Source organism: Oenanthe melanoleuca, chromosome 19, assembly GCF_029582105.1.
Source record: "Oenanthe melanoleuca isolate GR-GAL-2019-014 chromosome 19, OMel1.0, whole genome shotgun sequence".
NCBI lineage: Eukaryota > Metazoa > Chordata > Aves > Passeriformes > Muscicapidae > Oenanthe > Oenanthe melanoleuca.
In genome coordinates this window covers 6,933,063-7,215,782 of record NC_079352.1, presented here as the reverse complement: position 1 = coordinate 7,215,782, position 282,720 = coordinate 6,933,063, and the positions used below count along the sequence as shown (strand labels likewise).

Genomic DNA, 282,720 nt, shown 5'->3' with positions numbered 1-282,720 from the left:
CTTCCCCGGGCACAGGTTTGTGTCAGCAGGGACTTTGCACAAGTCCTAAAGCTGAACAAAGCCTGGAGAGCAGTGTGGCTGCAGCCCTCACTCCTGGCACACACAGCAGTGGCTCTGCAGGGCTGCTCTCTGCAGCTTCTCCCCACGTGCTCTGGAGTTCAGGGCACGGCCTGGTGTCTTGGGGTGCAATACAGGATGTGGCCAGCAATGTGAATTCTGTCCCCATCTGTTGAAGCTGGGTGGGGCAGTGACCCTGATCTCCTGGCACATATTATCTGCTCATGGGCCATCTTTAAACCAGCTGGGCAATCATCTTTATCTTTTCCACAGCCCATCCTCCCTCCAGATATCATCTGCTGCTGGCCCATTGAGTCCCAGGGCATGACTGATAAAATTCCATCATCCCACTGGGAGATGCTCCAGCCAGGGGAGCAGCCAAGCCTTTCCTACCCAGATAAAAACTGAGATTTTGGACACCAAGGGACCTTCTTTCCACTGGATCCCAGAGGAAAGCCAGACCTTTCCACATCATCCCTGGAGCTTCAGAGGAAACTGCACCTTCTCCAGGAGCACTGCTCCAGCTGAACCACATCTGCCACTGCAGGAGGATGCAGCCACCATTGAATGGGACTGTGCCAACACCCTGACTGACTGACGGGTGTCAGCTTGGATTCTGACTCTGGCAGGGTTTGGGATTGTTCTTTGAAATACTGTATTTCTATTTTAATTTTCCTAATAAAGAACTGTTATTATTAATTCCCATATCTTTGCCTGAGAGCCCCTTAATTTCAAAATTATAATAATGATTTGGAGGAAGGGGGTTTACATTCTCCATTTCAAAGAGAAGCTTCTGCCTTTATTGGCAGACACCTGTCCCAGCCAGGACACCTGGGCAGTGAGAAGCAGCACTGGCAGCTCCATCAGTGTAGCAGGAACCCAGCAAGGTGGGCACCAGCCCTCACCCCAGCCTGATGAAGGTGCCACCTCAGCTGCCATGGGGGCAGTGATCCCAGCTCATTCCAGGAGCCAGCAGCTCCTGCTTTGCCCTGCTTTTGAAACCAGTGCAAATCTGACCAGCAGGGAGTTGTCAAACCTTCAGTATTTAATTTGGGGCACTATGATAAAACTCAAAATGAAGCTGGATCCAGGGCAAAGTAATTAGAAACATGACTGGGGAATGGTCCTACTCGCATCTGCCTCAGGCACCTCAATCTGCGGCAGAAACACGTCAGCATCCTCCCCGTGGGACTGAGTACAGCGACCCTCCTCAGCAGCACATGATTGCAGACTTTGAAGTTACAGAAGCTACATGAATGCCAGAGGGAATCTTCTGTTCATCCTGATGGCATTCACCGCAGGGATTATCGCTAGGAACGCAAACGAGGTGAGCATGGGTGCAGTGACAGTTTGTAATCTATTCTGATTTCTTTACATCACCTCCCTGCTCGGAACAGCGCTGCTGCCTCTATCCACTGCCTGATAACAGCAGCAGCTTTCAGTCTTCTGTTTTAATCTACAGTTGTTAAAAATCATTTTTCAGCAATTACCCAACATAAATTTTAGAAGTTTGGGGTTGTTGTACTCAGCCAGCTGATTAGAGCTGCAGAGTCAGAGCCCCACAGTGCCCTGGGCTCCTGCTGGACTCGGAATGATCTTTCCTTTCAATAGCTTAAGCAATGGAGGAATATTCACGTAGGTTGTCTCTGGACACTGCTGAAGGCTCAAGGAAAAATCCAACTCGGATTTTTCCCAGGCTGTTAGCTCCAGCTCAAATCTTTCCCAGGTTGAGGACTTTTCTCAAAAATAAACAAGAAAAAAAAAAACCCAACATAAATTAACACCTGTTGTTGATCACAAAGCCATACATGTGGTACATGATGTTTTGCAGAAAACATATTTTCGAAGAAGTATTACCTTCTTAGACCAATGAGCCTTTTCTATTCTGTATTACACAAACTATCCTATATAAGTAGGGTGGCCTTTCAATAAACTGCTTCTTCTACTATTTTAAAAAAAGCTGTGTGTGTGTTACTGTATTATTCACTGTTCCTAACCAGACAATGACAGGTTGTCCATACAGAACCAAAACTAAAATTCATTCCTGGTAATTCTATCTGGAGAGGACCTGCCTCACACAAACAATAGGACACTCCACAGCTGAAGCCCTTTCTACCAAAACAGTATCAGACTTCTTTGCAAACTCTAGACAAGTGCAATGATTAGAACAGGGAGCATTGTCTATCCCCACTAAGCAAGAAAAACACAATGGCTGCTTTTTTTTTAAAAATCCAGGAATGCTGGATCCTAGCACATTTCCCCAGCCAGCAGCATCTTCCCTCCTGCTGTTCAGTGACAGCACACACAGAGCAGAGTCCATCAGCTGGTGCATGGGGGAATTATTAGGAAAAGCTGTTTCAAGGGTGATTTCAAGCTAAAGTAGAATGCTGTGTAATCTCCAGTTAACTGTTATTATTCCTTATTAGAGAAAGAAGAGCCTCTCAGTGATCACTAACACAGCAATATGTAACAGAGCTGACAGGGCTGACTCTCAGTGCAGTCAGCAGAGCCCAGCACATTCACCAGCCCCTCCACGGTGCTCCACAATGGGGAAGCACATCCCAGCTCCTTGTCCAGGTGCACAGGAGACCCAGAGCTTATGGAACTAGGAAAAAACCCTATTTTCTTTTTATGTTATCCAGTCCATGCCCTGCCCACCCTTCAAGGGCCTTGCTGTCATTCAGAAATGAAAGCATTTTGATGTGTGTGTGCTTCATTACAGAAAATCATGCTCAGAGCAAGTCTGTGGTAAACCACATGGAAAAAAATTATCTGCAGAAGAAGAGATTCCCAAAGCACTCCAGCCAGCCCTGCAGTTACTTGACAGCTAGTTTGGGGAGAAAATGGAGCTAAACAAAGGCTGCAGCATGTGCAGTGCTCTCACTTACAGCACCAGTTACATGTTACAGAAAATGGGCCTGTCAGCCAAACAGGGATTTCAGGCAATATCTTAATTCCCCAAAACAGTCTATTGACAGTGATTTACATGTGACAGGAAGGCTCCCAAGCAGATGGAAAGCTGGCAAGCTGTTTGGAGAGCTGCAGTCCAAGGAAGATTGTCACTGAATGCTCCAACAGTTCTTAAGAGCAGAGACAAACTAAATATGCAAACTGTAAATGTAATTAAAAGGACTGGAGGGATTGGTTGGGAAGGGAGAATGAGAAGGGCTTGAAAGGTATATGTGGAAATATTTAGGCTAACACGTGGGATTTGTATGACAACATTAGGAAGGATGAGTATCAAACAAAGAATAAATTTATGGGGAAATCCACAAGGCTGTTTACTAATGCTCCTGATACACTTAACTAAGATAATTAAAAGCTATAGGCTAACATGCCATTTAAGGAAAAAAAAGATTATAGGAAACAGCCTGGCATCAGCAAAGAATAAATTGGTCCAATATACATTTCATGAGTAAGTCTCACAAAGGATGCACTGCAAGCCACAGATCTAATACACAGACACACAATCCTGCTTTGCCACTCCCACACTTACTTGGGTTCTACATTTTCAGGTCTCCCAGTTCAGCACTGACATCATAATTTCTCTTGAGATACTAGGACTTGTGTCCTCAGAGTCAGCATTTAGTTGTGTCCCTTAGGAACTCATATTCCAATTTCCACGTGTGCCAGTGGGAGGAGGGCTGGAGCAGCCATCCTGAGGGCCAGGTAACCCCTGCATCACAGTGTGTGCCTCAGGGCACAGCCCAGGTACCACTGTGCCTGGCACAGCAGCTCTGGTGACACCTGTTGCAGGGGATGGCCCAGCCCAGGGACACTCAAAGTGCTCTGCAAACCCCCAGCATGGCCAGACAGCCCAGTTACAGGTGGGGCTGCTGTCACTTATAGCACACAGATGACAAAAAAAATGCCCCTTGCAGAGTTTCCTCTTTCAGCTGGCAAAAGACAAACTGACTTTGTGCCATTCTGGGGACCTATCAGTTGTCCTTTGCACCATCCTGCTGCTTAGGGATCACATTTACAGTGCACAGAGTACAGAACTAAGTGCAGCCATGTCTGACTCCCAGCCCCCTGGCTAAAGGGAATCTCTCTGCAAGCAGGGACAAACAAACATCAGAGGGAAAGGAGCAGAAACCCTGGGGCTGTGGAGGTTAACAGGAAGCAGTGCTCCCTCCTAAGCACCAGTAAGGTCACCCCCAGCACAACAGGCATTTCATCCACAGGCTTTGTGTTCCAGATGGAGCACACGCAGACCAACAACTTTCAAAGCACAGCTAACAACCAAAAACTTACCAGCACCACCACTGAATCCTTCAGTGTCTTCTTGTAGCTGGAGAGATGCATTTCCTGACAGAGGCTTTATTCTTTTCCCTCCCAGGATTGTTCTTTGTTCCATCTTACACCTTCTGTCTCACACAGTGAGCCAAGAGCTCAAAGCCCTTTGATTTGCTACTTCTCTGTGGATACTGAAATCTGGTGCTTCAGGGGGTTTTGTATATCTAAAACCAGCCCTGAGCATCCCAACACTAACACCTACTGCTGGAGGCTCGAGTTAGTGAGGTCCTGAGTGTGCCCCACCAGAAATGTTTCCTGAGAGGATCAGCTGCAGTAGTGTATTTGTGATTTACACAGCTAAGGCAGAGATGCCCACAGGGAATAACAAAAAAAAAAAAAAAAAGCCCAGCCAAAACACTCTGACCTCTTACAAGACTTAGAGAACTGCCAGTACTTGAGACAAGACAGAAATAAAGTTGCAGAGGTCAAATTTAAAATGAGAGAACATTTGATTGTTATTAAAGGCATCATCAGCATCATTAGGCACCTGTAGCATTTAGGGTACCTGTAAAGTAGCAAATAAGGCTGTTTGAGCACCTGTGCCTTTACAACCCATTCCAAAGTTAGCATTTGATAAGACAGAGTGTTTGATAGAATTCTGAAATAGGAGTAATGCAAGTGCAACATAATGTGATTAATGTACTAAATACAGGCAAAGTACATTGCCCAGGTTTACAAGTATATAAAATATGTAATATATGTATTAAATATATGTATTAAAAACTGCATTTCTTGTTTCAGCAGTTTTTCTGCAAATTCAGTGCTGAATACCCTGAATAGTCCTGCTACATCCCTACTAAGCCACAGAGACTGGGATGCTGCAGTGGTTGGGGTGTGGATCTCAGTGACCAGAGTTTAACATCCCTCTTCTGATTTCTGCTGTAAAAACAAAATGTAGCATTATTTTTGTGGAACTTTTTGGAGGTAACATCCAATTAAATGACACATTTAATGTGTCTATGTCTGGCAGCACTCAGAGAAACTGTTTTAAGGAGAATGTCCTGTACTAAATGCACTGTAATAAGCAGAGTGAGTCTCTCAGTTGGAGCTTCTCAGTGACACAGGGAAACCAGAGCTGCCACTCCAGCAGGGGCAGGCCAGGAGTTACACCATGCCTTTGTCACCCAGGTGAGGAATTCTGACCCTGGAGAGCCCCAGACAGAGAGTCTCACACAGAGATGTTAAAATATTATTCCCCTTGGCTTGCTGGGAGTGTGCAGCTCTTTCCCTCCCTTACAGCCAGGTCAGTATCTTTAAAAGCAGGTGGATATATTTGCCTTGTGTCATTTCAAGCCTTTTAACCACAGAACAGAACAAGACAATTTTTAAAAGCAGGGTGCTGAGTGACACTGGGCTTGGCCAGTTTCCCAGCAGACACAAGGGTTGTTTACTCTTGACAGACACACTCCAGCACCTGTGGAAAAGGCTCTTCATTCCTGTTTCCACTTAGGTAATAAACTTCTCCTTCAGATCACTACATGTATTTCTAAAATTAATCAACACATGTCCTTTACTGTGTATTTTATCCTGTAATTCAGAAAATGGGCTTGTTGCCATTGCAGCTGCTCTACAAAATACTACTAAAGCTGATTTTCACCAGATGAGACTTTTTAGGAGCAGGAGCAGTCCTGGGCCAATAGACCCTTCTCTGTGTTCCCTGTGTCCCTGCTGTTGTCACAGAGGGACAGATGGCCCATCTGAGCACCACCAAGAAGTAAGAGTTTGCTTTGCTCCAGCTCCAAATGTTTGGAAGGAACAGTCAAGAGTCAGCTCCATCTATCTCCCCCCAGTTAATGGGATCAGATTTTCCCAACTCCTCTGCACAGTACCTCCACCCTGTAGGAATGCTGGCCTTCCCTTCCTCTGAAGAGACAAAATATTCTGGAACACTCAGGATGTCTTTAGGAAGCTCCTGGGGATTATTCAATCAATTTTCCAGTGGCTAAACCCATATTCTTCTTCTATGTGTCAAGTCATTATATGTGTCAGAGTAGTTTAAAGTGAGATCTTGCACCTTGTTCAACCAGACCATGACAATATAAAATAACTCAAAGTTAGTCTCAAACTGTATATCATTGCTGTGTATCAGCAGCTTTTGCAGATATTAACAAAAATCCTGTTTTCACTGAAATTTTGCAGCATCTTCAGTCAGGGGAGATGAAGGAGTAGATTTATCAGATCAGAGAAGAATTAGTCTCTTGCCTCAATCAGGGACCAGCAGGAGTTACTTCAGGAAAAAATGCAAGAAACTGTTCAGGGTTTAAAGTTACTGCCTAATTTTAGATTAAAACACTTCCCTGAGGATTTTTAAAGTAACTTTCATTCATGGCAGGGATTTTTTTTTTGTTGTTGTTGCCCACCAAAAACCTTTGGAAATGTTTACTTGCAGTGAACACAGCACTGCTGGGCCATAGGAAGGTTTCCCATGGGTACAGCAGGTACAGATGTATTTTACTGCTCAAGTACCACTGGCCCAAGTCAAGCTGGGGTCCCAGTATCTCCTCAGGACTGTGTTTTGTGTGTGTACATGTTAAACATCAGACTGCAATATTTTATGTACCCAAAAATTATAATGGAACCAGTAATAGACATTGAACAAGGTCCGGATTTTATAAACAGCCCTAAATTGTCTCTAATATTCCTACCTCACTTCAAAAAGGAGTGTCACAGACACCACAGCCAAACCCAGCCCATGGTTAGCACAAGGTGTGAAGGAAAGCAGTGTTTGGGCAGCAATCATAACATTCCTCATTGTTACCTGTAAGCATCAGAGGAATACAAAGTGCTTTGATCTGAGAAAGAGGCAGTGCAGGATTCCAGGTAGAGTTTAGCATAAATTTACTTCATTAAAAGTTCCATTAACCTGAATTGCTTTGCATCTCATTAGCTTCAGACATTCTGGTTTAACATATGCTCACCTTCTTCCACTTTTGCACTCCTTCCTCCTCTGTCAGATGGTTCCTGAGTGCTTTGCTATACACCAGCAGTAGCTTCCACCACCACTTCTGGATGCTGCTCTGGTAAAACATGCTGATTCTGGAAATACTTCAGCTGGCACTAAAGCCTTCCAAGGGAAAGCTGAAAACAGCATTTGATTTTTCTAAGTTTCACATTTATTTGCCATTCTGGAGAGAGTTCCTCATGACACAGGATCTAGTCAAGAAAAATTGGTGAAACCTCCATGTTCTGCAGTCCCAGAGATCACACACTCCAGGACAGAGGCCATCAAACCTTTGTCCTGGCACTTCTGTGTGAAAGCCAACAGTTTCCCACCTCACTAGAGCTCATCTTTTACTCAGACATGTGGCAGCCCCTTTTCTTCTTTCTGTAGATCCCTCTAATCCAAATTCCCCTCCTTTGATTTTCCCATCTTCAGCTTTCTGCTTGTTACAGTCTCAACTTCCTGTGCCATTTCCTACTTTCAGGTTATAGCACTCTAAGCATTTTAAATTTCTTCCAGTTGAACCTGCAGAGCAGGGGTCTCTCCTGAGAACACTCACCTGTTTTTTGCTGCTTTAGGCTGCAAGAACTGAGCATTTGAAGTCTTTACTTTGGTGTCCATGAAGGTCTGACCTTGGAGTTGGCACTAAGGGCTTCTCACTGACACGTCCTTGCACTGGTGGCTGTTACCACAATGCCTTTCAGAACTGGCTTGAGAAGATGAAAAAGATAAACTGAAGAAATCTGGAGAAAAGTCAGCACTTAAATGCTGAAATGAAATCCCATGAAATAGTCATGGCTCAGGTAGTTCATCTCAACTCGTTGGAGTACACTCCTCTAGTTCTAAAAGGAATAGCAAGAGAATTGAAATCTCGCCTGATCTGGCAACATTATCAGTGAATACCATTGGGCATATTTTAAATTAGCATTTTAATTACCAGCATCTACTCTGAAACCCTCTTAAAACCTTTCTAAATAGATCTGTGCAGAGCACATTAAAAGTACACAACAATGCAAGGCTGGATCACAGTTGCATGAGCTCCCCTCCCTACCAGGTGTGAGCAGTTTCCTGAATGGCACTAAAATTCCATTGCTCCTCTAACCTATGTTAGGAAAAATGCTGTAAATCCAAGGGCACCACAGCCAGGGACAAGCTTAAGGGACACTGTGAACCTGCTGCCAGTGTGAGCTCTGGACACTCCTCAGAGGGAAGCACTGAGCAGAGAACAAATAACCTGAGAGTTCAGTCAGGTTCAAATCCCAGCTCTACCTGACCAAGAAACTTCTCTGGGCTTTACAAACAACCCTACAGGTGACACTGTACCCTCTCAGTAAAATACTGCCCAGCTGGGGCTTTTTTGGTTACTTACATGTGAATTGAATATTATACTTTTCATTCCCTGCAATTTAATTATTTTTTTCAAGAGACACAATTTCAAAAGATGGGAGAAAACTATAACACTGGTGCCAAACTCCTCCTGTTGGTCTCTTCAGAAGCTGAGAACTGCTGGCACTAGTCCAGGAAAAGCAACAAAGAACAGGAGGAGTTTGGAGAGCAGCTAGACTTGCAAACCTCAGAGCATTGTAGAATAAACCCAACACAAAACAGAAAGATGATTGGCAGGGATGGGATGACTCTGCTGCTAGAAATGAAAGTGCTATGCATAATCAGGCACCTCTGACCCAGGAAAACATTGACTTGATTTGCAGCACAAAACTGATTGCAGATGGTATTTGGGGAGGGGAACCCAGCTATTCACTGTGCTTTCCCCTCACCAGAAAAATTCATTTCCTCTGTACTGTTGAGCAATGAAATGCACCTGATTGGATCTGCTGAGACAGCTGCACATAAAAGACCTGGAATGAAAAATTAAAGAGTCCATGGGGCTGATGATAAAAGTAATCCTATTAAAACAGTGGGCTGAGGGGGAAATGCACATGTAACACCTATTTTAATAAAGAACTACAACAAATCCCTTAAAGGAACAAATTTACTCGGACATTTCTTTAAAATCTTAAAGAATTTAAAATCTTAGAGATTGTTGCTGAATTGGCTGGTGGAGAACAGGGTGGAGCAAATGCAAACAGCTCAGACTGTCCCTGTGGCAACCTCCATTGCCTTCAGCATGTCCATGTCTGACACACACAGCTCCTTGCTGGAGCTGAGGTGTCACAGCCCCTCTGACAGATGCTGCCTCTGAACAAAGGAGTTTTAACACTGGCTTTCCAGGGCCATTAGAGATAAATAAAGTCCAGAGGTAAGGAGGAGCAACAAGATGCATTTGGATTTTTTTTATTGCACCTCCCCAGCGTCATTGGAGGGCAGATGTTTGTCACATCAGGAAATAAAATGGGGGAAGGAGTAGGAAGCTCAGCTTGGGTTTAAGGCAGGTGTGCCTCAAGAAGCAACACACTTACTTGTAGTTAAAGAAGTCTGCTGTGGAATTGTTGGGATAACAGAAAAGCCAATCACTTGTTAAAGTAGACCCATCCCATTGCCATACCTTTTCTCTAAGCTCTCTACTAGATCTCTCTTCACCAAAACAGGCTATTCTTTTTTGGTCAAACATTTTCATTTTATGGAACATCAGCAAATGGGAATCTTCCCCCTTTCCTCACATACTTTGCCCTTAAAAAGAAAGAGAAGTTCCTCAATTAAGTTGATAAAACCAGCCAATCTCAATAAGCATGAAAATTTTCTTCTCCCCCAGACACACATCATTGATTTCTTAAAAGTCACTGGTGTCAACACTTGAGTAATAGAATCACAGAATAGGCTGGGTTGGAAGGGACACTTTCCACTAGACCAGGCTGCTCCAAGCCCTGTCCAACCTGGCCTTGAAACTTCAGGGATGAGGCAGCCACACCCTCCCTGGACAACAAGTCCTGTTGTTCTGTCATCCTCCTCCTTCCAAGAGCCCTTGGAGCCTCTGGTGAAGTGCAGCAGAGAACATTCACTGGAGATTGCTCCAAGTCACAGAGCTGGGAGCTGTGTTTAACCACACAAACATTGAAGGGGAAGGCAGCTGCCATGGCAATAACTGCACCTGCTCCATGGCCAAGGTGCTCCCACTGCACTTGGAGATGGTGATGAATCACATTGATTCACACACCTCCAGAGCAGGATCAGACCCCACAGTGTGGGCAGGTCAATAGGGTACAGATACCCATATCCAGTACCCAAGCAAAACAATTCTAAAATTAGAACTGCAATTTTCCTTAGGAGCACATCAGGAAAGTAGCTCTGTCTTCCATGACTTCCAGGCAAACAAAAGGCCAAAGAAAAATAATTCACTTGCTCAGGAGCTTACCATACAATTCCCATTCAATTGTTGTTGCCAAATTAATTGGAAAGACAACTCAGAGAGACTTCAGGTTTACAGGGGCTTTTGTGGTAAAAATCAGATCATAAACATGGTTTTCTTGGATAAAAGATTGCCTAAACACTACCCAGCTGCCACTGAGCATCCCCTTGGTGAACATCTTGTCACTCCTAATACACAACTCAGATAATATGTTTACTACAAGAAGAACTGGATTGGTAACCAGCACTTTTCATCTCTCCTATTCCCTGATGTGCTCACACCCCTCTGACAACTGGTTCTCTCCCTGCAATGCTTCTGAAAGTCAGTGATGGGGACTCTGCTCCTTTCTACAGTGATCCACATTTTATTTCACTACTGGAAGAATCCACATTTATCCAAATGCATTGAAGAAAGTTTTTTTCACCTGGTTTACTGCAGAAATATTCTCCGCAAGAACTCAGGATTCTGTTTCAGTTCATGTCCCACCTTACAGCTCTGCCTGCTCCCACCTCTGCCATACCAGTTCCAGTGAGATCTTCTCTGCCCTGGGTTGTCAATATACACAAAAATGAAGTTCAGGCACTGAAAACCTGCCATGACAAAAGGCTGTGCTCTATTTATCAGACCAAAGATTGAGCAACAGTCTCAGACCTGCATTTCTCAAAGTCATGTTTTCATTAAGCAGGATATTTTCCTTTCTTTCCCTGAAGAAAATGCCTACAACCAAGATTTCAAATTAGGCTCCTAAACCAATAATTAAATCTTTAGGCAAATGGCCTGAACTTCTTCAGTGTTGATCACACAGTGACTTAGCCTTCCTTTGTTAGGAACTGAGGGATGCAAGGCTCTTGGGAAAACAGGAATGAAAAAAGAAAAAAGAAAAAAGTGAGGCCCTTCCTAGGGTACATGCTGGTAGAATTAAACAGGTAGCTTGAAGTCAGCACTTTCAAATATTATTCCCTCCATTCTTTTACATCAGTTTCAAGCCTACTGCCCAACATATTTGATAAAGCAAATTATACTTACATACATGAATGCATAAATTTACCTCTGAATTCAATTTAAAATAATTTTTCACAATAATATAGGAAAATTATTAACTGTAGGAAAAAACCTACCAGAGTGTATGAGCAGATAAAGTCAGACCTTGGTGCCACAGTGTGAGCTGAGTCCTGGGCAGGTTGGGTTTGTTCACTGCACAGACTCCTGGTTTTAGGGAGACAGGGTTTGATTGTGTTTGTGTTTTGATTGTTTCCCAAACCTGCCCCAACTCCTTTGGCAGGGTCAGACCTGCTGGGATACACACACATTCCAAATCTGGGCACTTCTAACAGGGCACTTACAAAGCACCTTCCTACAACTGGATTTGACAGCATGTACATTAATCTCTCCAATTACAGCCATTTGACTCTTGCAGGGTATGTAGGTAATTTACATACTAATAACAAAACTGTTAAGAAACATGAAATTACACAAAGTGACACTCACACAATTTTGATCAGCTACACAGCATCAGGATCAAGAGCCTCCTCATATTAACCTTTGTTTCCCTTATAAGCCAAAAGCTTTCTAAGAACCTTTCATAGGCTTTATTGGATTACAATGAGAGTAATTATAGCACTGAGATGAATCCAGTGGCTCTCTTGTAATGGAATACAGCCAGTTCCAGCTATTTGAATGCCAGCCTGACTTGGCAGGGCCCCACAGACCCTGTTCTTTCATGGTTTTTTGCCTATTCCAAGAAACGGAGTGACAGCTCCCCAGTCCCAGGCACCCTCACAGGCAGAATGGGAGAACCCAGTGCTCAGAGGAGGCCTGAAGAATGAACAGTGTTTGCAAACCAGCAGAAGGATCTCTCAAGAAAACTTTTGCCATAAATTTTGGGGATAACAGAGTACTTTTAGCTTTCTTAGTTATTTCAGAATTTATTTCAACAGACACCGCCTGTGCATTGTATTGTGGGGAAGGAAAAGAAAAAGCAGAGGTGATGAACTTACTGCTAAAAAAACCCTAAAATCAGCTACAGCTTAGATATGGGTGATTGGGCCTTTCTGCACTCATATGATGCTATTCTCAGGTGGAGAGTGTTTATCTCCTTTAGCTTACTTTCCACAGGAATTCTACAGGTTCTTAGCCAAAAGGACACATGTATCTAATGGTAAAGGCACCAGGTGAACTCCAGTCACTGGGCAGTGCTGGGCTGCAAGGGGAGACAAGTGCAGGGGAGAGGAACAAGACAGAATTCAGCCAACTATTCTGAAATAGAATATGGGGGAAACACCAATTTTCACTGCTGGAGTACTGACCCAGGGCACCTGTGCAGGTGCTGTATTTTTTCAGTGGAAGTTCAGAACCCTCCCCTGAGCATTTTCCCCCCACTTTTGACACTCATGGCTACATCAGCAGCATTATAAAGTTCACAGCTGTTCTGCAAAACAATCTGCAAAAGAAATTTCAGCTGGAGAAGTAATGAGGGTAAAGAGGAATAAACCACAAGGTGTTCTTAGAAGAGAGAAACCCAGACAGGATCTCCAAATCTGCTGCCTGGGAGGCCAAGCTCTGCCATCTGCACCTTCAGCCACAGCACATCAAGTTCCTGAGGTGCTGTGAAATCCCTTCCAGAGTAGAGCACAGGGCTACTGGTTTAGGAAGGAGAAAAAAGTTACATGAAACATCTCTGGCAATTAAAATCCTGCTGACAGCAATGTCACACCACATCACTAGTGGAAGAAGTGAACCCTCTGGAGAAGTGGTTACACAACCTGGTATTGTGACTTAGACATGTCCTGCCCACTGGACACCTTTACAGGCATTTGGCAGAACCTAGAAATAATCACAGTTCTGAAGGCAATCTTTATGCAAAGCAGAGCTCTAAAACTTGTTTAAAAAATATCCACACAAACAGCAATAAAGGTCACCTGTCCCTGCTTTGGGAATGAGGGAAGGGGAGGAAAAGATCAGAAGGATTACCTGAATGGACTTACAAAATCCCACCTTGTGGAACTGTTTCAAAGTGCCTCTTACTCACTATTTTGATTGGAAAGAGCAAAGAATAAATATTAAGGATAGGAGGAGAATACACAAACAATTACAGACAATATACATTTTGACAACTTGTTTGATTATCATTCAGTTGCTGCAAGGGACAGATTCCCTGCAGCAGGAATGCTGCAAAACAATCTCAATAACCAGCAGCTTCCAGCAGTAGCTCTTTCCAATGTAAACAGAGCAGATGATTTTATAAATTTATTTAAAGCCCTCCATTTTTCTCTTACTTGTACTTAATTGAAACCATAGAAAACAACTGATATTTCAGTTGAGGCCTGAAAACCTCAATTCCTTCACTGCCCATGTGCCAGGACTCTGTGACTTTCCCTAAGGCAGGTTGTTGGTGGCATGAAAAGACTGTAATATCTGAAATAGCTACAGTGCAGACAGCCCCCTCCAACACTAAGATAATCCCTCCAAGCAGAATTTAGTGACACCTACTAAGAAGCAAAACAAAGATGTGGAGAAAAGGTTAAAAAATTCTACTCCTCAAACAAATCCTAGTGAGGAAGTTCCATCTTTAAGAGACAGGACCAAGCAGCTGATGGAATCAGCTTCTCTGCCATGGAGGTAGAGGCTCCCTGGGCTGTTCCATGGCCTCTGCCACAGCTCTCAGTGAGACAGGACAGGGCAGCTCCAGGGAGTCCAGGCACAGCTCAGATTATCCAGTTGTTAGTCCTGCTAAATGCAGGAAAAAACCAAACCCAAAAATAGACATCCTTTGCCAATAAATTGCACTGAAAAAAGAGAGGCATTAAAAAAGATGGGATGACTAGTCAGTGTGATCCTGCTCATTTCTAGACACTGACTTTCAGAGCGGAGATTGGAGTAGGAGTAGGAAGGAGTTTGCAATGGACTGCTTGTACCATTTACAGAACAGCACTTGGCATCTCTTGCTCATATGTCAAATATGTGCCTGCACAGTGTGCCAGATGCAGCTTCTGGTGAATTTTTAAAGAGGAATTTAATGCTGACATAACAAAAGTGAAAATTGCTCAGCTGTTTGCAGGGCAAATCCTGAATGTACCAATAGAGAAGCACATGGAGCCGCTGAAATTCCTGCCATGGCTGAAGCACTCAGGACCTTTGCAAGCTTATGCACTCATATCCAACAGCAAAAATCCCTTCTTGGATATGGGGTCTCTGGGACCACAGGAGGTTCCAAAAGGTCAGTGGTATAATGGACATGGCTAGTTTTCACAACGAGAAAAAGTTGCTCAATCTTTCAGAATACGAACTTCTATTTTAAAGACAATTATTACACTCTTACTGAGTATCACAAAGTTTCTCTATTATTTCCCACAATGGTCACATTTCACTACCTAGTTTTAAGTCAGATTTCAGAACAGATTTTTTAAACATTAGGCAGACAGAAGAACAAAAACCTGTAGCTGAATTATGCTATTTACGGTGACATTAGACATTCACAGTCCTTACAGGAATATTGTGCTTTATGATCCTTATGATTTACTGGGAGAATCATGCAAGATTCACAACACTTTACAATTCACTTGCCAATATCTTCCTCAGGCTTTGGCTTTAAGGTGCTACTGGGAACTAAGCCAGGACAAAGAGTGGAAGTTTGCCACACTGGTCATGGCCTGTTTGGTACCTGGCATGATATTGTGACAACAGATACCACATCCCAAATCCCCTTCTCTTTGGAGATAAGAGTTCAAATGGACAGTTACATTTAAGTGGCTTTACAGCTGCTACTGCCCTTTCTTACTCAAGGCCTGAGGATACAGTGAAGACCCTCAAAGTACTAGGAAGAGGCATACCATTAAGATACTACATATAAATTATCACAACCCTTCAGTCTTGAATCTGACATGACTTTGATAGTTTTTGCTTCTCTTGGTCATTTTAAACAAAACACTCTTTTTACTGTCTACGTTTCTCAAATTCTACAGGCAAATCTCATCCTGCTGAGAACTCATAGGCCTCCCTAATCTCCAGGAGATGTTGTGCCTCAAAAGCTCCTGCCTTGCTGAGGCCAGCAGTCATGCTGGTGACAGCTCTGGAAAACACCCTCTGGAGCTCCCGAGCCCCATAGAGGACAAGGGGAGTTGCCATATGCCAATGCATGAACAATTTTTGACTTGCAGTCAAAAGCATCCAAAAGAGTCAGTATGCAGGATTCTCTGCCATATGGAGGAATTGTAATTTGGCCTTTTCCCCAGCTGTATCTCATTAAGCAAAAAGGAAAGAAAAAAGGGAGGACATCTTTTTCTTCTGTGCAAGCCTCGCCCCAGAGTTCATCTTCCTTTGAGGTACAGTTCATTGCTGGTACCTGGAAAACCAAGGCAGAGCAGAAGGAGACTGTAAGAATCCAGGTGTTTGGGGACAGGCTCTGTCCAATCCAAAAGTTTTTTTCTAAGTCTTTTACACTTTGAACATGATTTCTTTCAGGGAAGAGGGAGAAGTGCTACAGAGAGACAGGACTGGTTCTACAGGGCTGAGAAAGATCAGAGTAGAAAAAGAACCTCAGGTTCCATGAAGTCTGCAGGGGTACATTACAGCAAAGGATGTTATTTCCATGTACTGCAGCATTTTGCACTAGCAGCAATTTTGCTTGTGAGCTCTGTGGTCTGTTTTGTTCAATGTGGAAGGTTTGATTCATCTGACACTTTGCTGGGATTTTGCCCTTATCTTTTCTATAGAGCCTAACATGGCATTACCATAAGGCAGACATTAACATGGTTTAATGTTACAGAGACAATAACCATGGCTGGTGTCCAAACTGGTGACCACAGGTGGATTTCAAAGTTATAAAGACACACCTGGATTTATAAAGACACAGACACCTCAGAGCCTCTGTGCTTCTTCCCGATCTTCCTCAATGTAGAAAGATGTCAGGAGGAAGAAGGCTCCTCCAAGGACCCCAACAAAGGCACAGGTGACAAAGCTGTACTGCATGCTCCTGAAACTCCACTGCAGAGATGGCACGTTCCTGGCCTGGACAGCGTTGGAGATCTGGGGAGGGAACAAGGCTGCCATTAATCTGGAGTAACACTCCATCCTCTCATGCATTAAACAGACTGTTTGCAGGGTGGGCCTTGAAAGGAATAAAAGAGGCAGACAGCAGAGAGTCTGCTCCCAAAGTTTGTCAAAGCCAGTACCCAGCACACCTGTGCTCCACCGCTCTCCAGCTTCCAAATGGTCACAAAATCTCATGTTGTTTCACACCTTCAGTGCCTCCAGTCACAAGGGCAGGAAGCATATTTTACCATTTGCTAGCCCATCTCCAGGTTGCCAGCACAGGATGGGCATTTGGCAGTGACCTTTAGCATTTCTTGATCCTATTTAGTATCTTTCTGCCTCCCTTATTGGCATGCAGTGGATAGAAACGGGGGGTCAAGAAGCAATACAGGCACAAGCAACAACACTTATAAGACAGGGGAAAGAAGGAAATTAACCTAAGAGTAGGGTCTGCTTTTGGCCCAAAAGGCATTTGAGGAGTTATGGAGTGACAGTGTGAGTAGGTAGGAGGGAGAAAATACCAGGCAGGTGCTTTTTGTCTTGGTGGGAGAATGAGGTTGTGAAGGCTATAAATGATACACACGAATTTTATTTTTGTAGACAGAAGGAAAATCTGATTTCCAGAAACTCAGTAAGATTTAACACTTAACCCAGGAACTTGAAATCTCTTCTTAGCATAAACAAAAAGATAAATGGTGAAAGCAGTCATTTTTATTCCCACATTTGTTCTTGATGGTTAGAATACACTATGTGACTTGAAATGCATAAATATGAGGCTCTTCAGCCTTTTCTATGATTATTTATGACAGTTTAGGAAGATAAGAGGAAGATCAACTCTAAATGGGTACCTAGGGACTACAGCAAGCATAATGGCCACAATACAAACCTAATGCATTTAGTTTTAAAATGCTTAGTGAAAAAATCTCTGGAGTGCAGAGGCAAGAAAAACAGGCTCTGAAAAAGAAAATTCCCTGATTCTTCAGCCAGATTTTAAGCTAAAAGTTAGCTGAAGCAGGTTAGAAAACACTATAAGGACATGAAAGCAGAAGATTTGGTGTTTAACCAAACAGTCATGGGAAGTGTTGGTGTATGGGTTCACAGAACATTCCAGAGGACAGTGTGGGTACTCAGTCCACAGGAACCCACTTGGACACACAGTGGTTGTACTCCTGCTTTTTTTGCCTCTCTTCTGTGTGAAGTTACAAGGTTATCTGAGATTAATCTTATCTGGATAGGCTTTTTCTGTCTTCTTCTCTTTCTGATGAGCTGCTCTGCAGGTCCTGCACCCAGTGACAGGCAGGATACAGCACAAAGCCTCAGATCTGCCTGTGCCCCAAAGAGGGCAAGGACAGTGGGCAAAGAGGCACAGTCAGTTTAATCTTTCAAGCAGAAAGCTTAAATCAATTGATTGGTCAAAGGGAGAATGAACAAGACATAGTTCAGCTTTTGGGGTACCTCCCATTTTTGTATCCCATTTCAGCCATTTTCCACAGGGATGTTGGTTGCTGTGTTCCCCCACACACATACAGTCAGGTAAGTGTGAGAGCAGGAGTTTCCTAACATCAACAAGTGAAGTGGTTTCTTCATTTGCCAAAAAAAGAAGTCAGCAGGGTAATCCCTCAGGGAGAGAGGCTCTCTTCTCTGCCAGACAGATTATACAGTTGAGACTCTGGGTTTCACCAGTTTGAGGACAAGGAGAACCTCCTGTGTGGATGGACCATAAGCAGCTGTGCAGGTTGAGCTGTGCTCACTCAGGATTGCTGGCCCTGTCTAACCCTGACACAGTTAACATAGGGTGAACTCCTTTAAATAAATTTTCATACAGACTAAACTTTAAATCAACAACAAGGACACAATCTCCCATGTCAAATAAAGCAGGAAACTCAGAATGGGTGCTTTGTTAGCTACTGTGTCTTAAAATGAATGAAGGAAGGAAATGAGACTGACAGATATAGTCCACTGGAACTAAAATGAATGAACTGCACAGACAAAGCAGTATGAGGCTGATTTGTGCAGAAGCACCTAGGATCAAGTAAATGTAGGAAGGGCAGAGAAATCAGGTCTCAAGGAATGTGGGAATTCAGGGTTAAGGTGATTTGAGACCAGAGCTTTAAAGGTCAAGTAGTATCTAAAGACAACATTGCACACTTCTGTTCTGATTTTCAAGAGACCATTGACTAATTGCAAGATTTCAAACTTCAGAATTTGAATTAAGACTTGGGTTTTAACACATTGAATTAATTTCCATAAAACTCCTCACAAACTTAGCAGAAAGTGCTTAAATCCCATGACACTGTCTTTGCAAGAATGTATGCCTCTAAAAATATTTGAGTTTGCAAATTTAAAATAAATTTCTACACAGTGCATAGAACTACTCACACCTACAAGCAGTGTCACAGGACCAAGTGCTTCATGCAAGTAAAAACATTTAGAAAAACGTCTCTGTGTCCTAGAAATTGAGTAGCTTCTGGTTTTGGACCAGGTAGTGCTTATGATTCTGTGAGTGTCTGTATTTCAGTTTCTAGATGTTTTACCCTAAGGAAAGCTCAATAAGGAGAGAATTCACTTACAATCCCAATGAGGTAGGGGCTGCCTGCATCTCCCAGCAAATGGCTCACCAAAATCTGCAGGGCAATGGCTGTGGACTGTCGCCTCGGTGTCACCACGTACTGAAACAAAGCACAGCCCATGGAGAGGGAGCATTAACACAGAGAACTTCAGGAGTGCCCAGCTGCCTCTAGAATATCCTAGAGACATCCAGAGAGCAACTTTTATGAATTTCATATTCAAGTATTGTTTTCAGCTTTGGAGACAGAAAAGTTATTCCGAGCAAAAGGGTACACTGCATTTTTTGCTGAGGAAAAAACATTCAAGAAAGGAAGAAAAGGAGAAAATAATAAAGTAGCTAAACTATGACTTCCATGCTTGCATACACAGCTCAGAGCAGCTTGTACAGATTCATTTGGCCATGCAACCAATAGAAGCCTCCAGCCAGTATCCCTTGCAGTCACAATGATGTGCTAATAAGGATTCAGCACTGACAGTCTCTCAGCAAAATATCTTATGACCTGTGTCAGCAGGCCTGGTCTAGACTGCTAGGGGAAAGTGGGGTACCTGGAACCTGGAGGAGCTGTAAAGCAGGTCAGCTGGGACCTTACAGACCCCTTGAAGACTGAGGGTGAGGACCCAACCTGCCAGACCAGAAAGTGGCTGGTGATGTTTGGATGGTAGTGCCTATAACTGAGACACAAGATGCTGTAGTAACAACACCTCACACTGATTTTTGTTTTTCAATGCACACAGTTTAAATAACAAGTTGGAGAAGAAGATGGGGTGCACATCCAGAACATGGCAAAGCATCACGTAGACTATAACTATTTTGTCAAATGAAATAGAGTAATTTGGGGGTTATAAGAGCTCTATGCCTGTGCTACTGAAGATCAACCATGCCTCAACAAGCCTTTCAATAATACATTTATGCAAAAAGCATTCACAGTCAGAATGCTTCAGAAGCAATTCCAAACCTTCATACCTTTGTTTTCTAACCACTTGCTCATATCAGAAACAAAATACTTATTTTCTCAGTCCTCTATTCCAAAGTTTGGGGGGTATTCTTGAAACTCACCTAAATGTCACTAAGTATGTCTCACACACTAATTAATAGACTGATTGGTGTTTTACCAAGGGACAGACTCTAGGTGTATAACCTATACTGTGGCTCTATCACTGCCTTCAAGGAAACATTTACACGCATTATAAGTTGGGTTTAAAACTAAAAAAGACTCTGCTCTCACATTTAATTTAGAGTTTTGTTCCTGCTTACCACATACTACAACCAGTTCCAGTAAAGAATCAGAGAACACTGGCAGTGCCCCTCTTAGGCACTTGGTCTCAACCTTGAATACACAAATCACTCTTAAACCAGCATTTCTGCACCAGTAAGAGAGCTCTGAGCAGCTGGATTAGAACAGACAACGTCCTTCCTTCCTTTGCATATGTGCAGCTAATGCATAACCTGTTCAATCCTAGTCCCTCCAAAGTAGATATTTCTGTGCAAGGTTAGAACATTTCTTTTTCATTAGGAATATTTAGGTAGAGTGTTTCAACAATAGTACATATTAAACCAGGGATGCTTTGGAGTTCTTTCCAGAGTTATAGAAAACCACTGTGATGTCAGGTTGCCACAATACTACATCCAGTCCCCAGACAGTGTAAGAGCAGAGTGATGTGTTCTGAAAATCCTTCATGGGATGAAGGAACAATCCAACAGCTCCTTCTCACTGAGGCCAAAGCACACTATGGCCTAGGCTGAGGATGTGCAGTCTAGCCACATTTTTTTTTTCTCTCAGGACCTGCCTGGATGATGAGCATGCACACTTTGTGAACAGGCTCTCTTGTACAGAGACAAAAAAAGTACAATAGAAAACTCTGAGCTTGGAAGCAGACCTGGTTATGACAGGCTGTACTAGACTGGAGACTGTCAGCTCTTGGCTCTCCGAGGTTTTCATGTCATCTGTCCTAGACTCAAATTTCTTTCATGGATAATGATAGGCTGTGTTTGAGAAATGCAAATCAAATATTGTTATGCACCTAATATATCATTGGCATTGCAAGCATGAGGAAAGCTAAATGTACTTTGGCTCTCCCAGTGCCTTGCACCACTTCCTTACAACCTTTATTTAACATCCCATATCTGCAACTACATGAGACAGAACAAAACTGTAACAAAAGTACAAGAGAAGGATGAGATGTTTTCTATAGTTTCAGGGCTCATGAAACTCTGCCTGTGCTATTACTCAGGTTCTTCTGCACAACAGAAACTATACTCAAGAGCTCAGGGTACTGTGGGATTCACTAGGAAAAGAAGAAACAAAAGACACCCTCCCCCAGGGACTGTGAAGTAGCCATGGGGTCCTGCCTGGCCACAGTGACTGCCAGGACCTCACAAGGTCCCACTGTGCAGGAGGTGACACCCTGCACACTCCTCCTGTGAGGAGACCCAGCCCAGATGCCTGGACAGAGAAGCAGGTGTCCCAAACAGGTACAGTCTGCAGATCCCTGGTGCTGCCTCTGAAGGTTTCAGAGACCCCCCTGCAAAATCTGCCACAGAGCTGTAGCTAAAAAAGCAGATGGAACACACAGGCTGCTGAACACTTCTGTACCTCCCACGTCACTTCCAAAGACAGAAGCACATTGGTAGCCTTCCCAAACCCCTCCATTTCCAGCATCTCCTACACTATTAGCTGCCAAAAACCTAAAAGACAGAGTTCCATAACCTCACAGATGGCAAACATGTTTCATAAGGAATACTCAAAGTAAAGCCTCCTGCTAAACCAGCAAGGCAGCTACAGCACTTCTTCACTTGCACATTAGGACTGCATTTGTACAGTAGATACTTCTGTGTTTACACTGAATAGGAGGCACAAAGGTGGCTACATGCAATGCCTCTTGATGCACCAGCCACAAAGGGAGGAAGCCCTTATCATTCAGTCAGCATCTTCCTTTGTCTTCAGCTCCACAGGTTGCAGGAGAAATTAATTCCTAGCTACATTGTCTGGCTAGTAGTGCCATGTGGGAAGAAAGAAAAGTCTTTTTCCTGGTAAAATAAGAACATGCATTAGCAAATCTAGCTACATTATCAGAAATCCTATCAGTTCACATAGGAAACAAGGCTGAAAGAGAAATTACTGCTGTTATCAATGGCACCCTTCAGTCAATATAACAGCAGTAATACACTGAACTCCTGGGGTTTCAACAGGATGAAACACAACTCCCAAGATTGCTACTGAATGTGCAGACATCTACAAATTCAGCTCAATTCCAGCATTTTTCTGATAAAACAATTAGTAGCATTTAGAATTCAAGAGATCCAACCCAAAGCACATTTGTGGTAATAAACTTGATGTCTGTTCCCAGCAGAATACAGCATCACAGAGCTCTGCTTCTCACCTCCACTTGTTGCCAATTGATACAATATTGCTGGCAACTGATCCCACAATATTCTAAAAGAAATAGAAGTTCGGGATGTTGGTCACCTGGAAGACAAGAACTTCCTTCTCTTCCAGATTTACACAGATCCAGGATATGGCAATGGTGCTCCCCACAGATTTCCTGCGGGCTGCAATGTAATGCAGCATTCCCTAAGAAAACTGAGACTGGAGTGATGGAACTGAACAAAATCCCTTCACAGGCTTTGGAGTTTGGATTCAGGAAGGAGGTGTAAGAAAGAGCTGATAGTTACTATCTGCATCACTCTCCTCACCATGTATCACCATGTGTGACCATTACCTAATTCAGTGATGTCAAATTCCTCTTGAAGAGTGACAGAGGACAGGATTAAAATGCAGATGTAGGATTTCAAAGAAAAGTAAATTAAAAATTAAAACTTAAAAAAGTTGGTGCCTCAACTCATGTAAAAAGAATGGCAATGGTATTTATACTTGCTTCTGGTGCAATTATTTCAAAATAAACTGAAATAGAAGATAAGTAAAAATGTCAGTCTGGACCAGTGGTAGTTTTTCTGCACCTGTTCACTGCTGCAAGGCTTCAGCTCTTTTCTCATAGGATAATTGTTTCTGACTATTCTGTGAAAGTCAAACAAGAATCAAAACCCTCTTGGCTGCTGGCTGAGATTTTAAGCAAGCAGCCAATTGGCAAATGCAGACTGCATTATTTACTATTTTATTAAAATTCCAGAGTGTAGAGAACTGACATGTAGAGAGCAGCACTGTGAAAGAGAACATAATGCACAGTCAGTGTCAGCAGGACTTTGCTGAAGACCCATGAAATGTAAGTAGTTCCATTCTTTCATCTCAATCAGAATTTTAAAGAAAGGTTCTTCAGCTATGAAATACAAAGATAAACTCAAATCAAGGCAAGATCAGGCAGTGGAAGGAGAGTTCTGTAGTACTTCACAGCTGGTCCCTTTGGTCACTAGAGAGTGCTCAGCATTTGCCAATATACTTTTTCATCCTTTTACAGACGCTGTAACAGAGATACTTTTATCTCTGCTCAGCTTGTCCACTACTTGGGTTCAGTTAGCCAGTACAGATACCAAGTTTTATATCTGAGCAACTCAGACCACAGTGCCAGAGACCTCGGGGGTAAACTCCCAGCTCCTGTGATAGCAAGGAACAGTGACCTGTGTTCCACTGGAGACACAGGCTGCAAGGTTTTTTCCTGTGAACTGCTATTGTGTATCACTGCATGTTGTGCTACACATCAAGACATTCACTGTGGTTCTTAAATGAGAGATTTATATGACCGTGGAGTTTGCAGCAGCAATCTGCAAATAGATTTCAGCTCCCTTAGAATGAAACACTATTAAATAAAATGGGAAATGTTCACATGACTCCTGCTTGAGAAGAAACAGTCAAAGATCTCTGTTCTGCAGTCCCTTAATTTTGTCCTGACGGCTTTACACAATTTCCCCACTTTCAGGGCCACCTGCAGCAGCATTGTGCCTCTACTACACTTGTCTGAACAGTCCATGTCTCACAGGGAGCTTCCTGCTCAAAATATTTGGGTTATCATCACATCCACAGTTTTTCAGCACAGGGATCCCAAAATAGAGTTTGGGCCCCTTGGGTGATCTGGCACTCTACTCCTCATAGAAAAGGGCAGTGTCAATTTAAATATGTCTTATTTATATTTTTTTCCTTATGCCCATGAGTAGCAACAAAAGAATTTTCAATCATATAATAACTTTGGAATTTAAATCAGCTTTCTGCAGTCTGACTATCAGATATGAGCATTGCTTTGCTTATTGCATTGATAAACCATATTCATCTTATTCATATTATGGATTATTTTAAAAAAAGATCATATAAAGTACTTGATAAGACTATAATGATCTGTGTAGTTCAGCAATCATAGTATCTGCCCCAGGGTTTACACAGACATCTTTTAGTGACTGTGGAGCTACAACCTAAATGAAAGGTTGCCAAATTTTTATTGAGAGTAAAAACTCAAGTAAAATTACTAACTCTAAAAACCTTTGAAATGATAAAAAGAAGCTGTTCATCACAGTCTAGACAAACTGTGCTACAAGATGTGTGCTTTTCACATCACTCCTTTCTAAAGAAATTACTGGTGACAGAATCCAAATGAAATCATGCACTGCTATTCCTTGGCTTGTGGTGTCAGTCCTGGAATTCCCAAGCCCTCAGAAATCACTGCTGACCTGATGGTCTAGCCATAAGTAGCACCACTTATGAATTGAACTTGCAAGAGCTAGAATTCATCTGCACTGTATTCTGAACAAAGGAAACTTGCTAAGAGTTCATGGTCTATCAACTTTGCCTCATTTGAATCATCCTTTCAAACCTCTGGAAAACAAATAGAAAATCTGATTATAGACACAAAATGACCTTGTTTCTGGTGCAGATCATTTTCTAGCAGACAACACAGAGCTGTCCAGAAGCCCAAAATACAATGGGCAGCACTAGAGAGTGCCAGGTGCATGAGTTCCATCCAAATCAGGACATCTTCCTGGGATCATAACAGCTTGGACTACTGCACCAGCACACCCTTATTGCCACTGGCATCCTTTCCCAGCCAGTACACTGTGGCAGTGATTCCAAGCAGGATACCAATAAGGGAATTCTCTGTAGGAGCTCATTCATCTCTCCCCAGAAAGCCACCAAGATGCAGGCTTAGGAACAATATTACATTGACAAAATACTTGAAACAAGGAAATAGTTTCATGAGCACTTACCAGCAGTATATCTGTCACAACAGCCCAGTTTACAGACAAAAACAGTTCTCCAAATGCAATAAAAATCTGCAAAACAGAAAAAGGCTGTGACTATACTATACTATACTATACTATACTATACTATACTATACACTGCATTGCCCTTCAATATTTTGAAGATGAGGCAGCCTCACTGACTGTGCTTATCCATGTAAGAGTTGTCCTACACACCCATTACTTCTCAACTAGACACCTCTGTCTATGCTTACAAATACTAACATCATCTTAAAGGTGGGGAAAGGAACCAAAGAAGGTTTTTGAGTCAAAAATCCTCAGCAGAAGAGCCAAAATAAGAAACATATACCACCCTCCCAAATTAACTGCTATGAACTACTGAACCCAAGAAGAGAAAAGCAAGATCTATGGAAGAGAAACATTCAGCACAGGCTAACAAAGTGCACAGGGATGCAAATGAAGCCAAGTGAACACCTCTGTGCCAGTACAAGTACTCTTAAGGGCTCCTTCAGAGAGAGAACTTCCAAAATGGAATGGATTCCAAGGAGCAGGCAGTCTCAGAACCTTGGTGTCCTGTGGGAAATCCCTAATCCATCACAGATGGAGACTCAGCCATGAGGAAAAGGGGTAGGGAACTGAACAGTTCTTACAGCTGTGGTCTCAGAAATATTAACCCTTTCAGCCAGCCCTGGACACAGATTGGAGCAGCCTGCCCAGACTAAGCAAGACTTGAGGAAAGCACTAAAGTTCCACCATTGAGGTGGAGCAGTGCTAGAAAGCAGAATCTCTTCAGAAACACAGGCCATGAAGTCACATGGTACCTGGCACATTATTTTTATCTACTAATCAGACTGATGGCACATTGTTCCACCAGGTGCCAGCATTGTGTTTGGTAAGGTCTTGGCCAAGATGTTGTCCCTGATTGATGAAAACACAGTCTAGGAAAGGCACAGTTACAAACTCAGATGTTTTTGGAGGGGTGCCTTACATTCTCCTAAGGAGAACTAGACCTAGGATATCTATAGATATCCTGTAGGTAATAGATATAGATAATAGACCTAGGATATCCATACATTCTGTGGTTCTTGTCTATTCTGTTTATTTGTTTTCTTCTCCAAATCAGTTTGGGGAGAAAAGTTCCTTGAAGAACGAGATACTGAGTATAGACCATTACCCAGACATTTTTCCTTCACAATGCTTTAGATTAGGTATAAGAAAGAAATTCTTTCCTCTGAGGGTGGTGAGGCCATGGCACAGGGTGCCCAGAGAAGCTGGGGCTGCTCCTTCCCTGGAACTGTTCAAGACCAGGTTGTACAGGGCTTGGAGCAACCTGGGATAGTGGAAAGTGTCCCTGCCCATGGCAGGGGAGTGGAACTGGATGAGCTTTTAGGTCCCTTCCAACCCAAAACTCTGATTAGATGATTCTAATAAAAAGTATATTTTGGTAGCTCCAACCAAATATATTGATTCATTCATCTAACACAGACTGGCAAATTAAACTCTTGTTCTCTATCTTTAATGAAAAAAAATCCCCTGAGGAACACACTAAGACTGGAACTATGTGGGACTCTGAGAAGCAGAAAAAGACAATGGCTAATTCTTCTGGGCACTCGGATCCCCACTCTGGGATCCAAAAATAATCTTCAATTTCACATTTTGCTTTGTGTACACACTCAGACAGGCAAATCCACTTGTGTTTTCTCTTTGTGTGGAGATATTTTTCCACAGGAATACACATTCCTGAGGAGTCAGAAGGAAAACCTCTTTGAACAAGCATTATTCTTAGAAGCAAAAACCTGCAAAAGTGCCCTTTTGCAGAGAACTGTTGATTACTGTAATTTACTTTACTTGGATCCTCTTATTTATGTTAATCATGGTGCTTTTGGCTGTGGAGTCACAGGAAAAAAAAGCACAGGAGTCTTTCCCTAGCTGTTACCAGATTATAGTTGAAATAGGGTTTACATTCAGTTCCATCTTACAGGGATTTTTTTGATCATTCCTAGCAAGTTTCTGTTTTCCCCTTTACTGAGAATGGAATTTAAGTGATTTATATTTTAGTTTGCATTGCCAAAAACTTGACTTTGAAGATCAGCTAGTGATCTGGGGTTTTGAAGGTGAGGGCTAAATTATTCTTTGCAGCAACAGTGTGCATTGTACAGTTTCAACTACACCAATCTTTAAGTATTCAGAGAGCAAAAATAAATAATACTAAATTAGCCACAAAGCATTAAAAATTAACATAAGATTGAGACTAGTTTTAACTACATTTTTGCATAAGGGACATGTTTCAATGCAGCTAAATGCATAGTTATTATTCTCTTCTTCAGTGTGGGCACTCTGCAGGAGCTGAGGCCCAGTTTTTGTGTTCTGTCTGCCCTTTATACTGTACCAAGGACTGCCCAGCATGGCTCTCACAGGACAGACTTAGCCATGGGAGCATCAGAGCCCAGAGTTTACCTGGATACCTTGTCACAAGTCACTGAAACCTCTTGATGGTCTCGAAGACTGCAAAGAATTCTGCAAAAGCCACCCCTCACCTCCTCCCCCTTCCCATTCTCCCCAGGATGCCAAAAGACATTTGGCTAATTGTCACTTACAAAAGTGGAAAGGATGTTTGTCTGGGCCACCATCAGAGCTATGTAGAGACACAGGGCAGAAATGAACATGCTTGTGGCACAGATCAGAGGATCAGCTTTGTTGTTTATCTTCCTTAATCGTCTTGCAGCTTCTGCCCCAGCAATAATACCCAAGATTCCTGCCCCAATGGTGATGCCTCCAAACGTTAGGCTGGTGACAAAGCAAAGGATTCAGCTGAGCATAGTAAGACTGTACTGTGGAAAAATAATTGGTGTTAGCTTGTACCTGTAGTTTCAGAGAAATTTTAATGGGGAAGTTGAATTTTATTCCACATGATGTAACCCTCCCACTCCTTCTAAATGGATGCAATCCCAAGTCTCAGCTGAAGCTGAGGCTTTGCAATGGTGGCTGTATCCCGTGGAGAAGATATTTTCCCATTTACAGAGCAGGTGTTATGCACCCAGGCTCAAGGAGGGCTCTGCTCAGTACAATCTGGCTTGGACATGCTGTGATTTACAGGAGACACAGTCATCGTGGTTACCCTGCGAATCAAACTAGCCAGTCATCCCTGAAACACAGATGGAGTAACCCTGTATCACAATCTGCTGCCTTGGAAGAGATCCTAGCACGTGGAATGATACACATCTAAATTACAGCCCTCTGGTTAGCACAGCTGAGATGAGTCATTTCTCTGACTATGGGAAACACCTACCACTTCCCAGAAGAGTTCAAAGAATACTGAGCAGGTAACCACTGCCAGGTCCACTAGCATTTTCTGAACACAGAGTTTCCAATACCATTCAGCTTTTGTGTCTGCAAATGCAAATGTGCTCTTCAGGAGCCATTAAAAGAACATGTCTGAATAGTTTAGAAGATTCAGCTTCCAAAGGGACTTCCATGTGTTGTTTTGTCTCTGTCCCAGTGAGACTCCCCAGTGACAAAGCAAGTCTCTTGCACAAGATCAGTGGTGCTACTGCATCTTAATTCTCTGAAGGCAAGCAGGGACAGGACCAATGCACAAGCACTTCTGAATATTTTAGAGTGTTACATGGTATGTTCTGGACATTTTCCTGAGCTTTTTCTAACTGCAGAGCAAAGTAACCAGCTGGGATGTGATCTGTTCCTTTAAACTACAGCACATCCACTTCTTAATTTCTTCCTGGCTGATTAGGAAGAACTCAATAATTCCACAAGAAAAAGTATTGCTATGCAAGATAACAAACTTTAAGCAAATTTGTACTCTCCCTGCAAGTTCTTCAAGATTCTGTCTTTGACTATAGCTTGATAGGGACATTATAGATTGTTACTTGACAGAAAAATCTCAGAGATCTGTTCAAGAGAGGCAAGTTCCAAAGTGACATTAGTTGATTGAAGCCTTCATGGGATTGTGTTTAGAATATTCATGTATTGTAAACTGTTGAAATAAACCTGCAGCTGGAATAAAAGAGAACAGCAAAAACTAAATCCAAGCACAGTTCAGTTGACAGGGAGTAGGAAAGTACAGAAGCCTAGTACTGGGGAAAAGCTCCTATGGGATCTTTTAGGGTCTGAGAATTCTTGCTTATCTCTCTGATTTGTTCAAAAGTGTTTGCACAAAGACCTGAACAAAAACTTCACCCTGCCTATTTATCAACCTTGAAAGGATTGAGACTTGAGTCAGTTGTGGAGCCATTTGAGTCTGTGTTTCCAAGGAATGTAAGTGACACAGTCCTGATCCTTAAACAAAGTCTGAAACTGCTGAACAGCCAGAGGGGAAAACATCTTTAAAGCATCCCTGGGTAGGTCTGGTAAAGTGCAGCTCAGTTCCTCCAGCACCATCAGGTCTGACATAGTAGTTTATATTCTGTTTCTTTACATCCCCTTGGAATAACAGTCCAAAAACAGCCTTATGTTACTTCTGGCATGAGCTTATGCCAAGGTTATATTAAAAGCATCCTATGAGAAGCAGTACATGAGGTTAAACTATCAGATGCTCTGTTTCACTTCCCTGGAGACAATGTCTGCTCTAACAACACTACTGTAGAATATTAATTCAGAAGTGGATTAGAAAACAAACTAGAGGCCAACACCTTCAGCTTAACAAAGGAAGTACTTAAACTGCATCTGTGAAGAGCCAAACATCTTTAACTGTCCAGCTTCCCTCATCTGCCTACCCCAAGCCAGACTGCTGTGTTTCACTCCCTTCCCAGTACTGATAAGTAATGATAAGTAATGTGCCACTGGTGGCATCCATGGAAGGACAATTCATTTCCCATTGAAGGATTTTGGGATGACTGTTCAATCCATCTGGTTTTGCTACAACTCAAAAATCACTTCTGAGTTGACTCAGTTATTCCATTGCAGAAAAACAGAAAAATTCCATTAGCAGAGGGCACATTCAAGGTGTGATTACTGCTTTTCCCTTTAATTGTCCTTACCTGGAAAGGCCATGCAATAGGCACTTAGTTCCTGGAAATCCATTACAAAAGCAGAGACTGAAACAAGACTTGGGATACCTCCCAAAGAAAGGGATACTTGTAGGAAGTCAGTCCCAATCACTGTTACTGAGGGACACTGTGAAGACTCAAGAGGAACACTGCATAGATATTTGTATTCTGGACAACACAATGCGAAGAAAACTTTTCTTCCTTGGTGGGGAAAAGGGATCTCCAAAAAGGTGTGTTATGACTACTTCAAAGTGTTCTACTAGTATAAATTCCAATTCTCATACAGTATTTCATACTATTCATGAATCTTCATTGGTCTGGACATGCTCTGTAAGCAGAGCTCTGCTGGCAGCTATTCACAAGATCCTGTTTGATGTAATGATATGAGACTACATCAAAATCATCAAGCTTTCCTGAAGCTGGGAGCCGCAATGAACTCACCAACATGGTAGGGATTATAAAACCAGAATAAGAAGAAGATAATAGGCAAGTTACTACAACATAAGATTTAAATATACTTAAATGGGTATTTAAGTAGCATGGAATGCACAGTCATTTGTCAACTAAAAACTCCTTGCTAAAGCTGCTCCTTTTTCCCCTCAAGTGTTGCTATTTCTGCTTCTTCTCATTTTACTTAAATAGGGCTGGCATCATATTTCCAGTTAACTGAGTGCTTATAAACAAACAAACAAGGGGCGTGTCTCAGATACCTGGAAGCAATTTAACATTCACAGCCCATTGCCTTCACAAGAAGTGCTCAGTCACATCCTCCCTTTTGCCTTTGCAAACAAGCTGTGATTGAGCATTGTTTCCAGGTATGCTCCCACAGGCACAGCTCACCTGTTGGATGAATTGCACGATTCTTGGAGGCACGGTGGGACAATGCCCTGGACAACCTGAGCTCTGTACAGAAACACTGGCATCCACACTCCCAGGGCTCCAGTGACAAAGGCCATGGCAGTCAGACCCAGAGAGGAACAGACAAAACTACAGCTGAAAGTCAAAAGAAAACAATTGAGAGATATTAGAATATTAGATATTAGACATATTATTAGATATATTAATATATTAGATATATTAGATATTACAAAGAATGGTGTGAGGAAAAAGGGAAAACCTACCTGCAACTCCCAGGATCTCAAGCAATATTAAAACAATTCATTCAGACATCTTGTAATCAAAATCCACTCCCTTGAATATCTGAACTCTGATCAGGCTTTATTATGAAATTCAACAATAAAGCACTAATTAGAGCAAAGGGTATGACCTACTGATTTAATGTTAAATCCTGGTCTCTTGCAGATTTCATGCCAACTTCTGCCAAAACAATTGCTGTGAATTTTTTGATAGCAGAAGTATAACAATAGCAAGTGAGCAAGAATTTAATGGCTTAGTAGCTAAATTAAAGGGTTCTATGTGCAAGTCTAAATGCCTCAGGTTTTAAGTTGTTTCTGTAATCAGTATAAATGACAGTAACATTTGGGTCTTCTGAACTGTGAAGTTGCAGTGGCTGAAGAACGCCTTAACTCTACCTGAGTGAGTAAAAATAGACTCAACCTCCACAGCAGTTTCAGACAAAAGCAGAAGTATTTTTGAAAACTGTCCAAACCTTGTCTCCCTCCTGCCCTATTCTAGGAGAAAATTAAATTTTTGCCAGACTCCAGTTCAGGAGGAAACCCCCTTTGAGGTCAATAGGAACATGTGAAATCTTAAGACTGCTGCAAATGATCAGGTGACCACCAAACTAGAGGATTTGTTAAATTATCCTAATTCTGCCTTTTCTAAAGATAAAGTGCTCTTGGGCTTGATTAAAAGTGGAACCACATAGTTTTTTGGCAGTATGTCTTTATGCTTTGGAAATCAATTGCCCAAGGAAAAGAAAATGGGAATCAATTTCTAAAAGAAAAGAGAATTAAAATACAGTTTTACACTGGAACATCTCTGCAGGAAGGTAACTTTGGAGATAGTCTAGTTGTTGAAATGTCAGAAAGGTTCATTTTTGATTCAGGATTTCTTTTTTTTTTTAAATTCACTTCAGGATGCAGATCTACAAATTATGATGCTACAAAACTGTACCTGCTGTTTGGGATGTATAGAGGATGCAGATTTAGTGGGCAGTCAGAAAACGCTGGATGGTCTGGAAGAACACTCCAAAGATAGCCAAGGTGCCAGGCAAGCAGGGCTTTAAAGGGAAAGCGTTGGCTGGGGAAGCAGCGTGCGGGCAGCAGCTGTGCAGCCAGCTCTGGCGCAGCTGCACAGCGGCACCTGCTGTTCCTGCTGTTCTGCTGTTCCTGCTGTTCTGCTGTTCCTGCTGTTCTGCTGTTCCTGCTGTTCCCAGCCCCGCTCCAGCTCCTCATCCTGCCCGGCACAGCCTCACCGCCCGACTGCAGGCTCACAGCAGCGAGGAACCTGCTCCGCTCCCCAGTTTTGTATGGGTAAAGCAAGATGGCATCTGTCAGCCACAGCTCAGCCCATCAAAACACATGGACTTTATAAACCATATTGGGGTCCCACAAACTCTGACCTCATGCATAGCAGGCTCCCAAATGCCACAGAGTGCCTGAGACATGCTAATCCAGCCTTCCTCAGGTGCTAAGAATTACAAATAAATTTACACCAGAAAATGATGGACTTTTACCAATATAGCCTCTGTAGGGAAGGGAAAATTTAGTAGGAAGTAGAGATTTAGATTTAAATAGGAGCAAACTGCCATCATAACTTCATCCTCCTTTTCCTCCACAAAATGGGAGGATAGAAGAAGCAAAAAAGTTTTTTTATCTCTTTTGTAGCATACCTGTAAAAAAGTGGAAGATTTTTACTAATGGTGTTTCCATCCTCTTGCATACAGCATGTGGCTCAAAGGAATGAAGCAGGATTCAATGGACATATTTCTTATAATGCAATGATGACTCCTCAACAGAGGGAACCTTTGTAGCTCAAACCACTTACTTCTGGACAAGTGATCCCACATCTTGACACCAAGTAGTCTTGGCAGTTCTGTGCACATCTGGCTTCTCATCTGGCATCTCTCTTCGTATCGTGCCGGAGATGCTCCGTGCTCTGTGTGCTGCTGTCCTTCTCTGGATCCTATGAGGGACCAGTAGAATCAGGAGAAGCAGTGCCAGTCCTCCCATGCAAGGAGTTACCTGCAGACACAAGGTTGATTAGATCAAAGATTCCTGTTTTCTTCTAGTAAGAGCTCCACAGCAATTCCAGTTGTGTTAGAACCACTATCAGGAAATTGTAGGTGTGTTCAGAAATAGATGTGTGCTGGTTTAGGTCATATTTGTAAAGAAAAAGAGTGACTTTGGTTACTTTGAAGGAAAGATAATAGATCCTCCCTCCTCGTCATACAGATACATGATCACCCCTCTCTCTGATTTTGAAGAAAAACATGTGAAGAAAGAAAACTGTACTGTCATATTCTAGCCACAAACATAACAATCACTGATGCAATCACCAGTGTTACCTGAATAACATCAGTGTTACTCCAGTAAATATTCTGTCCCATTCACCTGCATGAGCCAGCTGATTTTGTATACAAGGCATGAGGCTCTGACAAAGTACTTCCAAAGCACTGGGTGTCTCAGTGAGAGACATCATGATGACATGACCAGAACAGAAGAGGTTATTTTCTTAAAACCCTCAAATAACAGAAGTTGTTCCCAACAGCATTCCAGAAAACTGGTGCTACCAGTATAATGACCATTTTACCTTCAAATTCCTCTGTTTGAAGAGTCTTGGTGCAGTAACAACCATTCCAAATGTGCCCTCAGGTAAGAGGAATATCAGCACCTGCTCTGGCTGCTGTACAACTTCACCTACACTTGTCAGAGCTAGGCAGAAATCCTGCAGGAACTAAACACCATGTTCCTGACCTGTCAGGGGGTAGAAAGTCCTCCCACTGGTCACCTTTAACAGTGAACATAAGGAATTCAAACCCCAGTGATGATTTTGATGTTATGGTGAATGCAAGTGAGTGACTCACCCTGAATGCCCAGTGCCAGTCACCTGTGCTTTCTGCCACACCAGCTGCCAGAATATAACCACAGCCACTGTAAGCAACAGAAAGGAATCATCAGTAAGCACCAATGAATTCTGGATGGCTGAGATGACATGTCTTGCCAGCTAAGGAGAACACACAGAAGTGTTCTGTCATAGTTTCCCAAAAGGGATAAACAGAAATAACCCTCATGGTCTGTGTCAGTCTGCTTGCCAGCCAGTATTAAAAAGAGTCTAACCTCCTCAGAGATTTGAGATGATGACAGTAATGTCCCAGATTCCCCTTGGAATACATATTCTGTAGAATGACGCTGCAAACCTGGATCAAAGAGCCCATAAAACATTTTATTACCTACTCCCTTCTGTGCTAGCCACAGGAATTATGCCCTGCAGGAATTTCTTTAGTTTTATTCTGCCTTCTGGACCCAGCCTTGGCTGCCTGCTCTGATACAGAGTATGCCTCTAAACCATTTGAAAGCCCTTCTCTGCCTTTTCTTTAGACACAATGTCAATTTAACTAAAAGGACAGGGGAGCTCTTCCTTGGGAGACATTTAATGGAGGATTCTTGAAAACTCTGTCAAGTAAACGAATACCTAAAAGCATTTGCCTTCCAAAACACAGAAATAAATTACATACTCTCATGCACATATTTATTTTAGAATTTATTCAATATTTTACTCAAAGCCAGAGTTTCTAGAGTCTAGACTCTCTCTAAAAATGTTAGGGGGAAAAAGTGAATTTTTTTCAAGGTAAGTAGAGAAATACACCTAATCAGCTCTATTCAAACTTGCTAAGGAAGTGACAAATCACTTTGCAAAAGCCAATACAGGAATACATCAAAATAAATCTGATTAGGGCTCAGGGTATATTGAATTGCAGGTGTGGTCAGACAATTTCAAAAGGCCACTGCAAGAAAACCAACCTTCCCACTGGAATGAAGATGTAGAAGATAGATAACACTGTGGTTCTTTTTCCTTCCTCAAACAGGTCTGCAATGATGGTAGGTGCTATAGTGGAGTAACTGGCAGAGCCAATGCCAACCAGTCCTCGTGAAAGAACAAATATCCTGTAGTGCTGCAGGGAAAAGACATATTGTAATAAAAGAAGAAAAAAGGTCCATGCAAGAAAGAAAGCTTACTGTTAAAGAGGGACATTTTAGTGGATGAAATGTACCAGAGGAAATCAGAATTGAACTGCCTTTTGCCTGTGTCTGTATTCCCTCCACTCACACCTGCTCCCCTCACATCTCACTGCTCAGCTTTCTCTTTCTGCACAGCAGTGACTTCTTAGAGTGACACCCAGAGGGAATTTCAGGACAGCGTGGATAGAGCACGTGTAACCAACAAGCTGCCACACTGTAAGGTCATAAACAACAAATATTCAGGACAAAAATAAAATCCCACCCATCACAACAATAATGTGTGGGTTCTCTATGACCTAGGCTGGACTCCAGCATCCTACAAGGCATTCCTGCATGGAATATTTAGTCCAGGCTTAAGGCTTGAGAAATGAGTGGTCACTGATGCTTTCCCAAATGTGATTAGAGAAGGACTCTATCAGGCCCTGCAAGATGTATGCAGGTTATTTTCATAGCACCCTCTAAAAAAGCAACATACCGACTCAGTGATGAATGAGCTCCCCAAGGTCACACCAGACCAGAAGAAAATCCCAGCTCCAAGGATGATTTTCCTGTTGTAGCGATCTCCAAGGTATCCAAAGATGGGGGCAGCCAGCATGTAACACAAGGTGAAGACTGAAAATCCAACAATGAACAAAGACAATATTCTTTTAATTATTTTTGTCATATGTACTGCTCGTCCCTCAGATAAAAGAACCAGATAAACTCAGGTAATTTTTAGGGCAGGGGCTAAAGGCAGGTTGACTTTGTAGGACTAGGAGGGGGATTGGTATTTGGAAAAAGACAAATGCAGACTCGAAATACCTATACAACAAAAAAATGTATGTGAATTACTCAACTTCTGTGTTTCTTGAGAAACCTTTCATTTTTTGTGATTCACATACTGTGGGATTTTTTGAAGGACCCAGTTCCAGTCTGACTTTCAGTTTTGCATTTGGTCAGCCTGTCCACAAGTGGAAGTGAGCTATATCACACACAAGGAGGAACAACAAGAGGTAAGTAACTGGACTGTGTTTTAGGAGCAGACCACAGAGGGGCAAGGCAAAGTGAATTATCTGAACTGAGGATACTTTATTACCTGTTTGCAATAGACCTGTCTCCCCATCACTAAGCCCGAAGTATTTCTGTATATTCAACAGGATCCCTGCAACAGAGGCAGACATTGAATGACAGCAAAGTACCCTGCTCAATCCTGCTAACTGCCAAGTCAAAACAGGGCTTGCAAGAACTGCAGCACATTTAGTTTTTAGTTCAGATGTAAGCCATTACTCTACCACAAGCACAAGATGCACAGAAAATTAAAAATTCTTATCACTATAGATAAAATTAATGATCTACTAGAAGGGTTTCATTAGAGTCAGTTTACCCACTGTTTCAATCACATCTGTTCTGCTTCTTTTGCACTATTAGCACCTAAGTACACGAACAGTTTAGAGTTCAAAGTTTAACAAAAGAGTGGATGTTACGACAAAAAAATAATTTTCTTCTCTATCCTATGCCAGAGCTGCAGATCTTCAACCTCTCCTATATCGTATTTCCAATTTACACTGCTGAAAACCAATTAAAAATAGAAGATACTGCTTTGAAAAAACATATCTGTACTCCAATGTTGAAAGATATAAATTAAAAAAGACATTTGCTTCTCATGCCCCTTTAGCTTTGTCAAAATAGATAAAGTCATAACATTATTAAGAGGACGAAATCACCATCACTTAAGAGAAGAAGTTCTGTGTAATTTCCCTGCTGTGCTCACAGGAGCTCATCTGCAGCAGAAGGCAGTGGGTGCAGTCAGCAAGAGACACCCATTCTCCCACATTGTTTTACATGTTTTACCATGAACTGCTCCAGCTACTTAAAAGCTGTGTAGGACCAGGTAATTTAAAGCTGAATCCATGTTCTCCCACAGTCCACATGGCTGCAGCATCAGTTCACTCACTATTTACTGATGTGACTTCAAGTCAGTGTAGATCAAGGTCCAGCCTAACAGCAGCTCCAGAGGTTTACAGCTGTTTCTCAATGACTCTTGAACATATTTTACATTTAGGCGTTTCCTAATGGTTTCAAAAGTTTAAATGAGTGATTTAATTCAAACATTTTGCATCATTAAAACAGGACAATCAATTGTATCCTTCCTTTCTGGCAGCCAGTGATCAATTCACAGAAATGCTGTATTAGAGGAATTCAGATTTGGTCTCATTTAGAACAAATCACAGCTGACAAGACTTGAACAGAACCACAACTTCATCTCAAACTAGCATTCACACTAAGCACCATTAAAATGTCATCCTCTCCACGTAACTAAAATAACTGACCCTGCCAGCTCCTGTCAAATTACAAAGCATTGATTTGAACAGCTTGGTGGACAGAAAAGAGGGGAAAGGTGTGCATGGTCACTAGTTTCAACACACTGAAGTCAGCAGACAAATAAGGGGAAGAGCTGGTTTTCTGTGGTGCAAACACTGTCAAAGCCTGTGAGCAAAACTATCCGGAAACCACAACTTTGTAACCAACCACTGCCAGTTTACTTCTGAGCAGAGACTCACACCTCCCCTTCCTCCCTTTCCTGTTAGCTGATACCTATCAACATGGTCACACTCTTGGACAGCCAAAATCAATTGCATTGTTGCAAGAATTCTGCAGTGGCACTGAATTCTAGCAGGTGAACAGTATATTGCTGTGGTATAAACTGCAGCTTACAGACTCCCCCACGGCCCAGGAGTCATAGAACTAAGTCAAAAGTGGTTTAGTCACATAGTGTAATTAGAGGAGATGCTTCAAAGGCCTGGGCACTATCCCCACCTCTGCTCTTGAATTCTTGCCTGCCCTGAAGGTACCTCACTCACAAGACCATTTTGGGAAAATTTTAAGCTCTTAGCAGGTTCAAGAGCCCCTGACTAGTTAAAAGCCTGGAATGAGCCAAATGGCTTCTTGATCTTAACCCTCCCAAGGGGATACCCTTCTGGCATCCAAGTCCTTTCTTGAAGATATTTTCATCCTCTTCTGTCCCCTGCCCTTCTCCAAGGAAAGTTACTTGAAAACAAAAATGCATACACAATTTTTCACTAACAGCCTTGCAGTGTCATTCAACATGCACTCCTACTTGCTTCCTTCCCTCGTGTGTTGTTAAAAAGTACTCAAAAAAACCAAGCTCAAACTCTTAAACCCAGTACACTCTTTGTTTTTAAAGATACTGACTGAATGTCCTACATTTCTGAATGGTCTAAGTAGCAAAATAATTACTTTCTGCACTGTAACTAGGTATTAATTCCAAATTCAATAACCCATCCTTCGTGGCTTTTCAAGGTTTATAAAACATTTCTGTTTCCCAGGCCACTCAGAAGTAAAATATAGCAAGCTCACAACAAGTATTTCCCCTATTTTCTAAATCAGATCCCTGGAAGCATGGTAGATGCTTAGGAGTAATACTAAATAGAAGAATTTGCAGAGACCACAATTCATATAGGAGAAAAAACCCATAGCTTCCCTCAAGTTTACCATAAGCAACTCTTGACTGTCTTCACCTAGGGGGAAAAAATGGTTTAAAAATCATATTTTGGAGGAAGGATATTACTTATTAGACAACAAGCCATAACTTGGGTAGGGAAAGGCTTAAGGAAGTGGGTCTCTATTCTTTATCCACAATCATGTTCTACTCTTCATTGCAGAAATCACACAACTGCCAGCAGCTCACAAGGAACTTAAGCCTCCCCTAAGCAAACTAACATGGATAACAAAGTTATCACAAAGATGACAGGTTTTGAACTTGTAATAGAGGGAATAGCATCAGTATTCTTCAGATAAAGGAATGTCATATAGAATCTGCTAGATGAAAAGAAGGCCTTGTAAACTGCTGTGTAAAGAGAAGATCCTGAGTCAAATCTCTGCAGAATCCAGACACAAAAATGGACCAGTTGCTCTATATGCTAAAGTCTGTTTATAAGAGACCTAGATAAGTATTATTTTATTTTTATAAGCATTCAACTAAATAGTAATACCTAACAAGTCACTTCTAGGTCTTTCCGGATTTATAATTGGAAGTTTCATTAAGAGTATGATCAACAGGCTAAAGCAAATAAATGAGGAAAATAAAAAAGACATATAGCATAGCCTTACTTTAGAAACATTTGTAGAGTTTAGAAACATTTGTAGAGCTGTTAAGAAGTTAAATTTCTTTTTCTTTAGAAGAGGAAAATGGTTTCTCACCTGGCACAATGAACCAATCAATGAAATTTATTAAATTCCCAAAGCACAGCACGGCAACTACCAGGCAATCCCTCTTTGTGGGACTGTTCCTTGACACAGACACTGATGGACATTGTGTCCCATCTGCTGCTGCAGCTCCATAATCCTGTCCCTCAAGCTGTGGCTGGAGCAGCAAGTCTGTGTCTTCATGTTCTTGCATGTTTCCAGTGCAGACACTCAGCAGGGATGGTGAAGCATTTCCTCACACGAAATTGATGTGCTGGGGCTATGAGGAACTTCAATCACTACGGTCATTTCCGGGGCTGAAGCACAGCCACTAAGAACTGAAATGAAATGTTCCTTGTGGTCAGAAGAACTTACAAAGAAAAAAGCTGCAGTGCTGTGTTTTGCAAAAGTGCTGAAGCCCATGTCCTTGGACAAGGAAAGACAAAGAAAAGTAAATGTAAACAAAAGCAAAGTAATCTGTTGTGCACCCAAGAAATAAAACAACTCTGCAGTGATCTCATAGAAACTACAAACGCAAAAATATTTGTTGTCAGTGAGCTGCCAGAGCTAAAACCAGTGTTTCTAGAGAAGAAAGTGAAAGAGAGAAAGAAAGAGAGAAAGAAAGAAAAGAAAGAGCACAATCAGCCTTTAAAACAGGGCTGTGTCTTCCCCTTCCTCCCCCAAAGAACAGGTCAAAAAGGGGAGGAGGAGAGGGCACAGAAAGGCATTCTTGTTCTTTTGGCACATTTAGACGCCTTTATCTGTCTTCTTTCTTCTGTCTACTCACATTTTTAGAAGTATTCAGTCACATGTCTTTTGAGTGACTTTGTGGATTACCAATTTCAGAAGCTCATTTATTTTTTGCATCCTGTTAAGAAAATTTAAAGTGAAAATTACAAGCAAACTCCAAGAGTTTGAGGTAGCTAATTTGCATAAGGACTGCTCATGGTTTATGACTCATGCCTGAAGACACAGATCTGCGGTTGGGCTTTTTTTAAGAACTGGGTATTTCACACTTTAGATTAACTGAAAAACAAAATAGCACCTACCATTCTCGGCCCTTTTGCAAAATCCTGACTCCTTTGCTTCCACGTGCTCAACACGAGTATTTAATTCTATCTTCTCTTTCTTTTATCTCCCTTTTTCTCTGCTATAGACCACAGAATGTTCTCTGAGCAACACTACTTTATCTGTACTATCCCAGTGCTAGCTAAACCAACGAAGTCAAGAGTTCCTTGGAAGCTCTTGGAAACAATAAATAATCAACACAATTCTGTAGGAATTAAGAGTTTTATCTCCAAGCCCCGCCGTGGACAAAGGGAAATCAGAAGCACCTGTTTCCATCACAAGACATTATTTACATTATGGCTCGCACGAGTGGGAGCGGGCGGTGGCAGCGCCTCGGTGCTGCCGCTGGGTGGCGTCGCCGCCCCGCCCGCTCCCATCGCGGCTCCGGGCTCCGTATCCCCGCCCGGGCTCCGCATTCCTGCCCGCGAAGATTTTCAGTGCCTGATGCCCAGGCACAGGTCAGACCTTGTAAGGAAGGCCTCACGGGGCAGCTCATCGGGGTTTAACTCTCACTTTGGATAGTTTAAATGTCTCTTGATCCAAGCGCCCTCGGACTAGCCTATATTGCTCTGAGCTGACATTTACTGCTGGACCTGCTCTTTTGAGATGGCCAAAAGCAGGTCTCTAACTATAACTGCTATGGCAAGAACACGATTCTGCTTTTCTCCTGATTTCCTTTTTGCCCTTCGTTAAAGTTTCCAGATACCACTTCATGCTTTTTGTTGCTGTACTACCTGGCCACTGGTGTCATCACCTCTGCCTACACATCCCCCTTCTCCCTTATCTCCACGGCACAAGCCACGTCCTTCCACCCACTCTGGGTTCCAGCGCTGGTACAAATCTGCAGTGGTTTTTAAAGGCCCCCTGTGACTTTGCCTTCCTCTGTCAGCTCCTATAGCCATCATTCCTTGATAGCCACCCTGCCTTAGCTGCATGCTTGTCCTGTTCTCCACTTCAATTTTCATGTTTCACACTGCACCTAAAACTTCTACCAAAAGCTTGTGTCAATCCACTTTTGCATTGTGGGCATATAGAATGCCACTATATAATACAAGTCAACTTCTGTTAGGCAAGATCACAGCTCACTTCTTTATAGCCAATTAAATTTTCTCCTTATTTGTTCTGTCAGGCAGTCCCTTTCTTGGAACAAAGTGTAGTGTTTGCCTCCACAGCTTACCCTGTCGGTGCCAGGTGCCCATGCAATATAAAAAGTAGCTTTTTATCCCTGTCATACTCCTTCAGAAGCTCTGTTCTCTTGGTGGCTCATTTGAGCACGAGATCTCATAGCTGTGCCATGCAGTTAAACCCTCCCAGGAGAGCAGCAAGTTAGGACCTCTTTATTCTCATGGTTGGCACTAGTCCAGACACAGAGCAACATATTTCCTTACACCATTTGGAATCTGGCTGTGGTACTGAAAGTTGTTCTCATGGCTGAACCTGACAGAGGCAACTGAGACCTCCCAGAAGAACAGAGATGTTTGGTGATGGTTAAACTGGTTGGCTGATCCTCAGCAAATGTGCCATGCCTGAATCCCAACAGGACTGCTTACACACAACTGATGGGAGAGCTTCTGGCTTTCCCTGAAAGGATTTCCAAGTATTTACTAGAAAATGCCTTTTAATGTATTTATTTATCCAAATAACCTCTAATGGTGGATGCTACCACATCAGTGAACAGCTCTGGAAGTTTGCCAGAGCTTTCCCAGAAAGCTACATCAGAAGGGGCATTAATAGTGAACTAAGATGTCAGAAAGACATAAGTTGAAAATATTTTGCTATCCTGATTAACTCCAAACTATTTCCATACATGTAAAAAAAAGAAGCTTATTAAGCCACTGAACAGCAACAAAATCTGTGAAAAACTACGTATGAAAATAATATTCATTGTTGACTAGATCTAACAATATTGATTTTAGGAAGAAAGAAATGAGCTGCTTTTGGTATCTCTCTCATGCACTACCCAGACAGAGAACATAAAGTAACAAAAAGAAAATACATACTTGTGTGTATTTGTTAATATATATTTAATTGCTGCAATATAGTTGCATACCAACCAACAAGCATGCATTTAATGCAGAACATATAAGACTGGTCTGCATTTTGAGGTGTATTTTAGGCCTGTTATGATGGAAGCAAATTCATAAATCATGAGATTCTTCAAATAGTTGACACTGGATTGGTGCAAAACTTAATAATTTCAGTGTCTGACAAGAACAAAAATGAAATTTAACATCATTCTGGTAGACAGACAGCTCAATAAATGCATGTCCAGACCCACCTGAAATATTCCACTCCAAGGAGATTCAAAGACAATTATAGTGACTGCAAAAGAGCTGCAGAGTGACATTCAGGTCATTCAGGTAAGAGGCTGTGGGGGTTTAAGGTTTGTCACTGCTTGTACCAAGGCTGCACAATAACTCACTTTGGGTTTGAACCCAGTCTGCAGTGCTAAAATATAAAGACAGACTTGGACTGAGACATGAACACCTGGGTTGCAGATCTGGAGGGGGAGCAGCCTGACAGTTCAAACCAAGTGACCAGCCTGACAGGAGGGCAGGCAACTCAAGAAATGTCATCATGTCTAAAAGTAGCATAATTTTCAGTTACAGATTTATTACTGAATCAACACTTGATCCTGTTCTCATAGAAGTCTATGTTACAAAACTCCAGAGATGACTCATCTACGAACGTGTATATTTTTCTTGCCTTTCAGCCCTCCAGACTGATGCACATTTGCCAAGCTGTTATTGCCTTGGAACACACAGCTGAGAGGGAGGGAGCCCAAGCACTCTCCTTCAGAGGGAAGTTTGAGAAATTCTGCACCTGTACTTTGTTGAATCTGCTCTATCCCTGGGTGGTGCTTGCAGCTACATTAGCCATGATTAACACTCAGGTAGCAACTGTTGGAGATATTTAGTATTTTAGCATGAAATTTAGTACCTGAACAATCAAAACTAAATTGCCAACAGTTTTTCTTCAGCTTTACAGGGAGAACTACATGTGTGAGCCATTATTTCATCTGAGTCTCTGCCTGTATCTTGTGGAACAAATATGCAATAACAGCCTCAACCATCCAGATTACCAATCTCTATAGTTGTCTACTATTACCAAAAACTTCAAGAAAACCAGCTGGACCACCTGATCCACTATACACTTAATTGGAAAGTATCTGCTAGGAAGATTCTCATTCTGTGAGTTTCAATAAATGCTACATTTTTAGTCACCACATCCTTTTTACCTCCTCACCCTGAGTTTCCATCTAAAATGCTTTCTTTATTGTTGCCTGAGCAATAGCACAAAACTCAGGGTGGCTTCACTGGAATATATTCTAGCCTTGTTATAGCAGCAAATAAAATTTACACACACTAAAGTATAAAACCTCCTATTTCCTTATCACTAATAAATAAGCTCTATATAACTTCTTACTTCCTGGATAGCAGATCATGCATTTGGTTGGGTAGGGAAGCTAGTTCAGACTCTTCTCCATCTTTTAAATCAGGAAACAAACTGCAGCTTTATAAAAGAAATTTCTTGGGGTGCTTACCTAGATAACTTATCTCACAGGTGACATTCTCCTTGGTTGTATCCATATAATTCTGTCCCAAAAGGTACAGCAGAAGAAGTTACAGTTCCAGCACATAATCACAGAGCAGCAAAAGATGAATACACAATTTTATTACTGCTTCCTTCTTCTTCTCTGGGAAAACAAAAAGAAAAGCAAAAACCTCCTTTGCAAATGAGAACATTTTGCATTAACATCAGACAAAGGAAAAAGCTGCACATGACTGGAACAGAGCTGCCTCTTCTAGCTGAGATTTACCCAAGCACAGAGTAGCTCAAGGAGGTCAAGAGAAGTGGGAATTATAGTAACTGTGCACCAAATATACTATTTCACCAACCAGTTTATCTGCTTTGGCCTTTACCATTTCTTTAGCTCAAGCTTATCTTTATTGGTGTAGCTGATAAGTGAATTTCTTGCATTTTGGGATTGTGGATGACACAATTATAGCAGGAAAGGGCTGTGACATGTGCTTGGATTCTGGAAGAAAACTGTGGAATTAAATGTCTATTTAACCTATGTTTTGACCTCTCTACCACAGTAAAACATTCACCCCAGAAGAACCATTAGTTGACCACTGTGATACACAAGAGTCCTCTTCATTAAGAGCAAAGCAGATAAAAGCCATTTATTATGAGAAATGACAAATGGACAAGCACTGACAGAACAAAAATGGAGGCCTTTCCCTAAGAGGCCTCTCTCTTTCCAGCCTCACTACCTCCAGCCTGAAAGGGAAGAACTGCAGTGGACACAGTGCTATAATCACTATGGAGAATGTTAAGGTCAGGGTTAACTAAAAATTTGAATAAATATAGATTTAAATTAAAAATAGTCTAGTTAAATACTGAGAATGTCTTTATTTCACAGAAGTAAATCCTACACAAAGAGATTTACTGTCACTCTCAATGCTTTCAGTAAGGCAAAGTGAGGCTGGATTTACCCTTTTGGGAAGGGCAGGTATGTGAATTCACTATAGCCATGATTAATCGATAGCACTGTGAAACAAATTCTGCCAGCAACAAAGGAAAAGCTTGGTCATTTTTAAGCACTAATCCCAGGATGCTGATTTTTATGACATTTATTATGCAAATATTTGGAAGGTCCTAAAGTTATAATTCAATTTAGATAGGGAATTGGGATTAAAATATATCTATGCTATCACTGATAGGTACCCACCTTAGGCAGAAGGCAGCTCCCAGTCCAACAAGAGAACAAACACTCTTTTCCTGGGCATCTTCTGTTTAATTTTAATCCACTAGAGATAAAAAAGTCTGTAAAAAATCTTTACCAGTCAAACACCTACTTTTATTGAAGCAAATTTTTGTAAAAAAAATCCATGAACATGGAGCAAAAAAAAGTAAAGTGTGGAAAGGATTGTCTATCAGTTATAGAGGTAACCTGACAAGAACTCCTTGCTCTGCTACTAAATTTCTTTGCTAAAGAAAAGGGACCTCAAGCCTGCAGTCCTACAGCAAATGGTACCATAAATAATTTGAAGGGGAGAAAGAAAACAATAAACATTAAAACTTTGAAACACTTGCACAGTTTTACTTAACATCTGATTCTTGTTAACTAATGTACAAGATGTTTTCAGGCTTCAGCACTTGGTGTTGAAGCTCTGGTTTGCATACAATGTTCTTCACACAATATAAAACCACAGTAATAAAATTACTATATGAATCATTTATTAATTACTTAGCAATATTAAAGTAAAAAGCTAGAAATTAAATAACTTTCTATTAATTTCATTCATAATCTCCTTCCACTTACTCTTTATACCAGAAATTTTACCTGCTCTGAAGATGGTCCCAAGATGTCTTACCTATAAAATGATGAGGTAAATGAATGAACTCTGGCCTTTCTTTCTTTCCTGGAGTCATGCTGGCATTTGCACACTTTACACACTTTTGATAAAGTATAAGAACACAGAATCTTAGGCTTCTAATAACAGAATTCTATTCTCGTGATTTTAGAAGCTACTTTTCCTTAAGTTCAGTACCATTGGAAGAACTATTATCTCTTTATTCCTATGAGCCAGCAAGCAGCAGAGTCTCTTTTCCATACTTCAAAGTACCTTTTTGGATACTGGTCATAATAGAGCATTTGTATCAACTTCAGCTGGTACATTTGCTTGATAAAAAGTGTTATGAGATTTATTATTGTAAATCCTGAAGTTAAATGAAGCTAAGAAGAGGCTTTGTTTCAAAGTCCAGAATGGTTGCAGGAGTTTAACTGGCAGTCATGGAAGAACTGCAACCACTCAATTTTCCAAACTATCAAAAAAAAAAGTAAAATTCTTTACCTTCCAACAAGGCTTATGTCAATAGAATATCTTCTAACTTAGTTCATTAAAATGCTTCCTTAAGAAATTATTTAAAAGCACAGAATAAGGACAGTGTAAATCAACAAAGTGATTAATCTGTTCAAAAAGCCAAATATAACTGAAGCCACCTGTGTTTTTCACTGCCTCCATTCCCCCTCCCCCTTTTCTCCTCCTCCAAGTTCTTAGTCCTGACAGAAAACCAAAGCAGTCCTACACAGCCACACACTGAAGTCACCAGACTCCTCAAGTCCGAGCTGTTCATCCCTTCTGTCCACCCACCTGTTTCCACACAGACCTGCTTGGTGCTCCAAACCCAGCTTTGCCTTTGGCCTTCAGGTGAAATTTAATTCAGCCCCAGAGTTCCTGTGTATAATATAACAATGGTGCTTGTATAATGTTCCAGCAGTGGCAAATATTGTATGATATGATAACACTATAACCCACTGATGGCTGGACTTACACTCTCTTAACCTATTTTGCTTCCTGGAGGGGACTAATCCTCACGTAGCATCTCTAAGTGCATCCACATTAAGGGATTTGGCACTTGAGCTGTGCAGTGCAGGTCGTGCTGCTCGTGCTCTCTCAGAGAGCCCTCATGCAGGTGACATTTGTATTCACTGCTCCTTTCATCTCTGGGCAATTTCTATCCAATCCCTCCCTGGCTGCAAACAGATTTCCTTCCCTTTTGTGCACTGCACTGATTTTGTACTCGCAAAGAATGTGTCAGGTACAAATATGAGCATATCTCAAAGAACTGCAAGTTTACTGTTCCAAGAAAAAGTAACTTTCTTTCCAAGCCTTTTATAGACCTCATAATCTGCAATTTCCAGCCACAATTTGAGGTAAGAGTCATCAACTGGGACACATTTTGCAAAATTAATTTTTGGGATATATTTTATAAAATGTGAGCAAAAGTAAAGAATTTATCAGGTTAAAAGGAAAAAACAACTTTTAAAGTATAATTCTTTATTTTAAACCAAGTATGTCTGTTCTTTTAAAAACAGCCCTATCTAAAATAAAATGTGAAATAAGGGCAGCCCACACACCATGAAATCCAGCATCACAAAGTACAGAATATACCAGTAGTTCAGGCTTGCTGCAGAAATTTCAGAGAAAGTCAAAACACTGAACTGGTGGGTGTTACTGAGTAAGTGGCTGGAAATAGCATGTGGATTGCTGAACCAGCTCCTTACAGCAGAGCTTCATCTGCAGGTGCAGAAAGAAATTTCTTCATCTGAGTTTATTCAACAAGTTCATTTTGATGCCTGGTTCATTAAAAGATGGGAACCAAACAAGGATTTGGAAAAGGAACCCAGTTTGATTTTTCCTTTTGACTTTTCCTTCTTGCAAAATGAAGGTGTGGGATGCTTAGCTCTAACCTGTGGGAGGATGAGATCTGGTTCTATGAATATCTTGGTAGTGGGGGGAGCTAAAACCAAATTTTCATTTCTCATTTGTAATTATTCTTTTGTGCATTTTAACCAAACCTCAGAAAATGTAACTTAACAGAGAGAATCAGTTAAAAGCATCTAATAAAAAAAATAGCACTTCACGGATTACAGAACAAAATCAGAAGTTTGAAAAACGTATGTTCACGTATCTGAAATCAATGACTCCAGTTATACTGACTGTCAAAAAGTAACATCATGCCAAGCACATGGTATTTAAGAATGTAATTAAAAATCATAAATATAAAACAAATTATGTAAATTAGTATTTCCAGCTTGCCATTTTAAATCATGAATCAAGTATTTAACTCTCTTGTTTAAGGCAACAATGAAAAAATGAAGTAGTGAAAACAGTATTTTAACTTCTGGCATCAAATTTATATACAAATAACCATTCTCAAGTATATGTCCTTGTTTCAAGAAAGAATTCTGATGTTTATTTTCTTCCAGTAACATGCCAGCATTTCAGAAAAAGCAAATCAATTATGACCTGCCTCATATTTCACATCCTTGTGTTTGTTCCAAGGACTGAACACTGACACAGCAGTGGATCTCATGACTGCTTTCCATCAGGTATATTAAACTGATTGTCAATTAGGTCAGGCCTTCAGGTTACAGTGCAAAGATTTCTTCCACTCAATTCTTTAGAAATATGAGTTAGAAAACTGCAACTTTCATTTTAGTTTAACCCTCCCCATAACTATGTTGGATATAAGACAGTCTTTCATCATTAATTTCTGCTGGTTTTGTTTGCAGATTTATTTTGATGTTGTTTTTTATAAGGAAAGAAATCTAATTCTGAAGAAATTATGTCCATGTTGTGTAAAGTGAGCACCTCTCAGAGGTCATTTTACCCTCTCCTACCACTAATGACTAGGCATGTCTCTGTTTCCCAGCTGAGAACACTATCAGTCTAAGTAATAGTTTAAGCTTATACAAATAAAGTTTGGAACAAGGTCATTCTGGTTTACCCAGGTCCTAAACAGCACCTTTCTGCCAAAAGCCTGAATCAACACCACCATAAGAATCCATAAAGATTTCCTGCAATTCCAGAGACTGTTTTACCACAAGTCTGTGTTCCAGGTCAGCCTTTCCAGGCATCAGTTCCTGTGAAGCCTGATTCATACCAGAAATCTTACCCAAAAGTGAGGTCAAAACACTTTGTTTAGGTGTCACCCTTCAGTGAACAACTTAGTCTACATCCACATCTGCTCTTCTTGGCTCAAGCAATCACTGTCCCTGCTTCATGCCACAACTAAAGCCTTTATCAATGGTCAGTGACCTAGAGGGAATACTGCTGGATTTATTATGGAATGACAGCCAGACACATGGTGAGGTTTGAACATTAGGGTCATTGTGGCTTCATTTATCAGAGAATATAAGTCAGGACTAGCTCCTATTTCTGGCTCCAGGGCTTGCTCTGGCATCTTGGGCAAGAAAATTTAGCACCATGGACTGCCATGCATGTCCATCCAGACTATTTGGACTGGTAGGGAAGAATGGAGATTCTTACCTCAACAGGAGATCATCAACCCAGCAGGACCCTGATCTGAGCTGGAGAAGCTGAGCACTGCTACAACACATGTAAATATTTTCATCATGCCCTGCATGGAGGCAAGTTCTGAAGAGATGCATTAGAGCAGCAGCAGCAATTCCTGTACCAGGGTTCTCTCTGCCATGCTACTGAGTCACTGGTCCATATTTTTCCAGGAAATCACACTTCTTCACACACACACCCACTTCCAGTGAAACGTGAGCCCAACAACATTTGAGTAACAGTTAAACTTTTGAACCTGCTCTGTAGGAGTAGCCTTGAACTCAGCACAAATACTTGAGGCCAGACTGATGTGTTCAGCCCAAGTTCAGTCCCAACTTTATTTATAGGTCACACCAGATTGGGAACAAAACAGCTTTCAGTCCTTGTTACTCTCTTATTCAGGCCAGCAAGGAGTTATGAATCAAACAAAAAATACAATGAATTGCTATCTCCTTTTTCCCAATTTCTCTCTTCACAAGGAGTTTTCAGAGCATTTTTCTTTATGATGCATATCCATGGTAATGGCCAACTGTTACCTCTACATACAATCTATGAAAAAATAACTTAGATTTTACTACTCACAAGTAAACTCAGTCAAGGCTTATTCAAAAAAGAGATTCCTTAGAGCAAACTACTGATGTATCAATAAAAGCACAGGAAAACCAAGTGCTAGTGGGTAGACAGGAACACAGGACTGCTCAGCAAACTGATATTATTTCCTGGTGACAACTTAGATCTGCAACATAAGCCTTCAAAACACTTAGCCTTTACTGTTTGCTAGATAAAAACTGCAAGAAACTCAAGCCTGCAAATGTTGTAAAGGACATATAAAAGGTCCCTTTTTGCCTAACAGGAACTGTTTTTAAGCCTAAAAACTGATACTTCACAATGCTACCATTTAAAATGTCTGTTCACTGACTCTAGCTTGTAAAAATTAGAGGAGCCTTGCATAATATGTTACAGGGAGCTGTGTCTATCTTACCATCAGTTTTCTGAGTTTGCCAAGAAGCTGAAGTAGGGGAGCAGGTAATGTTAACAGTGTGAATCTACCTGGAAGACTCTACGGAACAGAAACTATCTACTAGTGTAATCTGTGATTTGTGTTGTGAAGGAGGAACTGGGGAGAAAGTCAAACAAAATATATCAAAATATTCAAGAGAAGTAAGATGCTGAATGTGAAGCTTTGATCCTTTTTAAGATGATAGAAAAAGTGCCAGGATTTCCTATTCTAATAATGAGATGAATTATTATGGTAATATACCCTTGCCAAGGGAAAGATTAATGCAGTAAGGGCCACAGCAAATGGCTGTCAGAGCTGAACAGTCATTATACCAGAAATGGTCTTAGAAAAGAGAAAGTAATCTAAATTCTTATTGCCCTTCCACTCAATGCAGAGATGGGAAAGATGGCTGCAGAGAGGCTGAATGCCAGGGACAGTAAAACAAATTCAAAAAACTAATCTCACATATTTTGAAATCTTTTCCTCAAATTGGTGCATGTTGCCTCAACAAACAGTAGGACAAGGTGTTTGTGCATAGGCAGTACAGAAAGCAGATATTAACAGAATAAAACATCACTTCATCTAGCAAGGAAAGGCTTCTGCCTCTTTTCAGGCAGCTTGGTGTGTTTAAGGACAGGCAACATGAGATGAGAGCTAACAGAGTTCCCCTCTGCTGTGGCATGACAGCTCCATTTTCATGATGGGATTCCACAGAGTCTTTACTGCTGCAACTAAACACTAAACTGCTTTATGCCTTGGTCCCACACCTGCCCTCACCCCCCTATCGGACATCCTGAAGCTGCACACAAGGTGATTCCACAGAGCAGCATTACAGAACTTCAAACTGCCAATGTTTCCCATAATGAAACATACTACTTTTACAAACTAGGGTTGAATTTGTTGCCAGAATAAAGGAATCCAGATAATTTGTGCCAGCATAAACCAAATCCTTTCTTTTCCAACATACAGTCTATGTTCCTTATAAGGAAAATCTTACACAGAGTATAGGAGAGCACAGAAAACTTCCTTTCTGAAGCCAGGTAATTGCCACCAAGTGACCTAATGCTGAACAATACAGAATGATTTTGGTTAACAGAATGCAATAGAAATAGAGTTGTTTCATATAACCTTTCAGTATTCAGTGCTGTAGTTAGGTCCCCTATTAATAGAACTGTCAGAAAGTGTACTCATGCCTGAACTGACATCAGGTACAGAAAGTTGAACAAGTGCTGGCTTAACTGACATTGTGAACAAAGCTCACTTCTTATTCTTGAAAGAGAAATACCATCCACAATAGTGTCACTTCCTATCAACATGCCTGAATTCCAATCTGGGTAACTGTCTCTTAGCATAATAAGTTTACAAAATGCACTTGCACATGATAGCCTCCTATGGATAGATTGTTTTTTAAGATTGAATGAACCTGACTGAAGTAATACAAAATACAAATACAAAATACATTTAGGAATTAGAGTCAACCTACAAAGGAGAAAGGCTTTCACAAAGATTTTCTTTTTGGCTAAGGACACCCTTATGAGATGAATTTCAGCAATGGTATCATACACTATGTGATGTCTTCTGTCATCCCAGTTTAATCATTGAAAAGGACACAGATTTAATCAGAACTGCAAAAATACCTGGGAATAGTATTCTGATTAATTGTACTAGCACAGTCATGAAACTCTCAGACTATACTGGGCCTTCCAAATTGGAGCACAGGAAATGACATTACTATTGCTCATTCTCTTTCCTTTTGTTGCAAACCAGTTTTGGTGTTCACAATATAATGCCTTTGTAGTAGAAAAAAAATTAAAATTCCTTTTTATAAAGGATTTGAACATTTTGGCAAACTTACACAGGATAAATCTCTTTGTGGTAATTTCTTTCTGTGATAGAGCAGGGACTTCCCTGCTTTTTATCACTGGTAACAATGCTTCATCCAATTAGCCAGAAACTGGATATACTTGAGAATTGAAATGTAAAATTAAGGACTCAAATGAAATACTAAAATCCAGAGATGCAGAGCAGCCCATATGTTTTATTTTTGAATTGCACACACCTATTTATCACACTATATTTTTCACAGTCAACATGTGAGTCCACAGACAATTTGTACTTTTGTCAGGCTTCTCCTGGCAATTTACCTAGTTCCTTGGGATTAACTATCTTAATTTTTAGCTCTTTCCCTCTGCAGTGCCTGTCCTCAGACTTGTAGTCACCATTCAAAAGGCCTTTTTCTGAAGGGTTTTGCTGAAGATCCAAACCCAATGCAGGAAAGCCCCTTCACCTCATAAGTGTAAGGGCTGATTTGGGCCTTTTACCTCCTTTTTCTTCCCTGGGCACATCCTCAGTGCATAGCATAGTGCTCCAAAGCATCCCCCATCACACACACAGACAAAAATGTACATTTTGCAGCAATCCTGCGTGAGCAACTTTTACCTGGCAGCTGGTAACTCTTTTAACTTGTTCTGTTTAGCTCCTCTTTCTAGCTCCTGAGAACCTCCTGTGTTTAGCGGGTTGGAAGGTGGCAGCAGCCTGAGGGCCAGCAGGGTTCTGAGCACAGACTCTGTTGTTATATCTGACAGTCCTGTGCAGCCTGCTGGTGAGGGCACATGTGCCTCAGGGGCTGCTGAACCTCAGCAGAACCTCCTCTGTCCCAGTCTGCTCCAAACCCCTGTCCTTGGCCTTGGACACTTCAGGCATCCAGGGGCAGCCACAGCTTCTCCGGGCAACTTGTGGCAGGGCATCACCACCCTCAAAAGGAAACATTCCTTCCTAATAATGTCCCTTATGAGGGCCTCTGCAGATCCCAGAATTGTTAGGGTTGGAAGGGCTCTCTGGAGATCACCCAGCCTAATTCCTTGCTAAGGCAGGGGCACCTGGAGCAGGTGACACGGGAAGGTCTAAGCCAGTTTGGCATTTCTCCAGAGAGGGAGACTCCCATGTCCTCCCTGGACAAGTCTGTCCCAGTGCTCTACCACACTCACATAAATAAGTTTTTCCTCAAGTTGAGGTGGAACTTGCTGTGCTTTAGTTTATGTCCCTAAATGTCCTTCGTGAGGAGATTCCCCTCATGAAGCACTCTCTCTTCCTCCTCGCTAACTCAGGCTTGACTCAGGGAGGCAGGGACCTTCCCAACATGGCGGCCCAGCACGGCTCCCCGCCCTCAGCCGCTCTCAAGATGGCGGCGCGGAAGGGCCGACGGCCGGCCCGGGTGCGCCTGCGCGGCCCCGAGTGCGGTGAAATTCCTGGCGGGGGGAGCGGGAGGTGGCGGCGCTGAGGGCTCGGAGCAGGAGGCGGAGGGCGGCTCGGAGCCACGGCCGCGCTGCCCTGCCCGGGACCCTGCGTGCTGTGGCGGCCGGCGCCGAGCCAGACCCCCGGCGGGCGCGGAGCGGACGGGCTGAGGGACGCTCGCCGCCACCTCTCGCAGCGCCAGGAGCCGCGCCGTCCCCGCCGCCGCTGGGACTCCCTCCCCGGGCAGAGCGGGGGAGAATGACGGAGCTCCAGTCCGCCTTGCTACTGCGGAGACAACTAGCAGGTATCTGGGCCGGCGGCGGAGGAAGGAAGGGAGGGCGGCGGGTGATCCGCCGCGGGGGAGCAGCGGCCGGGCGGCCTCGGAGGGGCCGCGGCCCGCAGCGGGGGAAGGAAGGGGCGCCGGCTCGAGGAGGGGGCGGGTGTGCGTGTGTGTGTGAGGGGGAAGGGGAGATTACGGCCCCCCCTCGCCGTGCTGTGCCCAGCCGGGAGCCGAGGGAACTAGGCCGAGCGGGGGAGGGGGAGCCCGACCGGCGATTGCTGCCAGGGGAGCCGGGGGAGGGGAGCGGGACCGGCACGGTGGGGGAGCGTCCCCTCGGCTGCTCCCGTCCCGCCGGGGCAGCGCGGGGTGGCGCCGGCTGCTCTCGTCGGCCCCCCAGCCCCCCGGTACCGAGCCTGGAGGAGTCCTCCTCCCCTCCCCTTGCGGTCCCGTCTCCCTGAGGCGGGGGGAAAACCGAGCCGGAGCTCGTCCCGCAGCGCGGGGGATTCGTGCGGGCTGATGTTGGGGGCTGTTTCTGAGGCGCCGAGAAGAAGGAGGATTAATCCCCCACCCCCGGAACGAGGCACTCCAGGCTCAGGCTGACTCCACGCACTCGCACCCCTTCCCGCGGGGACCTGCGGTACCCTCGTCCCGCCTCCCCTCGCCGGCTCCCCCTCACCTCCCGTGCCCGGGAGGGGGAGGCCGCTGGCCCCTTTGTTGTCAGGAGAAGCGCAGGGGGCTCCGCAGGCACCGGCGGGGGGGAGATGACCGGGCAGCAGCGGCTGCGGGCGGGGGAGCGGGTGGGAGCGCTGCGGGGGGACCCGCGGGGAGGGGCGGGGGGGTCCGCCGGGGGCGAGAGGGCGGGACGGGCGCGGGGGAGGAGGAGTTGGGGAGCGGGCTGGGGGACGGACCGGGCCTGGGTGCTGCGGCCGGGCCGGCGGCCGAGGGGAGCGGGGTGTCAGACGGGCTCGGTGTCGCCGCGCCCCCTCCCTTTGTCCCCGGGCGGGCGGCCGAGCTGGCCCGGCCCGGCCCCGCCGAGGGGCCCCGCATGCGCGGAGCCGCACAATGCGGCTCCATGTGTGCGCTGCCACACTTAAAGGGAAACGAGCCGGCAGCGCTCCCTTCCTCCCTCCCTCCCCCACTTGCACATGTTCGCCGCATCCTCTGCCTGCTGGGCGATCCACTCAAGGAAGCACACGGGTCTGCACGGTATCTTGAGAGAATCGGGTCGCCTTTTTCGTCCCTTACGTAAAAATTGCTTCGTACCCACTTCAGGAAATGTGTGCCAGGTGTACCTAAAGTCGGGCAATTCCAGCGCTGTCTGGAGTTGGCCGAGTAGCCGTACAAAGGGACAGAGTCACTGGGTGGCACAGGAATTCCCGGTGGAGGATTTTGGCCCGAGACTTCAGTTAATGTCGTTGGAAGCCTAAGGGTGGAAAGCAGCATTGTTAGCAGTAAGGAGATGAGGTTGCATAACCGGGTATAGCGAACAGGATTGTGTGTTTGTGCATCTCCAGCACTGTTTTCTGGCTTTGGTTGATGATCAGTTTGAGAAACTTCAATATCGTTAACTACTAGCACAGAATGTTTTACCCCTTTAAGGTGAAGCTCTTAAAAAAATTTTTAAAAAATCTCATACTGTGGCTAAAAATCGCATACTGTGGCCTTAGTCCTGAACATCAGCACGCACCTGTTAATGCCCTGGTAACTGCTGAAGTTATTAGTGGCACTCAGTGAGGTGTCTGCACTTTCAGATAAGCTAATAACGACTCGGTGTGGGCTTACTGCAGGAGCTCCATACTGAGTGTGACGTGAAGCTTCTCTCGTGTATATGATCCCTTAAGGAAAACAACAGTGTAGAATAGCAGCTTTCTAACTTGATTTTTAAAAAGCATTTGCTAACCTAGAATGCTTCAGCTGTCTGGAATTTCTCTTTTAATCTACTAATTGTGTTCCACAAAAGAAAATTGAACATTTAGTTGAATTCTCTTGATAATAAGTATTCAGCTTCTGTGGTGTATTTTTTTTTTTTTTTTTTTTTTTTTTTTTTTTTTTTTTTTTTGTCTTATGAGGTCTTAAGACCTTGTGTAAGCAGACTGGTTGTAAGTATATTTGTAGACTACTAAATCTAGGGGTTAACTTCTGTGTAACTTTCTGCTCTTTCTTATCTGAAGGCTTCATGTGTACTGGTGAGCTTTTCTAGTTATTACTGATTCAGCTCTACTAACTGCAGCCATTTTCTTGCACCATGTAGATATTGTGGGGGTTTCGTGTTTTAAGTAATACCAATACCTTTGGTATCCCTTTACATGTGCTAAAAGAAATTTAAACCGTATTAAAAGTGACTTGGAGTGTGCATGAAGTATGGTGAGCATTGAAGAAGAGTCCTGAGCTCTTCAAAAGTCCTATGTGGAATAACTGACCTGAGAAAGTTATCACATATGGAAGAAACTATTTTCTGTGTGACATCTGAACTGAGCTGGCACTGGACTGATACTGGTTTTTCTGGTGTCAGGCTGCTTGAAGTCGTAGTGCAGAGGCTGAGCTTCATCATCTTCCTTCCCTACTGCTGACTGTCTTCCAAGTCTCACCTGCTCCAACGTGTCCCTTTGTTAATACCCACACTGTTTCTTCTACCTCAAACCAAAAGTCACCACTCTGGTGGTATTTGCCCTGGTGAGACTGATATTCAGTCTCTTCTCCATGCAGTTTTTCCCTATATCAAGTGTGGGGAGTCATGAAGTTGTACCTGGTGGTTGGATTTTGGATAGGAGTTAGCTGATCTAAGCTAGTTTAAATTGCATTAGATCACACACTTGTGCTTCAGTAATGACAAGAGATCTGAAGTTGAAGGAAGAAGTCCAGAAATGAAGAGAAATGGAAGTGAGAATCTGAAACTTGTACAACGGTGGTGCAGTTGAGGAGAATGAAAATACTTTAATGATGAGACTCTGGCTATCTCTTTTTCAATGGCCAGAAGAAAAAAACAATGGCAGGAGGAGGGAGGAATGTTAAACAGTAGTTCTCAGGGTGGCTACCTGTTTGGTCCCCCGCATGCTTTGGTTCTTAATTATGGGGAAAGAAGGTGTCTGGCACAGAGCACTTTAATGAGCTGTTTTAATTCCTGAGTACTTTGTCAAAGTGTAGGTCAGCTGATGAGGCTGCTGGTTGTCAGTGAGATGTAAAACAACGGGTCTTACCAAACAACGACAGAGCAAAACTTGACAACATAACCTGAAGTTGTTCCAATGACTGCATGAAGGCAGCCTTTTTTTTTTTTTTTTTTTTTTTTTTTTTTTTTGGTAAAGCAAGCTGGCTTGTAACTTGAGCAGGGAGCTGGTACCACAGCACCGTGTACAACATGCTTCTGTGCTTCAGTGGCATGTTCTGGATGCTGATAATGCTCAGGGAGAAGGGACATTCAATGACAGTCACAAAATATAACTTCAAGTTACATGTGGGTTATTTTTTAATCTCCTAAATTCTAAGTGGCTTCACAGTGACTTTGCTAATGAAATACTGAGCTGGATCCTTAGGGACTAAGCATAGTAGCTGTTTTTATATTGACATGTGCTCACCCCCATTTAAGCACAAGAACGATTCAAGGTAGTAAAAACTTTGGGTAGTTTTTATGTTCTTGAGTTTTTTGGGGTTGCTTTTTTTTTACTTGAAATCTTCAGGAAGTGATAAATTGGGATCTCTTAAAAGCAAAGCCATTTAAAAAGGGTAGCCTAGGAAGAGCTGGAAGATCAGGTATCTACAGATATCTGTAAAATTAAATGCTGTTCCCTCTAAAATCAACTTACTTGTAAGCTGTAGCAGCTCTTGGAAATATCTTAAAATTCTGACTTTTTTTTTTTTTTTTTTTTTTTTTTTTTTTTTTTTTTTTTTTTTTGGGATAGGGGCACTTTGTGTGTTGATAACAATGTAAAGTAGAAGCCATGTCCATTTCTTTCAGGCAGAGTTCAGGAAAAACTAAGAGAAAAAAAAGTTCCCCTGAACTTTACAAAAAGTCTGTGGCAAGTAGATTGGTGTAGCACTGGGTTAGCAGAGATCACCCCTCAGGGGAGCTGGTGAAGAATAAACTGTTCTTTTTACAGCCCCAAAATTTTATGTTCTTTAAAAAGAGATGCAGACAACAGGGTGTAAAGCTTCTCTTCCAGTCTCCATAACTGTCAAGCCCAAAGGTTTTACAGACTGAGGTATGGCTCGGAATACTTTTATTTCATCTTTCTGCCAAATTCTTGCTGACACAGGGACTTCAGAGTAGGCAGACTTGTCTAGTTCAACCAGCAAAATCACATAGGGAGGATGCAGTTAAATCAGTAGCACACAGTGGAACTAGAAGTGCGAGTCCTCTTTAACATAAACAGGGAGCATTGGAAATGGGAATAACCATGCCTTTGTTGGCTCAAGTTGAGCTGGCTTGTAAATAATCTCCAACTTAGGATACAGAAAAAGCCACACTAATGCTTTTCTTAAACATGAGAAACATGGCATTATTTCAGTTTAAAGTGTATACAACTTCTATTTCAAAGCAGAAATGTCTAATTAAAAACTAACAAGTTGGAAAACTGTATTAAATACTTAATGTGACAGTTAAACAGTTTTTACTTTCTTCTGTGGAAGAATTTTGCTGTGTAATGTTGAGCTAGTTGAATTTTTGTCAATTAGGACTTGCTTTATAAAAAAAGCTATTTGAGTAGTGAACAGAGGGAATCACAGAGTGGAGATCACTTTATGCATCAAAGCTGAGGTACATATTTCTGGGGTGGCTGGTGTATAAGAACTTTGTTTACAGTTGAGCCCTGGATTACAGTAAGTTTGTCTATGATAGTCATTTGAGTGGCACTGATGTGAAGTATTAATTTGATACTATTTGTGTTTGGCCTGTTACCTCCTCATTCGTGAAGATCTGTTCATATGGACAGTAATATTCTAAATAAATAGGGCTCCAAGGTTCTACACATGTAAAATTTAGCATTTTTAAGTGGTCCTGAAGTTCTAAACACCCCTGCATATTTTTTTTTAGAAGACTCATGTTTTTAGATAACCTTCAATTTTTTGGTCTGATGCTTTTTGGGGTACTTAGGTACAGCATGTGTGTAGCAGTCACCTTAAACCCCTGGCAGCGTAGGGCTGTTACAGCAGATGAGATAATCCTGCTTCTTGTGAGGCTGTGCTGACAGAATTATCAAAGCTCCCTTTCTAAAGCTGACTTTATAGACAATATCATTGCTAAAACACAGGCCTTGCTCAGACTCCAGTCAGTACAACAGCACAAGCAGCCTGAATTTCTGTTGCACTGTAAATAACATGATAAATGTGACTAATGGCAAGCTTTGCCTGCTACGTGTTAGTTTTCCACATGCTTCTCTTGCAGAAATCATCTGAACTTTGCGTCCTCAAAGAAAAGAGTATTTATAACAACAGCCACCAGCAAAATTTCAGGAGTGCTGGCAGTTTTGGAAAGTGAGGTTTAGCTAAACTACAGAATGGAAGGGCTTGATGACTCAACCACTTGCTCAAACAGGATGAAGAAATAACCTGCTTCATCAAGGAGTCACTGCCTTGGCTCTGCCTAGGTCAGCTTACTAATCTTTCAGGGAAAGAACCAGACTTACCATGAACTCCGAGTTCTTTCCTTCTCTGCTTCCTCCAAACAAGGCATTGTAAGTTACACCAAAGGCAGTAGAGTGATTTATTCCTGTTTTGTTTGAGAACAGTGGAATGGGAGAATATTGCCGGAGATCCTCTAAAGTAAGGAGCAAAATTAATACCATTTGAGAAGATACTTTCATCAGAATTTATTCTTTTGTTGGTAAGAGCTTCATTTGGACATGTTAAATCATGCAAAACCAACTAAAATGTCTTAACTCGTGTCATTGATACTGATTCCCACTTGAGTAGTGTAGTTATTTGCTGCAAACTAAGGATTTCTTGATTTTTTTCTCTCTATGTATTTGTTTAAGAGAAACTGATAGGGATAAATCAAGTGGAGTGAATGGTCTTCAGATGAAATCATATGTAATTTTAGCTGATTTCGCTTTAACTTTTCTGTATATCGTTGAGATTTCTTTTTATTGCAATACAGACTTGGAACAATACGTGCATATTCAATTAAAATAGGGTTACTTGGTCCCTTCTGTGGTTGGTACAAGTTGGTTTTTAGTTCCCCCAAAGCCCTATGTTAAACAGTTTGAAAATAAGTGACCTTTGTAGATGAAACTTGTTTGCCTCACATAGGCATTCTGCTAAATTTTCTTCCTGTAGTGTGTTTAATCAACCTCTGTTTTGATGTAAAATACAACAGTTTGTTCCCAGCATAGAGATGGGGTTCTAATGAAGTGGAACTGATCTGAAAGGTGGCTGCTGTTCTGAAAGCAAGAACTAACCAAATACTAAAATGATTGTGCAGACTTGGGTGCCTGGAAAAAGGAGAGCAGGTGGCTCGTGTGAGGAGGGGGGCATGTGACTGCTGAAACTCTCCTGTCCATTTTTTGTTCCAGTGTGAGGGAACAGAATCAGGACAATACTTCACATGCAGGCCTTTGCTCTCACCAAGCTGCATCTACTCTGTGCTTCCCTTTTCAGTGATGTGTGCATATCTGTCAGTCTGGTCTTGATGAGATCTTTCACTTACAGTCTCTAGCAGGCTTGAGCTTTAGGCCACCCTAAAGTGTAAATGCTCATACTTGCTTTTCTTTCCTACTCTCAAGTCCAAGGCATATCAGCTGGAGCAGAGATCAGATATCCAGACCTTGTAAGAACACTAAGTATAGCAATCTAATTGGAATGGGGTTCCACAAAAATAACTGCTCTCCTGGACAGAAATGTTAGCAGTTTTTGTATGAGTTTAGAATAATGATAGACTTTTTGATAGAAAACCTCTGTAAAGGTTTTCACTTACAGTCCCCCTGTGTATGGATTGTTAAGGCAAATGTATTTCTGTACTGTCATCATACACCTCATAGGTCAAGCTGGCTGTTTTTTTAGCTGGCTGGCATTTGATGCTGATCTAGAAGATGGTGCTGTCAGGAGTCATTTAAAGAAATGCCTTAAAACAATTCTAAATAACAATGTGGCTTAAGTTAGGATATGCAAACCTGTTATTCATATTATAAGCAGGAGAGAAAACAAGCTGGAAAATTGTCCTTGACTTGCACAATAACTTAGATGTTAACATCTCCCTGTTGCATAGGCATGCCATAGAGACTTTTCTGTGGATTTCTAATGGTGTCCTGTTTTTGTCTGTGAACCATACACATCCTAGAATCCTTGACTCTATATGCAGGAGTGCTGTTCCATGATTAATGTGTATGTGACTGCTCAGAAGATACTTGGATGGAACTTTTTTCCCTTATCTTTAGTCTGTTGGTAATTAGCTTTCAAGAAGTTAATCAGCTTCTCCTGTCCATGGTAAACTCAGCTACATTAATGGCACCTAGGATGACACCTGTCTTGCCAAATTCCAGCAGTTGTGTGCTGTAGGTATCTGAAACTTGTAGTGTCCTCTGTAGGTGAGAGAAATAAGTGTGTGTAGAGTGAACCATCTGACCTGTTTTTGACACCTGCCTTGGGATGACATAATTATGGTGTCTCAGAAACTACTTACCTGATAAGATCTCCTGAGTGCTGCTGAGGATGACCATCTCAAATACAGGCACATGCAGATACCCATTGAATGCTTGTCTAACTCTTAAGAGTGGAAGCAGGCATCAGACATGGAGGACAAAGTGGAGGTGGCATTTCTGTCACACTGGGTATGATAGATGAACGTGGTTCTGTGCTGCAGGTGACTCTGTGGGCAAAGCACTGAATATTCCCTGGTGACATAATTGCTTCCTTTTACATGTAGGTTTCCAAATCAGGGTTCTTCCTTGCTTTTCCCTTCCTCATAACACTTCCCCTCAAAACTCAGAACTTACTGAGCATGGTTTTGTTGTGGTCTTTTAATAGACCTTATTCAATCTCCATTTTAACCTGGGTGGTGCAGCTGAGCTGGATTCTGGTCTGGTGGGATACACAGCATGCTTCTGGCAGTCTAGTCAAAGAAGGCTGTTCAGGAAACACTTTGTCTTGCTTTCTAGGAAAATTACATGACTGATGGTAACTTGAACATATATTCTGGACTTACTGCTGAGAACCTTAATTCTGGTAGCATAACTTTCCAAACAATGCTGTGGCATTCAAAGGTTTTCATCAGATGAGTATGTTTTGTATTTCCAGTGATTCGGGCAGGAAAGTAGTTTGAACACCACATTTGTTTTGAAAGAAAAGATTTGTGGGCTTAGTAGGCACAATGTGGTCCACAGTAACTTAAGGTACTGAGTTTAGATATTTGCTTAATGGCAAATGCATTGAGGGAGGGGGAAGCAGATCTTCCTTCTATAGTGTGGGGTGGTGGAAAAGGACTGGCTTGAGTGTATGTACAGAGAAGGGTCCATGTATGAGGACTGCTGCAGAAAGGAAATGCCTCAAAATACATTGTGAGTGTTCTTGCCTGTCATTAGGACTCAGGTGAAATGGTGCATGGGAACAGACTGGGCTGGGTAAACTGGGCTGCCAGGTTAGATCACTTGCTGGGTATCTGTGCTCTAGATGACACAAAGAGCTGGTTTTGTGGGAGAGAAATCTAAAGGAGCATTGGCAGTGTCTGCTGATGTCACCTGTTAAGGGATTATGGGGACCTCCATAAGAACCAAGGCCATACCAAAGATCTGCAAGCTTCTGTAGGACTCAGTTTTTTCCACTGCATAGCTAACTTGACCTTCCAATTGTCTGTCTCCAGGTGTGCCATGACTTCTGTGACCATGGAGCTACAGAATATACAGAATCAAGAAACTCAGTTTTTAATTCTAGAATAATGTGATATCTTACTCATGAAATAATTCTAATCTCTATTAATTCAATTTTCTCTGGTACCTTAATCCTCATACTTGTAGTGACAGTTTTAGGAACTTTGGGCTAGTGCTACTTTCCACTTGTTTGCAAAGCTGAGCTGTGGTCATGGCTAGAAATTTGACTGGGAATAAAACCAAAAATTAAACAAGAAACCTCCAACCTTGTCCTCTGTCCTTTCAAAATCTGCTTCAATGTGGAAATCTAAGGAAGGTGTCACAGGTATAGCTGAGGCCATGGCAAGTGAAGCAGTACACAAAGGTGCATAGCACTGTTCTGAGATGCAGCTTGATTGTTAGTGTTAATTGAGCAGCCTTTCTTACAAATCTTCTGAGCTCAGAGAATTTCTTTTCTAGAAGTCTAAAATGCTGCCCTTATTAAGAAGGAGTGATTTGTGGAGCACTGGGCATTAGTTGCCAGGCTAAAGTCAAACCTATAGCTTCGATTGAAATTGGTTGAATTGGTTGGTAGAACCTCTGCTTAAGACAGGTTTGTCTTTACTACTTTAGTCTCCCTTCAAAATAATTTCAGTGCCCTTCAGAGACTTGATCTGTTCTAAGTGTTGTCTGTTTGTCACTCCCACAGTGGCTATCAGGAGTGTGTGCATATTTTCTGCTACGTTTTGTCTGAACTTCTTGGATGAGCTTGTGGAGCAAGACAGAACATGATGAAAGCAGATTAAATGGAGAGTTTGGGGAATGCATCTCCACATAGAGATCATGTTACTTTATCATAATCTCAGCCCTGGTTCTCTAAAGTCTGAGATGTACAGCTGGGTCCTGCAGGCAGCAAAGTTTTGGAAATCCTAGCTGACCTCAGTGAAGTAATAGGACTATTTTGAAGTCACAGTGTGGGGTACAGAGAAGGAGAGTCTAGAATGAAGGTTTTCAGTGTGAACAGTTTTTAGAAGCTCCTGAACTGGTGCTGAGCCTCACGAAAAGCAAGGAAGACAATGCAGGTCTAAGGTGCAGCAGATGGAAAGTGCTGATATGGCGTGCTTGCTCTAAGAGCTGTGTAAGCCGGCTAGATGGTTTATCCAGAAGCCTTAGCCAGGGACTTGGGCTCCCTGGTCTGTTTTTCTGTTGTTTTTCTATCCACTGGCTTCACAAAACTCAAACACCGTGTAACTCTTTAAAGAGGCTGCCATTAAAAAAATATAGGAGCTCATATTTTTGAAAGCTTTGTACTGTAATGTAGCTTAAAATACTCAAAGAGTTCATATGCAGTGGCTGGCTGGGTGAGACATCAGGCTGAAAAGTTTGGATGCCATACATAGCTGTTCCATGGAGCTGTGGGGCTCGTTCTGCTTAGTCATTTTTGTTGATGCTGTTTTGCTCTGGGATTGGTGAAATCTCTTGGCTTATATAAAGGCAGTTTCAGTGAGTGTGGGAACATCAGTAGCTTGATGTAAACTAAACACTGAAACTGGAAGTGCAGCCCATGGTACTGTGTTGGCTCAAGTTTAAGGCAATGGTAACTTAGTTCTGCTTTAGTAAGAGCTAAAGGGAGACAGACAGTGTGTTGTATGGCAGATCATGTGGAAAGGGAGCCATGAGGCTTTAAAATCTGTTCTGGATTTAAACAACTCTGTTGGATTAAGGTCCTTTAGTCTTCTCCACCTCCCAAATCAGGTATTGGATTTAATCCCAGGTTCGGGACTGGGATTAAAGGAACTGAATGTCTAATTTATAAGCAGACACTGGATTCTGTTCCAAGTATGTTGCTGCTTGGCAGCTGTCCAGGTGTGTGCTGCTTTGGCTGTCAGCTGCTGCTTGGTCTGCACAGGGCTCTACCTGAAACTGCTTCTAGACTGAGTGTAAGAATGTTTTGGATTTTTTTTTCTTTTATTGGGTAGAAAAATGCCTATTATATTAAATAATCAGAAATGCAAAGAAATATTGTCACAAATGCTAAACCACAGACTTTAATATATAGTAGTTGCAAGTAAATGGCACTTAGGCATGGACATGATGGAAATATGTTAATGTACTCATGTATGTTTAAAAAGTATAGCGTATCTTTAGCTGAACAAGAAATCTCAAAGTAAAGCTGTTGGAAAAATAATGTGGAAGGATCCAATTCTTCATAGGTGTGTCTGGCTTCTCTGCTTTTCCAGGACTTCCAGGGCAGTTTTTCAGCAGGGCTTTGTAGGGGACCTGCACTGAGCTTGTTGGGAACGGAATCCTTTGCTTTATGCACATGTTTTTGTAGGGAGCTCGTGTTCAGGCTGCAAGCGGTTAAGTGCTGTGGTGGGCGGGGACTGGCAGGCGCAGGGAGCAGGTGTCCCCTGCCCCGGGTGCAGTCAGTGTCACTCGGTGGCTGGGCAGTGACAGTGACACCGGCCTGGCAGCAGCCCTGTGTCACTGAGCCGTGTGTGTGTGTTCCTTTCGTGCCCTGCCTGCATCGCTGTTCCTTTGGGATTTTGGTGCATGGATTTCACTACTGTGCGAGGCTCAGCTAGTGAAGAGAGAGGCAAGAGACAGGTGGTACCACTGGTTAACTTTCCTGATACACAGCACTGACTATATCCAGGGAAAAAAAACAAAGCCAAACAAACCTTGGGCCTTGGCCTTTGCAGGTTTTAATGAGTACAGCTATTGGCTATCCATGGTAAAGCAGCCAAGGATGATGCTTTTCATGTCTCAGTGCAGAACTTTCCTGAGACTTCCTTTTTTGTCTGCCTGCCAGCCATGTTGTTTAGTTTAACATAAATAATCTGGATAGAAGAGCTTGTTTTTAAATTGCTGTTGATAATTCTGCATACCTCTCATGGAGAAGGTGTGTGAGCTTATATTCATTGTTTTTCCTCAGAGTATTTTTGCAATCAGCAGCTGTTTGAGATGTGCTTCAATACTGCTGTCATGGAAGGAAAATAACCTTTTCACAAGCCGAGACTGATGCCACCTCCTGTAAAAGAAGTAATGTGCTCATTAGCTTTATAGGCAATATCCACTAAGAAAACTGCTTTAACTGAAGATTTTTGTTAATAATTGTCCCTTTCATACAGTTTACAGATATTCTACGTTAAAGAAGTTGGCATCCAGGAATCTTACTTCTTCTCACAAGTTCTCTTGCAATATAGTGCTACATGGTCCTCGGTGTGAGTTGGAGTGTAAGAGCTGTCTTTCTTTGGGAATAAATACATGAAAAATGTTTTGAACTACTTAGGAATAAAGTTGTTTGAGGCTGAGACAGATGTAGAAAGAAATTGAAATAGCACACATTAAGAAATAGAGAAAAAATGTGTATATTGGCTTTGGAAATAATGTGACATATTTAAATAGAGAGAAACATTCTGAATTTTTTCCGTCTTGAGTTCTGGCAGCCTTTAAAGTCTTATCAGTGAGCAGTGATAACTTGCAAACAATAAAGAAGCTAAATGTGAGCAGTTTGAGTTACAGCAGTTCACACAGAACTCTGCACAAATCCTTTTGTCTCTGTGAAAATGCAGAAATGGTGGGACTTGGTTTTCACAGGCTTAAGTTCAAGTTTGAAAGTCTTAGGTGAGATAGTGAAACCTAGTATTTGCATTCTGACTTCTGTAGTTACTATGGTGGGTGTTCTGTATTGCAGTACTAATAATATCTGAAAGGATGATGTAAATGTCCTAAGCAGAGATGGCTTTTTTCACAAGCAATAGGTAATTTTAAAAAATGAAATCCTGCTTGAAAAAGCAGGTTATATTCAGCTACTGATATGGAACTTTCAATAAAAAGAAATTTTTTCTTAAGGAGGTAGTAAGGGACTGGTGAAGCTCTCTCTTAGTGTGAGATGCTCACCTAGGCTATCTGCCCTTTCAGCCAAGATTAAGTAGTTACTCAAGCTTGTGCAGCTGTTTCCACAAAGTTTCATACGTGCCAGAGTCTGAAAACTGATTTGCTTAGATGAGGCATGGCCATGCTGCAGCTTTTGGGTTTGAGGTTTGTATCTTGGTTATAGAGCCTGTGATGTTGCCTTTTCTTTCAGGCATTGTCTGGAAAAAACATGGTTGGGCTCAGTACCCAAATCTTTGTCTTGTACCTTGTGGACTGGATGGCTCACCTCCCCTCCTGATTACACCCTTCTGATAGCTCCTACGAAAACCCCTTTCACTGTGTTCCTTGGGATTTTAGAATTGAGTCATCTTTGTGGATAAGTTTGACTAAATTAGTAATGACCAAAGTTGATGTTCCTGCCCTCTTTAGAACTTTGGTCCTTCACATGAACTGAGCACTTTGTTTTCCCAGTGTGGACTTAGACTCCTCTGTGTAGGAGGAGTTGTTTCTTCTTGCCTTTTTCAGCCAAACTTCAAATGATTCAGAACTTAGCTGGCCACTAGTGATTACAAACCTGTGGGTAAATCAGTTTGGACTTAATGACACTTTTTTTTTTTCCAGAGAGGTACAGGGTTCCCACTTGAAGTTCCTCTGCATGTACCTGAGGGCATTATAAGGCCCTCTGAACTTAAGTCTTGCAGCTTTTAGGTTTACAAAACAGAAATATGTAGACAAACTGTGCTGTGAAACAGAATAATGAGGACTGCATAGAGTCTGATGGGTTATAAAATAAGTATGGTTGGTTTTTTAGTTTGTTGGTTTGGTTGGGGTTTTTTGGGTTTTGTTTTTGTCTTTTGTTTTTTTTTTTTGTTTTTTTTTTTTTTCCCCTCACAATAACTACCATTCTTAATTTAATCTGGAAATTACTAAGCAGTTGAAGCAGTTAACTTCTTTCCTCCTTCCAATATGCTAAGTACCCAAGATCTATCAGGACTTTGTATGTGCTGTTGGAAATGGTGGATGAAGAATTCGAATTTGGCATAAATATGGCATTTAATGTAATTTCTGATCTGAAGCTGTCAGTTAATAGATGTTTTCACCTTCCTACCCCCACCACTTCACTGTAGGCAAAACTCATTTGAAGTGTTTGATTCCAAATCTTAAATTTTTTTTTTTCCTGGAGCAGGTTGAAAACAGAAGTTTAGTGGAGTCTAGACCTAGCTGTGACTTGTGTGCAGCTATTTCCAGAGAAGCCTCTATCTGGCAGTAACTGTATGAAGTAGCCTATAACATAATTCATACAGCATTTAGAATGTTCTATTGCTTATTACTGATGGAAAAAACTGTGAAGTAAAAGGAAGAAATAAAATACCTGAACAGCATTGCAGCTTATCTTCTATATTCTTTTGTACTAGTTCAAAATATAATAAATCATTGTCTCCAGAATTCACTGGCACAGGTCTCAAATGCTTTCAGAGTCAGAGAAAAAAATTTAAAGTAGAATGTTATTTTTAAATAAAAACATAATTTGACTTTGGTCTTCTGTTAACATTTTCTAGAGTTCTAGACAGACTTTAGTTTAAGCTGGCTCCTTGGGGTTCTTGTAAAGCTATTTTATTATTAGAAAGCCTGTTTCCTGACTTAAACACTTGGGATCTAGTTTAGGAGACCATGTCACATAGCTGTGTGTTGTTCTGGCCCTTCTGTTCATGTTGCACTTAGAGTTTTGGGGTCAGGCATGGTCCCAGCTCTGTCAGAAATGTTTGTGGTGGGGGCTGAGTGACCCACTCAGGCTGTAAGTCCTTGTGCCAAATGTGGGGTTTTTGGTCATGTATGGACACAGGAGCAAAACCAGCAGATGTGTATTATAGACACCTAAAGTTACTCTTAAATTCTTTTTCCTACACAGAGCTCAACAAAAATCCAGTGGAAGGCTTTTCAGCGGGCTTAATAGATGACAATGATCTTTATCGATGGGAAGTCCTTATTATTGGTCCTCCAGATACACTATAGTAAGTACTGATGCTTATACAGAAACTTAAGTGAACTCGGATTTACTAGTTCTAGTTTGCTCCTACTGAATAGAAACTAACCAAAACCTTTGTGCTAAATTAGGTAATGCTCTTCTGTTGCTAGCAGAATATGTGTAAATAGCTGGATTTGCTATGTAGAAGTTCTAAACTGCTTTGCTCCCTTGGGAAAAGGCAACACTGATCTCTTTGTACTTGTATGGAAAAGAAAGAGAATAGGTACACTTAGAGGCAGTTTCTGTTTTCTTTCATATTCAAGTAAGGCAGATAAAATCCACTGTTTGCTGTTGCTGCTGGGAGGCTGTAGTTCAGCTGATAGTGCTATGTTAAACCATTACAACTTCCTGCTTGGGAAGGTAGGAAAGTATGCAATTCAAGTGGGATGTAGTTGGAGGAAACAGCAGCAGTTCATGGAATTAGCTTCAAATCCTGTCAGTTTGAGATGGGAGAACTTTCAGGTGTGACCTTGAGTATCTTGGGGGGTGATCATCTACTCCAGTTTCTGGGAAAAGGTTCTGTGCCCAGGAGAGGTCAGTTTAGAGTGTACTCCTGAAGATGAACTCTGTTCTCTTCATTAAGCTGTTGCAGTGCTAAACTACTGATACAAAAAGCCTAGTGACATTTGCAGCATGAAGTTCTCTATGTCTGTCAGTAGACTTGGAATAAGTATTTAAACCCAGTAATCAAATAGCTTGGCTTTTCCTCAAGCTCACTGCACTGTGGTTCTCATGTCTTGCATGAAATGGTTTCTCCAGCTTCTGCTGACCTTTTCTAAACAGTCTTGTGGTTCTGTTATATTCTCATGGCTATTTTATAAATACTGTCAATAAAGAAATGCTGGTTCTAATTAATTGTCATCTTAGGTGTTAAAAATTGCAATAGTGGTTTTTAACTCCACTTTTATAGAGTCCTGAGCTCTTTTTTTTTGAGGCTTTTAGGGAAGAAACTCTTCTGTTCCAGTCCCCATTTGCTGTTTTTCAGGGTAGTATTACACTGAATCCTTCTTCCCTGGGCTGTTTGATAAGGATGGTCATATATAATAGTTTACCTTAAACAATTTTCAGACATCAGTCTCATTCCTGGTCTCACTTCATTTATTCTGAGTTTACTTGAAAAAACATTAGACTTAGTGCATTACTCTACTGACAGAAGCCCTTTCATCAGGAATAGTGCTAAAAATGGCATGGATCTCCCTTAATTGACAACTGTATTTCGTTAACTGATATCTAATGTATATCCACTTTAAACCAGGGGTGCCTACTACAGCCTAGTAGCTTCAGGATCTGCTTCTTTAAAAAGGGAAAGAAGGACTTTTTCAGTTTGAAAAAAGAAAAAAAGGGGTTGGACTGGTTTGGGGCTATCAACAAACGCAATCTAGCCCTCCTTTGTCTTGACATTATGGATGTTAAAATAGTGTTTCTGGAATTCTTATCTCTCCTGGGATGAAGGATTCTTTGGAAACTGCCTGCCTTTTCTAAACCTTTTAAAAAATAAATGCTGTGGGTTCAAATCCTGTCAGCTGCTTCAAAGAGCCAAGTTACTTAAAGACAGTGCTTTTTGGGGTGTTTCTTTGGGGTTTGGTGGTTTGTTTTGGTTTTTGTTTTTTTTTTTTTTTTTTTTTTTTTTGAGACACCTGCTGGAATTGCACCTCTTTGGTTAGTGGTGGTAAAACATGTTATTTTTCTCAGTAGCCAGTGCACTTTAGAGACTCCTACTCCTTTACAAATACAGGAAAAGAATTGCACTGAACAGTTTTGTGTTCACCAATTCTTTTGTCTGTGTGGCTGCTGAGGAGTAACTTGTCACTGTGCATCCATGCCATCTTCTTTGGAGGTTTGTGTTGCAGTTTGTGTTCTGCCTTTGCAATTTTTCCAAATTTTGTTACAGCCTTCAGTTAGAAAAAATGACAGTAGCATGACAAATGTTATATTATTGACATTAGCAAAGTATTCCATCCATAAACCTTTCCATCTAATACAGGCCTTCCCATTTCTCAAAAGGTACTGTAATTCCACATAAAACCTGGATGTCTCTTGTTTATTATTGTTTTCCAGTTGAGTGGGTAACTATTGCAGAACACCTCACTGTCATGCCTGAATCACTTTAGCTTGGTGTTGAAAAGATGGCATTGGAAGTCTTTTTACATTTAATGCTCTAGACACAGCCAGAGCTTTCTGCAGTTTTTCCCTGGGGCTCGCTGCTGGAGACTGAGATCACAAAATTAGGACTGAGGTCTCTTAACAGAGGAAAATGGGTGTCTGCTGAGCTGGACTTGAGAAAGGCAGTTATTGGCAATACCTTTTTTTTTCCTGTTAATAAATGTACTGGGAGGAAAAAATGTAAGTTGTGATTCCAGATGGTAAATTCCTTGGCAGTTTTTTGAATTTTTTTTTTCCCCCACCCCCATGGTTTTCCCCTCTGGAACATCATCCTAGTTCTAAAAAAGATCATGTTGGGGAACTAGCAGTATCTTGTGAAAGAATCTTTTCAATGTAGAAACTCTTAACATTGCATATGGAAGTGTTGATACTGTTAATTACCAACAGGATGTTAAGTTGAGTGAGGTGTAAACTTAGAACATCAGTAAGTTCCGATCTTCAGCTGAAGCTTACAAGAAACTCTACTAAGATATTTTTGATTCCCCAGTGAAGGTGGTGTTTTCAAGGCTCATCTTACTTTTCCAAAAGACTACCCACTGAGGCCGCCAAAAATGAAATTCATCACAGAAATCTGGCATCCGAATGGTAAGAAATGTCAAAGTTTCAATTTCTTTTTTACAGTTCAGAACTAAAATGCAGTGAAGACAAATATATTTCTGTTCATGTTAGAAATGTGAAACTCCGCTTTTACTTTGCCATCTTCAGTTAATAGTGAAGTAATAACAATGGCAGGGTATGAAAATACTTTAAGAGTATTTTCAGAAGCTATTCTGAGTAGGTTCTTGCATTCTTGGTAATTGTTCAGGGATTTTTTTTCTTAATTTTTTTCCTGAGTGCAAAATTCTAGTCTAAGGAGAAATGTGACTTCTATAGCTGCCTTTTGTTATACCTTCAAATATTTCATCTTGCTTTTCCTGACTTGGCAGTTCAGTATAGAAGGCCCGAGGTTGTCCTCATCTAGTGAAGCAAAGAAAATCTTTTAGTCCCTCTAAAGGAAACTTATAATGTCTCACCTATGGACTGGTGGAGATTGGATGGGAAGGTAAAATAAAATGGAAGATGGTTTTACTGGGAAAGAGAAATATTCTTCAACTTCAGGAACTGTAGATGTTGAAAGGTGGGAGGAGACAGTGCTCCCATCAAAAGGACAAGGAATATTTTAATGCTGTGTCAGTTCAGCTCTGGAAATATCAGAGTACTTGTCAGGCACTTTCTAATTCCAGCAGTTTAAATCATATTTCAGTATGTTCCAGTAATATCCAGCTGATGCTGTTGCTGTGGAAAAAAGTCACTCTCAAGTTTGCTGAACTTAACAGAAAAAGCTGTAGTGGAAGCCTGTCTAAATAAATAGTCTTGAGAGTTGCAGCATGATGTTAGACTGAGTCCTGCTTCCCCATGTGCCCTCTCTGTCAGGAGTCCAGGCACATTCAGGCTTCCACCAAGCCCTGTTTATTACAGTTTAAGTTCTCCAATAGTTAATTACTTTCCTTCTTTATAAAGTGTCTTCACTAACGTGTTTCAGACTAGCTGGAATGAAGACGAACAGTTCCATGAGTGTCCTGAAGAAATGCCAGCACGTTGTTCATGACTGAAATATGCCTTGTTCTATTTTGTAGTTGACAAGAACGGTGATGTCTGCATTTCAATTCTTCATGAGCCTGGAGAAGACAAATATGGCTATGAAAAACCTGAGGAACGCTGGCTTCCCATTCACACAGTGGAAACTATAATGATTAGTGTTATTTCTATGCTGGCAGATCCCAATGGTGATTCTCCTGCTAATGTTGATGCAGCGGTAAGACTTTCCTTGGTCTGCCCATTGGCTTCAATGTAGAAACCTTGCAATGGAGTTCTGTCTCTAGTTTAGCAAACAGTAACTTTGGGAAGAACCTTTCTATCACAGGCTAAGGCTGCCATTGTGTTGGGAAAAGCAGTCATGTTGTCAGATGGAATTACTAATTAGCCCTGGGAAGTTTTTTTCACTTCTCTAGAACAGTCTTCCTGTCCCATGGATTAGAGCAGTAGGTTTGACTGTGTAGGTCTGTGCTCTGAGAAGATACTCCAAGGCTTTACTGGGCATCATATCCTCAACTGAACAGGGAGGGTTGTCCCAGACTAGACTGACTGGCTCAGGAGTGAGGAAAAATGATCTGATTTACAGTCAGAGACTAGGGTGAATCTGCAGGTGTGAGATGCAAGTGTTTGATGCAGCACAGTATTCTGGAGAATGGCCTGTGCTCTGTGTGTGTATAAACAAAGCTATCAGCTCTCCAGAAGAGCTGTGTTAGAGCAGAATATAACAGTGAGACTGAGAAATGTTTGTGGTGGGGGGAGAGAAAAGAGTCTCAGTTCTGGAAGGGCATAGAAGGGCAGACTTCAGGCCCTGCTCATCTGACATAACACTGACATGCCCATGAATTGCAGTTCAGCAGTGAGTGTTGTCTTCTCACAAAAGAGAACTTTAACTGTGGGAGTGAGAAAGAAGGAGATGGGAATTGTGAGATGCAGAGTTTTGTAAAGGAATGTTAACCTGCTCTGTCAGCCAAACTATAGCTTCCCAAAGTGGGTGGGAGTTTAGTAGTTTCCTGGAGCCTTTGATCTGCTATGTTGTGAGTATTTTCAAAGATGGTTGAACTCTGCTGAAAAATCATCATGAGAATAGACATGTGGAACAAATTTAATGGGAAGAAAACAGAAAACAAAAAGTTGTAGTGAACAACTTCCTCATTTAACCTTTTTGTGTTACTGGTGGAAACAGACACCCAGGAAATATGGACATTTCCTGCTGAGAGCACTGGGAGGAGCAAGTTATTAATGAAATACTAAAAGTGCAGTTAAAATTCCTCAGTTAACAAACTCTTGTATGTTGACTGTAGCTGCCCTAACCCTGGAGAAAGCACATGCTTTTAGCTGTGCTTGTCACCTTCCTGACATCAGACTTTTTGTATTGTGTCCCACTCTGACAAGTACTTCAGGAGTGGGTTTTTTATTATTTTGCATTTTTCCTTGGCAGAAAATTAATTTGCTTTAGGGCAAATGTCAGAAATGAAAACAGCTTTTTCTAGCCCAGCATGAAAGAACAAAAAAATGCAAATTTGACTGTGAAAATAGCAGTGAGGCATCACTTTGAGTGCTAGAAACTATTTTTCTGCCTGCAGCATTACATGTTTCAAGGAACTTTTAAAGTGCTGCTTGAGCAGTTGGCTTCTACTGGACTGTATATCTCTTCATATTAGCAGAAAACATACTTATCAGGGTAATAAAGAATCAGCAGCTCCTGTGTTTATTACAGCAGTAAAATTTGGGAGTTACTATAAGATACTTTGTCTGCTGTCATTAGTTTCTGCTTTTAAGTGAGACTAGTGAATTAGGTGTTACAGGCAGTTCACAGGATTATAAGAGCATGGGATGTACCTGCTTTCAGGAAAAATGAACTGTGCATGTTGGAGTACTGTCTCTTGGAGTGGGAGAAAAATGAGGGTCAAGAACCTGAATAGATATTTTTAAAAGCAAATAGAACAGTTCATGACCTAAAATTAGATTTTTGGAGATTCAGCTGTCAAATTGGAAACTCTGCTTGCTATTCAATTCTGAACAGTTCATAGAACTACAAATCTAAAAAGTAGAAGCAAAAACTAAGGCTCTGAAGCTCAGAGGGCACAAATTCAATGCTTTTCTTGGCCTTAAGCCATCTTGTGTAAACTGTCCTGTGTCCCAGTCCAAGGATCCAAATGTTTGCTGCATGAATTGCTGAAAAAGAACAAACTAATTAGTAGCCTTATTTGTGCTTTCATAGGAAGGTTAAGACAAGCTGGGCTCTCCAATGTGCTGATGGTTTAAGTGAGCTTGGAGGTGATGGGTGTTAGGGTATGCCATTTATCACTCATGTACTGCAACCTTCACCCCAAGTGGGGGTGAAAAGGTGTTCTGTGCTAGATTGCCTCAGGTGGAACAATGTGGGGGTTTTCAACCCCTTCCCTCACCCCTGCAGTAAGAATACATTGCTTGTATCAGAAACTAAGAACTGTAGAACTTCATGAAATAAGGGCTTCTTTGTTTTCCCCACTACTTCTGATTGGAAGGCAGTACCCAGCACATCAATCTTAACCACAGCTGATGCTCCTGTGCTTTCATCTGAGCTCACTGTGAGCCTGGCACAAAACAAACCTGGCTGCACTTTCTCATGTAGGTTTTTGTGATACCTTGATGTGTGCATCTCTGGGTTCAGACTTCCCTCTTACCTTATCTTCCTGCTCATCTTTATCTTGGCTCTTATCTCTGCAGTTCTGAAATCAGATCCCTGTCACAGACCAGCCAGCCCTGTAGGTGAGCTGAGTATTCTCCTAAGGTCTTTGTCACAGAGCCAATATCTTACAGCCAGATCTAACTAGGAGGTGTTTGCTTTTGAAGGACACTGCTGTGCCTCTTCTGCATACTGTGACTTCTGTATTTCTGTCCTGAAGTGTCCTGGCTAGATTGAAGGGAACTGAAATGGTCTTAAAAATTCTCAGAGTAACTGCTGCCTCCAGAGTACCTGTGTGCCTTTTTCACCACTGCAGTTAAAGACTCTAACACATAACAGCTTGTGGTCTACAGGTTGAGTTTGCTGCTACTTTGCAGGCTGAAGCAAATTGATTTTAGCACAGACAATGTGAAATACTGGTAAGCCACCGGGTTAGTCTTTGAGAGTGCCCGAAATCCAAGGGGAAAAATCACATCCTCACTGTCTTGTGAGCAGCTGGCACAGAAACCCAGAGCAGACTTTGAAAAGTTCTGAATATTACAGGTTTTCAGTGAGTAGCTCAATGATTGTAAGCAAATTTAGGTGTTGACTAGATGGCTAATGTCTGAAAACATAAACACCAAGAATCTTCCTAGAGCTTGTACAACTCCTTGTTGTAGGACTGACATCTGAAAGCTGTCTATTCAATTACAGAAAGAATGGAGAGAAGACAGAAATGGAGAATTTAAAAGAAAAGTTGCCCGCTGTGTAAGAAAAAGCCAAGAAACTGCTTTTGAGTGACACTTATTCAGCAGCTAGTAGCTTCACTTTTTTCAGGGTAAGTATCCTTCTTAAGACAAGTCAGTTACCTGAGTTGAGGATTTCCTGCTTAAGTGTTGCTGAACTATTTTTCTCCCCCTCAAAAGCAAAAAGAAACCCCCAAACCATTCTTCTCAGCTGCATGATCTCAGTGGAGCTCTTTGGCTGTATGCAGTACTAAAGACTAAAAGAATTTAAGTGCACTTGACAGGCCATTCTGCCAAAATTGGGGAGCTTCTCTTGTATTCTTGTGTTTTATGCTGTTCAGAAGTTGAACTTCTCTTTATCAGAATTCATCCTGCTTTATTAATGGCACTTAGAGGTTACTGGAGCTGTAATAAAAGGGGGTGATTATTCCTTGATATTCATTATTGTGAAGAACACTTACTAGAATCTTAAAAGCATCTTAAAAGTCTTGTTATCTCAGGAGTTGTGGATTATCTTGCAGATGTTGGTGGCATTTTGCACATAGGAGTTACATGGGACTTCAGTGAGGTTGTCAGGAACCACTGAGAAGGGTTTGTTTCAGGTATCTATAGAAGTTTTAACAAAAAGTCTCCTGGCACAGCAGAAAGCATCAAATTGAGATATTACCTGTCAATAATATCAAGAAAGGTGGTGTTCTCTTCAGCAGCTTAAAAAACATCTTTAGTGAGGAAGGCTTGGGAATAGCTTCATAAAAACAGCTGTGCTCTACTTAGAAACTGAACTGTGGCATATCTGAGAGCTTGGACAAGTTTTGACCTGAGAGTGGCTGATGTGATAGTTGCATTTTTTGCCACCCTGTTGAAGAGCTTCTGACTCAAGATACTTACTCTAATTTACACAATCCCATCCCAGTTTTAATGGGATTTTTTTTTTTCCCCCAATAACCTCTCATAGAAAGCTCTGTATTAAAGCATGGCCCTTAAATCCCTGGCCTTTGGTCACTTTATCTTGGGTATGCCAAGGAAAAACTTCCTCCATGAGCTAATAATTTCCCACTCTTGCTTTTCAAAGCAAAACAGAACTTCATGTTGAAGCTGCCTTTTCTTAATGATTGGTTTGGCAAAAAAACTGCTCTGACCCATTTGGCTGGCAAACCCCAAATCCATATTTACTGGTTATCTACAGCATACATAACTCACAGGGACAGAAATATGGCACTGTATGTAGTTCAGAGGGGTTGTACAGGCCTGAGCAGCTCACTACATTCTCTGCTGGGTAGTTTTTTTAATCACAGTTGTACAGGAGAGAGTTCCTTTCTTACCCTTTGGTAAACATTGGGGGTGGGGGAAGGTTCCATCTGTGACAAATTCATTCTGCAGTCCTTTTTGCAGAAATGCTTTGATTGAAAGGAACTTTCTCCAGTATGAATTAAGCACAAAAAATTCTTAATATTGATCAAAAGACTAAACAAAGGAACAGAAAGTCTTGTACAACTGCCTATGACTGGAGTGCAAGAATTGTTAATGCAACTGACTTTTTTTTTCCTGTCTTGGAGAAAGGGAGTAACTGTGAGTAACACTCCAGAGTATCCTTAACTAACCTCAGCTCTGTTGCCATGTTGAACTTAGCTATAGTGAAACAATGCTCTTGACAAATATTTTAAGTAATTGGCTGTGTTGCTTTTTTGGAAGGCAAAAGCTTTTCTAAGTCTGGTGACTCCTCCCAAGTGAGTGCTGGGCAGGGAATTGGTTGAGAAGGGGCCACAGCTGGTTTCAAACCAGCTCAGTGTGACTGGGGGCTGTGGTGTCAGTGCTTGCTAAGCACTGCTGTGCCATTTGTTCCTACTGTTCACAGTAAGTAATGCACAGACTTTTCAGTGATAAACCTGCAGTGTTTAGCCCTATGTGTGAATAATCAAAACTTTACACACTGTGCACTCAACAAGCAATATAAGTTACAGGAGCCAGAAAGTCTGATCATTGAGTGTGCTGAACTAACTCCAGTCTTTCTCAGGTGATCAGTTTGGATTTATCCATCTTCTGTTCAGAGGTATGTGAAACTCTTGAACAAGAGTTAGTTACCTTCTTGAGCTTGAAAAGCTAATTACATCTTGAAAATAACTGAGGATGAGGAGGGGTTTTATTTTAACACTGTGATTTCTTTACAGGTCTCCAATTGAGAAACATGGCACTGTTTTTTTTCCTGCACTCTACCCACCTATTGCTGGACTTCTGTTATTACAAGTTGGCAAACACTGGCTGGAACTGGGCTGCAATAAAACATGCCAGTTATCAATGCTGACAAGAGCCTAACAAGTGCCAACACAAGATGATTACGCATTTTGAAATCTAATGAACTGCTTTAACCTTCAGGAAGAATTGTAAAGATGTGTACATAGCACAACATGATCCGGATAATATATATACTGTTCATGTACATCCACAAATACACATTGTACCAAATAATGCTGTCTGTAGTTAGGGATAGAATTGTGTAAATTCTAAAGATTTTAGCAGGTTTTTTCTCTCCCTATTCATTGTTTCCTGAGTTAAAAAACAAAAACAAACAGCAACTTGTGAAGCATGTCAAAACCAATTAGGATACTAAGTTGGTTTTTTTGGTTTTGTTTTTTTTCCCCTCCCACTTTAATTTTCCTTTGACCCACCGAGGCTTAATTAAAATTTCTTGCTTATTAAAGTATAGTATCTCTTTTTTTTTTTTTTTTTTTTTTTTTTTTTTTTTTTTTTTTTTTTTTTTGGTTTTTGGAAATGTGGTCCCTTTTATTTCCCCCATCAGAACTTAAAATTTTCCTAATTAAACCCTGAAAGGATTTGCTATCAATTACTTGTGTCTTCTTTTATGACCTTTGTAGTCTCAAAGGTGCTTTTTTTTCCTTCACACCCATTTCTAAAACCCAATTATTCATCCTTCTTGAATTTGGTATAGCAATAAAACTGGCCATGGAGCACCCTTGAGCAGCCTGATGGATTTTTAGGATTTTTAACTTCCAAGGACTTGAGTGCTTTCACTTGGAAGTTTGGTTGACTAAGTTAGTCCAAGATAAGAATGAGCTGCTTTTTATGGGTGAAATTTTTGGTTTGCCTTTTTCATTGCCTGTTTGTGGGGTGGGGTGTGTGTGGGGGAGGCTTGTTTTTTCTCAAGGTTGAGTTCAAGCATGCACATCTGTAGGCTTTCAAATGACTAACTTCTGGGTTTGGTATCAAAAATAGTTTCCCTCCTTTACTCTCTCCTGTGGCCCTTCATCTGCTTTGCCTTCTACTTCAGAGTTTTCCTCACCTAATGTACAAAGAAAATGGCGATGTATATTTTCATGTAATTTGATTTTTGGAATTCTGTCACCTTCTGTAGTGAGTTCTTCCAAAATATAATTTTTTCCAATAATAATGTGTCAAACTGGCTGTCTTGAGTATTGCAGGAGCAAGGGCACCTGTAGCTGGAGCACAACTCACCTGAACATCATCAACAACACAACACTAGCAAACACTTGAGGAATTGGACATGCTGTGCTTCATTTTGAATAAGGAAAGAGCAAACAAAACACACAACTTTATCCCTGCTGTAACTATCTTTGGCCCTCTAGTGAGCAAATACTAATCTCAGAGTATCTGCTCACAAGAGTTTTTAAGCCTTTGATCAAAGAAACTTTATAGAAGAACTTGAAACAGCTCAACTCTTTTCTTAACGACAGCATAACCCACTAATAAAGCAAGAGTTCCAGTGTCAAAGAGTCTGCTCTTAAGAAGCCTTCAGTCCTGAGTTGCTGGCTGGACTTCATTTTATGTTGCTGAAAGGCACATATTGCAGTTTTGATGAGGGGGGCTGGAAGGAGATGACAGCACTTAGAGGCAAGGCAGCCCGTGGGGACAAAAAGGCATTTAGTATAAGAAGACTTACAGGGAAAGGCACTACTTCCTCCTATAGGTGGGTTAGATAAACAGGTATGTTTTATACCTACATTTACATATTTGGAAGTGAATTATCTTGTGAAATGAATTTGTTAAATTTGCTTTTAAATGGCTGGGTTGCTCTTGCAGCCAGGCAGGTGCAAGCAGTACTTTATCCCTCAGACAGCAGAGTTGATTTGAGTTCATATTGAAGCACTTGTCCAAAAGGTCTTCAGAGCAGGTTTCTTTCCCATCAGCTGAATACCCTTTTCCACTTAAATTTGGGACTGTGCAGAAGTTCAGTGGCATGGTGTCATTCTTTCCATTAGAGAAAAGACTGGAAAAAAAGCTGATCTTCTTAAACTTAGCAATGGACTTACTGTCCTTTATTTTCCACAGTGTATTTAGACCTGAGGCAGTTCCAGGTATTTGCTGCTTTCAGCAAGTTCAACGGTGGGCTCTGTTTTGTCTTCCACAGTAACACAGTTCACCATGGACTCACCTGTAATTTCACAAAATGGTTCAAAGCTGTATGTCTCTTTATGTGTTCTTCAGAACTGCTGCTTGTTTGTAATTTAGGGGGTAGGCCTGGAAATTTTTGTCTTGCTTCAGTGGTATGGAAGAACTGGGAATTCCACAGCACTGCTCATTCCCCTCTTTGTAAATACAAATATATATTTGGTTTACCCAGCTGGTTTGTGATCCCACCTGACCCAGATATTCCCCAGGGAGGAGTGGCACCGTGGGATGCTGTTAAGATCTACAATCTGCAGGTATGGCTAATGTCCAGGGACTGAATGAAAGAGGCAGCTCAGGGTCTAGTGCCAAGTGTCTAGGTTGTAGGAAGCCTCTGGCAGGCATGGAAATGCCTATTTCACTTTTCTGTGATCACAGTTGGCTCTTTGTTCCTGCCCCACACTGAAAGGGTGGAAAGCTGTAAGTGATTAAACCAGATAGGAACACCACTGAGGAGCTGCAGCATTGACAAGCAGGGTGAGGAGTCTTGATGAACAAGGAAGTAAAGCAGCATTCTCAGTTTTTCTTGTACAAGACTTTATATCTGATTTGGTTTGTGCAGGCTCTTTGCATCCTGACTGCTCAGTTGACACTTTAGGTTCTCCAGGGGTTTATCCTGGCTGAGGGTTTGAGCTGATTTTTGCCCCAACAGTTTGTCCTGCATTCCAGATATCACTGCATCACTGGGAGAAAATGAAAAGCATCAAATAATAACGGATATCTAATTAGTGTGGCCATCTTAACTCCTTTTTTCTATTTCTCCATTCTGCACCAGAGAAGATCCCTAAAACTCAGGACTGTCAACTGTCACTCTAAAATTCTTTTTGCTGCAATGCCTGAAAGCATTTATTGGACCTGGATGATCAGTAAGCAGAGCACATGAATTCTGAGGTGATTAGAAGTGTATTTTGGGCTTTGGTAGGCCGATGTGGGGTGGACTGCACTGTGTCTGTGCCATCTGGTGCACTGCTCTTGGTGCAGTGCCATCCCTGCAGCGTGAGGCCCTGCAGAAGCAGCACGAGTGATGCTAAACCAAATCAGAAGCTGCTTGGGATTTACAGAGACTGTTGTACAACAGCCTCCTGCCCAGGCAAATCCCCAGAGAAGATTACAATTCCCTCAATGCAAAACATAGCAGTGGTTTGAAATCTGATCCCTGTTGTTACTGAGAAATTAAACTAAATCACAGTTCCTCAGAAGATCGATAGCAGCACCATGAGCAGTGGGGTAATTTGCTATACAACACTGTCATACACAGCTGTCATCAAGCTGTGCAAAATGAGACCGGTTCTTTCATGGCATGTCTTGAAAACTACAGTTTGTGGCCCTCCTGGGCCCAGCTCTGGATTTGCTGTTTTATCCAACACCAAAATAAATACGATGCGGAGCAACTTTAAGAAGGTCACTTCATGGTGGAGTCCAGAAAAATTGTCTGTAAAACAATACTGTGCATAAAGTCTTCAAACATTTAATTGAAAGTTGGTCCTCAAAGCAAGCAACAGATTTACTGTTGGACCAGCATCGAGTATTTGGCATTTTTGTTGCATCTAAGCAGGAGTGATGATGAGCAATGACAGCAGCCGAGGGGGCAGCTATGTTGTATAGGCCAGGGAGAATCATCCTGTTACTGCTACTTGGTCATTGCCTGTCGACTTGCAACCCCTTTCCACCCGCCGGGCACCAATGCAGTGTCCAGGGAGCACAGACTCAGTGTGCAGGACTGCTGGCTCTGAAACAAAGCAGGAATTGAAGTGACGAGGAGCCCGCATGCCCCGAGCATCCTCGCAGAAGGCGCTTTCCGGGCTCGGGACGGCGCTGCGGGGCAGGTGAGCGGAGCTGATCACAGCTGCGTCTGTCCCGCTGCTGGCTGGGTTTTTCCAGCGTTCCTCAGCCGTGCCGGTCGCCGCCGTGCTGCCCAGCGCTCCGCCCGGGATCTCCGGCCGCCTTCTGCACCGGGGGAGCGCATCCGCGGGGCGGCTCCGCCGGGCCGGCACTGCCTCCCGCCGGCCGAGGGGCGGGGAAGAGCCGCGGGACAACGCGGGATAACTCGGGAAAAGGCGGGATAACTCGGGAAAAAGCGGGATAATTCGAGATAACGCGGGAGAAGGCGGGATAACGCGGAGCGAGCGGGTCCCTCCCAGCCGCACGGCCGGTGGCGGCGCTGTTGCGCTGCTCTCGCGAGAACTGCCGCCCGCCCCGGCGCCAGCGCACAGCGGTCTCGCGAGAGCTGCGGCGCCGGAGCCAACATGGCGGAAGGTGAGGGGGGGAGCCCGGCTGAGGGGCCGGGCGGGGCCGGGGGCCGCGGGCACCGGGGGTCTGCGCTGCTCGCGGGGCACCGCGGTGTGGGGCTCCCGCCGCTCTCCCGGGCGGGGCGGGCTCGGCCCTGCCCGCGGCGGGTGGGACGGGCCGCCCCCGAGCTGAGCGGGAGATGGCGGGGACCGCGGGCGGACACCCCGGGCGGGGCCGGCCTGGCGCGGCAGGAGGGGCCGTGGGGTGGCTGTGGGCGGTGGGAGCCGGCCGGGAATCCCGCCGAGCCGTCCCCGGGCGGTGGGTCAGGGAGGCCGCAGGGGCTCCCGCCCGGCTGGTGAGGCTCATCCCAGCGCCGTGCGGGCTCATCCCCGTTCTCATCCCGGGGCTGCCCGGGCTCATCCCGCCGTGCCCTGCCCGAGGCTTTCCCTGGAGCAGGGCGGCTGCCGGTGCTGCAGCCTCCCGGTCACTTGTGCTGGAGTGCTTTTGTCAGGTTCGGTGAGATCTGCAGAGCTCTTTGAGTGCTGCTGTTTTGCCTGAAGGCTGTCAATTACACCATGCAAATTAATTTAACTTAGTGGGATTTGAAAAAAAAAACCGCTTGGATTTTTACAGTTGGACTCTTTTCTGCAAGACAAGCTTCCTCTTTTTCTTGGAGGAAACTGAGTGGGCAAATGGAGCTAAAATGCTCCAAGTTACAAAGGAAATGAAGTTAAGAGACGTGAAAGCAGAGCCTTCAACTCTTGAAGTGCAGCTCTTGGACAGTGGGGAAGGTTTAGGAGCACTGACTAAGATGGAGCAGATCTGCTGGACTGGCATGCATCAGCTGAGAGGATGATGCAGTCAAGCTGGTTTGATAGTCTTTAGAGAAATGCCTGAATTCTTGTGTGCTGAAATGCCACTGCTTCATATTTAGCCGGCAGTCTCTTATGCTTGCTTTTAAGCCTTAGTGACCCAGTTAGATGTCCAGGTTGGCTTCAGGTAATGAAAGTTTCCCCAATGAGATCCTCAAGGATGTGAGGCTCTGGTTCAGGGTCCTCTTCCTTTGCAGAATTAACCAGCAGCTGATACAAGCAAGCTCTTGTTTCAGACAATCTATTCTTCTCAGAGATTCTTCCCTGACTTCTCTGATCTTTTGGCTGAAAAAAGCATGTGACCAATGAATGATCCTGTGTGAACAGGAATAACAAGCTGGAGTTGTCACCCTCTCAGTTCCTCAGGATGTGTTGGAAGAGGGGCTCATTTTATCCCTGCAAAGGAGATACCTGAAGCCACACTTCTCTTACTAAGAGCTACAGTTGAGTCAGCTGAAAAATGAAGGCATATAAAGGAAGGGAGCTTGTCAAATTGTGGTAATTAGCTGAGAAGCCATATGCTTTTTCTCATAAGGAAGTGTTGCCTCTGTCTAGAAAAATCCTGCATCAGATTTATTGTAATTGCTGCCTGCAGATTGACTGCCTTAGTAAGACAAGAGCCAAGTTTGTCATTTCTGGGTTCTGTACTGCTAATACCAGAGGTTTACATGCAGGTGTGGGTAAGAACTGTTGGATTAATGCTTGAGAGTATAGAAACAGTAGCTGTAGAGCTTTGGGGTGGTGGCAGGGTAAAGATCAAAAGTGAGGAGGAGCAAGAAACCAGTGACTTGTATGTCCTTGGGGAGATAAGGGTCAGTGTGGAGCAGTGGAGGAAGTAAGGAAATAATTTGGTTTTCTGAAATATTTCACTCGGGTCCACTTTGTAGGTAAATAAAGTTTGTCTGTATGGCTTTTCATGGGTGGAATGGGCTGTGTGATGGGGTCCACTCAATCCTCCCTCTAGTTTTTGATATATGCTGTCTCCTCATTGCCTTTTGCCTCCCTAATTGCATTCAGCTGTCTGTTTGCTCCCAAGTACTTCTGTGCCTTCTCATAAGAAAATGACAGTAGCCTTTCCTGAAATCCTCTTTAAAGTCTTTGATATGGAATATAAACTTCTGCCAGTTCATGAGATGCTGATTAATCTGCCAGAAAGCTGTTAATCAATGCTGTTCTTACTTACCTGGACTGTGGCTCAGAAGAAGAGGCATTCTGTATTTTCCACTCTGCTGAACCCAGGCATCCTCTTCATTGAGGAGTTTGGATTGCTGTTCAGCCAGAGGCTTACTGGGATCTTACTGAGCCTGTCCTTTCACTGTCTTGAGGCAAGGACCATCATTGTGTGCTTGTGCCTGCAGTAATTGTGCATTTTATCTGTTCACTCTTTAAGTGAGAAGTTTATAGGGAAAATGAAGGCTTTGCTCTTGTGCTGTAAATGTTGATTAACTGGACATTGAGAACTCTCTTGAATGTGTATTTGAAATGTGCTGTAAGATCAAGTACTGTCCTCAAGTGTAGCTACTACTCAACATATGCAGATTGCCATGTAGAATAAGAGAAACTCTTCATTTTACAATTCCTGTAATTGGTACAGTAAGCAAATACTTAGCTAGAAGGACTATCAGTCTTTCTCACTGAGTTTGCAGGAAGCATATGGTGTCAATCTGAAAACAAGAGTTCTCAGAGCTTTGGTTCTCTGAGGTACTTTCACTGCTGGTAGGGATTGTCTGGGATTGCCCTGAAAGCAACAGTAACCAGCTGGACTGTTGGTCATGCACAAAGCTTCAGCTGCTGCTCTTCGGGGGTTTAAGGTAGTTCTGCATTGTATCCTAGTGATCCCGGGCTAATTTGGAGCTGACTTTGGTAAAATGATGGAATTTACAATGTTGCCTCAGGAACGGATTCTTTATTCCCACCTTTGCACTCTGTGGTTTGACTGGAATGTGCAGTATTTCTGTAAGGTGCATGCAATGAGCTTCTCTAGGCAGCTTCTTATTCCTAGCATTTGAACTTGCATGCCATCTAAAAATCTCACTAGATGAACAGTGGTGCTGTTCCTACACTAATTTTTGGTGCAGTTCTCAGTGTCTTTTCCTCTGGGCTCCTGTCAGACTCCTGCTCTCCCTGCTGTAACAGTAAGACTTGCTTTGTGCCCCCCCCAACACTATCCTTATGGAGAAATGAGGAAGGAGTAGTTGCTGAAGGGACATGTCCTTCTAGTTCTGGGAACACCAAAACTGCATTCATCTTCACAGAAAGACTGACCACAGCAGGATTTCAAACCTCCCTGAGGCTTGGTATGGTGCTGATGGCACAATTCTGAAATCAGAGTGTATTTCAGTGGAAAAGGGAAGGTATCTCAAAGGAGATGGTATCTATGAAATTCTGAAGGATGAAGCTAACAAAAAGGCTGTTGAAGGAAGTACCTGCCAAACCTGCTTACATAGTATTAACTGAAAAATAAAATATGATATGTTGCCTCTTGTTTATCCTTTACAATAATTGCTAAATTAAAAGACTTATGAGGAAGCATTTGCTGCAGGGTCTATAGAGGACAGGCTAAACAAGGTGTTCTGTCTGCAGCAGAGCCAGACTGATGCTCTGCCCTGGGGACCTGTGTCAGAGCAAGGCCAAGGTCAGCTGTGCTGTTGAACTGTTCTGCAGACAACACTGCTCAACAGAGCTCAGTTTCTCATTGTTTGTGCTAGTGATATTTTGTAAATATTTTAGAGAAGTCATTGAAATACGAATTCCTGGCTAGGAGGGAGTAACTTTGTAGAAAATTTCCCACATAAAATCACTGGTTAGCTTCCAATTTATCTTCCCTGCCCCCTCTTATTTTAGGAGTGGTTTGGGATTTGGCCTTGCTTGAAAAATCAACTTAATGATAGGGGAAATAAATGAAGCACTGTGATTAATAGCAAACATACAGTTTTTGCAACTAATCCATAAATAAGCACTCATAAGTTGCATTGGTTTTAAATACCTGTACAGATGTTTCCTTCCAGGAGTGAAGTGTAGAGGCTTTGAGTTCACTGAAAAATTTTCCCCAGCATATTGTGGAGTTAAGTGTCGTGGAAAAGTGGGTTCTTCAGTGGGGTGGAAATATCTGTTCAAGGCTCAGATTGCCGGATGCTGTCACTTTTTTGATTATGAACTGAAATAGTCATGATGGACTTGAGTCCATTTGTGATGCCTCACCAGTGGAGTGTCTCCAGTGGAGGAGTGTGTGTGCCAGCAGGAAGTAGTTTTTTTATGCTTGTGACGGGCCTTTAGCATGTAGGTTCTGGGGACAATCTGTTTTCCACTCTGGCCATTTTTTGGGGAATTTCTTTGCTGACAGGTTGAGGAGTTCTAAACATGTCAGTTAAATACTCTGAGATAGATATGGTACATCAGCAACTGTTCTAATGCTCACTTGTGAGCAAAGTCAAACAGCATCAAAACTAGGCTGAGAAAATGGATGAGAACCAAAGACTTAGTCCTCTGCCCCACCATAATTCCCACAGAAATGGACTCCCATGGCTTTAGGAACTTTATGGCATTCCTGACCAAACAGAATTCAGAACTTTCTTTGTAAGTGGCTTTTATCACTGTGATATGATTTTTCAATGTGTTTAGGAAAATGACTCAAAATAGAAGGTTTAATACTGGGATTGAGATGCTCAGGTGTTTGGAAGAGGAGAGACTCTCCTTGGAGTATTGTAATGAAACAACATGTGTGATCTGAGGGTTAAGTTACCCTCAGATGCCAAACAAAGGTGTGCATGTCTCAGCCTTGCAGTAACACTGTGTGCCTTGCAGAGGAGGTGGCCAAGCTGGAAAAGCACCTGATGCTCCTCCGCCAGGAGTATGTGAAGCTGCAGAAGAAACTTGTTGATACAGAAAGGAGGTGCAACGTTCTGGCTGTGGAGGCCAACCAGGACAATGCCAGTGACACCTTCATCAGTCGGCTTCTGGCCATTGTAGCTGAGCTCTACCAGCAGGAGCAGTACAGGTAAGGAATCCCCCCTGGGGAAAGGGGAATTACAGGAACCTTTGGTTTTATTGACTGCACTAGGTCCTTGTCTTAGACAAGGAAAACTCTTTGCTGCTGGGTGTGAAAAGGTTCCTGAGTTGCAGTTGCAGATGGAAGAGCATGCTGAGGTTGTGGCATACTGAATCCTGTTCTTGAATTGAGAGCTCTGAGCAGACGTTTGTCTCTCAGACAAGTTCAGAGAAAATTAACCATGATCACTGTCAGCAGCAAAGCTCACTTTGAACAGGAGTTCTGAACCATACTTAGGTGATGGATTAATTACACAATGTGTCTGGAAAAACTGTTCCTTTCTTGAAAGGCTTTGTCCTAAAACATTTTAGGTTCTGTATTCCTATTGTGTATGCAGAAGCCTGATTAATTTGGCTTGTCTGGTTTTATTAGTGATGTATGTGACTTAGTGGTATGCTGTGTTTTTGAATCTCAACACAAAATTATGGTTAACAGCTTCTTTTCCATAGGCACAATAAGGATCCCTTCCATATTCTAGATCCCTGAGCTGATTAAGTTCTGACACTACTATGATATTTATCAGTTTCTTTGCTGTTACTGAAAGCAATGCTAATATAGTAAAGGAGTTCAATCTGTAAGGGAAAATATATTTTAGTTAAAATTTCCTTGCACCAACATCTCTTCATGAGCCTCCCTGAGAAAAGGCTCTGCACGTGCAAGAACTTACTGTAGCCTGCTGGGTAAAAGATTTGATAGGTAGGATATGTGAGAAGAGTTGGAGCACTTCATTTCTGTTCAGCTTCTTAGCTTTAAAGGCATTGAATAGTTGTGTGAAAGGGCCTACATATCACAGAATGAGAAAGGCAGCAGGTCCCAGTGCAGGTTTCATTAAGTAACATCTCTGTGTTGTAGTTTATAGCAGTGCTTTGATTTGGAAAATGGTCTGGAAAGCACATCTACATAGTCAGAACATTTGCAAGCCATGGGATTTCAAAATGAGAAGGGCAATTATTTTCTAGCTGTAGTGGATAACCTGGTGTAAAGGGTCAGGATGAAATGGGTGTTCTTGACAGCTGGTCTCCTGGGAGCTGGGGATTCTGCCTTGCACTCAGACTGCTGTCAAACAGCATTGTTCTCTTGCAGGTCCTGCCTGAAAGCGTTGGTGCCTAGCTGACAGTATTAGTATGGACACTGTGACATAAATGTTTAACTTCAAGATTGTTGGCTTTTCCTAACTTCTGCAATAATTCCCTTGCTGTTTATTGTGAAATGGTTTAAAAAACCAAACCCAGCCAAAGATTTGAAATGTTAATGACTCATTGCATTTCTCCCTAGAAAAATAGGAATGTTCTACTTAAGCAATTGTGTTTTAATGTCTCAAACAACCTGAACCTAAATGTGGATAGCCAGACACAGATGTCATGGAGGTGCTGAATCTAGACATACCTAAGTGCAGGAGAAGTCTGCATGATATGTGTTTATGCTTTTTTCTCATACCAGTGATCTGAAGATCAAGGTTGGGGACAAGCACATCCATGCTCACAAATTTGTCTTGGCTGCACGCAGCGATACCTGGAGTCTTGCCAACCTTGCCTCAACAGAGGAGCTGGATCTCTCAGGTCAGTCACTGCTGAGTAATGTGATGCCTCAGTTGTCTTTAGAAAGGCCCTGTTGGGAGAAGGTTATTTAAGTGCCTTTCAGTCTAGTGCTGTCCACTGAAAGTGGTGCTTAATCTCTTGATTACTGAGCTCTCTCTCTCTGAAGAGTCATAGTGAGCTTGTGAGCTGGGTGATAGTGGTAGTTAAATCAATAACCTGCCTTCTTTCTCTTTAACAAACAGGGGTTGAGATTGGTGGCCTGTTTGTCTTTTCTAGAGTCAACTAAACATAATGAAAAATCTATATGGAGGAGCTTGACTTCTTCCTTTTTGAGGAAGGACAGGGCTTTTTGAGGTAGTGTGCATAATTTCTCTGAAGCGTGTCATGGAAATACCTTGCTGCTTGTTAACACAGTGTGTGTGGGAAGTGAATGCAAGTACTGATGTGTTATTGAAATTGTTTGCTTTGCATACCTTTGCAAAACAGGTGAGGAAGAGAAGTTTTCTAAAAGACCATCTCCTACATGAACATTTTGTTCTGTTGTAGCTGTTTCTTGCATGTACTTACACTGGGGAGTGCTTCTACAGATTGAACCTCTCAACAGGCTTTTCTGTTTTTAACAGTGTAGGAGAGCCTTATACAATTAATTTGTGAGCAATAAAACCAGGTATGAAGTTAAGCAGGCTTGCTGACTGGCATGTTGAGTATTAAACATTAGCTTCACGTTCTGCACTTAATCTTATCGTGAATTCTAAGTGCAGACAAACTGAAAGTAGCAAGTCCCAGCAAGCTGGTTTTATGGGACAGCATGGACTTCCTTGCAACATGATTTGTGGATCTTTCTGCAGCCACAGGAAAATAGATGCCAATGAATTTTGAAACTGAGTGCTGTGCTAACAAAAATTATTACTAAAAAGCTCTTATGTTAATTGTGGTGTTGCTACAAGTGGCTGTCCAAAGCATTTCTAACTCCACATCTAAGCTAGTCTGAGAATCTCAAATGTAACTGTAGTCTTACATGTTTAACAATGCAAACACTGCTTGAACATATGCTAGTAAATGATACTTTCAGCTGTAAAATTGCATTATTGATTTTTTTAAAGATTTGATAAGGATTAGCTTAGGAAGTAGCTGGAGCAAGAAACAAGTTGTTCCCTAGAAGTGGTTTTCTTAAGGGGTTCTCTTTAGAATTTGCAAGCAAAGATTGCCTGAATGTTATCTTCAGAATGCAGGCAGCATTTGAGATAAAGCACTTTTAGAGTTCATGTAATCTGTAAAATTTTCTAATCTTTAAAAGAGTAGAAAGAGATGAACACATGTTCTCTTATTGAGAGGGAGAAAATGCACTCTTACTTCTGCCAAGGCAGACCTGATAGTACATCTCAAGTAGGTTTTCTGATTGCTTTAAGTTTGGCAAAAAATACTTGTCTTACTAAAACCTTGTGATTCTTGGGAGGCAGTCTGCATGCCAAGTACTGCTACTACTCTGCAGATAATCTGGGCCAACCCTCCATCTAAAGGAGATGTTTTAGGATGAGTGTTTTGGTGTCTCTAAGGTTTTTAATTAATTTTTTTTTTAAAGAACAAAACAGCTCAAAGGACTAAGGGTAATTTTTTTAATGAATAGTATTTCTGTTGTGGTTGATCTGATCTTCTGAAGTTATTCTTATCTACATCCTTGTAAGATGGATTGTCATTTTAATTGTGAGTCGGTGACAGAGGTCTTTGGCCACTGCACTTGTGTAGTGTCTCATGCTGTGATTTTCAGTTTTTCCCACTGTGTAAAAACAGCAGTTTATGATCACTCTTGTGAAGACCTGAAATGTAACCAGCTCCTTAAACTGGCTCTTTTGCACTTTTCCAAGAAATGGCTACCAGCAGTTTGAAGTGCTTTGTAGTCATCACCAAAATGTAACAAGATGGAAGTGCCTTGGTTGGAATGCAGCAGTTCATAACATATGACTGTTAAATTAAAAAGGTTTTGTTCTTGTCAGGTGTGGTTGTGCATTAGGCCATATGTGAGGACTTTATAAGGGCCCCAGCGGTGTACAGATAGATGTCATAGGGCTCCCTGCATTCTGTACAGTGTTGCAGTGTAAGAAGGTTCTCCTGCCTGGTGCCAGCACTATTATTTCAACTTCTGACCAATTTTGCCAGTTTTGACATTTTGAACTAAGTACAGTTTCAAAACAAGACTATCTTTTCCTTTTTATGGTAGCTGTTACTTTTAGAAGTCAAAAGAATAGCAACTACTAGGATAGGTGATTGTTTTTAGGTATTGTATTAATCCTGTTGCTCTCTGTACCAGATGCTGACCCAGAGGTAACCATGGCAATGCTGCGGTGGATCTACACAGATGAACTTGAGCTAAGAGAAGATGATATCTTCTTAACAGAGCTCATGAAATTAGCTAATAAATTTCAGCTCCAGCTGCTTAGGGAAAGGTGAGTCCTGGTAAATATACTCGAACTCTTAAACTTTGTTTGAGCAGAAGTAAGATGATAGCTGCTGGCAATAGGATAAAATTACACTTTTTCAAAGTCTTGAGCTTTTGATAAAACAGCATGTCATTCAGTTTATCAGAGGAAATGAAGCATTGTGCTAGAATTAAACTGTAGCTGACTTCTTGTAGGTTTTATGTTTGCTTTTCAGTTCTTCTCCCTGTCAAACTAATAACCGTAATCTGATGTTGAGAGGAGATCAGTAGAATAGCATGAGGTTCAGGAGAAAAGAAAGGCATTTTTAGAGAATGCTAGGAAGAATCAATGGCAATTAGTTTGCAGTATTAAGGTGGCACAAGAGAAATTTTTGTAACTTCTGTGCATCTTGTGCAAACTTTCTTCAGAAATCAGGTTAATGTAACAGTATGATGCTTTCCCATTCTGAGACTATGACTACACTGTGGGTCTAGGGGCTAGGTTATCTTGAATTATAGTGTTCTAAACCATTTAGAGTTAGTGAGAAGCCTGAATGTACAAATTGAAACCTCATCAAGTTTTGTACAACTTCAGTTTAGTCAAAGTCCCCTTTGATAGAATAATCCTTTCCCCCAGGGATGTCTGTGGCCAGTACATGACATTCATAATCTATGATTTGTATGCTTTCAACATGAAGTAACCAAATTGCTGTCAAGTGTTCTGACCAGAGAAGTTGAAATCTGTAAGGCCAATGCTAAAACTGCTTCAAGCTTTGTACCAGCCTAAGAGCTGCCCTAATGTACTGTGAACTTAGCAGTTGTCTGGTCATGGTAGTACAGTGACAGGTCCATGTGTAGGATGCTATTCGTAATTATGAGATGTTTTTGTATAGAGTGCTTTGGCTGGAGAAGGCCACTAAGATAGAGTGGTCAACAGCCCAGCACTGCCTAGTCCATCACTAACCATATCCCCAGGTGCCACAGCTACCTGTTCAATCCCTGCAGGGATGGTGACTCCACCACTGCCCTGGGCAGCCTGTGCCAGTGCCTGACTGCCCTTTCAGTGAAGACATTTTTCCTGATATCCAGCCTCAACAACCCCTGCTTGTGATGACTGTAGTACATCTTCCCTTCTTCACAGCAGTGAATGAACTGCACTTTGTACCCTTGGGAGAGCTGGGATGGATCTCTGCTTGCAGACTCCTGCAGTGTGGTGTTACCATGGGACCTTGGCTAGGTGGATTCTGATACAAGTCTGCTCTTAGGGAAGGTGTCTTCTAGGGCTGCTGAGGAAAGTGTGTTTATGCAGTTTAGCCTTCTAGTAAAGCAAGTCCATGCCATATTCTACTGGTATGTATGAAAAAGAGTATTGGGACTCTGTTACAGCATGGGAGAGTGATTTAAGTAAAGCTTTTTGGTTACTGACCACTGGCTTTCCTGTTCTGGCAGATGTGAAAAGGGAGTTATGTCACTTGTTAATGTCAGGAACTGCATCCGTTTCTATCAGACTGCTGAGGAGCTCAGTGCCAGCACGCTCCTCAACTACTGTGCTGAGATCATTGCCAGCCACTGGGTGAGTCCTGCCTCAGGGAAGCAAGAGGAAAAATATTTGCACATTATAGAAACTTAATAGTCGAATTTTGCTTACTTTACTGCACTGTCTAACCTCAGTTAGTTGGTCAACTGTCCTGAGAACGTCATGGTGGGGGGAGTAACTTCTACCCAAAGACTTGTTCTGTTCATTGGAAATACTTCACTGTACAAAGTGTCTTCATTTCCTAAACATGAGTGAGATAGAAGGGAATGTCTCCTAATAAGCAAGAGGGTTGTTTATCAAATCTGGGCTGCAGAGTGTTCAGAAGTTCGTCCATAGTTGGTCTCTGTCTATACAGATCACAAATCCCAGGCCTGCTTTTACTTCTAAAAATAATTCATGGAAGCCAGGGAAATTTATCTTCTGTAATGGAGGGAGAGGCAGCCAGTCTTGCAACAGCTTGGAAGTTTTACTTGCTCTGTTCTCTTATTTTGAAGAACGTTTGATTAACTGAGTAATGAATTAGGCTTTAAAATAACACTTGTCAACAGTAGACTTGAGGGGGCTTTAGGTTATTCTGAATCTAAAATGTATACTCTAGATGTGGAGGTTCCTTTCCTTGGCTAATTCTAAAGCAGAGGGAAGTGTTTTGATATGTTAATACATAAAAAAAGATTAATATATGTGACCATGTGGGTCAGCAGTTTTAACTCTTGACTTTCTTCTTGACTCCTAACTTTTGATGCTTTTCTCTACCTGGAAATTAAGTTGTTTCTGTGTAGTCAAATGAACACTAACTCAGACCTAAGCTTCTGTTTACTTTTATTTATAATTTTATGAGCCAGTCTTCAATATTTGCAGGACTTTCTGTCAGAGTTAAGAATAAGTTAGTCGAGCATTATTTTAAAGATTAGATGTTAATCCTCCATAGTACCATTAAATTGCTACTTTTCCATGTCTGTAGACAAAAAAGAATAAAAATTTCACTAACAGATCTTGAAACTAAAATGTAAGATTTAAAGCTTCCTGATTGTTTCTTCCTAATCTTAAAAGACTATCTGAGATTGATTTGAACTGAACTTGTTTTGTGAACTTCAGAATTACATTGTGCAATGCCTTGTCTATAAATAAAACAGGAGTATAACTTACCCTTCTCTTTTTGATTGCTCCTAGGATGACTTGCGTAAAGAAGACTTCAGCAGCATGAGCGCTCAGCTATTGTATAAAATGTTCAAGTCAAAGACAGAATATCCTTTGCATAAGGCCATTAAAGTTGAGAGAGAAGATGTAGTCTTTTTGTATCTTATTGAAATGGACTCTCAGGTATAGTGAGACTGACTTGATCTGTCTTCTAGAATTTGGTGTTTCAGATAATTAGTTCCTAAGTATTAGTCTGAACCTTGTTAGTGGTTTTTATCACTGATTCTTATTTGCAAGTTTAGCATTGCCACAGCTACTTCTGTGTCTGTAATGGAGGTCTGTCTAGCAGTAGCTCCATGAGGACATAATTTGGAAGTGACTCATAGCACTTAAAACATCTTGCATGGAATGGAGTATATGTAGTAAAATTCATTATCTGATATTGCTATGCACATTTAAAGCTGAGTGGTTATAATAGACAACTTTGCTGCTTTGTGGCTGTTCAGTAAGAATCATTTCCTTGAACAACTTTTCAATTGTAAGCTGAAGTAACAGGTATTTGTTCTGCTTGGATCAAAACTCTAAACAACTAGCAGATAAATGGTGCCCCCAACAAAGGGCAAGGAAGAATTATTAATGTACTTCTGATGTCAGTATTTGTGTTGTAGCTTCCTGGGAAGCTCAATGAATTGGATCACAATGGAGATCTTGCTCTGGATCTAGCCCTGGCCCAAAGATTGGAGGGTATTGCAACCACACTGGTCAACTACAAGGCTGATGTAGATAGGGCAGACAAGAGAGGCTGGAGTCTGCTCCATAAAGCCATCCAGAGAGGTGAGTAGATGGGATATGAAGCTTTGTTAACTTTCAGTTGTTCCCAGTGTAGAATACATATTTCAAAGTCTATTCCTGTGTCATGTAGTTGACACTGCAGTTAGAAAATTGTAGTGAAGTATGAACTTTGGCCTGTTTTGTTTTGGATTTTTTTTTTCAGACATAAAAGCAAACAGACTATTATTTGAGATCTGAGAGCCAGTCTGCTGGCTGGGCAGACATGCTATGTGACATCCAGATGCAATCTGGTAGAACGTTGCTTGCTAAAATAAGAAATAAAGGGAGACATTGGGAATATTCTAATTTGACAGTATTCTTTCTGACAAATAGTTGAATTGAGCATGACAACATAAGGGTCACAGAGATGAAGTCTTTTTCTAGACTTGGGTTGAAGGCAGCATATGCTTCTTTGAGATATGAATAACAGTAAGAGTCCTCATTACTGCACAGCAGTTCCAGAAGAGGAAGATCTGACTGAAAGAGGATGAGGAGCAAGTGGAGGTACCTCTGCTCCAGTGCAGTTAGCAGAATGGAGTCTAACTACATGATTCTACTGAGCTGTTCTCCACCTTAGAGTGGAAAATGCATCTTATGAGAATCTGAGCACAGCAGGTTCTGGTTGCTATGGCCACAGTACTCTGAAGGCTTTGGATCAGCAGCATCTTGGCCTGTGGTCAAAGTGTGGTAAAAATCTGCAGCCAACACCTTGTGTTGCTCGTTATTTCTGCAGTGTCTTTGGCAGCTCTGTGCCAGAAAGTTTAGTTTATTTCTAGCACCAAACTGTCTCGGACCCCTAGAAGTAAAGGAAGAAGTTGGGAGCTGTTTTTTAAGCTCACAAAATTTAAATTATTCTCCTAGATACCTAAACAGGGTAATACTGGCTTCTGATCCTGGGAGTGAGACTTCAGCTGCAGGAATAGGAGACATTGTAGGCATAGGTCAGTGTTGTGGCTGCAGCCCTATAAAACACTGGAAAAATTGCAGCAGGCTGCTCTCCATTCTTAATACTGGCATTTGTCCCTAGTTCTAATGTCTGCTTTCAGTCTGAACTAGAGCTCTGAGAATGAACACTTGATTTTCAGAAACCACAGCTTCAGTGAATTAATCACAGTTAACAGTCACATGTTCTGGAAATGTAGTTAAAGCAAATTGTCTGCACTTGCCACATGATTCTTACTGCTTATGATCACTGAAAAGTGGGGGAATGTCTGATATGGAAATCAGAAAATGGGGTTTTTGTTGCCTGAGATAATCCAGCAATATAGATTGAAACACTGTTCTTTGTTCTCCAGTCTTGCATTCAGGCCAAGCAAAATGTGAATATGTCTATGCAAAGTAGCCTTTGAAGCAAGGGCAGCTACTATTTTCCTGAAGTCATTCTTTGCACTGGGTTTCAAGTTCAAGGTTTCATGTTCAAAGTGGGTGTGAGTTGGGACTCACAAGGAGCTCTTGGTAATGCTGTGCATGGTGGGTCTGCATTGCTAAAGCCCATGCATAAAAAACCTGGGGGCCTGAATTTCCAAGAGCAAAGGCAGTGTTATTACTTGTTTATGTAGTAAGACTCAACAGACTGATTTGAACTAGAAACTTTGACTAGTCTTGGAACAGAACCTTTTGTTCAAAAAATACTTGTATGTTTAGTGTCACAGCTTGTGCAATGTTTTATTAAAGCAACAATGGATTTATCTTGCTAGAGGAATGAGCAGAATCAGTATCTCTATAACAATTAGCTGGGGTGAGAACTTGAGTCACAGGTAACCTGTGGGAAAAAACACTTTTTCCAAGGGCTTGCAGTGAAATATTTTAATCCTGACTTTGCAGTGAGGCATTGTTGAAGTTGCCTGTTGCTGAGGCATTCTAGGAGCAGTACTTGTGTTGGAATGAACATATGGTATGGAGTGAAGTCATGTGAATCCATTTTCTGGAATATAAAATACATAGGCTACATATATCCATTAATAACCTTGTTTTGTTTCACAAAAGGAGATAAATTTGCTGCAAACTTTCTCATTAAAAATGGTGCCCGTGTGAATGCTGCTACCCTGGGAGACCAGGAGACTCCTCTGCACCTTGTGGCATCATACAGCCCCAAGAAGCACTCACCAGATGTCATGGCAGAGATGGCACAGATTGCACAGTCCCTCCTGCAGGCAGGAGCCAATCCAAACATGCAAGACAACAAAGGCAGGTAAATACTGGGGAAGGAAAGTCTGCTACCAGTGTAACAGACAGTTCTGTAGTGATCAGATGCAGCCTCTTAAGGACCTATTCAGGTCTTTCAGCAAAGTACAGCTGGTGCTGGAAGCTCATTTATCCAGTTTGAGACCTGTTGGTAGTACTCAAAGTAGAAAGTTGTGCAGGCTGAATGGTATCCTGTTATAGCCAATTAAACATAGCCCATCTACAGAAAGCTGGGGTGAGTTGACAGTGTTGGAACACATGGCAGTTAAATTGCCTTTATTGAATCACTGAATGGTAAAAGCTAATTAAGATGACAAATAATATGCCTAAAGCTAGAAGGGGAAACTAAAGTGTTCTCAAAAAATGCCAGTTTCTGCAGTGTATTTATCTGAAGTGTAGGGCCTGTAAGCTTTTTCACAGGTTAGGTTGGGCTGGCAAGCAAGTTCATAAAATAATGTAGAAGACTTGGAATCTGTCAGCTGCACGGTTCTGATAGGTGAAGCTATTGTGCTTCTTTCCCAAAAGTTGCTTCTTACATTAATGAGTTTCTTACTGCCAAAATTAATTTGAGTCATGTTCACTGAAAGTTTAGATTTCTCATTCTTTTAAGAAGTGCTTGTGCCCTTCTCCTTTAAGCAGAGATGGAAGCTCAGCCCATGGTACTCTGGGGGCACAGTGGTGACTGGGGCCAAAGTCTGAAGTGTCTCACTTATTCCAGCTGTAACTTTTCCTGTTCTTTGCTGCAATTACAGGACCCCGTTACACGTGTCCATTGTGGTCAGGAATGAGCCTGTGTTCAGTCAGCTCCTGCAGTGCAAGCAGTAAGTGTCACTTGAATGTAAAATACACTGAGGTTACCTTGTACAGTGGAGATATGAAAACTGGTTTAACGACTCCTGTGCCTTTTTGCCTTATAAAAGGCTAGTAATAACTTGGGATGCAGAAGGGTGAAGGCTTTGCATAAGTGAAGATGCTAAAACCGTATCAGAAGCAGTGTAAGTTTTTGCCCTACTGAAAAGAAGCAGTGAAATGCAGCTCTGTGTTTTTCCAAGAGGCTGAAATAATTCCAGAGGTGAGGTAATGTAGGAAGCTTGATTTGTAGAGGAGCTAAAAAGAGTAATAACACTCTTGAAGTATGTCAATATATTCTTGAGTTCAACTTGGGTTCTGCTTAGAGGTGACTTCTTAGGGTGGTGAAGCAGAACATTTCATTTGACTCAGTTTCATTGCAGCTGCATTTGCAGATCTTATACATGGGTTACTCAAGGAGATTTGCCTCTTTGTTACACTCAGTGGGACCCCAGACCTTCCAGGGATTCTATGCTTCCTTAAGAGCAATGAGCTTGAATCTAGTAGTCACTAAAAGGTGCTGTGCTTGTTTCAGAGTATTCACACATTATCTGAAGTAACTGGAGTTCCAGTAGTGGTTAGAGAGGTGTAGGATTAACTGGTACAGCTGTTCAGACACTTGAAACTTCAGCTGTGTTGGGGAACTATTTTTTAACATATAAATTGGGGGGCACTAATTCTTATTTTAGACTAGACTTGGAGCTGAAGGATCATGAAGGAAGCACAGCTCTGTGGCTTGCAGTCCAGTATATCACTGTATCATCTGATCAGTCTGTGAACCCTTTTGAGGATGCCCCTGTTGTGAATGGAACCTCATTTGATGAGAACAGTTTTGCAGCAAGGTTGATCCAGCGAGGCAGCAATACAGATGCTCCAGACACAGTAACAGGTAAACCAGAGGTTTGTATTTCATTACAGATGGAAGGCTTATGTGTTAATTGCTTAATGCTGACTGCACTTGGAGGAACTGCACAAGGTTTCAGCAGCATTTGCTCCATAATATATGCTCAATGGTAATTGCTTTACCCAGAGCTGGTGCACTGACAAGCTGAGATGGACTTGCAGGAAATGACAGAAAATCTGGACTCATTGCCATGTTCTAATATTGTCTTTACAATTTCAATATGTGTAGTCACCAAATGTAAGTGCATGTGACAGTCCAGTGTTGGAAGGGGGCTACTAGTAACCCTAGTACCAAGGGCTTTCCTTGTTGACTTCAAGGTGTAATGTTTTAAGGTAGTGGGGAAGGTGTTAGCACGCTTGTTAGTATCAAAGTGTGGTTGGATAACAGTGTTCATGGTTTTTCTTTAGGAAACTGCTTGCTTCAGAGAGCAGCTGGTGCAGGAAATGAGGCAGCTTCTCTCTTCCTAGCAACTCATGGAGCAAAAGTCAACCACCAAAACAAATGGGTAAAAGCAGAAATTTAATCTGAAAGTTCCCTTACCTCTCTTCAGAAATAAGATAGCAGGGATCTCTTAGAGCTAAACCATAGCTTAAAGCTAGTTGGAGCACTTTGTGAACCTTTGCATATTTTCAGGTATTTACTAGTGACTACTTAGATTCTTGTGGCATTGTTCCTGCAGAATCACCAGTTGCTAGCATGCTTTTAGCACTTACTACAGTGCCTGGTGTAATAAAATCCTTAGTAAAAGTAACTTCTGTAGTTTGGAGCTCCTAACGAGCCTCAGATACTAGGAGTGAAACTCTTCACACCAGCTCTTGTAGTTTTAATAGTTTAAAAGCTGCTTCTCTTCATGTCTCAAGCTGTTAACCCAGCACCCTGTTTATTAAAGGGAGAAACTCCACTGCACACAGCCTGCAGGCATGGCCTGGCAAACCTGACAGCAGAACTCCTGCAGCAAGGAGCCAATCCCAACATCCAGACTGCAGAGGCAGTGCTTGGGCAGAAGGATGCATCTGCTCCTCCCTCAGCAGAGAACGTTCATCTGCAAACTCCCCTTCACATGGCTATTGCTTACAATCACCCAGATGTGGTGTCAGTCATCCTAGAACAGAAAGGTAGGTGCCCAGACTGTTGATGCTGCAGTGAATTGATGTGTCAGGATGGCATCCAAGCTGTTTTGACAAACTACTAAGAAAGCATGTCTTCCTGTAATCAGTGTTTAAATATAGCAATTAATAAGACTGACTAACTAGTCTTAACTCATCTGCTTGTTAAAACAACAACATTATTTTGTTTGTGTTTGTAAATTCTCCACTGTAGACAGTGGACTTGAACAGTTAGTCTTGGGTTCTATTCTGCATGTACAGCTGAGATCACTTCAAAGCATTTGCTTTAGGTGAATGCTGGAATCAATTTTGGATAAAGGCATCTTTCTGTGGTGAGATTTCTGCCTCCCTCAACTCCTTTGTAAGGGAACTTTATACAGAGCAATGCTGATATTATGGTAGAGTTGAGACTTCAGTGCTCAAATACCAGCAGATGAGTTCATGAAATGCTACTAGTCAGCTTCTTTCTAGCAGCAGGAAGAGAATTTGACAGCTGATTTGTCTCCTACCATAAGTGAAATTTAGAAGGATGTAGGTGAACTGGGGTAAATATTGTCCATCCCAGGGAATGGAGAAGGAGGGATGCTGCCACCATATTGTGGAGCCTCCACTCTTTATTCTCAGAGCTTTGTATATGCCACTCTATTTGGAATTGCAGCTAGAAAGGGACAGGTTAAGCCTCTTAGCTGGAAAATTGATTTTTTCTTAGTATATGTATTAAGATCAGGCTGTGGTGGCAATATGATCTGAATCCTAGGCAGTGTCACATCAGGAAAGCTAGATCTTACAAACTCACTGCTAAAGGAACAGCCTACTACAAAATGTGACACTGCTGTGCAGCTTTCAGTGTGTGACTGTGGGTCAGGTACAAGAATGCCCTAATTCCTTATGCTTTCTTGTAGCTAATGCCCTTCATGCTACCAACAACTTGCAAATTATTCCTGACTTCAGTCTAAAGGACTCAAGAGACCAGACTGTGTTGGGATTGGCTCTTTGGACAGGTATGTGCCTTCAGAATGAGAATTTACAATGATAGGGAAGCTATGATGTGAACAAGATTTTCTTAAAGATTTTCTTAAACAGCTGGTGTGTCTTCATGTTCTGGCTTGTGCTGCAGGGGAGGAGTTGTCAAGGAGAGCTTTAGATAGTTCTTCATGTTTTAAAATAAGTGTTCACATATGACTTAGTGAAAGATTTCTAGTCTTACAGCTTCTGCCCAGAACTGTACTTGCAGTTCAGTGGAGTTCTTCCTCTGTGAGCTCCCTAGTAGTTTTCATATCAGATCATTGTGTTGTCTGTGCACATTAACTCTGTTCTATTAGTCTCAGTGTGTCTGTTTTAGAGAACTGAAGGTAAAATACTAATGAGCTTGAACTGTTCAGGTATGCACACAATAGCAGCTCAGCTGCTTGGGTCTGGGGCATCCATCAATGACACCATGTCAGACGGACAGACGCTCCTACACATGGCAATCCAGAGACAGGACAGTAAGAGTGCCCTCTTCCTGCTGGAGCACCAGGCAGATATCAATGTCAGGTAAGATCCTAACTGATACAACTCTCACCTGTCTAGGTATCTAAGAGCAACTTTGTATAATGGCTTCAGATTTGTTTCAGATGGTGATTTACACATAGTTATATGTTTGGCTCTGTCTAGTTATGGCTGAGGGATTACATATGTTAACTTCTATGTATAGCTGTCAGTACCTCCTCTCAAGGCTGCAGAAGGAGGTGCCACTTAATTCTAGGTAAAACAGTATCCTCTGTAGCAGACTGAAGTCCTAGGGACAGGCCTAGAGGCACTGGACTTCTATTGTCTCATCTATTTTCCAGCTTGTTAGAACTGCATGTTTGCTACCATCTAAATTAATTAGACACAGATCCAGCAACAGTAGTCTGATAACCTTGCCTCCTCAGTATCTCCTAGACAACTTATATTAGACTTAACAGAACATTTGTCTGCTTACATGACTGACGGGCTGTCTGTTAAATTTGGCAAGCTGTACTGTAATTAATGTCAAGGGTACAAACTGCATAATGCTGCTGTTCTAACTTCAACTTTTTAACAGTTGTTGTTTGACTGTTGCTTGAAGTGTTGCCACGTTGGAGACAAAGCTGTTTGCTTCAGTGGCAGCAGGCTGGCTCAGAAGGAACTCAGTTCAAATAATGGCTGCACTGGAGGAATTGAATCTGGGCTAAGAACACTAGATTTTCCAGCTTTAGAAATGAGTTACTCGGTAAAAGTGAAGGGAGGAGGGAAGGTAGACTACAGAGCTGTGATGAAATACATGCTGTGTTTGTGGTGGTCTTACCACAGCAAAAATACATAGGAGAGTCAATTCTTGGCTTTGCCAATAAAGTGCTGTCACTGAAATTTATAATGCATCTGTAACACTTGGAAGTGTCCCTGCTGCAGGACCCAGGATGGAGAGACAGCCCTACAGCTGGCCATCCAAAACCAGCTCCCACTGGTGGTGGATGCCATTTGTACCAGGGGAGCAGACATGTCTGTGCCAGATGAGAAGGGCAATCCTCCCTTATGGCTCGCCTTGGAAAACAACCTGGAAGATATTGCATCAACTCTGGTAAGACTGTCAGTTGGCTTTAATCTCTCTTTTGTTCATCTTCCTAGCAACAAAAGGCTTCATCAGCAAAAACAAACTCAGTGCATGAAGAGAACAGACTAGTCCAATATTACTAATTTCTGGAGGTCTTTTCTTCACCAGAAATTCCTCTTTACTGCAGGAGTCTTATAAATACTGTAGTCTGCATAACTAAATATCTTGCAGCCACTTTAATAAAAATATATATTCTATATATATTCTGCTGTCTGGATTCTTGATGTGGGAGGAGTAAGGATCTGCTTAGATCAATCTGTATCACACAGTACTTGTGTGATGATCAGCTTTCTGAATAAAACTGAATACTTATTTTGTACTTTAGTGTATGTGCTGCTTTTAGTTGCATCTTAAAATTGAACCAAGAAGGTCTTTAAAGGTTTATATTTACTTCAAAGACTGTTTACTTTCAGGCATGGGTGACAAGTAGAACTCCTGGTGTCTTTTCATAAGGAAGTTACTTGAAAGCTTTGTGCAGTTGTCTGCTAGACACAGCTGTTTAAAAACTCTGCTAGTGACCTGAGAAATGGGTCTTTTAACTGTTCTTGACTGTGCTGGTATTGGATAAGAGCATTTATGGAGTCAACACTCTTAACTACTCATGTTTAAACCTTGTCAATAGTTTGTAAAGTGGAGTAGAACAAGTCTTAAGTACTTCATTGCTCAAGTATGCAGCAATACAAAAAAAACCTCTCTCTGTTTAGCTGAGTGTCTAAGAAAGCAGGTAAATGGGACAGACCTTCAAAGGCAAAGTCTGCTGGTACTGCTTGATTTACTGTAGGTCCTTGTCATTGCTGAAAGTGAGGTAACTAGTCCAACCTGCTTTAGATCTGTCTATCAAAGTATATGGACAAATACTTGAATTGTTAATAAATACTACCTAATTAAGGATTACACAGTAAACCAATGAAGTATTGATCCTGAAGACTTTAAAATAGCTTCCTGAAATAAGAATAGACAAGGTATCTCAAGTTTTACCTCTAGGGCATAATGTTCCAGAAGCATTTCAGGGACTGTAGTAGGAGCCTGTTGGAAAAAACTTTGTGTCATTTGGCTTCTCCTTCCAGGTTAGGCATGGCTGTGATGCAACGTGTTGGGGATCAGGACCAGGTGGCTGCTCACAGACCCTTCTCCACAGAGCTATTGATGAGAACAGTGAACAGATTGCTTGCTTCCTTATCCGCAGGTCAGACCCCTTCCAAAATGCAAACCTTCTAACATGCATGTAGGGATGTCCCTGGCAGAAATTAATTAAATGCTATCTTAAATCAGTAACAACTATGTGCTTCCTTAGGCTTTTGCTGGGTGGGTGACACTTAAGGAATTCTGACCAATCCAAGATGCACATTCTGTTACCTGTAATAGCATCACGTTCTTGATGACAAGAGTCAAACCAAAACCAGGAACTTGTGCTTTTGTAGAATGTGTCAGCAGGTGCTGGATCAGCTCTTGTAATCTTTTCTGTGAGCTTTTTTGAAGCAGTTTAAATCTGGATTAAACAAAATAAATTGGCTGCACTGTGTTTGTTTTAGTGGGTGTGATGTGAATAGTCCCAGAAAGCCAGGCCCGAATGGAGAAGGAGAAGAGGAAGCCCGTGATGGACAGACACCCCTGCACTTGGCAGCCTGCTGGGGACTGGAGGAGGTGATGCAGTGCCTTCTGGAGTTTGGTGCCAATGTCAATGCCCAGGTATGTGGACAAATCATGCACAATTTTTTAAATTAGATTCTTTGCCTCCAACATATTGAAAACAAGTTTTCCTCTCAGCTGTGTATTTTGCTTGACAGAGAAAAGAAAATCTTGCTGTTAGAGCTGAGCCAGTGCAATGACTGGATGCAGCTCTGCTTGTTCTCCTGTCCCTTTTTACCACAGCTGGTGCTTATCTGCCCATATGGTGGTTAATTCAGGAAGCTATGCTGAAGGAAAATGATACAGAAAACTTACTGCAATGTGCCTTTTCTCATGTAACAGTGGGATTCAGTGTCTTCTGTCCCTAGTGTGAATTAAAGGCAGGAGCACAGCTGCAATTAATAATTAAATCAGCTACAGTGTGAAACTCTGGAATACTCTACTTTGTTAGTTTGTTTGGGAAATGTCTTCTGTTATTGGGTAAACTGAGATGATGTAAGTATGAGTTACACTTCATTTTTGAATACACAGTAATCCTTTAACAGAAGCTTTATAAAATAACAACAAAAGATGTGAATGGATAACATTTTTAGGTCCTGATGCTGTTGAAAGTGACATTAAAACAAATCATAGGACACAGTGACAAAGCAGCCTTGGCTGTAAACTGCTGCTTGATGCAAACAAATATTTAAACACCTCAGCTGACTTTGGTATTAAATTTGAATGCTAATCTCTACCTCCAAAATGACTGACTAAATGGGAGATGCTATGGTGACCTATTTGAAAGGCTGCAGGATTGAGGTCAGCCTGTTGAGAGAAACAAATCTCAATTTGCTTTTCTTACACGGTAAGTTTGAGCTTGCCCTGCAGCTGTTTGGTGTCCATGCTGAAGGAAGCTGGGGAGGTCACAGGACTAATTGCTGTTCCTTGACCCTTCAGAATTAGGGAAGGATTTATGTACTACTGAGTCTATACATAACAAACTTCCTGGTTTCCTTCTAGGATGCAGAAGGAAGAACTCCAATCCATGTTGCCATTAGCAACCAACACAGTGTTATCATTCAGCTGATGATTTCTCATCCAGATATTAAGCTGAATGTACGTGACAGGCAAGGAATGACTCCCTTTGCTTGTGCCATGACATATAAAAATAATAAAGCAGCTGAAGCAATTCTGAAGAGGGAACCAGGAGCTGCAGAACAGGTAAGCTGGGAGTGTTCAAACTGTGCTGGTTTTGTTACTGCACTAGTTTGTGGTATCAGCTTTTCCACAACCCAGTTCTGTTTTATCCTTTTGTGGCTTTACATGCAATCTGTTTGCCAGATGCCAATTCTTTTGTTAGGAAACTGTAGGTATGTATGTGATATGTGTGAGTAAGAACATTGAGGGTTAGTGTCTTGTCAAATCTTCTTACCTTGTCAATAATAAACTGAGAAACAGGCATATGTGTATATAAGGAGAAAATTCTAACTCTACTCTTGTCTTGTGCTGGACTAGTACAGATAAAATTTATTACCCAGCTCTCCTAAAGCTGTCCAAAACAGAAAACTTGACTTAAAATAACTGAATAACAGATGCTATGCTGCTCTGCTGAACTGTAAAACATCCAACTGTATCTTCAGGCTTCTGGTGTGACACTTCAGGCAGCTGTTCAGGAGATTCTTCCTATCCTGTGTAAGTTTAATTACTAGTAAAATATTTGAGTGCTTAGTGAGCTCTTGTAATATATCTAAAACATGGTTACAAACACAGCCAGGTTAAATGTGCTTTAAGATCAGCTGCAAAGCAAAATTGAACAACATGTATTTGGTATTAAGCCAAAAAAACAAATTCTTAGGTTGCCCAGAGCAGCTGTGTCTGCCCCATCCCTGGAAGTGTCCAAGGCCAGGTTGGATGGGTCTTGGAGCCACTGGACAGTGGAAGGTCCCTGCCCTTGGCAGGAGTGGACTTGATCACCTTGGAACGTCCCTTCCCACCCACATGGTTCTGTGAATCCAGTTTACATCAGTGTGGTAGGATCCCATGTTGCTTCCTTCTCCTGGATTAATTGCCAGATAGACTCAAGCTGGTTTCATTTAACTGAGTTTATCATTAACTGCTGCTCAGTACTTAACCACAACAGCTGTTAACCTTTTGTCTGTCTAACAATATTCTCCAGTGTGTGGTCAAGAAATGACAAGGTTATAAAATAGAAACAAAGTAGTGTGAGGCAGAGTGGACTGAGCAGTTGCAGCAGATAATTTCTCAGTTTGGTTCTTTGATAGTCACATCTATCAGATAAGTCTCTAATGTCAACCAGTGAAAGGAACAAGATTCTACAGTTCAAGCAGAGGGAGTAAGTGTCTCTTAGTGAAAACATGTCCTACTGCATAAAACACCTTGTTCTACAGTAAAAATGAACTAATTTCACGTGCCCTTTCTGGCCCAGGTTGATAATAAAGGGCGGAATTTCCTGCACGTGGCGGTTCAGAACTCGGACATCGAGAGCGTGCTGTTCCTGATCAGCGTGCAGGCCAACGTCAACTCGCGCGTGCAGGACGCCGCCAAGCTGACCCCGCTGCACCTGGCAGTGCAGGCGGGCTCCGAGATCATCGTGCGCAACCTGGTGTGTGCTGGGAGCCAGCAGCACTGCCTTCCTGCACAGCGCTGCGCTCACGCGGCAGGGACACCTCTTCTTCTGGAACACACAGTTCCCTTAGCTGTGCTGGTAGCTGAGCTGCCACAGTGTGGGCATGTTGTTGTCCTGGTTTGAGGGACAGGTGTCTGCCAATAAAGGCAGGAGCTTCTCTTTGAAATGGAGAATGTAAACCCCTTCCCTCTAAATTACTATAATTTTGAAATTAAGGGGCTCTCAGGCAAAGATATGGGAATTAAGAATAACAGTTCTTTACTGGGAAAATTAAAATAGAAATGCAGTATTACACAGAACAATCCCAAACACTGCCAGAGTCAGAATCCAAGCTGACACCCGTCAGTCAGTCAGGGTGTTGGCACAGTCCCATTCAATGGTGGCTGCATCCTCCTGCAGTGGCAGATGTGGTTCAGCTGGAGCAGTGCTCCTGGAGAAGGTGCAGTTTCCTCTGAAGCTCCAGGGATGATGTGGAAAGGTCTGGCTTTCCTCTGGAATCCAGTGGAAAGAAGGTCCCTTGGTGTCCAAAATGTCAGTTTTTATCTGGGTAGGAAAGGCTTGGCTGCTCCCCTGGCTGGAGCATCTCCCAGTGGGATGATGGAATTTTATCAGTCATGCCCTGGGACTCACTGGGCCAGCAGCAGATGATATCTCCTGGAGGGAGGATGGGCTGTGGAAAGATAAAGGTGATTGTCCCAGCTGGTTTTAAAGATGGCCCATGAGCAGATAATATGTGTCAGGAGATAAGGCTCACTGCCCCACCTAGCTTCAACAGATAGAATAACACATTTCTGGCCAACACAACTAGGTAGTGTGGTTCAATTTAAAGAATCTTTCCTTGCCCTTTCTGCACATTTGAACACAAACACGAGTTGTAGCAGCTCAGAAATGATACCATTTTATATACTCTGGAAGCCTAGAAGTATCTGTGTACAGTAGAGTGTTGTGTGCTTCATTCACAGAAATAAACTGTTGGCTAAAAAAGCTTTGAAACCAGCTTTGAACATATTCCTTCTTGCACCCTGACAGCTGCTTGCAGGTGCCCAGGTGAATGAACTGACCAAGCACCGTCAGACTGCTCTTCACTTAGCAGCCCAGCAAGACCTGCCCACCATTTGTTCAGTCCTTCTGGAGAATGGAGTGGACTTTGCAGCTGTAGATGAAAATGGAAATAATGGTAAACTTCAAATTACACAAGTAAATGCACAACACTTCATTTGTTAATGATGGCTCCTAGTGGTAGAGAGCTCACTGTGAATGGGTTTGCACTGCAAAGGTGAAAGAGTAAAAGTCCAGGAAATCAAAGCAGATGGAAGGAGTTGTTTGAGAAAGAGGGCTGGGAAAGTGGAGGGAGGGCATTTCATTTAGTTACTAGGCTGTAATTATGGCTGATACACAGAGTCATGAACCGTTTTTTTTTTGTTTGTTTGTTTGTTTGTTTGTTTTTTAACCTGTTCAGCTCTGCATCTGGCAGTGATGCATGGTCGTCTGAACAATATCCGGGTCCTCCTCACAGAGTGCAATGTAGATGCAGAAGCCTTTAATATCAGGTAATTATTTATAGTCTTAATGGACTAAAAGAACCACTTTATGTTTTAAAATATGTCCTGATATGCTGCTTAAAAATATGTATCTGGCTTGTATTATATTATTTATACATGAATTTAGAAGTGTGCAGATGATTCTATGTCTAAATTCTGTGCAAATTATATTATATGTATACACCAAAGAAGTGTTGAGGGAGTTATGTGTGATGTACTGAGTTACTGAGATGTAGCATTGTTCAAGTGTGAACCAAACTTGAAAGCAAGGAGAGTTGGATGAGTAACTGCAGTATCAAGCAGACTTTGATCAGGATAACAAACTCTTTTCCCCAGAGGCCAGTCACCAATGCATATTTTGGGACAATATGGGAAAGATAATGCAGCAGCCATCTGTGACCTCTTCTTGGAGTGTATGCCAGAATACCCTCTAGACAAACCTGATGCTGAAGGAAACACAGGTAGGTGAGACTCACCAACTATTAAACTTGAAAGTCACTTGAGTTGTATTTGTGATATGTCACTTTTAAAGCTGGAATAATTGGCAGTAGTACATTAAATTCAGTAGGAGGCACACAATACTTGGAAACTTTAAAACTAAAGATCCTGTCTGGACTGAATGTAACACAATCTACCACTCTGTTAACAAGGAACTCTCTGGCTTTCATTTTTCAGTGCTCCTCTTGGCTTACATGAAGGGAAATGCTAACTTGTGTCGTGCAATTGTGAGAGCTGGGGCTCGCCTGGGAGTTAACAATAACCAAGGAGTCAATATCTTCAACTATCAAGTTGCTACAAAGCAGCTTCTCTTTAGATTGCTGGGTGAGTGCCACTTGCTTGGGAAAGTATTTCTGGCTTATGCTTCCAGGATACTTTGGAGGAAAGAACTCTGGACATTTGACTTGGCAGTAATTCCAGGGAGGTGGAACTTGTGAATTTTATACTACAATCAGTGCAGGGTAGAAATACTAGTTTTTCTGGTGTTTTAGCTGAAAAGTTGTACAATGCAGACTGTTAGATAGTACTTTTTGTGGAAAGATAGACATGGAAACTCTTGGCTGGTTGTGTAGTCCAATGTAGCTTCAAATACAGACATTGTTTTTTAACTGGTGCTGTACAGTGGACAATGTGATGGAAAGCAACTATAGATTATCTACAAACAAGACTCCAGCTCCTGCAAGAGTAGTTAAATCCATTATACTGAGTGCAAACTAGAACTGGAAATAGCCTTCAGGTTTAGTGTACTCAGGAGGTGTCTGAACCCATTTTGCCTTCTCATTTTTACCTCTTAACAGATATGCTGACAAAAGAACCTCCCTGGTGTGATGGCTCCAACTGCTATGAATGTGCTGCCAAATTCGGAGTCACGACAAGAAAGCATCACTGGTAATATGAGCCACCTTGCTGTGCTTACAAGGAAATGGATTCCTCCCCAAATGTAGCTAGGCTTGTTTCTTTCAGTAGCTTAGGAAACCTCCATGTTAACATAGGTGTATAACTACTAATCCAGCTGAAACATTCCATCCTGTCTTAGATCAGAAACTTGTAGTCTGACTGAAATCATATTTTAAGCAGCTTGTGCATTTAATACTCTGACTGATTGTAAATGAAAAATCATGTCCAAGTTCCAGTAGTGAAACAGGATTTAAATACCCAGATGTCAGAGTGTGATGCACTCCACAGAGGTGCAACAATATATTTTACTAAGATAGTGAGTTAACAGAAGTTTAATGGTAGCTGTGGCAGTGGAGTATCAGGACTTATTTCCTGCATAGAGGATGGGGTCAGGGACAGCCTGCTGTGGAGGCATGAGGTTCAGAGAGGACAGCAACTGGGGCTGTGGCTTACACAGGAAAGACAGGAGGGAGCACACCAGCACCACAGTGGTAGGATGACCTGCTCCAAAAGAGGTGGCAGATTTGGGCAGGTGTTGACAGCTCAGGTTTGGGATCCTGTTTGTAGTGTGGAAATGGCTGGAGATGGACATGAGCTGCTCTTTTGTAGACAGGAGTTGCCTTTTTTAAATAGTCTGAACTTGTACAAAACATGCTGGGTTGGAAGGGTGTTAAGCTAAGATTTTCTTAGCTCAGTGTGCTAAAGGAACTACATCAGTAGTACATTGAAGCAGTACCAGGTGACTCACTAGTACAGAACCACAATGTGCTGTTGGCATTAGTGAATTATTCCATGACAAATATCAGAACATACAAGACAGTCATAGCATTTCAATTGCTGGTGTGTATTTAATAATGCTGTCATTGATAAAGAATGTCAAACAGTAACATCCTGGTGCTCACTAGGAGGGAATTCACTTTTCTCCCACTCTTCTTCTGTCAACAGCCGACACTGTGGACGCCTGCTCTGCCATAAGTGCTCAACAAAGGAGATTCCTATCATAAAATTTGATCTGAACAAGCCAGTTCGAGTTTGCAACATCTGCTTTGATGTCCTGACTCTGGGAGGAGTCTCCTAGTATGCTGTGGAAGTAAAGGGATTCCCAGTCAGTGCTCCTGACAGCAGCTCTGCTTACAAGCCCTCTGGATAGGGAAGAGGAGGCCTATACATGTCTTCTGCAATAGACTGAACTAATTAAGGACCCTGTTATGATATACTCTGGTATAAATGATTTTGTATGACTGTAAATGTATCGGGCTGTGATAGACTTCACTAGGAATCAGAGTGGATTGTTCAAACCAAGTGACAAAAGAATTTAGACCCTCTTCTAGTTGCAGTGGGGTATGGAAGCTGAAATTTATACTGATTGAATCGGCATAAAACAGGTCTGTCCTCAACATGGTGCTTTGCACTGAGCAACTCTATTAAGTCCTGTGGCTTTCAGGCTGCTTAGTAGAGGTGGTATTAAGTTTCAGGGTAACCAGGTATCTTTCTTTGCTTTGTCTTAAAGATAAATGTTCCCCTTCTCTAGAGAAGACTTTTTGTGAAGCTAAACTGAGCTGTTGCAACCACTGTTCAAGAAACTCTTCAGAGCCGGGGGTAGTTCTAAGTATAGCTCAAGAATTGTGGCCTTACAACAGAAAGCTTTACAACATCTGATGCAGAGCAGTCAGAATTGCAGATCCACATCTTGATACCTCCTCAGCAAATGACTCATTAGCTTTAGCATGTTCAAGAGAAGTGCAAGATTGTTTTAGGAAATGCTCTTGCTTGTATCTGCTGGAACTGTCAGTCTTCATTGCACTTTCATATTTGCATTGCTGGTCCTTCAGTTCATGGCACTTGTATAAATGACCATGAGTTTGCTGGAAGGCCTGAGCATGTGCTGAAGGAGGAACACTAAAACCGGTGAAGTCTAACTCACAGTACAGCAATAAATGCTGAAGTGCATTAGGAATCCCAGGAGGGACAGTAACACTTTCTGGGGCTCCAGGGACCTGGTAACTGCTGTGGGAGAGTCAGTAACCCTACCAAGTGTAGAATGTGCTGCACCTCTAGACACTAAACTTGGGTCCATTTTCAGCAGGATTGCTGGTGAGTGGGAGTGTGCATGGAGGCTTCCTATTAAGAGTAAGCTGCAGTATTTTAGTCTAGGCTGGTTGTACTCTTTTAAACATGCTGAATCTGGAAACCTACCACCACATTGTCTAGGTAAACAGGAAAGTACTTGACTGGTAGACCAGCTTGTGATTTGGTGGGCAAAGGCTTCATTAGAAAAAAGGGGTACTTAAGCAAAAAAACTACATGTCATGTTAAGGCTGTTTTTATTTCAAGAGATAAAACTAGTATAGGCTCAGTTGAGCATTCCTTGTCTTTACTCCATGAATTGGTGTGCATTTTTTAATGACTGTTATCTCTGCTGAACAGTATGGACAGGTGATGATGTGTTGCCCTGTTTGGAGCAGTGACTTGTTGGTCTTAAAGAGTAAGATGAGATGATGAACCAGACTGCTGCTGCTATGGGACACTTGCTCAGTTTTTCTCAAGCTTGTACAAGGAGGATAGGAGAGGGTGTAATTGCTGACATTTGTATGATTAATTCCACATCAGGTCTCACTTCATCTGCACTTTGATCTTCCAATATGCACATGTTGTAACTGGAATCACCCCTGTACCACTAGGGAAGAACAATGGATGACAATACAAACTTGCCTCACTGTTTGATGTCTGCTGCTGTCATGTTGCAACAGAATGCTCTGGGTAACACAGCTGGTCTCTAACACAGTTACTAATGCAAATGGTGCATCTCTGGCATAATATTGTAGGTGAATGGAGGAAATAGTGGTGTCAGTTAATGTAAGCTACAGCAACTGAGGGGGTCAGTTAACTACAATCTACAATTGAGGGGTTTTTGAGTGAAAGAGATGATGGAAAACATTTTACTTCTGATATTTCAGGGTTGCAGATCTCTAGCAGTGAAAGAATGATGGAGAGAGAGTGCATTTGGTGAAAGAAGTCTTAACTGTAGTCCCATGATAACATGTTCTTTTCCTTCTTGGTTTGGAGCTGAAGTGATGTGGAGGGTTGAGAGTGTGCTCAGAATGCTGAAAGACAGAGCAGAGGAGGAGATTTTCAAGGCCACAGCCTATGGGCTTCAGCCTAATTGAAAAACTGCACAGCATGTAATTGCCAAAGCATTTAACATCACTTTTTCAGTGACTTCTCTGTAAGGGCAAGGGAACAGGCAGCTCAGCTCTAACAGATTAAGCAAGCTTTTTAATGATGGAAGATGTGGATCTGGTGAAAATGCAGTTTAATGGCAAGTTAAGGCTGGGTAGTTGCTTTCTAAAAAAACCAGGATATTGATTATTACTGTGAAACTGTGGGAAAGATCTGGGAAACCGCCTGTAGTGCTCCTGGTTTGCTGTTTACAGCCAGTTCTGTCCCAGCTTACTGAAGTCTGAAAGGAAAGTTGAGGTTATTGTTAAATATACAACCTGAGGTGTAATTTAAAGCAACTAAATTTAGCAAATTTGATTCTTTTAAAGTGCCTTTGAGATAGTTTCCTTCCAGCCAACTCTAAATAGCTTTCTGCCAGAGCTAAAGGGGAAAAGCTCACAACTTGAACCAAAACCCAAGTTAGTTCTTTTCTAGTTCAGCTGAGGAGTTGACCCCAGCAGACAACTGGTGGGACTCAATCCCTCACACACTCTGCCTAGTGTTGGTCTGAACTCTCAGACCACTGAGATTTTTTTGGGAGTTTTGCTGGCAATGCTCCACTACAGGGTAAAAATGTGAATGAGGCACTTGGTAATGGTCAACACATTTCTAACTCTAAACAACTGCTCTTCCCTTTTTGTAGCATAATACAGTTGTTACCAAACCCCCCACCCCTCTTACCCCTACTTTTGTGGTGTATATTAACTCGAGACTCAAGTCCACCAAGCACTGAACAAAAGGTTAGCTGGAAAATCAGTTTGTGTCCCTGGAAGTGCTGCTTCACACGAGGCTTCAGGCACTCCAGCAGGGCTGTGTGGGGAGTTGGGTGGTTCATGCTGTAGCTTTTTGTTCTGAGACTGGATTCCTTTTGATTGCAGTCATCCAGCACTCTTACACAAGCAAATACCATGGTCCAGCACTTACACAAGCACAAACCGTGGTCTGGCTGAAACCTTTTGTCTGTAAAAAGTGCAGTCACTGTTTCACACCACTGAGTGGAGTGAGAATGTTGCTGTTCAAGGTACTAACAGAGCAGAGTAAGTTGCTGGCTAAAAGCTGACAGATGCCTTAATGACTTCCCATGCTGGAGATAACAGCTTGTCCAACTGCTCGTGTAGTGCTTATAAACTAACATGTAACAGTATGGGAGGCAAAGTTGGATCATTTTGTAGATCAAATGTTAATAGGCAAGTCCTCTTTTTTCTGTAAGCAACAGAGGTGGTCACTGCAGCAAACTCATCTCCAGAAAAATCAAAGCTTGTATGAGTGACAGAAATAACTGAACCTTCTAATACCCTCTGTGAAATAGAAAAGGAAGTCTTAGAACAATGGCATTTTATCTGCAATGTTTGTCTGGAGTCGTTGTAAAAATGTATTTTTCCAATATGCATTACTTTGTTGTGTAATAATTCTACTTGTAATAAAAAGCAGTACTAGATGATGCATTGTGAGGTGAAACCTTGCTAAGGAAGTATCTGCTCCTGCAGAGACAGCTGCCCCCCTGCAAGCTTCTCCTTACAAACCACCAAGAAAACCAGGGATACAGCATCCAGTTGGGCATAACAACTTTATTCTTTGTTCGGAAATGAGTCCATGTTGTGGAACTGCTGCAACTGTTCTGGCTGTCAAGTCTGGTGTTCTAGTTTGTACCATGTAGTTATCTTGAATGCCTTATACTAGACTTACCTAAAATCAGTCTTGTGAAACAAACCTGAGCTTCCCACGGGCCAGAGCTGGTTCATGGAGTTCATCAGCCCAAGTTACTAACACTTGGTGCACTCAGTTGTGCACTGGAGGCAGCTCAGCCCCCTGGGAGAGCAGAGAGCTGCTGCAGCTTCACTTCAGGAAAAGGAAAACTTCAGTGCAATAGCAAACCCAGCCAAGACTTCTGGGTGAGATTGTGATGCATTAGTCTTTTATTAATAAAACTTACTGAAGTACAGACAAATGGTGAGCTTTATTAGAGCACTGTCTTTGTGACTAGAGCCCTCTGTAGCTATCACTGTTTTCTTCCCACCCTTTTCCACCATGGCAAAATCCAGCTGAGCTGCTGAATTGGAGTTACAAGCATGATAGTCTTGGAGCACATCAGGTCAGTGAGGGTGGCTCCTTGTTTGCTTTAATAGGTGACTTATTCCTAGTGCAAGACAAACTCTTCCTCCCCAGTCTTTCCAAACCCTAAACTGAGGAATAAGCTGGGAACTGGTTTTCAACTAACTTCAACTTGAACCAATACCTTCCTGCCCTGACTTTTTGCAGCAGTTTGATTTTTGTGTAGCTCTTGCTATCAAAACCATCCCCTCAGCACTATTTGCATAGTGATTGAGTGTTACAGCAAGATGAAACTTGCTTAGAAAGTCAAGCTGAAGGTCCACCTTCACAAACCACTTCTTAGAGCATTTAATAGTCTGGAATTTGCTGCAACTTTTAAAGAGCTTTAAAAAGCTCTTTTAAAGGCCCTTGCCAATCATTTGGGTGGATGGTTTCACTACTTTAAATGGAATTTATTTTTAAAGCCTTCTTAAATGTGGCAAAGGCCAGAGTTGTGGAGGCAGTGAAGTGCTGCTTTGCAGCTCTTTCCTGCACTTTTTACAAAGCTTGGTCTGCAGCATTGTGTGAAATGAGTTGGTTGCTCACTCCACCCCCAAGGATGGCTCAAGCCCAGGGCTGAGGTTTGGTTCTGCCACACATCTGCTCCCCCTGTGAGGGATCTGAGCTGGCACAGCAGGGCAGAGCTGGAAGAGCTTCTCTTCAGGATGATGATAGGTAAAAACCCCCCAAAATAAAAACACAGCCCCCTGCCTTCCCCCATTGTTACAACAAGCATGTACATGTTTAAGTTGGTGTGTGGCTTCATCCCTGGTAGCTGTAGCATCCTCTGAGCTTTTATCAGTGAGAAATGCTGTAATGTGTCCTCCTGCAAGGGAGTGAATGGTGCCTCTTTGCTAATTAACTAAACTTGCTAATTAACTAGCTAATCACTTCGATTCTGGGCCTCTCTTTAGAGGTGCTGGCAGCTAAAAATCAGTTTATAAAGACTTCCTAGCTGCTTAGACAGAGGTGGCAGCTGCCTGAAGGAGAACTGACCACAACTCAGCAAGGATCTGTGCCACCATTCGACCCTGATCTGCATCTCTCTCAAAGCTCAGCTACACCAAAACTGATTTTAACAGCAGATTCCATTAAAACCAACAACTCCTTCCCTGCAGCTTGAGGTTTGTAGTGCCTGAACCCTGTGCAGGTATCTCTTCCTCCCTTTTAGCCCCACCCAGAAAGGGGTAATGATCTGCCCTGCATTTCTGGGAGTCACACATATTGCTGAATTCTGCCAGCTGTGATACACTGAGTATGGATTTTAAGACTGCTGGGTCTTGTAAGGGCACATCCAGCTCAGGTTATAGTCTGACAGGCACAGACCAGATGGGAGGAAGTCTTATACCAGAATGGAAACAGGAGGCAGATTACAGTAGGATGGTTCTGTTGCCACCCAGGCAGCAAAAAGGAAGCTATTTAAAACTACTCATTCCTGATCAGAACATTTTGAAAGTGGTGAATCACAGACCAGGAGAGTGAGGTTAATATCAAACAACAATTCTCATAGGTGGCTTCAATATCTTGGCACAGTATCTAATGCAAACACTGGATGAGGAAATACAGCTCTGGCCTTTGCCTTCTCTACTCCAAGAACTTGATAAAGCTTGTGTGTAACTAAACTGTGCAAGTTCCTAGATACTGCAGCCCTTAATTGAAGAGGAAATTCAGGGTACTCCCTGCTACCTTTAAACTCCTTGGAGTGAGTCAGGTGCCTGGGAAGGAGCATCAGCAGTGCCCTGCAGCAGGACCTGAGCACTGAACCAACAGTAGGCAGTGATGCTGCAGCAGTTCCTGTGCTCACTGACCTCACTGCCTTAAACCACTGTGCACTCAAACATCCATTTCCTGACTGCACAAGAAATGTGCAGAAATACCATTCAGGCTGTGCATCTTATGGTTTGTTCCCAGGTGCAAAAATATTTCCCATAGAAATAAAGAAAGCATCCTTTTCCTTGATTTTTTAGCCACTAACCTGGCTGAAGTGTTTCCTTCTTCACTCAACTCCATCTCCACGTGTAAAAAAGCATGATAAATAACATGAGATTGTTACTGCTCCCTCTGCATGGACAGCAGAAGGGGTGAAGGTGGAGCTGCCCACCCGAAGTGCAAGGCTGGGCTGCAGTCAGCCCGGGGGCAGCACACACTGCTCGGCCAGGGGAGGGCAGCCCTCGTACTGCTGCAGCTGAGGGTCATCCAGGTCGCCAGTGTCGCCGTGCTGCGAGTGTGGCTGTCCCCAGGGGGGGCCCGTGCTCCTCACACACACGCAGCTGCTCCCCTGCCGGCCGGGGCTGAACAGCTTCCGCGGGACTCCGGCCCAGGCTCGGGGCACGCCCCCACTGGAATGCAAAATGGAAAAAAGCACCACTCAAACCCACAATGCTTCCAGACAATAGAGAATCCTAAGGAAAAAACCTAAGACAGTCTGGAAAAACTAGAACCAACACTGAGACAGACTTTGCTGCCAGCAGCCACCATCCCACAGTGATACCTTTTTATTGGCTGTGCTTCAGAAACCTGTGGCCTGAGCCTGGCTTCATCACTGCTGCACCAGGCTCCACCCTCTGAGAGTGACCAACTCCTGCATTCCATCTTTCCACTGCTGGAAGAGGAATCACAGCCTTCTGCAGCACAGCAAATGCCTTTCCTGGAGGCACTAAATGCTCACAGGTGACCAGACATCTTCACAGAATCACAGACACTTGGGCTGGAAGGGAACTTAAAGATATCCAGTCCAGCCCTGCCACAGGTAGGGACACCTTCCAATAGACCAGGCCCTTCTGTGCCTTAACACAGTGATTGTGAGAACTGGGGCAAAGAAAAAGTACTTCCCCAAATAATTCATCATGTCTCTTTATGTCTAAGTGTCTCTATGGGCCAAATCCTGCCTGTTCCCCAACCACTGCAGCCTTTAAGCCTCTTACACAAGTCACTGCCACATGGCACCTGGTCCAAGGCTGTCCCCAAGCTCAGAGAGGCAGATCCCTGGGGTACACAGGGCTGCTGCTGGGCTGACATGAAGCCCAAGCATTTTGCAGTGTGGTCTGTGAAATTATTTCATCTTCAAAAAACAGTCCCTAAGCTGAGAGAGAGCTACTAACAGGAAAGTAAGTAGGAAATGATTATTCAAAGCCAAAGCTCATTTTTATGTGGTTTAAGTGAAAATGTTCTGGTATCAGCCTATGAGCCAGGCTGTGAAACTGTCTGAAAAACAGGTTACAGCTTGTATCCCTGATAGGTGACAGAACCTGCTTGAATCCCAGTCCTACTGGGATTTCTGTGCTGTTTGGCTGAGAACAGGAGGATCAGGTGCACATGTGGTAAATTCTTTGATTCCAGTGTGACAGAAGAGGTTGAGTATGGAGGAGACTCAGGGGGGATCTTCTCACTCTCTACAACTCCATGACAGGAGCTTGAAGCCAGGTGAAGGTCAGACTCTGCCCCAGGGAACAGGGACAGGGCAAGAGGAAACAGCTCCAATTGTGCCAGGGGAAGTTTAGGTTGGATATTGGGGAAAATTTCTTTAATGGAAAGGGTGGTCAGGCACTGACACAGCTGCCCAGGGCAGTGGTGGAGTCCCCACCCCTGCAGGGATTTAAAAGCTGTGTGGATGTGGTACTTGGGGGCACAGGTTAGTGCTGGGGGAATGGTTGGACTTGGTGGTCCCAGAGGGCTTTTCCCACCTGAACAACCCATGAATTCAGACAGGGACAGAGTCCTGCCTGGCAGCAGCACTGCACACACAGCCTGTGCCAGGTCACAGACCTCACCTGCCCATGGAGGGTGGTGGCTGCAGGAGCCAGGACATCTTCCCACGCCCCTCCTGCCAGGAGGGCAAGAACAAAGCACAGGGCACCCAAAAACAGGCTCTGCTCCAAAGGGGACAAGCTTACCTCTGTCTGGAGCACCAGAACCGGGTGCCTGTAGCAGAGCTCCATTCAGAGTTGCAGGGTGGGAACTGCTGCTTCCTCTGCTCACTTTCTGCTTGGAATTTGAGAGCTTCCTCAATGGCAGCCTCAACTTCCCTCAGGGCTTCTGTGGGTGCCCCATTTTCATCATAGAATCTGCCCACCAGCTTCCCTGGGAGATAAGATCAATTAAGACCACAGTCTTTCCAGGCAAGGAAAATGCATAGTTCTGGTGGGGTTTTATTTTTAATTTGTTATTTAAAGACAAAAATAAAAGGAGATGTCACTATGTCACCATGGCCCAATTTTAGAACAGAACTGAGCTTACAACCCTTGGATCACACATTTACCCATATTAATAAATCCATGCAGGATAAGCTTAGGCACTGACTCATTACAGACCTGAAAACCAAAGCCAGTTTCAGCTGCACAGCCCAGAAGCCATTCCCACCCATGCACCTCGTTCCCCAAAACAGTTTCCCTGCACTGCTGCTCCTGCAGTCTCCTGGTGATTTCCGGCTGGCTCTGTGCTTTTTGCTGGGCAGAGACAAAGCAGGGCAACAGCCAGCTGGGAAAACTATTGAACTTTCCACGGGAGGGAAGCAGACCTTGAAGATCTGGCTGGGCTGCAGCTCCAGCTGGTCACTCGCAGGGTTCAGGACCTTGGGCTGAGCCCACCCCCAGCTGGCACCTACCCACGGGCTCGTAGTTGTCGCGGTAGAAGCTCAGCCAGCGGTGGATGGAGAGCAGCTGGGCGGGTGACAGCCCCGACACCGTGTCCACCAGCCCTGCCGGGGTGAAGTCGCCGCTGGCAAACGCCCTGGTGGCATCTCTGCCTGCGGGGCAGGGCGTGGTGAGAGACCCCAGCCACAGATGGAGTTCCACAGCCACCGAGTGAATCCCCAGCCAGGGAACCACAGCCCAGGCATGGGAGTGGGTTCCCCAAACAGGAGATGAATCCCCCAGACATGGAATTAATCCCCAGGGGTGAATGCCCCAGGTATAAGGGACTCCCCCAGGCATAGAATGAATGGTCCAGGGGTAAATCCCCAGGCATGGAGTGAATCCCCCAGGTATGGGGAGAACCCCCCCGAGGGTGAATCCCCCAGGTATGGGGTGAATCCCCCAGGCATGGAATGAATGTTCCAGGGGTAAATCCCCAACACGGGATGAATCCCCCAGCCATGGGGTGAATCCCACAGGGGTGAATGCCCTAGGTATGAGTGAATCCCCCAGACATGGAGCGTGTTCCCCAGCCAGCACTGACCCCCCACGCCCCCTCCCCAGCCGGGGTGATCCCCTCGCTCCCCAGCCAGCCCCACACCCACCCCCGCTCCCCGGCCCACCGCAGGTACCTGCGAGCCCGCTGTAGGCGCCGCCGGGCCCATAGTGCTTGCGGCCCCGCTCCACATCGAAGACCCGTCCCAGCAGGGCGAGGTAGAGCCCGGGCTCGCCCGGCGCGCCCCGGTAGCGGCTCAGCTCGGCGGCGCGGAGCAGGCGGGCGCGGGGCTCGAACCCGCGGCGCAGGAGCCAGGCGGCGGCCAGGCACAGCAGCCCCGCGGCCGCGCCCCGCCACATCGCGCCGCCACACCGCGGCACCCGCACGACACTTTCCTCGCCGCACGGCAGCGTGGCGGCCAACCACGGCTAGCGCCGCGCGCGCGTGCCGGCCGACGCGAGGGCGCGCTTTACGGCAGTGTGGCAGCGGGGCACGGAAACAGTCGTGGCGTGGTTGGGGTTGGAAGGGAACTTAAAGATCATCTCCTTCCCCCCACTGCCCTGGGCAGCGACACCTTCCACTGCCCCACGGTGCTCCAAGCCCCCTCCAACCGCGCTTCCAATACTTCCAAGAATGGGGCAGCCACAGCTTCTCTGGGCATCCTGTCAGGGCCTTACTACCCTCATCGGGGACAAATTTCTTCTTAACGATGTTGTTCATAAGGACATTCACAGAACCACAGAAACTTTAGGGTTCTTAGTGCCCTCAGGAGATCACCCGGTGGAAACCCCTGCCAGGGCAGGGTCACCAAGAACAGGTGACACAGGAAGGTCCAGGTAGGTTTTTCCATGCCCTCCCTGGGCAAGTCGGACCCAGGGCTCTGCCACACTCATGTCAAGGAGTTTTTCTCACGTTGAGGTGAAATTTCTCGTGTTTTTGTTCATGGCCATTACTCTTTATCCTGTCACTGGGCACTACTGAAGAGTCTGGCACCCGTTGGAGGTACTTCTATGATTTAATGAGATCTCTCTTAGTCTTCTCCACACGAACCAGGCGCAGTCTCTGCTCACGACAGAGCTGCCCCAAACCCTCCACCTCGCTGGATCCTCTCCAGCGGCTCCTTCTCTTTCCATCGTGGGGCACGGAGGCTGCCCGGTTGGGGCTTTGCGGCAGCGGGGCGGCGCTTTGCGGCGGTGTGGCGCTTTGCGGCGGTGTGGCGTGGGTGCCGCTTTACGGCGGTGTGGCGGCCCCGCGCTGACAGGTGCGGCGGGCGGGAAGTTGCTGACTAAGGCGGGCCGGGCCGGGCGGGGACCGGCGGGAGCGGCGGCTGCGAGGGGCTCCCGAGCGGCTCATGGGGACGGCGGCGAGCCACAGCAGCGAGGAGGAGGAGGAGGGTGCCGAAGAAGGCATGGAGGGGGCGGCCGGCGCGCCCCAAGCCGGCGCGGCCGCGCCGGCGCTGCCGCCGGCCGAGGTGCTGCTGGAGCAGGCCCGGCTGCGGGAGGCCACGGCGCGGCTGCGGGAGGCCGCCCTGCCCGAGCCGCTCGTGTCGCGGCACCACAGCGCGCTGGTGCGATGGCTGGAGGAGCGGCTGAGCCGCGGCGACGAGGCCGTGAGCCTGGAGCAGTTCTGCGAGGTGCTGGAGAGCGTGTCCCGGCTGGCGGCCGGGTCCCGCGGCGAGAGCGAGGAGGTGAGAGCCGCCGGGAGCGCCGTCCGCAGGGATCGGGGAGCAGCTCGGGCCGGGAGGAACCCTGGAGATCAGCCCATTGCACCCCCTGCCACGGGCAGGGACACCTTCCTGTAGCCAGGGTTGCTCAGAGCGCCGTCCAGCCTGGCCTCGGGCAATGGCAGGGATGGGGGTTCCCTCCGGGATCCGCCTGCCCGGGCCGGGCGCGGTCGGCCCCGAGGGGAGGGAGCGGAGGAAGCTCCGCGGGGCTGCTGGAGCTCGCTGTCCCCGCTGGCACCGGGTCCCTGCCATCCACACGGCCCTGGAGAGCCGGCCACACGTCCTGGTACATGGGAGAGGCAAGACCCCAGAGGATTCTGCACAAGTTTGGAAAAGCAGCAGCTGCTGTTGATATACAGCCTGTCAGATATCCCTTTAAAAAAAAAACAAAACTTCAGTCAGTTGTCAGTGATCATGCTCAGCAGCCACTTAAGAATAAAATGGGTATTTAAAGCAATATATCTGCTGTTGCTGCTGCTGGTGGCAGCTGAGAGCACAGGTGAGGTTGGAAATCCTGCCTGAGTAATTCTGCTGGATACTCAGTAGCGTTATCTGCAAGTCAAAGTTTGCCACGCTTAATTTTATTGTAGCTTTTTAAAACCAGCAGTGAAATTGTCGAGTATCTCTTTTACTGTGAAGCAGGGCTTTCAGAAAAACTTGGAAGAAAGTTGTGTAACAGAGATTCCCTTCCACAGACAGAAAGAGTTACGGTCAGCTTTTAATGGTGGAAGGGAGTAGCCTTCTTTCTGCTGAGATTCCCAGTTTTCCCCTTTCCTTGGGAAAGGATATGGAGAATTTAATGTCTAGAACACTTAAGCTTTAGCTTTACTCTCTAGCAATCCAAAAATGCAGCAGAATACCCTGTTGGGAATTCCACACTCACTTGAGAAAGTGGCTGTGCCTGAATTCCTTAGTGCAAGCAGTTCCTGAGGCTCAGCAGTCACTTCCTGCTGTCTTTGTTTTGCTCCCGAGTAGCAGAATAACTGTGTAAACTGTTAAATCGTGCACACACGCCTCAAATCAGTGCTGACAGGTCGACAAGGCTCCTGGAAACCTGAAGGAAATTCACTTTCATGTACAGATAGGTGTGTTTTTACCAGACTGGTTTAAGTAGCTTGGTAAAATGCTGCCTCCACTTCCAGTGCCTTTACAAGAAGATCCAGTAACAAGCACATCTTCATTTGTAACAACAGCAAGGGTGAAATTAGTCCATTGGGGTTCTTCCTGTTGGCACAAACAGCTGAGCTTTGTGGGCTGCAGAGATGTTTTGAGGATTGTCTGTATTTCACGTCCTCTGCATGGAGAATCTATTTGTTTTGGTTTCATTTCCTGCTCTAGGGAGTGGGGAAAAAGCTAGTCACAGGATTTACCGTGGTGAGGGTATGTGGTCACATTTGATCTGTCCTGTAAAGTCGAGATGTTGAGAGTTCTGTGGAAAAGCTTGATGTCATCGATTCTGCAGCTGGCACTAACCCACGAGCTGTGGTATTTGAGCTTTCCTTTTACACTGATGAGAAGTTTAGGCGTGGCAGGTCAATAGGTTTCACTTTTTAATGTCTGTAGAGTCCTGTCAGGCACAGCCCAGGCTTGATCTGTTCTGTGTTCTCAGTGCAGGGCTTTGAGCACAGACTTCAAATGTTTTATGAACAATGTTTAAATGCAAAATCTATTTTATAGATAAACTGAACTTCTGAATCCTTCTTAGTACTGCTTCAGCAGTTGTCATGTCATGTATCCAGCAACATTAATGCTGAGAGCAGAGGATAAAGTTCTCCCAAATCACCTTTTGGATACCTTGTGCCATCCAGCTCCTGAGCTGTGAGATGAGGGGCTGATTTTTCCATGTGCTGTATTTCCAAGCAACTCTCTCACTCATCATTTCCTATGAAAGATGCTTCTCACATGATTCATCATGTTCAGGGTTGAACTGTGTGGAGTTACTGCTTTTATGTAGGAGTAGGGTGAGCTGGATTGTGTAAGGCTGCTGTTGAATTGTATCATGTCCCAGTCCTGCACACAGCTCAAAAATTAAGTACAAGTTGACTCTCTCATTTTTCCCCCCACTTTTTTCTTTCTTTTCCCCATTACACAGGACAGCAGTGGAAATTGTGTGTGTTTTTTATCAAATACAGAGTTTAAGTTATACTGAACAGTCAAAAAATAATTTTAGAGTTCTAGATTTGGTGCAATCTCCTGAGATCATAGGAAGAGTTTAAAAATAAAAAACAAAATACTGCATTAAGAAGCAAAGAAAAGCATATAAGTAGTAATCCCTCCTTACATGAGAGTATAAAAAATTTTGTTTAAAGTATGTGTCAGCAGATTCAGCCTTGCTGCTTGTGTTTTATTGTGACCAGTAACATCACAAAACTTGTTCAATTTGTAGTTTAGTAATTGTGCAGTTTGACTTCAAATATGAGGAAAAATGGTGAGTGTGATGTGAAACTGTACATTGAATTGTTTTGGCACCTGAGTTATATCTATTAGAATTAATTCCCCCTGGCTTGTTGTCCTCAAGCAAAGGTGTTGGTTTTTTACTTTGGGATCTGCCCAGTGCCTGAGCTGGACTGGCCATGGTGCCTGCTGGATGCTCAGCACCAGCTTTGCTGCTCAAAGTGATTTTTTAAAGGTGATCATTATTAGCTTGGGTTCAACTGTGTGTATAATAAGATTTATAAAGCTTCCAAGCTAAAATCCAGCTCTGTACCACAAAAGGGCAATGAGAGCTTTTCTCAGCTAAAACACTGATTTTGATTCTATTCTCTTCTGAGGACTTTGCTCTCATTTTGGTGGTGTAATTATGTCATGGTTAATTGGCAGGTTATTTTGAGCTAATCATTTCAGGTTACTACTCTCTAGGATAGCACTGTTAATGGTACATCAAGCCTGATAATCAGGCAACAAACCAAGAGATTGAAGCAGGAGCTTCCTCCTGGGCAGCAGTGATCCCTTGACTCAGACACCTGTGAGATCATCTGTTCTTAGACTTGGCTTGGGTGGCTGAACATGGAATACAAAGTTCAGGGCAGTAAGTCTTGCTTGTAAAGAAATACCTTTTGTCAGTGTATTCCCAGTTTAGATGAAATAGGTGGCTGCTCCTGGAATACCCCATTTCTCTTTTGGAACAAATTCCATTTTTAGCAATTAAAAAGAAGTTTGTTTCAAAATTTAATCTGATTGTGAAAATATAGCCAGATTTTTAATAGTAATGTGCCACTGGATCATGAGTTCTCTGAAAAAGCTAGTTAAAGTAAATTACATTTACGAGCTTAGTTCTGTTTTATAAGCTCAGCTGAATAAAAATACCTTGCACATTTGTTAGTTCAATGCTGTGAAGTGCTGTGTGAGTTACTTTTTGTACATGCTCCACACAACTTTTTATATTAAATTTTTTATTAAGGTCAAAGTTAATAAAGCTGCCAGTGATTCTCTTCAATAAAAAAAATCTCAACCCTTTTCTAACTCTCTCCACTGTTTTCACAAATACTCAGACAAACTATATTAAATTGATATTTTGTGTAGGAAGACGGTTTATGGAAGGAAAAATCAAATGAAAAAATATTACTGTTCTTAGGACAATTACTTAAATAAAGAAAATGTGTAAACCCTGAAGGAATTTGAGTGGATGCAGTGAGAGAGGGATGCAGCAGTGATGAGTAATCAAAGGTGTGGCTTTTGGAACCAAACCACCCTCCAACTGAGGAGCTTCTTGGTGAACACCTTCCTTAAAGTCCCAGCAGCCACGGATGGATCCTGCTGATTCACTGGTTATATGATGGGCTGTCTCCACCTAAGCATGACTCCAGCTGGCTTTTATAGGAATGCAGTGCAAATACCTTCAAACTTGCTAAACACTGCAGATTTCCAGCCAGGCTGCTTCCAGTTACCATGAATGCAATTCTTGGGGAAATGGATTCTTTTGGTTTTGTTTTAATACTGTTGCAAAGCTTGTTGCTATGGTTTCTATGAAATACCTTAAGGAAATATACTGAAATAAATTTTTTTTGTTACTTTTCAGGCCTTTGCACAGTTTGATGCTGAAGGAGATGGCACTGTGGATGTGGAGAATATGCTGGAGGCTCTCAAGAATTCTAGTGGTGCAAATCTTCAGGGGGAGCTCAGCCATGTGATCAGGCAACTGCAAGCTTGTTCACTGGTGCCAGGTATGGGAGCAGAGTGTTGGAAGAAAGGGTTTCCCAAGCCCTGCCCCATAGAAGGAGTGCTGCTTCAATAAATTGCTTTAATAGCATTGCTTGTCCTAATCTTATCAAAACCATCCTCCAGAGGTTCTTGGTTCTATAGTGTCAAGCAAGTGGAGTTGCTGTAAATGAAACATTTTCCAGAATTACATGCAGAACTTCCTTTCACAAATAATGACTGTTTCCTTCTCTGTGTGACTGGGGAGTGTCTTACCCCTGTTTGGTTTATCTCACAGACAGAAAAGTGTACCTTGCAGAATTTTGGTGAGTGCCCAGTTAATGCAGTCTTGTACTTGGTAACTGAAGGAATAAATCCTCCATGGAGTCTGTTCCAGGGGATGAGTCACAGATTTTATTATTATATTGTTACTCAGCATTTGAAATCCTGATAAAACATAATTCAGATTTTATGGTTTCTAGTTCAGAAAGGGTCAGTTTCCAGAATTTGATTTCTGGGATAAGTGTCAGTTACTGGCTTTCCTTCCAAGTGTTTGATGATAAGTGGCTAAAGGGGATTTGCCTTAAAGGATCAGACAAGAAACACTAGAACTGGCTACAGAGAACTCAGAGGAGAGGACTTAGAGAGTGCTGTTGTGTGCATGTAAATGCACTGGAATTCAGAGTACCAGTGTTGAGGAGCTGACATTTCTGACCAAGTTGGTGGAAAGCACTGGGCACCTCTTTGGGAATAATCCACAATGCCAAAGGGGGCTCAGTGTAGCTCAGGGTGAGTGATGCAAGCACCTGAACTTGTTAACCAGTAGCAACTGCTTCATTTTGATTTTGGAGGTAAGGGTTTGGACAGCAAAATAAACATAAGATTTTGGTAATTGTTTTGAACTCCTTCAGGCATTTCAAGTCACTGGCAAAAATATTTTCCTGCACTTTTCCCTGCTGTAGAGGTTGCAGAATTGAGCTGCATTCTCTCATAGCTTCACATCCTTCTTACCCTGTGGTACCCAAGGAGATAATGTCTCTTTCTAGGGTTTATTGATATATTTTCTGAATCAAAAGAGCGCCTGGGCCTTCATGCCTCCATGATCCTGAGGTTCCTGCACCGGAACCGCATTTCCAGCACTGCCATCCCTTACCCAGTGCTGGAGTACTTCAACAACATCTGCACCATGCGCTCCTCCGTGCTCAAGGATTCTCTGGATCGGCTTCTCCTGAAAGAGAGAGGTATGCAATGGCTGCCCTTTTACAGGTGCTAATGTGACCATGGCTTTGAAAAAGAGACTACAGATAGAATGAAAAGCTTTCCTTACTATGTCACCTCTAACAGGCCTCATGTTTTCTGAAGTTGATCTGCATGCTTCTGTGGATTTTTGTTGGTTTTTGGAAGCACATAAATTAATTAATTAATGAACTACCCAGCAATCTGAGTAACACTCTGGAATGTTCTTATCTTTCTCCTGGCCTGGTTCAGAATCCATGGTTACTCATTTGTGATATTCTGTATTCAGTCAAATATCTCTGCTAGTTGCTGGAAACTTAGTTTCCATGTGAAGGTGGATGTTTTCTGAAGGTGACTGTTCAATATTAAAAGATACTTTATCATTTTGGACTGGATCTTTTACTGTATCTCTGGTGGGACTGGCCTGTTTCCTACAGGGAGGGCTCCTTTTCTTTAGAGCTTGACTAGATATTTTCAGATTTCTGCACTTCTATTGAAATAGATCAAGTTACATGGGAAAGAGAGTGCTTTGTCCCTTTCCTAAAATACATGAGTTGAAGTTTTCTCCATTGTAATTTACTTTTCCCTTTCATCTATTTGTACTTGGGCACAAAAATAATAAAGCACTGGTGAGGCCAGTAATGAAAGGGGTAGATAAAGGCTATTGAACTCCAGGGAATGGAGGTGTTTTCATGCTGAGAGTGGTAGATAGAGATTATTGCAATTTCATCTGAAATGAAACTTTGCTGTCTCCTAGTTTCTGTCAGAAACAGTCCTTTGGGGGCTGTGTTTTGTGCCAACAAGTTAATTTGTGTGAGAGAGTTCTTACAAAGGTACAGCAATACTCAAAACAGGCCAAAGAAAAATATTCTGAGTGATTTCTTTGCAGAATACCCCAGTGATCTGAATGGTAATCAGGAGTCAGACAAGCTGAAGTCTGTCACAAAGTGCTACACACACATCGAAACCTCCTCCAATTCCGCCGATATCGACAAGATGACGAACGGAGAAACTTCCTCCTTCTGGCAGTCGGACGGGAGCGCTCGGTCCCACTGGATCCGGTGAGCTCAGGGCTGGGGCTCTGATCCTCAGCCCCTGGGCTGTGGGGCTGCCTTCATCCTGTGGGTGCCAGCTGCCCCAGGGCTGCTCCATCACTCCCCTCCTCAGCTGGGCAGCGGAGGGAAAGTGTAACGAAAGGCTCTTGGGTCAAGGGCAGGGAGAGCTCTCTCATCTACTGCCATCACAGAAAAAACACTCTTGGTTCAGGGAGTTTAGTTCAATTTATTAAATCAGGGTGGGGTTAGGAGAAACAAAACCAAATCTTCCCCCTTTCTTCCCAGGCTTAGAGAAAAACGGAAGAGAATTTCTCTCCTCCCCTCCAGAGGCACAGGGGGATGGGGAATGTGGGCTGCAGTCAGTTCATCACATGCTGGCTCTGCCTTCCTCCCACACTCCTTCCTCCCCTGACTCCTTCCTCTTCAGGGGCAGGACTCACACCCTTCCCCTGCACCAGGGTGGGGTCCCTTCCATGGCAGACAGTCCCTCTCAAAAGCTCCAGTGTGGGTCCTTCCCATGCAGTGCAGTAACAGCATCACAGAATATTGAGTTGGAAGGGACCCCCGAGGACTGTCAAATCCACATCTTAAGTGTATGGCCCCTGTGGGGATGAGTCCCTCTTCCTGAGGGTCCCCCATGAGATCACAAATCCTGCCAGCAAGCCTCCTGCAGCACACACTGCTCTCCCCATGGGGACATAGGTCCAGTTCCAGCAACTTCTCACACCCTGTAGTCCCCCACTGCTAAAACCTTGTCACACAAACCCAATACAGGTGTAATTGAAAATAGCTGGAATTAATGGGTGACAGATGAATACATATAAAAGCAGAAGTCATTCATCTCTGCATAAAATTTAAAAGCCTGACTGCCAAGTCACCTGTAAAATGCCTGTATCTGCTGTGGTTACACACAGACTCGTTGTATAGTGAAGCTTTCCAAGCTGTAATACAGATTCACTGGTTGGTGCTTGAATAAAAACACTTTGCCACTGTCCAGGAAGTTCCATGAAACTGAGATGCTCAAGGAAACACAAATATTTAGTTGTTTATTTCAGTGGTAGAGCTAAGAATGTGTGCTTCAAAGGAAAAAAAAAATCTCATTTTGGTCATTATTGACATTGCATTTTTATGCCTGAGGAAGAAATTCTCAGTTGAATATATAAATAGAAAATTCTACAGTCTCTGAGACAACTTTTTCTAAATGAAAATTTTTTAACTTGTTCACCATGGTATGGTGTTAAGAACATCTGTGAAGCATTAGGTATATTTCAGAGGATTTATTTGCATTTGCACCTATTATATATACATATATATAATATTATAATATATAATACTAAAAGCACAATGCATGACTTACCTTCTCTTTGCAAGAACTGTTTTCTCTTCTTTGCTTTGCAGTTTAAAGATGAAACCAGATGTGGTTTTGAGACACCTGTCCATTGCAGTGGCAGCCAGTGACCAGAGTTACATGCCACAGCAGGTGACAGTGGCAGTGGGAAGGAATGCCAGCAGTCTCCAGGAGGTCCGAGATGTTCACATTCCAAGCAATATCACTGGCTACGTAACACTGTTGGAAAACGCTAACATTAGTCAGATGTGTGAGTCAATAAAGATACCATTGGGATATTGCTTTGGTGCTTTTTGGAAGGTGAAACCTTGGGTAGATCATGGAGAGATGTGTTGAAGTGTCAGTAACCAGGGGTGACACTTTGGGCCTTGTTGTTGGGTCAGAGAAATTGTTTTAATTCTAGTTTAATTTCTAGGCTGTAAGAGAATCTTCTGAGCCTTTCTCTGTAATGTGGGTAAGGGTTGAAGAGAAAAATTACTAAAGATGCAATTTTAGCCTTTCAATGTGAAGACATGGGGCAGTTTAAAATATCCTTGCTTGCAGTGAAAGCATATGTTGGCTGATAGTATCGAGCTAAAAATCTGTGTTTTTTGGTACTGAAACTCTGAAGTTGGTTCAATGTAATGCAGATTTTATTTTTGATTCTAGTAGCTCTGTGGGTGCTATATTGGAATCAATCAAGAAAAGCTGCTCCTTCCTTAGATGGTTTCTACAGCTTCAGGAATTTTGTCCCTTCAGTTCCAAAAAATGCTTTTCCCTGAGAGGAGCTGTCACTGCCACAGAAGTGGGCAGCAAGGATGTTGCTCCTCAGAAGTAATCAGGACAATGCCATCTGTGCAAAATTATTAAGGACTTGTGTGAAAATTTTAATGTAACTTTAAACTTTGCCTTTAGGCTTTTCCCTATTATGTCCACAACCACTTGCTTCCAAGACACTTCCTATGTATGTAGGTAGGAAGTGAAATAATCTACAGTCTGTTTTCCACTTTGAGGATATTTTTATTACAATTTCTCCTAGTTTCTAGCCATAGCATCTGTAATGGATCCACAGGCTATTTGTGCAAAGGCTGAATTTTCCAGATCAGTGTGTCTGGCTGTCCATATCAGGCAGTGCTGTTCCATATCTGCCATTACTTTTCCAAGAGTTCCTGCACTGATTAAATGTTTGCAATATCTGGATTCTTCTAGCTCTAATCTAGCAGAAGAAATGGGAAGAAAACGCTGTGTTGTGTTTTGGCAGATGTGCAGATAAACATCAAGCGTTGCCTTAGTGATGGGTGTGACACCAGGATCCACGGGCTGCGGGCCGTGGGCTACCAGCGCGTCAAGAAGGTGGCGGTGTCCGTGTGCGACGCCTCGGCCATCTGGTACTGGTCCCTGCTGACCTCTCTGGTGACAGCTTCCATGGAAACCAACCCAGCATTTGTTCACACCATTCTGCAGAACACTCAGTAAGTACCAAACTTGCATGAGGTGGGATTTTATCTACCTCTTAATTTTTTTAAGAAATCCTTCTGGCTTTAGTAAGCAATCTGCCATATGTAACTGGTTCCCACTCCCTTCATTAAGGTGTTTAAACATCTTTTTCTGTCTCATTGTTCAGATTTTTTATGTTTTCCTTCTATCCACTTGCACATACTAGAACAAGTGTAATTCTCCTGGCTGTTTCATCTAATCTAGTTGTTAAACCATGACTGAATGGACACTGAGAAATAGATTTTTCACCGATCCATTTACTTGTAATGACTTTGAGTAGCCTAAAATTAATTCAGTTTTCTTGTCCAGAATTAATAATCAATAAAATTAACATCTCCCCCTTAGGACTGAAGGTTAATTTAGCTTAATTTTCAGCAGATTTCTCCTTATGTAATGCCTTGTCATGCATTTTATGGGGATGTAGTTGAGTATATGCATCATCTCCATGCAAATGTTTGCTTGTGGTGGTTGGCCATTTTCTGTGTAATGTTTCCTTGTTTGATTGCCAAACACTTCTGCTCGATGACTTGAAGGATTGGAATCCTAATAAAACCTCTCCACACCCACATGAGCTTTTACAGAGCTCAGTTAGCACAATGTCACTGAAAAGCAGAGCTGTCATTAGGTTAATGAATCCTGTAGGCTGAAGTCCACTAAGCCTATCTTTTAATTTATCATCTGTGAAATCTCTTTAAAGTTTAGATAACTTCATACATGCTCATGCCTTAGACAGGCCCATAGTTGCAGGCTTTGCTGAAACTGAGGGCCTTCAGTTTTGGTGAAGTTCAGATAGTTTTTAGAAATATAACATGAACACTGAGCTAATAAAGCATTAAAATTATATTGGAGAAATCCTGACTAAAATCATGCTTTCAGGAATTAGATTCAGTGTTTAGAATTATAAAGCAGAAACCTCAAACTTTAGAATTGAATGGAACAACTGTAATACTGAATGGGAAAACTTTAGTATTGGATGGAATATCTTTGGTGACACTGCTTAAGAATTCCTAATTTCAGGGGTTATCACATAACCTTTGGAAATTCAGGAAAATTCTGATTTAAGATAACAAGTATGTTTCTTACTTTGTCTAATTATTCTGAGGGAATTTAAAATCAATCTTCCCTTTATGCACATCTCTTGCTCAATTCTAGACCAATTTAAAATATAGCAGTGCTTGGACACTAACCTATTTCTAATGCTGTCACAGATTTATTTTAAAACACCTTGATATGTTTGTCTCATTAAATCTGAGATTGAGACTAGATTCAAGATTACCCAGCAGTTATTGAACTTTCTCTTTAGAATGCAATACTGTTGTTCCCTTTTGAAGAGATTCTCTGTGTAAATATATTTTGTGCACTCAGAAGGAATTTTCAGAGACCTACCCACACAAAACATGAAGATTTAAGCACCTAATTCACATTAGGAGGCTTTTTTCTCCAATTCTTCCTGGTTTCCTGACATTATATTTCACTTTTTCCTAGGAAAGCGCTGCAGCACATGCCACCTCTCTCCCTAACACCAGGCTCCACAGATTTTTCAAGCTTCTTATCACCAAATGTTTTGGAAGAAGTAGATAGCTTCCTTATCAGAATAACAAGGTGAGCTTGTGTGGTTGATGCAGCGGGAAGTGGTTTAGAAGAATCTGTAAATCAAATTTTTACATCTTTACTCACCTGCTTTTTTTTAAGTATCTTGAAAAATAGAAATACATCAAGAAGCAGGCACCTGAGGGATTCTGTGGCAGCTTGTCTTTATTGGAAAACAAAATGTCCCAGATTCTCTTTTCACACTGCTGTTTTTTCTCTCCCAGTTGCTGTACTACTCCAGAGGTGGAGCTGACACTCCTGGCCTTTGCCTTAGCCCGGGGGAGTGTTGCCAAAGTGCTGAGTTCCCTTTGTGCCATCAGTGATCATTTGGACACTCCATACAAGGCTTCCTCACTTATCTCTTCCATGGCTTCAGTCAGACAGAACCTGCTCTATAAATATGGTAATGGAACTATCCTGGCTCCTTTCTTGTACAGGCTTAACAAAATACACAGCTCTGAGTTGTTCCACTTGGTGGGTTTTAAAATTATCCAAATCTTCTTCATTAAAAACTGTCACTGAAATCACAACCTATGAACTGAACTGCCTGAAAAGTTGGTGGTTGATCATCTTTCTGTGATCAAAGAGTTAAACCAAGTAGGATCTTCTCAAGGGAGGAAACATGAACTTTATAGATCATGGCCCCTTTATCAGGATAGTGAGGATGGTGTTTGTGTTGCTTAAAAGGCAAATGACAGGAAGTATTTTTCTTCTTCCATTAAAACATTTGTGTGTGTGAGTGAGCCTCAGTGAGTGCTCTCTCCTGTGGGCACATGGAATTTAAGATGCATTTTGAATGTAATGTCATTAGCATCTCTTTATGGTTCTTTCACTTTTATAAGTTGAGTTAAAATTAAGTTTTTATCATCTGAGTATGCCATGAATGTAGAGCTGTTCATGGTCTGGCATCAGGTGGTGATTTTGCTGTATTTGCTGTACTTGTTTGATAAATTTGTATTTTCTCAGGTATCAACTTCTGAGATTCTCATTAGTCTCCCATGAAGAATTCTACCCTTTATTTGGCTTTAGTATGTTTTTTTTCAGTACTTCTTGTCTTGTGCCAAAGAGCACATGGATTATTTTATAATTATTGATGTTTACTTTTGAAAATTTTGAAAATTGGTTCATTTTCCCCAGACTAGCTAATGCCTTTTGTAAGTGGTATTGTAAGTGGTATTTAATGGATTGTGAATTCCAAAGTGTGACAATAGTTGAAGGAACATTAATTGAATTTCATGAATTGAATTTCATGGTCCTTCTGTCTGTATCTAAAGCTTTAGATTAATGTGTCTCTCATATTCCAGTTTCCCTCCCCTTATTTGGGTCTTATTTGGACAGTGGGAAAAAATCTCATAGTATTATAATTTTTTAAATTTTTTTTTCTGAATATAGAATTTTGAAAAATATATTTTACCATTTCAAATAAATTTGTTAAACCTGTTGATTTTTTTTGACTTAGGAAAGCCTTTACGACTCACTCTGCAAGCATGTGATGTAAAGGGAAAAGAAGATAAATCAGGGCCTGAAAACCTCCTTGTAGAGCCATGGACTGGGGATGGTAAGAGGCTGGACTTAAAATCCATAATATTAGAATCATAAAATCATTTAAGTTAGGTGATTCCAGCAAACATAATGATTGTTAACAATGCTGTGATGGTGTCCCATATTTACTTATATATATTTGATTCTTTATAGTTTTATGCTATGGAAAATTTGAAATTTAAAAAAAACCAAAAAAACCAAAACAATATATAAATTTGATTTTGCAGTACTGTGGATTTCTCATAAACCAGTTTATAGTCAAAACAAGCCAACCATACAAAAAGTTTGGATTTTGGAGGCAGTTATTAATATTCTATGTGGAAGTCATTAGCGAGCTGTCACAGGGAATATTCTCCCAGAGCACACTTTGTGGGCTGAAGTCATGAATCACTGTTAGTTTCCCAAATATTGGTTGGGAGAGAGTTTGTAGAGATCATTCAAATTCTCACAGCACGTGCCTATTAGTTCTCCCTTGAAGCCTCTCTTTGTTAATGCAATGCTTTTATGTACTGGATACAACCTAAACAAAGAGATTTGTGTTTCTTGACTTCCTTTTTAAGTGAAATGCCACCTAATCTTTTTTTTTTATTATTAGTTTATTGTCTTGTGCTGTGCTACTGGTAAATGAAAGCCATTGTGACAGAAAATCAGGCACATTCTAAATGCTTATTTTACACCTCTGTTTGTTCATGTGTATTATTTGAGTTTATTCTTTAGGCATTTTGTGGCTTGTCTACTGTTGTTTTGTGGGTCACAGTTTGGGGGACTATTCACTGAGTTCAATGAGTAGAGCCACAAGCTAAATTATTTGGTAATTACTAATAAACTTTGAAAAGAAAATATTCTTGAAACTGCTGTAGATATTGCAGTGCCCAGAGAGATACTGCCTGTGTAAAATACAATTATTTGGAACCATTTGCTAATGAGTATGTCACTGGAAAACCACTGTGGTTTTGTTTCCCCCCTTCAGCCCACAATCCCAGTATTCTCTTTCCAACACCTTGCATTGGCACTCATTCAAACTCACTCTGTTCCCACTGCTGCTTTAGGTTTTCTTACTGAAACTGGGAGAACCAGAGCAAGTATCATTCTTTCTACTGGAACTGAATCTTCATTTCAAGTGACACAAATTAGAGTAAAGGTATGTAGTTGTTGGGAGCTTTTGAAGTAGCAGACTTATTTTTTTCCCCTAGAGGTGGAATTGAATTTGGATATTTTTCATATGAACTGAAATTTAAATTCATTGTGAAATACTATTATTTTAAAGTTTTTCTTCAATGTAAGTCAGGGAACTTCAGAAAAATGAGGGCTTAAATTGTTCCAGGGAGCCACAGGCATGTAATAAAGACATTTATTTTATATTGATTTTATCTGTATCTTGCAATATATATCTCAAGCCAGAGACTCTTTGCTTTATGGTTTCACTCTGAAGTGTGTGGATTTACATGCAAGATCTTTTCTCTTACATTTAAAATAACTTTTTGACTCTGTGAATAACAGATATCAAGATACAAAGCATGTGAGTTCAGATTAAATGAAGGTATTTCAGATTCTGTTTAGACACCAGTGTGATTTGAACATTTGGTGTGACTGTTAACTGGTTTCAAAGGAAGGTCTTGTGATTAAATCTCATGGCCAAGACAAAACTTCAGTGAGGTTTCTGCAGCTGAATTGGCTTGTTTATTGAAGGCAAAGCAGTGGTATTATTTAATTCTCAGAGCAACAATGCATATTTCTATGTCAAAGAGATTTAAACATGAATGGACTTCTGGCAAGTAAATTCTAACTGGAGAGGGATAGGCAGCTGAGTTGTTTTGCAGTGTAGTGATATTAATAGGGAAATGTGATTTTAGTTTTGTTTATTTTTTTAAATGTAAAAAGAAAACAAAAGTACAATGGGAATTAATATGGGGAACTCTGATTAATGTTAGTGTGCTGGCAGGGTGATAAATACACTAAATAATAAGCATGTCCATGATCTCAATTCAGTGGGTTACAGACTATTTCATACCACTTCTCTAAATGTATTTAATTTTCCTGTGCAGAGGATTGTCAGGATTTGTTGCTTTCCATAAGTTCTTGTTTTCCTTACTGCCCTGCTGTGGATTTGCCCTTCAGGTGCGGCGAGGAGCCATCGGGGCTCAGTGTGGGCTGGTGTTTGCCTACAATGGTGCCTCAGAAAAGTTCCATGCTGAGGAACACTTCAAAAGGTTTGAGAGCTACGACAAATGGAAGCTGAGGGAATTCAAACAGTTTTTGAAAACCAGGTATAAAAGGATTTTTGCAATGCATACATGAAAAATGAATGTTATATTTGATCGTTTTGCAATGCCACTGGAACTACTGAGAATTGTTCCAAGTGACTTAAAAATGGTACATCATTTAATTGTTAATTGTTTGATTTTAATGAGCCTCAATATGATGTGTTGAATGAAAAATGTTGAAATATGAAATATACCTGTTGTTTTCAGCCACTTGATTTAAGAGCCTGTTACAAAAGGGATATAGCAAAACAAAACAAGCATTCTACTTGAGGTGCAGATCAATGATAACAAAAATTTTTAAATTAAGTTTTATTCAATCAGTTTTCAGAACTGTTGCTTAGGAGTAAGGGGAGGTTAAGGGGCTGTGACAAAGATTTTCTTGATTTTTCTTTTACCTTTCATGTGATAGAGTTTTGGGTTTGTGAAACTTTCTGTTGTCTATCTTTATAGCCATAACATCCTCTAAGTATTTTGTCAGAGTATCACCTTTGCAATGTGTCTAAACTTTTCCTTTAAAAAGTGTGTTCCATTCTTTTATACACAGAAGCAGTTATTCATGTGATGATTTGGGAGATGATGATCCTATTGGCTGGTTTGAAGTAGATGAAGAATGGGATGAAGTTGATGTCAAAATGCAGCAATGCAGAGTTGCCAAAGTAAGAGCCCACAAAAACCCCTTGGCCCAGTCACAATGAACAGGGGCTCTTTTCTGTGCCAACTGAAATAAACTCAATTCTATTTTGAGAGGGAAAACTCTACTGTAGAGAGAAAAAAATTAATAAGCTTCTAGTTATATGAATAATTCAACTTTTGTCCTCTGAACTTTTTTTTTTCTCTGTATGCATATATATATATATATATATATATATATATATATATATATATAGCTGTAGTTGAGTGGTGCTTCATGTTCAAATTTAATGCAAAGTTATGTGATAATGTGCAGATGACTGGTTTTTATATGATTGTTGGTTTATTCTAGTATCTACACCATTTAACTACTGTGTAGTCATAGCATTTATTCTTTCAGAGCCAGATTCTTCAATCCATGTTTCAGTGGACAAACAATTACAATGTATTTCCTGACCCAGGGAATGGAGACTTTCATTTTGAGAATGGCAGAAGATTGTATTGATTTGTGGTGCTTGGTGCATTTGTAGGGAAGGTTGCATTTCAGACCATGGTTCTGGAATCGGCTCTTGTGGTTCCCCAGTCCATTCTGTGGGAATTAAGAGAATTGGTGGCATTGCTGTGTCAACTGAGATTTTTTTCTAAATGTTGCTGCTTGCTAAGTTAGTGCTGCTACAGAGTAACTGAGTACATGTGGATGGCAGGACTTGCTGTTGCTTCAGTTTTGTACTCTGCACCTCACTGAGAACAGACTGATCAAAGTATGTTCTAAATGTTACATATTGATCCTCTGCTTGCTTATAAATGCAGCTAATAATTCTTTACCCTGCAAGAATACTGTAGCTGTGGCAGTGAGGAGCAGTGTGTGCAGAAAGAATGAACTGATAATGAACTAAATAACTTTGCAGGCACCTGTAGAGGTTATAGAACCATCCCTGTGATTTTTTGGAAGTAGGGAGAGATCAAACTTAGCCTGAATATTAGGCTCAGTATTTTAAATCTCTGGAGGTGATAAACAAGGGACTAAGGCTTCCCCCCTCAATCCTCATCTGCTTGCACTCAAGCCTTTTAAACCCAAATCTTGTGCTATTTTTGTCTGCCTAGTACTTGATGATCAAGTTCCTGTGCACCAGACAAGACTCAGCAGAGCGGCTCGGGGTGCAAGGGCTGAGTGTTCTGGGCTATCTGCGGCCCCCGCGAGAGGAGCCCTGCAGGACCATCAGCTGCCTGCAGTGCAGGAAAGCTGAGGATGACACCGTTTGTGGCACAACTCTGCTCCTCAAGACACTTCATTTCATCCAGCAGCTGGCACAGGACCTGGTATTTTTATTTCTTTGTGTTTTTTAAGCCTGTGTTTGCCAAGCTAGAAGGAATAAGGCTGTGTGAACAGCTGTTGTGAATGGGCAAAGAAAAGTTGGGGTACTTTTAAGAAAGGTTAAAAAGCATGTTGTGGAAAAAAATATTTCTGAAAAATAGAATTCTGTGTATTTTTTGCTGGAGGTTTATTATTTCAAGTTAAATTAGATGGAGAGGTGGTGGTTATAAATTCTCCTGGTGGTAGAGAAAAGGGGTGGGGTCCTAGAAATCCAGGAAGAGGGAAGGATTCTGTGAATAAGAAGGTTTCAGCATGAACTGTCACGTTTAGCCACCAGAATATCCATGAAATAATTTAAACTGGAATTCATGTTAGCTGCAAATTTGTAGGAAAGCTGGCTGTGCTTTCCTTCTAGCCCAGTGCTTAGGGTTTTATGTTTTACAGGTGTGTTCTGTATAGAGTTAACTTTCCAATCCTGCATTTTCTTTGCCTTTTTAAGGTTCAGCAGAAGGAGAGTGGATTAAGATACAAGTCATTTTTAGATTTCACAGGCCTTGATTTGCAGCTGTTCTGGAATTTTTACAATAAACTACACCAAAAGTAAGTTTCTTCTTTAGTCTCTGCTGAAGCACTAATCAGTGTATGTGTGTATAAATAAAATATGCTTTGTTTAGTTACAGCAGTTTGTTCTTAAACTACATCATTTACATAAATAACATTTCCCTACTGCTGCCATATGGACTTTTAACTATAAAGTGATGGAGAAGCTCGAGCTGTAGATTAATTGAGCTTGTAGCTACACTTCCTTTGGCTGTGTCTCTCCACTCAGTGGTTTTTATCTATCTGAAATGGTGGCTTTCATAGCAAAACTTATTTGGTGCAAAAGAGCTGCTTTTCTAATTTTTGCTTCTGTTTGTTATATCTTCTTACAGCCCAAGGGAAGAATGTATCTTTGCTCAAACACTGCTATTGCAGCTTCTCCAGAGCTGCTTCTCTGTACTTACTGGAGATAATAAAACTGCTAAACCTCAAGAAACTCCTCAGAGCAAAACAGCTGGTCACACAGAAGCTGCAGAAGAGCTTTATAGACATATGTGTGAAGGTAATTTTTATTCAATATATATTGACTGTTTTGTCTGTTAAGGTTTGGGAAAAGATATTCATTCCTAGAGGCCAAGTCAGCTCCTGCTCCTTTGTTTCTCCTTCAGGTCAGTGTGTGCTAATTAACACTAGAAACTTTACTTGGCCCAAAGAAATGGTTTTGTAGATTTTCTGAAAATGTGGTCTGGAAGCAGCTGCAATAGAAAACTCCTTTTGAACGTGTCAACCTGCTTGTGTCACCAGGGAATGTGACCCTTTGATTATAACATTACTGGAGTTTATTTATTTCTGATATTACATATCAGCATAAATGAGCTCATGAGCAGACTGTGAGGTTTACAGGGACACAGGGAAGATTCTGGAGCCAGTGAAGAGAATGGGAATTACACATAAGATTTCATTGGAAGTAGGGTTGCACACTGTTCAAGCATAATGTGAAGACTCTTCTGCAAAGTGAGCTAGAGGAAAAACACTTTATATAGAATCTTGAAAATTTTATTGGCTTTGATGGGTGTCAAGTTACAATTTTCTTAGAAATCATTGACTTGGTGAATAGATATACTCTTTCTTAACATAAATCTTTCTTGCTATAAGTTAAAGTTTCCCCTCATTTTCTATATGTATAATGGGATTGCAAGGGCTTGAAATTGTGTGGACTAACTAACATTTAATTCAGTTGTGCCTCTAACATATTAGATGGGGTATTAATTAGAACTTGTAATTTTGTTTCCTTTTTGTATGAGCAGTAGTGGATATGGAGGACAGTAACTCCATGCCAATGAAAATGCTGAAAGAGGAAGTTAAGAACACCTTACTCGGTGGAGCAGCAGTTTTTTTCCCAGACAGACAGACCAGGAGGCAGCAGCTCTTCACCATGATGGTAAACACTGAATGAGAAATTGTTTCTTTAGTGCCTTTCTTTATGCAGAAAAGAGGACAAATCTGAGTAGTTGTTCTCAAATAATACATACTTTGTCCCTTATTTTCTTTCTTTACCTCTTTTTACCCTTCCCCTTTTCTCTCTGCAGCTTAGACAAAGAAAGAGGAGCTAACCCTGCCTTTCTAACAAAAAATGAATAATAGAACACAGAAATTAGAATTCTTTGTCACAGAGGAGGAAAACAGAATGTATCATAAAAATAAATCTTTTTCCTTTTCTAGAAAAACATCACAGAGCAAGAGCATAAGCAATCTCTACACCTTGCCTTCAGATCCTTGTGTACCCACTTCAGGTAAGGGGTCCTGAGATTGAAAATATTTGTCTGATACCCCTGACATATATACTTGTTTATAAGTTTGTACTTAATCCTTTTTAGAAATGTTACTCTCCTGAACAAGAATTCTCTGAAATAATCAACTAATGTTGATTACTCAATATTTTGATTAACTGAATAGCTCTATAAAACACTGGCCAAGGTTGGTGCTGAAATCACAGTATATTGCTCTTAGGCTTTTCCTAGGCTGTCTTCCAATTTTTAAGTAATTGTTTGTCAATGCTGATGGTTGGTATTGATTTAATTAGCCCGGAGTAATCAGAACACAAACTTTTGATTTTCATTGTAATTATTCAGTAGGATTTGACAAAAAAAACCACTAAATTTCTGGTTTGGAACTGTTTGGAACTCGTTGGTTAATAAGAATATCTTTGTTTTGTAGTGATCAAGATCCAGGTGGACTCTTACTATTACCAGAGAAAGGAATTTCTGCAAATTTTGACATAAGTGAAGTATTATCAGTCATGGACACCCTTCTGCTTGTGGCAGCAAGAGAGGTAAGAGAGCTTTGCTTCTGCTTCTTGGTCATGGGTTTTGTAGGCACTTAAACCCAAGCTGCTTCCCTGCCATGGATCCTAAGGAGCAGCTTCCCTGCCCTTCTGAATACAGCTGCTGTGCCAGTCAGTAGGATTAGCTTTTCCAGCCAGTTGAGTGTTTTCCTTTAGCATTAACATTTCATAATAGTAGAAGAGGAAATGAATAATATATTTCCAGTATGAAATATGTAAGATGTGGTGTTTTTCCATAGCATTGAAAAGACTTATGGAGAAACACTGAGATACAGAAGGAGTCATTCCATTTTGAGAGGAGAGGATTGGGCATGTCACTAAGGGAGGTGGAAATGGAGGAGGGTTATTTACATATGTAGAGAAACTGTGCTGAGAGCATTGAGTGACTCATATGTAGCTGTTCCTATTTAAAATTGTGATATATCAAAACAAAATGCATCACTTGCTACATGGTGTTACATGCTGCTTGTCATTTGCATTTCATCTTTTTCTGGAGTGAGTGGGACGATGGTGTCCATCCCAGTTTACTTGGTGCATACTGTTTGTCATGCTGCAGCAGAAGAGCCTCCATTACATTCATGAATGTTCCTTATTTTTCAGTGTGAAATGATGATGCTGGATGTTGCACAACAAGAGAGTGGTGTAGTCTTGTCTTCCTTATTCTGGTCTGTTCAAGGCAGCCTCCTTTCCTGGTGCTATCTGCAGCTTAAAGGCACTGATGATTCAGCCAAGGATCTTGCAGTAGAAATACTTAAAAGCTGTAAGTGCTGGGATTGAATACAGAATTAAATATGGTGCAATATAGGACTTTAAAATATGGTTTTGCAAATTGCAGTATAATTAGGGGTCACCAAAGGTTGCCTGAGGCATACTCAGAACTGTCATAGCATTTTTAATCTTTCTAGGAAGTAATTAATAGGCATATTAAGCAACTTCAGTTTTAACTGATAATCTTATCAGTACAGCTAATCTTTCAGTTGGGAGAATCTTCAGAAAGCATTTCAGTAATGGGGGCCAAATACTGAAAAAAGCCCCAAATAACAAATAGTTACAGGCTTTCATTTGAACATTTTAATTTCTTAGCATCCCTTACTTTGGTAAACTCCTGGGTGGTGATGTGTGTTTTCTTGGATGTTTGTAATAGTCAGAAGAAAGGAACTTGGTTAAAAAGCTGGGTACATCTGTGGGGTTTTTTGTGGGGGAGGATCAGTAGTGAGGTGTTGAGTTAATTGGGCCAAATACTTAACAAGGTGTAATTTTATGTAAAATTACATTAAATCGATGTTATTTATATATAAATAAATTTGCTGTGTTCCTGTCTTACATTTAAAAATGGCCTAAGTATGTGGCTAAAAATTCCTGCCCTCACTTGTTACTTCAGCTGCATTAGCAGTGTATGGAGTCTACTGGATACATGGAGGTGGTGGAAACAATCTTGGAGTGTTTGATGAAATGACTCATCACTCATTTTTTCAGTGATATGGTTGATAAGCATGACTTGTTTCCACAACAGAAATATCAAGAAAACTTCTCTGAAGTGTTGGGTGTTGCAGCCTTGGGGCAGCAGATCCTTTCCTGCTGTGTTTGTCCTTGTGCACATCACCATGCACCTAGTGTTTGATAAAGGTAGATACTAAAGATTCTTTTTTTTTTCTCTTCAGATGTGGGCCAGTTCCTGTCAAACATCAGAACGATTTTGCAGTCACTCTTATCTCAATATAGTGGCAAAAAAATAGTAGAAAAAATCAGTAGCTCTGTCTTTGCTATGGCAACTCGTCAGCTGGTAAGTGACCTGTGGGATTTTATCCTGTTCCTGGGGACATGGCTGTGAGCCTGGCATTTTCATGACAACTGTGTTTGCTCCTAGGTCATCTTCTTGTTGGATTTTTGCACTTTAGACATTCCTCACTGTACTCTGCTACAGGGATTCAGCACTTTGATAGAACCACTGAAAAGCCTTTGTAGTGAACCTCATAAGGTAACTGAAGACACAGGCACTATTAAACATAGTGAAACAAAAGCAAAAGTGTAAGAAAGATGTAGAAAACTCGGGTGATTCTGTTGATGAGCATTGGAAAAGAACTAGAGAGCTTCTAAAAGTGTGGGATGTGTAATGAAATGTTGAGTGAAGAATGAGAAACAGATCTACTGAGATGGGCAAAGTGGTCAGAAAGTGCAACTGGAATGAGCAGCCTGGAAGGTAGATAGGTAGGAGGGAATTCTGAAGGTAAAGAGGAAAACAAATTAAAAATAGTATAGACTTAACATTTTTAGCTTCAGTGTTTGTGGTGATGCAAATAAAGTCTGTATGTCTGTAGTGTAGATGTTTAAACCTGCATTAGTCATCCAGACTTTTTGTCATGACTGGAGACTTGCAGTCACTTGTGGGTGAGACAGTCTCCTCCTGAGTCTCCTCCTGCAGGAGACTGGGTGGATTTTTCTTTAGAAGTGCTTCTTTATTATGATTACCAAGGGTGTCTTCAGAACTAATTTCAGTGTAAATCAATGCTGTAGCCTTTTAAATGCTGTTTGTATGCACATCTGGCAACTTAAAAGTATAGACACAAAAATCTCGTGTGACAATTTATTTTTTTCCTACCCTTATATCTAAGAATGCTTTTTTTTTTTTTTTGTGCAGTTGGACATGGAAAGCTGGCAGCAGGAGCAGCCTGTGGTATTGCGAACCTGGACAATGGAATCACCTCATAACTATGAAAATAATTGCCATGATGTCTCAGTCTTCCTGTGTCATGGGGCAACTTACTTTGAGGTGGAATTTGATGAAAAATGTGAAACTGAAAGGAGGTAATTTAATCTGTGTTAAATTCCAGTGTCTGTTTGCAGAGGGGCAATTCATGTTTCAAGGGGCACTCCACACATGCCATTTCAATTTCTTCGTCGTTCAGAGCAATACAGTGTGTATTTTTTAAATGACCTTGTGCTGAAAGCTACCTCTCCTGGCAAATTTACAGACATGCTGTTCATATGAATTTTGCTTCCTTTGGCCTTGATCTGTTTTCTAATAATGCTGTGACCACCACAGTTTGTGCTCGTGGTGTTTCTTTTGCCCTCTTTCTATTGGCTTGGTTTCTCTTGGTAACACATCAGGCTACTGCTTAGTTAAAGCATTTGCCAGATGTTAGATTTGGCATCTATTACCAATTTCAAAGTCCTGCAGGACACCAGATCTGTGTTTGCTGGGACTTCTGCATTGAAACAAGAAATAAATTACTTAGCAGTAACATGAATGTGTGGCTCAGAAAGAAGTGACAGGGTGCACTTAGATACAGCACTTGTGAAAATCCAAAAGCAAAACCATTCTCCCCCAAAACTTAAAAAGTAAATTTGGAATAATGAATTGCAATTTTCACAGGTATGATTACCTGGAGTTTACTGATGCCAGAGGGGCAAAAACTCGTTACGATACAAAGGTTGGCACTGAGAAATGGCCTAAGGTGAGCACCTTTAAAATTCTGAACCAAATTATTTATCTAGTCTTAGGAAGTCCTTATGATCCCTGTGAAAATCTATTATGTAAAAGGATGAGTGCTTTTGTGCATGGGTGTGTTTATTAGATTTCTTAGGTGGGGGGCAGGAGATGGGGAAGAAATTCTGAAATGCTGCTAATAAAAGGAATAAATGAGTAAAGAATCTCTCTTTGCTCTTGTTATCAAAAGAACAATAAGTTAAAGTGAAAAGAAATAATCATGTTTAACTGCCAATAATACATGGGTAAAACTTGTTCTGCCCTTGCAAGTTTTTATATCGTAAATGTGGTCCCTCCTGAGGCTCTGTCCTCAAATGGGATGCTGCTCTTCTGTTTTGTGGCTCTGACTTTTAAAGCTCAGTCATATATAAAATTGCTCATTAAGCTCTTGACTAGAAGTTTTACCTGCTTAGTGTAGATGGTGGGGGAAATTAGATCTGTTATGGCTAGAGCATAATACTGAACCCCAGAGTTGCTGAAGGGAATTCCTTACCCCGAAACATTTTCCTGTCGTGTACATTTGGCAAAATGACTGTTTTGTTGCTCTGTAGAAAGTGACCTTTAAGGCTGGCCCACGGCTGCAGTTTCTCTTTCACTCTGACAGCAGCAATAATGAGTGGGGATACAAGTTCTCCGTCACTGCTTACGGCCTCCCAGACGTGGCCGTGTCTTGGGGCTTGGATTTACAGCTGCTTGTCTGCCGGCTGATGGGGCGCTTGGCTTCCCGCAGCATGGCCCTCAGATCCCCCAGAGGTGAGTGCTGCACAGAGCAGGAGCAGGGGCTGCATCCTGGGCATCCCCTGAGAAAAGGATACAAGTAGAAAATGAAGTTCATAAAAATAGTGAAAATTTTGTATTGTGCACGGGAGGCGCTAAGAAGAGTTAGGATTTTAGTTAACAGATAGATGTGCTGGTATGAATTAAAGCAGATGGATATTGCTGGAAATAATTAAGAGTTAGTTAAAAGAAGTCAGATTTATCTCAGATTTAAATAGCTAATTGCTTGTTATTTTTATGTTTGCTCAGAGTGGTTTGCAATTAGAAAAGGAGAAACTGGTAAATAGATCTAGAAACACGAACAATTGTGAATCTTTTACATCTCTAAACCAATTCAAAAGTCACGAAGGGAGGAAATTGGAGTTCTCCCAGAAATCATTTGTATTGTCACCTATGGGAAGGGTTGAAAGTTCAGGGTGAGGAAGACTCACCTTACTTCCTCTTTTCATGACCCCTCCCTGTAAAAACTCCACAGACTCGATTGAGAAAAGCAAACCACACATGCTCAATAGTCATTAATTACCATAGAAAGTGGGGAATGGGAGGTGCTGGTGTTATGAATATGTAAATATTCAAAATTTTGTAAATAAATAGACTCTGTAATCACTTGTGATTTTGCAGTATTTTTTAGGGGATTACCCCATGCAGCTGCCCAGCACTGAATTAAATATTCACTTTCTAACTTTAAATTTTTAGAGTGTCTTTTGTCCCTCACAGTTGGGTATCAGTATTAGATCAATACCCATATTTTTGTGAATCACATGAACCTGGAAGACTTGCTGTGTTGCAAGTCCATGCACTCATGGAAGTAATCCTACTAAGCTATATTACACTTATGAACTAGTATGTTCTTTTTTTTTCCCCATTTAAAATTGTTCCCTGGTGCTGTCATCCATCCCACATTGGGAGTGTGAATATGGAGCCAACAAATTGAAAAATGACAGGGCTTAGGACACAAATGATTCTAAGTTTCACATAAGCATTTGGTATTGAATGAAATTTGAAGTCACAAATTAAGATTGGTTAATTTCAATTGTTAAGTACACTTAGGATTTGGGCCTTGAAGATAAGTAAAATAAATTTTAAAAAATAAATTTCAAAAAAATGTTTATTGTTAAATTTAAAAATAAGAACAATTCTCTCTAGCTTCCTAAATGTGAATCCATCCACCACTTACAAGAAATTAAATAAGGCTAAAGAGTTCCTGCTCTAATCAGGTGGTCCATAGTTACCTTGGAAAATTTGACAGTTATTTACTTGTGAATTCCAGGAACTAATTGAAGTGTTTGAGAATATTTTCTCCCTTTCTTAATATGAGCATGCTTTTATTAACAAGTTAGGTGTTTAGTAGGAAAGATAGCTTTTAAACTCTTCTAAATCAGAAAATTGCTGTAGTTATGTGAAAATGTTTAATTAAAAATCTTTCCATATTGTAACATTGTCACTATAAGATAAGTTATTGATGCTGCCATTAATGATAGGGTACATCAGTTTTCTCTATCATGTTAGAAAAATAGAGAACATTGTTAAGTTACTTGTTCAGTCTATTTGCATTAACTTTTTTTGTATCAGTTTTTTTCCCTACTGAATGTTGAACATTAATTATTTTCATTAATCTGTAAAAATGAAGAAAATTATTTAGTAACTGAAGGGTCTGTTCTGAATTTCTTGCAGAATTAGGTAATGAAGCAGACTTGCCTCCTTTGAAAGTAACATCAGTTATTAATTCTCCTCTGTGGAAACCTGTCTTCAGGCATAAGATGTGTCCTGAGGCACTCCCAGGAGCCAGGCAAAGCAAAAACGAGGTACTTACCCTGCTTGTGTTCCCCTGGCATGAAACCCACGTGTGTCACACAGCTTCATTGGCTTTATGGAGCTGGAATGCCCTTCAGCACATGCTGCTGTGCTAAACTTGGCTTTTGTGCTGCTGGATTCAATATCAAGGAGGAAAGAAGCTGTTGTTCTGTGCCCTTTATTAATTTCCCTTTTCATGGAATCATGAAATGGTTTGGAGAGACCTTCAGAGATCATCTGATTCACTCCCCACCTTGTGCAGGGATCTTTTATTGTTCAGTGTGCTGAGCTGTGGTGGATAAAGTGCAAGTTGCAGCTCATTGCTCTGTTTTCTCAACCAGTGCTGAAGTTGCTCTGTTTTCTCAGCCAGTGCTGATGTTGCTCTGTTTTCTCAGCCAGTGCTGATGTTGCTCTGTTTTCTCAGCCAGTGCTGAAGGTGCTCTGTTTTCTCAGCCAGTGCTGAAGGTGCTGTGTTTTCTCAACCAGTCTGAAGTTGCTCTGTTTTCTCAACCAGTGCTGAAGGTACTGTGTTTTCTCAGCCAGTGCTGAAGTTGCTCTGTTTTCTCAACCAGTGCTGAAGTTGCTCTGTTTTCTCAACCAGTGCTGAAGTTGCTCTGTTTTCTCAGCCAGTGCTGAAGATGCTGTGTTTTCTCAACCAGTCTGAAGTTGCTCTGTTTTCTCAGCCAGTCTGAAGGTGCTCTGTTTTCTCAGCCAGTGCTGAAGGTGCTGTGTTTTCTCAGCCAGTCTGAAGATGCTCTGTTTTCTCAGCCAGTCTGAAGGTGCTGTGTTTTCTCAGCCAGTCTCAAGCTGCTGTGTTGTTCACCCTCTTGCAGGCTCGGAGCTCTCCCCACGATGTCTGCCGTAACTTTCTTATCGACTTTGCCAAATCAGATCCTGCCCAGGACTTCAGTGGGCAAAAATCTGAACTTTTCAGAGGACTTATACAGGCATGTAAAAAACAGACCCCAAAGACAGATATAGTTGCTGGTTCTACTGTTGATCAAGCTGTGAACTCAACATTTGCTGCTTTGGTGTATCTCACTCCAGATTTATTTGAGAAGCTTCAAAAATATGGTAACTCTAATATTATTAGATTATCTTAATAATGAAGACTTACAGTTTGTAAAAGGTTCTCTTACAGCTGAGTTTATAATATTTAAAAAGCAGTTTAGTGGGGCAATTTAAAGAAGATATTCTGTAGAAAATCATTTAGGCAGACTAGATAAGCTTTCTCTCTAGAGTGATTATTTTTTATTAACTATAATTGCCTTTAGAGCACTGGCAAAATATTAATAACCATCAGAAGCTACTAATTCTGTAAAGCTATACCTAAAGAGGGTAGTGATGTCCTCTGGAGCTTTAATTCAGAACAATGTGGCTCCAGTCAGAGGTTCTTGGATCATTTTCTACATCAACCCTGCCATCCTCAGAATATATATTTAATTTTCTTTTTTCTCAAGAGAAAATAATGTTTTGCTTTTAACTTACTGGTCCTTGTATTACAATTTATGTATTTTTCAGCAGATAAAATGAACAAGTTTTTGACTTACAGCATCCTTTTATTAAGTTTATTGATATGTTTGAAGTATTGGATAACAAGATGTTACTTGGTTTTGAAGGATTTCATTTTAGATTTTTACTTTTTGTCATAATTTTGACACTAAACATTTTACATTTTCATGGAATGATTGAGCTATTTTTTGAGCTGTGAAGTTATGAGTAAAAATGACTGACACAAAGACTGACTTGATGACTAATGTGGTTACTGCCTTTAGTCATTTTGTCTATGTCTGACAATTGAGCTAATTTTCTGAGTGACACTGTAAACTGGACAAGTATTAATGAGTGTTTAAGAAATCCATCCCACTGTTCTGTCAGTATCTTCATCTGCTGGTCATGCTGGGGCAGACTAATTTCTGGACCCCTGTTCACCTGTACTATGGGAAGTTTGGAGAAAGGATGCTGAAAAGAATACAGGAAAAAATTAGAAAGGGAGAATGGAAGACTGAATAAGAATATATTTTTCTCCATAGTCATTGTCAGGGCAGTTTGAATGGAAACTGATTTGTCAGGTTTTTAATTTTTGCAAACTGGTCTTGAAAGTCCCTTCTAGAAATTAATAGTGTGAAACAGTAGAGAAAACAAATAGAGCTTTAAGTTACTACTAATCATTTGTTGATTTTTCTGATAAGTTTGCATCAGTGCTATTGCATGCATAGGAAGGATTTTATTTTCCATGGCTTCAGGCATCAATTCTGGGAAGAGATGAGAAAGATACTGGTAAATTAACTTTGTGAATAAAATCAGTCAAGGTGCAGTTCATGTATTTAGGATGTATGAAAGTTGGCAAGTTTATTCTATTTCCTTACAGGTATAATTCCAAGTATTGACTAAGAGATGAAGGGAAGGCTGTAGCATAATTTTAGTTAAGTAGTTGTATAAAAATTGAGCTGTAAATAAAAAGGACTCTCTTCTTTCTCTCATTTCCAGTCAACAGTGGAGGCAAGGTGCCTTTGAGTGATGAATTTGCACAAGTATATTCCCTGGCTGATTCCATTAGAATATGGATGGTAAGAACACTCAAAGGGATCTCTATTGATGTCTAAATATTAAGTAAAGTAATTGACTTTAGTACCTTACAATGTAAAGGAGCAGGGTGGAACAGTTTTTTCTTCAGTTGTTCTACGTCAACTATTTTCACTTAGAAAGAAAATATGTTTGAAACTTTGGACTTAAATGTTTAAGTGCATCCTTACACTTCTCTCCTTCCCTCAGCCCCAGATGTGTCATCATGGGTAGTCAGGACTGAATTTGACTGCAAATCAATTAAATTTTGTTATATTTTAGCAAGAACATGTGTTGTACATTAGAAAGATTCTTACATTGCAGTTGGAGTTCTTTTGAGGTATATCAGAAAGAAGTGTGTCTTAAATATCATTCCATTGTCTTGTGACTTTCTCCCTCCTTTTTTCTGCCTAAGAATTCCTGGCAGGTTGAGTTAGAGTGGGTGCAGATGCATGTCAAAATGAGTAACTGCCTTTGCCCATTGCATGACAGGTGATGGTTGCATCTGACAGAGCTTGCTAGTGAGGTGACACATTTTTGGAGTACTTTATCTCCCAATTAAATGTATATATTTTCCTGAGTGCTGAGGGTAAATGAGAAGCCTTCTTTTCCTTGGAGGACTGATGCACATCAAATCACAGGACAGGGAATGGTCTCAGCCTACAAAGCTTGAGCAGCTCAGGGTGAGGCTGTTACTGCTCTGACAGTTCAGGTGCTGCTCTTTTAGGCTCCTGGGTGCTTTGCTCTGCAATTGGGAATAGTAACTACTGTCATCTATTCCTGAGATGAAATTCCTTTCAATCATTACAGTCTTCAGCCTGCCTTGCTGTGTAGGTACACAGAGAGAATTGTATTTTAACTATATTATGGTCTGTCTACAGTTGGAAATGAAGCAGAAATCCCTGATGGGGAGGGGAAATGATGCTGAGGAGAAGCAGAACACAGAAGCAAGTGAGGTGAACCCAGAAATTCTCGGTGAGTGTTGCCTTGTATGTTTGAGCATTCCAGATACCTTAGGAAAACATTGCCTTGTAAACCTGGAGACATTATTTTTGCTGTGGGAGGTAAGTTAGCAACTGGGGTTACTTTTTAATACCTCAAGAGAGAACCTAATGTACATTGGATTAAGTATATGGGATTGTGTTCTGCTATTCTTTGCTTTTCTTACTGAAAACAGTAAGAAGATTCTGCAGGGAGTGAGTGACCTTTCACTTGGGGTCACCTGGTTCTGAACTTATGTTCATCTGTTTTTTGTAGATATTTCTTGCCATATTTAACTGATGTTAGAACTGCAGCTGATTGTTATTAGAACAAAATGTGTTCTCACTGACTACTCTGTACTTCATATGGTTCAGTGTGATTATTCAGATTTAGCATTTGGAAATCTGAGTTTAAGAACCAGTAGCATGGTTCTTAACAGGAAAAACAGTATTTTCTACCTGTCTCAATTGAGAAGAAATAAGATAAATCACTTTCTTCCTTAGAATAAGACAGCAAATTTGTTGTTCTATTCTCTTGATTTTAACTCTTCCAATTTTTATGCTGCAGCAAAACTCTGTGTGCAGAAGAGCCTTTTGTTACTGAATTTTTTGCCTGTAAGAGCAAAGACAAAAGAGAATTTGGAAGCCCAAGACATGGATGATCCCCAGCAGTATGTGAGTGATAAATGCCAAAGACAAGGATCAGCTGTGGACATGGACTTCCAGGCAGCACAGCCAGCATCATCCACTGCAGGAATTCACCCTATTTCAAAAGAAGGGGCTCAAACATCACAGTCTGATCTGAAAGTTAAACAAATTCCAGGCCTTCACCAAGCAGAAGCTGCATCTGCACTTCACAGTAAGCCTGTTGAAAATACAGGTTCACAGCAGGAAGATGTGTCATCACCTCCTTCCACTCCTACACGGAAGTCTCAGCTGGGCCGTGGAAGGCTGAGGCTGCTGTCCTTCAGGTCAATGGAGGAGCCAAGAGCTGTGCCTACTGTGAAGGAAAAATACCCTATTTTGAAAAACATATTAGACTTCATTAAGGATCAATCACTTTCACATGAGAGGTAAGAAAATTGAAGATGTTGTCAGTTATACAGAAGCTTTTCTTCACACTTTTTCAGGTGGAATAAACTATTTCAGCAGCAAGATCATATAGCAGAGTATTTTGTATGCAAACAGTTGTCAGACTTATGTATCAAACTTAGTTACTCATAAAGATGTAGGGACTCAGAGTACTATTTCATTTCATTTATAACAGAATGTAAAAAACAGTCACTTGGAAATTTATTGTCTTGCTTCCTCAGATGTGTTTGCAGAAGTGTTTTGCTTTTTATCTACAATAGCAAAGACATGGTATATCACTATTACCAATCCTTGGTACCAAACAGAGACTAGTTACATCTCTCATTAAATCATCTGGTATTCTGAAGATGTAAATCAAAAGAGAGATTTCCAATTCTCAGTTTGTCTTGGCCTCTAGAACATGGAGTGGTGCAGAAAGAGCTGAATTCTGTTGGAAGCTTTATCACTCACTCCAACTAATACCCTGAAATACAGCTGGAAATTCAAATAGAAAGCAATTGTATAACTAGTAAAGCACTTCTTGAATTGTTTGTTTATTTGTATTGTTTTGAGCATGGTGTTTTGAAGTTTTCACTGATTTTCTTTTTGCTTTCAGTGTTTTAAAGGTTCTTGCTTTGAGAAAATCCCAAGGGCAGAGTATTATGGAAGTGCTCAAGACCATCCGCCAGTGCCTGGACTCGCTTGGGCAGCCACACTGCTTCCACCCACCCTGTGTACTTTTTCTCCTAGAACTTCTAGCCTGTCAGAAAGACTTTACAAAGTAAGTAATTATTTAGGCAAATCTCACCCATATGATTTACTGTCTTAGTTCTCATGTTCCTCCAAGCATGTATTGACAGGAGTAGGAATTTCTGCTTTTTTCAGGACTTGAGGTTTAGTTTTCAGGCTAGTAGGCATATCTTGTGTACTTCATTAAAAAACCCACAAAAATTAATAATTATTTTCAAGTGGGACTTGGTTGCACAGCTGTTCATGCCATGAACATGTTTAGGTCTGATTTCTATATTGTGTCTGGTCAGTGCTGTCAGAACTCTGTCACTTGGCTTCTTACTTGGAGCTTTCTGTGGTCATCTTGCAATACACTGATTTCCTTTAAGGTCTTGATTAAATTTTTGTAAAGCAACTTTTTAATTTAAAGGAATGTACTCTTATTAGTGCTATGAGAATATTCTCTTTGCCTGTTCAGTTTCTTCACTTCTGATTCTTGGTACAGGATTCTTTCATTTTCATTTGAAACTTCTAGACTTCATTTTTAAATAAAACTAACATCCTTCCCACTTGTGGAGAGGGGTTAAAAAGGGTCTTTTTGTAAAATTTGCACAAATCATGCTACCTAAAATATCACAGTGAATTCTAGGCTGCTAAACTGACTCTTTAATTTGCAGCTACTTTGGAAACTTGGAAGGCTGTGGTGCTGAGCTACACAAAGAGATTCGAGAGTCCTACTATCAGCTTGTTTTGTTCCTGGTCAATGCTGTGAAGGGATTTAGTACAATTAATGACAGGTACAGTACATTTCTTTATTTATTTATGTGATTTTTTTTTTTCCCACACCTACTCCCTTGTAATTTGTTATTTGTAATTTAATATCTTAATTAATTTTATGTATACTTTCCATTATTTACAGAACTAAATGAGAAGCCTTGATCTTGTGATCAAAAATGCCAAGTTAGCTTTCTTTTACTAGAGGAATAAAGGAAGGCACAAAAACTTATCAGTGTTAAAAACTTGACTTTACTGCATTTTGTTGTTACAGTTCTGCAGTATGTCTCTGAAGCTTAGTAGTAGAATAGTAGAAATAGCAAATTTATTGTGGAATACTTGGGCAATTGGGCAAAAGGGTAATGCCACAAGAAACAGCAACTCTGCAGCCATGCTTAGATGTTAAAACCCATGTTTTGGCAACATTCTGGTTAAAATTTGGAGGATTTATAGCCAGGTGTCCTAGAGAAATGAGAATTTTATGGCTATAATGTCATTCTCTCTGACAATAACTTTCAAGTCCTTTGTTCAGTTTCAAGTGAAAATGTCAAAAAGGTTTCAAACAGAATAAATTCCTGCAAATACCAAGAAAATGCTGTACTGTAGAGAGGAGACAAACCCTCTTGCTAATGCTCAGAGAACAGCATTAGCTTGATCTTAACTGAATCCAGAAGGAAAACTGTCTTTATTTTGAATTCCATAGTCTGTACTTGCTAAATTGTGTAAGTTGAATACTTTGGTAAACCTGAGTACCTGCCACAGAGTTACTTTAATGTAAAGCCTGAAAATCAATGTGCAGGGATTTTTCTACCCTTCCTCCCCAAGCACAATTTCATCTCTATGTCTGTGAACTTTAGATCAGCTTCAGAGCTGTCATGTTTTAATGTCTTTTGTTTTTATTTAGGTCACTTCTTCCTGCCTTGTCCTGTGTGCAGACTGCTCTCCTCCACCTCTTGGATATGAGCTGGGAGCCCAGTGATCTTTCCTTCTTTGTGGAGATCCAGCTGCCACATCTCCTCATGACAACCTCACAGGAGAACATCAGCACCCATGACAGTGTCATTTGGTGAGTCAGGAAAGGGTGCAGCTTTCACATGCTACTAAATACTGGTTCCATTTTATCCAGAAAGATTCCTGAGCTTTGTGCTGGAACAAGCAGTAAAGGGTACTCTTAACAAGTATGGCATAATTCTGCTCAGTATCCAAGGGCTTAACTGGAGTATTTCAATTTTTTTTGCTGGTACAAAAACTATTGGAATTTATGTTTAACCATATTATTACTGGAACACTTTGCTTGTTTTGCAGTGTAGCAGGAGGTATACAATACTGTTTCTTGCCTTGATGAATGTCAAATATTTTTAACACTTTCATATGACAATTTTATAGTATTGTACTTGCACATGAGCAAATGTGAAGGCCAAAAAAATCTTAAAACATCTGGTCTGTTTTGATCTGCCAGCATTCCAAAAGCTGTTTTATAAGAGTAAATTTTCCTGATTTTTGCATTATGGTCCTCATATGTATTTAAGAATATGTCACAGAAGCAAGAAGCAGGTGTCTGTATGGTCATTTATTAACTGAGTGAATGGGATTTCTAACAATTCTGTTTTTATTAGCATGTTATAGCACTTTGTTCTTTGTTAAAAAGTAAAGCTTTATTAAAGGGAAGCCTGATAGTATTCAAACCTAATTTTAAGTTTGCTTTTCTTGTAGTCAGTGGAGTGAAGAAGATGAAATTGCAGACTACAAGCAGAACTGTGAATGGATGGATGAATGTCAGGATGTAACGTTTGAGACCTGGTATGAAAAGATAGCTCAAGCTGACCCGGAGAAGCAGAGAAAGGTGACCTCATGTTTTGTATATTTATCTGCAGAAGGGGCAAATCAGAGACCTTTAAAAGCCTAAAGGGGAGAAAGGAGTCTGTTTTTTAATTTATATTAGTCAGATCTCTGTAGATGAAAGAGTCTAAAATGATTAAAAGATCCCCATTCCTTTTTAGCAGGGGAAATGCTCTGTTTCCTGTCTGAAGCTTTCTCAAAGTCAGAAATTAACACTCCAGTAACCTGTGTTGATGTGTTGCTGCAGATGCACATGTTTGTGGCTCGTTACTGTGACCTGTTGAACGTGGACATATCCTGTGATGGCTGTGATGAGATTGCGCCCTGGCACCGCTACCGCTGCCTGCAGTGCAACGACATGGATCTGTGCAAAACTTGTTTCCTTGGTAAGAGCCATTCAGTAACCCCCAAACCCTGCATTTGAAACCAAAACAGTATCTTGTAAATTATACACAAAATGAAGTCAAACACTTTTCTCCTGGGTTCTTTGGAAATGTTTAACTGTTCTTTCCCTAGTATGAATGTGAACTTGAAATTAGGAAAGGTCCTTGGTCAAAAAGATCTACAGGGAAATCTTTCTTTACAGGTGGAGTTAAACCTGAAGGACATGAGGATGACCATGAAATGGTGAACATGGAATATGCCTGTGATCACTGCCAAGGAGTTATCATAGGTCGGAGAATGAACTGCAATGTTTGTGATGACTTTGACCTTTGCTATGGATGCTATCATGCAAAGAAATACTCTGACAGGTATTAAAAATGGGATTTGCTTTTCCCCATGTGACAGAAAGACAATATTTAGTAGCTAAATACAATCAGTCATTCTCATGGTGCTTCCTATAAAGCTGTGTCTGACATCAGAACATCTCCTTGGTCTCCTTTGGGGAAACAAAGATAGGATCAGTTTGACAAAAATGTTGGAAACCTTCCTCGATTTCTGAAGTCACTTGGTAGCAGTTGTTTTCTGGATGTGGCTAGAAAAGCTGCAGAAGGAGTTACCAGTCCTGTATGACAGGATAGAAGAGACAATCGCTTCTGCGGAAAACAATTGTCAGTGCTTGACGCCAGAGGTCACAAAAACCAGGTCCACAGTTTGAACCTGTGGAATGTGTTGGGTTCTAAGTGGTTTCTTGTGAAGGTATTTTGTGTTGACTGACTGTGTGGGTTAGTAAAACCCCCCTGCTGTCCCTTTCCTTGCAGCCACCTGCCCACGCACAGCATCACCGTGTATCCCATGGTGACCATCCGCATCAGTGACCGGCAGCGCCTCATCCAGCCCTACGTCCACAACTACTCCTGGCTGCTCTTTGCTGCCTTGACTCTCTACAGTGCAGATCTGGCAAGTGGGGAGGAAGTAGATGGAGAGAAACTGGATCCTCAGGTCCTCAGTAATGCCAGAGTTCTGCAGCATCAGTGCATTCAGCTCATTGGGGACTGCCTGATGAAAGCACAGCATGGAAAAGGTGAGTCAGCCCCTCCTGCTCTGAACAATGCTTTCTACAAGTGTCAGAAATGTCTGTGGTTACAAGTTTCCAAAGGAAAGGGGAAGCTACTGTGTACTTCACTGAGAATAACTGTTTATGTAGAAAGCAAATGTAGAACAAGTGTCCTTCAGGGTCATTGGAACATGGAAAATAGAGTGCTTGAGAAAACTAATTTTATGCTTACATAAACATTGGAGACAACTTGGCAAGTCTCTGGTTGTTTTTTTTTCCATCTTAGCTGTTGTAAAGGGATCAGTCAATACAGCTTCATGTTCTTTTGGTAATGTATCACTGACAGCTGAAGGACGGCAAATAACTTGGTGGAAAAATTTTTTGTTCTACATCTCTTGGGAAGAGATTTTTAACCATGCTTGTAGTATAAATTTCTATCAGTGGTGTTCATTAGTCTGGAAATGGGGGTTTCTGTAAACAAAGACCTACAGAAAATAGGGTTATAAAATAGGGACCTATTTTGAATGTATCAAAAATTCTAAACTAAAATTCAAATAAATTCACTGGTCACTTCTGTGAGCAGCTCTAATACAACTGAAATACCACCACCAAATATTTACACATGCTCAGTAATTGATCTGTTTGCAATATACAATTCTATTGTGCAAGTAGTCAGAAGACTGAAAAATAAGACGAATGTCATTTGCTGTTCATAATTTACTTTCTACTGCTTTCTTAAATTAAGACCTCTACCCCAATGGCATCCCTGAGGTGGAAGGTGTCACCATCTGTCCATCACTAGTATTTAATGGATCTATATAATCATGTGAGCTTGATAAAAACATGTTTTTGATGGAGTTAATGTTCAAAAGAAGTGTGTAAGAAGTTTGTAGTTCTCTTTTAAAGTGTTTCAGTTCTGCTTTTTGTCTGTCTTTCCACTCAACACCTAAATGATTTTCATAATTTTTTTGCTGGCAGGACTGAAAAATTCAGCTCTCCTCTGCATGTTACCAGAAGATGAGTCCTTCTCAGAGAGTGACACTGTTTCAGGCAGTCCTCCCACAGACAGTGCTCCAAAAAGTCATCCTGCTGATAGAGCAGGGAAGGGAAGAGATGAGAAACGCAGCACAGGCTCTCTGCTGCGTCGTGCTGTAAGTAGCTGTTATTTCCAGAACCCCTGGTATCAGATGTGTGATCTGATAATAAACATCTTCAGATGCTTAAACAGCCTATTCTGAATGTGGGACTGAAATAAGGGATAGCAATGATTTCATTTGTAGGTAAAAATTGGGGAACAAGGGGACGGTTGTTTTTTTTTTCATTAGATCTGGCTGATCAAAAACTTCTTGTTCTGAACTGATTCACAAAAGTGATGCAGGAGAGAAGCATGTCTTGTTCTTTGTGAAAGGGCTGTCATTTCCCTTGGTTGTTAGCACTCTTGAGTAGGAGTATGAGTTTCCTACAGTTTCATACAGTGTTTAAAACTATTATAGTGTAGTAATTTTATGCAGGGAGATATAAGCAAAATAAAAGAACATGAATGCATCAAGAAATTCTTCAATAAAAGGTTTTAGTACTCAAAGAAAAATGTTTGCCAAGTGCAGATGACTGAATTCTTTCCATGCTTGTTCCTGCAGGTATTACATATTGTTTTAATCTTTTAGTATTTCTGTTTTATTTTTAGGGGAAAGGAGATACTCACAAGGAAATCCAGTCTTCTGCAGAAGATAAAGTAGGGAAACAAGAAATTGAAATCAAAGCTGTCTCTGCAAAGAAAGCTGTTGTGAGACAAGAGTCTGTGGATGGGAATGATCCTGCAACAGGTAAAGAATCATTTCTCATTTTCCCTGTCACAGAAATACCACTGATCTGCAAACAAACAGCTGTCCTTTTTATTCCTAATCCAGTTTTGCATATTTTCAAATGTCTATGTCTGTTTTGTGAAAACCTGCCAGACATTGCTTTGAACAAATGCCTTGCAGTCTGTTTAAAGGAGTCTGGAAATTGGAGTAGATTTCCACAAGTATTTATCCATGTATGGAGATTATAGTCCCAGTTAGTCTAACACAACACTTGTGTGTTCTGATGCACTTGGAACCAGAAAATGTCTTATCCTGTTAAAGACTGGGATTGTAAGAAGTTTGATAGTTAAATGGATCTGTCTGTAGCATTGTCCTTTAGAGGTTTTTACTAGATGGTGTAAATTTCTTTACCTTCTGTTTCCATACACTTTTTAAAAGACTTTATTTTCAAATTGTAATAATTATTTTTATAATTTCTATTTATTTTTAGATTTGAATTATAAAAATTAAGCTATCACTTTCTTTTATTTTTAATGTCACTTAGGAGATTGTCTTACTTTTTTTTTATTTACAAAGCAGGTGACTCCCTCTCAGAGGATTCAATCCAAAAACCAACAGAGAAGGTTTTAATACCTAGCCAGGAAGAAGTTTTTGCTGAATGCTCTCAGAAGAGGATTTTGGGGTTGCTGGCAGCTATGTTACCACCTTTCAAATCAGTTAGTTCCTTTTACTTCCATCTGGGTAGTTTTCTAGGTGCACAAATAACATGAGTAAAATTCATAGGAATTAAATGTGGGATATGGGCCCATGTTGCTTACATGTTATGAAATGTGAATTAGAATGTCTTCTGACATTGACATCACTAAGGAATGTAAGGGCTTGCTCCTGGGTGGGGGGAGAGGGAAGGCAATTTTAATGTATCTGTAAAGTAGTGTCTTAATTGTTTAGCAGAGTTTAAATCTTCAGTTTGGCTTCACATGTCAGGTCACACTAAGAGGCCAATAACCAAAGTAGGAATGTAGTTTCTCATTCCTTCTGTCCCATTTGGAAGACCTTTAGAACAGAAGCTTTGCATGTGCTGACTTTGACTAAAACTCTAGTTTTCTTTTCCTGCCTCACTGAGATTTTTCTCTCTTCACAGGGCTCCACAATGTCTCTGATGAACCTGGAACAAATACTTCCCCTGATGTTTCATGTTGTAATCTCAAATGCTGGCCACCTGAATGAAACTTACCATTTAACCTTGGGACTCCTGGGCCAGTTAATCCTTAGGCTTATGCCTGCAGAAGTGGATGCTGCTGTGACTAAAATCCTTTCAGCCAAACATAATTTGTTTGTACCAGGAGATGGGTCTGCAGTGCCAGAGGGATGGAAGACAACTCATCTTCTGTTCAGTCTGGGAGCTGTGTGTTTGGACAGGTGCTTCTTACCTTAACCCTATTAGTTAATCTTTGCTGAACAGTAATTTCCTTTCATCTGTGCCTAATGCATAGAGACTTTTTAATAGAAAGGTAATTAAACCTGTACCCCTGGAAAGGGCTTAGCATCTGCAGCCTTTGTTGCAGTGAGAATCCTAATTTTCTTCCAGAAGAAGGCTGGCTGCTGAAGAGTGGCCCAATTCTGTGTGCTTATCTACACAGCATGTCATGGAGGAGGAAGTGGGGTTTGGAAACTGCAAGGAAAACCAAAAAGTCCATTATTTTTTGTGTGATATTAATTCTCTCACATTGTTACAAATCTCTAGTGTAACTTGGGAAAGGAGGAGGGTGTGTCACAGAATTATCACCAGTGCTGAATTCTGGATCTGGCCTTTTCTATGTAAGAGTATTTGAGACAAAGGTATTTTGTAGTAAAAGTGCACTGGAAACATCAGGGAGGGACAGATTTTGAAGATCCTGAGAAAGCTCTCAAGCATTTTGAGATTAATGTCATGCCTGTTATTTTTTATTGTAGCTGTGTCTTACAGAGAGGGGTTCATAAAATAGAAAAGCATATGAAATCTACAGACAGAATATCCAGAGCATAAGCTAAGGGAAAGGATTTTCTCAAAAACTAACTTTATTGTAAGAGACCAGTCCCTGTAGGTTATTTGTGTGATTCACAGAGTGAGCAGGTGGTCACATACATGGGAAATAAACCTCTTACTGCCATGCAAATAGAAACTTCTGAGTTCTAAACTAAAATTCAGAGTTAACAGTGGCAGTGTTCGGGCACACTTTGATTTGGGACCCTCTCAAAAAACATAATAGTATTTATGCTTTATGGAAAACAAAGCAGAATTCATGTGTAAGCTGGCATGAAAGCTTCAAGTATTTGGAAGAGCAGTTCTGTAATAATTTGAAAGCTGTGAATTTGAAAGGCAGATGACCAGTGACATGCTGCCTTGAGGAAGAACTGCAGGTAGGTGTGCAGCCAGCCTCCTGCAGCAGCCTGCTCTGTCTTGCAGCCGTGTGGGTCTGGACTGGGCGAGCTCCATGGCAGACATCCTTCGCTCCCTGAACGCCTCTGCACAGTGGCACCAGGTCATTGCTGCCTTCACTGACCACTGCATTAAGCAGCTGCCCTTCCAGCTAAAGCACACCAACATCTTCACTTTGTTGGTGCTGGTTGGCTTTCCTGAGGTAAGTGGCCTGTCAGTCCTAAAGGAAAGAAAATTGGTTAAAGCTTTTATGTATCTCTTTCTAAATACTATGGATTCCATCAACCTTTATAAACTCTCAAAACCTGGTGTGTATCAGAGTTCACCTCTTTCCACTTGTGCACAATTAATGTTGATGTAATGAAAAATAATGAGTTGTTTTTACCTGGCATTTCTTTGGATGCTGCTTACAACTGCTACAAGCAAACCAGCTTCATTTGTTCCAGTATCTAACAGGACTTTTATACAAGTAAAACAATCCATTCTCCATCTTGATGTTTATAACTGATATATTGCCTGTGCAACATTAAGTTGGTTGTTGTAGATATTTCTTTTATAGACTCAAACTTCCATTTTCTAAAGATCAGCAAATACCAGGCATCAAGCAGTGGTTCAGTTAAAAAATACAATAGGAAAATAAGCAAATGTAACCAATATAAGACATGGCTGTGCATTTGTAAAGAAGTTCTAACTGAAGTTGTGCTGCTGTTTCAGGTGCTGTGTATGGGCACTCGTTCTGTGTACATGGACAATGCTAATGAGCCTCATAATGTGATCATCCTGAAGCACTTCACTGAGAAGAACAGGGCAGTGGTTGTAGACATCAAAACCCGAAAGAGAAAAACAGGTTCTGTGACATTTTTGTTTTATCAGAGAATCACAGAGTATTTCCTTACAGTTTGTTATGGATACCCAAAAGCAAATGTTAACTAGGCCACTGTGCAGATCTGCAGAGTTTGAATTCCATTATTACCAAGTTGTCTGACTTTCTGCTCATAGGTTACCAAACTCTGCTTTCAGGTCACTGAAGCTTCTGCAGTAATTATTTCAATTATCTTTGTTCAGAAAATTATTTAGAAAACTGGTGAGACCATTCTGTTAATTGATAAATCTCAGAAATAGGCTTTTGATGAAAATAAAGCAGTTGTTTCTGTTTCCAGATTTGTGTAGTACCTGTGTCTTATGCTTTACAAATCTGTGCTTAATGTTTTAGAACAATTGCTAATTTAAAAAAAGTTTGGATGTCCATAAATTTGAGACCAAGTGAAACATTTAATGTATAACAAATCAGTTGGGATTTTAGGAGCAAGGGCTTTTCTCTTTGTATGACCTAATATTGTAAAGTTAATAAAGCAAAGGTTGTCCTAAGATTTGACTACTGAAGCTGTGTAAAAGGCATTTGGAAAAGTCAACAGGCTAAACCACGTTTTGATATTGAAGAAAGATTTGAATATAAAAGCTTTTCTTTTTGTTTAATTGTTGACATTTTAAACAGTAAGACCAGCAATATTTATTTCATCATATCAATTGCAGGTCAGAATTTTCCCTGTTTTAATTGTAAAATACAACATGTGCAAGCTTTGCATGCTATACTGCTAATGTGCAAACATGTGCTGTTGCCAGAAGTGACCTGGGGATTTTTAACTTGTACTGAAAAATGAAATACTTTCTTGACTGTTCAGGGAATCTGATATAATTTTTGTATAAGATCTTTATTAGAACATAATTAATGTAAGGATGTCTCATATCTACTAAGAGATGACTCTGCAACATTTTCATGTAAACCTAGTTAATTGTGTTTTTTCTCTCCTGTAGTGAAAGACTATCAGTTGATTCAGAAATGTGGGCAAGAAGGCAGTGACTCCCAGACCCAGCTGAGACAGTACCTGCAGCACTTTGTCCTCATCTCCACCCACCTCCTGCAGACCAGCATGGACAGCAGCTATGCTGAGGCAGTGGAAACAACCTGGGTCTTGTCACTGGCTCTAAAGGGGCTTTACAAAACTCTGAAGGTACCTGAAATAAAAATTGATGTTCTGCCCTGGGTATAGGAACTTGGATATTGACTGAGCACACTGGGGAATTACTACAAGGGCATTTTTCTCACAGCTGGATCCCTTTATTCCTGGTCTGTAGGGGGTTGGAAATGTTGCTGGCCTTTAAATAGCTTTTGTGAGTCTGAGCTGGAAGTTGTTTTGCTTCTCCTCTGTGGGGGCCAGCCATTCAGGAGAGCTCAGGGAGAAATTCCTAGAGATCACATTTTATGGAGTGAAGCTCACTCCTGAAATATTTGAAGAGGAATTTTTTTCTTTTTGTTTTTTTTTGACTGTCAGATCCAAACAGATACTCAGTTACTACTCTGTGCACATCATAGATGATCCCCATAGATGATCCTTAGGGGATCTGAAGTGGAGATTTTTATTTCAGAGAAATGAAAGGAAAAGATTCCCAGTGTAGTTCATCTGGGCAGGAAATTAAATTCGAGGCTGTGTGACAAGGCCTTGCAAGCACTGTGATGCATTGTTCCTTTTTTATATTTATTTGTGTGTGTGTCTATGTATGCAGATTCATGGCTTTAAGGAGATCCAGTCTGCCTTTCTTCAGTCTGGTTTGCTCAAACTTCTAGTGAAGAAGTGTAGCAAAGGAACTGGCTTCAGTAAGACTTGGCTTCTCCGAGACTTGGAGGTAAGAAAAGTGACATTTTGTTAAAAGTCAGGCTTCACACAGTGGCATGAAAGGTTATGGCAGTACACTGCCCTCCTGGGGACTCAAGATTATCTCTAATTAGCCTCCAAAAAAATATTCACTTAACTCTATCCCTGAATCTGCCTCCTTCTGTCCATCATAATCATGTGGATAATAGACTAAATTCTTTCAAGCAGGAGCTGATTTTCACTAATCTGATTTTATTTGAAAAGAAATTTGCAGGATGAGACATTACTCACCTACTCAGATTGTTTTATGGATTTAATTTAGACTGTTCTTAAAAATTCCATTCTTCAATTTAGAAAATAAAGAAAAGCATGACTTGCACAAGGTTTTGCTGCAGTGCAGGTGGGGAGATCAATGCACACATGGGCATATTGTTTCACAGTGATTGTTAATTGCTGAAAGATAAGTGTGGTTCAGCTGTTAGTTATGTTTTATCTTTGGCAGGAGTTGTGTTAGTTCATTTTTAGGACTGTGATGTAGCCAAAGGGCTGGTTTCAAAGGAGAAGGGTGTGTAGGGGCATCATTGGCATTTTGGTGATAGTCACCTTTGCTCTGTTTTTGTCTTGGAATCTTCAAATCTTTGTTGTACTGAAATGGTTAAATAATTACTTTCTCAACTTTCTTTGCACTTGCAGCTAATCACTGAAGTTGTCTTTGCAGCAGCATAGAAGGTGTAACTCATTAGTGAAGTGGGAAATGGTTTTGTTTTGTGTTTTGGGTTTTTTTTTTATTTTTAGGTGTGCTTCTTTGTAAAATAGGATGTGATAAGTACTGTGCATGTCTGATAACGTTCCTCTAAGATGCTGATTGCAAATAAACTAATAATACCTACAGCTGTCACACCATATGCTGCCTTTTTTCTGTGTAGATTTTGTCAATAATGCTGTATTCCTCAAAGCAAGATATCAGTTCCCTGGCTGAACAGGAGGATACTGAACTGGAAGACAGGGAACAAGATCAAGATGTGGAGCAGCAGCCTGTTGTTGCTCCTGTTGACTCAGAGCAGAACAAACTTGATCCTCTGGAGGGCCTGGATGAAGCCACCAAAATATGCTTCTTGGTATTTAAATTAGTTTACCTCCTTTTGGGTAAATGTGCATTTGCTAGTTGCATAAAACATTTGGTAATTCATATGTTGTTTTTCTTCTAAATTTATAGAGTATGTGTCTATGATTTCAATACATCATTCTTTAAAGATATTAAAATAGAACTGCAGTAATGAATGCTACAAAATCATTATGCAGTGTTTTGCTAAATTGCTTCTCATTATTATTAATCCAGATACTAAGTTCATGAATTCTCTACCCACAAAGTGGAAAACAATGTCTAAATCATCCTTAAAGAAATTCCATCTTTCTTTTCCGCCTCTAATGTGCTTTTGGGGTTTTTTTTCTTTTTTTTTTGCTCCTTGCTCAGATGACACACGATGCACTTAATGCACCTCTCCACATTCTTCGAGCCATGTATGAGTTGCAGATGAAAAGAACAGATTCTTTTTTCCTGGAGGTTCAAAAGAGGTATGTGAAAGTCTGGCTCCAGCAGAGAAACAGTGGTGGGGAAAAATCTAAAATCCTCTCAGTGCTGAATAGAAATTCTTCCAAGGATAAGATTTGGTTTTCATGTGTGAAAAAGTAAGGAAACAAACTCCTGCTAAGTTGTATTTATGGAAGAAAGTCACCATGTTCTGAAACACATCACATGCTCTTTTCTGTGGGGTAGCTCCCATATGAAGATCCACTGTGGCTCTGGATTCTGTGAACTGAGGAAGAGTCAAGAGCTCACATGTGGCTTCTGGTACTCAAAGCATCTCACAGAGACACCATGTTCTCACAGAAATGAGTGATTTTGTAACATTTAAATCCTACAGCTTGTTAGAACAGGGGAACAGTTAACATGATAAAAATAGGCAGAGTTGAATCTTTCCAAAACAGAAGGTGGGAAGATTTAATTTGCATTTAATTGCCCTAATTGAGTTTGCATTACTTTGGAAACACATTTGTGTATTTTTGATGTTCCTTTGCTCTGCTCAGGTTTGATGGGGATGTGATCACCACGGACGAGAGGATCCGGACGCTGGCTCAGAAGTGGCAGCCCAGCAAACGCCTGAGGCTGGAGGAGCAGAGTTCCAAGGCAGTGGACACAGATATGATCATCTTACCCTGTTTGGTATGGACAAACCATACAAACTGGAACAATTGGAAAATAATGAATTTTGGCAATCAGTAGTTTCTGTTTAGTAACTTTAAACCTCAGAATTTTTTAATACAACTGAAATAATCTGTTGTCAATGTTTTATGTCAAAATGAGTGAGCAGGTACAAGAAGCAAGTATTTCTTCCATGTTATTCCTTCCTTAAGGAAGTGAAACTTGATTCCCAGGTCAGGAGAACAAATTGTGATTGCAGGCTGTTATTTCCTCCCCTTACACAAGAGAGATTGTATCTCATTGCAGTAAGCTTATGCCATGCTACTGTTTTACCATATCATTGTTATCTTACAGTAAGTTCAGCAGAACAAGGAAGCAATGAATTTATCTTGTAAAGTAGACACTGCACTCATAAGCTTTAGGTTTTGTATTCAATAACAGGGTCCCCCAGCTGTCCTTTATTTTGAGGGCTCACTCCTGGCCATGTGGTGTCACCAGCACAGCTGTTTATCAGTTGCATGGCAAAGGGGAAGGAGCTTCCTGAAGCAGTTTCATGTGATTATAAGAAAAAAATAGACCTTTCAATAGCTTATACGGAGGCTGTGAAATACCCATGCCTGGAAAGTGTCCAAACTTTAATGGACAAAGCCCTGGTTTTGAAGTTATCTAAGCCTTAAGTCAAATTTGGACCAAAAGTCCCTCCCAGCTTGTCTCATTTCAGGGCACTTGGTAGCTTTACCTCTGTAGGTGAGCTTCAGTTAACACCTCTGGTTAGAATTCTAACTGCTGTTTCCACAAATGCATGAGTGAATAGTGAAGTTTGTAGACATAAACAGTGTTTCTTAGGAAATCTGTAGCTGTGTGAGAGATCCCACTTTTGTGGGGTTTTTGGCAAATTCATTTGTAAATTCAGCTTGCAAACAAATCCATACATAAGGCAGTAAATTATTGACAGCCTGTTTTCAAACTTGCATCTCTCTTGTTGCAGTCAAAGCCTGTACTCTGTGATAAAGCAACAGAAGAAACCAATCCTGTTGCCCAGAAGCTCATCACCAACACAGAGAGTGACCTGCAGCTCAGCTATGCCAAGCAGCGCCGCACCAAGAGCTCCATCCTCCTGCACAAGGAGCTGGACTCCAGGAGCAAAAAGGCTGTGAGGGAATACCTGTATCGTGTCAATGAGGCAATTGCAGTTCTGTATGCCAGGCATGTGCTGGCATCCTTGTTAGCTGAGTGGCCTGATGATGTGGCAATCAATGAGGAAATCCTAGATCTCAGTGGCCCAGCCCATATGACATACATCCTGGACATGCTGATGCAGCTAGAGGAGAAGCAGCTATGGGAGAAGGTAAGTGGATTTCACTTAGACGTGTGAACAAAACCTGTGCCTACATGCCATGAGACTGACTAACAAAAATACTTGCAGTTGGTTTTTACAACTAAATTGAAACTCCAACATTTAAATTAGTTCTGAGAAAACAGTTGGAATCTGTCAGTGTCTTGATGTGCTGATCTTGTTAACAGAAAATGGAAAAACTAGCTGTGTAGAGAGAACTCTTTCAGTAATGAAAGAGAAATTGGTAAAATTGGCAGTCTGTTTTGAAAACAGGCAATCTAGATGGTAATCTAGAGAAACTGGTAAAATAGGCAGTGCCTTCTAAAAGCTGCTTTTTTTTAGATCTCAATGTGTATATTGTAATACCTGCTACTCCACTGATGAGCTGGTGGTGGAAGTGATCTTGGAATTACAATAGAATGTTGTAATGAAAGTGTCAGCTCAAGGCTTCACAGCAGTCAAAGCAAATTAAGTGAAGAGAATCTTCAAAGAGGCAATGAAAAATAAAGCAGAAGGCATTGGTATGCCACTGAACCAATACTATGCACTCTTTTGGACTGCAGTGACTCTCTCATCTCATTAAAAAATTAATAGAAGATGCAGTACAACTGCAAGAGGCCTAGAGAAGAATGGCAGGGATTATTGCAGCCATGAATAACTTCAATATGAGGAACCAACTGGTTTTCTTCATTCTGGATCTTTCCCCTGTGGGGCATTGAGGGAGAAGGAGTAATGGAAAAGTCTGTTCCTCTTTCTCTGTAGATTTAAAGCAGTAAATAGCATACAAAAGTTAAGAGCAAGTATTATTCACTGACCCTCCCAGTAAGAAAACAAAGGAGTGTCAGATTAAGGTAATAAGTGGCAGGTCCAAAACAAACCAAAAGAACAGGTTCTTGACACAGTAAGTCATGGAAATTGTTGCCCCAGGGTGTTTTTATGGGTTCAGAAAAGGGCAGGATGAACTGATAGAATAAAATCTATTAAGGCATATTAAATGAAAAAGCCTAGCCTTTGTCTTAGGCAAAGAGTGCATCCAGGGAACTCTGCTGCATGCTGCCTTCGTTTTTTAAACTCTTTTTCCCAAGAAATCAGTTTTTGGTGAATTTGCTGGGCTGAACTGGTGTATTATATATTATAGGAATAGTTAAGAGATGGCAGGTGAAGGCATGGAATTTGTTGCTCTGATGACCTGAAAGGGCCTCAAGTAACAGAATTCCCAATTCAGGGCTTTTATGCACTGCTATAAACATAAGAAAAAGTGAGACTCAGGTAGTTCTGAATTATATTTTGTGTGTCCTGATAGATTAAAGGACATTTTTGGGTAGTTTAAAACACACAGGACTTGCATCTGCTGCTTTCAAAACTTCAGCCATTGATACCTTATAATTTCTTCTTATGCACAGAGTTGTACTTTTTTATTTGAAGGCTGAAATATATGACATATTCTATTCAAATCAAAACCTGTAGGTATAGAAGGTGCCTGTATAGTATGGTAAAAAAGTTGTTTATCTCACTTGATTACAGCTTTGATTCCTGGATTAGCCTTGATCCTAGTAGTTGTGTGAAGAGACTTAGCCAATATCTGTCAGGTTTTTATCAAATAAAGAATGAAAATCTAGAACAGAGGACAGAGTGAAATCTTTTGTGCTTATGGAGGCATCATTTGTGAATTTATCTTGTTTCTTGCTGATACTTGATTCCCTCTTTCAAAATACTGTGTGGCTGGACATGACTCATGTCAGCCATCAGCATGACAGTTGTAAATGTTCTTTTGTCAGTAAATTGTATTTACATGAGGCTTCTCCTCACCAGATTCTCCAGAAAGTGCTGCATGGCTGCAAGGAGAGCATGCTGGGGACCATGGCCCTGACAGCCTGTCAGTTCATGGAGGAGCCAGGGATGGCAGTGCAGATGAGGGAATCTCAGCATCCTTACAACAACAATACCAACTTTGAGGTAAGGCAGCCATGGATTGCAGAGCATGGCTTGGAGCTGAAATCACCCAGGGCTTAGAGCAGAAGCCTCTCAAAGTTCCAATGGGTACCTGTGCTTGAAGTACTTCTGCCTGAAGCACCTGTGAAGTCTGTTCAGTCTTGCTTGGAAAAGGCTGATGTCAGATAGCTCAGGCCTTGCCCTGCATAGAAACATGTCCAATCAGGCACTTTAATGTAATTCTAATTCAATCATATGAAAAGTGCATCACTTAGATCATTTTACTGTGCATGTATCTGAAGCAGATCAGATTTGTAAATAGTTTCAAGGCCTTAATGATCAAGTGTTTCTACCCTTCCTTCCAAAGATTTGTTTCAGTTGGCCTGGTTCTCCCTTGTGCTGTTAGATGAAAGGAGGAGTGGTGTCTTTTTTCTTGCATTTCTCATTCTAAACTCTTTCCCTGACACAAACAGTTTCTTCTCTTGATACTGTTTGAAAGCATTTTTCTGATATAGTTTGGTAGAGTAATTATTGCCTCTGGGCAGTCTCGAGATTTTTAATTTCCCTGCTTCTCTGACTCTGATTTTTATATTTAAAATGCATATAAGCCCTTAGGTTCTGGCAGTGAGATCAATATCAGCAACAATTACTGCTTTTGAAAAAGGAAAGCATTGCTGGCAATTAATTTTTCATGATTAATAGCTAATGTGGACAATAGGTCATGTTTTACATTTGTTTAAATTAGCTCTGGGTAAAAATATCAAAGAGTTTTTTACTCACAGAGATGCTGTAGCATTTTTTATATTTCCCTTGTTTGTATGATGAAAGTTAAGTGGGTTCTGGGCAATACAGTGTGACACAAAACTCCTGTGTTTATTCCTCAGGATAAAGTTCACATTCCTGGTGCTATCTACCTCTCCATCAAGTTTGACTCCCAGTGTAACACAGAGGAGGGCTGTGATGAGCTGCTCATGTCCAGCAGCAGTGACTTCCAGCAGGACAGGCACAGCTTCAGTGGCTCTCCACAGAAATGGACTGACTTTGAGCTTCCAGGTGAATGCACTGATTCAAGGTTATCTAGGATATTTATGTAGGATATTTATATAGGATATTGCTGGGGCTCCTGAGAGAAGCTCCTGATGAGTTCAATGTGGATGTTCCTGAGATGTGCAGGAAAAGAGCCAATTCTTTCCTTGTCCCACTCTGTTTGCTCTGACGTGCTGCTCTTGCATTTGTTTCTGAAAAGTGGCTTATCTGTTGTTGTGCTGTGACCTTTTCTTTCCACCCCTCAGTCAAAGCATGCACTCAGCTACTGGAAACAAATTTGATCTTGATTCTGTTCCAGCACAGTCCTTGTTCTGCACGATATTCTCTTACATTGTTTATGCCCTGTCTTACTTTCCACAGGAAACACATTTTTTTATTTAAAAAAAAAAGAAATATATGCTTATCTCTGTCTCCATGCTCTGCTGCTGCTCTGAGCAAAGAGAGCCAGTGCCAGCACCTTTGGCTTTGGCTGCCAGCTGCACTCTGGATTCTCTAAGCACATTTGTGAGAGCACAGTGAGGAGCAGTGGCCAGGGAGCTCAAGTCCCCTGCTTCTGATTTTAACTGTTTTAACCCACTGAGCATGGGGGTGCTGCAGGAAGTTCTTGATTTCAAGGACTGTCAGCACCTGTGAAGAAATTTAGGAGATTTCTTAGCAAACCAGTTTGGGTTACAAGGTGCTGTTTTTAGGTTACAAGGTGCTAGCTAAAAGCAGATGTGTGTTCTGTAGGAATATTTGAGATTTTTGTGAACTTCTGTCTTCGTTTCCCTCCCTAATAGTTGCTGAGGTTTGCCAAGGAGCTGAACTTTGAAGCCCATTGTTTAGAGCAGCCTTGGCTTTGAAACTTGAGTTTCACCCAGTGGAAGTTCATTTCTAACCAAGGCTGGTTGGATAAAGGCTCTTGATTCCAGCAGGTTTTAGCTGAAACATTTAAAGGCTTCTGGGCTTTTCATTTGATTGAAAAGCTTTCTCCTATGAGTAGGAGAGAACACTGTCTATTTCAGGAAATTTCTACAAACCAACACACCATTTCATGATAAAAATGGAAATTTTTTTATAGTTATTTTCATTTTAAATCCTAAAAAATGTTTTCAAAATTTTTCTTGTTCGTGAAACTTTGAAAATTCTGCTTCCCAATGAAATCTAGCCTGCTTGTCCCAGACTGATAGGCTTTTTCATAGGGTAGAAAGGTATTTTAAGTTTTAACAGCTCTAGTATTATAGAGCACAGTAGGTAAGAAGATGTTTTGTGTAGTGTAACAGCCAACTACCAGGATTTATGCTATAGTGGCAAAAAACCTTTTGAATTTTTTTTGCCTGATTGTAAAGTGATCAAATGTTTTAATAGTCCTTCTATTTTTAAGTAGATTAAATATTTTTAAGTGATTAAGTTTAACAGTTTTTTCCCTTGAAGTAAAAATGTTCAATTTAATTTTCTGACATGTAAAAATTTTACTTTCAAATATTTTATATCTTTTGTCCAATGAATTTAAGTGTTGTAAAAAGCTTGGCTACCTGTATAGAGGTTGTTGTTTCATAAATCATAACTGATCCAGTAACACAACTGGAAAAGTGAAAGTTACATATGCAGAATATGGAGTTTCTTTAATTTCCTCTATTTAGTTGTCAAAAATGTAAAAGGCATTATCCTTCCTATCCAGTATCTTTAGACAGGGGAAACCATTGTGGTTTCCTCTTTGTCAGCTGTTCTTTTTTGCTTCATAATTACCAAAAAATAAAAGACCACCTCTCTTGAATGAAGACATCTAGCATAAAATAATTTCAGACTTTTCATTTAAATTGTATTTGAGATGGCAAAACAAACTGAGAAATAGTACTGTGGGCTTTCTTCCTTCCCTGAACACAGGAGACACACTCTACTACAAATTTACTTCTGACATGAGCAACACCGAGTGGGGTTATAAGTTTACAGTGACAGCAGGTCATCTGGGAAGGTTTCAGACAGGTAAGAGATGCTCAGAATGTATTGAAAATGGCCTTTTAAAATAATTTTTCTCAACTTTGAGAGACCTGTGGTTGTCCCTTTTCCTTGACTTAGAATTTGCAATCATTGTCTTAGTTTTGATCAGTTTTGTTCAAGTTGAAACTCAAGTGATTTCCTCTTATTTCCTGTGATTTTGGGGTAGAAACACAAAATCTTCACAGAGACTTGGACATTACAATTATAATAATCCAAACTCTCATTATATGATAGTAATTACAGAGTATTTAGTAAACACTCCAGGATGCTGTAATTGGAAACAGAAATAGTGGTAATTGCATTTTTCAGAAGTGGTTATCCATTAAAATAGAATAGTTCTGGGTCTAATTACTAGCATAAGAGGTTTTGTTAGTTTATATTAGAGTTTAAATATTTTTAATGAAATTGAGGCTGGTGGATATTTTCTACCATCAAAACTCTACTGCATGTCGTGTAATAGGGAGGGCCTGTGTTTAGTTTACCTTATTTGGGCAGAAATTTAATTTTGGATGTGATTCTTTCTAATTTTTATGTGAGTTTTGCCTCAGAAAAGAGTTGCAATGTCAGGATGTAATCTAGAGTTGTCTCAGATTTTTGATTGGTATTTTAATTCAATATTTCTGCCTTACAATATTTGGTGTATAGAGAAAACTGATGATATGAACAGAATGTGTCCCTACAAAACTGACCAGCTGTTTGAATTTTTTTTTTTTTCCCCCAGGGTTTGAAATTCTAAAGCAGATGCTGTCTGAGGAAAGGGTCATTCCTCACCTTCCACTGGCCAAAATCTGGGAGTGGCAGGTGGGAGTGGCATGTCGCCAGACCGGGCACCAGCGGCTCAAGGCCATCCACCTGCTCCTGAAGATAGTGCAGTGCAGCAGCCAGGGGTGAGTGCTCCAAGGGCAAGGGAACAAACAGACACTCATCTCATACTCTTTTGAAGCAAAAAACCCTGTGATTTGAAACAGGTATTCTTAATTTGCCTGTCAGATGCAAATTACAGTGCTTCGGTAGCAGAAATGTTTTACTCTCTCTTCTCTCCTGGCCTTTAAAGAAACCTGTGAATTCAAATGTCATTGTAAAGAAAAAAACATCATCACAAAACAGGACAAAGGTAGATTTCAATTAATTTTCTAAATATTAATAAATTTCTAAATTCCTAGAAATTTATTCTCTTTGTATTAGTTATACTGCAGAATTAAGGTAAGGATGAAATAATAACTTGGTGAAGTGATGATTTGATACCCAGTAAAGTAAATAGCTTTTAAGTTAATATTTTTAGTTGTACCATTAAGTCTGTAATTGAATTTTAGAAGGGATATATGTCCTTTAGCTTACGTATGGCATGAATATTTCTAGATGCAAGAGCATTTAGCAAAGTGTTTTTTTATTTTTAACTGTCACAAATGTATGGTTTTGTTCCCTTAAATTTGATTTGATTTTGGTTTTCCCCCCACCTCCCCATTCCCAGAAATGGGCATGGTGGTTACTCACTATTCTATCATGATTTCATTTAAATTACTTTTTTTTCAGGGACTGTGACCTCACCTTACTGAAGCCACTTTGGCAGCTTTTCACCCATATGGAAAACAACTCATGTAATGACACAGCCAAGCCTGGTATTCTCCTTCCTCTTCATCGTGCACTGGCAGAACTCTTCTTTGTGACAGAAAACAGAGTTACTGTAAGCAGTTCCTGTCTTTTATCCCTCCTCTCCTCAGTGCTGGGAATGACAGAATTCAGTGTTACACTCAATGCACTTTTCCTTTATCCATCAGAGCTACACAAACATTAGCAACTTTCACTTCTAAATTCTAATTAGAGGGGAATTCTGTTACCTTATCCATCATTGGATTTTAAGTAATAGTCATGACTATTAAGGCCCTAAAGCCACTGTTTGTTCTGAGAGGAATTCTAGTTTAATAATTAATTTAAAGGTATTTGCATGTGGTTTTTGTTGAGTTGGTTTTAAACTTTGAATACTAGCAGTGTCATGAGCTCATTTTTGATATCACAAGCTGTGCTCTAGTCTGGGAGAGTCTGGTGTGCAGTTCTGATACCTTTGCTTCTTGGGGACTGCTCTAATGATCAGCATTTTAATGTTAATGAGTAGATTATCACCTTTGGTAGAAACATTGGTGTTCATTGCATGTTTTCTGGCTGCAGGAGCTTGGATCTCTACAGGAGTATTTGCTTGCCTTAAATACTGAAGATCATCTTCATCGCTGCACAGCACAGGTAGGATTGCACAGCCCCAGGGCTGGCTGGGTCTGGGATCTCTGTGGCAGACACTCAATGAGTTCTCATTGCCCAGTGGAGTTTATAAAGGACATATTAATGTACTTGGCCATTACAGTACCTTGACAGCCTCTGAAAGCTGTGAGTGAGCTATGCACAAATGCTTTTCTAGGATATTGGGAAGGAATTCTTTCCCATGAGGGTAGTGAGGCCATGGCACAGGCTTCCCAAAGCAGCAGTGGCTGCCCCATCCCTGGAAGTGTCCAAGGCCAGGCTGGATGGGGCTTGGAGCAATGTGGGCTGGGGGAGGGTGTCCCTCTCTGTGGCAGGGAGTGGAATGAAATTATTTTTAAGGTCCCTCCCAACCCAAACCGTTCTGTGATTCTAGGTGTCTATTTCTGTTTAGTTTCATACAATTTCTTTACACTTTGGACCTGAGGAGAATATTTGTTGTGACTGTTTTTCCTTTTCTTTTCTAGGCCCTGAAAAACATTGCTGCTATCAGCCTTGCCATTAACTATCCAAACAAATCAACAAGTTTCTGGAATGTTTAATACTGGCTCAGGCCGGAGTGCATGGGATAGAGTAGTTTGTCCATAGGACATTGGAACAAACATCTTAACTCCCTTCAGGAGAAGTTCCTTCAGCTTCAGTGTATGAGCACTCTGCAGCCTTCCTTCCTTCCACCTTGATGTAGAATTTGTAAAAGTATCAGTGCACTTCAATGAAAAAGCACATCTCAGAGTAACTCATGCGTCGCCTACAGTTATGTATGCACATATTGTAGCATGTTAGAGTAAACTGAACAATATTGTTTTTTATTCAGAGGAAGTAAAGGAAAGAACGTAGCTGAAGTATGAGAATTGGAAGGCCCCCACATTTGTATCATCTGCTCCTGAGGAAACTTGATCCTTAAAACGTGTCAGCTTCAGAAAATACTGCTGAACTCGGGGTGATGCCATCAGCAGCATCTGTTGTACATCTTCAGAGTGAAACAGGCAAACCAGAATCTGCACCAGTGGTCCATGCTTGAATCCTGTCATTTTTGCTTTGGAGGCTACTTCCCAAGGAAAAGGATTTCAATTCTTACTAAACTACAGGTTGTAAAACAAATTGTGGGTGATTTCCAAAGCAGTTGAAGGATTCCAGTTTCACAGCATCCTCATGCAAGAGCTTTATGTTTCTCCTCTTCTTTGATTCAGTCATCTGGGTCACCTGTTCTTACCTTGCTTTATCTCCAGTGTATTATTCCAGGTAGCCCATTATTGTAGTGCAGAGGGCAGAGGCTGGCCTTCAGTCACAGGGCAGTGGTGATATGAAGACCTGAAGAACTTACATGTTTCTCAAAAATCACATCTTTACAAGAAATTGTGAGGCTTTTTTCCCTTCAGTTATTTTGATATTAGTGGCTTAGGAGGTCCTTCTTGGCAATGTTGGGAACCTGAACTCCCAGCACTCAGGGTGGGGTTAATGATCAATCCTCTCTTATCTTACAGAGCAATAACCACATTTCTCTTAGTGAACATGGAATGAATTGCAGACCTTCTATGCTGAAATAAATTGGCTTTCTTCCTGCACAGCTACATTGGTTATTACCTTTCAAAGAGGTAAAAAGAATACAGAAAGGTATTTTGGGTACTTGCACAGTTTGTAGAGCTGGCCTTGTCAAACATAAATTCAGATTATTTTAATGCTAATTTTCTTCTTCACTTCTTCACCCCAACACTGGAGTATGGAAAAAAAAGTCAGCCAAAAGCACTAGTAGTAACTGAATGCAAGTTGTGTAAACCAGTGGCTCTCTCAGAAGGAAATGTATTTATTGACCCTGCTTGTCCAAAATTTGAGTGGTGCCCAAATACCAGTGCACAGGAGCCCTGCTTTGGGGAGTGTCCTCTGAACTGATGCTCTTAGCAGCTGGGGCTGGAGTTTAAGGGTGGCCTAATCTCCCTCTGAGAGGGAAACTTGCAGTAATACATCCCTCAGAATTTTTTATGGGCTCTTGTGCTGTAGAGTTTTGTTCAGCCAAGTGAGTGCACAGTGAGTGCTTGAATCAGAATGTGATTATTCTGCCTGAAAGACAACTGAAAACCAAGAAGCACCATGCTGAAGCCATTGCCTTCAGGAATGGAGTGGCTCTCTTAGCAAATGAGAATGCCAGGATTCAGGAAGAGTGTAGAATTTGTGCAAGACTGAAAGGAAGCAGAGAGATGCTGCTCTGAAAGCCCTCCTTGAGCATCCTGAGTTGATTTCCTTAAAGACATCAGGATGGGAAGGGAATTACCAAGATTGTGGTGTACTTAATGCACGGATCATTCTGTCCCCACATCCACACAGGGTGTTGGAGTTTGCAGGGATGTCGGGAATCCCTGGGGAGCCAAGTGCTTCACACCTCGTCATTGTTTGAGCAGATCCTGGGCACGGGAGGTGCTCCAGGAAAAGGAGATGTTTCTAAATTGATGTTAGGGAGCCATATGGATGGGGCAGGTGAGCACTTGGGAATTGCTTCTCTGGAGCAGAAGGACTTGTATTCACTGCCTCAGCAGGCACCCATGGCTGAGGAATCACAGATATGCAATGGGCTGCTGTGCTGAGCTGTGCAGCTGCTGACACTGCCTGCTCAGACAAGGAAGGCTTTTTCTTTTTCCACATCAGGGATGAAGACTGTAAATAAACCATTCACAGAACCTGTCACAGCTCTGTCATAGTCACTTTTTTTTTCTGTTGGACTGTCCTTTTGCTTTCTGGATGAAGACATGAGGCTGCAAGGATGACACAGGAGTGGCCAGAATTCCTGGCTAGGCATTACCACTCAACTTACTCTACCAGCAGTGACTGGCCTCGTGAGGCAGTCGTCTTGCCCTGAAGGAACTGTCTAGGAACAGTGTCCACTAAATATAATTTCTACCCACTAGATGGAACTGAAGGACTGTGACCTGAGTTGACACTGAATCTGTTGCTGCCTTATAACTCAAATCATTAATTATGGATTTTTTAACAGACAAGAAACACTGATTATTTTTTTTTTTCTTCTGGTAGCTCTAAAGAGAGAGGAATAGGATACCAATAATGAATATTCATGATCTATCACATTTTAAAAATTATGCAGAAGTTCCAAGTGGATGTGAATGATGCTATTGAATTGTATAAAACTGTCTGGAAAACAGGTATGCTGAAAAAAAATGTGCCTAATATAAGAAAAACTAAAAAAGTTGTCCTGCCTGAATCACTTATGATGTGTTTAAAACAAACCATATTATTCCTAATGACACATTTGACTTGCTTTCATTAAACACTTAAAAACGAGAGTTTTATAATTTCTTTTCTTACGGGTTTACTACTTTGCAATTTTTATCAGTTGTTTAAAATATATCAGACCTTTAGATTTATTCCAGTTCAGTTCAACATGTAAAAAGAAAGCTACAGATGTGGGTAAAATATGCAAATGAAGAGAAATATATTGTAAAAATTCTATAAAATCAAAAAAAGTACAACACAGTGTCTGTTTTTTGTTTGGTTTTCTCCTCTCCTCACTGAATGTTCAATGCTGGAGTTTGTAGTGAGATCCAGGGTTTTTCTTAGGAATCCTCATTTTCCATGCCTGTAAGCAAACCTGCTTGTCCTCATGTGGTTGGTAAATATCTGATATTACATTGAGCTATGCAGGAACCAGACTTCTGGAGTCATCTCTTAAATTCCAGCCCTGCTGTTTACATTCCAGTGGCCTTACCCTAAAAAATTCAGTTTTCCTGTGGATATCCATTGGTTTCAGTGCCTGTGTAGATTTACTTTGAGACCTGAAACACACATCTGGAGGTTCCAGATGTCTCCTGTAAAGCTGGGATTTGTGTTAGTGTTGATTCTGATTAGTGATGTTTATCAGCAGAGGTGCTTATGCCTACCTGCTCCAGTGGGTTTAATTGAAAAGGTTGTTTGCCTTGGGCTTGCCTTGAGGAAAGGGCTGTGTTGGAGTCACAACATCTTCCTGTATTTGCCCCAAAACTGCAAGTTGTTTCCTTGGAGAATGGTCTAATTAGGTGATTTTATTAAACACAAATAAATAACAAGATTGTGAGGGTGTGGGAGAGTGAGGATTGTTCCTGAGGTTTGAGGTTTCAGCTGATAAACCTGAAATAATTCAGTGTAATTGCTCTGAAATGGAGTGTGGTGCCATTGGAATGTGACAGAGGGCACATCCACTTTGGATCTGCTTTTCAGGTCAAGTTTGTTAAGACTGTTTTTCTTCCAAGAGATCAAAAGTAGGCTGCAAGTTAGCTTAGAGGTGGGTGACTTTTGAAAAATCTATTTTTAGGAGAAGGCTGAGCTGTGATGAAAACAGAACTGGTCCAACCCTGTGTTTTCACAGCCCAGCTCAGGTCTGGTGGGTTTGGTACCTTCACAAACACGAGGGCAACACCTGCCTGTTTGTACCATTTTAAACCTGGAATGAACATCTGCAACTCCCTGGAATACTCTTATAAAATCTGGGCGCCCTGGGGCAGGAAAAGCTCCAATAACCTGATTTAGTCCTTCCCCTTTTCAGTGGTGAATCCCCCTGAAGTGAATTGTGTTGGGTCTGCTGGGGAGGCACCAGGACAAACATCTTTCCTGTTTCCAGGGGACAAAACCACAACCATGGGAGCCTTGGAAAGCATGACCTGGCCTTTAGGGAAAGCTCTAGAATGCTGGAAAACACATCAATATGTGTAAAGAGGTTGGTTTCCAGCACTGGACCAGGAGGTCAGGCTGGATAAAACTGGAACAAAGAATGTTTGTTGGTAACATGGCCTGGAAAAACAGGAACTGTACTGGGTTTTGAAGGGGGAAACTCAATTCTGGCCCCCCTCACATCTGCATTTAAAGCCAAGTAGTCAACCCTGATTCAAGAGAATAAGAGTGAAATCCACTGTGAATAAGAGTGAAGGAAGTGAGATTAAAGCTCATTCTTTCCATGACGATCAGGTCGAATGTAATCAGGTCTGCTCTGCAGTCAAATCTTTCCTGATTTTTACCTAAGAAAGAACAAATAATAAAAAGCTGATACCCAGCTCCAGCCCAGACTGCAGTGGGCCTCACATGTGGGTATGCAGGAATAAACACTTGAAAAAAAAGAAAACCAAACTCTTTTTTCTTCCAACTGGAAACATCCACAAGCATTCCTGATAAATAGAAGGAAAGCTTAGCCAGTTTTGTAGTGGTGCTTAGCATTTAGAAATTCCTATTCCTTGAATATAAAAAGAATCAATGTTTGGATTTAGGGAGCATGAGAAATGGGGAAGAAGAGAGAACTGGTCTGTGTCAAAGATGGGGTCTTTCCTCACAAGTGCTGAGCAGTTGGCTGGGGAGTTTTTCCTACTAATCCTTTTCTGACAACAGTAATGAATTTTTTTAAGCTGGTTTCTTCTTTCCATTCCCCACTTTACTGTCTGACTTTCCATAATCTTACTGCATAAATCTGATTGTATTTTGGAGGTTTTTTTCTTAACATTTGCAGTGCAAATAACAAATATTTAAACTTGCATTGCATGGAAAAAGTCAGTTTTATGAAACCTAAGGAAATTTGAAGTGCCTGCAAATGTTTGTCAGTGGTAGCTTCTCTTACAGGCTCATTTCCAAAACACTTTGCTGGCATCTCCTCACAGCTGGATCATCACATCAGCAGGTGTTGGTAAGGCCACACTAAATTCTTTTTAGCTCTGTATAATGAGTCATTCTTACACTGGCACAGGGTGCTCCATCCCTGGAGGTGTCCAAGGCCAGGCTGGACAAGGCTTGGGCTAGTGGAAGGTGTGGAAGGGGTGGAATGGGATGGGCTGTAAGGTCCTTCCCAATCCTATTCCATGATTCTCTGATCTTTGACACACCTGAGTGTTGTGAGCTGCACCTCTGGTCTCACCTCACTGCCTTTCAGACACCCAAAGCTTTTAACTTCCTCAACCACATAACATTTCTAAGAACCAACAAAATACCTGAGGAATCACAGGAAATGCTTCCCCTTAGGATTTTATACTTTCTAATCAGCAAAAACATCCTGTGCAGATTTTCCTCTCCTAGGATAAAACTTCGATGTGCGTGTGTAGGTAGACATTTACTGGGGCTTCACTTCATCACTGTGCTTATCTTGGATCAAGTTAAATATGGAATGAAGGTGTAATCTTAAGCACATCTAGTTCAGCCTTTAAAGGTAGGCTTTAAATTGGGTTTGTTGCCTTGGAGCCTAACCAGACCGTGCAGTTGATGGGAAGTGCGCACATCGTGTGGCTTCCCCTCCCATCCAGCAGGATCTGCAAAGGCAGAAAACAAAAAGATGAATTCTTGACTCAGGAGAAGTGTTGAGTCAGGAGACCTTTAGTCTCATCATTTTGCTTGAGAATAAATCATGCCTGCATTTCTTACCCTTCTCCTCTACATCAACCACCCACAGAAAGCTCATTCATCAAAAATGTCAATGGTTTCCCAGAAATCTCCACACTCACACCTTGGGGATTTTATTCCTCAGAGCAGCAGCTTGGGCTCTTTTCTCCCCACCAATGTTTTTCTTCTTGAAGGGGGGGAGTGGAGGGGAAGGTTGTTTGTTTGCATGTTTTGGTTTTTGGTTTTATTCCTTCCTACAGTGGCTTAATATTTAAAAAGAACATTTCATCCTCAGTGGGGTCAGCATTGGATACACTACTGGATTTTAAACTGCATCATTTTTTCCCCCATTCAATTGCCAGTTGATGTGTTTGATCTTTTGCCACCTTTATTTTTCTGCAGAAGATACCTCAGCCTCATCAGAGGTGATGGCAGCTGGAGGGTGTGCTCAGTGCTCACTGCTCTGGCTCCTGCCTCTTCCTTAGGTCAAGGAAGGCAGTCCTGTGGGGGCAGAACCTGGGGAGTGAAATAGTTGCTTTATTTCCCAGGAACTCAAAGCCTCACTGATGGTAAAACAAGTCTCTCCTCACTTTTGCTCTAGCAATGCTTAACACCAGCAGTGCTGCTGCTGGGAACAGCCAGAGCATGGGGAGAACCTGCTGGGAACAGCTAGAGCACAGGGAGAGCCTGTTGGGAACAGCTAGAGCATGGGGAGAGCCTGTTGGGAACAGCCAGAGCACAGGGAGAGCCTGTTGGGAACAGCCAGAGCCTGTTGGGAACAGCCAGAGCATGGGGAGAGTCTGCTGGGAACAGCCAGAGCCCAGGGAGAGCCTGTTGGGAACAGCCAGAGCACAGGGAGAGCCTGTTGGGAACAGCCAGAGCATGGGGAGAGCCTGTTGGGAACAGCCAGAGCCCTGGGGAACTCCTGTTTCCTACAGCCACAATCACTGCCTGTTCCCCACAGCCCAAGGAGCTCCTGTTCCCTGGTCTGTGCCCAGTTTGTTCCCTGCTCAGAATGTGGCTCGTGGCACACAGTGACCCATCAGCCCTTTTTCACCCCGGTGGCCACAGCAATGATGCCACCTGGGCTGCCAGTGCCACCGGCCCATCAAGTGCCCCAGGCAATCTCTGCCTTTTTCCTTTTAAGACTTTTCCTCCTTGCTGTGCAGTGGAGTGGCTGCACATGAGCTCACACGATTGTCAGTGCAACTGATCCTTGGCTTTAACTACAAGCTAGTCCTTTGGAAAGCCTCAGATAAATTAAACCAGACAACTGCAGCTCAGCCCCAGCAGTTGGGCAGAACTCGACCCAAGTGTGAATGTCTCTGGGCAAAGGCTGGTGCTGGTGTCCCACCAGCCATCCCTGACAGCCCCTGGCTCCCAAGCCTGGCTCTGCAGTTCCACCCTCTGAGCTTCTCTTGGGTGGCACAGCCAAACTCCTGTCTCAGACATCTCTCTTCTGGCTGCTGGGTCTCCCAGGAAGATTTTGCTGCACCAGAGCCTCACTTTCTGCAGGGGTTGCAGAAGAAACAAGGCAAGACAGGAGCCTGGGGCTGCCTAGGGGGTGCTGTAGCCCCTGACACCATGTGCTGGATTCACCTGCTGCTGTTCGTGGTTTTGCTTTAGGTGCTGCCATCAGGGCTCTTGCAGCAGCTGCACAACCCAGCAGCAGCATTTCACCTCTCCCATTGCAGGTGCTGGGATGGGAGCAAGGGAGGCTTGAGGGTGGTGTCCAGCTAAAGCACCAGCCAGGGCACCTGCACTCCCCACCCAGACCCTGGACATCTCTACCAGCCAGAGAGCAGCAGCCCCAGGCTGCACCTGCAGAGGGTAACAGGAGAGGCAGCACCTGGCAGCAGAGCTGGGTGATACCCAAACTAAAGCACAATAACCCATCCCTCTGGGGGGGCTGCTGCAGGGCAGGACCCTGCTGTGCTGCTGGGAGCCCTGCAGCAGCCCTGTGCACATTTCCAGCCCTGTGCACATTTCCAGCCCTGTGCTCAACACACATCTCCCTGAGCTGCTGAGAACCCCACCCTGGCTCTAACCCTGGGATGCTGCAGGAGGCACATTTGTGCTCAGTGCATGTACCCCATCCTGATTTTTCAACAATTGCCTTCCTGGGAAACCCTGCCAGCTCATAAACCACTTTTAATCTCTCAAGAAGGTCCTTTGTGCAGCCTTTTGTCAACAGGGCCTGTCCCATTGCTATAGCTACAGCCCCTTTGCTGCTGGACACACCTGTTTGTTTTTCCAGCTCCTTTCTGCTGCGGTCAGATTTCCCTGACACCTCAATAAAAATCCTGAGGAAAGCCCTGCCCTGGTCCTGTGCCCTCCTTGCCCTTGCAGATTAAGGAAACTCCTTGCTCCCCTGGGATCAGTTTTCTGCAGGCAGTGGGCTCAGCCTTGGTATGGTTTTGTTTTCTGCTTATCACCCTTAAAATGAGTGTGTGGAGCAGGGCTGGGGATGGTGCTGTTTGCAGTCAGGTGAAGCAGATTCCTTGGAAAGGTCAGGAATGGTGATGTCCCCATGGTCCCTCAGCAGAGATTTTGCAGACACACCATGGGGTGCTCTCACTGAATACTTCTCATGCATAAAACTCCCCCAAATTTGTGCTTTTGGGATATCAACCTCATGTGTCCACTTGGGCAGCTGGAAGTGTCCCAGCCCCTGGGTTCAGCATGTGTGGAGAAAGGCTTTCCCCCAAAGAACTCTGCTTTCCCTGGCACCAGGAGCCTTCACTTTTAGAGACACTTGAAAATATTCCACATTCATGAGCTGTGGTTGTTGCACTCCCAGAGAAAAACACCCAGAGATGAAAACTATCCAGGGGAAGTTGCCCTTCATCTGCAAGGTGCTTTTCCTGCACCAGGTTTGGGTGGTGATGGGTTTCAGTTTGTCTTCCCACGTTTTATTTCTTCCCCTTCCAGACATAGCTGAGGTTTGCTCCCATCACTAACATCAGGATCCATTCTCTTTGCCTCCCTGCTCCACTCCCTGGCACACTCTGCACACCAGGATCACTGGTTCAGCTCAGAGCCAGGCAGGGAAAGCCACCCACAGGCTGCAAGGCTTAATTCCAGGCTTAGGCAAGGCTTAATCCCCTGGGCCAGAGCTGCAGCACTTCCTCCTGGCACCCAAAGTGCTGCTGACACAGAGCAGGGAGACACCTCAGGGTGCACAGCTCCAGCCAGGCACAGACACCTGATGGTGCCTGTGAAAAGGATGGGCTGGGGCAAGGAGCAGCTCCCAGGGTTTGGCCCTACTTTTGTGCAACAAAATAATTAAATTACTTTAATTAAAATAATTAAACCTCTTTATTTCACCGGAATGTTATTGCTCTTTATTGCACCTCTGCTTTGGCAGAGCTGCTCAATGTGAAACACTTAATGTGCTGGAAATTGTATTTCTGATTAATGGGATGTATTTGGTGCGTGGTGAGTGTGTTACAGTTTTAAAAGGGGGAAAATCATGACCTTTAGTGCTGTTAATAAAACAAGGCTGTGTTTGGCAGCACCACTAAGGCCTTGCACCTCATCTGCCCCCGTGCTGACAGTCCCATGAACCCTCTGACCCTGCTCAGCTGTCAGGCCTTGCCCAAAATTCAGTAGCACCAGTCATGCCCCCAGTTCCAGCTCTGCTGCAGGCATGCAGTGAGGCTGCACATCTGGAGCACAGGCACATCTGGGCTGGTGTGTGCAAGCAGGAAGGGCAGGGGGACAGCTGCAGCATTTCAGAGATGTCCTGGCTCACCCCTGCTCATCAGACAAAACCCAGCTGCTGTTGGGTGGAAAATGAGCTTTTCCAGGAGAAATGGGTCACGCACAGCTGGACATTCCTGGATCCCACAGGGCTGTGTGTGTGGGGCTGCTGCCCTGTGCACAGCCCCGTTTGTCTTGGAGGAAAACATCCAGTTTTGATATTTAAGATTTCCAGCAGTGGAAAATTCACAGCAGCCACAGGCTGGGGAGCCAGGCACTAATTGGCGGAACTTGGAGGAAGAGAGTCCCTCCAGCTCGTTTCCATTGGAAAATCCAAAAATTTCTCCAAGTGTTGATTCCTTCTAAAAACTAAAGCAAAACATGCTGGGGGGGTGGAAGTAGGGGTTAGGGCAGATCTTGGAAATGTTGGAGCAGCCCTTTTCACTCCGTCAGTACAAATATTTACATTTTTTTTATTGTAAAGTTACTCTTGTTTGGAAATAATTTGTTTTATTTTGCACTCTGTTACCAGCTTTGACAAATCACAAAGAAAACAAAGTGACTTTGCAGAAATATGATGTTTTGGCTAAAGAAGAACAACTTTTTTTATTCCAATTTTTTCCTGGGAACATTGACATTTTGGGGCCTTTTCCAGCTTGGAAATTTCAGAGTGAGCTCTCATCCCTGTTTCTCCAGCTGTATCATAGAATTATAATTCTTGAAGGGTTAATAAATCTTACAATAATTTTTGAATCCATCCTGTACTGCCTGGTTCTGGGGACTGGAGCCATCTGCCACTTCCTATTGCTGTGCTCAAACCCACCCAGAGCATCTGCTGCTCCCACCAGCAGCACTGCTGGGACTGAGGAAATCAATTAGGAATCATTAACAGGAGAGTGCTGCAGGTCACACCTTGAGATCATGCAAATAGCATTGAAAAGAAAACCTTCTCCTAGTGAAAGCCATCTCTGGCTGGGTGAGCCCAGGTGTGTTTTCTCCCTGTGACATCCCTCCAGGTGTGAGAATCACTCCAGGTGTGTTCCCTGCACTGGAGGGGAGGGAGTGGTTCAGGTAATTAATGCTGGGAATACAACCACAGCTAATGGGGCCAGGGGAGGGCTGGGCAATCACATCCTTGCCCTTGGTGGGAGCAGCAGATAAGAGGGGAGGGGTCCCAGCAAGGCTGTGGGCTCAGAAGGGACTCTTCATTCACCATATGCCATCAGCTCATGGCCACATCCAGGCTCACTGTGGGGCTTTCCCTTGGGATTAAGGATGCATGGAAGCACTGCTGTCCCCAGGGCTCTTCTGTGCACACAAGCACTTTGCATCCCAAAGCTGGTGCCACCACATGTGTCCCCAGGGCAGTGGCTCCAGAGCTCAATGCTTGGCATCCCTTTCCTTCCCAAAACCTCCTTTGATTCCTGCACAGCCACTCTGCTGCTGCTGTCAGAGCCTGAGATGCATCCCAGCACCCCGGGGTGTGGAGAGGCTCCCTCTTCCACCCTGCAGAGCTGCTCCCATCAGGAGCTTTGCTGCAGGGGGCTGGGGCTGGGGGAGCTGTGCCCCTCCCCAGCAGCACCAGCCTCCCAGGGATGAGCTGGGAGCAGCTGCTGTTCAGGAGCTGGGCCCCTCCGTGGTGAGCAGTGAGCACAGCTGGGAGCTCTGGCCAGGGCTGCCCTGTGTCCAGCCATGGGCAAACTGGTCCTGGTGGCATCCCTGGCTGCCAGCTCATTCCTCAGCCAGGCTGGAGGGTCTGCAGGGGGTGGACTGTGGGACAAACCCCTCAGTGTCCACCAGCCTTCTGCTGGAAACCTTCCCTTTTTGTGCCACCATGCAGCAGGGGGGAAATCAGTCCAGGCTTGCAGGTGTAGGGAGCTGGTTCAGGTGTGGCAACAGGACTAAGCTCTGGCTGGCCAGGTGGGATGGGAAAGGGCCAGTCCCTGCTGCAAAGCCCTTTGCAGGGCACCATGGTGATGGGAGATGTGCCCAGGGTGGGATGTGAGACCTTGTGTGAGACCTTCCTCTGCTTGCAGCAGCTCCAGGACCTCCTCCTGCTCTCAGCTCTCCTGGTGAGCAGGTTTGCTGCCCCCCTGGTCCAGTTTCTGTACTGCCCCCTTGGCTGCTGTGAGACCCCTCTTGTCCTGGCACCAGCGCTTGGGGCAGGAGAACGGGCACCTCTTCAGCAGAGATTTTTGGGATGCTGAAGGGAAGAGGCTCAGCAAAGCCCAAGGAGGCTGGTGGGGGTCCCTGCTGTGCCTTGGCAGTGCTGGAGGTCTTGGCTCACACAGGCTCCATGATGCTGCCTGGTCCCTGCTCTCCTCTGGCACATCCTCTCGCTCAATCACTTCCTTCCTCCCGTCCCGTTTTTCCAGCAGTGCTCCTGCTGCTGTCTCCTGTCCCAGCAGCTGTTTTATAGCACTGGCTATTTTGACTACTCAGTTAACTATTTATCCAGATGGAGCAGCTCTGGTGTCATGAGCCTGGCATGTTTTTTCCATATACAAATTCTGTGTCAGAGCGGAGGCGACAAATCCCAACTATCTCTGTGAGGTGTCCTGGGTGTTTGCTTTGGCACTTCAGCATCCCCAGCTCCCAGCCCTCCTCCAGCCCCTTGCAGACCAAACTTGGGGGTTTTTCCCTCCCTATCCCTGCTCTTTCCCTCACACAGGTCCCACCATGGGGCCTCGCCCTGGCCCAGCTGCAGTAAGGAACTGGCTGCCTTTATTTTCCTAACACTTAATTTTAATCAAATGCAAATCCCTAACGCTTTGCAAACCCGGTGACCTGTGCAGATGTCAACTGCTCTGGCTGGGGATGTTATCTGCTGCCTGGGAAGGACTCCTAGCCCTGTGGGAGGGGTGGCCCCATGGCCATTCCTGCTCTGCCCATCACTGAGGGTCCCCAGCCCCAGTGAGGATCTGGTGACCTGTGCATCCCCCCATGGCCCAAAGGCTTCACTGGGGCTCTGAATCCGGATCTCTGCAGTCTCAGTAGGGCACGAACCCACTGCAGAGCTCAGCTCCCAGACATGCAGCTTTTCCTCCCTTTTCTCTTGCTGCAGGAGGACTCTTGGCTTACAGCTGCCTTTCCCCAGCAGGGTGGTGTGATCACCTCTGTAGCCCTCACAGCTCCCCATCTCCACTAGGGAGGAGAAACAGCTTCATCTGAACACCTCCTTGAGCCAATTCCTCAGAGGATTTTCACCTCCAGCTGGACTGGGGATTTCCCCAGGAGCCAAAGCTGTGGCAGATCCCAGCAGGGCAGAGGGTGCTCTCACCCCTACAATCCCCTGGAACACACCAGAGACCTGGTTTGGCTGCTCAGCAGCATTTGCATTGAAAATCCCAACTTTGAAATGCAAAAAGTGATGTGATGGAAGCAATTGCAGCAGGGAGTTTACAGAAAAGCCTAAATATTTATTTAGAAACATTGTGTTTTTCCTCTGCTGTTGAATTTCATATTTATTTCATATTTATTTCCTTTGCTTCATCCTGGGCTGGGGATGAGCAAAGGCTGCCTCAACTTAGTTCTGGAAGGGACTTTCTCACCATCTTACAGCAAAACTAGCTGAAACTCAGAAAACCATTCCAAAACTCTCCCTTCCAACATTTCTTTTTCTTCCAGCTCTTTTCTTTGCAGAGAGCCTGAAGTTTCCAAGCACACTTGTCACTCAGTGTGTGAAAGGAAAGTTGGCAGCTCTCCAGCCTATTGTCACAGCCCCTTATGAAACTCAAGGATTTCAGCTACATTTCCTCCCTGCTGACCACATGTTTTTGGCATTTCTTCATGCACTTGCAGGGTGCAAAACACCAAAGGCACCAGGCACCTCACCCTCCAGCCCATTGTAGGGATGCACAGCCTATGGGAGGGCATTTCAATGAAGATAAATTACTCCCAGCACAATCAATTTAGTAAATTCCCAGTTGTTCTGTTCATGAGTTTTTTGCTGAGGGGCTCGAGCTGATGGTTGGTTTCTTGGGCTGCATCACTGTATCCTGGGACTTCAAGTATCCATCCCATCCACAGGGCTGGGATTTATGGCAGGAACGTGCCTGTGAGGAGCTGAGTGATGTAGGAGTCAGATCAGGTCAGAAATGTTTGTTTTCAGTCCGTGCTGGGTGCAGGACACGCTGCCACCCTGGCTGCTGGCAGCTGAACTCTCAGGCTGCACCCAGGGCAGGAGGGAGCAGCCTGCTGTGTTCCTGTGGAACACAAGTGCTCCCTTGGCCAGCAGCCACCCAGCAGCACCAGGGTGTTGGGCTTCCTCAGCTGCCTGGCCACGGAGATAAGCAGCAGGAAGTGTCTCACTCCAGGCTGGGCTGGAGCTCAGGGCAGCACCTGAGTCCCTCAGCAGTGCTGGGATATCCCTGGGGTTTGTTTCATGGCTTTCCTGCTGGGACAGCCCCAGTGTGGCTGTGGAGGGATTGGAGGGGCAGGAGGTGGGGCAGCATCCCCAGCCTGCAGTGACAACACCACCCTGGCTGTGACCCTGCAGGGGACACCAGCACCCCAGGCTCGGGTCCACGCTCACCCCAGCAAGGAAAGGAGGAGGTGATAAGGGGGAATGAGTTCAAACTGGAAGAGGAGAGATTTAGATTGGGTACTAGGAATAAACTCTTCCCTGTGAGGGTGATGAGGCCCCACCACAGGTTCCCCAGAGAAGCTGTGGCTGCCCCTGGAAGTGTCCAAGGCCAGATTGGATGGGACTTGGAGAAACCTGGGATAGTGGAAGGTGTCCCTGCCCTTGGAATGAGATGATCTCTAAGGTGCATTCCAACCCAAACCATTCCATGACTGTGTGAAGCCTCCCCCTTTCCCAGGGGAATGCAGCATCTGACCAGGCACAGACACGAGGACACTCCATGTGCTCCACATCCACAGCACTGTAGGAGCCAATCTGCCTGGGGACAGGGAGCTTTCTGCAAGCTGTGCACAGTACCCAGGGATCTGCTGAGTGTGGGGCACAGAAAACCCCTCTGCCAGGGGGGACACTGCCCCCTCCCCTGAGCCAGGGCTGGAGCTGCTCCAGCACAGCCCCTGAGGTTTGTGTGGGCTGGGCTGTGCCAGCAGCACTCAGCCAACAGCCCAGCCCCTGGTGCATGAGGAGGATTCCAATCCGGCTCCAGCAAATCAAATCCCAAAGTTATCTTCCCAAAGCGAGCCTGGAAATGGAAGAATTCCCTCAGCCTGTGGCAGCAGCTCTGCCCTCCTCCTCACCAGGGATAATTGCTCCAGCTAGCAGCAGGCTGCTCCTGGCAGGGCTTGGTTGGGACACAGTGTTCCAGGGACCTGCTGCTTCCCTGGGGCTGAGGGAGCTGGCACAGCCCCCAGGGGATTGCTGCCTGCTGTCTCCTGGGATTTACCTTGGGGTGGATGGCCCCAGCTGGGGATGGAGGAAAAACAACAGCTCTTGCTCAGGCATCCTGATATTTTATAGAATCCTAGAATCCCAGGCTGGAAGGAACCTTGAGGATCATCTGGTCCAACCTTTCTTGGCCAAAGCACAGTCTAGACGAGATGGCCCAGCACCACATCCAGCCAAATTAAGAGTCCAATGTTGGGGAAGCCACCACTTCCCTGGGGAAATTATTCCAATAGCTGATTGTTCTCATTGTGAAAAATTTTCCTCTTGTGTCCAACTGGAATCTCCCCAGGAATAACTTGTACCCAGGGCAGGGTGTGATTTTTTTCCTAAAGGGTTCTTGCACACAAGCTTTTCCTGGAGGGAGGAAAAAAAAATAATCAGAATAAAAAGAAAATAATTGGAGTAATAAAATGGGGGTGCACATAGGGCTAAGCATCAGCAAACCCAGCAACAGCAAACTCCAACAGCAGCTCTGAATCCTCTTTTTTTTTTTTTTATTTTAATGCAGTGAATAGAGGAGAGAGCAATGGTTTTGTTCAGCACAGCCAGAGTGATTCCAGTTGTGCCTGGGATTGGGCCCATGGTGAGCTTGAGGAGAGGGACCTGACCCAAGCAGTCACTAGCAGATCATTTAGGAGTTTTATTTCTTTATTGGTGATTAATAGCAGTGTTTCATTTCTAATGGAAGGAAATGGGGAGGAAATGGTTTCTTGCCTTCATTTGTCAGGGGTTTGTTTAGAAGGGCGCTTGTGTTCCCTGGAAAGAGGTCAGGGCTGTGTATTTCCAGGGATGAGGAGCTGCTCAGGCTGAGGCTGGGTGTCAGATGTTGGGATGATGGAGGAGCCCAGGCTTTCCTGTGGGAGGCTGCTCCCTCTCCTGCCCCCTCCCTGTGCCAGGGACACCCTGTGTCCTGCAGCTGCTGGATGGAGCCACAGGCTTGGAAGTTCCCAGCTGAAGCAGCTTTGTTTGTGAGAAGAGTAAAGCAAAGCAATGGCAAAAAGTGGTGGCAAATAGCAGTGGCAAAAAGCACCAGCTCTTTTTAATGTATGTCCTTATACAGAATCTTTTTAACAAGTTAAGACACAAGCTTGGATTACCACTCTTAACCTGTTAGAATTTTAGTTTTTTAACCTGTCAGGTTATGTATAAACTACGCATATGGTTGTTCTTGTTTTATTTGAAAAATGTAAGTAATATTCTTATTATAGCTTTATTATGTTTAAAACTATGTTTTTGGAGCTTCCACTGAAAACACTAGTATGTTTTTCAGCCTTTACTAGAACTTGCACTTCTGCTTTGGCATCTGAACTTTTTACTTATTAAAAGCACTAGAGCTCATTTTAAAACTTACTGACTCACTTACTTATTTTAAAACTTAAACTTACACCTCTACTTTATGTGTGAGTGGCTTAACACACTTCAATCCATTCAAAGGCTTTAATTCAATCTGATTTCTGTCTGAAGAATTCAGACTCTCGACTCACTGACTCCAACAGGCTCTCAGCCTGGCCAGGCAGCCAGAGCCCGAAAATCTTGGCAACAATGCCATTGTTTAGTGTATTTGCATCACTGAGGCCAGGCAGGAGGGATGACACACGATGGAGCTGGAATGGAGCTGGAATGGAGCTGGCATGGAGCTGGAATGGAGCTGGTATGGAGCTGGCAGTTGGAGCTGGTATGGAGCTGTCATGGAGCTGGTATGGAGCTGGCATGGAGCTGGCATGGAGCTGGTATGGAGCTGGTATGGAGCTGTCAGTGGAGCTGGAATGGAGCTGGTATGGAGCTGGTATGGAGCTGTCAGTGGAGCTGTCAGTGGAGCTGGCATGGAGCTGGTATGAAGCTGGCATGGAGCTGGTATGAAGCTGGCATGGAGCTGGCATGGAGCTGGCATGGAGCTGGTATGGAGCTGGAATGGAGCTGGAATGGAGCTGGCATGGAGCTGGTATGGAGCTGGCATGGAGCTGGCATGGAGCTGGCATGGAGCTGGTATGGAGCTGTTATGGAGCTGGTATGGAGCTATCAGTGGAGCTGGTATGGAGCTGGTATGGAGCTGGAATGGAGCTGGTATGGAGCTGGAATGGAGCTGGTATGGAGCTGGTATGGAGCTGGTATGGAGCTGGTATGGAGCTGGTATGGAGCTGGCATGGAGCTGGTATGGAGCTGGCATGGAGCTGGTATGGAGCTGTCAGTGGAGCTGGCATGGAGCTGGAATGGAGCTGGAATGGAGCTGGTATGGAGCTGGTATGGAGCTGGTATGGAGCTGGTATGGAGCTGGCATGGAGCTGGCATGGAGCTGGTATGGAGCTGGTATGGAGCTGGCATGGAGCTGGAATGGAGCTGGTATGGAGCTGGCATGGAGCTGGTATGGAGCTGTCAGTGGAGCTGGTATGGAGCTGGAATGGAGCTGGCATGGAGCTGGTATGGAGCTGGCATGGAGCTGGTATGGAGCTGGAATGGAGCTGGCATGGAGCTGTCAGTGGAGCTGGCATGGAGCTGGAATGGAGCTGGAAGTGGAGCTGGTATGGAGCTGTCAGTGGAGCTGGTATGGAGCTGGCATGGAGCTGGTATGGAGCTGGAATGGAGCTGGTATGGAGCTGGCATGGAGCTGTATGGAGCTGGAATGGAGCTGGTATGGAGCTGGTATGGAGCTGGTATGGAGCTGGCATGGAGCTGTCAGTGGAGCTGGTATGGAGCTGGTAGTGGAGCTGGTATGGAGCTGGCATGGAGCTGGCATGGAGCCGGAATGGAGCTGGTATGGAGCTGGTATGGAGCTGTCAGTGGAGCTGGTATGGAGCTGGTATGGAGCTGGAATGGAGCTGGTATGGAGCTGGTATGGAGCTGGCATGGAGCTGGCATGGAGCTGGTAGTGGAGCTGGCATGGAGCTGGTATGGAGCTGGAATGGAGCTGGTATGGAGCTGGTATGGAGCTGGTATGGAGCTGGTATGGAGCTGGCATGGAGCTGGAATGGAGCTGGAATGGAGCTGGTATGGAGCTGGCATGGAGCTGGTATGGAGCTGGAATGGAGCTGGCATGGAGCTGGAATGGAGCTGGTATGGAGCTGGTATGGAGCTGGTATGGAGCTGGCATGGAGCTGGTATGGAGCTGGCATGGAGCTGGCATGGAGCTGGTATGGAGCTGGTATGGAGCTGGCATGGAGCTGGTATGGAGCTGGAATGGAGCTGGTATGGAGCTGGCATGGAGCTGGTATGGAGCTGGAATGGAGCTGGTATGGAGCTGGAATGGAGCTGTCAGTGGAGCTGGAATGGAGCTGGCATGGAGCTGGTATGGAGCTGGAATGGAGCTGGTATGGAGCTGGAATGGAGCTGGCATGGAGCTGTATGGAGCTGGAATGGAGCTGTTATGGAGCTGGTATGGAGCTGGCATGGAGCTGGTATGGAGCTGGTATGGAGCTGGTATGGAGCTGGTATGGAGCTGGCATGGAGCTGGAATGGAGCTGTTATGGAGCTGGTATGGAGCTGGTATGGAGCTGGTATGGAGCTGGCATGGAGCTGGCATGGAGCTGGCAGTGGAGCTGGTATGGAGCTGGTATGGAGCTGGCATGGAGCTGGCATGGAGCTGGCATGGAGCTGGCATGGAGCTGGTATGGAGCTGGAATGGAGCTGGTATGGAGCTGGTATGGAGCTGGCATGGAGCTGGAATGGAGCTGTTATGGAGCTGGTATGGAGCTGGAATGGAGCTGGTATGGAGCTGGAATGGAGCTGTCAGTGGAGCTGGAATGGAGCTGGTATGGAGCTGGTATGGAGCTGGAATGGAGCTGGAATGGAGCTGGTATGGAGCTGGTATGGAGCTGGTATGGAGCTGGAATGGAGCTGTCAGTGGAGCTGTCAGTGGAGCTGGAATGGAGCTGGAATGGAGCTGGTATGGAGCTGGTATGGAGCTGGAATGGAGCTGGCATGGAGCTGGCATGGAGCTGGTATGGAGCTGGTATGGAGCTGGCATGGAGCTGTATGGAGCTGGAATGGAGCTGTCAGTGGAGCTGGAATGGAGCTGGTATGGAGCTGGTATGGAGCTGGTATGGAGCTGGCATGGAGCTGGAATGGAGCTGGAATGGAGCTGGTATGGAGCTGGTATTGGAGCTGGAATGGAGCTGGTATGGAGCTGGCATGGAGCTGGTATGGAGCTGGCATGGAGCTGGAATGGAGCTGTCAGTGGAGCTGTCAGTGGATCTGGCATGGAGCTGGTATGGAGCTGGTATGGAGCTGTCAGTGGAGCTGGTATGGAGCTGGCAGTGGAGCTGGCATGGAGCTGTCAGTGGAGCTGGAATGGAGCTGGTATGGAGCTGGTATGGAGCTGGTATGGAGCTGGCATGGAGCTGGAATGGAGCTGTCAGTGGAGCTGGCATGGAGCTGGTATGGAGCTGTCAGTGGAGCTGGCATGGAGCTGGCATGGAGCTGGCATGGAGCTGGTATGGAGCTGGTATGGAGCTGGCATGGAGCTGGAATGGAGCTGGTATGGAGCTGGTATGGAGCTGGTATGGAGCTGGTATGGAGCTGTTATGGAGCTGGCATGGAGCTGGCATGGAGCTGGAATGGAGCTGGCATGGAGCTGGAATGGAGCTGGCAGTGGAGCTGGCATGGAGCTGGTATGGAGCTGGCATGGAGCTGGCATGGAGCTGGTATGGAGCTGTCAGTGGAGCTGGCATGGAGCTGGCAGTGGAGCTGGCATGGAGCTGGTATGGAGCTGGTATGGAGCTTTCATTGGTGCTGGAATGGAGCTGGCATGGAGCTGGAATGGAGCTGGTATGGAGCTGGAATGGAGCTGGTATGGAGCTGGTATGGAGCTGGAATGGAGCTGGAATGGAGCTGGCATGGAGCTGGCAATGGAGCTGGTATGGAGCTGGAATGGAGCTGGCATGGAGCTGGCATGGAGCTGGAATGGAGCTGGCATGGAGCTGGAATGGAGCTGGCAGTGGAGCTGGCATGGAGCTGGTATGGAGCTGGTATGGAGCTGGCATGGAGCTGGTATGGAGCTGGTATGGAGCTGGCAGTGGAGCTGGCATGGAGCTGGTATGGAGCTGGTATGGAGCTGGTATGGAGCTGGCAGGGGAGGTGTTATGGAGCTGGTATGGAGCTGGTATGGAGCTGGCATGGAGCTGGCAGTGGAGCTGGTATGGAGCTGGTATGGAGCTGGTATGGAGCTGTCAGTGGAGCTGGTATGGAGCTGGTATGGAGCTGGTATGGAGCTGGCATGGAGCTGGCATGGAGCTGGAATGGAGCTGGAATGGAGCTGGTATGGAGCTGTATGGAGCTGGTATGGAGCTGGCATGGAGCTGGTATGGAGCTGGTATGGAGCTGGTATGGAGCTGGTATGGAGCTGGCATGGAGCTGGCATGGAGCTGTCAGTGGAGCTGGTATGGAGCTGGTATGGAGCTGGTATGGAGCTGGCAGTGGAGCTGGCATGGAGCTGTCAGTGGAGCTGGTATGGAGCTGGTATGGAGCTGGTATGGAGCTGGCATGGAGCTGGCATGGAGCTGGCATGGAGCTGGTATGGAGCTGGCATGGAGCTGGTATGGAGCTGGTATGGAGCTGGCATGGAGCTGTCAGTGGAGCTGGAATGGAGCTGGAATGGAGCTGGTATGGAGCTGGTATGGAGCTGGTATGGAGCTGGCATGGAGCTGGCATGGAGCTGGTATGGAGCTGGCAGTGGAGATCGCATGGACAGGCGATGGAGCTGGCATGGAGCTGGCATGGAGCTGTCAGTGGAGCTGGTATGGAGCTGGTATGGAGCTGGTAGTGGAGCTGGTATGGAGCTGGCATGGAGCTGGTATGGAGCTGGAATGGAGCTGGTATGGAGCTGGTATGGAGCTGTCAGTGGAGCTGGCATGGAGCTGGTATGGAGCTGGAATGGAGCTGGTATGGAGCTGGCATGGAGCTGTCAGTGGAGCTGGTATGGAGCTGTCAGTGGAGCTGGTATGGAGCTGGAATGGAGCTGGCATGGAGCTGGTATGGAGCTGTCAGTGGAGCTGGCATGGAGCTGGCATGGAGCTGGTATGGAGCTGGCAAGGTGCTGTCAGTGGAGCTGGTATGGAGCTGGCATGGAGCTGGCATGGAGCTGTCAGTGGAGCTGGTATGGAGCTGGTATGGAGCTGTCAGTGGAGCTGGTATGGAGCTGGAATGGAGCTGGCATGGAGCTGTCAGTGGAGCTGGCATGGAGCTGGCATGGAGCTGGTATGGAGCTGGCAGTGGAGCTGGTATGGAGCTGGCATGGAGCTGGTATGGAGCTGGAATGGAGCTGGAATGGAGCTGGCATGGAGCTGTCAGTGGAGCTGGCATGGAGCTGTCAGTCATGCCATCTGCAGAGAGCTGCCTCCACACCAGCTTCAAACCAAATCTCCTGAACTTTGTGCTTCCCCAGGGCCCTTCAGGGTGGGCAGCACAGGGCCAGGGTGGCCCCAGACAGGGGGATGCTCAGGGTGTCCCAGCTCGTCCCTTTCCTTGGCACACGTTGTGTGGCTCCCTCCAGACATCCCGCCCTCCCCAGGAGCAGTTCCAGCAGCAAATGTTCTTGTGATTTTTCTTATTTGAGTAGATCTTTAAAAAAATCCTTTTATCCCAGGCTGTTTCTGATGTAGGAGACAAGGGCTCAGCTCTGCTCCCTCGTCAGAGAGATGCAGCTGGGTGCAGCTTGTAAACTCTTAGTCTTTATGCACCTGGGGATTCTTGTGTTTTAAATGTCAATTTGGCTCTTTCTGTTTTACTTAAAGTGCACTTGGGGACTCATGAGCTTGTGTGATCAGGCTGACTGAGGGGAGAGAGAGCTTCTGGCTTCACAGGGAAGCTGGAAACAGGCACGTGTCATCTCACAGGGTGGGAGGAAGGAAGCCAAGTCCTACATTGCATCCCACCAGTACCAGGAGATGCCCTGCGTGGTTCTTCCTCCAGAGCTGTGAATTTAGACCTCAAACAAAAACCCAACCAAACCTTGTTTTGAAAGAAATGCTGGATTCTAAATATATGCATGCTGGGGTTTACATATGGATATCACTTGCTTCACGTCTACAGCTTGAAACTTGGAGTGTAAAAATAGCATAAAAGCCAAGATTGGTGTGAGAGACTCCAGGAGAAGAGGCAGGCACAGCACATGCCAGCTGAGATGAAATCAGGGGACATGGTGCAGCCCTGAAATGCTGTGGGGGCTGCAGGTGCCACGAGGATCCTGCCCTGGGGGCTGTGGACAAGGGACAGAAACAGCAAAGCCCAGCAGAGGGAGGAGGTTGGGTCAGCTCTGTTTAATCAGTCACTGCAGCACCACTGGCACAAGGTGAGCCTGACAGCTGCTGGCTGTTCCCTGCTGCCTGGGAGGGGAGCTGGGCCAGCCAAGGGAGGATTTCCCTACCTCTAGCAGGGCTGTTTGTACTCAGTGCATGGTGAAGACTTGCAGATACTAAAAACAATCCATGTAGACCAAAGCCATGAGCAGGCAGCCCTATAAAAGCCAGCCCCAAAGGAGCCCATTTTTTGGCAGTGCCTTTTCTCATTCCCCAGTTCAGGAGCAATGCTGGTCATACCCACTGGATGCTTTTCCTGCCATTCCTCTTCACACCTTTACCCAGAATAAGAGAAGTGGCTTTGGGAGGTGAGTTATCCCAAGGGGCTCATTTTTTTCCCTTGAGCCATGGGAGTTATTTTCCTCCATGTGCCTGGACCTGCTGAGCCCAGCACAGCCATGGGTTTATGGGAAACATTTCCCATTGGAATTAGAGGCCATCCACTGGCACCAGCACTCTGTCTAGTGACATTCTAAACACTGCTGTGTTTGATTTTCCCACTTTACCAGGTCCTGTGCCCAGCAGTAGAATCACCCAGCATAGTCAGTCCCCCAGAATTTGGGGTTGAGCAGGAGCAGCAGCACCCCAGGATAATGGAAAAACTGTTTACAGCTGCCCATCCTGGAAGAGACAAGCTGTGAGCAACCACACACCAAGAAATCACATTGGATCCTGTGTGCTCTGAAGCCTGGATAGAAAATAAACAATAATATCTATTAAAGCTATGGAGAGAAGAAAAGGAGAAAAAAAGGATTATGGGAACAACAGGGAGTGACCGTGCAAATAGAGATTATACAACACTCTGTGACTGGCTGGAAGTTTTCTAGAACCTTCCCTCATGGTTTATATAAGTGTGTGCTCAACCCCAGTTTGGGGTCTTCTAAGGGAGTAACACTGCTCTGTGAACATTTTACATCTAGGGAGCAAGGACTTTATTTTTTAGAGGTAGTTGTGAGCAGGTGTTTTGGGTTATTGTTGCTTGTGTGCCCCCTTTTAACTCTCCTTATATTAAAGCCCCAGTTTCCAGCCCTTTAGTCATTCCCATCCCTTTATTATTTTTTCAGCCACTTCACCGACACTATCCCGGGGTCTGGGCAGGCCAGAGCGGCTCAGGTGTCGTTGGCAGTGTTGGTGTTCCTGCCACATGGCTGGGAGTGGGAGAAAGGCACTGGCTGTGTGTGCCCTGGCTGTGTGTGCCCTGGCATGGTCACTCAGCCCTGTGAGCACCGGGCTCTGTCCCCACTGGGGACATTTTCCTCTCTCACAGAGAGGGAACCAGGAGAAGCCTCGTGTCCTGCCAGGCTGAGTCACCCTGGTCGTGAGGAAAGGAGTGTGTGTGTGGGGTGGGGAATTAAGACAGTCAATCATGCTTTCAGCAAGCCTGAAATCATCTGTGATATTTTTATTTCCAGATTCCTGGCTCTGGTTTTTGTGGGAAGGTTTTTCCCGACGCGCCGACCGCGGTGACGCCGCATGGGGACAGCCCTGGCAAAGCCTGGCTCCATCCATCCACCCAGAGCTGGTGCTGGGCTGGTGAGAGAGCAAAGCCTGGCTCCATCCATCACCCAGAGCTGGTGCTGGGCTGGGAGCAAAGCCTGGCTCCATCCATCCACCCAGAGCTGGTGCTGGGCTGGGAGCAAAGCCTGGCTCCATCCATCCACCCAGAGCTGGTGCTGGGCTGGTGAGAGAGCAAAGCCTGGCTCCATCCATCACCCAGAGCTGGTGCTGGGGTGGGAGCAAAGCCTGGCTCCATCCATCCACCCAGAGCTGGTGCTGGGCTGGTGAGAGAGCAAAGCCTGGCTCCATCCATCCACCCAGAGCTGGTGCTGGGGTGGGAGCAAAGCCTGGCTCCATCCATCACCCAGAGCTGGTGCTGGGCTGGTGAGAGAGCAAAGCCTGGCTCCATCCATCACCCAGAGCTGGTGCTGGGCTGGTGAGAGAGCAAAGCCTGGCTCCATCCATCACCCAGAGCTGGTGCTGGGCTGGGAGCAAAGCCTGGCTCCATCCATCCACCCAGAGCTGGTGCTGGGCTGGTGAGAGAGCAAAGCCTGGCTCCATCCATCACCCAGAGCTGGTGCTGGGCTGGTGAGAGAGCAAAGCCTGGCTCCATCCATCACCCAGAGCTGGTGCTGGGCTGGTGAGAGAGCAAAGCCTGGCTCCATCCATCCACCCAGAGCTCCCTCATCCCTGCCCCACAAGCTGGGGGCAGATTTCAGCAGTGAATTTGTTTTCCAGCCCCTGGACTGCCCAGGGGAAGGTGGGCACATCTCCTGCTTGGCTGCCAGCTCTTCCCTTTCACCCTGCTCACCTGGGGGCTGTGGTACCTCAGGGGCCCCTTGGAGCCACCTGCCATGGCAGGGAATGGTGTGAAAGTGAGGACACTGTTTTGGGAAAACCTGGGAATAGAGGGAGCCTGCTGGGATGGAGCAGCCCCCGTGCACTTAGGAGAGGGGAGCACAGTGAGCTGTGCCTGTATAACAATAAGAACAAAATAAACAAAAACAAGTAAGTGGTCCTTGCTTTCAGAAGGGTGAGATGTGGCATTTTCCCCTAGAGAAGCTGTTGCAGCCCCATCCCTGGAAGTGTCCAAGGCCAGGTTTGATGGGTTAGATGGTCTTTAAGGTCCCTTCTAACCCAAACCATTCCATGATTCTCTCATCTCAGGAATGTGTTTTGTCCCAAAGCCTCAGTCCCTGGAGCAATGTAAAGAGGAGAATTGCAAAAGGTTGGTTTTCCTGGTTGGTTTTTCTGAGTTGGTTCCTTTATTTTTTGCCTTCTTGGTCCCTGGTTTCTGGCCACAGGCACACTCTGAACCTGCTTGGCCCAAGCCCAGCAAGAACCACTAAAGCAACTTGATTTGGAGGGATGCTCATGAGTGATGCTTGGACTGGGAAACCATCACCAATTCCTCAAGCTGGAAGGAAGACATGGTGGGAAAAAAGCTTTACATCTCCCACAAAAAACCTTGGTGTGAACAGCAGTCAGCAATTCCAGGCTCAGAATCCAAACTAAAACTGAGCAATCACACACATTTTTTTTCTTTATGGAGCCAAAAGCTGTTCCTGTCAGGCTATATATTTGCTCTCTGATTAATATAGATTTTTTTTTCAGGGGAGAGAAATGGAGAAGCTGACAGCAGCATGTGAAGTATTTGGCAAAGGGTGTCTTTTATGTTGCGTGTAGGTAGCACTCGATATATTTGCAAGTTATAAATAGCTCCATACTTACATACCTCCCTCCACATATTGTTTCCACTTCTTTTGCAAACTACCTGCAAAACAGAGACACCCTCTGAAGCTGTAAATACATCATTACATTGGCTGGCAGCCCAAAGTTTGGATGCAAAACACCTTTTGTGTTTTCTGGGGAATGGGGCAGGGATATGGCCCGTGTATTTTGGGGCATCAATGCACCTGGAAGAATAAGGTGTCCTGGAGCTGTAGCACTGTGTTGGATAATTCATGGCAAATTTTCAGATGGTTGAGAAATTTTCTTGGTGTGGTTGGTGACTTGGCTTCTCCTTTCAAGATGAAAAACACAGTAAAAATTTTGGTAAGAAGAGCTACAATAAATAAAATATTTTGTTTTGGTCCCTCCAACTTGAACAGCCCTATGATTTTTATCATTTGGGATTCCTCCCATTCTTATATCAAACTAAATCTTTTAAGGGAAGATTCCCAATTTTTTTTCCTTATGAAGTGCTGGAACAAGATCCTGGGACTTTTGGAAATAAAAATGCTGCTGCCTTATATTTTTCCCTGCTTTTCCCAGCTTCCTTTCTCAGTCAAACCAGTCCCTTTCACACCCAGTTGCATTTTTTTGGCTACAGAGCATCGGCAGAGTCGCTGCCGTGTTTTCCCAACTCATCCATCCCAACTCTGCACAGGAATGTGCTGGGTTGCCTTTTTTTTGTCTCTCGAGGGCTTCCCTGCCTCGAAGCTGAGGGTTTGTGCAGGTTTATCTGGTTTCCCTTTGTTCAGCTCACTGAGAAAGAGGAAGGAAAGGCGCTGCTGCTGCTGCTCTGTTAAAAATAGCAGGGCTGGGGCTCCCAGCCTGGCTGAAGGTCACTCCCTGAGCCCCACTGCTGCAGACCTGGCTCCAGTGACCCTTTCTGGCACATTTCTGCTGGTTCAGAGGCAGCAAAGAGCCTGCAGGAGGACAGGATGCTCGTTGCCCAGCTCCAGGCTGTGCACTGAGTTTATTTTCCATCCCAGTGACACATCCAGGGTTCCCTCCTGAATGTCAGGGCCTGATGCAGCTGGGGAGATGAAGCTGGAACATCCTGACTCCTTCTCTTCCATGCTGGTGCATGGGACCTGCCCCCCTCCAGTGGCTTTTAATTTTTATTTTTAATATTAAAAAAATAATTCAAATTACTTTTAAAATTTTTAATTTAAAAACCTTGTTATATTAATATTTGTGGTTTTTTTAATGCTTTAAAGTTTTATTTTTAAATTTGGCATCTTTAAATTTTACTTTATTATTATTATGCTGGTCAGGTCAGCTACTGGCTGAGACCAGGGCAGCCCCAGGTGACCCTGGTGACTTGCAGGGGAGCAGGGGACGAGTGCAGGGCAGGGGACAAGCTCCATTCCTGTCCTCAGCATGGCTTGGTGTGGGCAGCCAGTCTCCTAGGAAACAGCAAGAAGGATTCTTGCAGTCAGAAACCCCCTGTTTCCCCTTTTCCCACTCTTCAGCCTTAAAAATAAATTACAGGGTAAAACCCCACTCACTATCCCCTGCAGGGTGTGGGGTGCTGGTGTCCCCTTGGATCCCATCCCCTGCCAGCCCCAGGGCACCCTCCCCCCAGGGAGAGGTGAGGGTGAGGGTGGTTTGCACCCCTGTTTACATCCCCACATCCTCTGGGCATTTTTGGCTTCAAAGCCACTGTGATGACAATGGACACGAGCAGTCAGAGGGGACCAGTCCCTGGTGCTGTGACATCCTGAAATTCCTGCCTGGCAGGGGAGGGGGAAGTGCTGAGGATGTGAAGGAGAGAGGCAAACCCTGGTGATGCTGGTCCAGGGCCAAGCAAGGCTCCAGCCCTCACCCTCCCCCTGGTGAGCATCACATCTCCATGGAGAGCAGGAACCATTCCTTCTGCCTGGTGAAAACCAGACCTTTTTCCATTTTTGGCTTCTGCTTTTGCTGGAAGGAAACACAAAGTGAAATTTTGCCCACAGGGAGAGAGCTGAATCAACCCAGCCCCAGGTATGTGAGGGTCCTGGGTCCTGCCTGGGAACCTCCTGTTGTGTTATTTGTTTTCTCTGTTTCCTAAACTCCAGCAAATCCCAGAAATGACACACCACAAAGGCACATTATTTTTTTCCAGGAGGCATTTTGCATCAGGGAAAAACCCACTTGAGTGTCAGAGTGAGTGTTGTGGTGTTCCCCCTCTAATGGATATTAATGTATTTTCCTGCCTTTGAAAGGAATTGGAATACAGCTTAAAAAAAATAATAATGGGCCAATACTGGTCTGGATTCATAAACAGAGGCTCCTAAGTGTGCTGCTGGGGGAAAAGGCCAGGGAGTTTGGAAACTCCACAGGATCCAAGCCCAAATGTAGTTTGGGCAGCCATTCCAGGCATTGCACTTGGGAAAGCCCCACTTCCAGCTTAGCTATGGACAGGGCCATGGAAGAAAACCTAAAAACATGTGCTTAAGAGCTGCTGCTGTAAAAGTCTGAGACTTTAGTGAATTCTAATTTTCAGATCCCATTTGCAGTGGGAACAGAGCTGGAAAACAGAAAATCCTTGTCCAGACAGATTGTTCCTCCTGATTTTCTCTAGAGGTGACATCCTGCCTGCCTCAAAATCCTGCACTGGCCAGCTGTTCCCAGATGTCCATCTCTGCCATCCATGGCCCAGCTGGGACTGCTGCACATCCACATCCCTGCATCCTGGTGGGATGCAGGCAGGGCTGCTGCTTCCCTGCCACCTTCAGTGGCTGCATTGGTGCTGCAAGAACCAAATCCTGCTGTAAACCACACTCCCACACCACCTAAGGTGCACAGGGCAGCACAGCCAAGGGAATGCATTTCCAGGAAGGGTGGGAACTCCAGAGCTCCAGCCCTGAGCATCGTGGTGGTGAGGATTGATGTTTGACCCACAGCTGCTGCAAGTCCTGGCCAGGGGATTAGAAATAAACCCCTAAGCCTGGCTCTGAAAGGTCGGCTGGTGTATAACATTTAGAAAAGCCTCAAACTGTTATTTCAAGGAGTATTATTATTTTTTCTCCATAGAAAAAGCAAATATCTAAGCTGCTGTGGAAAAAAAAAGGAAAAAAAAAAGCTGTTCCTGACTGTCCCTTGTGGATGGGGATTTGCTGCCTGTGAACTGGGGTATGCAGTGAGAGGAAGCCTGGAGCAGAATGGCAAATGGCAGTGGCACTGTCACCTTAATTAATTAATTAATCCCCCGTGTGTGACAGCCCTGGAGCAGGACATGGGGCGGCTGCACATCACCCGGGTGATGAGGGAAGGTGAGAGCTGCGGACAGAAGGGATTGGCACTGCTGCTGCCCCATCAGCTGCACTGTTCGGGTGCTGAACCCTGAATTTGCCCTCCGTGGGCTCTGCTGGGAGCCAGGCTTAGGGCTCACGGCTGGGACATGGACATGGGGCTGTGCTGGGCTCAGGGTGGCAGTGACATCCCTGGGAAGGTGAGAAATGCATCCAAGAGCTGGCTCGGCATCCCCCACCTCTGCTAACAGCTCTGCGTTCACCTGAGCCAGGTGTGGAGATGGGCACGCTAAACCACGCTGAGGAGAACAAAGAGGATTAAATAAAGTCCGCTAGAAGTTGTGTGCTTTCCCTGCAGCCTTTGGAGCCGTAATCGCTGTGGCAGTGCCTGAGCCCCGGTCCCGCCTGGGCTCCGGTCCCGCCTGAGCTCGGCTCCGGTCCCGCCTGAGCTCCGGTCCAACCTGAGCTCGGCTCCGGTCCAGCCTGAGCTCGGCTCCGGTCCCATCTGAGCCCCGGTCCCGCCTGAGCTCCGGTCCAGCCTGGGCTCGGCTCCGGTCCCATCTGAGCCCCGGTCCCGCCTGGGCTCGGCTCCGGTCCCATCTGAGCCCCGGTCCCGCCTGGGCTCGGCTCCGGTCCCGCCTGGGCTCGGCTCCGGTCCCGCCTGGGCTCCGGTCCCCGCTCCATCCCTCGCAGCCCGGTGCTGCCTACAGCCTGCTCTCCCTGCCTTCCCACCAACACTTCCCCATCTCAGAGGGATAAAGCAGAGACAAAATATGAATGTTCCAGGTTTGTAAAGCCCTGGGAGTGAGGAGCGTGCCTCGGTTCGGCTCTGACAGGCTCCAGCATCCCACTGCCCCCAGCCAGGGAGAGGAGCAGGGCAAACCCGCAGCTTCTGGGACAATTACCCCTGATTTCCTTACATAGAAACAAGATTAAAATCAAAACTGCCTGTACACTTCCATGTCGTGTACAGAGCTCAGTCTGCCCTGGCTGGGCCCTGCTCTTCCACACTGCAGCCAAAAAACCCCTGAACAAACACCTCCTGGGAGGGCCTAAATCCATTCCTTTCTTCTTTTTATGGCTCTCTTAAGCGTGTCTACCTCTAAAAGTTTTTACCGTGGAGGAAGCCAAGATAAATAAGGAGGTTTGCCCTTTGTTTCAGAAGGGAATCCCCCACACTGGGGGGACTTCCAGGGTCCCCCACAGCCCAGGGTGTCTGTGAACCCTGTGATTGCAATATTGAGTGTGTTTTCAGTCCATTTTCCCCTCAGTGATTAATTTACAACTTCCAGTCACTAATGGTTTTCATGGATTGCTTAATTATAGGTGGGGTGGATGGTGCTGCCTTGTTACCAGGGCTGCCAGATGTTCCCTTTGTGACTCTCACCTCAGTTACTCCCAGTCTTGTCAAACTTCAACCTTTGCAGCTGGGACAGCATCTTCGTGCTCTTTCCCAGTACAAGGACTGGGTGAAACTGGGAGAAGCAGGAACAGCAGCCTGCACCTGGCACAGGGGTGGGGACTCGTGGGACACTGCTGGGCTGGAGGAACTGCTGTGGGAGAACTGAAAAAAGGGTCTGCAATGAGGGTCTGCAGGTGGTGCATGCACAGCTTGAGCTGTCTGTGTCTTGTCTCTGTTCTCATTCTGCACAAGGAGCATTAATCCAGACCTTCACCTCCTCGTGTGCAGTCTGTGGTGTAGGGTCTGTCTCAGTCATGCCCAGGAGGACACCAGGAACCCTCTTTGCAAAGGCCTTGCTCTAAGGGCAGCATGTTTGCCCTGAAACAGGCTAACAAGGCCTGGGCAGCTGCCTGGCATGAGCTCCACCAGGCTGGGGGACCAGGGGTCCCATCCCACCCCTGCCAGAGCTGCTGCTTTCAGAGCAGCCCCCAAGCTTTGGGGATCATCCATTTGGGGAGCATCAGGTCCTCTGTGCCCCTGGGCAAGAGCACAGTATGTGTTAATATTTTCAGATCACATCCATTGCTCCCAGGCAGCTGATGGAAATCTCCCTGATGAGGACAGGCTGAGGGAGCTGGGACTGTTCAGCCTTGAGGAGAGACTGAGAGGGAACCTCATCCCTGCCTGTCCACATCTGAAGGGGGGTGTCAAGAAGATGAACCAAGCTCTTCTCAGTGGTGCCAAGAAATAGGACAAGAGGCAGTGGGCAGAAATTTATGCCCAGGAAGTTCTACCTCAACATGAGGAAGAACTTCTTTCATTTATATTGACCAAGCACTGAACTATCTGCCCAGAGAGCAGGTGGAGTCTCCCTTGCTGGAGATATTCCAGAACCCTCTGGACACACTCTGTGCCATCTGCTCTGGGGTGACCCTGCTGGAGCAGGAAGGTTGGATCAGATGAATTACTGTGGTTTTTTCCAGCCTGATTCCTCCTGGGATTCTGTGAACCATGAGCCAGGGAGCTCTGGGGCAGACCCTGGCCAAGGGCAGCAGCACTGCCTGGGGGGCTCAGCAGCAGAAACAGCACTTCTCCCCCCAAATCACTCTTGAGAGGCAGATGAACACAATGACAGTGTTGAAGCAAGGCCAGCCCACAGGGCTGGGAGCTGTGCTTCTTGCAGGAGGGCCTGTGACACGCTGGGCTGAGCTCTGGAGCACCCTCTGCCTCCCACCCCTCAGCTGTGGTGAACCAAAAAAATGAGTTTATCAAACTTGAAAACTCAACCTGCACTTCTTCAGAACCTCCACTCCAGTGGAAGCTGCAAAACACTTTCTATAAATGAATTTACATAGAAATAAATAAGCCAGAGCTCCTCCCTGAGATGTCTGCTGTCACTTCCTCACACTGGCTGCTGCCTCTTGCTCTGCCCTGGGCACATTTCTGTAGAAGTTGGGTTTGTCACTCTCTCAGCTGGAGAGCAGTGCCAGTCACCAGCAACTACAGGCTTCTTCCAGCAACAGTGGGAAAACTGGAAGTACCTGAAAAGTCAGAAGTTGGTGTTCACATGGGGAGAGTCACTGGGAGCAGGTTTGAGCTGGGTCATGGAAAAAGCTGCTGGAGTGAGGGAGCCAGGTCAGGTGCACTATGTTGAAAAGTCCCACAGATGTGGTGGTGGTGCTTACCCTTAGCTGGATTGTACAGCAGATTTTGGGGGTAACCCTCCTTTTCCAGATCAGGGGAGCTCATCACGGTGCTGCTGGTGGTCTCTGCTGCATGAGGGAGCTGCTAGAACCAGTCATTTTGCTGCTGGAAAAAGGAATTTAAGTAGCAAAGAGGGCTGTAAAGCCCTTGTGTGCTGTAACTGGAGCTCTGGCCCATCTGCAGCCAGGCAGCAAGAGGACAGGGAACCTGGCTGAACAGGGGAGTGAGAAGGGTTGAGGCCAGTCCGGCTCTCTAAACCTTTGCTAACACATAAGTGCCTCCAGGATAAGCCCATTCCTCAAATATGGATACTCTGCCTTCTGCATGAGGATGAGGAGCACTGGGGAGTGTGAAGAGGGATGTCCCAGGATGTCTGGGGCACACACAGCAGGGCTGGTGCTCAGATTTTATCACATAGGAGGTCCCTTAGATCCTTTCTCTCTCCCTGCAGTGACAATTGCATCTTATATTTCCAAAGACAAAGGCAGCCCAGCACAGCTGCCCCTCTGTGCATACAGTGCATTGATGGGAACAGTGGCAGTGGTTTCCACAAGTGTCAGGCAGGGATTTGCAATTCCAGGGCTCCTGCTGCTATCATACTGTCATAATCCTGATCCACCAAAGTCAGTGAACTTGGAACTGCTGTGCTTCCAGAGAGCAGGAGCAGGGCTGGGGCATGCTCAGCTTCCAGCTGGAAGGGACCCAGACAGCATCACTCTTAGGCAGCCCCCTTAGACCCCCCAGCTGAGCTGCACCCCCACAGCATTCCCACCTCCTGCTATTGCTCCTGATATTATTTATATTATTTTGATGATGGAAACTTTACTTCTGCTCTTAACTGCTTAAGACACAGCTATTTCCTCTGGGCTGTTTCCACTGCCCACAAACCTGCCCACTTCTCAGCCTGGAAATCTGCCAGAACATCGACAGGCTCAGCGAGCTGGGCTCTTCAGCCTGGAGAGGAGAAGGCTCCAGGAAGAGCCTGGAGCCCCATCCAGTGCCCAAAGGGGCTCCAGGAGAGCTGGAGAGGGACTGGGGACAAGGGATGGAGGGACAGGACACAGGGAATGGCTTTAAGCTGAAGGAGGGGAGATTTAGATTAGATTTGAGGAAGGAATTCTCCCTAGTGAGGGTGGGGAATCCCTGGCACAGGCTGCCCAGGGAGGCTGTGGCTGCCCCTGGATCCCTGGAAGTGTTTAAGGACAGGTTGGACGGAGCTTGGAGCAGCCTGGGACAGTGGAATCTGTCCTTGCCCATGGCAGGGGGTGGGATGGGATGGGCTTTAAGGTCCCTTCCAGCCCTTGCCAGAGGGGCCGGTGCCGCAGCCCGGGGCGCGCTGAGCCCGGGGGAGGCGGGAGCGGAGCGGTGCCGGTACCGGGAGCGGGGCTGTGCCGGGAGCGGTACCAGGGGTGGTACCGGGAGCGGAGAGGGGCAGTGCCGGTACCAGTACTGGGAGCGGGGCTGTGCCGGGAGCGGTACCGGGGGTGGTACCGGGAGCGGAGAGGGGCAGTGCCGGTACCAGTACTGGGAGCGGGGCGGTGCCGGTACCGGGGCGCGGGGCTATGCCGGGAGCGGTACCGGGGGTGGTACCGGGAGCGGAGAGGGGCAGTGCCGGTACCAGTACTGGGAGCGGGGCGGTGCCGGTACTGGGAGCGGGGCTGTGCCGGGAGCGGTACCGGGGGCTGTGCCGGTGCCCGGAGCGGGGCAGGGCGGTGCCGGGGGTGGTACCGGGAGCTGTACCGGGGGTGGTACCGGGAGCGGAGCGGGGCGGTGCCGGGGGCGGTACCGGTGCCGGGGGCGGGCGGAGAGGTGCCGAGGCATCGCGGTGCGAGCGGCCCCGTGTGCCTCCTGCGCCCCCGGCCAGCAGCCCGGGCCGGGGCATGGAGGCGGCGCACAGCATCCCCGCGCTCGAAGTGCTCCGCCGCTTCGGGGTCAGCGAGAGCTGCGGGCTCAGCGCCGAGCAGGTCCGCCGCAACCGGGACAAGTACGGCCCCAATGGTCAGTGCGGGACCGCCGGGGGGTGCGGGGCGGGGTGGGATGGGGCAGAGAAACGGGACACCTGTGTCCCCGCTGGGACCCTCCGCCGGGACCGGGGTGCGGACCCGGACTCTCCCCACCGGCCCCGAAAGGTCCGGGGTACCGCCGTGGGTTCCCCCCGAGCATCCTCCCGGCCGCGGGACGCACACCTGTTGATTAGGGCAATATTTATTTGTTTTAATTAAAGGCTAATTACCGCGGCTACGGGGCGGCCAGGGGCGTCGGCAATTAGCGGGGTGTTAATTGCGCTGGCGGAGTGACAGAAAGCGGGGAGGGACAGCGGTATCTTGTTAGCAGGAAGGAAAGAGGGGAAGGGCTCATTGCCCGTGGGTGACGGAGGGGAGCCCCAAAACAGCCCGAGAGGTGTCCTGGGGGGGGGATCTCGCTCGCCCCTATCGCTGCTGTGGGAGAGGGAGGGGTGGTGGGGACACCGTCCGTGTGCTGGCCCTGCCGGGTGTCCCTGTGTCACGCTGGCCCTGCCGGGTGTCCCTGTGTCACGCTGGCCCTGCCGGGTGTCACACTGACCCTGGGGACCCTCTGCGAGCTGTTGGGCATCTTCACGGGATTGAGAAAGGGAATTTTTAAACACGTGTTTTGCAAGTGTTCAGCGTGCCCAGGAGGGGCTGGCTGGGGTGTCTGGACCTACCCAGGTGATTTTAGGGTGGCTTTGTTCAGACCGTGACCGAGGTCGGAAACAGGAGGGTTTAGGGTGGTTTGCTCCAGTGCTTTGGAGTGAGTCCCTGTGAACTCTCCCCTGGGTTGGAGCTTGTTGCATCTGCTTTTGCTTGATCCTCATGGATGAGGCTAAGGAAAGCCTGAGTAGATGCTGGCAGGATTGCTGTCCTGTGTTTCTGTTTGTTGGGAGGGCTGTGACTCCTGCGGCCCTGTGAGCAGCTGTCCTGTGCTGAGCTGTGCTCAGGGCCCCCATCCCAGCAGTGCTCCCTGTCCCAGGCAGCTCCAGCTGCTTCCCTGAGCTAGAACGGTCTTAGCTGCACTTGGGAGCTCTTGCCACAGAGCACCTGCACAAGCTGCAAGCAATGGAGCATCACATCTGCTCCTGCTAGGCTTAATTTTGGAAAAGGGCAGCTGGAGACCTGTCTGGTTCACTGGGAGGAGCCCCTCTGCTTTGGGGGCTGCAGGCAAAATACATCCTTAATGCAAAATACACCCTTCTCAAACAGGTGGCTGGTCTGATTTTGGGTAGAGCTACAGCCAGTTTCTGCACCATGCCCTGGTCCTGTGGCTGAAGGGTGGTCTGTGCTGTGCAGCAGGGTGTCACTGATGGGCATCACCTTTGTGGGGTTCCTGGTGGCTTTGTCCCTCTGTTTGCCCGAGTGAATCACCATCACTGAGTCAGGCTGCTCAGTGCACCAGGCTTGCCTTGAGAAAGGGAGCTCAAAGGTGTGACGTAGGTGCAGAGCAAAGGGTTAGTGCTGGCAATTAGTTTGCCTTTAAATTTTTTTCTTCTTGCTTCCTCCTCCTGCAAGCAGCAGCTCTGTGCTCTCCTCGCTTGTTTTGTTTCCTGTGCACTCCAGCACTGGGTTTCTCACAGGCTGTTGGTTCTCAAGAGCTTCTGGCTTTGGGGTGTCCTGTGTCTTGCACCCTCCAAGCACAGCCCTGCAGCTCTGTACTGCACAGCTGACAGCAGTGTGCCTGAATGTTGGAGCAGTGATGTGGGCAGTGAAATGTGGTCGAAGGTTTTTAAGTATTCTGAATTTCTGCAATTTCTGAGCAGTATTCATATTTTTCTCATGGTGCAAGTGAGACAGAGACAGTTTAGAACAGCTTAAAACCATGCAGATAGGGACCTGTGTGGTTTGCTTGGTTTAAAACCTTAATTTTAAGCAAGAAGTGGGTTTTTCCCAGCATGGTGAGAGCTTGCAGGTTTGTTGTAGCAGCAGGCACCAGCCTCCTTGGCTGTGCTGGGATACCCTTGGCTGTCCTGTTTGGGAGAGCTGCTTGGGGTGAGGGTGCCACAAGGGAGCAGCTTGGGACAACAAGCTGCTGTATCAAATTGCATTTCAATTTAGGTTTAAATTAAACTCTGGCAGCAGAAGTGTGGGGCAGTTTGGTGACTCGTTTGAGCTTGCACAGAAGGGGAAGAAAAATCTTGTGTGGCTCAAAGTGCAGAGCAGGCTTTAAGCTCCAGCTACTTTCATTTTCGCACCCTCCTGTCTCACATTCATTCATTTCCTTCTAATCTTGAGCTCCAAACTGCCAGTGTGGTAGTGAATCACAATCTAAAATACATCATCTTTCTGAAAAACTGCCTCCTGACATGCTTCATGGAGCTGCTGGCTGCTGCTTTTTTATTGCATTTAAAAAAATACGATCTGCAATGAGCTCTGACGTTAAGTGAGAAGCAGCCGTCATTGGTGTGACTGATAGAAAATAATTTTATTTTTTGGGGGCGGTATTCTTTCTGGAGCTTAGAATTTTTTTTTCAGATCCAGTGCTCACAAGCACATTTGCAGGAGGAAACAGAGAGCAATACTGATTATTTGGTATCTCCAGTTCGTGGCTGGGGAGCCAAGCAGTGTGGTACAGATTACTGGAGTGGAAGAAGATATTCCTCCATTAGGAAGAGCTTGTGCTCTCGTTTAAGCTCTGTCATCAGTGCTGTCAGCATGGCCTTTCATTTGCCAAGGAAACTGGAGAAGCCACACAACATTTAGGTCTCACCATGGCAATTCTGAATCTCCCAAGTCAGTTTTAATTAATAAATGCTTTGGATGTCTCACATGTGCCTGGCAGGTGCTTCCCTGTACCTCATCCCATCCACCAGCTCCAAGCTCCACAGGTTGCTTTTAGACCACAAAACTTAAAAAAAAACCCAAACAAAAATAACCAAATGCACATCTGTTATTTTATAACAGACTGAGCAGCAGGATACGGGCATGCAAACATTTTCCTTCCTAAATGTAAAACCAGGGGCACGATTTCCCTCAAAATGATTTGAGTTTTGCTAAGGAGCGACAGATGTAAACAGGAGTTGCTTCGTGGACAGACAAGTGATTTTTCTGTTTTAAATATAGCTCTGATTTCTCTCTTCTAAATGGATTTCTGAGTGTAAATGAGCATACATTTCAGGCAGGATATTGCTGGCATTAATGTGTATGCATAATTTTATTTGCTCCATCGGTAACCTAAATGGGCTGTGAATGTCAGCAGAGTCAAACTCGGGGCTTCAGCATAGGGGTGTTTATCTCATCTTGTGTTTCATCTCCTCTGGCTGTGAGGCAGGAGCCCTGCTGCGGTTGGAAACTCAGCTGGGCAGGACCATCCTGCCCATCCTCCCTCCCTGGGGGCTCACCCATCCTCCTCTTCCCCCGCCTGCTCCGGGGTGACCCCACCACCATGCTCTGCCTTGCTGAAGGTGCAATGTAGCTGTGTCTAAATGTTCTTCAAACCAGCTTCAGCACCAAGCCCACCAGCAAATTTGCTTGTTTTTTCCAACACACCTCCCTGTGTCTCTGTAAGCCTCATCCAGGATCCCCAAATCTCTGTGTTTATTTTCCCATGGGCGGGAGGAAAACATCCCTGAGCCCAAATCCAGCTCCTCTCCTGAAACCCCCCCAAGGAGCTGGCATGGGCACACATCTGAGCCCCTGCTTTGCTAGGAACAGCACCCATATGTGATTTATTTCCATCCTTTTGCCAGGATGTGTGTGTACATCCCTCTGTGTCTGCGTGCTTGACGTTGAATTAGCTGCTGGCGGTTGCTAACGAGCCAAGGTTATGCTCCAGCTCCCTCTTGACAATAATAAAAACAACAACAACAAAAAAAAGGGAAGGAATAAAATTTCTATTTCACGCTGAAATATTTGAGGTGGCAGCAAGAAGAGGAAAAGCAGCATTTTCTGACTCATCAAACTCTGCTCTGTTCCTCTGTGCATCGCCCACCTTCTCCGCCCCCGAAACACACGCTTAGCAGTCTGATTCATAAACATGCTACGGGTTGTGGGGTTTTTTTTTCCTCCTCCTCCAAATCCTTTCCCTGAGGAGACATGCTGAGGCATTCAAACCTTGTGAGTGCCTTCGAATTTGGGGAGAGACTACACAAAGTTTTCGTAGTTGACAGGGAAATTTGGGGTTTCATCTCCGTGCCATCCTCTGAGGTTACCTGCATTGACACCTACCTCTAAAATACACTGAGAATCCAGAGCAGTGTTCAGAAAAACTGACATCTGCTGTCTAAATGCTGCAGGAACCAGGGAAGGAAGATTTTCAGGGCAAGAAGACACAAACTCAGCTGTGGGAGAAGGGACAGAGCCTGCAGGTCTTGTGTTTACCCCTGGGGTTGGTCTGCCTTGTGGCATAAGTGTTATTTCATTAATATTTTTATTTCATTGCTGGTTTTAAAGCTGGGGGTGGTAGAGCTGGTGCTACAGAACACTGATTTAGGAGGAGCTGGATGCACTGTGGGTGCCCAGATGCTGGCTTGGGATGTGCTGCTTCCAGTAAGGGGCTGGAACGGGTCCTCCAAAAACACCATTAGCAGCAAAATACCCCTCTTCTCCCAGGTAATCGTGTTCCCCAGTAATTCAGGTGTCTCTTTTGAAGTCTCTACTCCAGCCAAGATTTTATGGCCATCCTGGAGCCACACTTGCCATCACCACAAAATCACACCTCACCCTTTTCCATTTCAGCACCATTGGTTCTGCATGTTTTAAACCTTTTCTTATCTCCAGATCTAATTTGGATCTGGGTCATCTCCCCCTGGGGTAAATCCCTGAAAAATCCTATTGATATTTATGTTGCAAGTGAGTTTTCCTTTCTAAAGCTTCCCTCAAACCCATTTTTCATGAGTAAAAAGCATCACTCCATGCCTGGCATTGCTGTTGCTTTCTTCTTCCCAAGGAGAATTTTAATTTTTGAGAAGCATCCAAGCTGCTGCCTTTTCACTCTGCTTTTGATCTGCTCCTGCAAAAGGGATGGTGTGAGAGCAGGAGGCTGCTGCCTGCAGGTTGGCTCTGTCCTGGCACAGCCACAGCCCAGGTGATGCCTCTGGCATGGCCCCCACAGCACATCCCTGATGAGGGTTTGCAAATCCCAGTGTTCCAAATGCTGGCACAAAGCAGGGCTGAGCAAGGGAGACTCGAAGTGACTCGAAGCAGATGGTTGTTGTTTCTGCTGGGGCAGCTGCCTGTGCAGCACTCAGGACTATGGCTGGTCCTGTGCACAAAACCTCCCTGGAGAGCAGGGCTCCCTGTGCTGTGATCTGCATCAGGGGTCTGAACCAGCCATCAAAGGGCATCACAAACCTCCCAGGGCTGCTGCTGGCCCCAAGGTGCCTCTGTTTTCATAGTCCTGAAAAATGAGGTGGTTTGATGCTTTTCTGTATGCTCAAACCTCTGCAGGAGCCAGCTTTGATTTTTCTCCCACACACAGCACTTGCAGAGTCAGTTGGGATGCTGTTACCCCTCCAAAATATTCTTTGCAGCTGGGGAGGGTGATGTTTTCTAGCACTGCTGGTACTCATGGTCTCAGTCTCATGGTCTCTTAGAAATAATAAAACAAGTCATGATTATCAGAACAGTGTTGGGTTTTTCTGCTTGTTTTTATATATTTTCTTTCTTTTTTCCCTTTCACACATGGATGACCTCCCGTGGCATCTCAGGTGGGGTGAAGGCAATGCAGGCAGCCCCTCAGCTGGAGCACTTTGGACAGGAGAAAGCTGATGCTGAGTGCACTGGGATGGGTGGAAGGGATGGATGGAGGAGAAGGGGCTGTGGCTGCTCTGGGTGGGTGGGTGGCACCAGGACAGAGCTGTCTGGGGGTTCAATCCCATCAATATTGCATCAAAGTGCAATATTAATAAGCAGAAAACTCAGAAAGCACCAACCCCACAGCCTGTGTATTATTCTGCATCTGATAATTATTATTTTTTTTGTGCTATTGTTGCTTATGATCTTTTTTTGTATTTCAGTAGAAGTAGAAAGTATAACCTAACAATAACCTATATTTTAATAAAATCCCTGGCTGCTCCATGGAGCTGCTGTTGGTACCAGTTACCTCAATGGAAAACAGGTAGCAGAGATCTGGGCTGGAAGTGTAGAAATGTTGAAAAAACTGGAGCCAAAAAGCAGTAGAGAAAATTGTGGTTCCTCCAGTGTTTCCATGACGTGAGCACGCACCGGAGGCTCCTCGTGGGCGTTAACCCCTGGCAGGCAGCGGCTGCTGCTCCCCTGCATCCCAGCCCTGCCTGGCAGCACAGAGCTGCACAGGATGTTCCCTGTTCCCATCAGGATTAGTGCTGGTGGCTCCTCTCCCTGCTGTGGCTCTCTGGGTGACTGAGCCAGTCATCTCGTGAAAGAGGGGTCACATCTGAGTGCAGAGTGCTGCTCCTTTGTAGAGATGCTGGATTAATCCTTGCCTTGATTAACCTCATGTCTGGAACAAGCACTTGCTGGTTTGCTCTGGGAGCCTCCCAGTTTTTGAGGTTTGGCTGCTCATTATCACTCTGTAAAAACCTTTTCTGTTTCTCACCCGCAGAGGTGGCAAGTCTGTGGTCAGGCTGTGGTTTGGTGCTGATCCCATTGCCCGTGTGCTGCCTGGTCCAGCACATCCCTGGACACTCAGGACATGTGCTGGCATCAGTTTGTGACCTGTGATGGCTGAAATCTGAGATGCTGTATCTCTTGTTAAAGTCTAGATCTGTAATATCCCTAAACCCAAGTGTCACTGCTCTGATCATCAAAATCCTCCTAAAATTTAAAAGCTCAGGAATCTGCTGGATGTGCTGATGCAGGTCCTGGCTTTGTACCCTCTGGTCCTGCATGAACCCACTTGAGATTATATAAACACTTATATATTCCATTGGTGATTTTATGTTTTTCATTTGAGATTGTATATGCATGTCCCATTTGAGATTATACATATGTGCTCCATTTGAGAGTAACACATGTCCAATCTGAGATTTTATATATATATATATATATATATCTATATCCCATTGGAGATTTTATGTACATGTTTTTCATTTGAGATTGTATATGTATGTCCCATTTGATATTATACATATGTGCTTTACTTGAGAGTAACATTTGTCCAATATGAGACTTTATATATATATATACACACACATATCTATATATCCCATTTGAGATTCTATTTAGACATTTTTCATTTGAGATTGTACATGCATGTCCCATTTGAGATTATACATGTCTTCTCTTTGAGAGTAACACACGTCCAATCTGAGTTTTTTTATATATATATATATACCCCATTTTGGATTTTATATATGTATATAACTTCCCATTTGAGATTATGCATAAATATATATATATATGTGTCTTATTTGATAAACAGCTAATATAACATTAACACACTGATAACATATAGATATAGATGATATAGATATAGATATAGGTATAGATGTAGATATAGGGATAGGTATAGATATAGCTATAGGAATAGGTATAGATATAGGTGTAGATAGAGATATAGGTATAGATATAGATTAGATATAGATATAGATAGATAAAGATATAGATATAGATTAGATATAGGAATAGGTATAGATATAGATATAGGAATAGATGTAGATGTAGATATAGGAATAGGTATAGATGCAATTCCCCCCAGATTTGCAAGTCAGTGAGGGCCAGCTGTGAACAAAAGTCCGTTTATGGAGGGAAGGCAAAGCCCAGACAATAATGAGCTGTGTCCCAGGTCCTGCTGGAGCACGAGTGGCAGGGCGGTCCCGGTCCGGTCCCGGTCCCCGTCGGAGGTGCGATGTTTTGGGGAGGAAATCCGCTCCTTGCTCTAGCGTGTCCCCTGTGCCCCTGGGTTCCTGCCCGCGGTATTTTTGCTTCGGGTGTTTCCTGCTATTTAAGCAGTGCTTGTGTTGTAGAGGGGCGGGGGAGGGACGCGGGTCCTGGGGCTGTGCCGGGGATGCGGAGCCGGGACAGCCCCGAGTGTCCCCAGAGCCCCCGGCTGGGAAAGCTGTGCCTGGGGCTGGGAGGGTCTGCAGCTGCTGCGTGTCCTCCTCGGCTATCAACAGCCAAAACGCCTTCTTTTTCCTTTTTTTTTTTATTTTTTATTTTTTTTTTTAATTTTTTTTTTTCACCCTGTCTTTCTGGAGAAAGCTGCTGGAGTGTGCTTGCAGAGCCATGCTCAGAGCAAATGCAAGGCTCTGGATCTTTGTCTTAGATACGTGCTTTATTGTACACAGCGTGGGGGTTTTTTTGTTTTGTTTTTGTTTTTTGGTGGGGTTTTTGTGGTTTTTAGGTTTTTTTTGGTTTGTTTTTTGGTTTTTGTTTTTTTGGTTTTGTTTTAGGAGTTTTTTAAAGTTTTCCTAGTTTTTTTGTTTGGTTGAGTTGTTTTTTTTTTAAATTTTATTATAGTTCTTCTTCTGCTTTGGAAGCAGTTTTCCTTGCCTCGCTTGGTTATAAAAATCAGTTGTATTTTTTGAGGAAGGCTTGTAGGTGGGGAGATTCTCTCTTCTCTTCCTTGACCACGGGCAGTGAAAGCTCGGAGATGCTCGAGGGGAAGGAGCCGGGGGCTGGCCCCGGGGGCTCTGTCAGTGGCCACATCCCCAGGGATTTGCCCATCCAACATCAGCTCGGTGTTCCCGGGAGAGCAGCCAGGGTCGGGATAACCCTGCCTTCCCCTGCACTTCCCTTTTCCATTCTGCAACCTCCCGAGTCAACAGAAGGGCTAAATTAAGGAAAATGAGGGGAGTGAGTGGAAAAGTAAAGCAGAAAAAGGCAGGCTCAGCAGGGCAGGGCGGGACAGGGGAGGTGATGGAGCTCTGCTGGGCTCCCAGCACTGAGGGTTCCCCTGGGGTCATCTTTGGGTTCTGCAGTTTTTCTGGGCTTTTCCATCTTTGAGAGCCAGGGGTGTTCTCTGCTCCCCTCTGCAGTGCTGGCTCAGGCCCCTTCTGGGGTTCCTCTTCTGTTTATAAAGCTTAATTCAAATTATTCTTCCCCTTTTTAACACCTTTTCCCTTTTTTTTTTTTAATAATATCTACATATATTTAGATATACCTGTACATAGATATACAGATAAGATTTTATGCTTATTCACAAGTGTATGTTGGTATCATGTATGTATATAGGTATAATATTTCATCTTTATAGTCATGCACACAGATATTGTATATATTTGGAAGGAGATTATGAAAAAACCCTAGAAGGGATTCAAATTTGCAGGGATCTCCAAGTATCTCATTCCAGGAAAGGAACTCCTTCAACCACACAGAAATGTGTGATCCTCAGAGAGTTCATCCATGAAAAGCTTTAATTGTCCAACTCACCCCTTTTTCCCATCCAGAAAAACAGATCCTTTCTATCCTACAGAAATTTTTTTCTTCTGATATAATCCAAACTAGACTTCATTTTCCATGAAAACCCATCCAAGAGGATTGCTGAAAATAGACTGTTCTCTGAGAACAGATACCAGAAAAAGCAAAGGGAGGGCTGGGGGCAGGTCATCTGGGGCAAGGAGTTGTGCAAAATAAATTAATGATTGATAATCTCAGTTGGAGTTAAAGCAGCTCATTAGCACCTGTGGGTTGGGGGATGCATCACCCTGCAGATACACTGGATGCATTTTATCATCCTGATTTTATTATCATGGGAGATGGGCTGGGATGGGATGCCATGCTCAAACTTCAATATTCCCCACAGGTTTGCCATGACAGAATCATTTCCTCCAGAAAACAAACAAATGGAAAAAATACTCCAACCCAACTCCCTCCAGACCACACTGAGGATGGAGTTGAGTCCATTCAGCTCTGAGCTTGGGGCAGGGAATGTTTCCACCCCAGTGTTCACAGTCTGGACTTTCATGATCAGTTTGTGCCTGCAAGCAGCAGGATTGATTAAAATATTTAGATTAAAACACAGCAATTAAAACAAACAGCTTTTGGAAGAGTCAGGGTGAGCAGGTTCCTCATCCTGGCAGGGAAGGGGAAAAGATGCAGTTTGGATTTAAGTTTGGATTTAAAAGCAATGTCCTGTAGTTCTTCTTGATTTCTTTTTCCTTTTTTAAAATTGACCCTGCAGGTTTGGGGCTTTGTTTCAGTAACTATACTTACATTTGTAATGTAATTTTTTATTTCTGTTTCTTACTTTTATTATTTTTTTGGTTTATTTTCCAAGACATGCAAATGGTTGCTTACAGCCTCATGGAAGTTGTTTGTCTCAGTGTAAAGGGATTTTGGAGCTGGTTCTTGGGGAGGCAGTTTTGCTGTTCCCCCACTGAGCACAGCAGCATTTGCTGAGTTCTGAGCAGCATCTCTCCTCCAGAATCAAATACATCCCTTTGGACAAAAATGCATCCTAGTCTCATTTTCTCACCTGGAGTCTTTTCTGCTCAAATAATTTTAGGAAAAAAATAGGATTTTTCTTAAATCCTTTGGGATTTTTAGAAAAGAAGCCCCAAACATGGTTCTTGCAGAATTCAGCTGAAAGGCTCAGCCCAGTTTTGGTTCCTCCCCTGGGGCAGTTGAATCTTCCTGGGGCTGGGCACTCCCTGAGCTGTGGGGGCATCACTGGGGCTCCTGGCACTGCCACCTCTGCAGCTCCTCAGCTGCTGCCCAGCACTGCCAGGAAAATGTTACTCAGTTTTCTGGGTGTTGGAGTGGCCAGTTTGTCCAGTGTGCCACTGCACTGTCCCCTGGCCTGGCTGGGGCTTTTGGGTCCCTCTGCTGGGTCTGGGGTGGGCTCTGGGTGGCAGCTGAGCATCTCAGGGATGTGGGGAGCAGCCAAGGGCAGGAGGCTGCAGCAGAGCCCAGAGCAATGAGAAAACATTGCTGGCCAAAAATCCCCGATTTTCTTAACACTTAGCTGAAAAATTAGGTTTAGGGTGATAAAGGAGGAAATAAAATGGTATTTGTAGGGTGGAAGGAGAGAATACATTGAAGTTGCAGCACATCCCTTGGTTGGGGTTGTGGTAATTTTGGCAGAAGGTTCCCAGATGAGGCAGAGTCACTCCCTTGCCTTTCCCTGCAGTTGTGGAAAGGGTCTGCTTGAAGCAGAGGTGGGAAGAAGCAAAAAATACCCAACACGACCCCAAAACTAAAAAAAAATCCACCAAACCTTTAGCTTTATTTTCATCAAGCTCCTGTAGTGGCTGTGGGGTTTTGGGTTTGTTTTCTTCTTTTTCCAAAACCGTTACTATTTAAATGCAGATTTTTAGCTTTTCCACTCGGGAGCCGGGGCTGGAAATTCTTTCCACTGCGTTGGTGCAGGAGGGAACAAACCACTGCTTTTAGTTTGCTCACATAATCCATCCCTGGCTGGAGCTTTCCTCCTTCCCCTCCCTCCCACTCCAGAGCAATCCCAGGATCTGCTGATGGGAGCAGGGGACATCACCTGAAGTCCCATTTCCCAAAGGTTTTTCCTTTAAATTTCTCCAATATTTTATTCTTGCAAGCACCACGTGGGCACTGGAGTGGAAAGCCCAAGTGGCAGCTTCATTCTTCAGAGCAAAGTGGGCAAAATCTTCTGTCCTTATGTTCCTGGCCTTAAGGGAAGGAGGTGGGATGTTGGCAGGGAACCAGCTTGGTTTTCACTGTGCTCAGGGCTGGGCAGAGTTAGTGGCCCTGTGCCAGGAGCCCCTGAGCTGCAGTGAAGGGAAGCTTGTGCTGCCCAGCATTTTGGGGATGAGCCATTTCCAAGAATAAAGGAAGGGAAGTTTAAAGTGAGATGGGTGAGGCTTTCCTTGTTTATTTTACACAGCTTCTTGGACCATTGGTGTGATGCCACCCTCCTCCTGCATCCCTGTTTCCCTCTCTCTGGACACTGGGGCATGGTGGTGGTGGCTTTTCCTGCAGCACAGGGTGTCATATCTGATTTTCTTTGAATAAGGAGGTAGTTTTGGGCTGGGTTTGCTTGGTACTTTGCTGCTCTTGGAGGGCACATCCAGGATAACTGCATTTCCTAGTTCCTGACCTGCTGAGATCAGCTCAGCTGGCCAAAAAATGCACAAATTAGCTTTTCAGCTTTTCAGCTTTCCCTCTCCCACTGCAACAGTGGGGCTATTCTCCACTGGGACCCCATCACTGATCAGTGGTGCTGGGCTGGATTCAGAACCTGGGAGTTGGGAAGAGCAGGGTGAGGGTGGGATGAACAGCTGGCCTGGAGCTCTGTCTGCCCCCAGAAACCTTTTTTTTGCCATTTAAATTTTTTTTTTGTTTTGTTTTGCCAGCCATTGACAGCATCCAGGTGCCAGTGAGGAAAACGGTTGGATCATTTTTACAGTAAAGCATTGCCTGGAAAACAGCAAGGATGTTTCTTGTCTGATGCTCTTAAACCTCTGCTATCCATCCTCATGTGCTACTCACCCACCCTGGGCTGCTGCCACCCCCAGCTGCCTGAATTTGCTTATTTTTGGGGGGTGGATCCTCCATCCAGAAGGGCTCTGGGCTTTTGCAAGGTGCAGGGCACAGCTGGAGCAGGGATGAGCTCTGGGCAATTACAGGAACAGCAAACCAGTGGTGTTTGCCATGGGAGGGGGGTTGTATCTCGTTTATTTTATCTTTCTGGTGCCTTTTGAAGCAGCCCTGAATGAGTGGCTGTCGCTGGTGTGAGCAAACCTCACCTGGCACACAGGAAAAAGCAGCTGTGAGGCAATAGGCAAATAAGGTGCTGGGGCTGGAGGGCCTCCCACCCACGGCACACCCAGAGCCACCCCTGCCTTTGCTCTGGAGGGGAGGGCACAGGAGGGAACAGCCGTGGCTTTGGGACCAGTCCTTGGGGGTGATGGAGGGCAGGGAAGGGCTGAATCCTCTGGAGCAGGCTGTGGTACAAGGCAGAGCTTGGCTGTGGCCACAAGGATGGATCCCCATCCCTGGAAGTGTTCAAGCCAGCTTGGGCAGGGCTTGGAGCAGCCTGGGATAGTTGGAACAGGATGAGCTTTAAGGTCCCTTCCAACCCAAACCAATCTGTGGTTCTGTGCTCCCAGTGCTGTGCCTGCTCCCATGAGGTGGTTTTTAATGCAGGGTGATTTCCTTTGTTCCCTGGGCACAGCTGGAAGTGCAGGTTGCTGTGGGCTCACATGCTCTCAGAGCAGCCTGGGGGGTGATTTCCATGTGTGGGTCAGTGACCCCCCTGCCAAGGGGTGCCCTGGGACAGCCCCAGCCATGCTTGGCTGGTGGGTTTAACATTTGGGGCTTTTCTGGCAGGGAGCTTTGGGTGTGTTTGCCCCCATCCTGGTGCAGGAGCATGTGGTAGCCGTGGGGACTGAGTCTGGTTTCAGCTCCCAGGGCAGAGGGTGGCACCCTGAGGTGCCCCTGTCCCCACAGAGCCACCTCCTGCCCTGGCACAGGCAGGGTTCTCCTGGAGCTGTGCAGAAAGGGAAGTGCTGTGGGTGAGCTGAAGTCACACACAGCCAGGCACTTGGATCACTGTGTTTCATCCTCTGGGAGCATCAGGGAGCATTAGCAGCAGTAGGGTTTGAGTGTTTGTCATCCCAGATAATGCTAAAACACCTCAAAAGGTTTTCACACTTCTCACCTGGAGGATGAGGAGCCCACACTCCATCCTTGGGTTGGATTTATGGGCTGAGTGTGTGTTAAAACACCCTGGCAAAGCCTGTCCTGGTCGTGCATGCAGCAGTTTTGGGTTCTGGGGAGCAGTGCTGGCTGTCAGCAGGGATGAGGCAGAGCAGACATCCCTCCAGGATGGGATCCCAAACATCCCTCCGGGATGGGATCCTTCCCGTGCAGCCAGCCCTGGGAAAGGCAGCCAGTTAAAATAACAATTTATCCTGCCTGCTGTCTTGTGGGATGGAGGAAGGATCCCAGAGCAGCCCTGCCTGGGGTCCTGCTTTGTGTCACAGCACAGGAGCTGCTCTCCCAGCTGGGGTTGTTTTAAGGTTTTCTTACCCTTTTCACTGCTGTTTTACTGCCTGTCAGCAAAGTCCAAAGGAATTGGATGCATCCCTTACTTTGCACATCCATTTCTCCTTCCCTGTGTATGGGAAAAGATAATAAAGGCAGGGAAAAAAAAGTGATTACAGCATAGAAATATAGCTTGAATTAAGTTATTTGGAGCAGAAAGTTGGGCCTGGGTGTGATGCTGATCATTATTCTCCCAGAGGGCATCATGCTCTTCCTACATCATTTGGGGGCAGAAGTGTTTCCCATGAGGGAAATCTGATTTTATCAAAGGGAGGCTCCTGAAATGGTGAGGGGAAATGGAATTTCAGTGTTCACCCTGCAGGGTGTTTGCTGTTGTGGATTGAACGTGCCTTGCCACCTTGTGCCTCACTCTTCCCCAGGCAGAGTGGGATGCAGGACAGTGCAGGATGGAGGGACACAGCTGTGCAGGGTGTGCTGCAGGGATCCCTGAAGCCCCCCACAGCAGGCTGTCCCCTGGTGTTTGCTTTGGCAGGCAGCAGGGCTGGCTGTCCCTGGGGACGCGGGGCTGTCCCTGAGCCCCGGGGCAGCCTGTGCTGCTGCCCGTGGGTGGCACCAGTGTTTATTTACCTTTTCATCACCTGCTGGCCGTGCCCTGGCAGGCTGCAGGCGCCAGCCGTGGGCTGCCAGCCCTGTTTGAGTTGGCAGCAGCTGCAGATCAGCCTCCTGCTAAAATAGGCGACGCCAGCCCCACGTCTGCCCGGCTCCCTGCAGCCCCTGGAGCATCTGTGTGCACGTTTCACAGCCTGCTTTGGTCACACAGGATGTGATGGCACAGCAGGAGAGGTGTGGTGATGTGACCAGCTCAGAGCAAATGCTCAGCACTCCCTGGAGCTTGGATGTGTGCAAGGCAAAGCCCTCTGAGGTGCCCTAACCCAGAGGGGACAGTGCAGCTTTGCTGGTTTTGCAAGGCTCCCATCACTCCTTGGCATATCTGCATTTTCTTGGCTCTGCTCTCCAAAGCTGCAGTGCAGAAGAGGAGCAGAGGAGCCCCAGATGTGTCCCCAAGCTGCAGGTCTGTGATGGGGCTGCTCAGCTATTTATGGATATTTATGGTGCATGTGGGTGACCCACTTTGGGGTTCTCTGAGCCACCATTGCCACTTTCCACTCTTGATGGTGTCACTGCATTTGTGTCCTGGCTGTGTCAGGGAGCTCCTGCCCAGAGCTGGATTTCTGTGCTCAGCCACCATTCAAAGCAAGGGTTATTCAGGTGCCAGCCAGGAGTTTCCATTTCAGCCTCTTGCACTCACCATGCTGTCCCAAGGCAGTGGCAGATTTGGGATTTTGCTGGTCTCCTGCCCAGATGGGACATGGCAGCACTGCTGACTCACACAGAACTTGGGGTTTGCTGAGTAGTAAACCCTCTTATTTCTAGTAAGAGTTTGGATGTGACAGAAAGAAAAACCTTCCTGTTTTCCAGTGTGTTTTTATCAGTTCACACCCAAAAATGTGGGCTTTTTGTGACTTTCTGCCCTTTTTCTCTGGGTGTTTGGTTGCTGAGCTGCCACATGAGGAGTGGTGGAAGGAGTCAGTGCTAGCAGGGAGCTGCCTGGCTGTCCCTGTGCTCAGAGCTGGGGTTTGGGAGGTGGCTGCAGCAGCACTGCTGCCTCTGAGGTTTGGTGGCGGTGGTGGCAGTGTGTCACTGTGCCACCACAGCTGCCTGCCCCGTGCACGTGTTTCCTGAGCTGACAGAAACCCTGAGCTCACAGAAACCCTGCTCTCACCAAGATCTCATGCACAGCCCTGCTCTGAGCTCAGCCTGGCTGCCAGTGTTCGTGCAGACCCAGGTGGGAGAAGCCCTGAGAGCACTGGGCTGTTCCAGGTGGCTGCTCAGGGTGGAGAGTCAGCCCAGGCACCTGCTGCCCTTAGCCCCTGCCTTGCACCCTTAAAAGTGCACTCTGGATGGAAATAGCAGCAGCAGATCTCTTCTACTTTTAATTTTGGAGGCTCTCAGGGCTGGGGGGAGGAAGCTGGGGGTGGAGAGGACAAGAGGCACTTTGCTCTGACACGCTCTGTGGAGTCAGTTGAAACACTGAAGGTGCTCCAAGATTAATTTTTTTTTTTACTATAAAAATAATTATAGGCATGATGTACTGGCCTGTGTCTCACAGTGGCAGGGGTTCAGAGTAACCTGACCCAGGGGGATGTGAGTTTAAAACTCCTGGTAGTGGGTGTGCCTGTGAGGACTGAGGACCTGGTACAGTTTGAGGCATGAGCACATTCAGGCTTCTTGTTTTCACTGCTTGGTTTAGTGAAGGTAGGTTTGGGTTGTTTTTTCTTGTTTTTTGGTTTTTTTTTCATTCTTCTGAGTGAAAATAGGTGGTGGAAAGCAGATGAGCAGGTTTTGCTTCCTGCTCTCAGGGCTCCAGGCTGGGGGTGTTTGGAGACAGCCACAGTGGTGGGGCATCAGTGTCTGCCTTGGGATTCCTCCTAAACTCATCTGGTCCCTTATGCCCTCCCAGAAACACAAGGAACAGGAGAAACATCTTGTTTTATCATAGAATTGTTATGGGTGAGAGGATCTCTAAGTTCATTGGGTCTGACATTAACCCAGAGCTGCCACCTGTTTCAAGTACCCTGAGAGACCTGGGGAGAGGAGGAGGCACTGGGGGGAAACTGGAGCCCTGCCAGTGCCTGAAGGGGCTGCAGAGAGCTGGAGAGGGCTTTGGGAAAGGGATGGAGTGACAGGAAAGGGGAATGGCTTCCCACTGACAGAGAGTGTGGTTAGATGGGACATTGGGAATAAATCAATCCCTGTGAGGATGAGGAGGGCCTGGCACAGGTTACCCTGAAAAGCTGTGGCTGCCCCATCTCTGGAAGTGTCCAGGGCTTGGAGCAACCTGGGACAGTGGAAGTGTCCCAGCCCATGGCAGGGATGGAACAGGATGAGCTTTAAGGTCCCTTCCAGCCCTAAAGCACCCTGGGATTCTGATGGGTGCAAGGGGAGACAAGCACCCCTGAGCCAGCAGAGCCAGGGGGTCCCTCTGAGCCCTCCCTGGCAGTCTTGGGCCAGCCTGGCCCACAGCAGGGCCAGCACAGGAGCATCCCCTGGGAGGGCACCAGGGTTTGTGCACTGATGCCTTTTGGGACTGCCTAAAAACAGAGGCCAGACAGAATTAAGGAAATAAAAAGTGGTTCTATTTATTGAAGGGCATTCAGGTACATTTAGAGCAAACCCACCAGATGTACACCCAAAATGGATGATGGGCCATGGGTTTTCACACTTTTATAAGTTTGGTCCATTTGCATATTGGGGGTTAATCTTCCAATTACAGCTTCAGGTAGTGAAGTCATTTACCCCAAGTTTGCTCCCTCCAAACTCACTTTTGTTTGCATTTCTTGGGGCTTCTGACAGTGAGGTGTCCTTGATTGCCAGGCCTGGAGAGGAATTGTTGTGTCTGACCAAAATGGGAGAGCAGTGGCTAACACTGTGTGTGGAGTTTAGAGTTACACACTACAGAACTGCAGGATTACAAATAGATGGGAAATATAAAAACTAAAATCTGGTGGCATCACATAGTTCAGTGGCTGTGGGACCTGTTGGTGAAGGTCATGGTCACCTCCTGGGGATGTGGGAATCCTGGGCAGTCTGGAACCTGGGAGCAGTGTGGATGGGGCTGTGCACCACTGGGTGGGTTCAGGACAGCTTGGAGCAGCTGAGCATCAGCTTTGGATTAATTTCCTAGAGCGTTGCAGGCTGTAAAGTACAACAGATTAATAGGAAATGTGGTCTGAAAGTTACAGTCCCCAGTGGGGCTGTATTGGGTTTTTGGCAGGGCATTTTATGGGATGGTTGGACTTCTGTGTCTTGACTTTGGAGAGGGCAGCTCCTGAGGAGTATTTTTTTAGGCAGGCTGAGTGCTGGAGCCTCTTGCAGCAGGGTATGATGTTTCCAGGGCTGCTTATTTGGTGTTGGGCTGACAAGTTTGAGGACAGGCTGCCTTGTTGTGGGAAGGAAAATTTGCATTTTTAGGGTACTGAGTGAACTGCTGGGCATAGGGAAAGGGGTTGCTAGTCTGGGTCCAAATCACTAATTATTTTTTTATTTTTATTGTTTTTTGCTGTACTGTGCTCCTTGGGCTGTTGATGAAAACCCACAGAGCTCCCTGCAGAAGAAGGTAAGTCATGGGCTGGAGGTGGCAGCACATGCCTTGGGTCTGGGTGGAGTGTGCTGAGGACAAGGAGCAGAGAATCTTTGGGGTCATTTAATCTTGGTTTTAATCTCAGAGAAAGCAGGACAGACAGTAGAGCTTCCCTGTGATGGTGAGGCTGCCTCTGTGACTAAAAACACAGAAGATTTGGTTTTGGTAGTTAAAAACAGACCCAGTAAAACCAGGGCAGTGCCAGAAATGAAAGCATTTCATTTTAGAGAGAACCCCCTCTGCAGTGCCACGTCCTGCCCAATGCCCATGGCCCAGGGGCACCAGAGCAGCCCTGAAGCAGGCAGGGATGCAGTTCACTGCACTGGGACCTGTGTTCTGGGGATTTTTTGGAGCACTGACTGTGCTTGTCTTCATGTTTTCCCTCCAGGAAAGTCCCTCTGGGAGTTGGTGCTGGAGCAGTTTGAGGATCTCCTGGTCCGCATCCTTTTGATGGCAGCTTTTCTGTCCTTTGTGAGTACCAGAGCTGGGGGGCACCTGCTGGGGCACACAGGGGACATCCAGAGAGGAAAGGAGCCTGTGGGATGAAGGAGATGCAGCAGCAGAGAGTGGTTTATAGGGCATAGAGGCAATGTCACTGCCTCTGCTTAGAGATGGAGGATTTTTCAGTGATGCTGATCCATCCAAAGGTGATATCAAAAACTCCCTGGGTTGCCTTCTGTTTACACAGGCTGGTCTGAGCCTGGTTTGCAGTATTCAGTTCAGTTTTGCCCACAATCTACCTTGGGAACAACTCTGCATGAGGAGATGTTTCCCATCAAGGGGCTGGAGATTTTTGATTTTTGGAGTGTAAGTCAGTGTGCTTGGCAGTAGGATGGCAAAGCTGAGACTCCTGTCCCTTCCTTTTGGATGTGGCTCATGGGTAGATAAGGGGGAAGGCTGGTCCCTGGTGGGTGTAATACATTCCCAGAACAGCATGCAGTGAAGTGAATGCAGGTAAAGCAGGTGTGAAGCTCTGTGCAGAGGTCAGCTCCTTGTGCCAGTGCCTGTGTGACAGAGCAGAGAGGTTGCTGTGTTGACACAGTGCAGGTTGATGAGCAGTTAAATGGAGTGGAAATATTTGTGTGTTTCATTTGTAGTATGGTGTGAGGCCTTTGTGGATGGAGAGAGGGCTCAGGATGGGAGAAGCCACAAGGTCAATCCCTGCTCTGCAGAGCTGCTTTTGCTGCACTGATTATTTGTGTTTCATCACTGACCTCCTGCCCAGGAGGGGCTGCAGTGCTGCCTGGTCTCCCCATTAGTCAGCTCATGGCCATGGTCTCCCCACTCATCAGATCACTGCCATGGTCTCCCCACAGGTGCACTAAACACAAAGAGAGGCTTTCCTGGTGCAAACACTCATCCAGGCATTACATGCATGGCTGTTTGCTCCAGCCCCATTTGTTGAGTGCATCAGCTTATCCCAGCAGAGGAGAGGGGGCTCCAGCAGTGGGATGTGGCAATTCCACTCTGACCAAGCCATGTGGGTCTGGCCACCTCCAGGTTGTTTCCTCTCCAGCACATAACCACCTGTGGTTTGGCTCTCATTTCCATCATCCTTCTTAAGATGTTGCTGCTCTTGTTTGAACCACATTGTGCTGCTTCTTTTGTTTTGCCACCAGATCCTGGCCTGGTTTGAGGAAGGGGAGGAGACCACGACGGCGTTTGTGGAGCCCATTGTCATTATCATGATCCTGATTGCCAATGCTGTGGTGGGTGTGTGGCAGGTAAGGCTCAGCCCTCGGGGTCTCTGCTCCACAGGCTGAGATCCTTCATCTAAAGGTCTGCTTGCTTCATGCCCTTGGAAACTCATTTTCCAAAGGTTAATTTTCATGTTGGCTGTGCTTCCCCATGCCCCTGCACATATGTTCAGTCTCTGGCTGCCTCTTGGCTCGTTCTTTCAGTCTTTGGCAATTCTTGCAGGTTGGAGCTTATCTTGCAGTTATCCAGGCAAAAACTGCTTATCTCCTGGCCAGGGCCAAATGCATTTTCCAAGGAAGATCTTTGCTCTGCCCACCAGAAAGCCACAGTGGCTACTGCCCCTCAGCTCACTGTGTCCCTGCTGGGGGATGAGCAGACATTCAGCCAGTGATGCTGTTGTTTTGTATCTATTTATTATAAGGCCATCTATTTATCTGCAGCTTGATGTGAGCTGAAGTTGCTGGATGGGGAAAAATACAGTCAGTTGGGATACACTGCTTTCCAAACCAAGAATGAGATGATCAGCCCCAAAGGTCCAGGCAATGCCCAGGATCTGGTGTGATTAAACCAGCAGGAATAATTTTGCAGAGGCTGCAGAAGACATGGTGCTTGTCCCATCCGTGAATGCATTCCAAAGCCAGGGCTGGGGCTGGGGTGCTCCTGTCCCTGCAGTGGGTGGGGAAGGAGCCTGCTGGCAGCAGCAGCTCTAGCAGCAGCTCTGCCCTGTGTGCCTGCAGGAGAGGAATGCTGAGAGTGCCATCGAGGCGCTGAAGGAGTACGAGCCCGAGATGGGGAAGGTGATCCGCGCCGAGCGCAGCGGCGTGCAGCGCGTCCGCGCCCGCGACATCGTCCCCGGGGACATCGTGGAGGTGGCAGGTGGGCCAGGGTGCCACCCCGGGCATGGCTGGCACGGGGAGGTGCTGCTGGCCAGGGGGGACCCCCAAAGCTGAGGGTCTTGGCAGTAGGGAGCAGCAGAAAAGAGAAAAAGGCATCCAGTTCTGACGCAGGTGTTGTGTCTCGGGAGGGTTTCCCCTTTTTCTGGAAGAAGTAGGAGAGCTTTCAGTTTTCCACCAAGATTCCCTGTTTCTGGAAGCAGCTCTCCCATGCACATCCCTGGACCAGGTGTGGGTGAAGGGCCAGTGCTGGGTGCAGCCTGGGTGGGGAGGCTTCCCTGGGAGCAGGGCTGGGTGAGAGGCAGAGGGGGTGAGCTGCAGGCTGCTCCTGCCTCTGGGGGGGTTGTACCCCCCAGCCCTTCTGTTGGAGCTGTGCACTCACTGGGGGTGTGCTGCCTGCCCCAGCAGAGCTGAGGAGGATGCATTCCAATTATTCCATCTTGTTTGTTCCTAAAATGATGCTGTAAAGCCCCAGAGCCACAAAACTAATCCTCTCCTTTCCTCCTCGTGGCCCTGCTGGTGGAAACATGCTGCAATCCCTCCTGTGCCCAGCCAGCTTGCTGTTATTTATGCTCCTGGTTGGGCTTCAGCTGGAAGATGAATACAAAAATAATGGAGGGAGGATCAAGCCAGCCAGATCCTCAGCTGGGTGAGCTGGCTGCACTCCCAAAGCAGCTCTGACAATGCAGTCCAGCTGCTGACCTGGCCTTTAATTAAGTTAATGAATTATTAATAAAATTCTGCCAACTTTTCCCAGATCAAGTGCATACTGCCTGCCCATCAGCAGCCCAATATTACTTTTTAATGGCACCATCAGCATTGCAGCTAGAATGGAAAGAGCTGAGCTCTCTGGAGGGGTTTTGCAAATTATTAGCAAATTGTGGGTTTGGGAGGTTATGGGAAGTGGTGAGGGTGCTGTCAGGTGCCTGGTAGGAGAGCACACCAGGAGGAAAAGCTTTGAACCTGCCGTGGACATCCAGGTGATGCCCTGGATGTGTGGCAGCACAGGCAGGAGGGACTGGCTGCTGTTTGCATGTGCAAATGCAATAAATTTGGCAGCAGGGAGCAGGAAACCTGTTACACTGAGACAAGGAGGGGGGTGGTTAGAAGTTGGCAGGCTGCTTAAACCCAGCTGAGTTTTGCCCTTTTGTGATAAGGCCATGGAGGTGAGTCCTGGTGCAGGCAGCTTTTGCCTTTCCCAAAAAGTGCAGGCAGAGCATCTCCTGGGGAGCTCCATCAGTGGTGCTTGGGCAGGGCCAGGGGCCATGGCCAGGCAGTGTCCTTCTGTTTTCAGCTCTTTCTCTTGGGAGATTTGTGGTGCTGGGGGCCACATGGCACACGTTCAGTACCTGGCTAGTGGCCAGGCCAGGTCTGTTCTGTGCCACGGGATAATAATAAATAAATAAATAATAGTGCACTGTGCACCCTGGAACAATAATAAATAAATAAGTAAATAATAAATAATATACATAAATAAATAAATAAATAATGTACTGTGCACCCTGGAGCAAGAGCCACCCCTGTGGCACCAGGGCTCCTTCTGTCCCTGGATGTCGCAAGAGTCCTCCTCTGCAGGATTGGCTCATGTTTGCAAGTCCTCCTGCCTTTCCCAGGAGCAGAGGAGCTCTTTGCTCCCTCTAAGATGCTCCAGCCCCCTTGAACAGATGCAGAGCCTGAGTCTGTGCATGAAGTGGGTGTTTTGGGGGGTCTGTGCTGGCACCCCCCAGCTCAGTGTCCCCCAGAGAGGCGTGGCACGGAGCAGGGCAGCTCTGGCAGATGTTGCTGCTGCATCCTGGAGCCTTGGGATCTGCAGCTGGAATAACTGGCTGGGTGGTGGAGCAGAGCCAGCCCCCTCCTGCTGTGCTGGGGGGTTTATGAGCCCTGGGAGGAAGCACTCGTTAAAGTCTGGGATTTGAGAGCGTGGTTAGCAGCCAAGCCCACAGTGTTGTGTAAGGGATGTGAGGGGCTGGCAGCCAGGGCTCCCTCAGCCTCAGGATTTCCAAAGTGTTGGAGCAGGGTTGTGTCCTGCTGATAAGGGAGCAGGAGGAAGAAACCCAGCAGGGAAAAGCAGCTTTAAATGATTTTTTTTTGTTTAAAGTAGCACTTGGAGGGTGGTGTTGGGTGCGTGGGGCAGCTTTCACCTGTGCCCACTGTGCCATGCCAGGAGAGCCAGGGATGGTGTTTTGTCATGGACACAGAAGGTTTTCCACTGTTAACAGCTTCCAGTCACCCTAGAGAAACCTGAAGCAGGGTTAGGACTGGCATTAGGAAGTTTGGATCGCTTCAACATGGGGATGTTCTGGTTTTTTTGCAGGAAAGAGGGAAGATGGGGGTGCAGGGGGAATGAGGAGAGACAGGGACATGGTGGGGAAGGGGATGCAGCACAGCAGGCAGGGCAACACCAGGGTTTGTCTGGGGGCTGGCTTGTAAATTATAGACAGACAAAATCAAGTTTAACAAAGCTTTAAATGCAGAAATGGGGTATCCCAGTGCAGGACCCTTTGCCAGGGGCTGGACCCCTCTTTGCCCCAGGCTGGGTGCTGCTGTGCACCTGCACGGGTTGATCTCAGTTTGGGGTTTGCTGTCCCCATTGCTGGGGTGCTGGGTGCTGCCAGTGCCACTGCCAGAGCTGCTCTGCTGCTGTCCTTGCAGTTGGTGACAAGGTGCCAGCAGACATCCGGATCATCGAAATCCGCTCCACCACCCTGCGGGTCGACCAGTCCATCCTCACAGGTGGGTGGGGGCTCCTGGAGCTCAGGCTGCTCCCTTCTGCTGCCTTCCTGGAGGCAAATTTTGGAGCTGATGCTGAGATAAGTGCTTTGCTGGGGTGGGAAAGCAAGGTTTAGATGATGCTTGGACCTTCCCAGGTGCTGGAAGTCACGGCACAGGTGAGATGTGTCTGGTGCTTGGGTGTCCTTCCTGCAGAACACAAAGCCTGGGGTTTCCTGTGTGACATCCCCACGGTGGGTGTTTGGATGGTTTGGTGGCACAGTGCTGCTCTAGGGTGCTGTGGGGTGTGTGATGCAGGCTGGGAACAGGGATGAGCTGGGGCTGGAGGGGGAACATGGGTGGTCCATCTCTCCCCTCTTGTCTTGGCAGGGGAGTCTGTGTCGGTGATCAAACATGCTGACCCCATCCCTGATCCCCGGGCTGTCAACCAGGACAAGAAGAACATGCTTTTCTCTGTAAGTCCCTTACCTGGCTCCACCTCTCCTGTGGCTTTCCAAAGTGCAGAGGCTGGTGGATGTGGGAGATCTCTGAGCAGAGAAAGGGAGTGCATGCATAAGACCTGAATCCATAAAAAGAGCCCCAAATCCATAAAAATAAGAACCTGCTTCATTTGGATTTCATTTAGGCTGTGGCACATAAGGCCTTTAAATACCTTGGGCAATCTCAGAGCACTTTTTTTCCATTAAGTAGGATGCATTATGGATGGGGAAGAAGTTTGTGGTTGAGCCTGGAGCTATTGCAAATTTGGGTTTCCTCCTTTTTCATGTTCTTCTCAGGCAGAAGTCAAGTCCTCAGGGGGTTACAACTCTCAGGAAGGGTTCTCCTGCTCCTTAGGGTGGTTTTATGTAAAAACCCAAGATGTCCCATTTTCCCTTTGACCAAGATCTCATGTTCTCCTTTCACAATGAGGAGCCCATTTCTCTGCTCAAACCAAGAGGTTTCATGTTGCAGCAATTATGTCATAATTACATCAAAGTGGACATGACTGGCATCACCACCAGTCCTTTATTAGCAAACTTTTCTAGCCTTTTTTCAATGTACTTCTTTCTGACAGCTCTGACTCCTTCCCTCACAGGCAGCTTCGCACAGTACTGATTCCTTTTCTTACAGGCAGCTCCACACAGCTCTGACTCCTTCTCTTCTCTCTGTCTGACTGGCTAAACCCCAACCTGTCCCTTGCCTGGCCACCTAACCCTGTCTGTCCCTCACACAGCATCTTTTTACCTTCTCTGTCCCTTGCATGACCATATGTCCCTTAGCTCCTCACAGCACAGCCAGCACACTCCATCCCAAACTGCAGCAGGCTCTGATACTGTGATACTGCCACTTATGGCCAGCTAGCCCTCTTGTATATACACCAAATACACACACACACACAGAGATGGAAGGATGGATAGATAGATATAGATATAGGTATATGTATAGATATATATATGCTACTCGGTATAACACACAATATACATATGTACGGATAGATATAAATATAGATATAGGTATAGATATAGATATATATAGATATAGATACAGATATGCTACTCTGTATAACACAATATAGATGCAGATACAGATATAGGTATAGATATATGTATAGATCTATCTATAGATATAGATCTATCTATAGATATAGATATAGATGTATGTATAGATATATCTATAGCTATTTATATATGCTACTCTGTATAACACACAATATACCTATATATAGAAATAGATATAGATTAGATAGATAGATAGATAGATAGATAGATAGATAGATAGATGTGCCACTCTGTATAAGACCCAAACTCACTGGGCAGGCACAGATGTGTCCACTCCTCAGTAGTGGGAGTAGGGTAAGGATTGCCTTCTGGACTGTCCCTTCAACCCCTCTTCCCCCAGTTTCATGCCCACATTCCCACTCTACTCTTTGCTCCCCTGCAGGGCACCAACATCGCAGCTGGCAGGGCCGTGGGGGTGGTCATTGCCACGGGGGTGTACACGGAGATCGGCAAGATCCGCAACCAGATGGTGGAGACGGAGCCGGAGAAAACACCGCTGCAGCAGAAGCTGGACGAGTTCAGCCAGCAGCTCTCCAAGGTGATCTTCCTGGTGTGCATCGCCGTGTGGGTCATCAACATCAGCCACTTCAGCGACCCGGTGCACGGCGGCTCCTGGTTCCGCGGCGCCATCTACTACTTCAAGACCTCGGTGGCGCTGGCGGTGGCCGCCATCCCCGAGGGGCTGCCCGCCGTCATCACCACCTGCCTGGCGCTGGGCACGCGCCGCATGGCCAGGAAGAACGCCATCGTCAGGAGCCTGCCCTCCGTGGAGACCCTGGGCTGCACCTCCGTCATCTGCTCCGACAAGACCGGCACCCTCACCACCAACCAGATGTCTGTCTGCAGGGTGAGTGCTGGGGCTGGCACAGGGTTCAGGGGAGTAAATTGGATCTTTGCTGGGGGGCCCTGGTGGTGCCAGTGCTGTAGGAGATGTGATGTGATGGTGGTCGGGGCAGACAGAGAGATCTCTATAAGCCAGGCCTTGAAACTCGTGGTTTATTGCACAGGGCGTGGGTAAAAAGGGCGCTGCAGGCTGGAGCAGGGCAGTGAGAGTTCTAAGGGGGTAGTGAGAGTTCTAAGAGGTAAGAGAGGGAAGTAAGAGAGTGATTTTCCCATTTACATTACAATAAATCTTCTATGTTGAATATTCTAATTTCCACTAACCAGTCTAATACAAGATACAAATCCTATAGCATTTACATACAGCCTATAAGAATCATTACATTACCATAATGTGTTATACTCTTAACCCTAAAAACTACTCTTTGGAGCCCTTCTGCCAAGCTAGCAGGGTCTTCCCTGACCTTTGGACCATTGTTCTTTCAAGAGGGGATTACTTTCAGCTGGCCATCCTATTGTCTTCTAGTTATTTAGCAACTAAGTTTTGATATCTCAAAGATGGCTTTCATTTCAATCTCGCTTATAGTTTCCATATTCTCAAAATCTCTCCTCTCCTCTCCTCTCCTCTCCTCTCCTCTCCTCTCCTCTCCTCTCCTCTCCTCTCCTCTCCTCTCCTCTCCTCTCCTCTCCTCTCCTCTCCTCTCCTCTCCTCTCCTCTCCTCTCCTCTCCTCTCCTCTCCTCTCCTCTCCTCTCCTCTCCTCTCCTCTCCTCTCCTCTCCTCTCCTCTCCTCTCCTCTCCTCTCCTCTCCTCTCCTCTCCTCTCCTCTCCTCTCCTCTCCTCTCCTCTCCTCTCCTCTCCTCTCCTCTCCTCTCCTCTCCTCTCCTCTCCTCTCCTCTCCTCTCCTCTCCTCTCCTCTCCTCTCCTCTCCTCTCCTCTCCCTTTTTAACATAAGCAATAAGAAATCCTGGACCATGCAAAATTACAAAGCCTGGACCCATGAAAAGCATTTCTGATGGGGGGAGCCCTGGTTTAATGAAGAGTTTACTGAAGAGTTTGAAGGCTCCTCATCTTCCAGAGAGTTTTGCTCCCACATGACTGGCCATGTGGAGAGGTGACTTGTTAGGAAAGCCTGGACCATCTGAGTACTTCTCAGTTTTCCCATTAATCCATGAGTGTCAGGAAAGCTTTTTACATGGCTTGGCATGTTGTTTTTATAGGAGAACCTTGGAAAATGTGTTTCTGTGGGAAAAAAAGGACCTGGCCAATGTCCCTCCTCTCTGACACGCAGACAGTGTGGTGGGAAGCTGGGACAGTGCTGCAAACTGGCCACGGGCTCTGGCCACTGGTTAGCTCAGCACAAACTGCAGAGGAGTGGAAATGTCTGGTGTTTCTGCCCTGTGGGTGATACAGAGCAGGGCTGGAGCAAAGTAGGGAACAATCTGCCCACGTCTCACAGGTCTCCATTTTCAGAGCCAGGCATGCACTGAAGCCAGGACAGGGTGACCCAGTGCTTGGGCTCTGCTGAGCTCTGCCCATGCAGGAGGAGGAATGACCATGCCTTCCAAACCATTTCCTACCAGAGGGTCTGCTCTTGGGACTTGGAAGGAAGGGACACCATCCCCTGCAGTGTGGCACAGCCAGGAGAGCCAGGCTGGTGACACTGAGGCAGGGAGGGGGACAAGAGTGGGACAGTGGCATACGAGAGTTTTGGCATCATCATTTGCAGAATGAACTCAGCAACTTTGAAAAAAAAAAAAAGGCAATTAAAAAGTCAAAGTGTCTTCCAGCCCATCTCCCCATAGCCCATTGCAGTATCTGTATATTCCCTTGGCTGGATGCTGGGAGAAGGGAGGCACAGGCAGGGCTGTTAATGTTTAATGGACAGGGATTCCCATGCTGACGTGGGCAGGACAGGGCTGCCCTGGGAGGGGCAGCTGGGTAAATATTTGTAGATTTGTATATTTATTTGTATATTTGTGCAATGTTTGTGCTGGGCAGCTCCTGGTGTGTCCAGGATGTGTTCCTATGCCAAACAGCCAGCTCAGCCACGGGGGTGAACAGCCAGAAAAACTATCAATAACCTGGGAAAATGTATTAATTGAGTGTGGTTTCATTAACTTGCCCATTAATTGTGTGAGTGCAGCTGCAGGGACTGCTGCTGAGCAGGGCCTGCTCAGTGTCTCACTGCTGGCTTCAGGTCTGTCAGCTCTGGGGTGACTCTTGAGAGGCTTCAGGAGTGATTTCAAACCCTCACTGGGTTTCAAAGCTGTGCCATGTCTCTGGGTCCCTCCCAATGCTGGGTGCTGTCTGAGCCAGCACAGCAGGACACATGGGGTCCCCAGAATGAGCCCCCCAAAAAGAGGTGCTTTGTGCTGTGTCCTCCCAGGATGGCTGAGACTTTTGCTCTGACCTGGAGTCCACCCAAGGTTACAGACACAAAGCCACTTAGTAAATCAGGGTAAACCTGTGGTTTGTGACACTGTGTGGCCACCTGGGGGTCTCTGAGGTCACCATCTCCCCCAGCCCAGGAACAGCCTCCTCCCAGCCATTAAATACCCATGGAGCTGGGAGCTGGGGAGGAAAGGTGATGCTGGAACCCTTTGGGAGAAGGGTGCACTCTTTCTCAGCATGCACTTACATTTCCTTCCAGCCTCCCTGTTTCATTAAAAACCCAAATCACTGGGGTGGCTTTAAAAGGTTCAGGGCAGGGAGAAGCCCTGGGGTGCTGCTGGGTGCTGGAGCTGCTGTTCTCTGTGCAGTACAAGGGGTTGGGCAGCCCCTCTCTGAGCCTGACTTGTCAGCAGCATTCCCACCTCCTGCTATTGCTCCTGATATTATTTATATTATTTTGGTGATGGAAACTTTACTTCTGCTCTTAACTGCTTAAGACACAGCTATTTCCTCTGGGCTGCTTCCACTGCCCACAAACCTGCCCACTTCTCAGCCTGGAAATCTGCCAGAACATCGACAGGCTCAGCGAGCTGGGCTCTTCAGCCTGGAGAGGAGAAGGCTCCAGGAAGAGCCTGGAGCCCCATCCAGTGCCCAAAGGGGCTCCAGGAGAGCTGGAGAGGGACTGGGGACAAGGGATGGAGGGACAGGACACAGGGAATGGCTTTAAGCTGAAGGAGGGGAGATTTAGATTAGATTTGAGGAAGGAATTCTCCCTAGTGAGGGTGGGGAATCCCTGGCACAGGCTGCCCAGGGAGGCTGTGGCTGCCCCTGGATCCCTGGAAGTGTTTAAGGACAGGCTGGATGGGGCTTGGAACAACTTGGGATAGTAGAATCTGTCCTTGCCCATGGCAGGGGGTGGGATGGGATGGGCTTTAAGGTCCCTTCCAGCCCAAACCATTCTGTGATCCTCTGATCACACCAAAACCCCCCAGCCTGCTCTGGCTGCCCCCATGCTCAGCCAGTCACACAGGCTGGGAGCAGCAGGAAATTTGATATAACCTCTGGTTGCTGTGGGTTAGGTAGCACCTTTTTTTAAAAGGCATGGAAAAATAGAGAGCTTGGAATGCTTTTTTTTTTTTTTTTTCTATTTCCCTTTTCCCTTTTTTAATAAGAAAGACGCTATTGTGAAAGCAATGATTGTTTTGTAGCCATGAGCATTTGAAAACAAACAGGCCCATATCAGGCAAAGCCATCAGTGGCTGGGGTGGGTGCTTTCAGCTTTTTTAATAAATGAGTCTGGCTGTTGTTTCAGGAGTCCATTTTCTGAAGAGGGCAGGAGATTTTGGCTCTCTGTAAGGCTGATGGTGTTGGATGTCTCAAAAAAAGATGATGGGTGCTTAGCTCTCAGAGGTTCCTTTTGATGTTGGCTCAGACTGGGTGTCTCACTGCAGGTTTTAGGTCTGTCATCTCTGGGGGGTTGTTACCAAAGGAAATAGGATGTGGTTTTGCTTTCTCTATTGAGTTTACACCTCTAGAGGACCTGGGACATCTCTTCTGTGGCTCTTCAGCTCCTTATTTTCTTCAAAGCCTTTCAGGGATGCTGATGGGCCCTGGGAAAGGAGCTGAGGGCATTAGCCCAATAAACAGGATATCTGCAAATAGCTGGGAAGCCATGGTGAGGTTGTTTTGGGCTCAGAATTACTCACACAGGAGATGTGTGCTTTGAACCTGCTCCTTTGATTTGCCTAAACCTGTAAAATGAGGGGGGTGAGAAAACCCCCAGGGGTGTCCTGGTGCTGGGATTGTGCTCCCCTGGACATGCCCTTTATTGCTTGGGCTGGCCCTGAGCTCCCACCTGGGGACACCTCCTGTGTGGGGGGCTCACACCTGCCCACCTGGCTGCACTGGTGAGGTGTCCTTGTATTATTAACAATAGTTATTAATAATAATAGCAAAGTAACCTCTCTTTGTCTCCAGAGGAAATGTGGAAGGCAGAGAAGTGGGTGGTAACCAGAGCTGTTGCATCTCTGGTGCTGAGTGATGCCTGCTGATTTCTCCAGCATCTGTTGCTTCCCTCTCCTGGGGAGCAACTCAAATAACCAGAGGAAAATAAACAGAGAAAAAACAATTATTTTGAAGCAGGTTGGAGTGGGACAGTTTTCCCTGCACCTGCTTTCTGGGGGCTCCTGCAGCTGAGGAGAGCAGCACTTCTCTGCAGCCAAATTAAATCATGGCTTCTCCCTGCAGCCAGGGAAATGCATTGGCCAAACCAAGTTTTATTTATTTATTTACTTATTTATTGTGCTGCTTTTTGGCTTCAGTGTGGGTCATAAATAAGGAGAAGCAGAAATGAGCATTTCTGAGCTGTCTCCTTGGCTGGGGCCAGGCTCTGCTCTTGTTCCCAGGGATGCTGCCCTCAAAGGTGGGATGTGCTGGGAGGGGTTATGGGGGGACTGGCAGAGCGTGGGGAGAGGAGAATTTTAATTTTATTTCAGAGTTTGAGGGATTTGTTTCATTATAGCAGCAAAAGAGAAACTGGAAGGATTTTGAAAGGCAAAAATGGAGTGTGGGGGGATTTTGTGGCTCACTGGGGTTTTATAGCTGAGCTGAGCTGTGATCCCAGTAAGGCACAGGGCTGGTGGGAAGGGGTATCAGGGGCAGCTGCTCAGATCCTGCCCTGCAGAGACTTTCCAGGCAGGAGTGAAACCTTCACCCAGCTCCTTCTCTGCTCCAAGGAAAGCACAGGCACCTGCTTAGGAACAGGCTCAGGGTCTCTCCTCTCCTAGGGAAGGAAAGGGCTGGAGGAGGCAATGAGAAAAAGGCAAAATGAGAAGGGCAGAGGGGAGCTGGGAGGATTTGGGGACAGCCAGGAGTGGTGTCTGAGCAGGGGCTGGCTGAGCCTGATGCCAGCAGGGCTGTGACTGGGACAGGACCAGCTGGTGGCTGTCCAGGGCTGTGCCATGAACCAGCTGCCTGATGCTGTGTGTGCACTCTCCTCCTGGCAGATGTTCATCATGGAGAAGGTGGAGGGCACCGAGTGCAGCCTGCACGAGTTCAGCATCACCGGCTCCACCTACGCCCCCGAGGGACAGATGTGAGTGAGCTCCCTGCCCTGCACAGGACACAGGGTGGCCCTGGGCTGGCAGCACTCTGGGGGAGCTGGGAGGGTGGGGCTCATGGCCGTGCTGGGGAGAAAGGAGGGGTTCTGTGCTGGTTTGCAGTCCTGTCCATGTTTTGGCCATGCAGGTGTTGGGTGGCTGTGCTGTGCTGTCCATGGGCACCAGGGCAGTTGTCCCACTGTCCCTCACACCCAGCTCCTGCCCACCTGGTTTGGGTGGTGCTCACCCTGGCTCTGCCTTTCCACTACTCAGCAAAAGGGGTTTCCACACACTCTGTCAGCAATCCCATAAAACAAACCCACCTGAGAACCAGAGATGACAAATGTAGGAATGGTGAGGAACAAGGCTCTTTGCAGTAGGTGTCTCTCCATATTTCTGGAGCCTGCACAGTTTGGGTGTTGGCTGGTGACTGCTGCCCCTGCCCTGAGCAGAATGCAAGGTGGGCAGCTTGTCCAGGAGCACCAGCAGTGGCCAAGGGGACTTGCAAAAGGCTGCAACCCCCCAAGGAAAGGCTCATCCCTGAGCCTGTGTCCAGCAGGGATGGCTCCCAAGGCTGGGGTGCCCAGGGCACCATCCTGCTGATGGCAGGGTGTGTCTCCAGGGCAGGGAGTGGAAGCTGGGGGCATTTCTCTGAAGTGTTATCACACACATGGGGTTTTGTGCTGCTGTATTTTTTTATTCCTCTTCCTTTGGAAGAAGGTGGTGGCCCCCAGTGTGCAGAGTGTGGGAAGAAGGCAGATGAGAAGCTCAGCTGGTGGTGGAAGCACTCTCTGCTCCCCTTTGCTTTGCTCAGTGATCCCAGACACATTTGTCAACATGGTCCCTTCTGCTCATCCATGGAGCAGCTGTAATTCATCTCACCCACAGACTTAATTTCATGAATATTTATAGAGCCAATTTGATCCTTGGCTAGGAATCTCCATTAAAAGCTGAGCCAAGTCATAAGCTGGTGTCAGTGAGTGCATTTCAATTAAAATTGAGGAGGACTGGGGGGCTGAACTTGTGTCTGCCAACCTCTGAAGCTCAGTGTCCCCTGTCCTCTGGGGACTGCTTTTAGGGCCACTCTGTTGGTCTGCAACAATTTGTGTTGCTCTTGAGTTTTGCTTTAGCCCTGTGCCTGTGCTGGGTTTGAAGAGGGGTGTGTGGGCTTGCTGAGGTGTCACAGAGAGACCCCCAGGGCTGGTGGCACTGGAATGCTTGTTTGCTTTAACCTGCCCTTGGCAGGGGGATACTTCATGCTGGACCCTGGCTTTGCTCTCACAGCCCCCAGCCAGCAGCAGCTTTCTGATGTTTTCCATGGGTCTCACCTGGTGCATGCAGGAACTGCTGGCATGGGGCTGTGACCTGCCATCCCTCCCCAGCAGCATCCAGGGATCCCATGCTGCAAAAGCCGTGCTTGCTGTGTCCACAGCTCCCTCCTGCCCCCTGTCCCTTCCTGTGAGCCCAGGGAGCAGGGCCAGGCAGCATCTCTGGGCAGGAGCAGTGCATGATCTCCCTTCCCACTCACAGCCCAGTGTGGCTCTGTCTCCTGCAGCAAACAGATTTTTCACATTTTCTTGGCTGCTCCGTGTTTTCCGCTCCCGAGCTGTAACAAGGGCTCCAAAATGTTCTTTCCATTGGGAACCAACAGTGGAATAAGCTGATCCTAGTAAATGCCTGACAAATTATTTTTCCAGCCAGCAGATGACTGGCTGGGTTTATACAGCTCTAACCTGCAGTTACCTCTGCTGGAACCAGGATAATTTTTTATTTCCTTCAAAACCACGGCTACCATTCCTGCCACCAGGCCAGGAGAAGCAGCTGGCTTGCCTGGAGTGTTCAGGGCTTCTCCTTTCCACAGCAAAGAGCTGCTATTTAGGAAGCAAAGATCACAGTTCACCACTAGCTTGGAAGCAGGCACAGCAGTTCAGCTGTTAAAGCTCTCTGCTGCTCCTAAATGCTCCCTTGGGTTCCCTATGGAGTGTGAAGCAGCATCACAGGGAGGAGAAAGGACTTGCTGTTGGTTGTTAACATGAATTTCTTTGCCCCTTTTCTGGTCCATCCCCTTCATCATCAGCCTGGGAGCAGCCCCTGCTTGCTCCTTTGCAGCCCCCCTTATTCTGGGTCACTTTCAGAATAGAATTGCCTCCTGTGCTATTTTATTTGCAATTTGGTCCTGCCCCACTTAATAATGTGAACCCAAGGATTCATTGGCAGCACTGGTGCCTTTTGCTTCCCCTTTTACAAGAGTGGTACCCAGGCTGTGCATGCCCCAGAAGGGATCTTCAGTGTGGGCTGTGCTGGAGGTGTGAGCTGTGTGGGGTTGTTTTTGGCAGCCTGAAGGACGAGCAGCCGGTGCAGTGCGGGCAGTACGACGGGCTGGTGGAGCTGGCCACCATCTGTGCCCTCTGCAATGACTCCTCGCTGGACTACAACGAGGTCTGGGGGCACCAGGGCCAGGGTGGGCTGGGGGGAGGCTCTTGGTGTGCTTCAGGGCAAGGCCAGTGGAGTTTGTCCCTTGGGATCCCTTCCCTGGCCTCAGCTCATCCCTGGGGGACGCTCTGGGGTGGTGGGTGACACCATCCTGGGTGGCAGCAGCACACAGAGGATGTGCTCTAAAGCTTAAGCCCTTTTGTTCTGCCCTCTAGTCAAAAAAAGTCTATGAGAAGGTGGGGGAAGCCACTGAAACAGCCCTGACGTGCCTGGTGGAGAAGATGAACGTCTTCAACACAGACCTCAGCAAACTCTCCAAGGTGGAGAGAGCCAATGCCTGCAATTCAGTGAGTGGGGAGAAGCATCTGTGGGCTACAGCACTGGGGATGGGAGGAGAGGAGGGATTTGGGATGTCTGATATTTGGGCAATAAACACCTGCAGTGATCTGAGGGACTGATTTGGCACAGGGATGTGATTTCCAGATTCTCATGGTGAGCAGTTTGTGGAACAATGGCCCTGGGGGGCTCATGCCAGGGCCTTGAGGACCAACCTCCGTGGGGCTTTGGAGCAGGTGATTCCTGAGGCTCCAACTCAGTCCAGGCCCTGCTCAGGCAGGAGAGACCCTCTGAGTGATAGCCCAAGCTCTGGCTGCTGGTGAGGAAGTTTGGAGTTATCTTTAGGAGCCCAGTTTGCACTGAGCAGCCACCCTCCAGCATCAACCAAACCCTGTTCCCCAGAGCCTTGCCTGCCCCATGGACACTGCTCCTTGGAAACATCTATTTTGACATGAAATGTGCTGGCTATTTCCCTACTCCAGTGTCTCCCTGTCCTCCTGGGTGAAAATACTCTTTATTTTGAGTCTGTATTTCCTCCACTTTAGATCTTACAATGTCATGACTTGCCCTAAGGGCTCTCTGTTCTAACTTTTTTCCCCAGATAGGTCTGTGCAGGTTGTAATAAATCTCCTGACTCCTTTCTGATACAGAAAGCTTACAAGCTTTTAGCCTGTCCCATCCTCCCTGGCTCCTGTGGCTTCTCCTCCCATCCTGGGGCTCAGCAGGGTTGCCAGCCAAGGCAGAGAGCCCCAGTGCCCCTGGCATGTCCTGGCTCAGCCCAGTGCTGTTCCTGCAGGTGATCAAGCAGCTGATGAGGAAGGAATGCACGCTGGAGTTCTCCCGGGACCGCAAGTCCATGTCTGTGTACTGCACTCCCACCGGGGCTGGCAACAACTCTGCTGGCAGCAAGATGTTTGTCAAGGTAGGGACAAAGCACCTGCAGGCTCCATCCCACCCCTGCACACCAGCAGAGTCTGACCCGTGCTGCACAGGGCAGTGATGGTGCTCTGCAGCTCCTCTCACACTCTACCTGCCTGGGCATCCAGGAGCCAGCTGGTGGGGTCAGGGAGGAGGTGAGGCTTTGCCATATTGCTTAGGGAAAAAAGGGAGTGAGATGATTTAGAAGAGGGAAAAGGTGCTGGTGCTGGGGCAGGGGAGAGCTGCCCTCGTGCAGAATTTGGGCACTTCACTTTATTAAAGGCTTGGACCCTCCAGATGCCAGTGATGCCCAAAGGATGATGTCCAGTTTTCCACTGTAACCAGAAATAAAATAGTGTTTCAGAGGGCATTTTCTTCCCAAGAGAAGAGATGCGGTGGAATTTCTCCCCGCTGACTCTGAGAAGATTTGGATATTGTTGTTCCCACTGGGACATTATCTGCCCTCCAGGTCAGCCTGGGACCCTCTGAAGCCTCTGGATCTGTGGCCCTGGGCAAGCTTTTTAAGAGGTGCAATAGAAGGATTGCAAGATTTATATTAAAGAGTAATGTCAGGGTCCTTTGTAAGGTCAGAAGGGGTGAGAGGCTGGGATGCTGAAGGACATATTTTCCTGAATTGCAAAGGTATCACAAGCATCCGCTGAGCATCCCACATTTTTTCCTGCACAGATTTACAGCCCTCACCCCTGCAGCTCGGAGCAGGGATCTGTGGGGTGGGTTTTGCAGGGGTCAGCTGGCTCTGCAGCAGATCCGGTGCGGGGTGTGCTCGGTCAGAGGCTGCCACCTAGTGCCCTGAGCCACAGGGCTGGGATGAGTGCTGGAACTGGGGGAGCTTTCCTCTGCCTTTGCCCTGGCATCCCGCAGCTCCTCCACCTTCCCCAGGGCGCCCCGGAGAGCGTCATCGAGCGCTGCAGCCACGTGCGCGTGGGCACGGCCAAGGTGCCGCTGACGGCGCCGGTGCGGGACAGGATCCTGGCGCGGGTCCGCGACTGGGGCACGGGCATGGACACGCTGCGCTGCCTGGCGCTGGCCACGCACGACGCGCCCGCCCGCAGGGACAGCATGCAGCTGCACGACTCGGCCGCCTTCGTGCGCTACGAGGTACGGCCGCGCCGCCCTCCTGCTCCCGCAGCCCCCACGCTGTCCCAGCAGGGGCAGTGCGACGGCTGAAGGACAGCCAGCCCCATCTCCTAGCGTGTTTTCCTGCGGAGTGACTGCTGAGAGGGCTTTGGGAGGGATGGGGAGGAGGGGAGCGAAGAGAAAACGTGAGGAGGAGTAGAGGGGATGGGAGCATCCCGATGGATTTGGGCTGTAGGGTGCATCCATGAGGCAATTGATAGAAAATCTCTTGAAAGTTTCTTCCCAGGGCAATCCCAGGGTGGTGGGCAGTGGACCCCAGTGGTGGTGGTGGGCTGAAGGACAACCAGCTCCATCTCCTAGCGTGTTTTCCTGCGGAGTGACTGCTGAGAGGGCTTTGGGAGGGATGGGGAGGAGGGGAGCGAAGAGAAAATGTGAGGAGGAGTAGAGGGGATGGGAGCATCCCGATGGATTGAGTGCATCCATGGGGCAATTGATAGAAAATCTCTTGGAATTTTCTTCCCAGGGTGGTGGGCAGTGGATAACCCCAGTGGTGGTGGTGGGCTGAAGGATAACCAGCCCCATCTCCTAGTGTGGTTTTCCTGTGGAGTGACTGCTGAGAGGGCTTTGGGGACCACTGTGAGGGATGGGGAGCAGAGCAAAGAGAAAACGTGAGGAGGAGCAGAGGGGATGGGAGCATCCCGATGGATTGGGACTGTAGAGTGCATCCGTGGGGCAATTGATAGAAAATCTCTTGAAAGTTTCTTCCCAGGGCAATCCCAGGGTGGTGGGCAGTGGACCCCAGTGGTGGTGGTGGGCTGAAGGACAGCCAGCCCCATCTCCTAGCGTGTTTTCCTGCGGAGAGACTGCTGAGAGGGCTTTGGGAGGGATGGGGAGGAGGGGAGCGAAGAGAAAACGTGAGGAGGAGTAGAGGGGGTGGGAGCATCCTGTTGGATTGAGTGCATCCATGGGGCAATTGATAGAAAATCTCTTGGAAGTTTCTTCCCAGGGTGGTGGGCAGTGGATAACCCCAGTGGTGGTGGTGGGCTGAAGGACAACCAGCCCCATCTCCTGGTGTGGTTTTCCTGTGGAGTGACTGCTGAGAGGGCTTTGGGGACCACTGTGAGGGATGGGGAGCAGAGCAAAGAGAAAATGTGTGAAGAGGAGTAGAGGGGATGGGAGCATCCCGATGGATTTGGGCTGTAGAGTGCATCCATGGGGCAGTTAGCAGGAAACCTCTTAAAAATTTCTTCCCAGGGGAAATCTCAGGGTGGTGGGCAGTGTAATGGCTGAAGGATAACCAATCTCATCTCCTAGTGTGTTTTCCTGTGGAGTGACTGCTGAGAGGGCTTTGTGAGGGATGGGGAGGAGGGGAGTGAAGAGAAAACGGGTGAGGAGGAGCAGAAGGGATGGAAGCGTCCCGATGGATTGGTTGCATCCATGGGACAGTGAGTAGGAAACCTCTTAAAAAATTTCTTCCCAGGAGAAATCTCAGGGTGGTGGGCATTGGATAACCCCACTTTGGTGGGGTGGTGGTGGTGGGCTGAAGGATAACCAGCCCAATCTCCTAGCTTGTTTTCCTGTGGAGTGACTGCTGAGAGGGCTTTGTGAGGGATGGGGAGGAGGGAAGTGAAGAGAAAATGGGTGAGGAGGAGCAGAAGGGATGGGAGCATCCCGATGGATTTGGGCTGTAGGGTGCATCCATGGGGCAGTTGTTAGGAAACCTCTTGGAAGGGGAAATCCCAGGGTGGTTTCACAGCAGGGGGATGTGGATGCACCCCAGGGGGTTACATGTGGGCCTGGGGTGCGCTCCTCCCTCCCAGAACAACCTGACCTTCGTGGGCTGCGTGGGGATGCTGGACCCTCCGCGCAAGGAGGTGACGTCGTCCATCGAGATGTGCCGCAAGGCCGGCATCCGCGTCATCATGATCACGGGCGACAACAAGGGCACGGCGGTGGCCATCTGCCGCCGCATCGGCATCTTCTCGGAGGGCGAGGACGTGCGCGCCAAGGCCTACACGGGCCGGGAGTTCGACGAGCTGAGCCCCGAGGAGCAGCGCCGGGCGTGCCGCCAGGCCCGCTGCTTCGCCCGCGTGGAGCCGGCGCACAAGTCGCGCATCGTGGAGTACCTGCAGTCCTTCAACGAGATCACGGCCATGGTGAGCCCTGCCACCCGCTGGGCCTCCTCCCTGTGAGGAACACGGTGCGCTGTTTTGGGAGAATTAAAAGGTTTAATAAAAGGACAGTAGGGAGACATACATAAAGCAAAGGGTTAAAACGGTTGGGTGCTTGGCATGCTGCTGAGAGCACACCGCTGCTTCCACAGCATCCCTTTAAATACATTTTACAAGCCATCCATTTGTTACATATTCATAAACCTTCATGCATGGTCAACTGTTTCTGGGAACTGTTTAGCATGGCCACTCCTTGGGTCTGCCTTTTTAGAGCATGCGTGTTTCTTGGCTTGTGGTTTTATTCTTCTCCTTATCCCTTTTAATTTGGGTGGTGGTCCAGTAAGTGTGTGTTGATAATTGTCTTGTCAGCTGCAGAGGTCCCCATCACATGTTCACATTGACTAAGCAGGTAGTTTAAGCATGCTATCTCTAAAAAAAACTAACAGCTTGGGTAACTTTTGCTATTACCCAAGACTATATCTATGTAGAAATGCTATTTTAACATTATACATATAGCATTTTTCCAATACTTGCGAAGAGCCAACAACATTTCATGCTTTGATAACACCCCCCCCGCTGCACCCCTGACACCCAGCCTGGCTTTGGCAGACGGGCGACGGCGTCAACGACGCCCCGGCGCTGAAGAAGGCGGAGATCGGCATCGCCATGGGGTCGGGCACGGCTGTGGCCAAGTCAGCTGCTGAGATGGTGCTGTCTGATGACAACTTCTCCACCATCGTGTCGGCCGTGGAGGAGGGCAGAGCCATCTACAGCAACATGAAGCAGTTCATCCGCTATCTCATCTCCTCCAACGTCGGCGAGGTCGTTTGGTGAGAGCCTCCCGCGCGGGCACCGTGGCAGGAGCAGCACTGGGGGACATCCCCTGGGACAGGTGACATGCAGTCAGCATGGAGTGCCCAAGCTGGTAATCCCAGGCACCATGTCTCATTCCCTAGGGGCAAGGATTTTTTTTTGTATTTTTTTTGTAGTTTTGCAATCCTGCCACCCTGCAGGACCTGTTCTGTCAAAGTGTTGCCTATTTTAACCCATGCAAGTGGCAGATCTGGGTGCAGATATTTGTGCACAGGCTGTTGTCACCCAGTCCCAGCTATCCCTGCCCCTGCCCATCCTTCCCAGTCCTCAGCAACATCAGCACAACCTTGGGATCTCTTGGGCATCCTTTGTCCTTGCATTTCAGCATGGGGCCATGAGGACATCAGTAGTTAGGTTACAACTGCCAAGCAAATTTTAATAGCAACAGGAACAAATTTCAGCTGCAAAATTCAGTGCTGGGCTTCAGGTTCTTTAGCAGGGGCTGTGGGTTCATCTGCAGGACTCTGGGTGAATATTCAGTTTGGGGCTTTGGATCCAGGTGCTCTCTCCCCCTTGCATGACATAGAACCTTGGCTCTCAGAGTTTGTTTAATTTTGTATCTCTTGTTTTTTTTTCCCTGCAGTATCTTCCTGACAGCCATCCTGGGCTTGCCTGAGGCCCTCATCCCAGTGCAGCTGCTGTGGGTGAACCTGGTGACAGATGGGCTGCCAGCCACTGCCCTGGGCTTCAACCCCCCCGACCTGGACATCATGGACAAGCAGCCCCGCAACCCCAAGGAGCCCCTCATCAGTGGCTGGCTCTTCTTCCGCTACCTGGCTGTGGGAGGTGAGTGCTGCAGGGGCAGGGGCTGTGTGAGGGTGTGCTGGGCTGTCCTGGGGCAGGACACTCACTGTGCTGGGGTAAGGGGCTGTCAGGGTGTGCTGGGCTGTCCTGGGGCAGGGCACTCACTGTGCTGGGGTAAGGGGCTGTCAGGGTGTGCTGGGCTGTCCTGGGGCAGGGCACTCTGTGCTGGGGTAAGGGCTCTGTTAGGGTGTCCTGGGCTGTCCTGGGGCAGGACACGCTGGTATTGGGGTAAGGGGCTCTGTCAGGGTGTCCTGGGCTGTCCTGGGGCAGGACACTCTCTGTGCTGGGGTAAGGGGCTCTGTTAGGGTGTCCTGGGCAGTCCTGGGGCAGGACACTCTCTGTGCTGGGGCAGGGGCTCTATTAGGGTGTCCTGGGCTGTCCTGGGGCAGGACACTCACTGTGCTGGGGCAGGGGCTCTGTTAGGGTGTCCTGGGCTGTCCTGGGGCAGGACACTCACTGTGCTGGGGTAAGGGGCTCTGTTAGGGTGTGCTGGGCTGTCCTGGGGCAGGACACTCTGTGCTGGGGCTCTGTTAGGGTGTCCTGGGCTGTCCTGGGGCAGGACACTCTCTGTGCTGGGGTAAGGGGCTCTGTTAGGGTGTGCTGGGCTGTCCTGGGGCAGGACACTCCGTGCTGGGGTAAGGGTTTCTCTCTCTCTCAGTGTACGTGGGCCTGGCCACCGTGGGCGCAGCGACCTGGTGGTTCCTGTACGACCCCGAGGGACCACAGGTCTCCTTCCATCAGCTGGTGAGTCAGGAGCAGGCTGGCAGCTGGGGCAGATGGGGGAGGGCATGCCTTCGTGTGGTGGGGTCTTTCATCTACCTTTCCTCTGTGTTGGTTGTAGCATTCCCAAATTGGAGAAGACAGTAATTTAAAACAGAAGCAAATTCTCTCTCTCAGGCTGTTTCCAGCCTTGCTTCTGCCAGCCACCTGCATGGCAGTGAAAGTTTCAGATTCAGAGAAGCTGAAAGCAGCTTCTGTGCCTCATCCCATATTGGAAGGGATCTGTTCTCACCTTACATTGCTGTAGCTAATGTGAAAACTGCAGGGTAGGGGGAAAGCAGTTGCTGTCACATCCCAATGGCATGTGCAATGCAAGATGGATTTCTGATGGAGCCACTTGTTCTTAAACTCCTTCCTAACTGCACCTGAGGGCCTCAAAGCCACTGTCCAGCCTCACCCTAAAGCCCAGCCCCAGCAGAAGCTGGGTCACTGTGGGCAGTTTATTGGTTGCTCTGAACTGGATATTTAACAGCAGCCCAGTTCATCGCATGGCCCCCAACCAGTCGACTCTTCCTGCTCTCTCCTGCCTTTCCTGCTGCTCTGCCATGTATTTACCAGCAGTTTCCTGTGCTGACAGAGGAACTTCATGAGGTGCACTGAGGACAACCCCATCTTTGAAGGAATTGACTGTGAGATCTTCGAGTCGCGATACCCGACGACGATGGCTCTGTCTGTGCTGGTGACAATCGAAATGTGCAATGCTCTCAACAGGTGTGCTGGCCATTGGGCTGCTCTCTTTGCTCTGTGCATGACTGGTTTTGTGCAGGGGCTCTTGGAGCATTGGTGGGTGGGCTGAGGGCTTTGCTTTGGCTCAGCAGAGCCCTTCAGAGCATCCTCACAGGGGACCTCTGGGTTTTCCATGGAGAAACTCCTCCAAGGCAGTGTGCTGTGGCTGAGAGCAGTGAAGGAGGGACTGGGTCTGCATTCATTAGTGATTTGGTCATTAATGACCAGCTCTAATCCATGCATTGCTGGTTGTATTGGGCATCCACATCCAGTTTGCAGCAAAGCCTGGAGATGAACTGGAAAAGAAAGGATATAGCACATGGCCTTGCACGTTGCAGGGAAATGAAGTTCCCAGCATGGGCAGGTGCAGGGAGGTTTCTGGAGCTAACACTGTCCCCTCACTTCCACAGTGTCTCTGAGAACCAGTCCCTGCTGCGGATGCCACCGTGGCTCAACATCTGGCTGCTGGGGGCCATCATCATGTCCATGGCTCTGCACTTCCTCATCCTCTATGTCAAGCCCATGCCTGTGAGTGCCCTCTGCCACGTCCCTGTGCCTTCTGTGGACAAGGACACCCCTGGAGCAATCTTTGGGTCTGGAAACCTCTGGGATGGTTGTTTCCAGAGTCATTGTGCCCCATGAGCCAGGAGTCAGAAATTCTCCCTATGGGCAATGCAGAGGCTCTAGATATGTCCAGAAGGTGCTTCAGCCCTTTAGGAGTTGTCTCCTTCCTTTGCAGGGTTGGGGATGCCTTGGTTGATGCCCAAAGGTGCTTAGGATGAAGTGTGTTTCTGTTCAGGTTAAATTGTCCCTTGTCACCTGCCAAGCACCTGTGAGCACATAAACACAGTCCTACCTTGTGCCTCACTTTCCCCATTTGCAGGAGAGGTGAAGAATGTATTTTTTTATTCATCTTGGCCAAGAGCCACCTTGGATCATGACAGACCTTGAAGAAATCCTCCTGTTTGGGCTGTCTGGATCCTCCCTCTTTATACCTGGAACGACCCTCTCTCAGCCTTTGCCATACAACAATGTGATCCTTAAAACAACAGGATATCCCACCTGCTTCCCTACTGACACGTGCAACCCTTTCCTCCCTGCAGCTCATCTTCCAGGTGACCCCCCTGAGCTGGCCACAGTGGGTGGTAGTGATGAAGATCTCCCTGCCTGTGATCCTGCTGGATGAAGGACTCAAGTACCTTTCCCGCAACCACCTGGATGGTGAGCATGGTCTGCACCCCCTGCCTGGGGGTGCCTCCTTTGTGGGGCACCTTCCTGGTGGCTTTGTGGACCCCTCACTCACCTCCTCTGCTCGTGTGATGTCTGCACCTGCATGTTCACCCACCTTTTTCTCCTGCTCCCTTCCTGGTGCCACGCCTGGCAGAGCAGTGGGTAGTTACATGTGCTTAAAGTGCTCCTTTTGGAGCTGGGGGATTGCATAAATCTGCCACAGGTTATTAATTCAACTCCTCTTGAACCTCCAGGACCTGGATCCCTTTGCTTATAAAGCAAAACAAATCAAATACTGATTTGTAGCAGGGGCCCTTTCTTCTTCCCTCTCAGATTTCCACCCATCTCTGCCCATCCTTATTTTGTGCTGGCTATGCTGAGATCAACTGAACACCTTATAAACTGGTTTTAAAGGGGTTTCCCTTGGCCAGCACCTCTGAGGATGCAGCCCTTGGCACGACCAGAGGAGAAGCAGCTCCTGTGACACTGGAGCAGCAGTTCCTGTGTGCTCCTGGCTCCATGCTGTAAATCACAGCATGTCTTTGGGCAGCCCTCCAAAGAGATGATATCATCTTTTCTTTCATGTCTTGCAAAAGGAGTTGCTGTGGGGGATATCTCAGCACTGAGTTAAGCCTGTGGGTTTTCTCAGTGCTGGCTGCAGGCTCAGGGCTGCTGAGCAGGGTTGTGCTGCCACAGGGGTAGAAAACAGGATTTATTCTTTTTTTTGGGGGGTGAGCTTGCCCTGACAGTGATAGCAGAGGGAAGAAGGGCAGGAAAGGCTCTGTCCTTGCTCAGGGGAGCTCTGGGGGCAGATGGACAATCTGAGTGTGAGGACTGGATGTCCCTCCCCACCATCACCTTGCTCAAACCATCTTTTCACCCCTTAGGCACCTGTGTCATGGCAAACCCTTCTTTTTTCCCTTCACCCTGTAATAACAACCCAGAAAAATCTGTGCAAAGCCACTCTAGCCTTTCCAGGCAGGTCTGGCTAGCCCTGTCAAGGAGGGCTTTGAGGCATTGTAACAGCTGCATTTGGTTTCTCATGGAGAGCTTTGCAATTACCTGAAAATTTGGGATGTGAATGTATTGCAGGCAGGAAATGATCATGACCAGATCTCCCTCCCCATCAGTGTGTCCCAGTGTGCAGGTGGTGCTCATGTCAGCCTTTCTTCCTGTGTTGAGCTGAGGCAGAAACTCAGCAATTGCTCAGAGAAATAGAGGTGCAGAGCCCCTGTTTTTACCAACCAGGTAGAAATTGTTTCTAGCCTGTTTTTATTGAATTGTTTCATCTCTCATCAGACACCCAGGTCTTTTTTATCCCATGATTATGAGTCTGTAGCAACAATTCTGCAGCGTGGCACTGGGCTGGGGTGTAGGAGAGCTGGTTAATGTTGCATCCCATGCATGCCCTTGGTCTTCACTTCACCATCTGTGGTCTGGGGCTGAGTCTGTCTTTCTCCCACACTTTGTATTTCCCTATAATATCTCAGCACTGTTGGAGGAAGGGCTTTTCTTTGGCTCTGCCTGCACAGCTCCAAGCACAGTGAGGTTTCTGGAAGGCACACAGCCCTCTCAAGTGCCACCATAGCAGCTCAGTTTTCTCCTCCCATGGCATTCCCAATGTTTCAGGTCCTCTGAGGGACACAGTCACAATGCTGCTGATGCTCATGGGTGTCTCTGTCTCTTGGATCCAGGGTTTCCCATGCAGCTCTTCTATCACGGCTGGGAGGCAAAATCACCACTCTTAAATCATCACACTTGAAAGAAGTAATTGAAACCTTCACCTTCCTGATTCCTCTGGCCTTTGAAAAGCAAAAGAAAAAAAGCTCCAAAAGCCACTTTTATGTGTGGTCTTGTGATTTTTTTGCCAGGCATTCTCAGGACAGTAAGACCCAAGTGGAGTGGAGAGAACGAGTTGAATACCTGCAAGACTCCAGAGCAAGGGCTGGCTCCAGAGCAAGGGTTGGCTTCCTTATGTGTCTCATCCCTGAATGCTCCATCCCTGTGCTTCCTGCAGGGTCCTGCTTGTGTGTGCTGGGATCTGCCTGGAATGTCTGGGTGGACGTGGCTCAGATATGGAGCAGAGATACAATAATAGAGCCAGGGGACTCTACCCAGACAGGATCTCCTTTCCCACAGTGGTTTCTGTGTTTTGCTTCAAAATAAGGCCCAGCAAGGCTGTGAAGTAGCTCTTTGATGGCAGTTTTGGCCAGGGGCCAGGCTAGCACTTGAGGACAGTGCTTGGGGATGGTCTCAGCAAGGGACATTCCAAGGGATGGCCAAGGGTGTTCAGCTGTATAGCTGTGAGTTCTGCTGATTCAGGTTTTGCATGTAAAATTTTCTCCTTGTATGAGATTTAGGTAAGCTGTGTTTCATTACACACTGGATTTTTCTTGTCCTTGAAATAGCAGAAAGCTGAGACTCTTCAGTTCTCACTGTGGTCTCAGTGCCTTACATTCCTCTCCCCATCACCCTGCTCACATCCAGCCTTTCATCTCACATGCTTTGCATATCTGGCTGTCTTCATTCCTCTCTGGCCCCTCTGAAGCTTCTACTGTCTCAGTTTTGGGAAGTGATGTGAATGTGAGAGTGAGAGAATGTGCATGGCTGAGGTTGGCTTTGTGTGAGCTGCAGATGTTCTGGTCAGGAGCATGGAGATGTTCTCAGGGGTCTGTCACACACTGCCAGGCTCACAAGGGCTCACCACCCCCAGGGATCTCTTGCTGTAGTATCTTTAATATTTTCCATGCTCTGTGCATTCAAGTGTTTGTTCTTTCCCAATCCTGTGGCATGCAGGTTTCCAGGCATCTGTGCCAAGGCCTTGCAGAAGTCTCTTTGTCTCTTTTCTGAGTGTTTCTCAAGAAGTACCAAATCTGGGGAGGACACTGAGATAACCCCAGTGCTCATGTTCCTCTGTGCACCATCAGCCCACTGCTGAGGCCACCCTGCTGCACTGTCCCTGCACCTGCTCATGTTCACCATCTCAGGGCAAACCCTTGCAGGTGTTGGAGTTCCTGCTGTGCAGGGGCAGAATCACAAAGCAGATGTTTTCTGCAGCACAACTCCATGCCTGTCCTGACAGGCAGGGCTGCTGAAAATCAGGAGTTTGGATGCACAGGAGTTGACTTGGTGTCTTTTGTGGCAGATTAGCATTTAGGCAGCTGCTTGTCCTTGTCCCCAGGGTCATTTTGCAGGAGGTGTAAGATGATGGCCACCCCACCCTGTTCCTGTCCCCACAGGGTCCCTGTTCCCTGTCCCATGGGCAGCACAGTGCCCTGCAGTCTCTGCCACTGCAGCTGATGTGCAGGTGAGGTTCTCCCTTGCGTGAACATCTCCACCAAGGGAGCTCTGGCCACTTCTGTGCAAAGCTGGCATCAGCTTTAGGCTTCAGCATCCTCCCAGAGGAGAGTGCCTGGCAGAGGTGGCAGTGCAGTGACAAGTGCATCACACTCCCTGCCAGGGGCAGATGGAGCTCTGCATCTGAGACAGCCCAAAATTTGCAGGGACCAGCATCTCCATGTCCCAGCACAAAAAACCCTCCAGCATACAGCAAAAAGGGGCTGTTAAACCCCCATTTCCCCCATGCACCTGCACCTGGGTATGAGGGAACCCCCAGGAGCACAGGGGTGCTGCAGCTGCCCCTGTTCCTGCAGGGGAGGCAGCATCCCTGTCCCCATATGCACCTGACCCTGGGTATGAGGAACCCCCAGCAGTGCCCCAGGAGCACAGGGGTGCTGCAGCTGGCCCTGTTCTGCAGGGGAGGCAGCATCCCTGTCCCTGGCACAGCAGAGCAGCAGTGAGTGCCTGCAGCCCTGGCCTGCCCTTGTAGGGTAATCTGTGCATGGAGCTACCTTGGCTGGGTGCTGGCAGAGGAATGTGTCCCCATGGGCCAAGTATTCCCTTGAGCTGTGGGATGCTCTGCAGGAGAGTGGTGCTGCACCTTCCAGTGCTGGAATCTCCACAGGGGATTTTACAGCTCTGCTGCTTTGCTTTGTGTTGTTATTTCCCCCTCTCTCCTGTTTTTTCATACATGTCAGTGTGTGGGTGCTTTAGAAATGGAAGAGCAGAGGGAAGCTGTGTTGGTGCCCTGGTGTTGCAAAGGGGACAATTTCCTTTTTGGTTTTCTCCTGGGCTCCAGGGTCTGGGCTGAAGCTCAGGGTGTGATGGGGGAGATGTTCATTTTTCTGAGCTACAAGGGCTGCAGTGTTTCCCTTGGTGAAGGAGGTGATCTGGGCTGGCAGTGGGAGCCTGCATCCCTCCAGCAGCACCTTTTACAGGAGCTTGTTGAGGAAAGTCCAGAGCAGTAAGGAAATCCTCCCCTAAAGCCTCAGCTGTCCTTGGAGGAGCTAAGCTCACGTTGCTCAGCTGCTGATTTACAAGTGCTGAAGGGCTGTGACACCCCTGGTGTGAGGCAGCATCCAGAGGGACCAGGACCATCCCATCATCCCTGCAAACATCCCTCCTGCTGCTGTCACCAGTGTGAGGAAGGACAGACAGACACTGGCTTGCAGGGACCTGCAAATGTGGGAGCTGGACCCTTGGCTGGTTGCAGGGCTTGTGGAAACACCTGACTCACTCCATGCCAGGATTGTGTTAATTTAGAGACCTGAGAGCAACTTTCTGAAGAGCATCCACTGTGGTTAAACACTGCAGCCATGTCCCCTTGCTGCCCCTGCCTGCCCATGCCAGGGCATCCTCCCCCTGTTTGCACAACCATGGGGTGATGTGTTCGGGGAAGTGCCATGGTTGGCAAGTTACCACTGGTGTGTCACCTGGTGGGGACTGTTCAGCTGCTGGAGGAGAGGGAAGGAGATTAATTTTGATTATTGCAGTGATATTTAACACAGTGCAGTTGCCACCATCCCTCCTTTACACCAAAGCCTGCAGTGTCATCCAGAGGGATGCTGCCATCACAGCAAACCATTCCATCCCAGGACACAAGGGCTGGGCTCTGCAGCCAGCACTGGAAAAAACTTTTGGCAGAAGTTGCAAAAAAGCCTTTTCCCTCTCTCTTGCCTGTTATTTATTAATTCCCCTGAAAGCTTGTTGGCACCAGGGCTGGCAGCAGGCATGGAGCCCCATGGGTGACCCCGGGCAGGACCCTTATTTATCAAGGGCACAGGAACAGCAGTCCCCAGTGAGATGTATTTTGTGATGTGTGCAGTGATGAAAGATAGAGAAATACTGACAAAATATTCATGATAAGGGATTTTTCTAACTCTCCTTAGCAAGTGCTGCTTCTGGGTGGGTGTTTTTTTAGGAAAAAAATCTGTTCTGGGCAGACCAAGCTACCCTGGGCTGGAGGGCAGCTGCTGCCTCAGGGATCAGGGACACTCCTGTCAACTGCTTGGAAATTTGGGATCTAGTTGCTGTTAGTCAAGTTCTGGCAGGGATTTTGAGGCTGCTCACATGGAGTTCAAGCTGGATACCATCCCTTTCCTACAGGCCATGTGTTGCCTGTTACCTTCCATGTCCAATCCCTTTGGAGGGAGGGAGAAGGTAGGAGGGCAGCCCTGGGACAGTGGCTGTGATGAGGGTTGGTCCTTGCTCGTTGTTTTAGAGGTATTTATGGGTGTAGCTACATGGGTGGTGGTGTCAGCCCGTGGAGCAGTGTCTGTCTGTGGCTGCAGCAGGGCTGGGGCTCTGGGGTGGGTGGGAGGATGCAGTGAGCTCCCTCCTCTCTGAGCCACGGCTTTTCCCTGCATAACATTAGGAGCAGTAAGGAGGGAATCTGCCTACTCACCTTCCCACAGGGCTCCATCTCATCCCTTTTCCTACCTCCTGCAGAGACCCTTCTCACCCAGGGACCAGCATCCTCCTGCCACAGCTGCAGCCAGGCCAGCTGGGTACAGACAGCATCCCAGTTCCTCTGGGATCAGCCCAGCAGCAACCGCTCCTGGGAACAAAAACACGGAGCTGGTTTGCTTTTGAACCCTCACCATTAATTTTCCTTCTCTTTTTACCCTGTTTTTCAGGAGAAGAGGACAAGAAATGAGCGACTCGAGGGCGGCACTCCGAGCTAGAGGATCCCTGGCTTGTGACTCGGACTGAAGCCTTGCATGTGTGCCCAGGCTGCAGCCAGCAGGACATGCATGCGTCCCACAAACACGGGTGAACCTCCAAAAGAAACAATCCTGACTTTGTTCTGTTCTGTAGCTTTCTTTTTCCTGTACATAGGAGTGCAATTACTGGACAGCTGGTGCAGAGTTTGGGGATGGAGCTGTGTGGATCTGAATCGTTGTTAACGTGGTTCCTTGGGATTTGTTCTTGCCAAATTCGAGACCCTCTTTCTGATTTTTACCCTGGCTGAGTGAGCACAGGCAAGGTGGCCTTTGTGAGAGAGTAAGGCAGGTGGGATTTGAGGCCACATCCTGCAGTGGGATGGGATGCACAAGGTAGCCTCAGGGGCTGGGTGAGGGCAGGGAGAGAGGAGAGGGGCTGTGTGTTGGGGTTGAGCCTTGATGATGCCCACAGCTGAGCTGCTGTGCTCTGCTCCAGGGGCTGCAGCAGCTGGGCATAGCTTCAAAGTGTGTCCAACATTGGTGTGAATCTCATGGATGGGTGTTTATACATCACATGCATGGGGTGGAAGGTGAAGTTCTCCCTATTTATCATGCTGTCCTGTTTGATCCCTGCATTTTGGAAAGCCCAGCACCTTCTCAGGCTCATCAGCACCAAAGCACAATGAAGTCCTGTCTGTTCTCCAGCTGGCATCTTGCTAGATCCCATCTGCACTATGTAAGGCAGTCCTTCTCCTTGTAGGGGCAGCCAGGTAAAGAAAAGCAAGGGGATGCCCACCTTGCATCCCTCATGTCCACCACTCCTTCCTGGTCACACTTTCTTTCCTCAGTGAATTTTTAACTATTTCCCTAGCAGGAGTAGAGCTTCAGTGTTTAGGAGCACATCCATGACTTCATGTGCTCTGCTTTGGAGAACATCACTGACTTGCATAGGGCATCCTTGCCTAGGGATCAGGATGGAAATGAATGTATGCTTGTACATATCGTGGTCTTTCTCTGTGAGTGGTGTTTGTTGTGGCATCCCTTTTTGTAAGGCACCAACTTTATCTTGCCCTCTGGGCATTTTTACCCAGCAGGAGTGAGGGTTTGTAGATCAGGAGTGGATTTTGGGATCCATAAAATTTATCTTTATCCATTGAGCTGCGTTAGCTAAGAAGCTGATAGTGGTTGGTTTCTTCTCCAGCTCTCCAAATCCTCCTTCCTGTTTTCCTCACAGTCCTTTAGGATCCATCCTGATGATATTTAGTTAGCCAGAGCCTGTATCTTTATTTTCTCTTACATTCCAGCAACAGCACTAGAGCCAGGGTCTGGGATAGCATTTGCTCCTTTGCTGTTGGGTTTTCTCTTTTACTTTTTGCCTCTTAAAAGCTTCCAGTGTTTCCCTGTATCATCTGGGCAAGACCCTCTCTCCTTCCATACAGTAGGTGCCAAATATCATCCTTCCTTTCTTTTCTCCATCACCAGCATTGAAGATGAGCAGAGCCCCCAGACCAATGGGAATGTACAGAATTGTTATACTACTGAGCTGATTTATTGTACAGAAAACCTTGCATGAAATGTTGTTACTGTATTTAATATATAATGTATTCAAGGAATTTTAATATGGAGCTCTTTAAAAAGATCTTTATAGATACTCTGTGGTTAGAAGATTGTTGCTGATTTTTTAAAATCTTATTATACTTGGTCTTGAAGAAGTTTTATTTTTCAAATGTGTTCTGTCTAAATGACCTAATCAGTTGATCCCACGGGATAACTAATTCCTCTTCAAAGATTTTCACCATGGATGAGACCCACCCTGGTGCAGAGAACCAGGACATGACCCAGGTACTGTATAAGCCTTCAAAATAAGGCTTCAGTAAGACTGTAGACATGTGATTTGCCCTTCCTCAAAAGGGTGGATTTCACCTTATTTTAGTACAGGTCACAGGACTAAGCTGGGAAAGACATCCAAGATGATTGAGTCCATCTCCATCGCTGTGTGCAGAGAAACAACCAGTGGGAACTCAGTCCAGTTCCAGCTCAGTGTCACCAGAAGAAGCAGCTTCTCTATTTCTCTGAGGCTAACCACCAGTTTGGGGAAAGCTGGGCTGGATTCAGAGCCTAGACTGGATTCAGAGCATCCCAGCCCTGTTTGGAGGGTCCAGCAGGGCCTGCAGCTGCCCAGTGGCATCTGCCTGGCACTGGTGGCCTTTGTCCCTTGTGCCTACAGGAACCTGCTTGGTCCATCCACCACCTGAGTTACACTGCTTTCCCTGGACTTAATGTCTGGTGGAGGATTATTCATTTCACCCAAATATGTGTGGTGTGGAGAAGTTTCTTGTATAAAAGCCCAGGCAGGGTCAGTCTGTCCATGCAATCATTGGGTCACAATTGTGAGTTACCAACCCCTGGGCCATCATGGGCAAGAAACCAGAGCTGTGTCCCAGCTTGTTCTTTCCAGCAGCAGCAAATTGCATTTTATTTCTATTGTGAGCCTTCAGATCTATCTAGAAAATAGCCCAGGTGATCTGCACTAGAGCTGCCTGGAGCAGGTGGCCCCCTTGCTAGGAGGGACCACTTTGACACGTCCCCATTTCCCCTTCTGAATGGTTGACCACATCTCTGGTCCCTCCCCCCATCCTTTAATTCCTTGGAGTACAGGTTTCACTCCATACTTTTGATTACAGGGCCTTATACTTCAAACATCTTAATGAGGTTGAGAAATATCCATAGATGTAAGTACTTTTTTCCTTTATTCTTCAGTGAAAAGTCAGGATAAATAACAGAGTAGTTATTTATTGCATGTGTGCCAGCAGCAGTATGCTGGGAGCTTTTACAGGCTGGAACATGTTCTTATGTGAACTTGGAGATCCCAGAGCCAAGACCATCACTTTGGGATAGGCTCTTGTGTCTTACCAAGGCATCTGACTGTGCAATACAAGGGAGATGGACAATGGGTGGCTGTTTTGCCCTAAAGCTTTTTTTAGAAAGCAGCTTAGGGGCAAACCTCTGGGATCCTTGCTTTTCTTGGCAACAGAAGTTAGGAATTATTTCCTTTTTAGTTTTATTTTGATGGTGCTGCCTGGCATATTCTAAGTCTATAAATAAAACTCAGATCTTTCCAGCAAGACCTTTAGCATTGGTGGGCTGCTGGGACAGATCCTCCACGAGATGCAGGGTGTAGGATGTGCTGGATGGCAGCATGGGATTATCCATGAGCACTTTATATTCCTTCCTCAGGGGCCAAGCACCATGCTGGGGTACAGCCAAGGTGGGAGGGAAAGCTCCTGTGCTCCTGGGGTAAACACCAGTGGGATCAGCTGTGGAAAGTCTTTTGTACTGTTTTGGGATATTGTGTCATTGTGGCCAGTTGGTGGCTGAGCTCTTCCCCCTGTGGTGTGTGATCCCATGGGGAGGCAGGTTGGAAAAGGAAAAAGAGGAAAGTGCTGCACCCTGCATTTTATTTATGTTGTGTGGCACAGGTCTGGGTGAGGTTTGTGTTTGTGTGTTTGGGGTTTTGGCACTGTGAACATTCTGTGTGTGTGTTTCTGGTGATGCTGTGCTCAGCCAAGGCTGGATGGCACCACCAGGCACTGGGGAGGGCAGCAGGAGGGACAGGCTCTGTGGTGGGGCTGGGAGACTTTGTTCCTGTAAGAGCATCAAATCTGGGATTGAGTGGGATTTTCTGCTCACAGTGTGGAGGGCAGAAAGAGGAGCAATAGGAAGACTCAGCATTAATTTTTGGACCTTCTTTTGTACATCAGGTTGATAATACTGCTTTCCAGTCAGGGTCCTGCTCCACCAAAACTCATTGAATAATGGTTTGAGCTGTGCAGGGGCCCTGGCTGGGAGATGTTCATGAGGTTCAGTGACCTTGGCATTACAGCACTCCTGAAACTCAAACACACCAGAGTCCCCCCTGCCAACTCCTAAAACTTACTTGATTTTTGCTTTTTGGACCATACCTGGCATGGCCATCACTTTGTATCAATGATGCCAGAGATTCAGCCCCATCTGGGCTCTTTCTCCTCCCTTTTCTGCAGGGGCATTTTCTGTCGGGGAGACAGCCTGACACTCAGGATTTTGGCACTGACCAAGGAGAGGGCTTTACCCCATGCAGATCTTGTGTGGCACAGTTGGGGTTAGGATTTGCAGGGCTGCAGTGAGGAGGAGACACAGGGTAGGCTGTGCTCCCTGGACCTGTTCTTGTGGTGCCATTCAGCTTTTGGTGTGAGTGGGGCATTAAATGAGCCAAAATCTGTGTGTGCCTGGAGTGATGGGCACTTGGGACCAAGAGGGGGGTGACCACTGGACTGCCAGTGGGTACCCTCAGTACCTTCAGTCTGGGAATATGCTGATTTTTTTTATATGAGATGCCTGAACAGCCAAATGTAGAAATCTCTGGGATTGTGCTTCATAGCAAACGGTAAATTGTTATATCTTGGGGGGGTGGGATGGTGTTATCTGAGGGGTAGAACTGAAAGAAATGAGGTTTCCTATTTTATTATATGAGAGATATTTTTCCACTAAATTACCACTTCCTAAACCGTGTCCTTTGACTGTAAACAGCCAGGTGTGCCGGGAAGACGTGGGAAGGCTCCTTGTGGTCACATCCATACAATCCACTCTGTTCACACAATATTGGGCTGATTTGTTTTATACTTAGAAAATTACAGAAATAAAGCAATTTTACTGGATGACTGTGGAGAGTTTTTTGTCTATTTTGTTGTTATTGTTTTACCTTTTCTTTTTTCTTTTTTTTTTTTTTTTTTTTCTTTTCTTGTCCCATTTGTGGCTGATTTGGGGGACATTTGGGAGCCCATGGAGCCATACGGGAGTGCCTGAGGACATTCTTCAGCCGTAAAAGGAGCTGTGCTCACCAGACCAGGATTTCTTGTGGGTTTTCAGAGGAGCCAAACTAGAAATGGAGCTGAGTTTGTGCCTGGCATGGGATGACAAAGGCAGAATGAGCGGAGTGGCATAATACGACTGTTGGGAATTTTTGAATTCACTCTTGGGGCACAAGAATACAAATAACAGTGCTAATTTTGACTGTATCCAGAATAGTCATCACCTTATCTCCCCTAGCTGGGAGGGGAGGTTTAAATAAGCCCTGTAATAACCTCCACAAGAAATAATTGGGAAATAAATAATAATTAACTAACTTGGCCTCCTCTGGAGGGATGGCATAGGGCTTGGGGCCATGCATTTCCATCTCATGGTGATGTTTGAAGCAGAAAATCCTGATCCAGCTGCAGGTCCTGTTTTGGAGCAAATCTGTGTTCATGGCAACATCCACCCTTGGTGCTTTTTTGCTGGGATGTGGCCCCATAAGTCCCTTCCCAAAGCTGTGAGCAGGACAGAGGTGGTGCACAAGGTAAGCCAAAAGCTTTGTAACCCATGGGGGGTTACAGAGAGGGACATGGGATACCCTGACACATGCTGGTTTTGGGAAAAGACCATTGCTTGGCCTCCTCTTTGCTGGTGCAGACTAATGTCAGAGCAGGAGGAGCACCCCTATCATGGCTGGAGGTGACCCTCAAGCCAGCCCATCATACCAAAAATGCTGTCTCACAACACAGCAGTGAAGCCAAAAACCACCTCAAATTCCCCACCTGATGTTGTGTCAGTCCCTGGACCCCTGGCACCATCACCTGGGGCTATGCTTGTCCTTTGAATGCATGGTTCAGAAAACAGGTGTTACCCTTCCAAAAAGGGTCCCTGTATCCCATGGCACAGGTCCAGCCCCCACACTGGATGTGCATCCACATTTCTGGAGGCCACAATGGCCACAGGGCCATTGACACCTTTTGGTACCCCCAGCACCTCAGGTTCATGTTTGCTTTGGCATCAGCTAAACTGTTGCTGAAGTATTTCCAGGGAGATGTGTTGTCACAGCAACGGGGGACGGAAATGCCACTTCTGAGGGGTGAGTACCACCAAAAACATCATGTGCTGGGGCGTTGCAGCACGGGACAAGCACAGAGCCAAGCCAGCCCTGCTGGGAAGGAGCGAAGAGAGGTCAAGGACAAGTTAAAATTGGAAAGAAAACTGAACATGCTGTTTTGTAAGACCTTGCTTGCTCCCATCTGCCAATTTTTTTCCACCCTCCCCTTCCCATTGCCAGTGGTGCAGGGTAAGCACCTCCTGCAATGGTGAGGGCAAGGGGGCTGTGGCAGCCAAAATTACTGGGAAAAGCCACCAGCTCTCAGGGGCTCTTCTTGGCAACTTTGGCCACAGCAGGTCCCCCCTGCACCACCATCATATTTTAAACCTTGCCTCTGTGTTACTCCTCCCCATCCACGGATCTGCAGCGTGCCGCGCATTTTTGTGCTGAAATTCAGAGCTCGGTGCTAGACACTGCCAAGCATGAGTCTGGGTTGTGTAATGAGCTTCATCTATTATTTTTATGTTTTCTTTTCCCCCCATCAATGTCTGAGAGCCTGGGAATACCTGGTAGCATTTATGCCTTCCACAGGGGTGCTTCCTTGGCTGTGGGTGGGCTTGAGCCCCATGCAGGGGTTTCCAGAACCTTCTTTGTGCTCCAGCAGTTCCTTCCCAGCTCAAAGCAAGGATGCACTTGCAATTCCAAATATTTTACTTAAAAATACCAGATTTTTCATTTTTCTCTCCAAGCACAGGCTATGTGCAATGGGCAGGGGGAAGGAGTTCCTTTCCCAGCCATGGATGGACTCCTGTGCTAGCCCTGCACAACACTGCCAGGGATACCCTTGGAGGGTCAGCAGCCCTCAATGCCCTTGGCATCTGGCCCAGCTGGAGCTGGAGATGCTGGAGGAGGCCAAACCCTGGCACTGGGGACCAGTCAGTGCCAGCTGACCCAGGAGGGTGTTTGGGAAATCTGGCCCTAGGTCTTTACAATCTCAGACCCAAACATTTGCTGTTTCTGCTTCCCTTTTCCCCACCTATAGGCAGTGGAGCTAGATGGGCTCATTTTCCTTATCTCTACCTGGTTTTAGAGTCATAGAATCACAGAATGGTTTGGTTGGAAGGGGCCATAGAGATCATCTTGTTCAAACCCCCTCCCATGGTCAGGGACACCTTCCACTAGACCAGGTTGCTCAAGGTCCCATCCAGCCTGGCCTCAAACACTTTCAGTTCTATTCTGTGTCCTTGTGTTGTCCCACTTGGTCCTTTGTTTCTGTGCTGCTCAGGTCAAGTCCAAGATTCAGCACTTTCTGTGCCCTAGGCAAGCCCATCCTCAGTGCCCAGGACCTCTGCAGAGGAGCTCAAGGTGAACTCAAGCTGCCACTGCTCCTCCAGCAGCACTCACAGCTCATCACTCCAGGCAGGGCACCCCCAGTGCCTCCTGCCTGCTCTGCTTGGAAGAGGCCAGGAGTACAGAAGTTATTCAGAGGAGATAGCTGTGAGTGTATTGAAGCACCATACCAATTGGTGTCTGTGGGAACCTGAGATAAAACCATCCCCAAAATCCCAGATACATGTGGGTATTGGTGCAGAGGGCCATGGGACACTCCTACACAATAGGCTGATAAAAACCTCTTCCTCTTAATTCTATTTTTAGCTTTCATTTGGGTAATGCTTTTATTATCACATTTAGTAATGCCTTTATCATCACAGCAAACAGACATCCCAACCTGGCCTCAGGACAGCCCAGTGCCTGCACCACAGCTGGAAGCATCAATGATCTCAGCTCTGTGGCCAGTGAGTGGCAGGCTGGGCACTGTCCCTCGATAACCAGCTGGCAGGGACAGGCAGGGGTGTTGGCAGCCACCAGGGCACCACTGCAGGGCGAGCAGTGCCTGTGCAAACCGCCTGCATTCCGTGGGAGAAAGTCATTTAAGGAGTGGCAATCCCAGGGATGGCCTGGGTGTGGGAGAGGTGTGGCCCTACAGGTGGTTTTTTCCAAACATTTGGATGCTGTGGCCATGCTGGGTGCTGGTATCAGCCCAGGAAAAGGTTCAGGTTCTCCAGGTTGGGGTCCTCTGCTCTCCACATTGCTCCAGACACGGTCCAGCCCCACTCACCAGCTGCAACATGGCTCCAAGAGATTATAAAATGGCAGATGCACATTATCTCCCAATGGAAAGTATTTTAGCTAAATCCATGCTATAACCACTTTATTAACTCCAAGTACCAGAGAGGAGGTTAGAAGTGACTCTTTTACAAGTCATTTTGCTGTTAAATTTAGCTGTCCTATTTTCATTATCCCCATGGCCTTGGCAAGGGTGAGCAGCCTTCCCTAAAAGGCCTCGTTTCATACAGTAAGTTATTTGCTTCTCTCCTGACAGATATCTAAGCTTATAAGGTTTGTCTGCTCCGCTCAATAGCAGTATCAGCCTTCAATCTGTGTGATTAACATCAGCATTTTGTATTTGCTTTTGGCTCCTTGTCTGACAGCTTTCCATGTTGCTGAGGACTGGGGCATTGGGATTGCATCACGTCACTTGCAACGTGGGATCATCTGATTTTGATTCCCAGGCTTCATGGTGCGCCCAAAAGATTCAGATAAAAGATTCAGTTGATTTTTCCCCAGTTTTCCTTATTGCCCAGCAAAGGTAATTGATTTGTTCCACTTATTTCACAGTTGTCAGGTCTGTAATATATTGAGTCGAAAGGTTGATGTGACAGTGAGCAAGTGAACTTGAGAGACGGTGATGCTAAAAGAAATATTCCTGAAAGGAAAGATTTATCCCAGCAGGTGAAGATGTTCCCTGCTTCCAAAAGGATTTCCTCCTGCAGGGAGGGCCTTTATTCCAGACTTGGTGTCTCAAAGTGTCTCCTTCGAGGCCAAGGGAGGCAGCAGATGAAATGGGACTCATGGAGCCTGTCCCTGCCTGGAGTGCTGAAGCAGCTGGGAGCTGGGATTTCGGGGGAAAACATCTTCTCTTTCCCCCAGGAACAGAGCCCCAGTGCTCCCTGCTCGGGGTCAGTGCTCCCCAGCACAGAGCTCACCCTGCAGGGCTGTGCCCTGGAGCTGCCCAGGGGATGCACTGAGAGCACAGGGTTCCCTATCCACAGCCTCTCTGCTTTCCCCAGCAATGAGCCAACCCCCTTCAAAGCTCCCCATTGTGGCTCTGGGCCCCCAGATTTCAGCCTGGCACTTTCAAATCCAGTCTCTTTCCCAGTGATTTTTGTTTGAAGTGGTGTCTGCATCGCCCTGCTGAGCATCGCTCGCCGTGACCCCGGCTCGCCCGGCCCTGCTCACTGCTGGGTCATTCAGGAAATGCTGGAAATGCTTCCAAATGCACCCAGCCCAGCCCAGTGCAAGTGCTGGGAAGGAGCCAAGCCCCAGCTGTCTGGCCTGGCCACGGGAAGGGGCCAAGCTGGGCGCCCTTCTGCTCCGTGGGTCAGCCCCGAATTGCTGAGCTGGGCTTTCTGGTGCTTCCCCTTCTTTTCCCAACCCTTTTTCTGGGGCAGCTTTTGGGAGACAGAGTAGGACATGGGCTCAGGACACACAGCCTGAGGTGGTAAGAAGGATGATAGCCCAATCCTAATTCCTAAAATCTCTCCCAGGACCCCCACAGTCTCCTCCATCCCACTGCTGTCCCCAGGAATGCATGTGCTCTCTGCTCATCCCGAGCCCTCGCAGCCTCTCTGTCCCCAGGGATGCTCTGCCTGGCGAGGGAGCATCGCTGACGGGCAGATGGCTTCGTGCTGGTGGCATGTGGGCTTGGCAGCAGGGTGGCCCTGCACCCTCCCACACCCTGTCCCACCCCCAGACCATGTAGGGCACCCGCTGCTCCCAGCCCTGAGCTTATAGGAAGAGGAAGCCTCATCCCTGCGCAGAGGAGGAAACCCGACAGCCCAGATGTGCACAGAGCCACGCCGATAGCATTCTTATTTTCTTTTTTTTCCCTCTGCAAACAGAGGAGCTGCCGGAGCGGCGGCGGGCAGGGCCGAGGCAGGGCGCAGCGAGGACACAGCCCTGGCACAGCCATGGGGCAGAAGTGCATGGACAGGCTGTCCTCCTTCCTCTTCGAGTATGACACCCCTCGGATGGTGCTGGTGAGGAACAAGAAGGTGGGACTGACCTTCCGGCTGATCCAGCTCATCGTCCTGGCGTACATCATCGGGTAAGGCTCCGCAGCACCTGCCTTCCCTAGAATTAGTGCTTTGCCTCTGGGATAAAAAGCAATGGAGAGAGAAGGGCTTCTATACCCCCTGTATCCCGGAGCAGGGGGGTGTTGCTAATGGCTTCACATCCCTCTGGTTGTGGCTGCTCCCAGGCAGCCCAGTGTCCCACCATGGCTCTTGTAGGTGGCTGCTTAGTCCCCATACCCTCCCCAAAAGCTACTGGATGTGTGGGCTGCAGGCTCATCCCTGCCCAGCCCTGCTCTGCACACCAGGGCTCCGTCTCCTCGCTGAAGAGAATCCAGATCCTGCTCCAGCTGCTGGACGGTGGCCTGAGAATCTGTTGTTATTTTTATTTTCATTTATATTAAATAAGAGGCATCTGGGGCCAGTGCAGTGATTTGTGAGACCCAAGCGGCTCAAGACAGGGCCATAAATCTCCCTGTTCACCACTCTGACGCTGCGGCCGAGACGCAGTTTGGCTCCAAAATTCCTGGTCTTATTTGCTTCTGGGAGGCAGCTCCAAAAACCAACGTGGTGCAAGGGCATCTGCTTAAAAAAGGCAGTGAGTGGAGCAGGGGGGATCAGAGCAGGGTGAGGATGTGTGTCCTCAGGTGCCCCAGGGCTGTTGCTCCTGTCCCCTCAGTGTGGGATGATGCTATGGGATGTGATGGGAGACCAGCACCCTTTCATGGGGAAGGGCCCCAGGACAGGATGTTTGAAAGGGAAGGGGGTGTCTGGCCATGAATTGGAAAACCTGGTAATTTTTGGGGTGCAGAGTGTCTCATGCAAAGGAAAGACAGTGGCTCCCAGGCCTCAGTGAAAGCAAGTTGCTGTGGGGAGCAGAGGTGCCCATCCCTCCTTCTAGCACAGACTCCCTGGAAAGGTAAAAACCTTCCCAGAGGATCAGTGTGGGACCCTCACTTGGTGCCACCCTGCTCATAAGCACTTTGGCCCCCAGGGGTAATTCTTATGCAAAACTGCAGCCGAGATCTTAAGGATGCTCTGTTGCAAAGAGTTTTGCACTGGCGTTACTGGGAGAAGCTTTGTTTTTCCTCAGAACTGGGTGTGTGAACTCCCAGTGCTCCAGTCCCAAGTGTGGCTGGGGGCAGCTGCTCCTGTGGATGGGGAACTGGCACAGGTGGTTGTGCAGAGCAACTAAGGAAACGTGGCTTAAGCAACTTGGCTAAATCGAGACAGGCAACCAGGAGGGAGCAGGAAGAGAATCAGCCAGGGGCTACAGCCAGTGGCAGAGGGGAGGAATCTGGCATAAAGTTGCTGTAATTCCCGTTTTTCCTGGTTTGTTGGGATCAGGCTCCTCTAGCAAGGGGCTGTCTCTGATTGCAGCTGCCCACAGCCCCAGCAGCCCCTGGACCCCTCACTGCTGACAGCACTGCCCCCAGTTCCCTTCCCACAGCACTACTCACAATTCCCTGCCCACAACACTGCCCCCAGTTCACTGCCCTCCCCAAGCCACAATGCCTGAGATTTTCTGTCCTTTGAAAGCAAATTTGGCAGCCAGATGTGTATTTATTTACCATTCTCCCAGCTTTTGTCCCCCCTGCATAGCAGGCACGGGATGCTCATGGAAATGTGTGGCAATGCACAACTCTGCTAGAAGGACATGGGTAGTGCCATCAGTGCACACAAATGGGGCCAACCACCCTGTGAGACCCCATGTCACCCCTGGGGAGCAGTTCTTTCCTCTGAGAGCTATGATAAGGTGATATCATTGCTGGCCAGGCACTTTCTGGGTTTCACTTTCTGAAATCTCAAATGCAAGGAGCTGCAGGCTGAACCACAGGATGAGGCCAGCAAGGGAAGAGGGCTCTGCCACATCAGGGAGTGACACCAGTGGACTTTTACAACCTGGGCAGGACTTGCTGCAGCATTTACAGCCTCATGGGAAATTGTTTTCTTTGTCATGACCTTGGCTTTGTGGCAGGGGAGGTGGGGTTGCCCTGTCCTGTGTGTCTGAAGTCAGCTCTTCCAGAGGGGGATAAGGTCAGCAGCAGAGTCTGTGCTGGAGGCTGATCTAGGGAACATTCTGTCCCTGGTGCTGCCCCGTTTTGCCCTCCTGCAGGGAAGATGCCCACTGTAACCACTGTAACCCAGTATGGTTTCTGCCTTGGAGAAGGATGTTGGAGCTGGGTGTCCCAGCTGGGGTGGCAGCAGTGCTGAATTTCTGCTCCCATCCCCAGGCACTGGAGCAGATGCCATGCCTGAGATCCTCTTGCCCTCAGTCCCAAGATGCTGATGTAGCTGTAAGCTAAAAGCTCCCTCTCTGAGAAGCCCCCACAAGGTCCAGCACCAAACAGAAAACCTCCAGATAGCACCTGGGGCTCCCCATTTTCCCTCTGCCCATCAGGCAGGTGTCAGAGGTGAGGCTGACACACCAGGCTGGTGTAATGGGCTGTGCCATGGCTAGGCTGCTGTCTCTGTCTCAGCCAGCAGGACCAGTGCCTGCGGCAGTGGGGACAAAATCCAGATCTCTCCTTTTTTAGTGCCGAGAATGCGCCGCGCCGCCGGCAGCACTACCCGAAATGGTCGCTTGCCCATGTTTATCATCTCCCTGAGTCAGAGTTAATCCAGCAGCAGCTTGTTTATGCTGTAGGTTAAATAGTGTCAGGAACCTTCCCTAATGATGTGTGATGGGCTGGGAAAGGCAGGCAGAGCCCTGTTCTGGCCACAGCAGTGTCCCTAACCCGCTCCTCTTGTGGAGCACCATGGCTCCACATTCCCTTTGCTGCACGGGGAACAGTGGCTCTGGATGTGATCATGTCCAGACTCAGCTCTGTGTTGGCCTTGGAGGCATTGAGTTTTGGAGAGTTCCTCTGCAGTGGATCAGGAGATCAGGAGTGTCTGAGTAGGTCATTGAGACCAGCAAGCTGCAAACCTGCTGTAGGCTTTAACCCCAAATGACTGATGGCTATTCTGCTCCACCTGCCTTCACACACCCTCAGCCACAAAACGTGTCCCAGTGCCCAAAACACACCATCCTGGCATGAAAGTCAGGTCCTGCAGCTACCACATGCCTCAAGTAAAGGGTAGGAAAGTTCAGCAGCGTGTCCCTCATCCAGCAGGAAGAAACTTGGCAAATGATTCCCCAGGTGAGACTTGGTAGAAAAAGCCCCAGTCCACAGGTCTGTGCTGAGAACTGGGCCCCAGTGGAGGAGTGCTGTGGCCATGCTCACCCTGCCACCTCTCCCTGTCCAGGTGGGTGTTCCTCTACGAGAAGGGCTACCAGTCTCAGGACAGCATCGTCAGCTCGGTCTCAGTGAAGTTGAAAGGGCTGACACTGACCAACGAGAGCGTCCTGGGTCCTCACATCTGGGATGTGGTGGACTATGTTTTCCCACCCCAGGTAAGGAGTTGGGTGGGTGGGTTAGGGATTTGCTTTTGTCCCAGTGGATGCTTTTCCCCGTGTGCTGGGGTGCAGATGAGTCCTTGCCATAGCCTTTCCATGGGCTAACCATGACAGGGTGTCCCTGGGCTGGAAAGGAGGTTGCTCCTGTCACAAACCTCTGCCCAGGTTCTCCCTGGGGAGCATTTGGTATTTGTGACCCACTATGGCTGAGGAGGCACATTTGAGGCTGCCTCCAAAAGGATCAGGGTTCCTCCAGTGCCTCTGGAGCAAGTGGGGTCCTCCACTGTCCCTGGGGCTGGTGGCACTGCAGGTCCCCACCCAGGGAGAGGCTCCTGACAGAGGAGACCCTGTGCTGGCTGTGAGCTCCTTGGCTGTGTCTCCACAGGGGGACAACTCGTTCGTGGTGATGACCAACTTCATTGTTACTCCTGGACAGAAACAAGGAACCTGCCCAGAGGTAAATGCACTGACTTCCTTCAGTGGGCCCAGCTTCTGTAATTCGGGGGGATTGTGGTGGTGTCACTGGGGAAGACTTTTTCTGACATTGGGAAGTTTAGTAAAGACCAGAGCCTGGCCCCATATCATTGTTCCTGACTCCTGTGTGCTGAAAAACAGGCAGCATCCATTTAAGTTTTCTTCCCTTTGAGATGATCAAGCAGAGCAGACTTGAGGCTTAAATGAAAGCATCTGCCTGGAGTGAACAAATGGCCCCTTTTTTCCTGCTTTATCTGGACAGCCTTGGTTGGGAAGCAGAGTATGGACAAGGCTCTGGCTGCAGCTGAGCAGTGTACCCTGCAAGAAAAGTGCTGTCTGGTGAGGCAGGAGGGACAGAGGGGTTGAAGCTGCAGGGTGGAGTGCTAAGAGGTGGCTGCTTTCTCCAAACAGCTGCCAGATGCTGGGCTGTGCACACGGGACAGCGACTGCAGCAAAGGCAAATACAGCCGGCAGGGACAAGGTATGGCACACCCCCTGGGATGGGCCCTGCTCTTCTGGTGAGACACTGAGAAAAGCTGCCTGCTGGGCTGTCACCTGCCTGGGGGACCTGCTCTGGACAGGATTTAGGAAAAGCCTCTGACATGCTGGTTGAAGTTCTCACCTGGACTGGTCCAGCTCTGCTCTTTTGAAAGATACCTGAGCTGGAAACAGCTCAGCCAACAAAAGGTTAATCAGGACTAAGGCATTTCCCCCCAGCTGTTGTCCTCTTATCAGCTCAGCATTTTCTTAGGTGTGTTTCAACAAGAAAAATCCCCTGTACTGCATTGCACGAGAAACCTCTGCCCTGAGCTGAGAGGCCACAATAAATTTCCTGTTGTAGAAAGGTGCCAAAGCCCTGAGCATTTTGTGTGTTGAAGCCCCAACCAGGTCCCATCCATCCCAGCATGAGGCTGAGATTTCACAGGATGCAGGGGTGTGAGCAGCTGTCTCCCCCACAGGGCTTATGACTGGCAAGTGTGTACACTTCAACAGCACAGTGAAGACCTGTGAGATCTTTGGCTGGTGCCCTGTTGAAGTTGATTACCATGTTCCCAGGTAAGGAATGATGTTGTTGCCCTCTTTCCCACTTGGTGTGGGGCAGACCAAGTTGGGGCTCTATGGGATGTGGCCAGGACAGCCTGTGTTGTGAAAGACCAGAAAGGGAAGGGGTGAGACCAGCAGTTTTCTGGGTCTGCTTGTCTCAGTTTGGGTGAATTTCCACAAATGGGGTTTTCTCTAGAGCCTGGAGAGCCAAGTGATGGACACAAGTCTACACTTGTGTTTTTCAGCCCTGCCCTGCTGTCAGAAGCAGAGAAGTTCACCTTGTTCATCAAGAACAGTATCACCTTCCCCAAGTTCAAGGTGTCCAGGTAAGGAGAGGTTTAGGGGGATGGCTCCTGGTTGGTTCCAGCTGTTCCAGCTGTGTCCCTCAGAGGAAACCGTGGGTTCAGCTGGATGGGTGTGACTGGGTGCTTGGTACAGAGGATTGCAAGGATTGCATACTTCATCATGGATCCAGGACTACTCTAACTGCTGCTCATAGGAACTGAGACATTTCCCTCCCAAACCTGTCCCACCTCAGCTGGTAGCTGTAGTTACTGGAAAGATTTCTGGAATTAAACTATCCAGAGTTACCCTCACAAGTTGAACATGAAAATACTAGTTTCTCTGATTCTTAATTTTCATTCTCTGAAGATAAAATTAAAATATCACAACGTCAGATAAGCTTGGTGCCAGAGTCCCCCTTAACATCACAGATCCCATCTGTTTCAGCCAAGGGTGGGGTTGGCCCCTTCCTGGCAGCACTGGAGGAAATGCTGCTGGCTGACGCCACACTTGTAAGAGGATTTGTGATGGCACTGACTATATATCTGATTTGGAACAAATTAACAGAAGCTATTTGTGCTGAAGACAGCAGATTCTTCTCTCTAAGCTGATCTTAGAGAGGTTAAATGTCCTGGCAGCCAGCATGCTTGGCAAAGTCCTGGGCTGACCTCACACTGCACCCCAAGAGGTGTTTGGGAGAGGGGATCCCCCCAGCTGCAAGGAGAGGTGGCCTGTGAGGACAGCCTGAAAGGACACAGAGAGGGAGCAGGTCCTGGCAGTGAGGGTGGCCAGGCTGGCTGCTGTGGCAAGGGCTGTGCCAAACCCAGCTGGGCTGTGGGGAAACTTCCTGCCTTTAATCACTGCTGACAATTAACTGCTGAGCATCAGTAATGGGATCAGGTTGAGCAAGGCACAAGTCTTACAAAACCATAGGCTTCACAGACAGGATATTTTCAGGCAAAAGAGCAGAGTGGGATGGAAGGCAAGAAGTTGCCTTTCCTTTTAACCCTTGGCAGTAGGAGATGGCAAACTCCAGCCAAATGTAAAAGGTGTGGCATACACTCACTGTCCATCAGGTGTCCCAGATAAGAATTGTTGGCTCTTGGAGCATTGCCTAGCAGAGCCCATGGACAAGCTGGCACGTGAATGGGAGAGCAACATGGACTGGGGGAGGGACTTAGAGGTTCTTTCCCACCCAAATGATTGTGTTACTGAGAGTCTTCCTCACTCTCTTTTCATTCACAGGCGCAACTTGGTGGAGAGTGTTACCAAGCAGTACCTGAAGAAATGCACCTATCACAAAGTCACTGATTCCTTATGTCCTGTGTTTGAACTGGGATACATAGTGAAGGAATCTGGTCAGAATTTTACCTTCCTGGCTGTTAAGGTACTTCTATTTCAAATTATGTTCCTTGCTGTTGATGGGAGAGGGACACTGGCAGTGCAATCATCCCCAGCTCTCAAGATGATTTTCTGTTTTCTCAAGAATTCTTGAGAAAACAAAAGTGTCAGAATTATCTCATAAAGATTATTAATCTCCTTGGACATGGCCTAATATTTACGTTTTTCTTGGAAACTCTTGAGAAGATTTGACCCACTGGCAGTAAATCCCAGGGTTCAGCTTGTTTTAATTTGAGCAGTGAATAACTAGATCTGTGTGGCCAAATCCCATCTGACTAAGATAGGAAATCCCAGCTGGATGGTCAAATATTGTTCATTGCACAGTGCTAACTGCAGTCTTTCCCCAGGCTCCAAAATGCAGCTTTAACTGGCATTCCTCAGGGTGGTGTGTGGGAGTATCTGCTATCTCTGCACTGCAAAACCTGGGGATAACTTTGCCAGACCCTGAATAAAATCAGAGGCTCACATATATGAACATATATTGCATGGATTGGATCAGATGGCCCAAAGAAGCTTTGGCTGCCCCATTCCTGGCCAGGCTGGACAGGACCTGGAGAAAACTGGTCTAGTGGAAGGTGTCCCTGCCTGTGGCAGGGTTTGGAACAAGATGGTCTTTATGGTCCCTTCCAACCCAAACCATTCTAAGATTCTGTACATTAAAGGTGCAAAAATACAAGCCTCTGGGGCTATTTACAACCTGGAGTGAGCTCAGGAGGGAGGAGGGTCTCCTGCATTTCCTGAGGAGTCTCTTGGGCATAATCAGGCAAGGGAAGGGTCAGAAAGGATCTGTGGTGAGCACTGTTGCTCAGGACCATGCCTTGGGCACTGGGTTTTGATCACAAACAAGAGGGCATGGATTTATTTGTGTGTCCAGCACTCAGGGCAGAAACAAGAGCCTCTGCAAGGGGTTATGTACAGACCACAAAGCCAAGGCTGCTCAGGAAGGCTGAGGCAGCAGTGGGGTCCATGCATCCAGAGAGCCAGGGCACCTCATGGCATTGAGACAGGACATGTTTGAGGAGGGAAAGCATTTCTCTGTGTGGGCCAGGTCCAAGGAGGGGCAACCTCATGACTCCCCTCTTGGCTGCAGGGTGGAGTGGTGGGCATCACCATCGACTGGAACTGTGACCTGGACTGGCCCCTGCGGTACTGCAAACCCATTTACCAGTTCCATGGCCTCTACAATGATGACAGTAATGTCTCACCAGGGTTCAACTTCAGGTAAGGAAATGCCAGTTAATTCTCCAAGCCTAATTCAGAGGTGACAGCTTTCAGGTTCCCACTCAAGGGATGGTAGGCCAGAGACTGTCCCTCAAAAATACTCACTATCTTTGCAGGGCCAGACAGCAGGACCAGAGCTTCTTTAAATTTCATTAGAAAAGTGATAATACACCCCTTGGCTTCAAAATTGCCCATTTCCTTTCCATCTCCTCCCCCTTGCAGGCTCTCCTGCTTGGCTGAACTTTTGGGAAGCCCATTGAAGCACTGTAGATGGTGTAGGATCATCTCACGTGTTCTCATAGTCTCTGTCCTCTGCTCTGTGTGACACTGTCACTAGTGCTTCACCAATATCTGCTGCACACAGAACCTGGGGACACCAGATCAAACAGCAGGAGCTGGAACTCCAGCCTGCAGGCAGAAAAACTGAGGCACAGAGAGGAGAGGTGCCAACAGCACAGCTCCTTCAGGGGGTTTAAGGAGAAGTCAGGAGCAGGTCTGTGATGGCACATTCCCAGATCTTTGTCCAAGATGCTGCAGGGCTGCAGGGGCTGTTGGGCACCCTGCAGACCATTAACAGTCACCATCCAATTGCACAGATATGCCAAATACTACAGGGAAGATGGGATGGAAAAGAGAACACTCTACAAGGTGTTTGGGATCCGGCTGGACATTTTGGTGAATGGCAAGGTAAGGGTGGATCCTCTGGATCCCTGGGACACAGTGCCATGTCCTTGGGCAGGTAACAGCTCTGTAACACAGAACCACGGTCCTGTGGCATCAGGAAAACTAGTGTGAATGCTTTCCTTGGGTGCTGGCCTGCTCACAGGTACCCTTGGGAAATACTGGGGAAGGGAAGAGAGGAGGAAAACATGTTTTATAGGTCACATCTTTCAGCTTTTCAGTTTTTGTCTAAAAACTTTGTGATGGGAGTGTGGAAGCTCAAAACCTTTTACTGGTATTTCCAAAAGCTGAACATTTGCTTTTTTCTATTTTGTCTTTTTCTTCCCACTGGGAGAGAAGGCTTTCCTTATTGTGTTCCCATGGAGAATATTCAAAGTGTATACTTTTGTTTGGTTGCTTGGTTTTGGTTGAGCTTTTTATATGAAAAATACAGGAAGGAAAGTAAGTTCAATTTATTTCAGCCTAGAATTAACCTGCAATATTTTTCTGTTTGACCAGCTCTTTCCCAGCTCCTGTTTCTCTGTGTGTTGTGGCTGTGGTTTGGGTTGCTGTAAGACACTTTTGCAGAGCCCCACCTACAGCTAGAGCACCCTTTTTTTTTTTTTTTTTTTTTTTTTTTTTTTTTTTTTTTTTTCCCTGGGCTGACTGTAACTTATTACCTATTTTCTCTGACTTTATCCAGGCAGGCAAATTTGACATCATCCCGACCATGACCACAATTGGCTCTGGAATTGGTATTTTTGGAGTGGTAAGTTCAGATATTTCCAGCCTCTATATGGAGACTCTCAAATTATTCTTCTTGCCTGTGACATCCGTGGGAAGTGTCCTTGAGCTGCTGTGAAATACTGGCTACAGGGAATCAGAGGATGGGCAAAAGGGGGAAGGGAGGTGCTCTCCTGCCTAGATAGCTCAGGAAAATAGATTCCTGCTGGTCTCTGGCTGATGTGGGTTCTGCCTTGCTGATGAAGGGAAGGCTGGCTCTCTTGGTATCCTGGTGGTTTCAAGCTAGAGCTGGCATTGAGGGAGGGTGTGCAGGTGATTGCCAGTATTTCATGCAGGACAGAAACCAAGAGTCCAGTTTGGTTATGGTCATTAAAGGCCTGGGCATGGCTCAAAGGGCTCTGCACTTACCTAAAGTGGAAACATGTCATTTCTGTTGACTTAAATCACCCACCATTGAACACAGCACACTTCACTCCTGTCCTAAATGGACATTTGGAGGCTTCAGCAACTACCTTGTTATGGGATGAAGCAACCCTAAATTGTGGGACAAACTGGGAAAAACTGGAAGTACACAGTGGTCCAGGTGAGCTTGGAGGGCAACTCCAAACCTAACTGCACTTTGATTCAAGGCCTCTGTCCTCTGTGACCTGCTCCTGCTGCATTTTCTCCATGGAAGAGACTATTACAAGCAGAAGAAATTCAAATATGCAGAACAGGAGCCTGTAAGTAACAGTGAGTGCCTGCCTGAGAGGCTCTTGTGGGGGAGTGTGTGGATGTGTGCATGAGTAATGGTGCTGTAACACAAACATCCACGCTGAGGGGCAACCAGGCGCCTTCCTGAGCCCTTGGGACTCTTGGAGACGGGATCCATGAATCTCCTCTCCAAAATTACTGAGATGTTGTGTGTGACTCATGGTTAATAACTAAGTTTATTCTCTGCCTTTAACCCCAGATATTCCAATATCTGGTAACACTTGCATTGCTTTAAGGGAAGCAGGGGGAGATCTGTGCTTTAGCAAACTAGAAAATGTCTCTTTTTTCTGCTCTTTGAGAACATCTCCATGAGCATGGAATGTTTCATGCCCTTTAAAAGGACACAAAAACAGTTCCCCTCAAATTCATCTGAAAATATGTGTTACACTGGGGGTTAGGAGTTGCTGCCCAGTTACATTTTCCCTGGCATTGGAAAGGAGCAGGTCTGTAAAAGAATCCTTGTTTTCTCTCATTTAACCCTCAGTCAAAGTCACATAAGAAGGAAAAGGAGCCAGACAACACACAGTGAGAGGTGAGTGGTGTTTCCCCAGCCCTGCTAGCATACATCTGGCAGGGATGAGGGCTATAGATCGTGGGGCTATCCCAAGGCCTGTAGGAAGTAGGAGGGTTTCAGGGAAGGCAGCAGGGCTCCAGGGGGGCTTGGAGGAGATCTGAGCTGTGGGCTGTAGTGCCTAATGTGGGGGCAGAATTCCCAGCATAAGCAATTGCATGGGCAGCAGGAGATGCAGGATGTGGGACTGACATCACATCTTTGATGGCAGCATCTCTTGAAGAAGGGCACTGGGGGGCAAGACACCAGAAATCACTGTGCACCTCTCTCTCAGCAGAATCCACACTGACTGACAAACCTGCACCCCTCTTCCTCCTCCTCTTCTCTTGAAACTCAGTGGCCATCCCATCTGCAGCCACAAGACCAGCAGAAGCAGCGTCCAGCACAGCCCATGGGAAGGTGGTGCCCTGCAGCCAGGGCAGGGGCTGGCTGGCCAGCACACAGCCTCTAGTGGGACGTGCCATGATGCTGTGGATGGGTCAAACTAAGGGATCCTGGGGCCCTGTGCCAGCCCTGCTGCAGGGCACTGGCTCTGCTGCCTTTGCAGGCCCCTCAGAAGGGCTCACACTGCACCCTGCCTGCTGTGCCAGGGCTGTGCCAGGGCTGTGCCAGGGCTAACACTTGCACCTGCAGACCCTGGGGAGAGCACAGCTGCCTCTTCTGCCCCAGAAGCACCACTGGACAGTTCCAAACTGAGAAGGGGAGGGAAGGAGAGCTGGCAGGAATCAGGCCCAGCCTCTTTGCCGGGGAGAAAAATGGTTATTTTGTAAGGATGTATTTTATTAAAAAAAATAAACCTTTAGTTTTTCTACTACATCTCTTTGTGGTGTCCATGCTTGCCCCAGAGCACAGTGTTTGCAGAGGTTTCTGGTTTATGATGATTCCTTCAGAAAGTGCCCTCCCATGCAGGGCCCCTGGGCCTGCTGCCACGAGCAGGGGCTGTTATCAGAGTTGTCACTTGGGTTTCCTGCTCAGACAGGCTGGCTGGCAGGGAGCACTGGCACCCTGCCGGCCGTGGCCATCCCTGTCCTGTGCCAGCTCTGCCTCCACTGCCCACACTGGCCAGTGTCAGCTGGTCAGAAAGACTTCCTCAGCAGCAGCCTCACAAACCTCACAAACCACCTCTGTGTACCCAGGAACTAAACTCCCCCCTGTGCAGATTTGCACTTCTCAAATCTTCCACGTGCAGCTGCACATCACGGGCTGTGCCCAAACCCCACATCCCTGTGAGCAAACCCTGCCCTGTGCTGCTGGCCCTGCTCCACTCTCCAGGACACATCAACACTGGCTTTCTGCATAGTCCCACTCTGAATGTCTTTTTTTACCTCTCTGGGGAAAATTTTACTCTGGTTGCTATGAAAGTGGATCCCAGCAGCCATGGAAAAGGTGGTGGAGAGGCTGTAGGGCTGTAATGCTGCCAGAGCCTGCAGGAGCACTGCTCTGGGCTCTCAGGGACTCAACAATGTGTGCCATAAACAGATGGAGGTGATATTTGGTCATAAACTCAACAGACATTTAAGGCATACCTTCAAGCCATATGTTCCCCAGGGGGAGATTATTTGCTCTCAGCAGGATGCCTCAGCTTTCACAGGCAGGGGGGGTTTTTGTAAAGTTATGTTTACAAAAGGTTTCACCCTTTCCTGCTGTGTGAGAGGTGCCAGGTGCTTTTTCTTAGGATGCTTTGTGGTCTGGTTCAGTGGGGCTGGAGGATCCCCACGCTCTGGGGCTCTCCTGCAGCATCCATGGAGGCCCAGGCAGGTCCCATGTGGTGCCACAGTGCAGGTCCCCACAAGCTGCCACCAGCAGAGGGGACTGTGAGACCATTTCACAGAGACTGGGGAAAATCCAGTTCCCAGAGACAGCGAAGGCAGAGTGTTCAGGTAACCTTTTACACTCACTCACAGAGGGTCAATCTCCGGTCAGAACTTAAAATAACAAAGGCAAGGCTGCAGGTAGAGCTGCGGGATGTTTCTGCCTGCTTAATCTTTCAAGCTGCTTGTAATGCAAAGTCCCTATTCTTTCCTAGGAAGATTAAAAGGCAGAATACGAAATCAGGAAAAATTCAACTTGTAAATGATCCCATCTAGTTGCTATTCTAAACTTCTGAGCTGGGATCCTTAAAAGTCCCAAGGCTTCTTTAAAAGTCATGGAAGGATTTATTTTCATCCCTTTAACTTGTTTTCTTTAAATGCACAATCTTTGGGGATCCTTTGCTTTGCTTTTCATTCATCATTTCTGCAACCAGCAGAATGAGACATTTCAATTTTAATTCTTTCCCCTAAACAAGCTCCTCCTCAAAGCCAGGGGCCTCAGGAGGCCCTGTGGCTCCCAGGTGGGTGCCAAGAAGAGTGATGGCTGTCTGGAGGAAACTGAGCAAGTGTCAGATTTGAGCATACACTGATCCCCTCTGCTGTCTGAAAAGGCAGCAGGAAAAACCCCTGGCACTTGTTTCAGGCCTTCTTTTGCCAGAGAGGCTGGAGCTGGTGCTCAGGGATTGGAGACCGAGGAGGAAGGGCTGCTCTGTTCAGCCCCATGAGGAGCTGTCCTTGGCACACAGGAATGCTCTGTTTCAGCACTGCAGCTCCCAGCCCCCTCCCAGTGCCTGCCAGCTTGTCAAAACTCACACAACATTACTGAATGCAGGATAGGACACACCAGGTGGAAAAAAAGCTAGAGCCTCACAAATGGAAATGCTGACAGGTTGAGACACCTGGTGTTGCAAGTCCCAGTGGGGAAGTGTGGGGGACCAGCAGGATCATATTCCTGTCCTCTTGTTCTATTCCTGATCTTGTTCTAAGGATCAGGGGAGAATTTACTGTTGTTAGAAGAATTCCTTTGCATTGTGGCCAGAAAACAGCTTCTTTTGAAGCAGTTATGATGTGGCCAGTGTGTCCTGCTGCTCTCTGACCTCTGAGCAGCAAGATGAAGTGTTACAGAATCCCAAAGGGATTTGGTCATCCTCTCAAGACCCCTTCAATGACAGTGTGCTGTGTTGCTTCCCATTCATGCTGTGGCCAGTTGAGGTTTGGGTTATTTGTGGGTTTGGTTTTTTTTTAACTCCTTGTTTGATTGCATTTTGGTTTTTACACAGTTATTAACTAGTAGAATAATACTAATAGAAAAGGAACTTTCAGCAATTCAAGAACTGTCCCAGAAAACATACAGGAAAGAATGTAAATTATCCAGCTAATCCCTAATCTTTACAATCAGCAGTAACAGCCCTTGTATGTGTATGTATGTGGTGTCAGTCCTCCAAATGTCTAATAGAGGATTCTTGCCTTGATCATGGGTGTTAGACAACAAAAGCAAACAGTGAATACAGTGTGACTATTCCCATTTTATATAAATTGAAACCAAGATAAAAGCAAATAATTTTTGAACATGGATTTAAATGTAGTGAGAATTTTCTGCTTCTGACCAGCTTTTGTTATCTGTAAAGGCTTCTAGGTTGGACCTTTTACAGATACATCTTTTCAGTCTCTCAGGCAGGGTTATTTTGAAAAAAATCAAGTAGCACAGATATTCCAGCAGAGCAATTACAGAAAAACTTATTTGGCAATAATTATGCTGGTTAGTGATTCTGCAGAGATGAGGAATTATATTTCAATCTCTGCAGAGCTGGCAACATTTAATCATTATGTTTGTGCTCAATTCCCAGCACAATGAGGCCCTGATTTCCACCTGGTGCTTCCAGACACTGTAACAAGGCAAATTAAAATGAGTAACACTCAAGAAGAAGATAACTCCTTTCCTGTGCAACCTCTCCTATCTTTAAGCCCACTCATTCTTTCTCTGGCACAGAAGACTCCCTGTTATTTTTAACCCAGTCCTCCTCTTAGGACATTCTTGGATTTTTCCCTAAAAAAGCACCTGCCTTTCTGGTACACTATTTCCCTCTCTCTTTTGTTGTGGGAGCATGTTTTCATTTGGATAAATCCTCTGGCTGACACGCAGTGAAGGGCTGGCAGGAGCATGCATATCCTCCCAGCTCTGAAGGATGCTTTTATTTCCTTCTGTCCCACAGCTGGGCATTCTCAGGCCAGACTGTGCTGGGTGGCAAAAGGAGCTTCTTGGCCCTTTGAGCACTTGACATCTGCAGCTCAGCCTGTGGCCACTCTCCTGGGGGCAGTGCAGTGCTTACAGCCCATTTTCACTGCTGCCAGCCCTGTATTAATAATGCCACACTATAATCTTTGGCTGTCTTTGGTGAAGTGCTCTCTCCTTCTGTTATTTGTTTCTAATTGCTTTATTGCCTTATTTTTGAAAGTGTAAAATTCAAAAGTGTCCAAATGGGTTCCGAATATAGCAACAGCCTGGTCACCTGATGGGCTCTTCAGCAGGGGTGAATCAGGATTGCTCCAGTTAACAGGGCTCTGCCTGCTAGTACCAGGCACAGATCCTGCTCAGCTTTATGGCACCACTGAGAGATTTCCTAAAAAATTAATGGCTTCAAACCTTTTTTTATCTAAATGTGCTAGTGACATGCCTGGGGAAATGTAAGCTCTCCCCCTCATGACTGTAACTCAAGGACCGGTTAAATAAACACATTCCCAGTTCTTGCACTCAAAAAAAAGTGCAAAATCGATTACTAACCAAGCACACTCAATCATTATTGAACAGAAATATCAAAGTATTATTTTAACATTGTAATAGCCATCATGGTATAAGCATCAGAGAGACATTTGCTGTGATTCTTTTTGCACTGGCCACAACTGCTCTGCAGTGTAATTACTGTATATGATGAAAAG

General features: G+C 45.2%; 7 protein-coding genes across 14 annotated transcripts; 5 read left to right on the top strand and 2 right to left on the bottom strand.

The window, feature by feature from the left end:
- Positions 1 to 14,869: 14,869 nt before the first annotated feature.
- Positions 14,870 to 40,004, bottom strand: LOC130260866 (protein spinster homolog 3-like). Of its 2 annotated transcripts, none has more exons than XM_056506637.1 (12): positions 39,686 to 40,004; positions 36,561 to 36,626; positions 35,961 to 36,097; positions 35,267 to 35,418; positions 34,330 to 34,396; positions 33,291 to 33,487; positions 31,182 to 31,334; positions 27,936 to 28,125; positions 25,345 to 25,410; positions 19,199 to 19,297; positions 16,430 to 16,622; positions 14,870 to 15,939 (listed from the first exon to the last, which is right to left on the bottom strand). In XM_056506637.1, the coding sequence occupies exons 1-11, from the start codon at positions 39,882 to 39,884 to the stop codon at positions 16,455 to 16,457; spliced, it is 1,494 nt and encodes a 497-aa protein (XP_056362612.1). In that variant the 5' UTR covers positions 39,885 to 40,004; the 3' UTR covers positions 14,870 to 15,939; positions 16,430 to 16,454. The 2 variants fall into 2 exon arrangements, with proteins under 2 accessions (XP_056362612.1, XP_056362611.1); XM_056506636.1 differs by having other exon boundaries at positions 16,454 to 16,622; positions 39,686 to 39,982.
- A 13,818-nt stretch (positions 40,005 to 53,822) lies between these two features.
- Positions 53,823 to 78,632, top strand: UBE2G1 (ubiquitin conjugating enzyme E2 G1). Of its 3 annotated transcripts, XR_008841858.1 has the most exons (7): positions 53,823 to 54,143; positions 68,682 to 68,784; positions 71,449 to 71,546; positions 72,578 to 72,756; positions 75,898 to 76,021; positions 77,944 to 77,979; positions 78,098 to 78,632. XR_008841858.1 is itself a non-coding variant. In XM_056506634.1 (6 exons), the coding sequence occupies exons 1-5, from the start codon at positions 54,098 to 54,100 to the stop codon at positions 75,982 to 75,984; spliced, it is 513 nt and encodes a 170-aa protein (XP_056362609.1). In that variant the 5' UTR covers positions 53,824 to 54,097; the 3' UTR covers positions 75,985 to 76,021; positions 78,098 to 78,632. The 3 variants fall into 3 exon arrangements, 2 of the variants coding, with proteins under 2 accessions (XP_056362609.1, XP_056362610.1); XM_056506634.1 differs by lacking the exon at positions 77,944 to 77,979 and having other exon boundaries at positions 53,824 to 54,143; XM_056506635.1 differs by lacking the exons at positions 53,823 to 54,143; positions 77,944 to 77,979 and having other exon boundaries at positions 68,679 to 68,784; positions 71,454 to 71,546.
- A 3,881-nt stretch (positions 78,633 to 82,513) lies between these two features.
- Positions 82,514 to 114,473, top strand: ANKFY1 (ankyrin repeat and FYVE domain containing 1). The gene is made up of 25 exons (XM_056506993.1): positions 82,514 to 82,607; positions 87,257 to 87,449; positions 88,941 to 89,059; positions 91,347 to 91,482; positions 92,904 to 93,027; positions 94,162 to 94,311; positions 94,797 to 94,962; positions 96,946 to 97,150; positions 97,896 to 97,964; positions 98,682 to 98,881; positions 99,304 to 99,401; positions 99,786 to 100,011; positions 100,905 to 101,003; positions 101,385 to 101,538; positions 102,418 to 102,586; positions 103,687 to 103,805; positions 104,152 to 104,308; positions 105,251 to 105,451; positions 106,677 to 106,853; positions 107,907 to 108,054; positions 108,337 to 108,427; positions 108,755 to 108,879; positions 109,094 to 109,240; positions 109,714 to 109,804; positions 110,759 to 114,473. Exons 1-25 carry the CDS (start codon positions 82,598 to 82,600, stop codon positions 110,889 to 110,891), a joined length of 3,507 nt encoding a protein of 1,168 aa, XP_056362968.1. The 5' UTR covers positions 82,514 to 82,597; the 3' UTR covers positions 110,892 to 114,473.
- Positions 114,474 to 114,925: 452 nt separating this feature from the next.
- Positions 114,926 to 121,558, bottom strand: LOC130261088 (neuferricin). 2 transcript variants are annotated; one of them, XM_056506994.1, is made up of 4 exons: positions 120,387 to 121,558; positions 119,727 to 119,867; positions 119,017 to 119,203; positions 114,926 to 117,462 (listed from the first exon to the last, which is right to left on the bottom strand). In XM_056506994.1, the coding sequence occupies exons 1-4, from the start codon at positions 120,607 to 120,609 to the stop codon at positions 117,249 to 117,251; spliced, it is 765 nt and encodes a 254-aa protein (XP_056362969.1). In that variant the 5' UTR covers positions 120,610 to 121,558; the 3' UTR covers positions 114,926 to 117,248. The 2 variants fall into 2 exon arrangements, with proteins under 2 accessions (XP_056362969.1, XP_056362970.1); XM_056506995.1 differs by having other exon boundaries at positions 119,727 to 119,819; positions 120,387 to 120,671.
- Positions 121,559 to 121,576: 18 nt separating this feature from the next.
- Positions 121,577 to 177,818, top strand: ZZEF1 (zinc finger ZZ-type and EF-hand domain containing 1). Of its 2 annotated transcripts, none has more exons than XM_056506991.1 (55): positions 121,577 to 121,937; positions 125,992 to 126,136; positions 127,157 to 127,351; positions 128,236 to 128,407; positions 129,800 to 129,999; positions 130,990 to 131,200; positions 132,711 to 132,827; positions 133,040 to 133,218; positions 134,275 to 134,373; positions 135,407 to 135,498; positions 136,476 to 136,624; positions 137,166 to 137,277; positions 138,356 to 138,571; positions 139,066 to 139,166; positions 139,499 to 139,668; positions 140,414 to 140,547; positions 140,829 to 140,899; positions 141,324 to 141,438; positions 142,051 to 142,210; positions 143,112 to 143,233; positions 143,318 to 143,428; positions 144,089 to 144,255; positions 144,824 to 144,905; positions 145,489 to 145,690; positions 147,389 to 147,519; positions 148,342 to 148,582; positions 149,999 to 150,078; positions 150,955 to 151,048; positions 151,622 to 152,126; positions 152,741 to 152,905; positions 153,531 to 153,650; positions 154,532 to 154,693; positions 155,341 to 155,470; positions 155,714 to 155,852; positions 156,053 to 156,218; positions 156,669 to 156,931; positions 157,883 to 158,055; positions 158,589 to 158,727; positions 159,286 to 159,422; positions 159,848 to 160,125; positions 161,153 to 161,327; positions 161,840 to 161,972; positions 162,941 to 163,137; positions 163,691 to 163,810; positions 164,706 to 164,897; positions 165,254 to 165,354; positions 165,868 to 166,003; positions 166,971 to 167,330; positions 169,131 to 169,274; positions 170,135 to 170,303; positions 172,164 to 172,262; positions 172,999 to 173,164; positions 173,811 to 173,961; positions 174,444 to 174,515; positions 174,995 to 177,818. In XM_056506991.1, the coding sequence occupies exons 1-55, from the start codon at positions 121,602 to 121,604 to the stop codon at positions 175,067 to 175,069; spliced, it is 8,871 nt and encodes a 2,956-aa protein (XP_056362966.1). In that variant the 5' UTR covers positions 121,577 to 121,601; the 3' UTR covers positions 175,070 to 177,818. The 2 variants fall into 2 exon arrangements, with proteins under 2 accessions (XP_056362966.1, XP_056362965.1); XM_056506990.1 differs by having other exon boundaries at positions 159,283 to 159,422.
- Positions 177,819 to 208,579: 30,761 nt separating this feature from the next.
- Positions 208,580 to 262,099, top strand: ATP2A3 (ATPase sarcoplasmic/endoplasmic reticulum Ca2+ transporting 3). 2 transcript variants are annotated; one of them, XM_056506649.1, is made up of 22 exons: positions 208,580 to 208,790; positions 226,803 to 226,820; positions 227,233 to 227,315; positions 228,464 to 228,568; positions 229,280 to 229,418; positions 232,088 to 232,168; positions 232,535 to 232,620; positions 234,086 to 234,550; positions 239,942 to 240,030; positions 242,371 to 242,473; positions 242,683 to 242,814; positions 243,600 to 243,725; positions 244,622 to 244,840; positions 246,640 to 246,975; positions 247,600 to 247,820; positions 248,447 to 248,649; positions 249,326 to 249,411; positions 250,025 to 250,158; positions 250,584 to 250,701; positions 251,277 to 251,394; positions 253,275 to 253,365; positions 257,379 to 262,099. In XM_056506649.1, the coding sequence occupies exons 1-22, from the start codon at positions 208,673 to 208,675 to the stop codon at positions 257,452 to 257,454; spliced, it is 3,147 nt and encodes a 1,048-aa protein (XP_056362624.1). In that variant the 5' UTR covers positions 208,580 to 208,672; the 3' UTR covers positions 257,455 to 262,099. The 2 variants fall into 2 exon arrangements, with proteins under 2 accessions (XP_056362624.1, XP_056362625.1); XM_056506650.1 differs by lacking the exon at positions 253,275 to 253,365.
- A 5,034-nt stretch (positions 262,100 to 267,133) lies between these two features.
- Positions 267,134 to 278,787, top strand: P2RX1 (purinergic receptor P2X 1). Of its 2 annotated transcripts, none has more exons than XM_056506874.1 (13): positions 267,134 to 267,457; positions 270,672 to 270,819; positions 271,208 to 271,279; positions 271,708 to 271,777; positions 272,256 to 272,352; positions 272,586 to 272,666; positions 273,868 to 274,009; positions 275,114 to 275,244; positions 275,841 to 275,931; positions 276,608 to 276,673; positions 277,278 to 277,370; positions 277,886 to 277,933; positions 278,250 to 278,787. In XM_056506874.1, the coding sequence occupies exons 1-12, from the start codon at positions 267,321 to 267,323 to the stop codon at positions 277,928 to 277,930; spliced, it is 1,173 nt and encodes a 390-aa protein (XP_056362849.1). In that variant the 5' UTR covers positions 267,134 to 267,320; the 3' UTR covers positions 277,931 to 277,933; positions 278,250 to 278,787. The 2 variants fall into 2 exon arrangements, with proteins under 2 accessions (XP_056362849.1, XP_056362850.1); XM_056506875.1 differs by having other exon boundaries at positions 267,138 to 267,457; positions 278,247 to 278,787.
- The last annotated feature ends 3,933 nt before the right edge of the window (positions 278,788 to 282,720 follow it).

What these genes read in the sequence shown, in the direction of transcription:
- P2RX1 (XM_056506874.1), top strand. Translation starts at nt 267,321, where the DNA reads ATGGGGCAGAAGTGCATGGACAGGCTGTCCTCCTTCCTCTTCGAGTAT. An exon ending in TTACCTTCCTGGCTGTTAAG is followed by an intron (nt 274,010 to 275,113) that starts GTACTTCTATTT and finishes TCTTGGCTGCAG; the next exon opens with GGTGGAGTGGTGGGCATCAC. An exon ending in GAATTGGTATTTTTGGAGTG is followed by an intron (nt 276,674 to 277,277) that starts GTAAGTTCAGAT and finishes CTTTGATTCAAG; the next exon opens with GCCTCTGTCCTCTGTGACCT.
- LOC130260866 (XM_056506637.1), bottom strand. Translation starts at nt 39,884, where the DNA reads ATGCAAGAACATGAAGACACAGACTTGCTGCTCCAGCCACAGCTTGAG. An exon ending in TGATTGGTTCATTGTGCCAG is followed by an intron (nt 36,627 to 39,685) that starts GTGAGAAACCAT and finishes CCTCTGTTGCAG; the next exon opens with GGATCCTGTTGAATATACAG. An exon ending in GCCCCTACCTCATTGGGATT is followed by an intron (nt 16,623 to 19,198) that starts GTAAGTGAATTC and finishes TTCCCTCCCCAG; the next exon opens with ATCTCCAACGCTGTCCAGGC.
- ANKFY1 (XM_056506993.1), top strand. An exon ending in TTATTGAAATGGACTCTCAG is followed by an intron (nt 94,312 to 94,796) that starts GTATAGTGAGAC and finishes TTTGTGTTGTAG; the next exon opens with CTTCCTGGGAAGCTCAATGA. An exon ending in CAGCTCCTGCAGTGCAAGCA is followed by an intron (nt 97,965 to 98,681) that starts GTAAGTGTCACT and finishes TTCTTATTTTAG; the next exon opens with ACTAGACTTGGAGCTGAAGG.
- LOC130261088 (XM_056506994.1), bottom strand. Translation starts at nt 120,609, where the DNA reads ATGTGGCGGGGCGCGGCCGCGGGGCTGCTGTGCCTGGCCGCCGCCTGG. An exon ending in CGACAACTACGAGCCCGTGG is followed by an intron (nt 119,204 to 119,726) that starts GTAGGTGCCAGC and finishes CTTATCTCCCAG; the next exon opens with GGAAGCTGGTGGGCAGATTC. An exon ending in TTCTGGTGCTCCAGACAGAG is followed by an intron (nt 117,463 to 119,016) that starts GTAAGCTTGTCC and finishes TTTGCATTCCAG; the next exon opens with TGGGGGCGTGCCCCGAGCCT.
- ATP2A3 (XM_056506649.1), top strand. Translation starts at nt 208,673, where the DNA reads ATGGAGGCGGCGCACAGCATCCCCGCGCTCGAAGTGCTCCGCCGCTTC. An exon ending in GGACATCGTGGAGGTGGCAG is followed by an intron (nt 229,419 to 232,087) that starts GTGGGCCAGGGT and finishes CTGTCCTTGCAG; the next exon opens with TTGGTGACAAGGTGCCAGCA. An exon ending in CCTCGCTGGACTACAACGAG is followed by an intron (nt 242,474 to 242,682) that starts GTCTGGGGGCAC and finishes TCTGCCCTCTAG; the next exon opens with TCAAAAAAAGTCTATGAGAA.
- UBE2G1 (XM_056506634.1), top strand. Translation starts at nt 54,098, where the DNA reads ATGACGGAGCTCCAGTCCGCCTTGCTACTGCGGAGACAACTAGCAG. An exon ending in AGAAATCTGGCATCCGAATG is followed by an intron (nt 71,547 to 72,577) that starts GTAAGAAATGTC and finishes TCTATTTTGTAG; the next exon opens with TTGACAAGAACGGTGATGTC. An exon ending in CTGCTAATGTTGATGCAGCG is followed by an intron (nt 72,757 to 75,897) that starts GTAAGACTTTCC and finishes ATTCAATTACAG; the next exon opens with AAAGAATGGAGAGAAGACAG.
- ZZEF1 (XM_056506990.1), top strand. Translation starts at nt 121,602, where the DNA reads ATGGGGACGGCGGCGAGCCACAGCAGCGAGGAGGAGGAGGAGGGTGCC. An exon ending in TGCTTGTGGCAGCAAGAGAG is followed by an intron (nt 141,439 to 142,050) that starts GTAAGAGAGCTT and finishes CTTATTTTTCAG; the next exon opens with TGTGAAATGATGATGCTGGA. An exon ending in GGAGCTGTGTGTTTGGACAG is followed by an intron (nt 160,126 to 161,152) that starts GTGCTTCTTACC and finishes TCTGTCTTGCAG; the next exon opens with CCGTGTGGGTCTGGACTGGG.